The 260,325-nt window shown below is 39.1% G+C and overlaps 1 protein-coding gene across 8 annotated transcripts; it reads left to right on the top strand.

Moving 5' to 3' along the window:
- Positions 1-30,677: 30,677 nt before the first annotated feature.
- On the top strand, positions 30,678-167,805 carry QKI (QKI, KH domain containing RNA binding). 8 transcript variants are annotated; one of them, XM_010214012.2, is made up of 9 exons: positions 30,678-31,048; positions 63,779-63,921; positions 87,508-87,624; positions 111,104-111,154; positions 126,631-126,774; positions 156,445-156,532; positions 158,862-159,158; positions 161,762-161,836; positions 166,453-167,805. In XM_010214012.2, the coding sequence occupies exons 1-9, from the start codon at positions 30,907-30,909 to the stop codon at positions 166,467-166,469; spliced, it is 1,074 nt and encodes a 357-aa protein (XP_010212314.1). In that variant the 5' UTR covers positions 30,678-30,906; the 3' UTR covers positions 166,470-167,805. The 8 variants fall into 8 exon arrangements, with proteins under 8 accessions (XP_010212314.1, XP_010212530.1, XP_010212786.1 ...); XM_010214086.2 differs by having other exon boundaries at positions 30,796-31,048; positions 158,865-159,158; XM_010214156.2 differs by having other exon boundaries at positions 30,797-31,048; positions 158,886-159,158.
- The last annotated feature ends 92,520 nt before the right edge of the window (positions 167,806-260,325 follow it).

The following is a 260,325-nucleotide window of genomic DNA, read 5'->3' as shown; positions in this document are numbered from 1 at the left end:
ACAGTCAAGACCTTATATTTCCATTAGCAGGCGTGGACTTTGCTTATTGACATCAGGAACACTTACTCATAGTGAAATTTGGCAGTAAAACGTCAGGTGTATACGCAAGGTCTGTACTACTTAAATCTCTCAGAAACCTTACTTTGAAATAGGATTCAGTACTGGTGGACTTATATGGGCAAAATTAGCCCACATTCCTCAGTACTGAGGCAATTTTTATTCCTGAGAGGCTGCAATTTGCTAATACAATAATGCATCCTCACCATATTGATCAAAATGCATTACAAAACACCACTCTATACCATCCTTTCCTTTTACTTTCTTTCTTTTTTCTCTAATTAATTTCAATCATGTAATAAGAAAAGCCCAGTTATGTTAATTGATATGACTCCCCCCAAGGGCATTGTGAAGCATGAAATAATTCCATTCATTACTGACAATATAAGGGCATGCATTTTCCCTTGAGGATCTGTCTCATCTGGTGATTTGGTGACCATATAGAACGGCAATCAGATTAGGGACATATTATTTTAAAATTAATAGTTTGTCTGTGAGCTGGAAAGTGGTGAGGGAAAAGGAAGTTTAAATTCAGAAGATCACATTTGTTTTCAGAGTCTGATGATTCTAATGAGTATTTTTCAGACAAAAAACAGTCTGCTGAGACACCACTAGCCCCAGCTCCTTTTTTTTATTTTTTAAGGCAGCTGAGCTGGTATTTGAAACATTCCACATACCAGCAGAAAACGAAATAAATGTAAAGCTGGTCAGATTCATTTCCCCTTTTTTCTTTTATTTTGGGAGCCAGAATTTCGTTTCCCTAAAATGCAGTAAGTATTCAGACATGAGCTCCCAGACTGTCCTGAGCTCCGTGTGGTAACTGAGCGGCTGCCGCCAACACGCTGCGGTTTTGCCTTCTGCCATAACAGGTAGCCGGGAGGCTGCCAGGTGAGCGCTGCAGCGTGCCCGGATGAGTCACACCAGCGATGCTCACTGAGGAGGGAGGACAAACAAATCCGCCTTTGGGTTTTTTTAATTTTTTTCGTTTCGTTTGCAGAGCCAGCAAAAAAAAGCATCTTTTGCTATTTTTGCCACTTTTGCTGCATGTGCAACATTTTCATTAGCAAAGGCTATTTTTGGAAATGAGGCTGCTTTGTGTAGAGGAAGTGAACCTCCTGATGGCTATGTCATTTCCTTTGTTTCCACATATTTTTTTTTTTTTTGTCTGAGCATACAACCTCCACTTCACTCACCTAACATCTGGCTGTGAAAGAGCAAGGAAGTGTCTCTTAGCTGTTCCTCTGGTCTTTTCCTAGCTGCTCCCAGCTGATATTATCGAATCTTCACTGCAGCTTTAATTTTGCTGTATTAACATGCATACTTTGGGGTATTGTTGCTTCTGTGCCCTGGATGGATTTACTGGTTTGACAACATCCTTCCTTACCATTGAAGAATAGGCCTGAGCCAGCACTGACCCTTGCTGCATGGGTGTGCCCATTAGCTCAGTGAAAAATAACAAACTATGTCAGATACATAGATTGTTTCATCTCTTGAGCAGCCTCTGTGCTCAGGATTAGTCACAAAAAATAATCAGTAAAACATGCCACAGAAGAAGGCTGTGACTCCAGAGAGAACCTTGCCATCAAATGTCCCAGGATACAAGCATATCTCCTCAGAAATGGAGACAAAGATAATGTGTCTTTTAAATGAATCAATAGAGATCAATGCAAAGGCAATAAGTCAAGAAATAGATGCATTAGCCACAGAGTAAGAACCAGCATGCTCCCAGGTTAAACAATGGCCCTGGAATTAGAAATACTGAAGGGATACTGACCGGGTCACTAATTATATTTGAAACCAGAAGCAAAAACAAACAAACAAATCCAAAATATAATTATAGAGATTCATTTCATACATTTGCTGTGATAGTAGCTAGGATTTTCCAAGGGATACAGGAAAAAATAGCCTCATGATCAGGAGAGAAGGACCTATTTGCTCTTCAAGCTTATCTACAAGTCAGTCATCCATAACAAAGGATGTGACTAACTGACTTGACGGAAAAGGAGCAGCATCAGCTGGGAACTGCCTAGTCACCTTCTCCAGGGCGCCATGTGTTGAGAGAGAGAGCAGGGAGAGAGCGAGTTTTCTTGTGTGAGTAAAGGTTGAGAATCTGAATTTCATACTTCTACCCATATGTTTTAGAATAAAATAGTTGTAGGTTCAACAAGCATTTTTGAGAGGAAGAATGACATAATGCTGAACTATTATGCACGAGAGTTGAAAGGCCCACTGAAATAACTGAGAAAAAAAAAAAAAAAAGAGGGGGAGGGAGAATGCCAAAGTAAATGTGGCATCTGACAAGTGCGGTTGTTGGTATTATAGGTATTCCATGCATGATGAGATTGCTGAAACACAGTTTCATAGGTCACCACCCCGAGATCTGGAGAGGGCTGCTGGCTATACACAGCTCCTACTGTAATCTCTGGGAAATGTGACTGCCTAGCACTGCTGAAAAAAAAAAGAAAACAGGCTATAGATCTTTGTTTAAATAACCAAATATCCTAATTTCATGATTTTTTCTGGCTTTTTCCTTTCTTTGTCAAAGGACAGAAAGAAATTCAAAGCTATCAGCGGCATATGTTTGCATTCCCTTGCCCTGATCTCACAGCTAAGATTGTTGTTTTAATTTAAATGTCCTGCTCATTGCATTGTGCTTTTGTATGATGTTCTCAAAAAAAAAAAAAAAAAGATACACACACACATATATATTTATATCCTGAATAAGCCAGCAGGCTGCTCTATTGCAGTTGTTCTCTACTGCCTGCAGTTGGAGCAGCCCAGCGTTTGTAAATGGGGAGAGATGCTTCTGAGCAGGAACTGCAACACAGCGTGTTGTGGCAAGGAGGGTTGGAAACAATGACTTGACTCTGAAGTTGGCTCCTTCAGAGCCTGAAAGCAAAGGCTGGGACACACAGCTGGTCTGCCAGTCTCCTAATGGTGACTTACAGGGATCTTGGTGAGGCCCCTGTTGCAGATCACAGAATCATAGAATCCTTATGGTTGGAAAAGACCTTCAAGGTCATCAAGTCCAACCATAAGCCCTTAAACACCATGCCTGCTAAATCATGTCCCTAAGTGCCTCCCCTATGCTTTGAACACTGCCAGGGATGGTGACTCCACCACTTCCCTGGGCAGTCTGTTCCAATGCTTCGCCACTCTGTGTGGAAAAAATTCCTAATATCTAACCTGAACCTCCCCTGGTGCAACTTGAGGTCATTTCCTCTTGTCCTCTCAGTAGTTATTTTGGAGAAGAGACTGATCCTCGCTTCCCTCCTTTCACGTAGTTGCAGAGAGCGATAAGCTCTCTCCTGAGCCTCCTGTTCTCCAGACTTAGATAACCACAGCTCCCTCAGCAGCTACTCATTAGGTCTGTGCTCCAGCCCCTTCACCAGCTTCGTTGTCCTTCTTAGGACATGCTCCAGAACCTCAATGTCTTTCTTGTAGTGAGGGGCCCAAAACTGAACACGTTATTCGAGGTGCAGCCTCCCCCCTGAGTACAGGGGGATGATCACTTCCCTGGTCCTGCTGGCTACACTGTTCCTGATACAAGCCAGGAGGTCATTGGCCTTCTTGGCCAGCTGGGCACGCTGCTGGCTCATGTTCAGCTGGCTGTTGACCAGCACCCCCAGATCCTTTTCTGCGACGCAGCTCTCCAGCCACTCTGCCCCAAGCCTATAGCGCTGCATGGGGTTGTTGTGACCAAAGTGCAGGATCCAGCACTAGGCGTTGTTGAGCCTCATATGGTTGGCCTCAGCCCATCCATGCAGCCTGTCCAGATCCTTCTGTAGAGCCACCTTCCTACTCTCAAGCAGATCAACTCTTTCTCCCAGCAGGGTGTCATTTGCAAATTTGTTGAGGGTGCACTCAGTCCTCTCATCCAGATCATCGATAAAGAAGAGCAGCACCAACACTGACGCCTGGGTAACATCACTCATAACCAGTCATCAGTCAGATTTAGTTCCAGTCACCACCACTCTCTGGGCCCGGCCTTCCAGCCAGTTTTTCACTCAGTGAAGAGAACAGCTGCCTAAGCCACGAGCTGCCAGCTTCTCCAGGAGAAGGCAGTGGGAGACGGTATCAAAGGCCTTACTGAAGCCTAAATGGGCCACGTCCACAGCCTTTCCCTCATTTGCTATATGGGTCGCCTGGGCATAGAAGGGCATCAGGTTAGTCAGGCAGGACCTGCCTTCCTGAACCCATGTTGGCTGGGCCTGATCCCCTGGTTGTCACAAAAATGCTGTGTGATTGCCCTCAAGGTGATCTGCTCCATGACTTTCCCTGATACTGAGGTCAGGCTGAGAGGCCTGGAGTTCTTGGATCTGCCATCAGACCCTTTCTGTAGATGGGGGTCACACTGGCAGATAATCTCTAAGGTAGCACAACTACTTGCAAAGATCATTTTCAATGTATTTAGTGCACAGACAGTCCTAGTATCTCATCGCTTTGGATACCTGGGAGCTAATGTTTGATCATTGGGAGCTCCCACCACAAAATCAAAGAGATAAAAGCCAAAAAGTAGAAATCAGTTCCTGGAGATGCAACTCCTCATTTGAAGTACTCACTCTACTGTTACAGAGCAAGCAGAAAAATCTTAGTAAGAGACACTTGAACCTTTTAAGCATCATCTCTTGGCAATAATGACCTCTCATGCATATTTATGTACAGCACTTAGCTTTATAATGGCCACTTGAAAGACATTTAATTCTTTTTTGCCTAGGAATGAAGCTATGTGGAGTGTGACAAAAATTTTCAAAGGTCCACATATTAAAATACAAAACTGATCCTGATATTTCCTGTATGTCAGCCAAAACTACCTTCAGGGAGTATATGGTTTAAGAATTTATGTACTCCTTGATTAAATGTGTGTACGTTTGCAAGTGTGTACACGTAAGTGTTAGTAAAATTAGATATTTGCTACAAGACATCAATCAGGCTTTTCTGGATGAATTTCAAACAGGTTATATTCCTTGGTTTGTTTTGTAAAACCTTTTAGTTGTACAGAACTTAGTATTATTCATTATGCACTGAAAGCAAAATCATATGACTACCATTTCCTAAGTAACATAATTATCTTATTGATTCTTATGGGACAACAGCACTACTTTTATTGTTAATTAATACTGCCAAATCTGGTTATGCAATCTTGGATATAGGAAGTTCAGTTTAATGTGTGTTTAGGGGAAAAAAAAGGCTAAAAATAAATGCCTTAAATATTTCCTTCCTTCCTTCCTTCCTTCCTTCCTTCCTTCCTTCCTTCCTTCCTTCCTTCCTTCCTTCCTTCCTTCCTTCCTTCCTTCCTTCCTTCCTTCCTTCCTTCCTTCCTTCCTTCCTTCCTTCCTTCCTTCCCTCCTTCCTTCCCTCCTTCCTTCCCTCCTTCCTTCCCTCCTTCCTTCCCTCCTTCCTTCCTTCCTTCCTTCCTTCCTTCCTTCCTTCCTTCCTTCCTTCCTTCCTTCCTTCCTTCCTTCCTTCCTTCCTTCCTTCCTTCCTTCCTTCCTTCCTTCCTTCCATCCTTCCTTCCTTCCTCCCTCCCTCCCTCCCTTCCTTCCTTCCTTTCTTCCGACAATGAGTATAGATATTAATTTGTGCGATCTCTGTTCTCAACTGCTACAGGAAAGTATATGATAGAATCTATTTCATCAAAGGGAAGGAAAAACAGACAATAAAACAAAATAGTGCCTTCTGAAAAAAAAAAATAAAGCTTTAACTAGCTGAGCATAAATGTGCAAGGCTGTGAAACACAATACTACTGTTTCGGAACCCACCCAAAATTATGGAAAATTAGAAGAATATTTGCACTAATTTCAGGAGTGTACACTTTCATTCTTTCTCTAAGTGGAAAAATATCAGGAATGTGACACAGAAAGCACATAAATAATATTTTGTCTGTCCCACAGAAAAGGCAGTATGAAAGATTCCAGTATGAAAGTATGAAGACGTTAGATCATATAATGACTTCTTGATTCTTTCAGTTCTTAGCCAGTCCTCTAATGAAATTCAAACCTGCTACATCTGCCATACCACACTGTTAATTAGTTTTCTATTTATTTAGTAGATCTAGAAGTGGAAAGCGATCTATTGCCAGTGAATTGTTTGACTTCTATGCTAAGTAGGCTGCATTCCAATCCTCTAATGTTGAAACTCGCATGAATTCAACTTTCATCTCATTGCCATGTCAAATTAGCACCCAGCAGATTCTAGATACAAAGCCTTTTTTTCCCTTTGGTTTGCAAACAACCAATAGTTCTTGGAAGTCAAGAAAAAGAAGCTAGAAAATATTTCCGTGATCTTTTTTTCCCCCCTAACTTGCTAAAATGGATTAAAAATAGGAGGTATAGGGTGATTATGTAAGCAAGAGGCTTTCGATTTCAGGCAGACTATGTTTATTATATATTTTTTTTAAAAAAATGATGCATATTCTTCCTGAATTGAATAGAATACTACCCAAACCAAGAAAGCCTGGAATACTGGGAAAATTTAGGAGATGACTTTTGCACATGCTTTGACATTTCACAGAATCACAAAATGGTTGAGGTTGGAAGGGACCAACTAAAGATCAACTAGTCCAACTCCCCTGCTCCAGCAGGGACACCTAGAGCACGTGGCACAGGGTGGCATCCAGGTGGGTTTTGAAGATCTCCAGAGAAGGAGACTCCACAACCTCTCTGGGCAGCCTGTTCCAGTGCTCTGTCACCCTCACAGTAAAGAAGTTCTTCCTCACATGGAGATGAAACTTCCCATGCTTCAATTTGTACTCATTACCCCTTGTCCTGTCACTGGCCACCACTGAGAAGAGTTTGGCCCCATCCTCCCTACATTCACCCCTCAGGTATTTGTACATATTGATCAGATCCCCTCTCCATCTCCTCTTCTCTAGGCTAAACAGGCCCAGCTCGCTTCGTCTTTCCTCATACGATAGATGCTCCAGTCCCTTAATCATCTTCGTGGCTCTACGCTGGACCCTCTCTAGAAGCTCCATGTCAAAACTGTGGTTTTAATCAGCCTAGTGCTAAGCAATCTAGTATTATAAAATGAGCCCCTTGATAAAATTCTTAACAAAAGCAGAGCGTTGGTTTTGAGTAAATTACATTGTAAGCCAGAGAAACACAATTCAGAGCATAGGACAGCAGTATACAAAACCAGGTACCAAGAGCTCACTGGTGGTAGTTTTCACAGAAGAAAAGCTCCTTTGAAGAGAGATAATGAATCTTTTTTACTAGATTGATTGATATTTTTGAAAAAAATGTTTCTCATCGCAAGTCTGCAGCAGAAATAGTGACCTTTGTGTTAAGTACTGGTTGAAAACCAACCTATGTGAGTTTGACTTTATTGTGTTAATGGATTAAATGGCTTCAGATCCAGAGAAGGAAAGTTTCTAAAAAATAAAGAAAGATGTGATATATTGAAAGAAAATTCAAGGCCAGGAATTAACTCAGACAAAGTGAATAGAAAGGAGAAGAGGCAGGAAGGAGACAATGTGTGAAAGAAAGTAGAATGGGAAGGGGAATATATGCAGAGTTTTGAAATGAAGAACTTACTTAATTTCAATTTAGGATAGAAAATCCATAAAAAGAGTCAAAATGAGACAAGCCAACTTCTCTGATTCAAATTCACTGCTGTCTTTCTTTGCTCTTTTGGGGTTTGATTTTTTTAATGTGCTGGATACTATCTTGACTCTGCTATTATTTTTTTGCTGTGATCCTCTCTTGTACCTTAAGAAAAAGCAACCTGCCTTAAAAATATGGATATTTCTGAGGCAAAAAAAAAAAAAAAAAAACACCACAGCACAGTGGCATCTGTAACTCAGATTCAGCAATGACATGAATTCCCTGGTGCTCCGAAGCCTCCATTCTAACAACTCAGTGTTTTATCATGGTTGAAAAGGGATTAAACTGAACGAGGCAGAGAGAGTAATTTTCCTAAATTTTTTAAGAAAGTTGTTTTCTCAGGCTCCTGGCGTATTTACAAGGACTGAACAGCACTACTTAACAAAGCATTACATTAAGTGAATGTTGCATTTGTAATGGTTGGATTTTTGATAGTTGGGAGAGGGGAAGAGTATAAAGTAGGATTTGTTAATCTTCTCCAGTGTTCGCGGAGCTGAGCAGACTGAAACAAACAGCTGGGGTTTAAGAAAGAAATCTGAAAGCTAGAGTTCTAATAATGAAGCTCTGCAATGTATAACCATGTCTTCTAATGATTAGGAATAAAGCCATGACTTTCAGAAGCCTTAAGTATACATGGTCTGCAGTTTTTTCAAATGGGAAGATTATCTGCATACACATATGAAAGAATTGCCGGAAAGACTTCTGCTTATTAGGAACTGCTCATAATCTTCCTGTAAATTACAAGGGCTGAATCTCAGCCACAACTCCCCTTGTTTCTGCCCAGCTGGGAAATTTTGGCTTTAGCATATCTGTCCCTGGGCACTCGGGGTGCATGGTACAGTATATCCTCTCTTACTGACACCATCTGCCCAGCACTAGTTCAGAGGAGGCAGGGAGCTCATCCCGAAAACAAAGCTGCTGTGGTGCCCCTCTTCTTTTATTAAGTTATGTGCTTGTTTCTTATTTTGCGCAGTAGCATAAAGCGGAGTTTATCTAATGCCCATATGCAGCCAACAGATGCTCGTGCCCATGGATGCTGCATAATCAATGAATGATAACTCATAATATCTGTAAAGTTGCAGAAAGAAATCAGAATTTCAGCAAATTTCTGTCTTGTCTGACTGCTCTAGATTGGCTATAGAAAAAAAAAGAAAGCCAGTTGTGCATAAAACTCCATCTGTTGAGTAATATGCATGATTGGGATGAATATTTAAAGAGATGTTTGAGTGTTATTGGAAGAACAGAAAAACTGAATATGGAATCAGAATTCTATTTGTGAATGTACAGAGTACGCTGCAATAATCAGTATTCAATATTTAGCAAATATATTGGTAAAAGCAAAAGATCCTTTAAATATAATGTCTAATGCCGTGGAAGCAATTTTGTAAGCTGTTTAAATTATGCTTCCATTTTACAATGCTGTGTAATTTGATTATACAAACTACACCTCTAGCCCTTCCCTATGCAGATGTTGCATCAAAATGCTTCTCTCAGTATTCACTGGAGCAAAAAACAGGCTTTGCTGAATAGTAGAACAAAATGCAGAGAATGAGGTGTTATTTCGTAATGTGATTGACATAAGTCAGACTAATTGTTCTTCTGCTCTGTGATGCATAGACACAGCGTTTCCGTAACAAAATTTAGTTGAGAAATATCCAAAATACGAGCTAAGATAGTGAAGTAAAATTTTAATTGTAGGAATGGTAAAGACTCTAATAGTCACTGAAGAAATCTTCACATTTTTGGGAGGTCCAATTCAATTTTACAGAATTGCAGAACAACTTTGGTGAAACCATATATGTGCCAGGAACTCTGAATATGCCTTGGGGGCAGTAAAGGAAAGAGAGGGCAGGAGGGGAAGCGATAAACTCTACTTTTCACAAAATAAGACTGCTGGAAATACAATGGTGTCAAAATCACCACTTTTGTTGTTACTTGCCTAAAAGGTCTTCCATAGTTCAGGCAAGAAAATTCCTTGCCCTGGCAGGCTTACAAGCTAATTTAAACCCTTGTATTTGTGTGTTTAATACACAGGAAAAATGGAGAGCTGGAGAAAGCGTGATAATGGAAATACTGTGGCATTGTTCAGGTCAAAATACATGTTTCAAGAGTTTCTGCTATGAGAAAAGATAAGGGTGGAAATTGCTGCAGGTCAAGGGGACATGGGGGGCAGAGAAGCTGTTTAGAGCAGCACAGCCCATGGAGAGCAGCATTCAGAGAGATGCTGCATAATTAGCCATGAAAGAACTTACGCAGGGCCTAAACGGCAAGACGCAGCCTTGCCTCCTGCAGCAGAGCAAAGCCAGGAGTTACGAGATAGATAAACAAAAAGAGACGTCGCGGATGAAGGAACAGATCAGGCAGTTTCAGCAGATCAATTTTGTGTTAATCCACAATCCAGACAAGGATCCATAGAGTTATAGCTCCCCAGATGGAATTAAAAAAAAATAAAAGATTTTTAGAGATGTAAAATCAATCAATCAAACAAATAAACAAACAAAACAAAAAAAAAAACAAGACACAATTTAGGCGAGCAAACACGGAGAGGGCATACTGGTACATAGTTACAGACTTCGGTATTAGAGATTTTTTTTCTTAACCAATCATTAGAAAGCATGGAGAGGTTTTAAGAGAATAGTAGGGACTAACATTTTACATCCCCCATACTTAATGTGAAGGAGAAATATCCAGGAAGAGAGTAAAGGGGGACAGGCTAGTAAAACGAATGGACATAAGGATTTGGATGAAGTGAGCATAGTTAGAAATGGAAAGATGGATTATAGAGAAGGGAGTCTTAAGTGTAATAGTAGCTAGTATCAAAAAGAATATGATCATATAAAACCTCATGGAAATATCATGGCTGGGAAAGCCTGGATGCATTTGGAAATAGTGTCCAATGTGCAGTGTACAAAAATGGGGTGGAATTCAGTTTGAAAGAGTCTCTAACAACATTGGAAAATAGAAATAAGAGGCCTTACTTCTCAATTGCAAGTTTGCATTACAGGTGAAAGGAATAAGGAAAATGTAGCAGACTGAAAAATCTTTATAGGGAGCATCTGGAGCTCAGAGGCAGAAGATAGGTGAGAAGTTATTTTAATTTTAAGGAGTAAATCCTTCAACTGAAGGGAGCAGAATGGAGTTCGTGAAAGCTAAAAAATGGGGCATATATATTGTGGAGGGAAGAGTGGTAATCTGGCTTTGGAAGATGGAAGGTGAGTGGAGGGTTAAGGTAAGGAAAACAGGAAAACTGAAGAAAATGGGAGAAGTCTATTGTGGAGACAGGGAAAGGGATAGAAGCACTAGAGGAAAAATGTATTTTGTAGGCAAGAGGGCAGGAAACAGTGGATCTAGTGAGTCATCTATTCTGTATGATAAGCAAAGTAGTAGAAAAGGATCAAGGAATCACTGGATTTAATGCCATATCCTAATCGCTACAACACACAGTTTAATAGAGTAGGGCTGATTCAAGAACTTGCTAGTAAATGGAATCATAAGAAAAAACATTCAGCTGAAAGTTATAGGTATGATATATGTGTATATATGGGCACAACAGAAAAAGAAAAGGAAGAAAGTTTTACTGACTCAAACCATCACATGGTCTTCCATCTGAGGGAGGAAAAAAAGAGAAAAAAGTAACTTTTATGGGAAAATGTGGATTAGCTTTTCAGGGACAAGTGATTCCCTAAGGTTTTGGGCATTGTGAGCTTTGCACTCAGTGAATGATTAAATTCTTAAAATGTCTGAAGCTACAAATTTTCTTTTCCATAGAACATGCTGTCATGCTGCTGGCATTCTGTTTATCACAAGCTTACTGTAGCCACCCTATCCCCTTCGTGATTAACGTCCTTCAGCAGCACCCTCTGCATTCCTCTCGGGTTCACTTTGTTACGCAGTACAGGTTTTTGTTTGTTTGGTTTTGTTTTTTTTAATTTCTCTGCCTCCATACCACATTTTTGCTGCTCTCGAGTCTGGCATTCCCTTAATGTTGGATACTTGTTTTTCATTTCTCCTGGCCCCTATACAGGCTGGTGTAGGCTTTTCTCCTTGGTCCAAAAAATGCTTTCTTTCGTAGGTGATTTGGCATCGACGGAGGCAAAGTTTGCTTCTTGCTTTCTCTGCTGTTTATGCCTCCCTCTCCTTTTCCTTGGATGCATCACAGCTTCTGGTGAAGAGTTGTGTTTTCTGGCAGGGAGGAAAAAAAAGGGCTACTTCCCATCTGCTGAGCCAGACTTTCTCTGAGAGGTGGTAAAGTCATTCCAATGCCTTTTATATTTTGGAAGCCCTGATGAGGTCCTGAAAAATACCCTCCAGCCCACCAGAGAAGAAGGAGTGGGGGGGGGAGAAAAAACTCAACCTACAGCTCTCCATTCTGAACCTGGGGTCTTCTGTTCACTTTATATTTTTTTCATTTACCTTTGAGAAATCATATGGTCAAGCAGCAGTGCTGTTCCTGCGGAGACTTGAAGGGCTTTGACTTTTGAGATGCAAAAGGCCCTACAGTGCTTTGACTGCTTCCCTGCTGCTACAGGGGATTGAAAGGAAATGCATACGTAGTCCAGTACTGCACCCAATTTTGTAAAAGAGGTTAATATGATGTCCTTAACGGGACATCAGTATTCATCCTTGTCCACTAAGAATGGTATAATGGCAATCTAGGGAATTCTATTATTATTATTAATATTAATATTCAAGAAACATTTTGAAACAATGTGTCATAGTCAGTAATAAGTAATTTTAAGAAAATTTTAAATCATTTTCATAACAAAATTACCTGTGTCAGTTTGTTTCTACATGTACATGCACCTTTTTAAAATGTGTTTTTTGCTTTTGGCCTCTTTAAAAACCTAATTGCGTCATGAAGAAATACAAAAGGGGGATCTTAGGGCTCAGTTTATTTGCATTGATGCTGTGAAGTTTTCCTGTGTTTTATGTATTTCATTGATGCCTTCTCTAGAGTTTTCTATTACACAGTGTTTAAATATCTGATCTACTAGAAAAGAACTGCAGGTGAGATGTCTGACACTTAATGGACAGGTCAGCCACCAATTGATAAGATACATTGAGACATAGCTTTAATGTCTTTCAAGGACTGCCTCTGGACTACAAAGTTTATTTATTTCTTTTTTAATAACTAACATATAGCCTTAAATATATATATATATTCATTTTAAACTTTGTTTTAGAAATACTCTATATTTACTCTTTATTTAGAAAACTAAGGGTGAAATCTTAGCATTGAATCAATAATAAAATACCTACTGGCTTCAGGTGGCTTGAAGCTTCACCGTAGCTTAAAAAACAAAACAAAAAGTCTGTTACTTAATTTTACGAGATGACTGTAGTGTAAATCTGCTATTAACATGCTTTTTAGTAAAATATTTTTGCTTCTGAATTACAAGAGGCTGGAAAGAATGTAATTGTAGGCTTCGCATTTTGTGAAAATAGAATAACTGAGGCCTTTCATACTCACACGGGGAAAAAATAGACTCCACCAATAGCCAGGAAATCATTTTGAGAAAAGTAACCAGTACTGGTATAGATCCACGTAGGCATTTTCACAGGTTGTGCTTGTGTGGGACTACTCATTCTCCTTTTCCTAGTTGCCAAAGAAAACAGTCTTGAAGTAAAAGATCTCCTTGTGCTACAGCCTTGGGCTTGTTCATGGAGGAATTATGGCATAACACGAGCTTTATGGATCAAGTCGTTTCTTTATTTCACCCCCATTGCTGGCTCTAAAGACAAACCCTCTTCTCTAACTTCTCCTGTGTTCAGGGAACTACTGTGTCCATTTCCCTGTTTCTTATAAGGCTTCTCCTTTGCGGAGGCTTTTTTCTATCATCGCCTCTTAAATATAACCAGTAAGTCATGGTTTAATATACAAATCAGCTGCTGTACACTTAAATGAGAATAGAAACCTTTCTGGGAAGCGATACTGGAGCTTCATTCTTTACAATTTTAAGGTGCCTGCATGCTGCCGTGTGTGTGTGTGGTGAAAATGCCATTAAAGGGAGCACAAGTACTTCTGTGAATGAAGCTCTAGCTAACACACAGCCTGCTTTGAAATTTCTAGGAAGGTTTTGCTGTATATTGTTTGCTTAAGGTTTCACTAAGTGATAGCCCAAGCTGTGCAAGTTAAAATAAATACCATAGTACTCCCAGATAGCTGCACAACATATGGGAGGATTAAATATATTTAAACCAATCTATTTTTACTTCTCAGATGCATTTAATGCTCCCCTTCTGCCCTCCCACTCCCTGCCCTCCCCCCGAAAAAAAAGAGAAAAACAAAACAAAACCCAGCATGCTTTATGTATGTAGGCTGGTCTTCAAATTTATTTTCTAATCTGCTGCTAAGACCTAATGCACCTATTTTGCTGCTTATGGAGCCTTCTGTGAACTGGAGATACTGATACCCAGAAGCAATTTTTCAAGTTTCTGAACCAATTATTCTAAAAGCTAAGCCTATGTCCTGCTTGGCTGAAGCTAAATACACTTGAAATGCAAATATTTCTTTTAAAAGAATCAGCTGTTAATTGGTGTTGAGGCTTAAATATTTAAGCTTATTTATTTATCCCTCTCCTCTAAACAATATTTCAAAAATATTCTCCTGTTACTACAGTCTATTAAATCAGACTTATTATAAAAGGAACATTTATTGATATCTTGAGATGCATAATTAAGATCGTGTTACTGTGCATATTTTATATTACAGTAAATATTTCCTGCAATTTGACTTTAATACAATTTGAAGGGCCTTAATAAGTATTCAGCTTATTTATTTCTTCTGGACTAAAGGAAGATGTAACGTATCAGTTGGTTAAGTCACCTCACTTACCACCTTGGGGCACTTCAGTTCTGTCCCAGCAGTAGGATTTATTCTGCATGTTTGTTCCCGCAAATGCTGACAGCTGGTACAACCGGACGTCATAACTTGGAAGCATTTGTAGCTTCCTTTCCTGCAGAGTGATTGGATGATTATGTTACTTATTTCTTGACAACTTTACCCAATTTTACTTGGAGCTATAACTGCTGGGTGAGAAGTTGTACAGGTTTTTAAATTCCTGGTTTAAAGTTGACAGTTTACAAGGTTGTTTTGCTGTTGTTGCTCCTTCCTTGTGTAGTTACTGTTGTCTTTTACTGTTGTTCTTTACCACCTTTCTTGCCTCATCTACAACTATCACTTTTTGAAGGAAATTCAGGCTTGAGCATGTGGCCAATGGAAGACCTGTGCTGTTCTTGTGCTGTCCCTCATCTTGGTAGTCAACTTCATCCTTGATAAATACTTTTTTTAATTTGACTACCAATGGATATCATATGTAGCCTGATTTTAAAGATAATCAGAAATATTAACAGACAGAGACTAACAGGAAAAAGAATCCTACCTATTTCTCTGTAAAACATTGTCAGTTTCGAGTGAAAGGTTGCATATGCCTATGTGGAGATATACTGAGATTTTTCTATGAAAAAAAAATCATTTATGAGCAAGAATAGGTTTGTTTAACTTGTTTCTGTCAAGTAGCCTTGTAATGCATTGCTATCTTAATTCTGCTGGCAGAGAGATACAAAGCACATCAGAAACCTACTTATTGTATTTTACTATATATATATATATTTTCTAGTATATTTATACATACACAAATATATTTGCATGGGTAATCTGAGAATGTATCTTATCAGACTTTTCTGAATGTTGGCAGTTTTTTTCTTAGTGTTACTCTAATTATTGTACTCTATAACAACTTCAGCTTACATGTATGACCTTAATGCATGTAGCTCTTGGCTTGCACATAACAGAAAGACAACTTTCCCCAGTGATATAATCCAAAGAGAAATAGCAGATAGGAAGTGGAAAAAAGAAAGGGTTATTCCCCACTAATGGGGACTTACGGATAGAACATTTCTCTGCCTTGCTCAAACTCGTGCAAGGGCTACACCTGCACCAACAGGCCGAGCAGTGCGAGGGGCTGCACCTGGGGCCCGCACTGTTCAAGGCTTGGGACAGCCCCAGGGTGAGTTTTGCTGCCCAAGGCCAGCTAGCACTTTTCCAAAGACTTTCTGGGCCCAGCTTGATAGTGGGCATGGATGAAAAATCACTTCCAGTAAACAGACTGCATGCAACCCCACTGTTTGACAAAGGTTTAACAGTTTGAATGTGGCCAGACCATGCTGGCTGGCCTTACATTCGGATTTAGGTTTTTATCCTCTTTAATTTATAGACTGTAGCAAAATTTGACATTAAGTTCAGATAACTTTCTGTCTCATTACAGTGCTTAATGATAAAGTGATATAGCCACATGATAAAGTGGCTACAGCTGTGTAAAAAAAAAATAATAAAAAAAAGGAACTTATTTTCCTTGGATTGATTAACATTTTATGAAGTTTCTCTCTTTTGTTTTCAGGTTTCTTTATACTTTTTCCTTTCTTTAATTTGTTGTCGTGATTTTCACAAGGATAACTGATTCAGAAATAAACTTTTAATGCTTTTAAAAAGCTTCAAAATTAGATCGTGTAATTAGTACTCAACTTACGAGCATCGACATTTGGTGGAATTACATTTATGCAAACAAATTCAGTTCACACAGTTTAGAAATACTAAATGATCTTTAGGAACGAACAATGCTTGAGGCTTATGTAAGCGTCCTCCGTAGATTTACTTCCTGATATTCAATAGTTCTTAAAAGAAAATTTCTCACAATTTACAATGCAAAATAATTGACAGATAAATTAGCAATGGCTACTATTTAAAAAAAAAAAAAAAAAGTAGAAATAGTATAGTGCTTAAATTATTGTATTTCTATAAGGGATATAGATTCTTGAACTAAACAAGGCCCCATATCATTTTGTTGTATATTCCTCTTGAAGTAATTCTGCTTGTTTTGTATTTTTTTTCACCTTTCAGATAATCACTTTGTATTTATAAAGCATGCAGATTCTGCAGGTTAAAAATAATATAGTTGAAATAACTCTCAACTGCTCCCTCTACACTGTGGAGAAATACAAACAGGAGTATGCAGGATAAGAAAAATACTATGCTTGGAAAGGAAAACTCCCAATGGCCACAGTGGCTACTGCTGATATCAGAAGATCCCTGCCTATAAGTCCTAAACTCTCGTGGATTTGTCAGGAAATCTGGAGCTGGTTTGTGTAAGAGGGAGAAAGGATGATTTGTTTACCTCCAGGAGTATCCTGTTACCTTGATGTTACAACATTTAACTCTTACAGGAGTTCTATACAAGAACATTATATTTTCATGGCTGGAGTTGAGTTCAGGTTTCTTTACCAAGCCGTGAAAACCCAGTTATTTCTGAAGACTTTCAGAAACCATATTTGCAAGACATCCAAACAGAATCTGTAGAGCATAGATTAGGTGTATACCTAAACTTGATGTTGTTTGGGTGATTCACAAAACCAGCCATTTTCTTCATTTAGTTTTAGAAGAGAATGTGTCTTTTGGGTAACTTGTCTTAGGATGTCTGGTGAGAGACCATCAAACAATTTAGCAACTGCAGCTGCAGCACTTTGTAGGCTTTATCTGCTAGGAACTCTTATGTCTACCTACTAGTAAAAATTTAGGCACTTATGAGTATGAAAAGATACCAATTGACAGCTGATTTTCACGGCATACACCTAAACCAACTTGCTAGGGATTAGAGAGAAACACAGTGAAGATGCACATTAAAATTAAAAATAAAAAAAAAAGAAAAAAAAAGTGCATGTCTATTGGTCTGTGAGGTGATTCCACTATGTTAGTATGGGAATAACTTCATTCCTCCCTTCGGATAGGTCAGCGGCTCCCCTTTAGAGTGTTGTGAGTCAGTTTTTAGGAAACTTGTAGAAAAAAAGATAAACTTATGAATGAATCTATTTGGAGAAAAGTCTATGCCTATTAAGCAAGCACTGGAAGCTCCAGAGAGAAAACACACACACGCATGCACACAAAGAAGGCTGTATTCCACTGCTTTCATGTGAAATAGGATGACATGTTAGACCCAACATTAGGAAAATGGAAGATTGCTCAGTTGTATGTTAGCGTTATTTTATTTTTTTTTATATATTTTTTATTTTTTTTAAGAGAACTTGCTTGCAACTTCCTGTGGACTTCTTTATCCTTTAGGTGCATCGTGATTTCTGAATTTCATTAGAGTACGTTGGGCAATGGAAAATATTCTAAAATGCAAAGTGAGTTCACTTGGCAAACAGCTAAGGGGAAGCTCCTGCTGTTGTAAATCTTGATCAGTTCGGTGTTCCCGTCAGCACTGTGTTTTGGATCCTTATGCAAACAATCCCATGTAAATGATCAATTACATGACTTTTTTTCTTTCCTTTTTTTTTTTTTTTTGTTATAAAAGTTGCAATTTTTGCACTGGGACTGGAAGTGTAAATCCACTGTGGGTCCTGTGATTCAGGTGAGGAACGCTCCTATTCTTCACTATTTTTGACACAAAACTGACAGATGATATGTAGGTAGGCTTGGTCTCGCCTTTAAGAACTCACTGTATGCATTACTGGTTGACTTGTGCACTGTTCTCTTTTGGAAACAGGGGTTATTCTAACAGATTAGAAATACGTGGATACAGATGGCTTTCAGAGGAATAAGTGCTCAACTTGGATAACTACCTTGTGTCCTATATTCTATTTAAAGAATGTGAGCTAGCTAATGTATAGACTGGAAGTCCTGTTGGTCTAGACAAGGCTTTCTGGCTCCTCACAAAAAAAGAAGAAAAAAAAAAAAAAGGTGGGGAGGAACAAACAAACCCTTTCTATTCAAACTTCTGAAATGTAGGAAAGATGCTGGTGCCTCCTGTCAAGGTGGTGAACTGATATTCAGCTGCTGGATGCATTTGTATGATACATAGCTTAGGCTATAATGCCCTAAGTTATCTTTGTAAATCCTTGTGTTTTCCTGTTCCATTTTCCTTTGGGAAAAATACATATAAGCAACTCTTTCCTCATCTTTAATCTGACAGTCTTGTAGGCTATTATCTCTATGTTTTGAAGTTTTTTTTTTTTTAATATTTTCATAGTAGTTTAAGGCTTTTTATGTGGCTTGTACATAACTGGTCTCTGACTTAAAGGGAATTTTCAGCAACATCCACACTTGTATCTACAGTCATAGAGGCAACATAAATTCACAAAAACAGAAAAGATGGAAAAGGATGCAGGACAAAGGATTAAAAAAAAGTCAACATAAGTGATGCAGTTTCAGTTCTCAAAAACTTTTTATTAGCTTGTATAGAAGTGTGGCATCTTGGAACACACCAAGGAAAATATGTTTCATTCAACCTTTGGGTATCATAGTCAAAGTCACTGAAAATAGCAAAGTCAATATTTGGAGCTCACATAAATGTTAGAATAAATGAAATGTAGATGGCTTTATTGGATTCAATTACATATGAAATCAAACATATTCAAAACGAAGTATAATAAAAACATGAACATATTTATTAGGGGTAATGTTTTATGCAATTCAGATAGGCGTATTATAAATATGAATACCAGTGCCTAGACAGCAAAATACTATTACATTTTAAGAGCTAGGAGTTAACATTCTGCCATTGCTTCAGTAAGTTTTAAATGATAGCACAAAAGCCCATTTTAAAATCTCACGTCCTGATTCATGATTATAAGACAAAACTGTAGAATTACTGTCCCACTTCTGTGAGCAGGGCCTTGCCTGACACAGCTATATGTGCACAGGAGAGTAAAAAGGAGTAGGGGGAGGGTAAAGATGATTAAAGTTCAAAAGAAGATTCTTCTTGACAGCACAATATTAAAAGAATTAATATGTCCATATTTCAGCTCTAATATTTTAATGGAAAATATTCTTCCATCTATAAAGAGCGTATTCTTTAATTTGCAGTTTTGAATTGCCCATATTTAGAAGAAATTTATATTCTATTACATCTAGCTTAAATCTTGGTATATACTTAACAGCGTTAATAATAATAAACACTATAGGTTAGTTTCTGGGAGAAAACAAAACAAAAAAAGAAAACGTGAGTCTCAAAAAATTAAATGTTCCAAATAAATTTAGTGAAAAGTCCTCAAAATCATAGAAGAAAGTTTCATTTAATCAAATGACTTATAACTCAAACCAAATAATGGTACCCACCTCCAATTTTTATCATGCCAAAAAAAAAAGGATTATGTTTATTACTGTTTATGTTAAATAAAATCATGTACTACACTGAAGATTCATCATTTCTTCATTACTGGAAGCACAAATCCGGTTAACACATTTTTTAGAAAGCTTTCATTTCTCAATTCAGATGCTTTATTTCAGATTTATTCCGAGTTGAAATAAAAAGTTACATTTGCAACTCAGGAAAGGGAAGATGAAACTTTGTTCTTTCTTTTGTTCTCAGCTGCTGTACTTTATTTTTCTCCTGGCAACAGATTTTAAATCTTTTTGCTTCTTTTAATTTTTTTTTTTTTCCTTTCATGGGAACTGTTTAGTAAGTGCCAACACTAGAGCTGACAACGCGTTGTGTGTTTGTGTGTGTGTTTTTTTTCCTTCCTCTCTGCCTGGTTTCTGTGTCTGTGTGTGCAGGCATGCATTCATTAACGTAATTCCTCAACATTCACCAAGAGTGCATCATAAACCAGAGGAAAAAAAGCCTCATAAATATTTAGATCTTCTCCGGCTACCTTCCAAAACTGAAGTGAGAAAGAGTATTTAGTGAGGACTTGGTTTGAGTCAATCTGCATATGAACTGAACAGGGCACAAAGGGATGAAAAGGTGGTGGAAACAACCTTTGGAAGCCTACAAACACCACAGTCTCCAGGGGGTCATTCATCTTGTTCTTGTCAATACAATCTCAGTCTCCCTGCTTAGCCGTTTTCTGCGCATGACCCAACAGACCAGCTTTGCAAAGACGATGTTGCAAAGGATATGCAGGGGTTCTTCCTAGGCCTTATTATTATTATTTTGGGGGATTTCTTTTCCCCATTGGGTATTTTTTCTAGGAGAGAAGTGAAATAATTGATTTCTTGGGGAAGCTGGTTTCCCTAAACACTCTTCTACTTGTTGTCCAACACATTGACATCTGAACTTACAAATTTACAGTAAAGAGCAGCAACTTATATGGAAAGATGTTAGGAAACACCTAGTAACATCACAATCTAACTTAAAGCTTATTCTGATAAACTGCTATACAACTACAAAACTATACAATTTGAACTCAACTGATTGTATGCATATTTATTTCTAATGTAAGCAACACTGTCAAAGTCCAAAGTTGGACTTACAGAATCTTAGACATTTCATCTTTTAATATAATTTCATAACTTTACCATAAATTGATTGTTTTCAAAAGAATTTTGCATTTGTGTTAAGACCTGAGGGCGTATGTAATACATTCAATTATTTAATTTTTTTTTTTCATGAACTGAGACCAAATTAATTTTCAAGGATTGCATCACATCAGATAAAGTGATTTGGGACCTATGGCTGTCGTGCTTAGATATCCTTCTCAGCCACGGGATACAAGGATCACTAAGAAGACATAAATAATAATTTCATACATGACAGTTCTTGATCAGGAACAGCCAAATGACAGCGGGGTTTTTGATTGTTGTGAGGATAAAGGCAGAAGGAAATAATGCAAGTAGCTGTCTTTCATCAGACAATCTCCTCATCTACAGTATGAAGATAAAATGAGAATTAAGTACTATATGTAAAATGGTCATTTAAGTCACATAATCTATTTGTAACGTTATCTTATCTTACTAAATGGCTAATCTACCATTTTGTGCTTGTGATAACAGAAGAGTTCAACCATTTTTTTTTTCTTAAATAGCTGTAATTTGGTCTCCTCATTAAACTAAGCTGTTCTCTTTTGTTAGATGGTTAACAGAGACCTCCCCAAAACTCCATTACTGGAACAAAACAGTGAACATACCATTGTAAGTCCTTAGGTACAAGCCTCAGCACAGGCTGCCTTGGCTTCTTTACTAATCACATTAAGTGTTGTCAATCTGCCATAAAGAACTCCACCTCCTCTGACAAACTTCTCATCAAGCACCAAGCGGCAGCCGCAGCCAGGGGGATAATTGATTTCACCACTAACCTGCGAGACAGGTGTGTACAAATCCTACAACGGGACAAAGGATCAATTATGTCTCTATTAATGAAAACCGGGGAGAGCTGTGGCCTACCTGGAAGGAAAATTAAGGTGGAAGTTTATCGGTTTAAATTGACTTGCAAAGGGCATTACCATTACGATTGCCTGGGTGGACTTTTTGAAAGCAGGCAGAAGATTTCTGGAGATGAGGAAATGCCAGAGCCCCATGGTGCTCCCCTCCTGTCTGCAACAGAGAAGTGGTTTGCAAGCTTCCCAAATGACCGGGACTTTCCAGACCCTTCTGGGGTGAGTAGAGGAAAGGCTGCCTAATTTGGACTTGTTAATACCTGGTTTCAAGATGACTTTTTTTTCTAAACAAAGAAGAATTATAAAAATTCAAGAGAACTCTTTTTTTTTCCCTGCGTTTCCCCAAGTAGTGTTACAGACCCCGTTACTTTTTTGGGCCTACTGCCATAATGGCCATATGCCATTTAGCCATTGCTAAATATTAACATGTTAATACGTAATAAAACGGCACTGTTATGCAAAGTGGATGGTGGAGTATACTACCTGGGAGAACAATTCCTGCAGCTCTCAGTCCCTTAAGGTGTTAGGAAAACAGCTCTTTGATTGCAACAGGATGGGGGGGTGGTACTAGAAAACATGTCATTTTTACAAAACAAAAACCTGTAATCAGTATTAGAATTGCAATAATCTTGTTTCCTAGCTTGACAGACCCCTGAAAGGTAAAGAAAACTGCCCATGAAACTTTCAGACACAATATCATTAACAAAAACAATGACAAGAGAGATAGCATTAATATTTTGGTAGCCATCTTTTATTTAGGAATGATGTAATAAATTCCATGATATGGAACCACCCACCAGATAAAGTAGCCCTGAAACTTATCTGTAAGTTACCAAGTGCAATATGTGGAAAATCCTCACCGTGTAAGTGAACAGAAAAATCTAGACTTGTGGTCTGTACAAAAATCATCTGGATACACATGAAGTATATTCCTCCTTGTACTTCAGTTACAAACCGCTCAAACACGAATACTTCAAACTGATAAAGAACAATAAAAAGTTATGTGAACTGAGATATGGTCAGCATGGTAAAGTATCATTTCCAAAACTTCAAATTCAGCTGCCGTGACTTCTGTGCCAGACAATACTGTGTATAAATCTGGCCCATTAGTCAATATTGCATACCATCTGTTTTGTCCCTAAACCATTAATAAACTTTTTAATCTATCTTCCCTCTCTTTGTGTTCCCTCCAACACAAATTCTGAATGTAAAACAGTAATATGTTTTTGAAAGCCAAAACTAAGGAACAACTGTATTATATTCAGTAATTTGATTGTTGTCAAAATCCTGAATGCAGGCCTATGTTCACACTGACAGAAAAGTAGCACTTGTGCAGAGAGGGCTTTTGTAGAGCGAGTTTCAGGTATCTATACAACTTGCAGTACCGTTTCAGATATCCTGCAGTGTAAGAAACGTATGCACAAAGGTGAGAAATGTGATACAGGAGCTTTCAGACAAGAATGACCTTCTGGTGGACATCAAGTGGGATCCCATACGTTTATATATTCCTAACCAAGAGAATTACTGTAATTAACCATTGACTTCCTTTATAAATAATAATCAGATACAGTATTATCTAAGCAGTTAATGTAGCTCAAAATGAGCAAGCCAGATTAAATAGCAACCCAGACACCTTCATGTTCTGGCTTTGAGTCTGAGATTCCTTGTTCTCCTGATTGTTCTGATTTGTCCTTTAAGCTCCAGTCAAAGAGGGACCTAGATGCACCAGTCTATAAAATGACAGTACAGCAGCCCTGTACAACTTTGGAATACTTACTGTTTCTATGAGGAGATGCTGGATCTGTCCCAGTGCTTAAGTAATAATTCTTTGCACTTACATAGTGGCTTTAATCCAAGCATCTTAGTACAAAGGGTTTCATAGATTCTAAAGAGCAGAAAATGGTGAAAAGAACTCTAGAGCATATCATAGGAAAGAACCCCCACAGTCGAATGAAAGTTTGTAGTAGGAGGAAAAAAAAATGGGAGGGAATCAGTCAGCTGTAAATAAAACAAAATTGAGGCTTCCTAAAGGAAAAAAATACAAAAGCAAACAAACAAAAAACAGTTTCTACTGTTTGTTTTTAGGCTTCTGAACATGCTCTGGCATCAAGTATAATGGTCTTTGTGTGGGAAATCAATGACCAGGGTAGCACTGACTCAGTCCTTTGCTTTGCAGAAACACTATTGAGCAAGTCTGTCCCATCTCCAAAAGCTTTCAAGACTTGCACTGCTTGGTCCCTTTCTTTCCTCACAGCTTTGTAAGTACTTCTTGTCTCCTATTTAGCCACCATTAAATATATAAATGGTAGACATTTAATAGAGATTTGGAATTTTTATAATGGATTTTCTGAGTGGAAAAATATTTCTAGAAAAATGTAACACTTGAAAAAACATTCTGGATCTTTCAGGTGGACAAACTGTATCTTGTTAGAAGGCCTAGCTAATAAAAATTGTCAGCTTGTTACCAGAATGCTTAAAAATCCCAAGTTTTCTTAAAATTCACATAGGAGCTTTCTGTCCATTTAAGTGCAGGCTCCTTGAGTAAGGAATGCTGCTTTAAGCAGGGCACCACCAGCAATCCCTCACTGCATTCATATACGCTCACGTTTCAGACTTGCTGAAACAAAATAAATACATCAATTACAATTTAGGTTCTATTTCCTTTTGGTAGAAATTCAGATGAATGGTTAATTTAAATCTATTTACAAAGTTAAGGCTGAAACCCTTTCTTGTGTATTCCACAATAACCAATATAGCATTGCCTGTTATGCCAGCCTGGTGCGCCTGGGTGGGGAGGGACAACGGACGGCCAAAAACAAAGCTTGCAGGTTTCTGCAAGTTGTTAATCCTTTGCCTCTGTCATTACCAAACTAAATCTGCAAATCTCCCTGACATGAACTCTGTCTCTTTTCAAAATCCTCTAACACATATAAAAATACTTTTGATTTCACAATATAAAGAGATATGCCTTTCAACATTACATTTCAGTTACATGCAGCAAGCTGCTGATGGCTCTGCTGTAGCCGAGATTGCTGTATCACTCCGTTAACATGCAGGCTGCTCCCCTGGACAGGTTTAGGAACAGCTAGTGTAAATCACACAGATGACGAAAGCCAGCCAGGTTATGTGTGAAATAAGAACAGCTATGATACCATCAGGGTACAGGCAGTCTTCCTCTGGGCAGGCTCTGCAGAAGGGCCGGGGCGCTCCGAAAGCCGGAGCTTCCCTGTGCCCATCAGCAGCTGGGCCTGGTCCTGTAACTGCCCCGACGGGGAGGACACCGGCCCCAAACCCGCCGAAGCCGAAGGACTGAGCTTGGGGTTGGAAGTGATGGGAACAGAAGTACAGCTCACGCTCCAAGAGAGGGTCTTTTAGAACCAATATCGACTACTTATTATCCAGCGGTGTGCTACACAAAAATGAAGCAATACTATATTATGAACATATAAATTACAAAATGTGAAGGTCTCTGTGGGCTTAGGGATAAGACAAACCTTCAAAATGCCTGTGATTTAAACAGTTCAATTTGTTTTGTGAATAACTTTGTTGTTTTCCCCTGACTCCTAAATTTAATTGCTGTTATGAAAGAGATGATAAAGTAGACAAATTTTGTGTTTACTATATAATATCTTAATTTAGTTTTCTCTGCGTAATTGCTGGTAATTTTTCCTTTTACATCCTTTCTGAGATTGCTTTTCTTTCCCTCTTTCTGTTTTCTTTCCTTAAGCTACCGAGAAAGGAAAACAGACATATGAGACTTAATTTTTGTCTCCTACTATACAGCATGAAATTAAATCAACCTAAACTTTGGGTTTAGTGCACAGATATCCCTCAGGAACCTAGCAGAACTACCACCCTCCCTAGAGACTTTCCTTTCCCCATTACAATGCTATCTTTTATGCAGGAAACCTTAGAGTTTCCTGTTTAAAGGAACAGCATTTACAGATGTTACATATTTATGGGAATAGCATACCTGAAGAAAGATTACTAGGCAATAACTCTATGGCAATCTTGAACACTGATTTAAGACCTACTATATATTTTATTTACACACCTAACCACGTATAACCACAACCATCTGGCACTTACGTAAGGTGAAGCTTAACAGGGGGTACCCATGCCTTCACGCACTACTGAGTTAAACAAAATGTGTAATATTTTATGAAACAATTTCCATCCTATTTGCATGAACTATAGTAACCCAAGGTACCTTCCTGAGAAAATTATCAGGTACAAAATTTAAGCAAAGGGTAGAGAATAGTTTCTTTGATCCCACATTTTCTTTTCTCTTCAACCTTATTGATAACTATACAATTTTAGGAAGAGAGAGTAGAATACAGGTCCTTCTCCTCTTGCACAAACAGGCTAACCACAAAGATCTTCTGTCCTCTTCTGGCACCTTTACTCCAACCTAAATCTGCTCAGTTCCAACAGAACAGATTTTTAAGGGATATTACTCTTCCCAGTTGTTGTACACGCTAGAGTGGCTTAGGTATAGAAGATACAGATCTGAACTCTTACAGACTGAGGTATGCTTAAATCCCAGGTCTTCAGTAACCACTTTGCTGGTGAGCAAAACTTTGAAATTATCTTTTCCAGGATTACCTGAAGCAATGAAACCTAGATCCATCTGTTACAGCCTGGCTAAGTTTAATGGATTATCTTTGGGTTTACACAAAACTTGGACATCTTTTCAACTCTGTTGTGTAAAGGTAATTTGGAACGAACTGCCTATTTACATAACCAGAATACATCAGGCATGCAGAGTAGGCAGATAAGCTTTAACATTAACATTTAGTGAACTCAAGAACTACAGCACAGGCTTTCTGGTGTTGTTTCATTTTTTAAAAACTCTGTTCCTTCTTTGACTGTGAATACAAGGCCCTTTGCTTATTTGAACAATGCACTATTGAGAAGCTACCTGACAGCTTAATAACACAGGCAAAGGAAAGAGGTTTTTAAATGACAGTCTTAAGAGACAGTCAAACACATCACAATCTTGATACAGTTGATGCTCTAAAGCTTTTTAGTCTGGCTCTACATCTTGCTCTGTTCATGTGTTAATCATCTTCCAGCGATCAGCAAAGGCTGGATGTCCACAATGAAGGCTGGTAGTGGCCACATCTGACTGCTGTAACCCAGCTGCAGTGTCTTGTCTACCGTGACTGGTTTGCTACTGAATGACAAACGGACAGAAAGTAGTTTTTTTCCTTAAGTGGAAATTAATTTCCTTAATGGGTAATTAAGGAATCGCTTTTTCCTAAAGCAAACCTGTTACCCGTCTTGTTATAGACAGTATTTGTAGAAAGCTGAGGATTTCCCGGTGTTGTTGCCTGAAACTTGGCCAAGTGTCCCTGTTAGCATCCCTGGAAGGGATAACAGAGTAAGCTTGTAGGCTTGAAGACACAACCATCAGAAACAGTGGAAACAACAGCCAAAACTAACTGAAAGAACCCATTTCCCAGTAGTCATCAACCTTCAGCTCTCCTATCTCTCAAGCTGCTATCAGATATGAATGTTATAGCAGTAATTGAGCTTGCTTTTTATGATCAGTGCAAAGCCTTTACTGTAATTCGCAGACTGCTGCTGGCATTATCATAGTTTTCTTTTATTTCAAGATTAGATTAACGCAATAAAACCTCCACACCTTAAAAGAGAAACTGCTGGAGAATACTGCATCTTACCTGATACAAGAAGGGATACCTAGATGAAAGCATAGGAGTTAAACATCTGGATTTCTGCTTGTGTCCACACAGAATTTAAGCTTTTGGATTGTTGTCCACAAAACCGTATTTAGGACCTGGCCATTAAAAAAAAAGAAAAGAGTTTCATGAGGAAACAACAAAATCCAGTACAGTGCAGTGGTATTTCTAGCTGCTCTATACATGAGTCCTTGGGAGCTCTCAGTTCTACCTTCTCTCAACCCTTTAATCAGAACTACTTCAATTTCCATCTCCCATGCACTCTTAAAGTCCCCTTTCTGGGGCATGGAAGTACAGGAATGAGGAGGCAGAGAGAAACATGAGAAGGAATGCTCAGAGAGTCTTTTAGATAACTTTGTTTTTATTGTATACATAATAAAGTAGATAAGCAAATCCATGAGACATTTTAAAACTGATGGTGAGTTACCTACTAGACTTACTGCCACAGCATTTAGCTGCTCTGAATGTATTTTTCCAATGAATCAAATTCAGTCTTAAGATATTTGTGGAAAAAATGAAGTGTGAGAATTTTTCCCAAGTCATTTAAGCCTAATTATATTGGCAGTTTCAGCACATAAATTTGACTCAACCTTTGTACTGTTTAGATTGAGAAAACAAGTCAGATTAATATAAACTAGAGCTTGAGTTTTGCAGTGCAGTAGCTATTCCTCAGTAATTGCTCGTGTGCACCATCTTATTTTCCACTAAATAAAATATAAAACAGCTCAGGAATGAGCTGCTTTTTTTCTATTGGTATGCAAGACAACTGGCAGTTACCGTAAAATAACTTGTGCTAGCATTTCTTACCTTAAATTACTTGCTTGTTTTGCCTGCTCATATCCAAACCGTGGACGCACTGTATGGGCAGGAAGCAATAATGAAATGGTATGGGAGCAGCTGCACCAGACCTGCTGGAAAAAGCCTCCACCTGCTATTTTTACCGTGAGAACCATCAGTCCAGAATGACTATTCCGATATTATCTAAGTTCATTTCATTTTAAGATGAAAGACAGCCGGCCCAGTAGTATCTTTAATCAAACTGAAAGATTTAATAACAATTTTTCTTATGGGTATAAAGAGCTTTTACTCACTGGGTTAAAAATAGGCAAACAAATGGCTACAAACAACTGGCTCTTCCTTCAGACTGATCTGCAATAAACATACAAGGACAACGATTTTGTTAGGCATATACACATTTAACTAAGCACAATTTTAAAGCAAGGGTGGGGAGAGAGTAACTGTATCCTTGTTACTAAACGGGAATGGTATTGTTTCCTGATCCATCGCCATACTGCGGTGGGCTCTGGCACGCTCCTGATGGAATAAGAATCGGAATTGAAAGGGAAAAATCACAACAGCTCACAACAGTGTTACTCTCTCCTGGCTAATGGCACTAGTACATGCTTTCACTGAGATTACAGGAGTTGGATTTCTTAAAGGGTGGAACCAATAAATCTGACTTATCTCATATAAGTAAATAAAATTTACTTAAGGTAAACAAAAAAAAATCTTGTTCAAACAAAGAGTTTAAAATACTTACAAGAGAAAAAAAGCAGTGTGCAAAGGAAAGAATTCAGTAATTCAAGGTAGGTTTATTAATAATGAATACTATTAATATGAAACTACTTTCTATAATTTTTTTCAGTGCATATCTTGGCACAGTGGAATAACAGTGCTTGAAATTCCCAGTAAAACTGCACACTCGCCGGAAAGACAATGTGGTTGTGCTGCTTTTTAGTTTCGGGAGCTGATTATCACGCCGACCTTGGATTTTTCCAGTTTCTTCCAACACTCTGCGGTGCACATGCCGCTACACTCGCATTTTGTGCGGGCTTCAAACAGCACCTCGCTCCTACCACAAGCAGCGGCCACACGTACATGCCCCGCAGCAGAGCTGACCGCGCGGCGTGGCGCCCGAACGGCGCTCCGTGCTTTCAGTAAACCAAACTAGCCGGGAAACGCCGAGATCCCGTCCCGCTTTACCACATAAGCTCTGCCAAGGCGCTCGAGCGGCACCGCGCTCCTCCAACGGCACGCGGAGAGCAGACGCCAGGCGGGAACGCCGAGGCGCGGCGGCTGCGGCGGCGCCTCCCCCCCCCCCAGACCCCAGACCCCCCTCCCGCCGCGGAGCCCCGGGGCGCTGCCGGGACCCGCTCCCGCCGGCGCAGCCGCCCGTACCTCGCCCCGCGCGCCGCCTCCTCCGGCCCCGCGGCCGCTTTAAGGCTCCGAAGCGGCTCCTCGCGCCGCGCCACGCCGCCCGCCGCGCATGCGCGCCGCAGCCAGCCCCCCCCCGCCCCGCCACGCTCTGTACGAGCGCGCGGAACAGGCGCCGCGTCGTGAGCGGCAGGGCGCATGCGCGACACCCCCACCCCCGCCCCGGCGCGCACGTGACCCGGAGTAACCGCACTTTGTTGAGGAGTTTCTATGCGCGCGCCCGCGGCGGGGGGGGGTGACGGGCGCGCGCGCGCACGCTCGGAGGGCGGGGCCGCAGCCCAGACCCCCCCCGCCCCGCCCCGGGAGGCCGCTCCCCCCCCCACCCCCGCCCGCCGCCCCGGGCCCGGAGCGACGGTTGGTTCCGCCAAGCGGCGCTGCCGCCGCCGCCGCCTAACGGCCGCCCCGCCCTGCGCCCGCCCCGGCGGCGAGCGGCCACCCCCGCGGGCCCGGCCCCCTCCCCTCCTCCTGCCGCCGCCGCTGCTGCTGCTGCCGCTGCCGCCAGCGCAGCCTGGACTGAAGCGAACTCCGGAGCGAAGTGAGGAGAAGTGAGGAGGCGGCGGCGCTGACACTCACCAGCCACAGGCGGCGGCGGCGGCAGCGGGAGGGCGGGCGGGCAGAGAGGACGCACCAGGCGCGGCGGCGGCGGCGGCAACAGCGGCGGCAGCGGAGAGACCCCGGCGGCGGCGGCGGCTCCTCGGAAGCGGCAGCGCCGCCGGCAGCGCCCGCCCCGCTCCCTCCCTCCCTCCCCCGCCGCGGAGCAGCCGGGCCCGGCGCGTGTGCGCGGGGAGGAGGAGGAGGGGGACACAGCGAGGACTGCGCCGGCCGAGGGCGCACGGAGCAGGGAAGCGGCACCGACAAGAGGCGGCGGCGGCGGCTCCTTGTGCCCGGGCAGGAGGGCGCAGCCCGCCGGGGGCTTCTCCTGAGTTTCCTCCCTTTTTATTTTTTTTTTAATATATTTTTCCCCCGCTCTCTTGGACTGGGCGGCAGGCTCGCGTTCGTCTCTGGATTTGAATCCTCCTCCTCGTCGTCGTCGTCGCTCGGGGGAGCTCCCCTCCCCGCCCCCTCCCCTCCCCCAGCGCCTCCGCGCCCCGCCGGGCGCCCCGTGCCGCGCTCGCCTCGCTCGGCTCGGCTCGGCTCGGCTGGTGCGGGCGCTCGCCGTCTCCGCGCCGCCTTGGAATATGGTTGGGGAAATGGAAGCCAAGGAGAAGCCCAAGCCGAGCCCCGATTACCTGATGCAGCTCATGAACGACAAGAAGCTCATGAGCAGCCTCCCCAACTTCTGCGGGATCTTCAACCACCTCGAGAGGCTGCTGGACGAAGGTAAAGGCGCTTCCCTGCCCCCCTCCCCCGCCGCGGCCGCGCCTCTCCCCCCGGCCTCGGGCCTCCTGCCCCGCCGGGGCCTGTTCCCCCGGCGGCTCCGCGGCCTCCCGGAGCCCTTCAGACAAAGGGGAAGTGCGGGCGGCTCGGCGGGAGGGCAGGGAGCGCGGAGCGCGCACGTCCCGGCCCCTCGCTCTCTCTTTTTTTTTTACATATATTTCGTGTTTGTTTTTGTTGTTTTTCTTTCCGCGCTGTCTCCCAAAAGGGGGCGAAGAGTAAGAGGCACATGGAGGGGCGGGCGGGAGCTGAGGAATGTGCTGCGGGCGGGCGGGGAGGAGGGGAGCGCGGCTCCCCGCGGGAAGTGCGCGCAGGGGCCCGCGGGGCCTTATAGGGAACGGGCGGGGGGGTTGTTCCTCCCTCCCCTCCTTGGTTTGGCTCTTCGGGAGCTACTTGAATGACTAAGAGCGAGGGGGGCCGAGCTCCCCTTCGCGGCTCTCCCCACCCCGAACTGGCCGCAAACTAATTACGATTTTTCGTACGTTGCGAGGGGAGCGAGCGAGTCCTTGTAAAGCAGCTGCCTCGAAACGCTCCTGCCCGTGACTTCAGTGAGGGCAAAAGAGGCGGGGGGCGGGAAAAGCACACCACCCGAAATTGCCTCCTCTGCCGCTGCCAAACGTCCGCCGCGGCCGCTAACCCCGGCCCCGCACCCAGTTCCTGCCGCTCCCGAGGGCTGGCGCCCCCCGCTTTTTTTTTTTCTCATTTTTTTAATAGGTGCCCGTAAGGGTGCGTCTTCCCGAACGTATAGCTGCGTTTGGGAATAACGCTAAAAGGTGGGAACTTCGCGTGTCCCATGTTTCTTTCCCTGCAATAACAGACTGCTGTGTTGCAAGCAGGGCAGCCCATTCCTTCTTCGTGTGCTGGGCTAGCTCGGGTTGTCTTCACGTATTTGCCTGTCTTTAAAGAAAAAAAAAATCCTTATCATCTAAACCTAGACTTTCTGGAATTAGATCAGTTTCACTGTATTCGGCAGCTTTATAAGACTAGTGAAAACCGAAGTTGTTTGTACAGCCTCAGCTTCTTGAGAGTCTTAGCATAAAATGCTGAATTTGGGGATTTTGAGTTGGATATTTGTTAGTAGCCATATTCCTCTTGGTTAAAATAACTTTGGGAAGTTGTTGACCTCGGAAGATGAAAGAGCTGGTTATATTTGGTGGAGCTGGTTATATTTGGTAGGACAACTCCCCACCCTCTCCCGAGACTGTAAAAATGAGATAGTGACTGGAGTGTAACAAAAAATAGTGTGTCTAGAAAACTCCGCTTTCCGAAGAAAATGATAGAGGAGAAAAAAAAAGGCAGTGGAGAATATTCTTAGAGCAGACTGTAAGAGACTGTATTTTGGGCGATTCTGTTTTTATTTTCAAGAATTTTGGTAAATTTACAGGGAATTGCTAGTTCTACTTTTTCCATCCATATTTGTTCCACTACTTAGAACATACATTTTCCGTCACCATAGAAAACAGCCTCTTCAGAATAATTAACGAGGTTTATAATAAACATCAAGCAGAAACTTGACTGAGGCGACTTTTTAGCACAAATGAGCTTTTCATGTGCTTTGGGTTTTCTTAAATTCCTGAATCTCTTGAAGTTTGTTTGTTTAGCCAGGGGAAGGCCCCACACTTGTTTTGTTAGTGAACAAAAGAGAAACCTCCTGTAAGGAAGGGACACTTGGGGCGGAGAGGCAGGGGTGGGGGCAAGAGGCCCAAGATCTTTGCTGCTTTTGGGATTGTTCAAATCCTGGAAGCTCTGGAAATCTGCTCTGTGAAGTGTTAGGATCCCAAAATGAGGGAGGGGGAGACCTGCTGAAAAAGTTCTCGGCAGAGCAAGTCGGGCTGAAGCTCTTCTTTGCCCCTGCTTGTGGGGAGGGGGAGGTCTGTATTTTTCAGTAGCCTCAGCAAGAATTCAGCCATCTCTTTAAGCTTTTCTGCTTTTCCTGTTTACGTTGGCGATTGGGTGGAAGTGTTGTGGAGGCAGAAAACTTTTTGGAATGTTGAAAAAATGTTTCATGCAAATCTAGTAAATTGCTTCAAGGCTTCCAAGATTGAACACTAAGGGGCGCCAGTTATTTCTTTTCCATCCCGGGCTCCCCGCTCCATGCGTGGCTTGAGTGGTGAAATACACAAATGCTATAGAAGCTAGGGACGAGTCCCAAATATTTGTGGGTTTGTTCCGGTATCTCCACTTGTGTGAACTTGCATATATTGTTTGTTTAGATGCAGCATTACATAGGCGAGTAGCTATAGTTATAACTGAGAAATTAGAACAACCTTTGACACAAATCACAGTAGTGTAAGAGGACGTTCTTTAAAACATCTGCTCTGGTTATCAAAGGGACGTTAAATATCTTTAACTATACGATACGTTGAGGTTCTTTGGTTGTGTTTTATGGATTGCTAGAATTATCTTCAACATTCAGAACTTTTAAGTGAGAGAACTACATTTAATCTTTTCAACAGTTGTTTTATAGTGCTTTTGAGAATACAAAATATAAGGAGCAGCAGGGCGTATTAAGGTACATAAAAGGTATGTATTAAGTTACAAAGGCCTCGATTTGTCCCCTGGCCCCCAGTTTGGTTCACTTCCAGTACATAATATTATGTTTTAAATAGGGTTTTTTTTTTTTTTTAGTTAGTACAAAACAGTTTTCCTGAAGATTGGTTATGCTTGAGAAGAGTAATATTCCTAGACAACTATTAGCCTTTGCATTTTATTTTTTAGTGGTCTAACTGAAGAAATAGTCACAACTGCAATATTTCAAACAAACGAAACGTAAGATTGCTCTCTTTACTGCAGTGCTACTTTTTTTTTTCTTAATTCATCTCAGTATACACAAAATAAGGAATGGATCTGTCAGCTTAGTTGAACAACATATGTGATCCTTTTAGGCTCTAATGTTTGATCTTTGGAAATGATAGGGCTTAATTTAGTAGAAAATCTCTGCTTTATAGTGTTTGAAGACCAACATGAATATGAGTGGTATATGGAGGAATTTTTTTTAAAATTAAGAACTACTTTAGAATAAAATACGAAAGTTACAGTTTAGTTTATAGACACCTTTGCAAACGTGTGCCTTTAGCTTCTTACTTGTAAATAAGGCTTTTGTGGATTAACAAGGATGTTTAAAGTGCACATCATAATGACTAGGAAGTTGGATTGTTTTTATCAGACTAGTGCAAACCTGTGGGAAGAGAGGGCTCTTCCTGAGTGTGGAATAGTCTGTATTTCCTGTCATTGTTTGGACCATCAGATGTGACCTGATTTTTTTTTTTTTTTTTGGTGCTTCAGCTTCTCAGATACTAACTTTCATGATTCTAACGTAGATTGTTTTTTGTCAGTCTGTGTATTTTGCTGGTCCACATTCTGCAAAATGAATAAATTGTACCTTTTATCATTATTTCTTTTCTTTTTTTTTTTTTTTTTAGAAGTCCTATATTTCAACCTTTTTAATTAACACATTATTTTGTTTAGTTTTATTCTCTTTGCAGGTTATGAACAGATTTTCCTAGATTATTCAGAGATCTTAATGGTGTTTTATCCTACAAAAATAACAAACAGCATCCCATCCCCAAGCGCGGAATATTTTAAAATATGTGGCCTATAAAGAAAATAGAAATTTGATCAACACAGTCAGTAATACACTGGCTTGAGGTTGCTCGCTATGTAATATGTTACCAAGAAGCATTAAAAATATTTCTTGTCGTGTTTTTAAAAGTTTGTCTTTATTTTAGAAGTGTTTTATTCTTTTTAACTTACAGTTAGCTTAAATGTTATATTTGGTTGGAGCGTGCAGGGAAGCTGTGGTCCAGTCCTTTTCTTTTTTAGGAGGTATTTATGTAAGCTTTGCCAGGAATTTATTCTTTTCTGTAAACTACCTCAAACTTCAGCCTTTGTATCAACTAAGCTGGTGTTGAAAGCGATGTGCAAGTTCTTGTGTGCGTTATATATGCATATCTCTACACGTAATTTAAGCCATGAATCTAGCTTTTAAGATAAGTCCAAATTAATGTCAAATGGGCTGCCTTCTTTTGCACAGCAATTGTAATGAAGATGACTCTTAAAATCTCTAGCAAGGGATTAAGGAGCATTGAACCTGCTGGGCCCGGTGCCCTAAAGAGCAGCCTTCGTGTTAGTCTCATGGACTTCAGCTGGTCTGTCTGCATAAGTAAGGACTGAAGAACTATGTTCCAGCATTGTAAATAACTTCTCCCTCACAAGTAATCTAACTACTTTTGTATGTGACCTTATCATTTGTGATTATGTAAAGTTAGCCTGTATTTAGCTAGGGTTTTGCTGACCCATCACATTTGATGAAGGGGTGTTGGGCAAACTAGCATGTTGTTTCTGCCCCCGCCACCTTCCCAGCTAGGTCATCCGTTATAAAACATTATTTCTTTACAAACTGATGCTTCTCGAAGGGCCCCTCAGTGCAGGGTTAAGAGAAGACATACGCTGTTAAAATAAAGACCTTGTGATCTGTTTTTACCCAGAGACTCTTGGAATATTTTGAATAGTAATGTTAAAATTGCACAATAAAAAGAAGGCAGCAAAAGCATTTTTTTGTACTGTTTGTGATGGTGCTCTTTTGAATTTTGTACTTTGTTGATCTTTAAGTCTTAGAATAATATTCTGAGGTGTCTCCTGATTCACGGTTATGGAGTCGTAACAGTATTATGGAGCCTCTTGCGCTTCTCTTTCCATAAACTTTGTAAAGTTGTTCTAGGGGTGTTTTTCTTTTTTTTCCTCTTTCTTATTTGGGGTGTGTGTGTGTATTATTATTATTATTCATTTCATGGCCTCTATTACAACATCAAAAGCGAAAGCTGCATTGCACATCTCAGAATGCAGATCTTTTTTCAGCTTAGGGAAGAATATTCAGAACTTTATTCTCTCTGAGCAACAGTTAATGTTTTTTATGGAGTTATTTTGGGGGCAGTTTGTATTGCAACACTTACAGTCTCCTGACATATAGTTTAAAGATGGATGTTGTTTTGCCCAAAATGAATGTAAAGTTAATAAAGCAATTATTTGAAGCTCATGTTTTGGGAGTAGTTTGTCCATTGTTGGTTACCAGTAATAGATTGTTAAAATCTGTGCATTCAGAGTTTTTTTTTTAATAAAAAAGAAAGGAAAAAAAAAAAGCTTACTATTTTAGTTCTTTCTAAGAGCTGCTGACTCATTTGTTTTTAAAACAGGAGAAACCTGATTTTTATATATATATATGTGTGTGTGTGTGTGTATATATAAAACTTGTTCCTTGCAATTGTGAGTTGCATTTTGTTCACCTGAAATTGTACACAAACGTTTTCCTAGTGACTAATGTACTAAGTCTCTTGCCGTAGTTAGGAAGAAATGAGCACACACAGATTGAATTAAGGAGTTGTAGAAGTTGTTTTCATTGCTCATAAAGGAAAAAAACGAAGGTGTTGGTTAATACTACAGTGAAGTGGAAAAAAGATCTCAAGAAACACTTGGGAGATTTTGAGAGCGCCCTTAAAATGCTTTCGTTCTGAAAATGAGACTTACAAATGCCGCTAGGGAAGGATCGAATCGGGGAAAAAAGTTTCTGGTGCTCCACGAAGAAGAGGTTGGATATGAAATGATTCCTTCTGTAGTTCTCTAATTTTTTTTTTTTTAGCCAGCCTGTCTGTATCAGTTCTTCTAAAGCTTCCTTTTTTTTTTTTCTTTTTTCTCTGAAAGAAACAGTGAAAATGAGAAATGGATACTCAGTTTAAATGCTTTAAATGACATAGAATTCTGTAAAGAAAAAGAACGTTCTGAATTCTTTTGAGTTACTTTCTGTAATCCTAAAGTACTATAATTATTGGAAAATGCTTTATGATACAAAAATCCTATTAATTAGACGTGCTATTACATGCTGATCTGGTGCATGCTCCATGGCTGGCAGGAGGGACCTGTGTTACGCTCGTTATGAGACCATCCTGACGGTTCAGGCTGCCTGAAGGACCGCAGGAGTCTCCCATGGAAACTGTGGCTTATGTGCTGCAACTTATGTGGCGTGATGGGGGGGAGGGAAGGGGTCCATGTCTTGCCAAGAACGCTGTGAAGTAATGAAATGCCCTTGCTCCCTGACCCTTGTCTTTACTGAGACATAATTCACAACTCCTCATTCAGGCAGCTTGACTTTTCCTGCATTGATTTTAATCAAAATGTATAGAATGAAAATTTTCTTTACTGGAATTTTAATTACGCAATGCTAAGAAAACTCGTAGAAACAGTAAAACTGCATAAAAGTATGCTTTTAATAATGAGATGCTTAATACAGTTGGTTGGGTCAGTGCAAGTACCGCGTAAGATAAGTCTGCAGTTTTGTAGCAGGGGGATTTAGGACTGCTAAGCACATGGAAGCTCTTCTTTTAAGCTTGAAACAGATGATAGGTGTAATTTTTATAATCCGTGTTAGATCCCTTTGCTGTGATGTGGCAAAGAGATGGATGCCTTGCGAGTGAAGTAATGTTGTATTTCTATCCTTGATTTTGAGGAAATAGCCAGTGTTACCTTATCTAGAGCCGTTAAGTAAATTCAAGGTTTGGGATTTTTTGGTTGTTTCTATTGGAAATATTTAATGGGAGTGGAGTTAGCTTTTTTTTTTTTTTTTTTTTTTTTTTTTTAAATAGTGAAGCTTACATTTTGAAACAACATATACTTGAATGAGCAAAACAACATGACAACTTTAAAGAAAAATAACACCCAGCTTCCTTAACAGAGCTACTATATTTTCCTTGTTTCTATCAGGGGCTTTTATCCAGCCCTCATTTTTTGAGTATCTTAACAGCAAGGTGGTACAAGATGAAGCATTTTGACTTCTCTTTAGGTAGTTGTGCTAATAAAACTTCTATTGTTTGGATCTAGAACTGGGAGCTTCAGGATTTTGCTGTTATTCTGCAGACCTTTAGCTGCTCTTAATTTTCAGACAGTAATGGCAACAAGCTAACAGTGTCTTGTTATTTTATTGTGCAGGCTTAAAAGTATGAAGTAAATAGCTCTTGTTTCAGAATCTGTTTTGTGTATGTATTTTATATATAATGTATAAAAAACTACATTTTTATATATATTATACAACACTTATACAATAATATATATAATATTGTGTGTGTATGTGTGTGTCAGAATGACAAATTTTTATTCCAGTTTCCAGGGAGAAATCATTCTGGTCAAGAAAAATGGCAATAGGCGCCTATTAATGGGTTTCTTTTGATTCCTTTCAGTGGTTCCTAGATGGCTGAATTGGAAGTCGATTTTAGCGCGTGCTTAAAAATATTTTTGACTGGTTCACTGCTGCACCCAAATACACATATTTTATTCTATATCATAATAGGTTAGGGTATTTTTTTCTGGGTTTGCAGAATAATGACATAGCTTCGGAAAAACCTGATACATCGTAACTTCATTGTAATGTTACAGGAAGTGCATCAGCTTAAGGTGTCCTGAGGATACCCCTTCCTAAATGGCATGATCAATGAAGCCATTTGTGTAATGAATGAGGGACATATGTTGGTATTAGTAACAGGGCAGTTAGCAGTGTTAATGGCATATAACTGTGTGAGTGTTAACAGCTTCTTTAAAACTTGGTTTGGAAAGTGGGGTAGGGGACAGCATGGCAAGCATTTGAAATTGGATTCCTTCTTGGGGAAATTATGTTGAGGTGGCTCTGAAGTGTAATGTATTCAAATGTCGGCTCTTCTAAGAGCAGAGGCAGTATGAGAAAATACAATTCTTTTGTTCTTTTTAAAAAATTATTTATTGATTTACTCTTTATTTATTATTTACTCTTGGGAGTTATTTCTAGCTTGAAAAGCTGAGCTGACATCATGCTGGACTGGGTGGCGTGTTGGTAGTTTTTGGGTTTGTTTTTGTGTGTTGCTGGGTTACTTTTCAGCCAGGTCAGTTTTGTGATCAAGTTCTCCATAGTTATTTTGGCACAATGGCTGTGGTGGCTCAATGGGAGGGATAAATAGTAGGACTTGGGAGAGGGAAGTATTTTTGTTTAAGCATTTCCGAGTCTTAGTGGAGATGTTGCTTAGCCTCATCATTATATATTTTCTTCATTAATGTCCAAGAGCCAAAATATGCCTAAAATCTAAAGTAAGCAAAAGATCTCCAGCATACATGTTAAAAATCTACTTTTATAAAATATATTTAAGTGATGACTCAACCAAGACATTTAACTGCTGTTGCATAATGATTGTATTTAATTATCAGATTCCAGGGTGGTGCAAAATCTGTTAATATTCTCAAAATTGCAGCTTAATCTAATAATCCGTGAGTAATTGCATAAAAAGCCATTTCACAATTTTGATTTTTTAGATACAGAACGACCCAAAATATTTCTGTTTGCAGTAGAATGCTTCCAATTTATTTGTGAGGAATAGGAAGGAGAAGAGAAGTAAAAATTATGCGGCCTTGTGCTGTTTGCTTTTGAGTCCTGTGGTTCTTTTGTATGTACTGCTTTTAGTTAATTTGGGTTTGTGAATGAACATGAGCAGTACCATAAGCCACAGAAATTAATATGGAATTTTTTTCAACGAACTGTCCCCCTTCATCCTCCCCTCAATTTCCCAAACTAGCATTGCCTAAATACTACATGTATAGTCCATTGACAGGAATGTTCTCGAGGGGCTTTTATGTAGAACCTTCAGATTAAAATGACATAATAGGCCCAGCTGTCCTATCCAAAGTATGAAATTTGTGCTGTGAAAAAACTGTCTGCACTCTGAGAAAACAGTGCATGTTACGTGATGCTAGAATCAGATTGCTGGTGTTTTTTTGTTTCATCACTCAAATATCACATCGTCTAAAGATGCATATAACCTGATGTGGAGAAACGCATCAGTTGGTGCAGTGGAATCACTGTTTCTTCATGCTCCTTTCTGAAAATCTGGTGCTGTCTCTGGATGAACCTGAAGCTCAGAAGAGTTACTGTGTGGATTCATTTGTTCCTGCTTTTCATGTAGTTCCACCACTTCTTTTGTTCAAGACTATTTTTTTTGTATATAATAACTGTTATTATAGCACCTTTTAGAAGTATGGTTAGCTATTTTGCCAATTTCTTGCATTTTTTGTGTTCATTCTCTGTGAATAAGTATTCTATTTGTGACCTGCCAAATGTAATTCTTTTGAGAAAACTAGAGATTTTAATGAAGTACTTAAGGTGGATTTGATTTTTTTAGATTAGAAGGAACTAAAAAATGGATGGTTGGCTTTCTTGAGTTAAGCTGATTAAGTTTACAGAGTTTAAAGAACTTTCAGAGACCTTTTCACATTTAAAAAAAACGTATTTTGAGGAACAAGCAGAGAAAATCCTTTCTGTATTACCTTAATACAGGTTATCTGAGGTTAAATTCTTTATGTGAATATATATATATATATATATATATATGTATGTGTGTGTGTGTGTGTATGTATTTAAAACTCTGATTATTCAGGTGTAGTTCCCAGGCAACTAAAAAGTGGTGCATAACCTCTATAGGTAACAGGGTACATAAACCTAGTGCCTATTGATTTAGTAACTGTATTTTATGCGTAACTATTCAGTAAGAAACTTGTTGGTTCCAAGTGGGAGGTTTAATGCACACTGAGGGTGCTTGGTAGCACAGGCGTTTAATACTGCTAAGTGCCTCCAGAAAGGTACTCTTGCGTCAGCCTCAGATTAACATGGGATGAATAACAGAGCAATTTATCAACCAGGCAGCTCTGAGGAGTGTCAGCAAGAAAGCTGACGATGATGAATGGGAGAGAAGTGGGTGCTGCGGTAGGTAGCCGCTACTGCTGCTGCTGGAGTTCTGGGAGAGGGCAGCTCATATTTAGGTGCTTGCAGGATAGTTAAGTGGGGAGGAGCTACATTCCTGTGCCTGACTGGCTAGGAAAGAAACACGTCCCTCTACTCTTGGAGTTTACTGAATACTGCAGCTTAAGGTAGCAAATGGATGACAGGATTGTACTTTGTGGATAAAAGTTTACATCAATCTTCAGGATGGACAGTGGGAGTTATGTTCTGATTATATGTTCAGAACTTCTGTTGCTGTCTGCAATCTTAGCAAACTTGCTTGACAAGAATGAGTTTGTTCTGGACTTAATGGTTAAGTTTTGTACTTGGTTTGTTAGATTTTTACAGCTTCGGTTATTTTGACTTGCATTTTTTTGTTTTTGTTGTAGAAGGGATAAAGAAAATAACTGAATTTTAGGCAACAAAATCAGAAATAAAATTGCCCCCCCCCCCTTTTTTTTTCCCTGTAGTCATGTGCTCAGATCTTTCCAATTCCATTTAATTAAGTATTTAGAAGAATATTTTATCAAGGTTGCAAAGCTATATGGAGAAGAGTTTTAAATAATTGCATTAAAGTCAGTGCTTTAGTGTGCCATTTTGTGTGTGTGTGGCCAGAGTGGGGGGGGATGGGGGGGCCGGAGGGTGCTATTTGTGTGATGAGTTTCTTTTGTTTGTTTTGCTCTGTGGACTATTGAGCTTCTGCAGGTTCTCTCAGTTCTTTATGTGCTGTCTTTTTCTTCAGCAGAACTCAGTAGTGAAATAAGCCGTGAAGACAAGTATTTCAGTACATAACTAGACATAATAATATAGTATAATGGTATATTATAGTAAAAAGCTACACAGATCATGATTTTAGTCATACAATAGTTTTTAATGGTTAGGTCTGCTGCTCAAATTGCTTTCATATTTTAAATGTTCTTGTACTGGTAAAATTGAATGAGATTGTGTTTAAAAATGTCTTTTTTTTTTCCTTTTCCCTCCCCCCTTTCTATTAAGTATCTTAGCTGCCAAAATTTTTAAACTCTTATTCATTTCAAAAATGTGATTCAGAAGAATTTGAAGGAGAGCACATTAAAAACAGTTCTGTCTTTCCTCCAACTTCTACTGTATGGTCTTAGTGTTAGGTTTAATGGACAAAGAAGAGATACTAATATAGTGATAACATTTGAATCTGGTCTAGTTATGGATTGATTAGTAGTTTTTCATAGCATCTAGTCATATAGTTGACAGCTTAATGTTACTATAAACCATCCTTTGCTTGGAAGGTGAAGGAATGAATACAGCTTGTAATGAAAGCTGGATCATTTCCAGGCTGTTAAGCTAATTGGTGAAACTTAATGCCACAAATATGAAAGCAAATACTAGGCACCTGTGAATATTAACAGCATGAAAAAAATAGGGCAAAGGATGTAATGTGATGCATTTAAAGACTGCATGGTACAAATGACACAAAAATGTGCTGGACATTGGTGTTGGAACTGTTCAGTAACTGTATGAAAGAAACAGAAAAGTTAGAATGTTTTTTCTTGCATACTTTGTCTTTTGAACTGAAGTGTGCTCTTCTGCAGAAAAGGTTTTTCATTTCCAAAACAAGTTTAAAAGTTCAGAGTTAGTCTTCAAATACTGATTTTTATTCTGCCTTTTTAAATCTCAGCAGCAAGCATAAAATGGCATTTAGATATGAAAGTGTCAGGAACTGTAGCAGTGTGAGAAGTGGCTTTATCAGTTTCTTTGATATTTAAATAACTGAAGATCATGAATAGAGTTGGAGGAGTCTTGTTCTTAAAGTGTTTTCTGTCCCGTAGTATGGTATTTCTTTTATATAGATTATGTTCTTTATGCATAAACCATCAAAATGTAATGTTACTTAGCAGCATTTTCATGTTAAGTAGTTTAAAATGTTGTGGGTTGCACACTAATGACATCACTAACTATATTAAGTTGATTTAATGAGCTGTTTGCAGCTTACTCCTAACTGGAAGGAATGGAGTTAGACTGGTCAGTGCCTGGTTTCCCTAGGAGTCCTCGGCAGCAGCAAAGCAGACTGTAGCAGCACTTCTGTATAATCTGTTTATCAGAATCTCTTATTATATCAAGAGAGGGAGAAGTACTTTTTAAGAACTTTTGTGCAATCCGATTGACTTTTCTTTTTCAGGTGCTCTGTTTTTACAACTTAATATCTTTTTCCCCCTCCCCTTTGTAACATGGAGCTGTTTCTATCTCTCCTTCCCTTCCCCCCCATTTATTTATTTATTTATTTTCAGTTTGCTAGTGTTATGCAATAACTTTAGTAGTTCATATTTAAGGGCATAATCGACTTTGTTTAATTTCCACTAACATAAAAGTACAAATATATAAAAATGATATATATTATCATTCATGAATAAAGGTAGTAAAACAAACATGTGTTCAGTTACTTTCAGCTGTAAATATTTCAGAATTCCAGAACTAACTTTTTTTTTCTTCTTTGAGGCTTTTTTATATCCTTATCAATAGTTTTGTGAGCAGACAGGAACCATTGTTTGATGCCGCAAAAGATAAGAATGTAACTTACCAATTATTGTAATGTTAGCCAGAATATTTAGTCATGCACATAGGATCCTATGTAGTTGGCCTATATACTTCTTCCATTTTTAAAAGCTATTCTCAATATAAAGTCTTAATTTAGAAGATCCTTCCTGATAGTTTTAAGAAATATTTTAAACCACTGTATTTCCTGAAGTTAAAATTACTCTTGCTTGTTTAGAAGCTTATACTATTTTGTGTTAAAGAATTGTGATGTACAATTAGCATTTAATTTACATATTGCATCTTCAACTTAAAAACTAGGTTGCACTTGTTGCTGTTGTTCCTAAAAGGCTGTTTTTTCAAGTAACTGAAATTGTCAGTTGAAGAGAAAATTGATTACGTAACTGCTTTGTAAAAGCTTACACTATCTTAAACAGTTTAATTCTTAAAGTAGCAGAGATCTTGTCTACTGGACAGGTAAAATAAATATGAATTTTGTGTAATATTGTCTGTCTGATTCTCCACATCTCTCCCTCTCTGTTAAGGGAGAGGTTAGATTTATGAATTATTGTCAAGGACAGAATTTAATATGATTTAAAATCGTATTTGTCTTGGTATAATTACAAGCTATACATAAGTCTGCTTTAGTTGTAAAGGCAATGGTGGGGAAAAAAGTGCTTAAGACTTTGCATATCTGGCAGTTTTTAGTATGGTTTGATTCACTGTTCTTAATGTGGTGTTGGTGTGCCTCCTGTTAGCTGAAAAGGTCTATCTCTGAGGGAAGAGTATTTTCATTTGATTACAGGCTGAAATCTAGAAATCAGATATTTCAAAATATTTTTCATTAAATTTTCTATTAGTTTTTAACCATTAAAATAAACATTTTGAGTTTGATTGTTAGCTAAATGTAATTCTTAGTTTCATGATAGCATTTTATGAATATAAAACTGAAATGCCTGTGCATGGCAGATATTCTGGAAGCTTGCATATGGAACACTTTAGTGCTACATGCTGATGCCTGTGTGATACAGAGCACTTTGTAATAAGTTGTATTTTAGTTAATTCTACAGATTTTGCCAAAACAGTAATCTTCCTCTTGTCATCGTTTCTGTTTGAAACACTCTGATACCAGCTACTGCTGTAATGGCAGGAGATAAACCCTGACGCTGCATTGCCTTATCTGGTTGATAATTTAATCTGGTAGTCCCAGAACTTGATGTGCCAATTTTCAATGCAGTGGCCTGTGAAGTAATTGGGACTTCAGCTTGCAAATGCCAGGCTATTGTCTTCAGTGCAGTTAGTTGAAATCAGCTTTCTGTGCTGCATTGCAGTGCAAACCAATTAATTGCAGGGCGACAAGGTGCCAGTAGCTTTTCTTTTTTTCCTTGACCAGAAAAAGTTTCTAGTGATACTCTGCAATGTGAACAAGTGCTTGGCACTTTTGGTTGAAATTAAACTTTAAATTTATGGTCATACAGGCTAAACAGTCTCGGGTTGTTTATCTTTGATTTTAAAGCTCATGTTTATGAGAAGGCTTCTAAGAATATTTTTCCAGTTTACACTGCTGCTAATGCTATGTTATGTCATGCTGCTAGTGCTTTCTTGTTAGTCATTGAAGTTTACATGGGTCACATGAGATAGAATGAAAATGCCAGCTAATGTGGCGTAAAACCTCAATTGTGTAAGTTATAAATACTTTGTGTGCTCTAGGTTTACTTAATTTTTGAACATCTGCCAATTAAATATCACAGATTTATTGAGTAACAGTTTTGCATGTCTCAAGGAGTGTAAGAATTGACTTAAGACAGCAGTGTTACTATATCCAATGTTGTGATCTTTACTTCTCAGGCCACACAGTGAAAAGAATTAGGAGGACATCACAGGAGAGATTGACTGTTAAAATATATTAGCTTTGTATTAGATATTGTTTGTTTGTCTGTTAGCCAAGTATTTAGAAAGAAACAAAGAAAAGGTCTCAGAGCTGTGTAAGATGCAGCATTAGTTTATACAAGTGAGTCATACTTAAGTTAAAGTAGGATATAAAGTGATATAAAATATAATATAAAGGCATTTTATAGTTACCTTTTAATATTATTAATATATTTAACTATATTTACCATTTCACAAGCTACAGCTACATTCCTTCACTTTTTTTTTTTTAGTAGAATACTAAGGGCTTTTTTTCCTGATTTGATGATTTCACTGCTGTACAGTAGTTTAAAGTCTCTAATATTACATGAAGCACAAACCAGTCTGAATTTAGTTACTTCATAAGCTTTGATATGTGGATTTTGCTTAATTCTTATTTCTGATGATCACCATGACTTTGTTGCTTGAAAATAACATAGTTTCCAGTATGTCTATTTTCAGTAGATTTTTTTTCCCCAAGTATGACATTTATGTTATATGTTACTTTAAGTAGGGCTTATAAAAAGAAACAAAATAGAACTTTTGTTTCCATCCTTTGGGAAGGAGAACTTTAAAATGCAGGGTAGAGTCTGTTTAGTTTGCTTGAATTTTGTTAGTTTCTATGATTTTGGTATCAAGAGGCAGCAAAGATTCAGTATTTTGAGTATGTTTCAGTGCTGACTAAACTTTTAAAGAAAAGTGACTTTGGGTAGGCGGAATCAGTAAAGAATTTGAGAACAAAATGGAGTGAAAGAGATACAGCGTGTTAAGTGCAAAGAGGAAGTGTGTTTAAAAAGTGTAGTTTCTCCAATTGACTTAACTCATTTATTAGTAGGGAGTGCAAGATGTCAGGTAAGCTGTACTTAGTTTGGGGATTAATTTTATTTTCAGAATGTTTAGATTAATGAAAGCAAAGAACATTATTGTCAGTGCATTTCCTTTTAAGCTATTGTCTGGTTAAATCACTAAAAGTAGGATGGAATGATGGTGTTTGTTCCAAAGTTGAGCTATAGGTATCACCTGTGAAGAACTTTTTCTCTAAGGTATACCCGATTTTAGAGCTTTTTTGTGTGAGTGATAGGTCCTTGCATTGCACTGGAGACGCTAATGTCTGAATGGATGTGATGGCTGCTTTGGAATGATGCTGCTGTTAGCAGTGAAAAATGTCTTCCTTACAATTCTTGTGCAGCAGGCCGTGGAGTGCAGCACATTTTTATAATAAAGGTGATGAATTTAATCGCAAACTGGCAGCCAAATGGAAATTGCAGACCTTGATACTGGGAGAAAATTGCCTATAAAGCAACTCCTGAGAGAGCAGGCTTTAAATTTATCCACCCATTTCGACATTGAGGAGAACATAGGAATTGCAGGGTATTTCGCTTGGCCTGTTTAGTTCAGATGGATGACGCTTCAGGCTTCCTTTATTTAAGAACTAGATATAGTTTATTAAAAGAATGACCTTGTTGCTTAAACTTTATATGGTAAGACTTTTGGAAAATCTATTCCTTTATTTTCCTGAAATATTTTCACTTATTATCAAGTAGAACCTAGTATGCATCATGAGCTTAAACTTGACTGCTTCACAGTTTTATCCTTATATAGGGGATTTAGCTCTAAAGTGGCTTGAGAGATTTCAAGAGCTATATGCAATATATGGTTGTGGGGTTACACTGATGTGAAAGCAGTGTTATAAATGATATAACTAGTCTTAAAATCCACCTAGTAGTTGTGTAAGTGGAATATTGTCTCTAATAGCATATAACATTGAGAGGCACACAGCATTTTGCAAAATGCACTTACATTTATAAAATTCAGCAAATTATTATGTTAGCTTTAATAGTAATAAATACTGCTATTATTTAAATATGATAACTAGGAACTGAATTTACAAATAAAATTTCCATTTATGGAAAGCACTGCACAGAACATATAACATTCTTTAGACTTAGAAAAAGATGGTATATTTTATATATTGAAATACTTGCAAGTAGATTGTTTTAGAAATAAATGCTTTTTGTACACTTATTGAGTTTCCCTATGGCAACATTTTTGGAAAGACCATCATTCAAACAGAATTAAGCATATATAGCTTTGGATTTTGTCACTCTCTTTAGGGTGAGAAAAATAGGAGCATGTATGGATAAGACCTGGAGTGGGCTAAGACATTCAGTGTGGTACTCAGAAATGTGGTAAGCACATTTCTTTCAAAGATGTCACTGATTGGATTTCCTCTCTTTAGTGAGATCAGAAATCAGGTCTGTGCTGGAATGATTGCTGGTACGTTTTCTCTAGATTCACTGGCCAAATGATAATCTTCAGGTGTGAATAAGTAACCCAGTAAATGCCCACCAAAACCAAAAACACCCTTAGAAAACTGGAACTGTGTTAAGCAATCCTCATAGATGATTTTTTTAAAGAAAAACTTCTGAAGAGAAAGTGCTCTATATTCCCAGAAGTCATTAGGATCGCTAAATAGTTGTGTGGTGTACAGCTGAGCGTTAAGGGCAGTTGTCAGAAGTTTGGCAAGCCCAATCTCTGTAGTCAGGGAGTTGCTTCTCCATACTCCTTTGACTGGAGTATAGGTTTTTAGCAACACTGAGTGAGTGGTTAATGGGTTCTTTATGAATGTGTTTTGCTATTTAGGCTTATCTCATTTCTATGTTTTTTTCCTGATGTTACAGCAAAATGATTGCCTAAGCTGCTTCAGAAATGGACAGGAGCGTTTATAATCTCATTTTACCCTATGCTAATCTGCTGATAGATCATTAGGTTCAATAAACAAATTAACTTTACATCTGTGCTTTGTTGTAAGCAGGGTCAACTTTTCCTAAACTTCCCTATGACCTGAGTGGGCAGGTTCCTACTGTACACAGCCAGCCAGAGTTAGTGGGACACATGAACTTCATTCATGTTCCTCTGCTTTCCTTTTATTTTTATTTTTTATTATTTTTTATTATTATTTTTTAAGTAAACAGATTAGAAATAAAGAGTAGGATCTGTTCACCTGTTTTAATTAACTGGAAAGCCTTGGAGAGAAGTTACGGAAGATTATTTTGAAAAGAAGTAGGAGACTGATGATGCCAAAAGGAGACTATTGAAGTCTAGGAAGGTGTCCCTGTTGATTCCTTTCTGCTTATTCTGTTACTCAGTGGATCCTTCTATGATCTATTTCAGCTCAGTGATGGAAAATAACCAAGCAGAAAGAGAAAATGTATCAATAGTCTTTTGCTTGATTCATGAGTTGAATTGACTCACTAAAGTAGAGCTGGTATGAGAGATGTTGGGGAACTATGCTGGTGGGCGTGGGAAGACAGTGATTCCTTCCTTTTTCAACGTCAAATGTGCTGCTAAAATTGTCTATCTGTCCTATCTGTTTAAAGCTAATGTACCTTTCTGTATTATATGTCCCACTAAGTGACTTTTTTGTTCTGCGTAACTTTGCAGAATATTAAAAGTTTTAGGCAAAAACAATTAACGCAAAATGTGTGGCTTAGGTTGAACTATATTTAAAGACACAATCAAAGAAGTGAAAAGTTCTTTGAAGTGAAAAGACACCCAAGGACTCTGGGATGCCCAAAGTGAAAAGATGCCCAAGGACTCTTGGCTTGCTGAGCATGAGCTCTACCTCCATTCAGTTTCTAGCAGTGAGCTCTGTTGTCACTTGGCTGTGTTTTACTCAAACTTGGAGGCTCTGTAATTGCAACTGGTTGGTTTCTGTGGAGGTTGTGGGCTTGCTTTTCCTTCTGCTCAAACTCCAACTTCGAGAAGAAGAATTTGAATTTCCATTTAAATAGAAAGCTAGGAAGACTGAAAGGGTCGTATTTAGGCAAAAGGTCTGGTGATGTAGCCATGCCTCATGGTTTTCAAATGGCTTGGTGGTATAAGAGAATATTGGGTGAGAATGAGAACTGTCTGGAAAACTGAGGGAATAAGGAATTCATCCCCTGCATAGATGAAAAAATGCTATTTGAATAGAGACGAAGGACGTTTCTGGCACAGGAGATAGTTTTGGAGGAGGAAATTGGACAAAAGTACATGTCTGCTTGAGAAACTGCTCTCCAGAGCTGGGAGTAAAACCAAAGTTTTGGAGTCTTGCCATGTCTCTGCTGTCAAATACCTCTGAAACCCAGATTGCCTCATTCCTCCTCTGCTGCTGGACAAGATCTTCTTCCGCTGTCGGGCAATACCTTATTTCATGTGGCAGACATATTTGGATTTGAAGGTGCTGGTTGGAGCTGACTGGTTGAATTTAAGAAGTTGCCAGATCAGAACACAATTGTTCCGTGACTGTGAAACTGATCCAAAAGATGTGCACAGATAAGCACTTGCTTGTTTTACTGTATATGAAGGGTGATATTTCTGATGTAGCAGTCTCAGGTAGCAGTTCTCTTAACTGCTTTTATTTACATAGGAGTGAAGGCCAGACAAGTTGGTGAAAGATGCAGTTATCTTACCGTCTTGCTCCAGAATGTCGGTGAACATATCTGACAGGGGTCTTATAGAATACTGATGAGCTGCTTATAGAAATAAGAGCTAAGTAAGAAGGATGTGAAATGATCTCATCTTGCTTGATGAATATAATCCACAATTATCTGAAAACTTGTGAATTATGGTAAATACACTGCTTAACACAACTTTGTCTTATGCTGTGGAAATGTGCTGGATTTTGCTGTCTCAGTGTAAATTTTTTTGTAGAAATCAAGAAAGAATCCACCAAAACAAAGAGAAAGCACCCCAGCAAGCCTTTAACTGGGGAGGATTTATTCCCTAGCGGAACTGAATGTATTTGAAACTGTCTCATGCCCTCCACTGCAGCGTGAAGTCCTATGTTTCTTTTTATTGGTAAAGTGTACTGTAAATACACTCAATTTTCAGCCTCAAAGATGAACGTATGCAGTGAGTGTTTTTAAGAAGTACTGAAGCATGGGATGTGCTTTCTAGGGTCAGCTGTCTTGAGTCTCTTAAAAAATAAATAAATAAAAAATAACACTTGCAAGCACACTCTTTGAATTCTTAATGCTGTTTTATGAGATTGGGGAGAAGTAAAACTATATGAACAAAGTGGGATTTTTTTTTCAGACTTTATAGAAAACACCTCTTGATGCTGAGCAAGGCAGTTTTAGCTTAGTGAAATAGGAAGATATTGACCAAGATGGTATATATTTATTTACTTGGAAAGAAACATTGTACTCATTCTTGAAGATGACATCCGTTATTGATGCTTTATCCCAAGGCAAGGTTTAAATATCTAAAAATGTTTATCACTACTTAGCAATAAAAAATAATTGTGTTTTAGCATTCTGAGGATTTGTTTCACTTCAGCAAATAGTGATATCTTTGCTATGTGAGTGTTTTGGAATCAAGGCCGTATTACAGGATTGTGGAATCAAGGCCATATTACAGGATTGTCATAGTTCTCAGAATAGTTAATTTGCTCAAATATAAAAAGTGACTAGTAATTTCTCAAGAGGAGAAATTAATACTATTAATATTTTAATTTCTTCAGATTTTACAGTTGAATATCCTTGAGAAAACATTATGGGGTTTATTTGACTACTTTTTGCTTGATTGCTCTTGTCACAGCCTAAATAACTGTGCCACTTGGAATCTAGTGGGAAAAACTGTGAAGCTACCTCCAATGTACCTGCAAGTGATATATGTTTAGGAAGATACCTTCAGGGTGGACTTGACTTGTATTGTCTGGGGTAATGTAAGGGCAGTTTTGACGAGGGCTTCTTCACTTACTAAGGTAGGATTTCAACTTGCAGATTTCCCTGATGTTGGCCTGATGTTTTGTGCAAGTCAAGTACTGTACATAGAAGACAAAAGAAGGGTGTTCATTAGGCCCAGCCTAGTCTAATTCATTCTTACTAGTTATGGATGGAAGTAAGCATAGTATCACTAACCTAATTATTACCATTTACAAAGTAAATTGAATGGAGTTAACATAATTCTGTCTTATAGTCATCCAAATAAGAGTTTTTTTAAAAATAGATGACTATTATATATATGCATATAAGAATGTAGTTCTTGTGAAACCATTGCATAAGTGGAAGAAAATCTTTGTAATCTGTCTATGCCTCTGACAGCCAATAGGATTTAGTGGATTGTGTGTGTTTTTATACATATATGTGTGTGTGTATGGGTTGCTACGTTGTCTCTAGAGCTTTAATATTATTGAAAATCAAACTTTAACATATCCAACTACGAACTAGACTGAACGTTCTGTTCACAATGTGCAACAAAAACAAGTAAAACGAGGCAAATAAAAGCCAGCACCTTTCACTGCGGTGAAAGAAGGCTAGGTAGCAGTGCTCTTGTTTTTTCACGTTATCAGATGTTGATGCTTTAGTGGTCCTTCATTCTCTTCATTTAACTTTTGCTGAGCGTGCACAGTCAGAAAGCACTGGTTGCCTTGCTGATTTCCTGCCTCATGGTGTTGTGTTGAGTCAGGTGGCTGAACTAATACATGATACAAAAGGAGGGATAATGGCAAGATTAGTGTTCTAATGTCTCTTCAGTTTAACCCATATTAATGTCTGGAAAAATATTCAAGTTTAGTTTAAAAAAGAAAACAAAGGCAGTTACACATGTTACCCAATCTATATTATGATATATATTAATGCATAGCCTATATACCTAATGTAGGCTTATATCTTAATATATTTTAGTGTTGAAGTTAAGCCTCAATCCTTGGATATAAGATTTAATTTGTTTCCAGGTCTTGGTTCCCTGGAGATCCATGTTTACATGGGCATTTTTATGTTTTAGAGAATTATTCAGGTGTATATATTTTCAGTTAAATCAGGCATGCTTCTTTTTTTTTTTTTCCTCTCATTTGATAAGAACTGAGCAGTGTTTCAAAGTTGACTGGTTATTTTAATCACTCAACATGAAATTCCAATTGTTTAACAGTTTTAATAGAAGTCAATTACAGTTTTTACGTAGTGTTAGTTTCTGTCTGCGTTACCTGGCATAAATACAGGCATTTCTTTTCTTCCTCTTTTCAGCAGCTTAGTTTCAAGTAGGTAGTCTTGCCAAAATGATGTTACTAAAAGCTCTTGCTTGTTATTTCTCACATGTGAAGCTCTACCGCTGATTATGCAAACTACAAGTTGCAGTAAATGAAAAATCTGTACACACCATTTGTATAGGAAGTTATTTTTTCTTTCACTTGTCTAATGTGGCATAATTTGGTGTTGTGCCTAATGAAGGAACAGGTACAACAATTTGGCATAAGACTGTTGTGCTCTAGAGTTCCTGACTGAAGCTATGTATTACATATGTTACTTGAAAACTGATCATGCTGTGATTTAATCATTTTTTTCCTACATCAAACCCTTCAATGGTAGCTTCCTTGGGAATCCTGTCTCCCAGAGTTTTATAATTTTTCTTTCTCCCCTTAACAGTTTCCATCTATTGCACTTTCTAAAAAGATGTTGCTCTTTTAACTTTTCTTACACTGAACAGTCCTGTCCTATCTTCCTCTCCTGTACATCTCTCCCTAAAACCAGTCTCAGTGCTGTGTGGTTGTATGTGTGCTTGTTTTTTGAGTGGTTGTCTGTTTCTACATGATTGTGATATTCTTCACAATCTGAGTATTTCTCTCTGATTGATCAAAATATGTATATATGGTGTTCTAGTCAAGTCCTCATGTAATTATTTATTGTTGAAAATGCCAAAGGGAGCTGCATCAATTAAGATATTTACTTTTCCACTGCTGTGTCAGATTGATTCTTCCTAGTTGGTATGTTGTTGATAAAGGTTTTATGGCCTGTCAACTGCAAAAAGAATATTCCCTATTGGTGAAGAGAAAGCAAAACAGTGAGGAAAACAAGCAAAAAAATCTTGTAATTTTGCAATAATAACAGTTCAGAATGAGATTACCCAAATTCATGTTTAGAGATCATTGAGCTCATCTTGTATGAGATTTTCCTTCACCTCTGATCTGTTTTTTTATATAGTTATTCTTTTGGCATAGGTGTGTGTGCTTTATTTTAGCTTATCCCTTTCTAGGAATCCCTGTTTCTCTAGTTAAATTCCTTGCGGAGTAAGGCTTGTGAAGCTCGCATTAGTACTGCTCTAATTTGCTCAGCACCTTCTTGTAGGTTACTACGGTGCTCTAGCACAGCATATTTTGGAGTTACTTAGTCTGACAGGAATGCTGTTTGTTAAACTGTATTTTGGAGTGGCCTACTGCATGAGTATGTTTGGTTACTACTCAGAGTAGTAACTTTGGTTACTACTTCCATTTACTATTTATTTTTGTTTCTGCCGTTTGTCTTTGATCTCTAGCGTTGTGATGGTTTTACTAGCAAGTTCTCTTATTTCACCAAAGTCAGCTATTTTGAAATCCACCCTCCTTGCGCCCCACCCCCCCCAAAAAAAAAAAAAAAAAAAAAGGTCGGTTTTAACCAAGTTTATGACTTGATTTATTGGCCTTTCTCTCTTGGAAAGTGTTCTACACATACTAAAGCCAAATCTTAGAACAGTTGTGTATGTTGATTCATTAGCAACAGGATGGGTAAACCTCAGCTTATCACACCTAGGAGTGGCTGCAGCTATCCTGAGCATTGATTATTAACAGACGTCTGTGCACATTAAGATTTGTAATTTGATAAATACAAGCTAAAGTATATGTTGGGCATGTATAATATTTTATTACAGATGAGTGATCCTTGGGCTCTTATTTGGGCACTTTCCTTATCAGATCTCTTAAGCTCCAGAGTTGCCTCTGCCTTTGGTAGTTAAAGGACGAGCTTGTGATTCAGCAGGGCTGGGATGTACGCTGCCCAGCCCGGGGAAGTCTTACAGTGCCTCAGGGCTTGGTTGCAGTTACTTGATGCATCTTGATGTCTGCGAGTCAGCAAAGTGCAATAGTCAATGTGAAGCTGACTTGCAAGTAAAACTAGTTACTGTATGTCTGGTGAAGGAGGTGCTGAGAGAATCACTTCTTTATGCTGGGGTAGGGCAGCATAAAGCAAAACCATGTGAGAGGGAGAAGCATTATTGAAAGTGGGATTTTACCCCTACCCCATTCAAGATGATCTGATCACTAATGGAATAACACCCTGCCTTAGAGTTCTTCCTTCCCCATATGCCTGGATAGCAGAGTGTGTGCCATTTCTCAGCTGATACAGGATTAAGTGTGATGTGGATTAGGCTACTGTTTTCTGAAGTGCTCGATATGCTTCCTGAGTAAATGCTATTGTGGCTTTAACTAGAGAACTTCCCACAGAATGATTTCAGTAGCTCCTGTTCAGTATGAAAAGAACTTATTGCGTGTGCTGAAAACATCTGTAGAAGTTGCACAGCAATTGACTTTCCTATGAACGGATAGGGAGGATAGAATAATTGTTCAAGGGATATGGATGTTCAGTTAAACAGTGTCTGGGTAGAGAAAGTCTATTAAAAGTCAGATAATCTGAATTTGAAAAAAAAAATCAAAAATGAAGACAATGAAGAAATTTTTTTTTTTTTTTTGCTAAGGAATCTTAAGTTCATTTAAGCTAATATTGTTGTGTGCTGTACATCTTTCAGAGTATATGTCTCCTTTCCTTAATCTAAAATAAATTTAGCAGCTCAATGCTCGGTAACCATGCTACCTGTAACCAGGTACTTTATTGCAAAAGGAACTAGAGAGGAAGATTTGAGTGCTGTGCTTTAGGATGTTATAAATGTGCTCAGACACATTTGCTTTAATGGTCATGTGGCTGTGCTGACAGACTTGACCAGGAGAGTTGGAAACTGTTAACCTAACCCATGTTGTCAGGAAATTCTGTAGGAAAAGGTAACGGTTTGTGTTCATGTCCTTTATCAGAGTTGTCGTGTGATCTTGGTGTAATGCTGATGCATCTTGAGTAATGGGTTGGATAACTGGTTTAATTTCCCTCGTTTTAATAATGAATTGTGAAACACTGAATTTCTCTGACTCTTGAAAGTTTAGATTTACAATGTTGTCTGAGCTAATTGTTCATCTCAAGAAGCTTTCAGTTTTATAAAGATATGTTTAAATTGAATGGGTAGTACTACATTAATTGCTGTGATGTTAGTTAAGGATGGCCGCTAGACAGCTGGAATGTGCTTTAAACTATTCTTTTAGGAACTTTTGAACTGATTTTGAAGTTATTAAAGTTTCTTATTTTTATGGAAAATTATATGAACACCACTTAATTGCATGTATATAACTTTTAGAGTCCACCAAGGAGAAAAAGATACTATATAGGAGACTTCATATTTTCTTAACCATTTACAGTGTGTTACAGTTAGAGGAAATATGAGGTTGATGAATACATGAATAGAAGTTTTAGTAGTAGAGACAAATGCATAAAACTTTTAAGTTTCCCTGCTAGTTATGTTTAAGTTCAGTGTCGTGCTGTGAACTAAAACTGCTAATGTATGAAAATTTCCCAGAACAGTAGTGTCTGTTTTCTGCAACATGGTTTTCATACCTCATCATGTTTGTCTAAATCTCAATTTTTAGTCTGTATTATTTTGTGAAGATCATAGGAATCGTGTTTGCCTAATGCATGGGCATTTCATTGATTAATAGCAGAGGAGTGGGTAAAGTAAATGCTTGCCGTCCTTTGAGCATGGATGCAGATGATGCAGGCAGGCTGCTGGTCCATGTGGCATAGTATTAAAAATGATGTGGTTTCCTTGCTAGCATTGCTAGTGCCGCTGTGTCAGCGATAGCAGCAAGCAGAAGCGATGTTAATGGGGAAGACTGTTAAAATTGTGATGAATAAAAACAACTATTTCTTTGCCAAGTAAGCATACTAACAGTGCTAGATTAGAAAAAGCATGAATTACGATGTTCCCCCAGTAATAAAGCACTTGAAAGCTTTCTGTTGACATTTACAGGGAGAGAACAGACTGAGTATGCCCTATTTGTTTTGGAAGTCAGTTTGATGCAAACCTTAAGCTGCCCAAAACAAGGAGTTTTGCATTCTCTTCTTGCTAAAGCAGTGATTGAACTTCGATATTGAGAGCTGACAAATAGCTGAAAGTGCTGCCCACTCATCATTGGACTGACAGTTTAATCATCTAAAGTACTCCCAGATTGGGCTCAGAGGAACAAAAGAGAATAACCAGATTTTTTTTCTGAGGCAGCAAAAGATAAAGTGAAATCTTAAATGCCAACATTTCCTTTGGTGAGACTGCTGCATGACTGTCATATGCCATATTCTCCATGGTGATGTTCAGGACTTTGAAAAGCAATGAATAAGAATCTTGTGAGAACGTGCTGATCGCTTCACTTTGTAAAAGGATAGGTTAGATGATTCAGTCCTCCCTGAACAACTGTGTTTTAGGGCATTCATCCTTGTTGCTGAATGAGCTGCTTAGCCTGTTTCTGTATTGAGAAAGCACTGCCTGTTCCTCCTCCTTCGCTATCGCTTGGTGACAGTACTACAGCGTGGTTATTTTTGTCATGAGTATAACCCATCCAGCCCTCTCGCATTCCCCTTGCCAGAGGGCCACGAGGGGAAGTGGGTTGAGGGCTGTGAAATTCTTTGATAGTTTAAGTCTGAAACACCACTCTTTACAGGACTGTGGAGAAGTATTAATTAAAAGGCAAAGAATCTATAGAAATGTAAGAAATGTATGAGTTTCTAGGACCTTCTCTTACTGTGTTTAGCAGTAGGGTTTTTCTTCATTAGTTTTAAAAGAGATTTCTTTCAAAACATAATAGAAAGGCGCTAACCTGTTTTTCCCCTATTGCCTGGTTGCAGTGGTTGGGATCATTTTCTGTATAGAAAGGACTGCTGATTCTTTGGAAAATGTGATACTTTGTTTTTCTTTGAAAGTGGCGGTTTTATTTCATATCAAGACTTGAGGCCAATTTTAAGTAACTTGGAAAAGGGAAAATCTATTTACAGTTTTTGTTTTCTCCAACTCCTTCTCTTAGCAACATTCGCATATTTTACCAGTCTTCTCTAAAGCAGTCCACCTGAATGTGGGAAGAAAGATACAAGTCAATATGGGAACTTCCTTGGAATATACTATGGATAGAGTTCTTTTGGCTTTAAAATTGTGGAGGGGGTTCAGACAATGTTGTTAGTTTATGTTTATCTTTAAACCTTTTTGATAACCTATTCTGGGAATGGGGCCTCGATGTAAGTTCGATTGATTTGGATTCTCTGAAGTATTGATCTATGTCTGAATGTGTGTAATGTTCATTTGCCAGTTTGGGAATCAGAATGAATACAAAGAAATTAGAAAAAAAAAATCTGTGGCTCAAGAATGCCACTTAAATTCTGTTGATGGTCCAGCAACAAGTGTTGTATGCAGTAAAAATAGTTCATAAAATATTATTCTTTTCCCACACTTTTTGCTTCATGCAACATTAAAATTTAATCAGAAGGGACTTGAGTCAGTTATACCCCATCCCCCAGCCCAATGAATTTGTGAATTTGAGCCAAGCTGCTCAAGACTTCTTGGAGATCTTTCAGAGTTTCAGAGCTCGCTCCTTATTTTTTTTCTTCTCCCAGAAATTATTACGAGGAAATCAAAAGCATTATTTAAGCTTGTTTTTTAGTGTCGTGATCTGTAGTTGGAAAGAATGAGTGTTTTTTTCTTTTTTCTTTTTCTTTTTTTTTTTTTTTTGGTCGAACTACATAAAATTTTATGCTGTATGTAAAATTTTGGTGCCATTGATATTTCAAGCATAGCTTGATCTGTGTGAGGACAATCCTGGCATCCAGATACGTTGAAGATTTTTATCTATTTGAACATGCCTGGCTTTTCTCACCATACCTCCTAAAGTTTAATTAAACAAATTGCCTTTGCCTTTTTTTTTTTTTTTTCCCCTCCTCATAGAAGCTAGCTTATGATTGAGGATATTCAAGTGCATGGAGCTTTGCTATTAAGGGGAGGATGGTGGCTTGTGTTATAAGGAGGTTGATGTATTTTTCGTTCTGAATCTATTCTTGTTTGTGACTGTTGGGTTGTTCCAACCCTATGTTGCTTACTGTGTTACTGTGTGTTGTAATCCAGAATAACAGACTTGGATCTGCTATGACAGATAAATGGCTCTTCCTCAGTGTGAAGGGTTAAATGCTGCTCTTTAATGGCCTGTGCTGTATTAGCCCTCCAAAAAGGATCAAGGACTGAGCTGCATGAGTTTAGCTCTGGCTGTTTAAATTGTGATTGAGACAAACCATTAACCTCGAAAGATTGTTACAGCTTGAATGTCTTCAGATTCTTAGTTCTGATCTAAACTGCAATGAAGAATCCATTGATTTAGATGCAGTGTCCAAATTGTAAGCATTATGAAGAGATCCAGAAAATACATATCTGCAGACATGTCATCAATGTAACCAGTGTGCCCATCTTCAGATCTTATCTTAGAAATGTTTAGAGATTGAAAGAGCCATTGGTAGATCAAGGAAACATGTTGCTTGCAGAGTTTCCAGGGACACAGGAAGCAAAATCTTCTGGTTGAGAATACATTCCCATAGAGGACAATGTAACTTAATCTTGAGATGGAAGAAGATATCTCTATTGAAGCTCATTTGTCATCTTTTTGAGTTTATTCCTCCCCTTCTATGAGAAAAACAAGGTTGTCATTTATTGCTAAACTTAAGTCATCTATAAAATACAGACCAGGCTGTTGCTAAAGGCGAGTTGCATGGAGTTTGAACTTCTTATTTGTACACACTGCTGCTGCTAGGGATAGCAGAGGTGGGTACTTAACACTTTGTGAAAAGAGGCTTCGTACTAGGTATGCAGAGCGTGCAGCTGGAGGTTTGCTGAAGCTGCTGTGTGCTTTTCTCTTTTAGCCACATCAGCTATTATAATTAAGTATCTCTCTTTAGTAACTCTCTTTTAAAATCCCTGGAGTGTTAAAGAACATAATTACCACTGCAGTGTTAAGATAGATGTAAAGTGGTCGGAGCCATATTAGATGTTCACTTTGAAAGTAAAGCCTGCCTTATTTTTAAATCAGTTGGCTTCCCATGAGATACGAGTGTGGAAATGTTAGTAAAGAAACATGAATGTGGAGAAACTGAAGTCTTGCGCGTGAGCTCCAAAAGTTGTTTCATGGGACAAGGCAAAGAAGCTTTTGAGAAGGGAAGACAGAATATCTATAAATCATAGAGTTTAAGAAATGATGTGAAATAAATCTAAATAAAAAGCTGCTTACTTGAGTTGCTCTGTTTCTCCTTTGGTAAGTGGCTGAAATCATGAAAATTAAAAGGTATGCTTTGAGGTTCTGACATGCTCACTTCTCTACTATACCTATTTGAGTATTTCAAAACAAAGCAACACTGATGCTTGCCAGAGGGAACAATGAGTAGAGCTTTTGTATTTTTCTAATATGCTGTTGAATAGACTCTCTGAAATCTTCCTGTACTCTTGATATTGTAGAGAAGTCAAAAGTAGATGCTTCTGTAGATCCATGTAAATGCTTGAACTGATAGCAAAGTTACAAGATAGTCGAGCCTAGAAGCTTGAATTTGTCTTAATGAAGACCCTAGAAGGAAAGAGTACATAATAAAATAGTAATAATAATAATTAAAAAAAAACCAATACTTTTGTATGGACTTAAAGAAGTCTTTTGAGAGAAGAGATACAATCAAGTAAGAACAAGTGCATGAGAACTGCTGTTAGTCATAAAAGGAAAAATATCTTGAAGATGTGGAAGAAGTTTCAGTGGAATTTGGAAGGACTAGCAAGTGTAGGAATGGCTAAGTAACTTAGAGTTGAATATTTGTGAGACTGCTTGTGATAGGCTGGGCAAACAGGATGAGAAGGAAGATGGATTGTGCTTTGTCCATAGTTAAAGCTAATAGTATGGGCAGTTAAGGAAATCGGCAGGGACAAGAGCGAGTGCCAAAGCTTGAGGTTTTACATAATTATTTTATAGTTTTATAGTTTAAGCATTACTCCTTCTGTTCTTCTAAGTAGAAGATAAGTAAAGGAAGAAGCTCCTAGACTATATATTCTACAAAAGATTTTAAATACCAGATGAGCAATTGAAGAATAAATAGGAAAAATACCTTTTTTATTTCATCTATCACTTCTGTATCTTTCTTGTGAAATCTTCAGAAAAGTCTCTGTGCAGAGAGTAATAAAGTGTCAAGTGTCAAGAAGAAGCTATAGGAAGTACTTTAGGAGAAGTAAGTGATAATGCACATATTTGCAAGGAATTTAAATGAAAGTTTAAACAGATTTCTTTTTTCCTATGAAATCCAAGACATCTAGAGTTAGTGTTTATATAAGACTGATGCAATTTAAAATGAAACTCTTAATGCAACTCTTGTAGCTGCCAAATATAACTAAAAGTGACTATGCTTGAGGACTTCAGTAGACTACCTAGTTTATGTTTTGGTAGAATGTAAGTTAATGGAAAATCTAAAGTGAAAAGGAAATAAAGTCCTCCAAAAGATAATAATATTTGTTCAAAAAGATGTGCTAAGGAATTTCTTTAGATATTGAAGCCAGTATAAATGTTGCTTGCAGTTCAGAGGATTTGTGCTAGTTGCCAAAACAGTCAGCATGCATGGAAGAAAAGCAATGGGTTTTTTTGTTTGTTTGTTTTTGGATTATCATTACATGATGACCAAAATCTGTGTTCTTCATTCTAAGCAGGTGTTAATGCCTTGCTCTATATACGCTATATAGAGCATAATGCCTATGCTCTATAATGCATTGTTGTATAGCCTACATGACTGTGTATATCGGTTCCCAGCAGAGAAATAACTTCTTGAATATACAGAATAAGTTCATTAGACAGATTTAGAAGAACTCAGTTAAGATAAGTCTGTTCCATTTCAAAAAATTATTCATCAAATCTGAAGCCTCGTTATTCACCAGCTTTCATGTGATGGAATCTCTGCTATAAATCATTTTGCAGAAAAAAAAAACCCTGTGATTATGAAGCAGGAGAATCTTTTAATCTCTTGCTTGTTACTGGAGTTTAAGGTGACTTCTCATCTGCGTAACTTTGTGTGGTCAAATTAAAACATTTCTGTTTTGACTTTCATTTTAATTTTGCACATTTCCAAAGTAGTTCTAACAAGTCTAAATAAAAGACTAAATTGGTTTCTATTTTTAATTTACAGCCCATGCTCTCATAAAGTTTAAGTTGGTGCTTTGTTAATAAAGCCTGTGAAAATGGTAGAGTTCAGTTCGGAACTTTATAATAGGTTAATTTAAAGTAGTTTTTCATATATATTGGAATAAGTTGAGAGTTTTTTATGCTAACTTAGCGTTTTGTTGAACTTTTTAAAAAAAATTATAGTGGTAATTTAAATGCTTTCATTTTTAGGAATGAAATATAAGGTCTTGATATGGGTTTTGGTTAAAAAAGAGAAAACTGTCTGTTCTTGTTTTAGGTTGAAAATTATCTGGATTTGAATCATTTAATCTATATTTAATTACTGTGTTTATAACTGCTCTAAGCACTGGAGATGCATATGTGGAGATACGCGCATCCATATACATCTGTGGAGATGTGTAGTATCTCAAGATGTGTAATGCAGTGTAATTTGTAGAAACTGTGCTTACAAATCTGCTTATGGTATTCCCTGGTGATGCTGTGGATTTTTTTTTTATTAATTTACAATAAAATAATACGAAAACCTGTGAACTGGGTGAAAAGCTCTGTAAGTTGACAGTGTTGGGAAGAAGGGTTTTTTTTTTAAAAAAAAAAAAAAAAGAAAAAGAAAAGAAAAAATTTAAAAATGATAATTTAATGAGCCTTCACTTCACACACAAACACATGAAAGTCTATATAGTGATCTTGGTTTTAGATTGGATAAATCAGAAATCTGAAGGCTAAATGGTTCTTTAGATCCAGCCATATTTTCCTCCAAGTTGAGTAATTATGTAAAAGTTACTTTCACTAGTGTTTAATTATGGTTTTGTCATTTGTATGATTGATTTTCTTGTCTTGCATCAATATCTGTTCTTTAATTCCTCCTTACATGGTTAATTATTTGGTTACTCCAGACTTTTTGTAGATTGGTGCAAACAACTTTTACCTGCTTGTATGGGGGAAGGGAGGTGGTGGTGGGGGGGTTGACATGCAAAGAGAAGAGTGTGGCACTCCCATGTAATGTTGGAACCCCTGAAAAAATATCCAAGAAAATTCTAGGGATGGATGTGGAAAGGTGGAAGTGAACATTTTCCTTGCAGGTGCATTTGTGCTTTATTGTTGCAATTCTGTCCACATATTTAGTAGCAAGTGTAACTTTCGTCATTCTAATCTGAGACAACCACAGACACTTTCTAAGAACTGTTATGTCAGCTGGTTCAGTGAGTCTTGTCATCTCTGCAGCTCAAGGTGTTCAGAGAGGAAGCACCGATGCGCTCATTGCAATTTCACTGCTGGGCGCGACTTATCGGACCAGTGTAATGGAAAGAGAAGGGATGAAACAGAGCTGTATAGTTCATGCTTGTCCCTATTTCTTTATAAGCAGAACTTTGACAGATCAGTGATCTTGATCAGAACGGGACTACTGTCGTTCATAGCTGACTTTTTAGGGACTAGTAGACACAAGCTTATTAGTTTATCATACACTTTCATATGACTATTGCTGCAATTCATCTTCTTCAACGTAGTATCAGGTCTTGGCTGACAAATCTTAGTGTGCATTTTAGTTGTGTGTAGAGCTGGTTTGGTTTTCCTAGGACTTAGTCTACATGAGAGAGTTCAAGTATTGCAGTGATGCCAACTGCTTGTAGCCACTAACCCCTTCTAGAGCTGAGCTGATGCCTACCACGCATGTTTGTCATTGCTGTGTTTCTTGTTACAGTGGGCTTAAAATTACTGAGGTGTGTGTGCATATGTAAATATTTGTATATATCTGCATGCACACATTATAAAATATACGTACATGCTTACACATATAAAATTATTCAATAAAACTGCCTGAGTTCTCTGTCATGCTTGCGCTTTTTTCATTATCAGAGTAGAAATGGTCATTAAAACAATATTTACTATTTGTTACCCTGTGCAGTCAATAACTCCTCCTTTGAGCTGTCAGGTTTTTCATTGCTGAAAAATGCACCATTGCCTTTCCAGATGGTTGATCTTGTAGCTAGCAAATATGTGTGTGTATGTGTATACATATATACATTTTGTGTGTATTTATTTTTTTTAAATGTTAGGCACAGTTTTTTTTTCTTTTTAGCAACATTTTTGACCATTTGAAGAAGTTGCAGATAATATTTACTTGAATAGTGGATTTTCATAAACAGGATATATAAGCAGCAAATTTCAAGACCACTTATGAGGGTCTCACAATGTAATACACAGAATCACAGAGTGGTTGAGGTTGGAAGGGACCTCTAGAGATCATCTATTCCAACCCCCCTGCTCAATACAATTTTTGTTTTTATTACCATAATGCTCATGAAGAATGGAAGGAAATGGTGTTAAGATTTGGGAAATATTAGGAAGAGGTGACTGTCTCATAAGATTATAAACTGTTACCGTGTATATCTAATATGTTTTTTTTCCCCCACAGAAATTAGCAGAGTACGGAAAGACATGTACAACGACACGTTAAATGGTAGTACGGAGAAGAGAAGTGCAGAATTACCAGATGCTGTGGGACCTATTGTACAGTTACAAGAGAAACTATATGTGCCTGTAAAAGAATATCCAGATGTAAGTATCTCTTTAGTCCCTAAACGTTGCTTTCTGCCATTATGGTCTTCCCTCAATGTAATTTTCATGTGATGCTACCCTACCCTTGGATCACACTGAACTGCTTTTAACATGGCGGTGTGTTTAGGTAGCAATGTGTAATGTACCATGTGGTGGCTTGATATGTAGTACAGCAAAAGGTGAATGGGAGAAGTCCACATTAAATATCAAACTAGTATGGATTATGATATAAAAGACTTAAGATCGGAATTTCTGTTTAAAGTATATTTATCTTGCTCATGCATTGCTGTCAGTATTGAGTCACTGTGGAGAGAGTTTTATGGTGGAAGTAGTTATTAGGGCAGCATGCTTCCTAAAATGTGTGTGTCTAAGGGTCAGTAGCAGCATGCTTTGAGACTCTTCACTCTTAATTTTTTCAGCGTTGTCCATCTTATACCTTTGTAACTGCTTCTGTCCTGTGTAGGAATGTGCTATCGTGTGTGTGTGCGTGTGTGTTGTGATTTTTTTTTTTTCTTTCTCACTCTCAAGGTCCTTATTTCTTAATTACTCAATGAAGTGATAAAAGTACCTTTGTGCTAAATATGTGCCTGTGGCTTAGTTAATGACTTTCCAATAAAACAGCTTGGTGACTGAAGTCTTTGCTTTGCAACTGGACGAAGTGTTGTTTGTGGAGAGTTGCCTTAGTTATCAGTTGCAGCTTGTACAGAACTTGATACTCGATATAGTAGTATCGCTTAGTGTGAGGTAAGAGGGAGAAAAGGATTGGGTTTCATATAACTTACTGGTAAACTTTTCTTACAGAAAAGAATGGCTAGGTAGCTCAGCCCTAGGCTGCCAGCTGCGTATTAGATGTAGTGCAAATAAGCAGGGAAGAGTTTGTCTGTAGTTGCTGTTAAGGTAGTTGTCTGACTTAGGGTATAGCGTTTCTTGTATCTTGCTACTGCTAACTCTTTGTGTCTCCAGAAGAGGTCATTTAATTTGTTTTATTAAACACTTCCAAAATTCAGATGTTGGAGAGACTTGTGTTTGGTTACTTGTGACATAGGAGAAAAAGGTGGTCAGTTCTTAGGATACTGAGTAAAATGTTTTCTAGAAAATGTACAATTTCTATTACTGCTGCTTGGCCTGGCATTCTAGTGAATGTTTCACTGGTTTAACACATTTCTCTGATTGTCATTTCTGAGATTATTTTTTAGCCATCTTCTTTAAACATGAAAAATAATAAGATTGATAGGCAGTAATTAAGACTGACCCATCTGACCCATGTTTTAAATGCTTAGACAATCTGTGCTAGAGGAAAAAATGCTGCAAGTTTAATGCTTGTTTGGGTCATGGTGATATCAGACAGTAAAACTCCTCACTGTGATTATTAGGTGTTTTTAGCTACTTAGGTGCTACTTGCAGCTGTTAGGATATGAGTGTGTTTTCTGGGCAGATTTTGAGCATGCTGATACTTTGCAGTGCCAGCTTCTTGGGGACCAAGCCCTGTCTTGTCTGTATTGCTCAGCTACTCAGCGTGGTGCCTGCAGAGTCTAAATATAAATAAGTAGTTAGTAACTATAAAATGCCATAAGGTACAATAACAGTTGTGCTCCATTTTTATTTATTCCGTTTTTCACTAGTAAAGCTCATTGTTTCACTGACAGCAGGTGTAATCGCAGAACGTTACGGGAGCCCCTTGTATCTAAAAATGTCTAATTGTGATCAGATATACTGTAGGATGTGTACTCTGAAAATCAGAGTTTGTATCAAATAGATCAGGTTAAAACTCTGTCGCTGTCATATTCTTTTCTAAAAGGTAGTCTTTACTAAGACTGAGAGGTCTCAGAGCTGAGGCTAAACTTTGATATCAATTTAAGCAGTTCTTGGAATTTGCACCTACAAATGTTGGACCGAATAAATGTTCTTCTATTATAATCATGTCTTTATTAAGTGCCCTGTTAACGCTGATTAATGTGAAATTCTCTGTTGGAGTTCTTCTCTGCCTCCTCAGTAAAAGTATAAGAACTCAGTAATTATCACATCTTAAAGTAGCACATCCTTGGAGTATCTTGCAGCTCAAAGGCCAGCAGCGATAAACAGCTTATGCCGATTTTCTGACCATTTCAGTTAAAACTGTTTAATTAGTGCAACAGAATGATGAACACAGGGATTCATTTTACTGTGGGGAACTTGCTGACAAAATATTTAAATCCTTTTTCAATTTGGTAATATTGAAGTTTAATAGCATCCCTAATATGGATTAAGAGAGTGATAACATCCTCTTTATTTATTGTTCTGATTCTTTTATTTAGGTTCTTCAGTCTCTAGTGGCGAGCAGGCTTATGAAAGGAAGCTTAAAAAGCTGACTCTGTTTACCTTTGCAATAGGAAGGCAAAGAGGGAATATAACTCTTCTCTGTAAATAAACTTGGGCCAGGAAGTAACCATCAGGGTTGGGGGAATATGTGGTGAAAAGGTTAGCTACTGATGCAAGAACAAATGAGTGTGAAGCAACTGAAATAGTTTTTGTACTGATTTTCAGTCTGAATTAGATATTTCAGATAACATGCTAGTAGAAGGAGTAAAAATGAAGATAACTTTGAGTTGGAAGTTATATATTTATGAGGGGTTTTATGTGCTGTGTTTACACATGGTAGGAGAATGGCTGTGATGAGAAAGATCCCCTTTGTTTTCATATCAGTAAAATAGAGACCTATCTTAATGTATGACGCTTCTCTGGTTTTGCATGAAACTGTGTTATTTTTTTTTTTCTTGTGATATATTAGGTATGCTCCCATTATGGTCTACCTGTTTCATCATTTGAAAGATAAGGTTCTTTTGAGTTTTGATTCACAGTCGAGAACTTTTTTGGGTGGCATCTTGTTGAAAGGTGACATGAACGATGATTTGTTGGGAAATAAGCCTGTTTATTTGTCAGAGCATGCTTCATTCAGGAGACTAAAGGAAGGAAGAATCTAGAAAACATTGGATATAATCCTGTCCTTCAGTTACTGATAGTAATCTTGCAGGTTCAGCATCACATCAGCAGTGTTGGCAAACTTAGCCCATATCAAATCCTTGTGAAAGAATTATTTCCTCGCCATTGAATATGTTCAAGCTTTGAGGGCAATTAAGTTTTAAAAAAATATATCTAGTCATTTATTTTACTAACGCTCTGCTTTCGTTGTTTCTTTTGGATTTCTTGTCCTTGGCTTGTTTCAAAAATTATATTTTCTGGAGAAAGAGGGGGGGGGGAAAAAAAAAAGTTCCAGCTTGTAAGTGTAAAAGCTCTCTAATCTAACACCAACAGCTAATGCTGCTTGGGAGTCCTCTGTGCCCGTGAAGGAGGAAGGTGGTGGTGATGGGGAACCAAATGCTAGAGATGTTAGTCTAGAAAACTAGTCTAGACAGTTTGTAGGTGCCTGTATGTTCTTTTGTTTGTTTGCTTGCTTTTCTTCTGTAAGTGAAATAGCTAAGACTGTATTTAGAAGAAATGAATCCTGCTCAAAATGGCTTAGTTAATAAATTTGAGGTGGCAAAACTTGTATCCAGATGAACATTTTGGAAGAACAACTTAGGACCTACTAGTCCTGATCTGTCATGCCTGTTTCAGCTCATACAGTGCCGTTTCTAATGGCTGGTCTCTCACTGGCACATAAACATAGTAACTGTCACTGTAGTTAGGCTTTCAACAGGACATTTATTTGATCGAAGCTGTCATCTTAATTCCCTCTTGTGTTTGAATGCTTTAGCATTCTGTGTTTACAATTGGATGTGTCCTACAACTATAACTCTTCTGTCGTTTTGTCTCTGCTTCCTTTCATTGAAGTGTTTTCCCTCAATACTTCTACTTGAGTATTTTATGAAGTAGCTCTTGGAGGACTAAGAAACACTGGAAAGTTATGTGAAAATATTGTAGTTTAGGCCATAATGGAAAGCTGACGTGTTGTGGGACAGAGAAATTTGTGGAATGTGGATTTTGATTGTCAGTGTTTTTTTCAATCTGTTCTTTCAAATGTCTATCAAAGTAGAGAATGGTTTTATGCTGAGAGGAGAGAATGCTAGCAAAATTTGGTGAGTGTGTTGGCTATAGTTGCTTATTTATGCCTGATGAACTGCATGGCAGTTTTTTCTTTGCAAATTGGCATTTTGTGGCCTTTAACTAGGGTGTGGAATAGGGCAAGTGTGTAAGTAGACTACTAATGGCTAAAGCCATACAATGGCTACAGCCATACTTGTTAATAAAACATATTTTAATATCAGCACATGACATGTGGAATGGGATGCACATGCCATATTCCTATTAGCAAATTCTGTGACTTGTATTTGAATGTGTTAGTTTGTTTTCAGTGCAATAAGCAGCTTAAATAGCTTTGCCTCTATTTGCATCTATAAGATGCCTTTATTTTTCACTTTCAATTTTGAAGGTAGAGCTCTGTTTAAAACTTTTGTCTACTTGTAAATTCTTGTTTAGGCATGCGAATCTCCAGTAGAGGCACTTAATTGTGCTAAGCCAGGAACAGATCTTCTGTTTTCCTCAGAGAGACCAAGTTGACTCGTGAAGAATGAAGTTGAGAAGTACAGTATGCTTGTAGGCAGTAGGAACTGCAGCGAAAATTCTTCTCTTGGGAATACCAAGCTGGTTTTAACATTAAAAAAAAAAAAAAAAAAAAAAAAGGCGGGAGAAGAGGTCTTAGGAATTACTGTTTGTACAGTGAGATTCATGGAGTTGCTTTGCAGAAGTTGCTCAACACCTTTTTGTTAGAGAACAGCATGAGTTCCGTAGCTTCACCTGCAGAGGTCAGTGAGATGGTGAAATGCAAGTCCTGGTTAACGATGTTTGCTCAGTGTTTCACCAGGACAAGAAGGCACCGAGTCTGCGTCCTGCATCCTTTCTAGAAGCAATTCTGTGTGCCAGTTAAATATCAGTCTGGTATTTTCTTTGTATCCCTTCTTAAATCATGCAGTTTGGTTTAAAAAACAAAAACAAAAAAAACACCAGATTGTGTATCTTCAGTATTAAAAGGTCTGCTGGTGCTGTTAGAATAAGGCTTTCTACTAATAGTACACCTCAGTAAAAAGCCCTTTACCTTTTTAAAAAAAGCGCATGAACTACATTTCTTCTCATAGAGTTCTGACATATTTTTAGGTTTTGATGTTTCTGAACATCTTAACTCTCACTAATAAATGTTAAGGTGTGTATGACTTGTCAAGAAAAAGTCTTCTGTGTAATGTTACATTTATAGTATTCATCTCTTATTTGAATTTTATCCATAATTCAGGAGAGCAGGAGTGTTCCTTTCTGCACTTGCATCTTGTCAGATTGCTCTTTATTTATTCTTTCTCTGACATTCTTGAGGAGACTGTATGTAAATATCAGCTGAAGAAGTAAACTTCCTGATCAGATCTCTCCTCTTCTGTAATTGTTTTATAGCTTAGGAACTATATTTTATTACATTAATTGGATAGAATAATTGAATAGAATAAAAGACACATGCTGTCTCAATGTCAATAGATATTTATGTATAGGAGATTCTGAGTTCATCTAGGGTATGGATCTACTCAATTTATTCGGTTTGTTTCTACTATTTTCTAAAAAGACAGTTAGGAGAGAGTTTGGAGGTAGCTGTTTCTGAGCTTGTAAATGAATAATTTCCCTTTAAAGGAGCAGTTTAATGTAGTTGAGTTATTGTGGCAAAGATTTCCTTTTGAAATTAATCCTATTGGAAACTGAATGTGTATTTTTTTCACATTCATTGAGTACTTCAGGAAACATAATGTTGGTTTCACTAACGCTCTACTCCCTTTTTGCAGCTTACCTAATTTTGTTTTAATTGTCTGCTATTATTTAGTCTTGTGCTTTCTGCCCTGCAAAGAGGCCTCTTTCACCTGTCATAATTGCGTACCATCATCCACCTAAGCTTTAATTTTGTTTAGGTGGATAGATGCTTTTTCAAAGGGTCACCTGTTTCTTTGGAGTGCAGGTATAAACTTGACAAATGTACCTAGGTATGTGGTTTTTAAACACACTGACCTAAAAATTCAACTTTGTCCTCATTACAAACACTGGTATGTGCCAAGTCTAAGGATTCTGAGGGCTTGACCTTGCTGCCTGTGGTACTTGCACTGGTTGGTCTGGGGAGGTCAAGTAAGCTCTGATTGGAAGTAGCTTTAAATATGCAGCAGTTCCTCACTTTATTTATTTTCTCTCGTGCCCAATCCAGATGGTGCTGAACAACTGAACAAAGCATTAAGTGGGTTCTGTTGCAAATGTAATACAGGGAGTAGTGTAAGTGAGACACTGTTCTGTTGTGAATGTGTCTTTAAGTACAGGTGACGATGTGTTTATTACTCAGATCAGCATGTTAAACTTTTGGTTATAGAGTTTATCCTAACTCAGTTTGACTTAACTGTATTTAATTACTATTCTTTTAAAATTACTCTCATGCAACACAAATACTAAAGTAGTGTTTCTTGAACTTTGATCTGCTCGGATCTTTAAAGTTAACTAGTCAGGCCCAAGTATACCTTCTTTGCTTTTTCTTTCGCACCCTCACGCTCTCATGCTCTCTCTTTTTCTTTTTCTTTCCACAATTACAAGTGCTTCTTGTCCTCGAGATCATGTAGTTTGTAAACAGGGGACTGAGAGCCTTTCCAGAGGATTTCCATTTCTTTAGGGAAACTGAAAAATGAGTTGGAAAAGTTGAAAGACTGACCTGGCTTTATAATACAAACAGTGCAGAAAGAACTTTAGAATATGGAGATACCTGTTATGAGCTTGAGATTCTAAAGCACCTTTAGGATTACCTTTGTGGTAACTGTCTTGAGGCTTTTTTTTTCTCCCCCTATGACTAACATGTTCCAAAGCTCTTTTGTTGTAATGAATTTGAGGTGTTTTTTGTCTCCAGTGGTGAACTGCAAGGATTGGTCATCATGGAACTGCTAATTGCGGTAATGCCCTTATTCTTAAAAGCTTGTGGAAAAGCCAAGAGATGCTCAAATGGGAAGCCCAAATGTACTGATATCATTGTAGTGCTGTGAAGTATCAGTAGTGCTGATTCCTTGGTAGTACCGTGGATATTTGGGATAATAGTTTCAGTATGATTTGATAGGCAAGGATGCTGTTGTAATTGTGGTACAAATCTTAACATGCTGCTCTGTGTTGCTTTACGCTGACCAAAGTACACCAAGGTGTGACTCAGTTGCATGAAGCTAATGTGAGTGTTGAGTATGAAATAGAGTGTATGTGTAGTGAGATTTGTGCCCTTGGAATGCTCCTGATCAGTTTGGATTTCCAAGATGTTTTGATTTGTTTTCCGTTTTGTCTCTCTGGTCTTTTACCTATTACCTTCTTGAAGATAGAACAAAGAGTTAAGTTTAGTAATGTAAAAGATTTAAACAGAAGTAATTTTAAAATCTTTAATTCTACAGATCACATTACAGTATTGTTACAGATACTGTAATGTGTGTGTACAGGTAAAAGGAGTAAGAATTGTCTAGTATTTATTCGGTTGTTATTATAGAATATAGTTAAGGAGTATCCAGCTAATTTGGAGGATTTACGTAGCCGCATGAATGGAAAGCATATTTATGGTTAGGAAGGTTAAATACCTTCATTTGTCTGTCACTTTAGAAACTCTGTTTTTAGCATCTGTTAAAATAGAATGACCTTTTAGGCACTGAAATTGTAAAATGTTAATACCTTTATAAAGAGGGGTGATTTTTTTATTTTTTAATGCCTTGGTTGAATATGGAAGCTTTCATCTTAAGTGCTGCTAGTAATGTGTTAGTTCTTCTGTGTCTTGATTATGGACTGGGTTTCTCTTCTGTTTGGTGCTTAACCATTTTATGATTATCAGAAACCACTATTTTGAAGGAAAAAAACCATTAAGTACTATTTATATAAATACAACATGTAAGGGCTTTTGGTTAGAAGGGATTTAATTTCTTTGCTTCCTCCTACCTTTAGAGATGTTTAACAAATTCATTTTTAGAACTTAGAGTTATAAACTATTGAATAATTTAGCATAAAAGTCCTGCCTGAAAGTTACGCAGAACTTTACATCTGTAATATTCCAGTAACAGATATGACCAAATGAAGTGACTGCAGAGCACCTCTCCTCCAACATAAGTATAATCTCAGAACCTGTTTCTGACGGGTCCTGACCTGTTTCTGACCTGTTTCCGACAGTCGGCTGTTTGTTTTGAGGGAAGGAAAAGTGACTGCATTTCTCTGATAATTTTAGAAAGAAGGGAAAAGGAATGATATCCCCTAAGCATGCAGATTTCTGCAAATTGTTTGTAACAGCAGTATCACGATCTGCAGTGGTGCTCTGATTTAAACACATCTTTCTCAATCCTAATTACTGAGAATTGGAAGTAGTCTGCAGCAAAACTGCCAACTTTCAGTGCCTTGGGTAATGTCACATGTAGTAGCATCTAATTAAAAGGTATTATTGTGGCAAGTAGTTGTTAGACTGTATATCCCGAGGATCTTTTATTACTGGAGTATGTGTTTAATGAGGTAAAGTGTGATGCTTGGATGACAGTACTGGAACCTACAATAAGGTTTTGGAGCCCGATTTACATATCATATAACCTGTTAGATCTCTAGATAAACGTTAAGATTCCCAGGTGCAGCACAGAATTGGACAAATATTACCCCTACTGTTACTAGTATCTTGTCACTGTTGTGAACACCTCATCTGGGTGAACAGGTTAAAATATTATTTACTATCTCACTTAAACATGCCTACTTTTGTAGTTTGTTCATAGGATCTGGTTTCCCGAAAGAGTTTCTGTTAACAAATCTTTCAATTACCCTTTAAAGGTTTTTATGACCACTTAAAGGAGGAGACTACCAAAAAGTGCTGTTGGCCTTTAAATCATTGCAAATGGGCCTCTAAAGATAACGGACTCCTATTTTAAAACCATGAAATTGTTAATTTGTCTATCTTTGCAGCTTTCTCACTTATGTTGATAATTCTAGGCAATTTAAAATCCAATTATTTCCAAAATATGACAGTAATTAGATTAGTGTTTTTACATGAACAGATCATGTAGCGTAAAATTCTTTTTGAGGGATATTATTTTATATAAATTTGAAGTAATAAATGAAATTGAAACTACCCTGCTAAGATTTTTGTAGTGGTGTGAAGAAAAGGGTTAACCTTTAAGACAATTTTAAGTGGCGAGCAAATGTAATTTTATAGTCTAATGTACAGTTTGCATTAATATTTATAGAAACATTGAGAAAACAAAGATCAAGTAAATAATGCAAATAGATGCAATATGAACAGGGAAGTTAGGTGTGTGCGTTCTCGCACACGTTTGTAACGTCTCTTATGAACATATGTATTCTGGTTATGACTAAGGAACTTATTACAAATACTCGGTGAAAAGAAAAACACAAGATGTAGTGTGACTTGCTCAGAATTCGTTCTGTCCCGTGTTGCAAAATTCGTCTTTCTGCGCATTTTGTCTCCTTTTAATCTGTTTGTATACCCTTATCTTTTGAGGCTGTCTCTCTCTCTCTTTTTTTTTTTTTTTTTTTTTGGTCACCTCCCTCCCCCGATAGTTCTGAAAGTAACCAATTAGTTCAGGGCAGAAAAAAAAAAAATCAAAACAGCTTATCCTTCAACCCTTGTGAAACTAGTCGTGGGTTTACTTAGCTTAAGATGTGCCCAGTATTTATCCTTTTTCAAATTAAATAAAGCTGTGATAAGGAAGTGAGTCACTGAAGACAGTTGAATTGTTTTTCAGAAGGCCTAGTGAGAGAGCTTCTATACTAATCTGCTTGTAACACAACTGCGCTTTGAGAGATGTATGGTTATCTGAGTGCAGTAATGAACTCAATAGTATTAGGTGGAAGATATTTTAATGGTTTTCTATTTGGAAACATGCTATGGGGAAGTCTTCTCACAGAACTTTACAGACTAAAAAAATTATTTCAAATTGGATATATTGCTTAAATCCCAAATGCTATATTTTTGCTTTAATTTTTAGTCATTTGGACAAAGTTATTTGTTTGTATTGAGACAGAGAAAGACTGGTAACCTGAAGTGACAACTTCAGTGGATAGAAAAACTAAGAGAAGAAAATCCTCCTCTATTTCTGTCTATTCTGTTGTCTTCAATCATTTCAGTCAGTGTAGGTATATTCTTACTTTGAAAATAAGAACATTCGTTTAAATATTTAAATGCTCCCTCAATAGTTAAATACTCTGTCAGAATGTGAAGTCTTCGTAATGGTGGTCTTGAGATGTGGTTTGCAGTCCACCCGCCTTCGTTAGAGAGAAGTCTCTGTTCTTGTTTAGACCTAACCAAGGAAATTGGTCAGTTTCTTTGAGAAACTTATAATGGAATGAATACTGAAAGTTGCTTTCTTGACCATTAGCCTCTTTGTGGTTCCTAGTACTGTGAGGGTTTCTGTCTAACGAGGTGATGACAGCATCATGCTAATTAAACGCACTTAAATAAATTGCTTTTTCACTGGAGAACTGAGGTTAATATCTACATGAACAACTATAGATTTCCTAAACAATGAAAATGAGACCAGGAGTTGAAGAAAAAAAATCTTTTTTTTTTTTTTCCTCCAGCCCAAATACCTTTGACAAGGCATGTTTTTTGTCTCTGGTAACTGATAAGGTCTTTCCTTTGTTGCTGTGTGTTCCTATATCTCCCAACTGCTGATCCAGTCAACAGCATTGTCAGCGTGGTGAGGAATGTCAGGAGACTGAGGCAGAAAGGACATTAAGTGGCTGACACTGAGTGATGGCAATAAATGGGATGGGAGCTAAATATATAGGTTTGTGACATTCTAGCAGCTGGCTTAAGCACTGTTGGTTCTGCTGCTTGGGTGCCCTAGCCTTAAAAAGGCAGAGAATGCATCGGAGCACTGGGAAGCAGGGAAACAGCTGGTGGCTTATCACTCAGGCTAATGACAGGGAAGGTTAAAGAGTTGGGAAGGACGAGCTTGGAAAGACAGTGCTTTTATCAGTTACACATTCTTAATTTTATATAAATAGGACATGAGGTGAGTCTAAAACTTTGCTGTTTTCCGTTGCTCCCTCAGTGGAGAGAAAACAAAACAGAGAAACCTTGCCACCCAAAGAAAGTTGTTTTAAAGGAGTTGCAATATGTTGCTTGTGATTCAAGGAGTTTTTAAAAGATAATGTTCTTTTGATGTTTTCTTGCTCTTCAATGTGACTTTGGAAGCGTTTTGGTACTCGATTAGGTATCTTGAAGTTTAATACACAATATTAAGAAGTGTTCTTCTAACAGAAGAAAAGAAACGCTCTCAAATGATGAGATCGATATAATTCTTAGCCCTCCTTTATTAATCGGTGTCATAATAGGGTATTAATCAGTATCATGATAGGGTGCATTATTTTTTATGCTTTTTCAAAATAAAGGACAAAGTTTCAAGAAATTGGTGTTGAGTTGCGTTAAAACCTTCTTATTCGAAATATAATGGTAACTATACTGATTTTACATGCAGCAAGTGCTCTTAGTATCAGAAGATTAAAATTGCTTGGTATATGTTGCTCCTATTGCTGCTTGCATTTCTATTCTTTTTTTTCAAGAATTTGTTTAGTTCTTGAATCCACAGTTGACCTGCCAGCTGATCCAAAGCGAGGTGAAGAGCACGGCCTCGTTTACTGCCTCCTCCACTGGTGAACAAGGATAGAACTCTCTCTTCCCCTCTTTCCTGTCCGACGTGTGTGTCTGCAGTGACGAGGCCCACAACAGTTTTCTTCTGGGTGCATCAGGTGAAAGTGAGTGGTCTATAGCTCTTCCAGCAAGAAGAAGCTATAGAGTAACAAGGCAGAAACTGTTCTCCATCTTAAATACTTTTCATGGAACAGGCTCTTCTCTAAAGCTTTCCAGGCCATCACTTGTTCTTAAGTGTGGGCAGGCTCCTTGTCATGCAGCGTTCATCTGCTGCTATGGAGCCAAGAGATGAGGAAGCCCCAGGACCTCTTCTTCTAGGAAGAACAGACATTTCTCCTTTCAGTCCTTTTTAGTCTAGAGTTTTTGTACAGGGAGGTTTAGTTGAGTAGCAGCTTTTTAGAAAACCAGAACAATAACAGATGAGTTACCTTAATGTTAAGACCTGTTTTTCACAATAGAAACAGCTGCTTCTAGTCGTGATTGTAACACCAGAGGGTTTCCCTGCCATTTTAAGATAGTCTTGTACTAACTTCCTCTCTTAATAGGTGTTTGTTCCCTTTACAACAGGGATTACTAAGTAGTGATTTGAAAATTCAGATTGACCTTATATAGCCAGATAAAACACCAGATATGTTTTTCAGACCTTGAATAAAAGAGATTAGGGAGATATTTTGAGTCTTTTTCCTCTGGGAATTTATGTGTTGCATTTAGTCAGATTTACTTTTTTCATATATGTCTGTATAAAGGGATTTGTGGATATGGAGCTATACAGTCTTTAGAAAATCTTCTCTTGCATTAGTACATGATACTATTTGTGATGGGCTCATTACCGTTTAAATTAATGCAATGGTGCTTTTGATCTCGGTTTTAAAATTTCTTTATTTTTTTAGGTCAATACAAATACCACCTAGCCAGTAACATAATGAAAAAATGCTTGTGGATTTCTGAATTGTCAGATTAATTTATTCTAAATGCACTATTTCAACAGTAACTTGGAGTATAATAAAGTGTAAAAACAAATCTTACCATATTTGTTATATGCTTTTACAAAACAAAAAGTGCATCTTGCTCTGTTAGTTTGAAAGCAATGGCTTTCTAACTTGCATGTGAATTATCCAATGCCAAAATTATACAGTCAAATGATAGAACTGTAATTTTGATGCAGAAAAATACAAAAATTGTGAAGAACAACCCCTTATGTATAATCCTATGCCTTAAATCCTTAGTAGTCCCTTAATTTTAAATTAATAATTATGCAAAATTTCTTGGCATCGATGATTAAATCTTGGGTTATTTTTTAGAAAACAATTGAATATCAAAAAATATTAAAATACTAGTCATGTAGGTTTTAGATTATTGGTTAGTTTAATGCTTCGTTAGAAAAGCCTTAAAATCAGCAATGAAATTAAAAAAAAAAATCTTTTCCACTTATATTCTGGCAAAGCAATGCCTTGTAGTTAACGATATCTTTGTTCACACATAGAAACTTTTTTCTTTCTTTTTTTTAATCTCCTTTCCCCTTCCTTACCTGAGCAACCTATGCATTCATTGCACTGCAAAAAAAAAAAGATACTTCTACCCAGAAGATACTGAGTAGAAACCCAGAAGAATGGGAAATAAGTTTTCAGAGAAGTCTATCATGTATTTTTGTTGTTATTGTTGTTGAAAATGTGAATTTAAAATGATGTTGGTATGCTAGATGACAAAATGCATTTTTTGAAGATAGACTTGTGTGTGTGTGTGCAGGAATTACAATATTTTAAATACTCACAATTTTTATTGGATCCTGACAAATACCTTGATCAAACAACACAAAAAATTCTGGCTGCTCTAAGTCATTTTAATGCATTTATTTAACTAGGATTAGCTGAGGCTTTCCCTTGTACATTAGAAGTGCTAAAAATAGATTTATATAAAAGTGTCATTTTGAAATGTTTCTGGCTATTATGATAACATTTTAATAAAAAAAGCACATCTGATGAGTTTATTCGATAGCTTGCTCAGAGTTTCTCTTCAAAATGAAAGTTAAGATTTCAGAGAAAAATTTCTTTATACTATAGCGTGTATACATAACTGCCAACCAACTGCCTTTGGCTCTAGCATTTTTTTTTATTTAAAAAAAAATAAAACTTTTGTATTAATATTATTAAACTGACCTGGAAAGCTAGTCTGATTTTTATAGATCTGATTCTCTGTATTTACATGGGGTTTGTAAAGCTGCCTGTCAGTTAAACAAGCTCTCAAAGCTCTCGGCACAGAGGTTATTAGAGGTGAATAATATGGATTTAAAGGATTTAGCTATTCATTGTAAATCTCTGCTATACTTTAAAGTGCATTTTTATTTTTTACTTTTTTAAGAAAGCATATTAAGCATTAGGATGCCTTCTGAATATAGTCCGTATTTTATTAAAATTGCATGGATAATCTGGTTTGTCTGGATAACAGCTTCAGTGATCAGAAAAAGATTCAGAGCTTTTGGAATGATCGCCGGTGGATGCTAGTCCACTCAGGCAGAAATGAATGTAAATCTGGTAATTGGGAGGTCAGATCTAGCAGGAAAATTAACCTTATAGGATGCTGGCTTTTTTTTTAATGCATTACTTTTTTTTTTTTTTTTTTTTTTTGAGCTAGTTCTATTTTCCTATGTTGCTCTGCTGTCTTGATTCTTTAAACAGGTTATACTGCTTAATAAAAAAGATTATTTTAGCAAGGAATATATTTGTCACCCAATTAAAAGTGTAAATAGTCTCAGTTTTCTATCTAGACAGAAGCATGGTTTGTTTTGACATATTTTCTCCTACTTTTCTGAATGTAATTTGAGATAGATTTCATTATTATTATTATTTTGTTACATGGCATGTTGAAAATAGAGATTTTTCTATTTGATTTTTCATATCTATATATATATATATTTAATTACTGCCCTGCATAGTTTTTGGTTTTGACTATAAATAGATTCCATAAATTTTGATAATGCGTTGATTTTAAAAGTAGCAAATTGCATGTCATAAAAGAAAGAGTCATAAGAAAACTTCTTATTGTAATTGAAATAGGAAATACCCAGATCTAGTTTGCAGTTGCTCTTCCATGCTAAGTGTAAGCTTGTTAATCTTCCATGGAGTAGCAGGAATATAGGCACTAACAAAAAGTACTATTTGATTGGGTAGGACTTAGGATTACTTTTGGAAGATGTAATGTTTTCTTATATCGTTATTGTAATTAGTAGAATTTTAATGATGCCTACAAGATGTTTTTTAGAAAAATGAAAATCTGTGTTTAGTATAAAAACCCTTACGAGTACTTATTCCACTGCCTGCTTTAATATGTTACTCAGAGAACTTGACTAGTGCAAAGCAGTAATAAAATTTTGAGTGGACTAATGTGTTCATTGTAGTAACCTATCCCAGAAGCCATGCACACAGCTGTTAATGATTTCCAAGAGGAAGGGCTGCAATTTTCAAATCTCTTAGGAAGAATGAGGTGTTACTGTGCATCATGTTATGTTTATAGCCTTATGATTAAAAGTTTGAAAGAAAAGATGACAAATTGAATTTTGTAAGTGTGCATTTGACATTGCTTACCAATAGACTGTGCAGTCTCAACATCACCAAGGTCTTTCTAAGTAAGCTACAGATAGTAAATATTGTCTTCAGCTTTGTCCTGCCAACTGGGTTGTACCATGCGGAGGCTCATTCAAGAGGCTTTAACTGTGAGTGGAACATTCCTGTGCATGTCTGAATTGCACTGGTGTCACTTTCCTTAGCTCCCTAGGTGACACGAACTGAGGTTTAAGCAACACAGGTGTCTTCTGCAATATAAATACCTTGGTACTCAGAACTGGTATTTAAGCTGTCTGCTCAGTACCCCCTGGCTGGTGTAGTGTGCTCGAGAGATTGGCCTTCTGAATGAGAGACAAAAATGCTGCTCTTACAGATGTCTCTTCCATAGTCCTTTGGATGCTGATGCTTTTGTGCGATGCATCACAGACTTCAAAAGCACTGGGTGCTTCCTCTGGCCTCATGCTACATATGTTTTAGTAATGCATTTTAATATTTCTCATATCCTTTGGCTTTTGCATTCACAAATGTTTTACTTGTAGAAGTTTTTGAACTTGACTTTGAACTTGTCTCACCCCAAAATATCTATCAGATCTTGCCTATAACAAGGTGAATTACAATAATTACTATCTGGCTTTGATGTTGTAAAATGATTGTGATAATTGCACTAACTCCCTCCCACTTTATCCCCCTCCAAAAAAAAAAAGAAATTAAAGTATATCATTACCGAAATACTAAAGAAGGAACAAGTTTTAATAAATAGCTAAAGTATATTAGACAGAACACTTGCCTGTTTACTGCATTAAGAAAATCACTTTTGTTGTCTTTGTTTATCAGTGATAAAGTTTTTGCTGTTTTCTCTCTGACAACTCATTTTCAGATAATTTGAACTATTTCAAGCATATTTTTTGTGCTGCAACCACTCCTTTATTAAATGTAGGGGATTAAATTTCTCATGCTTGAAGTAATCACAAAGGTGTTTGACTTGGTGTTAGGATGTTGGTTTTATTTATTGCCTAACCTTTGGTTAGATTCTAAAGTACCTACTTGTGAATGTGACAGATGATCACTTTTTGAAGCCTGATAGGCCACGTTTTGTTCCCCAGTAACTTGAATGATTTTAATTTAAATACTTTTTTTTTTTTTGCATTAAAGTATTTCATGAAATAAGCTTTTTAAGAGCTGCATTATCTGCCTATGTTTCTTAGGCGCAGTGTTGTCCCTAAATCAGGGTCTATCAGCAAGTATTTCTAATTTCTTGTTAAGGTAATCATTTATACGCTTCAATTCTTCTTGTTTAGCTCAGATTGTAGTATAGGAACGGTGTGTATCAGATAGACCCGCTTGTATCTGTTGGGTATAGCTGACATAAGCAGATTATACATGTTGTGCTGCTTATTCACGACATATGTACTTAGGGTGTGGATTGGTTATTTCACTTAAAAAACATGCTGTATAAAGGCATGGCGTGAATGTTTCTCAGGCGTTGCTGTCTGCGCCTTGACTTTTGATTGCGAGCAGGACTTACTGGAAGAGACTTTGCTGGTGACAGCAGTGAAGTTGTTTCTTAATCTTACAACTATGGTGGCTTGCATAGTAAAAATTTAATTTCTATATGTGGTTACTAATATCTGTGTTTACTGTTTTGGCAGTGATAGCACCATCTGTTTTTTCAGCCTCCTCCCTCTATAAATTCTCATCAGCTGTGCAGAAGAGACTGGAATATATTTTTTTAATGCCCAAAATACATGCTAATGCAGTTTTATTTCTGAAACCTACCTTTCCTACTTAATTTGCTACATGTGAGCGAGTGACAGAGATGTGCGTGTAAACTACTCATTCTTTATTTTCAGTGAATCTACTGTGGAGCCATTAAATAAGCTGTGTATATGATACACTTTTATTTAGTAGCATTTTCACTGTTGCTTTTCTTGAACGCAAGTGTGTAGCTAATATGATGCATAGTGTTGAATTACTGGAAATATAAAATAATGCATCAAATATATTAGGGATTTTCTATCTAGAAGAAAAGTGGCTATTTCTTTAAATTACAACATATTAAAAAAAAACTACCACTAGCTCTTGTATTGCATGAGACACTAGCCAGTATTTGAACAAAATATCTCCACTGACTAAAAGGCTTGTAATGTATGCTGAAAGGCTGTGTTTCTCTAAAAAAAAACCCTATTGGTATCTTGATATTGGTGGCAAAAATTATTCATGGTAATTATGAATTAATAAGATTTTTTTAGATGTGTTATTTTTATTGAAAGTAAGTGTGCGTGTGTGTGTGTATATGTGCACATACATAATACTGTATAATGAACATTGCCATTGCTGCTACTGTAAATAGTGTTGTGATAAAATTGTAGTCATTGCACAGATTTGCTTATGTTAACTAATGTAAGAAAAAAATGTTACTAAAAAGCATTTTCAGTGTAAGGTGGACTAAATTGTCCATTTTTAAAATTATTTTTACTTCTCTAAACTGCTGAGGATTCAATTTCTGATGCTAAAAGCAATCTTGAAGTTATCTGTAGTGTTATGCTGGAGGCTTTTGCTTTATTAAACACTAAAATACGTAACAAAAAGGCTGATATTAACTTCTCAGAATTTAATATGAGGTAGTTTGTTTTTCAGTACCTCAGCTGGTTTTATTCTTAAGTCATATGACATTATTGTATTCTTTTTGTGAAAGCAAGTATTGATATTTTTTGTGATTATCTAAAACTAACGTGAAGAGTAATAAGTGCAGAAATATTTATTGAGAAAGAGGTATGCTAGGAGTACCATAAATAAATGTGCCCTTGAAAACAAGAGAAGAAAGACTCCCAAACCTGCTAGTTGTGGTGGGCTCAGAATATCATCTTCTGACTAGTACAAAGACCTCTTTCTTCCATTTATAGTATTTCATCAGCATAATGTTGCCTATATCTTCTACTGCAGTGTTTGAGATTTAGATGTTTTACACATAAAGCTGTTTCAGTTAAATACACAAATATGTGCTTTTCTTCATATGTGAAAATAAATAGTCCAGAATACTTCAATTTTATCAATACTTGGGAATAACACTCAGGTTGTTCATGAAAATGTGCTCACATTTAGCAGATAATACCTTGAGTATCATACATGCTCATCACACCTTCTTTTCCAATCTTGCTGCTGTTCACCTTCTGTTTTTTAATTATTTCATTGCTGTGTTTAGCATTTTAACCTAAAACACTTGGTTACAGTAATTGGGAACATTTGGGAGATTAAGTGGTCTCCCAAATGTTCTTAAATTGGGGCTCTATCATCAAGACATGAAAGACTTCCTCCTTACTACCAGCATTGCTGCTTACTCATGGTGAAATTGCCAGATGTTCTCAATTACAACATCGCCCAGTTTCTTGCTTTTCAAATTTGCCATATTTTCATCACTGTAAAATGTAAGGTCTTGGTCTTCTGCTTTGTTTATTTTGAGGGAGGAAGAGAAAGAAGGTTTCAGAGAATGAGATGAGCAGGAAATGTAGCAGTCTTTTTAAATTTTTATTTTCAAAGTATGCTTGCCCCTTTTGGGCAAGTTGTAGTTAATTCCTAGTTTTGTGCATAATCTGAAGAATGACTTGGGTATGGGAAGGGTGCATGTAGAATCATAGAATCATAGAATGCTTAGGGTTGGAAGGGACCTCTAGAGATCATCTAGTCCAACCCCCCTGCTCCAGCAGGGACACCTAGAGCACGTGGCACAGGACTGCGTCCAAGCGGGTTTTGAAGATCTCCAGAGAAGGAGACTCCACAACCTCTCTGGGCAGCCTGTTCCAGTGCTCTGTCACCCTCACTGTTAAGAAATTTTTCCTTAAGTTCCTATGGAATTTTTGATGTTTCAGTTTCCGGCCATTTCCTCTAGTCCTATCAGTGGCCACCACTGAAAAGAGACCATCCCCGTCCTCTGCACTCCCTCCCTTGAGGTATTTATATACACTGAGGTAGCTTTTTCTCCTGAGGAAAATGTCTTTAAAGCTGGCAGAATTATGTCTAGCAGTTGACTGGACGGGAGAAGAAAAAGATCGTAACTGAACAAAAAATGTGATTAAGGAGAGGGGTAAGCTACTTTTTACTGATACAGAAAATCTGAAGTTCTTGTTACCTCTTCTGCTTTCAATAAATCAGTAACTTAGGAATATAAAAGTTGCAATCTTGAAACAGTAAAGAGAATTCAGGATGGAATAACTATAGTGAAACTGATTTCTACAGGAAAATAAGAAAACACCTAATGTCTAATATGGCATATGGTTAGAAATCCAAATACACTGCAACAGTATATTTTCCTCTGATGTATCCTTTGTGGATTGTTATAAAAGGAAAGGGATGTGTGTATATAAAATAAGATGTGGGAATTCTGCAAGGTTTCCTTTAAAAAAAAAAAGTTCTGTATTAATTTTAAAGACTTTTTTTAAAATAATTTTGATGTATTTATATATTATTATTTCTTAAAGTATTTTGAGTTAAAGCCCAGAGAGAGCATCTTTTATTTTTGCTGCCATGAAGAACTACTGACATCTTCCTAATATTTTATTTTTTGTAATGTTTACTCTGCGAATAAAACTGCATCCTCAAATATGCATTATGTCTGAGGAAGGTGCAAGCTTTCTGAGGCTCTTCTCAATTTGTTTGAAGTTGAAATAGCTTTCTAGGAATAGTTTATTTGGGTTTCTTTCCAATGATTAGTAACTAGCTCTTCAAATTTGATGTATCCCTGGAATATTTGCTAGTAGGAGGATAGAATGAATTAGTTTTTAATAGAATAAGATAACTTCTAACCTGTGTTCATGCTCTCTGTTTTGCTAGGGTTGTATATTTGAATCAAATTAGATTTTTTTTAAAGTTTATCAATAAAGGTGAAGAAAAAAGAAACTTGTTGGATAAATTACGCTTTCCTATATTTCATTTTGGGTTTCAAGAGAAAGCACAAAATACAATAGGAACAATAAGAGTGTGAAACATCACTACTGACTTTTCTCTAGTCCCTCATGATTTTAAATTGAATGCAATTTCTTCAGTGCAGTGTTTCCCATACACATATCTAAACAAAACAATTAGACCTCTCTGCAAGCTACTATAAAAAGTCAGTAACTTTGAGTCTTTAGCATAGTTCTTTTTTTCTTTCTTCTCTGTATTTGGGCTGTAGGGGCTGGTGTGGTGTAGAAAGACTGTATATTGCCTGGTCTGCTTGGCAGCTAACAGCTGTCAGCAGTGGAAATGCAAGCTGTTTTTATCAGGGGATTTCTGACATGAAGGATGCGTTGGGCAAGATAGAAATTTCAGCTTTTAGGAGTGTCAGTGGGGAATGGGATGCACGAAGATGCAGAGACACAGGCAAAAATGCAGTAACAACGTGGTATAGTTGGCTGGAAGTTTAGCAAATGGAGGTTAAGAGTAACTGACCTCTGCTGGGTACTGGCTGGTTCTTGGCTTTTTGTGAATCAAATTTGTTTCTTCTAGAGATTGTCTTGAGTTCTAATTTTGAACTTCTGTAGGAAAATATAAGAACACAAAAATAAACTTAGTCCAACTCTTCTAATAAACAGGAAAATGATTATGAAATGCTGCAAATGAAAGGGTTAGTCGTACAAACACCCAATAAGTACAGGAGCCCTTCCCTTGGGGAAGCATAGGCTAACACAACCAGGCAAAACCAAGCATTTGGTTGTGGTGGTTTTCTTGCTGTTGGTGTAGAGTGTTGTTAGTCTTAACATGATTACAGGGCTGCTTTATTTTTCTAATATGTTCTCCCATTCCAATGTGTATGGGTCTATACTGAGAGCAATCCAGTATGATGATAATTCTTCCTGACTGATTTCTTAAACGTGGTAGAACAAACAGTGTTCCTAAGCATAGGTGTATTATTTGTAGGGGAAGTCATGGTGAGGAACAAGATGGTAATTGGTGAGAACACAGGACAAAGAGGGTGAGAAATGGGTAAAAATGGCTTATGAGCTTACCAGGTGTGTGAGGGTTTCAGTAAGCACGTTTGACAAGGCATCTGATAAGAGAAGCAATTGGTATTGCTGCAGCTGGTTTCTGGTACATTTTTTTTTTTTTTTGACTCTGGCCCCCTGGACTGCCCAATCCACATAGTGTTTCCTGAATTGTGGCCTGCAGGACACTGCTGTGCATGGCCGTTCCAGAGGAGAACTGCAAATGTTTCTCATGGAGTTTTCAGCTAGAACTCTGAGCTAGCAGCCTGGGAAATGGGATGTTGACAATGATTCATTGGTACAGAAAGTTTAGGAATCACTGTTGAAATAGCAGTAACTGATTTAAACTGTAATAATGGCACTGATGACTACAGACCACCTAGAACTGGGCCTCAGGTGGGATCCCGCAGAGGTCTCCTTTGACTTAAGTCTCTTAGTAGATGCCAGAGAACTTGCTCAAGACAATCAGGATTCAAAATGATCTTGGTAGATTACTGCCTGAAGTCAAAAATTGAAAGTCATTAGACAAATGAGGACTGTGTTGGTGAGGGGAGATCATAGCTGCATATAGACATAAAACTGGGGGAGTGGAGGACATCAAGGTTGCGTATGAATATAAAACTGGCAAAAGTGATCAGGCAGAGGTATGGGAGAAGAGTTCATAGGTTCAACGAGCATTGAATGAAGTATAAGAACTGAAATTCTTTTAAGGGAGGAAAAAGCTGAGAGGTCTTACTATAATAAGATAGTTGTTCTGAGTAAGTTATCAGAAGAACTCGCCAGACCTTGCTGAGGTCTCAGCTGGAGTGCTGCCTTTTCTAGGCATCCTGCTTTAAGAAATGCAAGTTGGAGTGTCCAAGAGCAGTAACAAGAGTTTTGGAAAGCATAGTAAGCAAAAAGATTGAAGGCATCAGTATATACAGTTCGAAAAGAATAGACTGTGAGGGATAAGAATTATCTCAGAATGATTTATAAGGACTCTTTATAAGATCAGATTCTTCTGGGAATAGCTTGAAAAAAAAATGGCTTAATTTTTAACAACGTATTGTGGTTAGATCAGCAGCTCCTCAACCACAATTCTAAATGTGCTCCTGACAATATGAATATAACTGCAAACCTGAGATTAATAAAGATTTTTCCATCTCTTTTCTTGGAATTGTGAGTTGTTTTATTTTCATCTCTGTCCAAATTTTCTTATGTCTTTACAGTTTGAACAAAATGCTCTTTTAGTAATGATCCAGTCCAGCACGAATAATGAAGTGATGTCACAGCTGGTAGTTAATAAAATATTTGAGGTTACTGTCTTTCTTGGGAGACAGAAAGTGCAGTTGTAGGCTGCTGATGTTGGTAAAAAGAGAGCTTTTAAGGCACACGGGATTCTCTTTTTGCCTTTTCAGTGGAATGGGATGTTGCGCACAGAATGATTAAGTGGGAAGTGCAGGTGGGGAGAAAGGCAAGTTAGACACTGTATGCATGAGTCTGCTCTGATTTTTGGTGTTATGCACAAAATGTGGAATAAATACAGGGATGTGATAATGATTCAAGAGAGAACTTTTATTGCTTCTAGCTGCTTTGTAAGTCTTAGTGAATGTTGCTTAATTCTTAATTTTCTGTGATTCACAATTTATGCATGCATTCGCAAGTAGCTTTAATTTTTAGCTTTTCTTCCCTGGGCTTTTGATTTTGATTCGGACTTCACGGTGCCTTTTTTTTTTTTTTTTTTTTTTAAGATTAGTTTAGGAGTATGTCTTCCTTCAGAACAGCTTAGCCACAGTGAAATATCAAAATTTTTGTTAAGGAACTTTAATTATCATGAGTTCTTAGTTTCTGCTCACTTGTAAATTATCTCTGTTTTTTTTTGTAGTTTTATAGAATTTTCAAATATGTTGAGTTATAGTATTTGAAACTAGTTTTAGTTGGATATAGAAATGAAAGCCAACAGCTTCATCATAATTCCGAAATAACTAAACTTATATTTCTACTGTGCAGTTTCTTTTGTTCCAAAATGTATGCTAGAATTCATATTTACCCTAAAATTTCTGGATTTTTGTGCATTTCAAACCCAGCATTTGCACTGTAGCTGTCAGAATACTGCTCTGTATTCTAAATGTCATCTCCTCTTAATGTGTGATTGAAAGTAATGAAAGGAGGAAAAAAAAGAAAAAAACAAAACAATTGTTTTAAAGTTTCATATGTTAATGAAACATAATATTCATATGTTAAACAGTTTAGTAATGGTTAAATACCAGAGTTAGGTCTGAAATAGTTACATGAGTCAGTTTTGCAGTTCAGGCGTTAGAGTAGTATTTTACATTGGTAAACACTTCGTAATGTTTTAGAGATGAAAATAAACCATGTTGGATTTTAAGTTAATTTTGTTTACTTTTGTTTTATAGAAGTATATTTTTTTTTCTAGTTTAACTTTGTTGGAAGAATCCTTGGACCCAGAGGACTAACAGCTAAACAGCTTGAGGCAGAAACAGGATGCAAGATAATGGTCCGAGGGAAGGGCTCAATGAGGGACAAAAAGAAGGTAAGTGCTTGAAAGGTTTCAGATGTCTGGTTTCCTTTCCTAATGCAAAGGAAAAGGCAACGCCCCCCTTCCCCCAAAGTAATGTTGTCATTATATGCTTCTTCAGTATTAGTATTTACAGGTGTGGTGGGCAACGCTTTTCTTAAACAGTTTTTCTTAAAGTAATTTTTCATCCCCTATAATGGTGTGATTGCGAGTCTAACTAGCAATTACAAAGTATTTTGTAATAGAATAACTTCTGATTATTTAAAATGCTTTCCATCTGAAGGTGAAACTTACATGTGTTCTTAAGAGCTTTCTTCTGCTGAAATACCAAAATAATGGCTTTTGCAAGTAATGCAGACTGTTGCATTTGTGGCGATGAATTTTCTCTGTATGGAGTGAACAAACAAGCACTACATTTCTGCATTTACTTGGACCTTGTGGAGAGCTGGAATGTAATTAAGACTGTTCCTTGCTCTCTCCTGTAATACGTCTTGCCCATATAAATAGGGAAACTTTTGTTTTCAGGATATGCCTACCCGAACATCAAGTTGGCATGATGGTATCTTCCGGAAGTCATTGCTGTTTGGGTTTTGTGGTGTTTTTTTCTTTTATTTCTCTTCTTTTTTTTGTGTGTGTGTGTGATTTTATTTTCTAAACTTTTTTTTTTTTCCTCTGGTTACTGCTTGCTGAACTTGTACCTGCATCTTCACTTCCATTTGAGATGTGTTACCATAATTATTTCTTCTTTTGGTTTGTTCTTTAGAAACTCACTTTTTTTTTCCTTACCTGATCTGCCACATAGTATGTTCTGTTAGTAAGTATGTAGCACATAGCAATTAAAATAGAAAGCCAATACCTACTCAGTTAAAGCAAACAAACAAACAAAAAAGCAGACTTCTCAACAGATTTCAGTTGTTTAGCTTGCTAACTTCTGCATGAAGATCTTTTCTGAACTGTGAGGGATTTTTGGTCCAGATTCTGTAGAAGTAACAGGCTGATGTTGTCTTAAATGGTGCTTATTTTATGAAGACTTAGAATTTATTTTTTAAATCATTCTAATTTACATCCTGAATTCCTTCTGCCTCTTAGTTGCATGAACATTCAACATGTAAATGAGTCTTGTTTTTGTGGAGTTTTAAACTCCATAAAATTGACAAGAAGAACTTCTAAAGATGATATTTTTGTAGAGGATTTTGAAATACAGTTTTCCTATAATTGGGGGTGGAATGAGACTTTGAAAGCATAGAGTATTAAAATTTCAACATGCTTTAGTTGTATCGAGTTGCGTGGGGTGTTGATGCTGTATGTTGAAGCAAAGCGTATGGTTGCCAATATGTGAACAGTCTCAGCTTCATGATTTTGCTTATGACTTTTAATAGTATTCTTTTTTTCTTGTATACATTCTACTATATTGTGGAAAAGAGGGTGTTCTGGAGCAGAAGATTTAGTGGAGATGCTGCCTTCCTTTTATAGTTTGCAGACCTACCTTAGTTTTCATTAGAGTATTCTTGACACTTTTTGGGTGATGGATTAAATAGAAGTTGACTATTGATTATATGGCATAATATCAAAAACAACAAATATTTTTTAAATAGAAAGTATGAATTATCAGACTACTATTCTGAAATGAGAAATATTAATCCCTTAAAAATGATAATAGTTTAAAGTTCATTCAGCTCTTTCCTACTTAACCATAGCTTTTAAAGTACGGTTTGCGTTTTTATATCTAGCACAGTTCTTCAGCTCTGCCCATAAATGAATGTCTGCTTATCAACACCCTCTCTTCCTTTAGGAATTAAAATTCTAGGTCTGGGGTAGTTCATCAGATTGTGTGACTTTTATTCCAAGTAAAATTACTAAAATTATTAGTTTTGGTTCATTTAGGTTCATAGGTATTATGAGCTAAAACATTTCAGGCATCTATTCTTTAGCAAGTTTGTAAGTTAGGCTCCAAACTTAATGGTCTCAAAATAATACCTTGCTATTAGTAGTAAACATATGTATATTTAAGAGACATGTTAACAGCCTTGCTCTGATATATCCTTAAAAGTTTTGCAAATTGGCTTTGCTGTGTGGCAAATGGTATAATCCATTTAGTTGTGTTAGCAATAGCTGTACTTGCAGGCAGTTACAATTGTGGGGGAAAAAGAGAAGAGAATTTGCATGATAATTTCTCATGGAGGGGCCCATTCCCCCATAAATGTGCCATTTACAAAGCTTGTTCTGAAAAGCACCCAGAAGAGAGGAGGTTGCTTCAGGCTTCTGGAAAGGGCTGCATGTTTCCTGGGATCTTGGCTTGCAGCCATATGTCCCATCCAAGCCTTCCTCCTTTTCCCCTTCCTTCCCCTTCCACTCAGCCTGAGCAGAACCCAGTGTGACCCAGTGAATTTAGATGAACTGTGGGAGGAGCCATTCTCCAAAATGTGATAACTGTGTTTTGGCTATAGAGCCTTCAGTCTTTGGATACCTTTTCATTTAATAGGGTCTCACTGAAGACACACCCAAGTAGTTGAGCCTGAAGGTGCTCTGTTTGGGTGCTATCTCTAGGGAGGCACCTATGTTCCTGCAGCCTCCTGTCCTGTCCTGGGTTCACATGAGAACATCCTGCACTGTTGTTGGTGGTCATCTGCTTGTGTTAGGACTCCATCCATGTTTGTCTCCCTCTTAGACTTTGTAAAAAAGTTCCACTGTTCTTCAGAGTTCACCCTTTCCTGTGGGGAGTCATTTGTCTAGTTAGCATGGGCAGGTTTTCTGTATGGGAAGAAGAAATGTAGAAATGACTCTTTTTCTCTTCTTTTTTATAAAGCGCTGCTCCAAAGAGAATATACTGGAGTAAATTACCAGAGTTTTGTCTTTGAGGAAAAGTTTGTAGACTTGGGACCTTGAGAATATGCATCTGCTGCTTCTTACTTGAAGTAAAAAATGAAAGTTGTCTGCAGCAAAGTGTAGTTCTGAATGGCTCAGATAAAAGATAATACCTGCTCCATACACTGACTAGAGCAGTTAGTGGTGAGTCTTGTCTTAGCACAGTCTACGTTAAGACATTTCAGGTTGGGTGGATTATTAAGGGAGGAGTAAGGATGTCTTAAAGCTCTTGTTCCAATATAGGGCAGGAGAAAAGGCAGAAATGTTACCTCTGTTACATTGCCTGATGTTTTTGGAGCACAGAGCACTTTACAGTTGATGATGATTTCATGAGATAATGCTACAATTATTGTGGAACATGTGCCAAACAAATTACTTGATAGAAACTGTTTTCATGCCCTACATTTTTAGTCTTTCCATAGCCTTTTCACTGCTCTGAGGTGATTCGTATTACTCACTGGCCTGGTATATTGAGTCGATGGACTTTGTGGTGCAGAGTGTGCTCTGGTGCCTTGTGTGAGCTACCGTTACTGCTGCAGTTACAAGCGTCACTGAAGCACCGATTGTAATGCACTTTACAGTGCATCTTGTACCTCAACTAGAGTAGATTTTTTGGACAGTTTTTCTTCTAAAAATAAGAACAGTTGGAAGCCTTATTCGAGACACATTCACAAACAGAATAAATTATCAAGCGGTGATATTTATAAGTTTCAGAAGTAAGTACACTTCTTGTGTAGGGAATAGGCATAGGCCTATGCCCCTTTTCTTTATGAATTAATGTTTACAGTTGAGCTCCTCAGGACAAGACAAACAGCTCCCTTCAGCAGTCAGAGCAGAGTGTGCTCTTGGGGAGGATTAGGTTATGCTTTGTTTTAGAAAGCCCTGACATCTCATCTCATTGCCTCCAGAGGAAATGTTCTACATAAGGAGGAGACTTTCAAGGTTTTTCCTATTTGCTTGAGTTGCATTGGAATTTGGGGGAGACTGTAGGTAGAAGTTAATCCATACATATACTTCATGAGTGTTTGATGTCTGCAAACCGGTTGCCCAGTGCAAGTTATAAAAGAAGCTTTACTGGAAGTAAAACAGTTGTTTCAGTAAAATAATTGCAACGTAGTTGTGTTTTCAGTTAGCACACCAGTTGTCAGTAGCTAATGTGACAGTTTCATGATGCCAAATAACACCTCCTAGTGTTGTTAATTATCCATCTGTTTCTCCCTTCCTTGCTAGTAGTAGTAGTAGTAGTAGCAGCAAAATGCAAGAAAAAATACAAAAGACTGAAAGGGAAAACAAATTCAGGGAAATAAACCATCTCCATTTACTATGTAGAAAACTTTACACTGCTCTCCTTGCCTGTGAACAGAAATAATGAATTAGAAGTCTAACAACCAAGCCTTCGCATGGTCAAGTCGCTTGAACTTCAATCTAATAAGTGTGCCTGTCACTAGGTAGAGTGGAAGATCACAGTTTTCACACCGAAGGATACTGTTTTATAAAAAAAAAAAAAAAAAAAAAGACTACCCTGTGATGGATGAACAAGAATATTGGGTTTATATCTTCCGTCTTATGCAACTGCTTTCAAGCATTGGCATGCTCATAGGAAACCGACTCTATTACTCTAACATGATCTCTCTTGATAGATTATGGGGCGCCAACTCTTTTAAGCATGAACATTTTGCTGTCTTGTATTTCCACCTAGATATATTAGATGACTTTCTGGTCGCCTTTTTTCCACTCACTAAAAGTTACATAAGCGACCCGGACTTGAAATTAGATTCAAGTTATATGAGAGAGTATTTCTTAAAATAGCAGTCCAAATAAGGGTGGTGACTCATCTGCTTATTTCTTAAGGTTTTGACAGACTAGAGTGTTGAAGTTTTACATGTGAATGTTTGAAAGTTGTTTTTGACTGGTAATTGAATGTATTAAATACACTTCTGTCTTTCTGAAACTTAATACTCTTTTGCAAAAGACAGAAGTTCTCCCTATAGTAAAGGATAAAGTTTTGCTACTGGAAGGTCTTAAGTTGCTCAAGCACTGGAGGGGGAAAAAAAGAGTAGAAAAATAGTACTGTTCTTCGATCAGGTTGTTTACAACATTTACATGTTATATAGGAGTGCTGTATATTTGTAACATTTTATTACTTTTGGGTCTCTGAAATACTATCTGACACACTCTGTCCAATAAAATGTTTTAATATACTTGTGATTTAATTCATAAAGTGAAGCAACTGTCATTAAATGACAACTCATACTTGTGGAGTGTGTTGTTAAGTCCTATTAACAGCAGTTCTAATTACAGAAGTGCTCAGCATTTATCTTCTGAGAATAATATATGTGGACAAATAATAAAGCTATGATGCTGGCATGTATATTGGGATTGTAAAGTTGTTTTGTATTTCAGAATGAAATACAGAGTTGATCCGTTACTCGCATTTTGTCTTCTGGGAGTGACTTGCATGGTTCAAGTCCTTTACCCGTAAAATCTGCCCTGTGCACAAGTCTGCTGCTGCTGTCTGCTGCTTTCATATATCTGTGTTGTGAAATCATGGCCATGGGGAGCTGATTGCTTAAAAATCTGTAAGATGCTTGCAAAGATGGGCTTTTCTGTACTTTTCAGTATGGTAAGGAATAAGGAGGGGAGGAAAAAAAAGCCCATTTCAAGTGCTTGGTAACTGGCATAGGATTAAAGCAAAAAGCAAGCCTGTATACATATAATATATGACTAAAATTACTGTCCTTTTATGAAACTCCCTTTCTGACAATGTCAGGGCAGCTTCCAGAGGTCAGATGTTTATTTTTACTTTTATTAAACAACAACTGTCAGAATTCTTCATAAATATCCGTCATAAAGGTTACTGTTTGTGAAAATACCTTGAGCTCTGCTTACCAGAAACTCCCTATTTTGGGCAGTGTGAACTGGCAGCCCAGCATGTTGAATTTCATGGTCTGTGCTGTGTTTTGCTGCACACGGATGCTGCAATTTCTCTGTGTAAGAGAGTGCCAAACTGATGGCTAGGGTCACTTGTCATTGGTGTCAACTTTTGTAACCATACTGATTGTAGGAACAGACTGCAGCAAAGACTGAGGTATTATCTGTGCAATATATTGGACCTGCTAAGTTCAGGTAAATAAACTTTACTTACAGTATTTGTTAATCGGAAAAAAAAAAATCTGGTATCCAGAGTGCAGCACTTAAGTTATTAACGGGAGAACAATAAACTAATAACTTCAATAAAATAGTTGCAATGTAGTTGTGTGATTTCTTTCTAAAACTTGTATAGGTTTTTGCAGCAAAATTTAATCACGCTTATTCTTTGGTGTACATATCTGCATTCAAAACCACCCAGATTTATCAAAACATTTTGAAACTTGAAGCTTTTTGCATATTTGCTTGTTGACCAGTATAATAGGCCAGTATAATAAACCAGTATAATAAAAAGTATAATCTTTTTATAGTTAACTGTAATATCATATTAATAATCATAAAAATCATATTAATTTTAAGGTAGTTTAACTTGCCTATTCAACATATCACAGCAACTATTTTAATATGTGATGAAGAACTACCATATCAGAATATATAAAACAGGTAAATTTTGTATGTACATATATGGTAGAGAAAAATCTTCTGTCTTAGAATTAAACCTTATTGAAGAATATACTTAGTTATATAATTATAGTACAGAATTTTAAGAATATTGTACTTTGTATTTGATATACTTAGAATGTACTTGAGTGCAGTACTTTGCCTGCCTGGAGGCTCAGTGTGAAACATAAGATGTACGAAAATAATCTTGGTTGCTTGTCAGCTAGTATTTTTTCAATAGTGATTGCTGCAGAAAATAAACTTTTCTATTCCAGTTTTCCCGCCTTTATTGCATTTGCAGCCTCTTATTTTGAATGCAGAAGTTGTTGTAAACCTGTTTTTATGATCTTGTTCTTTTTTTTTTTTTTCTCTCTTTTTTTCACTTAAAGAATTATCAAGTGTGGCCTCTCCCTTCTCACCCACAGAAATTGAATTATATCTGGTTTAGTCTAGGGCTGGTGACCCCTTATAGTCTTAGATCTCTTCACAGTAGCTGTTAATTAATAACGTTGGCTGCGGTAGAGGGAGTCATCACCAGAAAAAAAAAAAGTTATTCCTCTTGGAAGTTACTGATTTAATTACATGAGGTACTTGAATGCTAAAGGCAAAATAGTAGAAAACTTATTTCATAAAATTCAAAAGGCAATTGTTGAAGGTTTAAACATAGCCTGAGTTACTCCTAATGGAAGGCTATGTTCTCTTAAGCCCCTTTGAAGGGATCCTTTATAGGTCCCTTCGTAGTCCATAGTCCTAGACTACGATGTGGGAGAAGGTGCTGTATCATCTTTGTTTGCATATCTTTCTGAAGAATTTCTTTTCATTATTAAGTTCAATTTATATTATAGTAATCAAGTGTAGACACAATTAGCTTGCTTATTTATGGGACTCTGAATTTTACAAGAAGGGAATATTTTCCTTGAATGTTATGTAAAGCTTGACAGATACTCCCTCTTCAAAATAATTTATTGCAAAAACCTTTTCACGTAGAAGACTGAGGAATGCTCTCTTTTTCAAGGGCAGAATGATTTTGTTTTGAAGGGTAGAAAAATTTAGGTGCCTGAGGGCCATAAGAATTACTGCAAACCAATAAATATCACTCACAAGTATCTGATGCAATGCATCTTTAAACAAATCTGATAAATTTTAGATAATATTTGTATGTGCTGCCTTTTTTTTTTTTTCCCCTCTGCTTTGGTTGCTTCTGCAACATGCTGAATTTGAAGTTGCTGCTTTGAGCAGTTTTTGACATACTTAATAGATGTGTGCTGTCTTTAGTGATGGGAAAAGCAGCATAAGCCTTTGACCTAGACATGAAAATAAATGGAGCTAATGACAATAAGGAAACACTTTTTTTTTTTTTTTTTTTTTTTTTTTTTTTTTTTTTGTTCAAGGCAGCGGAAGCTGTGGACTACATGGAGGAGTATAATATAAGCTAGTGTAGTACAATCTAGCTAGGAAGCTTCGCTCTCCTATTTTTTGGGCAATTCCCTGTGAGCAAAAAAAAAAAAAATTCCAAGAGGCAAGAGAACCAAGATGACCCTGAAACTGGCGGGGGGAAAGTACCATGGAGTGTAGTGGGAAAAATATATATCAAGGGAATTCTGCACTGTTGTCTGAAGATGTATGCATTTAAAAAATCTCTCTTTATGAGTTTAAATTATAGATCTGTGAAGTGTAATTGACTTGTCCACATCTGTATCATAGTGCACGATTTGCCTTTTTGAGAAGGTATTCATAAGACTTGTTATTGGGAAGTACAGAGCATGGTAATTACAACAAGTTGATTAGACTACAGCTTGCAGGTGTTGGTACCTGCCACTTGAATAGAGGTGTTAAAAGGCTAGTGGTGCTGCCCCTACTGAATTATTCTGAGATATTAAAAAAAAAACTCTGCAATAAACCTATATTTTCACTTCTGTCTAATTGAAAGGAGTAGATAATTTAAATAATGAAAAGCACTTATTGTATCCTGAAAATTTTATCACAACAGAAGACTAACAGAATGTATTTAAGAGGATTACCTCTACGCTTGTGAATTAACTTATTTTAAAATTAGTTTAAATCTTACAGGTTAGTCAATGGTGGGGATATTTTTGTAATATAAATTAATTATCTATGTGTAAGAAGTTTTTTCCTTTTTTTTAAAAAAAAAAAAAAAAAAAGGGAACCTAGATTATTCCTGGGTGTCGTTAATGAGCTTCTTTAAATTAAGACTTGATTAGATAAAGTCTTGTTGTTAAATAATATTGAACCATCTTGTACCTGCGTTGTCCTTTAGTTGCAATAGATTTTCTTACAAAAAAATAATCCTGACAGCAGACAGAAGTTAGCACCGATATGGTCCATGTATATTTCCACACAGAAAGCTTTTTAAATCTCAAGGATTTTTGATTTGAGAGAAAATTTTATAAAATGATAAACTTCTAAAATATCTAACATATAGGCAAGTCTGTGGAGTAGAACTACTTGGCATTTTCCTTTTTGTGATTCTAGCTGAACTACTGCACAAAAAATGAAAAGCTTGCTGCTTTTCTAGTATACTTTATAACAATTGGGGTTCGTAACCTGTTTTTTGCTTCAAGAGAAACATTATTGCAAGTTTAAAAATGGTAATACAAATTACAGAAAAGCTTTTATACTTAAATTTTTCTAAATTGGCTCAGCTACATTAGTATTAAATAATATCATGCTTTATTGGGGCATATTTAAACCTACATGTTCTATGAGAATTTAGCCTATAATATTTTATATTGAAAGGCATTTATAATTAAAGTTGCACTTACGTGCCTTCTTACTTGTACAGTAGCAGTAAATGTGAGGTGTTCTTGCCACGGGTTATCTGTCTTCTGGACACTGTCAAGTGAGAGGCAATTTGATGGACTGTTGGAGACTGTTCTAATCAAATATGGCCACTTTTGTTGGTTTTTTAAAACCTTAGCTCTCTGTTGCATAAAGACAGTGAAGTGTTGCCTAATGATGTAAGAACGGGAGAGGGTTGATTATTGTGAGGTTCCCCATGATCGACTTGGTGGTAGTTTCAATGCTTCTTCGTGCTTTACTAGAAAAGGCTGAGGAAGAGCTTTTGTGGAACTTTACCTCCTGTCTCATTTATCAGCACCACTAAACTCTTCCTATGTCCTTGTCTGGACTGTAGCTTTTGCTCGGTCATAAAAGGCTGTCTTTTGTTTTATTTTTTTTTCCTTCTCCCTTGAACTTGCTTAAGTGCTAACAGTGCAACTTTATGAGCTTGCTTACCAGAAGTGATCTGTATTCAGGACTGGATTTTGAGTAGTTTTGCTGAATAGCATGAAACAGTGCTTGAATTTCCATCTGGGAGAACCTCTTGCATTTGCTTGAGGCTCCTTTGAACTACACGAAGGCTGAATGTGCTCACGTCCAAGAATTCAGGCTGAGCTTGTTTGGTTCAAGGAGGAAAGCGCCACGTCTGGGTGCTTCCTAAAAGGGCTTTGTGGCTCTTGGGATGGGTTTTATTTTGGGCAGTGGCCTGGCAGAACAGAATACAGACAGTTGCTTGTGATCCTGCATATGGCTTCCTAGGGTTAGATTTAGCGGTTTTACGGGCACTGATAGGAAAGCATGAAATGAGTTGCAGCTATTGATGAAACTAAGTAGTTAGATTACTAACCTGAGTATTTAGAAGACAGAGTTATTTGGCTTTCTGCTCCTTGATCACTATACAGAGGAACGAGGTCAACAAGGTTTATTGTGACAAGATACTAGAGCTCCTTTTCACCTTGGAAAATCAGAGTATGATAACACCAATTGTGAGTTGTAGTACATTTCTGAATAGCTTGCCATTCAAGCTTGCTTTTATTTAGTAACAGTTTTCCCTTTTTCTCAGGTCAGCTGGCTCTGTGTTAGCCTTGCCTTACCTGAACTTGGATTAAAACTGCTGGTATTAGTCATTAATAACCATTACCCTTTTGCTAGACACATCAAAAAATAGAGCATCTTAAGGATATGAATAAAGCTCAAGTAGCTCTGCAGATGTCAATGGGTATGCAGTGGGACAGTGCCCTTTACATTTTTTTCCAGCTATATTTGCAGATTTTTTATAGGTAGTCTTTATGCTTTTCAGCTATAGGGGAGGATTTAGTTTTATCGATGGACAGTTGCATGCTTTTATTAGACTTTTCTGAGAGTCGTCAACAGCTTGTTCCCACTAATTTTATATGTCCACTGTATCTGTTTTTGTTACATGTGTTTAAAACTCATGACAACTGATTATAAAGTACGTATTAAGTATCTCTATGAAAGGATTAAAATTACAGTTCTATATTCCTGCAAGACAACTGAGAATGTAATTTTGTCCTCCAATCTTTTACAGCCTAAAGTGGAGAAAACATTAAGCTATTTTTGACTTGGAAGTGGAATCTGCAAAATGCTGCCTTCATTCAGCGGGTTTTCAATAGCTTGCATGTGCATGGCGGGATGGAAAAATTGGCGTCTGGAATAGCTGGAAGACTGTGGCTTTAACAAAATGATGGCAGTATTAAGTTTCTGGTTACTTCATTAGAGAATACTACAGACCAGAAACCTTTATGAGAATGGATTTAATCAGCGCAGGTGTGAGGTGTCTAATTGGTACAAAAGTGTCATGGGTTTGCTTTAGCGTTTTTGGGAAGCGTCAGGATACTTTTATGACTGAAGTAATAACATTCCTGAGGAATGAACCAATGCTCATAGCCCATTTGAAAGCAATAGAAAATAATTTTAGAGCAGTAAGATTTTTATAGAAAGAATTAGCAATTTTTTTTTCTGCTGAAGTCTTGGTAGGATCTTTAAGCACGCTCTCTTCTTACACCTTCTGCCTTTTTTTTTAATACACTAAGTCAGCACAAACTTTTTTTGTCCTCTTTCATAAATTTCTACCTTGTTTCATAAATTGTCTTCACTGTTTTTTGCTTTGACACACAGTTCCTCTTCTTTTCTCTAGGGAGATCCTTTCTGACTCTTTCACCACTGTGGTAGTCTTGATTCTGCTGATCTCTTTCTTGTTCACAATGTGTTTTATTGACCATTGTAGTAAAAATAAGGTTAATTTCCATAGAGCTTCATGTATCCTTTGCAAATATGAGAGGCCATGAAAGCAACTCTGCTGAATTTTAGCAATAATTCATGTTAAACACTGGATTTAAGCTAGAATTGCAAGCTGGAAAATGGGGTAGTTTGAGCTGCATCTCATCTTTCTTACTCGGTGACAGTAGGTCTCTCTTGCTATTAACAAAGAGATACTTAAGAGATATTTAACATGCAGAAGAGCATCTGAACGCATGGGAGTGTGTTAGCTGAACAACTTGATGAGACATATGGACAGCAAATGTATATGAGACAGATCATTGCATAGAATGTTCATTATTCAACCTATTACTAAACACAGAAAACTTTTATTATAAGTCTGGCATAGATGTTTTCCTGTTGTTGTTCTCCCTGCCCTTGCCCCTATCTTCTTCTGTGTCGTGGCACAGTGCGGTGAGCTCATTGTTGACAAATGAAGAACTCTAAGATTTAGAGGGTTTTTTTTTTTTTTTTTTTTAGGGAAAAGTGTGGGCTATTCTGTGTTGAAAGTAAATTTTGTATTCACTGTCCCCCTATGAACCTTGTATGACTAAGAAGTCCCTGAGGTGGCTTTGTCAAAAAGACCTAGAACTTTAAATCCGTGGATTTACATTGGCTGAATCAGCAGTCAACATAAGTCTCAAGATGAGCTGTGTTACAAGCAAAACGAGGGGATAAATGTAATACTTGTTATTAACACTGCTTGAAATACTCTAGCTGATCCGGAAAGCAGTCAGATGTGGTGGGCAGAGGAAAGTAATGTAAGGACAGAGATTGTTGCAGCCTGAATAATGGAGTTGCTCAGCATCCAGTCTTTTACTGGGGGGGTGGAATTAATTCAGCTTGACATACACCTTTTTTTGGAAGAGTTAATTTAGTACTAAAATTAACATTGTTCTAAGAAACCTCCTTCCTAGGAAAGATATCTTTTGAATTTTCCATGGCTTTTACATACATCTGAAAAAAAAAGGTTTTGAAGAGCAAAATGCATTTCCTATTGATTGTGTTTCAGTTCTCTTAGGGTAGTCTGTTTTCATTTGGTTACTGGTAGCTTCAGATCTGTTATTTGCTGATGAAGTGCGTTCGTGTTTCCTGAGAGATTCTTCTATTATACAAGGCAGGTAGGATAAAACATAACAAGTTAGGATGAATCTTATTTGACTTATAAGTTGTGTTCCTATTAAACACACTTTCCTTCGGCTTTTTTTTTTTTTCCTTTTTCCAAGCAAAATAATGTTATCAGTTGGAATAGTAAATATTCTAAGCTTGACTAGATAATGCTGTATTGCCAGTCTTGCCGCGTGCCTAAAAGGTCAAAGTCTGGGTATTTTGAATTTTCCACAATAGTAGGTATCGAACTTGGCCACTGCCTTGCACAGAAAACCGGCTTTGCAGGGGGATCTGCTGGGAAGGGAATATTCAGCCTTCCTCTGTCCATAATCTAATTCTTTGTCAGGCCTATAGCTGGCAGGAGTTCAAATGTTCAGGTTGCATTTGCTGCTCCAAGAGTGGTTCATGGTGGCCTGCAAGGAGGGAGTAGTGGAAGGACTGTAAACATTGCGTGGGCAGCAGGGATCCATGGACAGGGAGCAGCCCTGCTGGCTGCTCGAAAGTGAAGCTCCCTTATGGTAAGAGGAGGAGGAAAATAAAATGAAGTTGAGCTTCTAAAGGAAAAAAAAATAAAGAAGATACAAAGACCCACAAAATGACAAATAATTTTGGTCATACACTTTACTAGCTCACAGTTTAAAATGCTAGTTATTGTAAAAAGCCTTTGTGGTTTCTGTTTGGATTTGAGTTTCCAAAACACTTTGATACTTCACACCATTTTTTCTTCATTGAGCTTCAGAATTAACTTAATTGTTTAAATTTTTAGAAGGCCCCTGAACTAGATGTTTGCTAATTTTAATCTTCTGATCTTGAAGAAGGGCCTGGGCTCCTGGATTAATCTTGTGAGCAGTGGTTGGCAATCATCGCATTAACAAGGAAAGCATTTTATTTACTTGCTTAATCTGATTTAAGGTAAGCCTTTAGGAAAAAGACTGTTTCAGCTTCCTTTCATAGTGTACACTTCCTTGTGGTGAGTCAGCTAAGGAAAACACTACCTTGCTTCAGGGTTTGTGGTGTGTGTGTTTTTTTTTTTTTTTCTATTAGCTTTGAGGTGGTTTGGACTTCATTAAAAGCAAACAAACAAGATGATTCCTTCCCCCAGATCACTTCCTGTTCTTCTTGATCTGAATTTTGCAAGAACAGCCCTTTAAACTCTCACTGGCAAATCAGAGCTGTAGGGGGGTGTATGTGTGTGTTTAAATGTATTTTTAATAGACTAGTCCATCTCCTTAGTATAGTAGTTCTGCTTTTTCCTACTCTCTAGAATTACTGCCAAATATTCTTTCCTACATTTTTTTAAATGTATGGTCAGTAAGCCTTTGCAACTGCAGGTTGCTTCTAAAGTGAACGTGTCGCAGAAAATAACATTGTGATCTAGATACATGGAATTCTTAGAATATGCTTCTAATAGAGGATATTTGTGGACGTACAAATTAAAAAAAAAAAAAAAAAGCTGTTCTTACCGAAATGGTAGCTGAAATGGTAAATGACAGTATGGTTCGATAGTAAGGTTTTTTTATAAATATAATAACATGTTGAAAACACAGTGAAATGTAAACAATTTTCAGTAATTTGACATGTTTTAGCTGTGTAATTTAACATGTGTGATGAAAAATGCAAGCTAAAGGATTTTTCTTGTAAGGAGCTCAGGTGTTGATAGCTTTGGTAAGGAGTACAGTCCCCCAAAGAACATTGTATTTACTCCAAGAAAGTTAACTACTACATATATAATTACATATATATATATATATATAAAAATTTCATATTAATATCTATGAAATTAATTGTAAGATCATTTGCATTCCCTGATGAGCTATATTCTATGTAATGTGTGCTCACATATTTGTCTCTAAACCTGGATAAATGCAGTCTGTTTTAACGACTTAAAGACAATAGCTATTTAACGAATGGCTTGAGTGTACAGGAGAAAAGAATAAGCTTGATTGCTTACAATCTGACATTTGAAAAAGCATTTTTTTAGATCTCTGGTATTTGCATATCTAATTGCTATGTAATCAAAACTAAGTGAACTGTAGCTACTTGAAACCCAAAAAAAAAGAAAGGCAATCATCTTTACAGGGGAAATATCCCACTCATACGCAAGCCTGTCTGAATATTAGAATTATATTCTTCTTGTGTTTAATTATAGGTGTCTGACTGAGCAGTAAATTTATGCCTGTGTATTAAAGGAGTGAATGTGACCCTGAAACATCAGCTCTCCTTTGTTGTAGCAAAGCGTTGGCATTGAGAGAACTTAACAGTGTTGTGTATTTTGGTGATAAGGGATTGTGCCAGAATAGCTGCTAATTACCTGCTTTGTTTGATATGGAAAGTAGTGGTTCTGCACTTTTCTTCCCACCAGTGACAGTACTCAATTAAAACTTGTATTAAACAGTGATAATGCTCTCATTTATCTGGTGGAGGAGACATGAGGTGAAGAAAATAAACAGGATTTTTTCAGCTGCTTGAAGGCTGGGTTTTTTTGCCTTTTTTCTTCAATCTACCGAGAGTAAAAAAAAAGAAAAAAAAAAAAGAAAAAAGAAAGCCACCTTTTTAATCTAAGGTATCTCTTTATTTTTATAACCCTTAAATCTTGCGTTTTATGAATTCTAGCTACTGTGGAAGTTTCTAATACATCTTTAATGTAATATGGAAGTTATAAATTTGAAAGAGGCTTATCCCATCCTGTTTCCTGCCATTCCTCTTTGTGAAGCATCTGTTGTCGTGGTTTCCTTATTTCACTGTGTTTTGAAATCTTGTTAATATGTCGGAAGAGCTCTAACATGGCTAATTAATGTAGTTGCTTTTCTTGGCTTTCATTAGTGTTTGCTCCTTTCTCTAGAAAGGAGGGGGGAAAAACAGCTTTTCTTGTGAAATGCTCTTGGTTGTTTCTTGGGAATGGTGCCCAAGCCGTGATTTGGATGGAATCCTGTCAGTCACTTTGGTATTATCAGATGACTAAAGTCTATGAAAATTATTCTACTGTTTGAGGATTTCTTTATAGTATTTTGTTTATACTGTAGTTGAGGTTATGCATTTGAATTATATTTTTGGGATGTGTGTTTGCTTCCTGTTTTCTTGGCTGAAATTTCCTCTTTCAGTACAAAATTTCAAAATAATGTTGCTCTAAATAACTTAAAATAATTTATCTCTATTTGGATAGCTGTTAATCTGCTTTAGAGATATGATTGCTGCACCCAGCTTTTCTCTTTACAAATAAGAAAATAGCTTCTACATAATGAAAGTATTTGCCATTTTAAAACATATAAAACTAAGAGAAGGCCTTTCTTCGGGTAAGGCCTTTCCCAGATGCTTTTGACCTGAGCATGATTTTCAGTTAAATTCTTTACCATTCTTTTAGGACTTGCAAACACCTTTTAAGGCATCTTTTTTAGAAGTCCTTTTGGAGAAGATAAAAAAAAAAAAAAAAAGGCGCTATTTGGCCCTATCTGATAGGATCCCTGAGTGGCTTCGCTTTTGCCACTTCCCAACTCCATTATACACACTGGGGAGCTCCACATTTTGTTTAGGATGAAGCTTCGTGGAGTGTCTGCTCACTGGTGGACAAGGAAGGCTGGGAATGAGCAAGAGCCTGGGATATCCTGGGGCAGAGGTCCTAGGCACCTGCGACTGCCCATGAGTTCTCCTTTCTAGCCTATTAAGCTTTGGAGATACATATATATATATACGTATATATAATGTGTGTATATATATTTAAGTTGAAAAATGCCAGCGACAGTGAACAAATCAAGTAACCTCCTGTTTCTGAAAGCATGTCATAAACTTTGTTCTTATCATAGATGTTAGACGATGGTATCAGTAACTAAAATGCTGAAAATCAAGTTTTTAGAATAGATCTCGCGTCGTATCTGCACCTGGTAGATGCGTGGCAATACATGCACATGCACCAAGTGTTTGCGGCGTTTTCTGTGCCGAGATACTCCTCACATGGAGATGTTCCTCATCCCTTCTCTCTCCCTTTGGTCATCAGTTTAGGCAGTTGAGACAATATCCATCACTAAGGAGTTTAAAAAAAAATTAGCTGTGGGAAAGAGAGAGTGAGGAGAATTTGCCATTTTTCCCTTGGAATGTCTGCCTCTTAAAGCAAAGATTATTATTATTTTTTTAATCAGGTCTTTCTGTGATTCAAAACTATTCTTAAAATGTGGAGAATCCACCTAGAAATTGATTTTAATTGCATGTACTAGCTGAGTTAAGTTATGATGACCTTGAATATGCTTTAAACCAATTTGTGATAATTACTGTCAAGGCTGTTCTTTTTCTGTTGAAAAGTAATGACCTATGATATACTGGAGGCCAGATTAGATCATCCTAATAATTCCTTCTGGCCAAACTCTCTGAAATCTGGAAAATTTTACTTGTAGTCAAGCTTTGTATGAAGAAAGGGATAGCAGCAAGTGTACTGAATAAAACTTTAATGCAATGTAGTGGAATACTTGATTTCTTATTTTTTTCTATAAATAACTTTTTCTTCCTATATGTAATGGGAATATATACTACTGAAGTATTTAAGAATTTTCCAATAATATGGTTTTCAGGATTCTGTCCCTATGCTCTTTTTTTCTTTTTTTTTCTTTTTGTGTCATGCACTTAATTTGTATACTCAGATATGCTAAAATGAAAATAGTTTTTTTATGGGCTAGAATTAAGCTAAGACCTGCGGACCATTTTGCTCAGGTATCGTTTGTCCACATGGAATCTCAGAGAGCTCTCATATCTGTCAAACAGAATATTTTTTATCTGCAGCTCTATTGTTTGGCCTTATTTCAAATCTGCCACTCTCTCTGTCGGCAGTGGCCCATTAATGCTGAATTCACAAGTTTTAATGAGAGTGCTGGACCTTTTGGGTACGTGTTGTGTTTCTGGCCTTCACGACTTTGTTTAGAAAAGCTTCTTGGTTTAAACAGCCCTTACCAGTTTTGGAGGGTGCTTTTTGCTGCTTTTGTTTTTCTGATGTTATTTCAGGTAAAGAAGAAAGCCGCTCTTGTCTCTGTGACAGATTCAAGACTGTCCTCATGGATTTTAAAGAAAAAGGGAAGAGTGATCACAATAATAGGCAACAGGAAATAAAATTCTGCAACAAGTTTGATTGAGTCATAAATCATATCAGCTAGGCCAGGCTGAGACACAGGTGAAAGCAGTCTGCAAACAGGGAGTTAAAAGCCAAACAGAGTGGTAGTGGTAGCAGCAAATATATGCTTTTCTTGAATGTGTTCATAAGTGGTTATTTATCTATGATTTTCACAAATATCTCATGCATGAAGGTAGACAGTATTTTGCTTTCTGCAGCTGAAAAGAGTAATTTTCGTATGTATGGAACTGGGTATTTTACAATTCTTCTGACTTAAAATTTATTCCCTCTGTCCTCCTGTCAGCTGCTATAGTGGTATAGTGCTAAGCTCTGTGTAATTACTGTGGGGGGGAGTCAGAATATTGGGGGATACGGAACTTACAGCATTGGGTTTCAGTATCTGGAGTTACATAGCTGACAGGTCTGTGTCTTGTTATGTCTGCATCCCACAAAAAATGTTTATGATCCTATGGCAGGGAAGCATTTAAAATGTGTAAATGAAAAAATCAGTATGGAGCTGTGCACTAGTCACTTGTTTGCCTGGAGTTTCGGATATGCTTATTCAGAGTTGATTTGGCTGCTCTTTGAATTATCAGTGAACGTATGCAGTGCAAACTTAGTTTAAGAAAAAGATGGTAAAGTTGCATCTGTGTCTATATGGATGTGTGTGTGAATATAATATATATAAATACATAGTGTATAGATAACACATAGTATATAGGTAATATATGTTAAAAAGTAGTGTTTGTATGTCTGTTTCTGAATATTTGATGTACACAATATTTTTCTTTACTCTTTGGTTATCAGATTTAGTAGTTTTTGTTGACTAATAATTGGAAGTAACTTTTCCATCACGTACCCATCTAAGATGGGACAATGTATTTAAACCACAGGAGGAAGCTGTTAAAATAGTTTATATATATTTAACTCTCCAACTAAAAATGTACTTCACAGTTAATATTTTTTTGAGATTTGCTATTTGTGTGCTGCAGTCTGTGAATGCAACTAGAATAGAATTAATGTAGTTGTACTTGGAACATTTCAGGAGGCTTACTGCATTTTAAAATGCAATTTGTCAGTCAATTCATTTTTCTTTCACCTTTTTCTGTCAGCTGTGATTTCAGTTTACAGTACAGATGAGTTTTAGAACATATTTGCTGATTTGCACTTTGTAGTTTCACAAAATTATTGTTCATATGTGTCTGAATGTATTTTTAGTTGATGTCAGAGATCTTCCAGGGTCAGCTGCTCAGCAAATGTATTTGCGGGACTCGGGCTCTTCTCTTGGTTAGATACACTCCAAAAATCTGGGTATGGAAAAGTTATTTAAGAGATGCAGAGAAATGAAGTGTATCTATGTACACGTTCTCTTGGCCTTTCTCCTGAAGACTTGCTCAACCTAAGGCACATGTGGGTGTCCAGCAAGCAGCATTGGCTCCTGGAGGCCTTGTTCCCTTCCTGCTCCCTCCAGATAGCAAATCTAGGGCATACTGGTTTTTGCCTTTGAAAAGGCAGCTGTCCTGTGTTTTTATTGTCCTGACAACAATCCAGCTTTGTTTCTCAGTGATTTTTCTGGAGGGGAAGTAGGAGTGGGAATCACTTGTCTTGGGGCCCATCTCTTGGAAAAGTCCTGGGGCTCAACCAATGTTCCCTTCATCCATCCCAGGCTGGAACTGTGATCCAACACTGTGTTCACTTGACACGGTTGTGTGCTGAAACGGGACTTGCTCATCACTCTTTGAGATATCCCATGTCTCAAAGGCAGAAGCTTTTTTGTTTTTGTGTACTTTATTCATCTATTTGTTTATTATGTATTTATCCAATTCATGCACTTAGTTCTTCATGGGGCATGAGCTGTGCTTGCTGCTCGGTGTCTCCCAGACAGCAGTTGCATCCATTTTTGCTGTGCTGCAGCTCAAGTGCTGGTGTATTAAATAGTCTTACGTTGTCTACTAAGGTAGTTTAATGCCTAAAATTTTATTTAGTTTGTGTAGAGCCGGTTCCATCCATTTAGAGAACACGGCCTTTCCCTTACAGAAGTGGCGTGTGTCTCTGCCTGTGAGGAGCACTGGGTCTAGAACAGGAAGGAAATCAAGGGGAGCCCTGTTCTTGTACTGTGCACACTTGGCTAAATAGGAGATTGCGCTTAAAACTTTGTCCTGGCTCTTGCAAAGTATTATTGTAGTTTGTTGAACAGTTATAATAATACGTATTCTACTAATAAGGAACAGATGTTAGTTGTATCAGGTGTGGGAGGGCGATTAGACAGGGTTTAGCAGTAAGAGCTGCATGCATTTTGCTGGTAAAGGTGATTTGTGGGACTTTGTTTTGTTTGAGGCAAGTGCTTTATCTGACTGTTAATTTCAATCTATGCTCAATAGCAATTTATTACGGTATTTTTCTGTTCTACCTTTTACCAGATTCAAGCAAAAAAAAACTGGTAGCACAACAACCTTTTTGATATGCGTGTTTTCCGCAACGTAGAGTTATGTATTGCTGTAATTTAAATTCAGTTTTTATGACATTCTTTTGAGTAATAGTCTCACATAGGTCAGGTATGAGCTTTGGTTTCTGATCTACTGTGTGAAAACAAAAATTTTCACAGCTCTTGGTAAAGATGATATGAGGCTCAGGTTTTTAGGAAGAGCTCTGACTATATCATCTAAGATTTGTATCCTATTGAAGGTTACATTATAGCAGAAGACTTAATTTCTTCTGAATTATTATGTATTACTGCAGAGGAAAGCTGTGTGGTTAAAGCAGTGACAGTGGAACTTGTACTTTGATTTAACTTTCAGTTTTTCTGTGAAGTCTTTTAGCCCCGCTTTGCCTGCTCCCCAGCTTCTAGCTGGGATTCCTCTTTGTGGTGCAGGTATCGCGCAGCTTTAGCCTCTGCGCGAATGGGCCGTGGTTTACGTGCGCGAGGGGGCCTGCCGGGGCATTTTGCTGCTGCTTCCTGCGTAGAGCATATCAAGATACTAATGAGTGTTTGCAAAACCTTCTTGTATATAAGCCTCCAGTATTTCATCCCTAAATGACACTTCTCATTAGAAAACAAACTGTCATTCTAAGATTCCTTAAAACAGCTAGATTTAGTATCTAATTTGGTATTAAACTCTCTGCACTTGTTCATTCCCACCCCGCAGCCCCCTGTTCTAAGGAGTTAACTCAGTATTGGCAGATTTCACTGTTTTTTGTCTCTCCCTGTCATAAACACCCTGTTGTGCTGATCGTTTCATCAGAAATGCTGTTTGGTCATCTGCTTGGTGCAGCTCTAATTTTTGTGATGGTTGTTGAAGACTAAAATCCAAAATGAGCAGCTGTGAGATCACAGCCGAAATCAAGAACTACTTAGAATTTCCCTAGTTTATTTGCAGGATTTACAGCCTTCTGCATTTAGTTCTTCTGAGTAAAATATTTGCACAGGTAGGGGAGGTAACAAGTTATATAGTTGCACAGGTAGGAGGTGTTGCACTATAAAAGTGGTATTAAAAATATTATTAAAAATAACATATGTTGGTATAGTTTATTTGTTAAGTAATCTTAAAGTGACCATAATACAATATGAACATCTATATCTCCCTCCACATGGAGATAGATAGATTTTAAGCTGGTGGTATAATGGATACTGAAATAGTTGCAGCTGCTCTTGAATCAGAATCAAATTCAAAGAATTTTTACTTGCATTTTCCCTTCCCTTATATTAGGTGGGATTGAAGAAGCTTGCATGCGCTTGAGCAAAATAGTTTCTAAGTCTGTAAGCTAATCACAACAGGAGTCCTCGAAGGGCAAAACATGTTTTCTCTTCAAAAAATATGGAAAGTTTTCTGTGAGTGGCACAGCACTGTTTAGATTAATCTTTTTGCCAGTTATCCCTAAAAACAGTTGGACTTAGGTTCCCACTGTTTTCTGTACCTCCTCCTAAGCCTGATTTTGTGAGTTTCTTGAATCAACTCCCCGAGCAGTTGCAATTGTTGGACTTAGACAGGCGGCTAAAGTGGGGAACAGAGCTGGAGTGAATATGCTCTGTTTCGTTTAGGTTGCTATTGGGAGAATTTCAGGTTGAGCAAGTAGCCTGCTGAAGTCAGTGCTGGCCCTCAAAGAAATGCTTGCCAAAGTGTAACTTTTGCACCGAGTGTTCCTGTATAATTAAATAAAATACCCTTTTGTCCGAGAAGGCTGGTTAGACTGTCTAATTCTGGTTTATCATTTTAGCTCATCATACCCCAAATGTGTACCGATGGTAAACTTCCACCAGTTCACTGATTTGACTTAACTTAAAACATGGGCTACAACCCTGTGATAGTTGAGTATAGCTTATTTAATTTTAAATAAAACTGACAACATAATGACTTTTTAAATTTTACATAGATGCATATTTTTAATGTACTTTACATTTTATATTTTAATCTTTTAGGCACCTTGATTTTCTTTGCTTGTTTTATAAGCAACATTTCAAACTTCCACATTTAAATAAAAGTAATAATAAAAAAAAAGTATGTGGGGGGGGCTAGGCTTCATTCTCTTCCTCTCATACATTTTAATGTGTGGGTGGAATGAATAGAGAGGGGATTTGGAGTGTTTTTCTAATGGATTCTTGATAGTTGTCCAATTCTGCCTAAAGTAAACTAGCATTGTCAATGGCAGACATGTGTAAGGGTAGCTACACACATCTTAATATTTTCCCCCTAAGAAAAGTTCATTTTAAGAAAAATCAGGATTTGTTTCTTTTGAAGAACATCAATATGGATAACTGTCTACAACCTGGTAAAACATCATGCTTGTTCATGTAGCCAGGCTAATGAGGAAAGCATTCCTGCCTTGACTTCCTCTCATCCCATCTGCCTCCTTGCGTTGGATCTGCTGTGGAAGCCCCAACAGTCGCTAGGGTAGCTAGTTGCACAAAGCAATCCTTTTTGCAGCCACTGTGAATTTGGCTATTAATCCCCTTTCACACTTTGTTTTTTTTTTAATTAACATTGTGTTATCACATGAAAGATGTGGTGTTGTGTTTATTTTGTTGTTGTTGTTTTGCTTTTATTTTATTTTTAGAAAAATTTTTAAAAAAGCTTTTATGTCTGGATGACTGCATTGTTACAGTGTTATATACATCCTGTCTTTTAAAAGCAGACCAGTAGTGAATGATAACATCATGCCAGGCTCCATTTGCTAGTTAGCCAACTTATGTGTATTTCCCCTTAAGATTTTGGAATCCTTTTGTAACAGGCTTCTAAAAACTTAGCTTGCACTTTTTGCTATTTTGCTACGTAAAAAGAAAGGCAGAAAAGGATTTTCATCTTACAGATTTAAAATATGATATTTTCAGAATTTCTAGGGGGCTAATTGATTTTTAAATCTCTTTTTTAAGAGGTTGTATAATGTTAATTCATAAAATTGCATTCAAAACACCAGTGAGTATAGTGGAGGAGTATGCAGTACAACTTCTCTTTCCAGAATTATGGTCCTTCACTGAAGTAGAACTTGAGAAAAAATAAAGAAAATTGAAGTTATTTCCTTTTCTGTGACACAGCCTTTCTTGATTCTTGGATTGTTTTTGTTTAACTAGATCTTATATTATGCCCTCTTAGGCCTCGAGTCTCAAGTGTGAACAAGAAGGAATAAATTATGGTCATCACAGGATTTAAAAAAAAAGAAAAAAAAAAGACCCTAATTCCAACCCTTCGTGCCTCTTTCAAACATCTTAAAGCATCTTAAAGAAGCAAAGTAGGGCACAAGCCCAATATTTTTTTTGCTTTTCAGGTCTCCTTTAAGAGCAGAGACAGCCATGATCCAGCAGTTTTGGAGGTAGAGGCAAGTAAATGTTTTACTTCTTGTAAACATTGCAGTAAGTTTTTGTGAGTCATCTACAATTTGAGGAGACCCTGGTTGAAAAAGAACCTCAACCCTCCCTTCCCAAACAGTGTATTTCCTTTGTATGTGAAGAAAAATACATTTAGGCTTTTACTGTGACTGGCTACACATTGTGCAATATCTACTTGGTATAAAAATAGGTAAGCTTATTATTAGTAAGGGGTTTTGATAACACTTGTTAAAAGTTCTCTCATTGAAACTTATCTTCAAAGTGTAAATTATTTTGAGTGAATCAACATACTGATTTCCTTTTAAAAAAAAAAAAAAAAAAAAAAAAAAAAACAGTGGCTAGTATTTCCTACCTCCAGCTGCTAGTGTTTCAAATCAGTTCTTCATCACTGCCGCTTTGAGGAATTCAACAACCTCTTATGTATTGGATCTAAACCTGTAATTATTCCTATGCTGGGGACATTCCTGAGAGCTCATGTTGAGTGACCTCACTCCTAAAGACACCACTTGAGTTCTTAAAAAAAAAAAAAAAAAAAAAAAAAACAGGCAGTTGTTTGGCTCTTTTCTGAGGGCTGTAGTAAGAGATGCAGGAAGGAGCTCTACATCTGTATTGTTGAAGTCTTAAAAATCAGTGAGCCGCTGAGTGCTCCTGCTCCTCATGGAATTTGACTCCTTGAAGTGTTTCGGACTGCGATTCCAGGACTGTTCTCAAGACAATTCTGGTCAATGCTGCTGGTGCTGAGTAGGGCTAGGCCAGGGCGCCGGCCATGGCTAGGCCCGTGCTTGGCTAGGCCCGTGCTTGGCTAGGCCCGTGCTTGGCTAGGCATGCTTTCCTCCTGTCCTCTGGCAAGTGACTGGTGGTTTGAATGTCCTTGTGAAAGGCCTTGGTGACTTGTGTGACATTCATGAGCTGCTTCAGGTGCTAAACCAGCAGAAAACTAAAGCTAGAACCTTTCTCTACTGTTCTTGAGTACCGTGAAGTGGGTAAATCAAGGTGGGACCACTAGCCCGTACTCTAGAAGGACTTAAACTGCTGTGGATCTACTGGCTGTAGGCAAAATGCAGTGGTTATTCTTGAATTGATCAGCTGGGTGGCTATGGATTACGGATATGCTCGGGATATGATGCTGCTTACATCTTTGGACAGTAAATTCAGTGGGTTCCCCAGCTCACTTACTAAACACATAAAATGTGGAATGTACAGACTTGAAATAAGTGCTTGCTCCACCACTAAAACTTTCTGCTGTGTTTAATTTTCTTTTTTAAAGATACAAACATTTGAAAGAAAGCAGATTTTTTTCTGATTTCTTCTGATTTGTAGCAGACCACAAATGCTATAAGATGGATGCTAATTGAGAAGTGGAAAGCTGAGTGGTAAAAATATGGATTGGGGCTTAGTTCTGTGAAATATCAGAGATGATTTATGGGATGAGCTAGAATTTGTTAATATTTTGGGCCTCTTTCTTCTATTTGGAAGTAATTAAGTCAATTTGTAGCACATTTGGATGAATTCAGATGGCTGCAATGTACTGTGAAGATGAAAATGTACCAGCTAGTACTTAAAGGATGTTTTTTGTTGGCTGTATACAATTGTAACATGGAGAATATTAATGACCAATAACATGCTAATATTCTTAATGATCATCCCCTTTCTTGAGTGCTTTGCAAAGAACTTTCTTGAAACCTATCTAGTTAGGAAACTGGTTGTTTTTTCATCTCCCCTTTTCTACTTGCTAATAAAAATGTAAAATGTTACATTTATAGTTTGAAGCAGTATGTAGGTCCTGATCTTGAAGGATGCACACCTAGACATTTTATCCTAAGGGCAAGTGTATATGTATACCCTAAAAATGTTAGTGTATATTTGACTTTGAACTTAAATTATGAGTTGTTTTTACTTTTTCTTATGTTCATGCAATAAATATTGATACTATTTCGTTTTGTTTTCAAGTTAAAAAATTAGTAGTCTGAAATAATTTGTCATCATTTATTCCATTATGGAAATGTCATATCAATAATACCCACTTTGTAATTTTTACCTATGGAATATTTCCATAAGTTTTTATTTTAAAAGACTTGCACAATACTAAACAAAGGGCTAATAATACTTTGTAGTTTTTCTAAACAAACTGCAAATTATGTGATCTTTGTCTCAGCCAGCGGAGAAAACAAAAAATTTCAGAACTTAGGACAGATTCACTGGTGGGCCAGAATAATGGAAAGAGCTAGGAGCACTGACAGGCTATAATATTCTTGTTCCTTTAAATCACTAGCATAATATTGCTGACAGGAACCATGAGCTGACTTACTGGTTTACACTGTTTTGCTACTGGACTGGTTTTACCAGAGAGGTACGTGGGACTAAAATCCTCAAGATAGATCATCTCTTTGCCATGACAGAGCTTTCTCTGGTATGTTGGGAGCATTTTAAGCCCAAGGCCAAGCTGACATTTAGCTGAGGTCTTTACCAGCATGACTGCCACTGCATTTTAATCTGGATTTGAGAAAGCGTGACACGTGTGATACCCCTCATCTGACCCCTCAGTCATGATCAATAAAGCTAGAGCATGAAATTGGCTGTAAAGGAGGAGTGATACAGTGTACACAATTTGAGGTGTCTAGGTGCTAATGTGCATGCTGAATCCTGTACAATTATAGCAAGAATTAAAGGCAGCAGTTTTCGTAAGACAGTATTGTGACAGACTATGTATATGTTTCAGTTGTAAGTGTATGGCGAGTTTGTGTGTGTTTGTGTGCAGAGATTATTTTGAGACTATTCCGAATTCTCCAAAGCACTTGGTTTTAATGTGATTCGTTAGTTACCATTGCTGTTAGTTCTGTGCTCAAGTAACAAATCCAGGCAGTGTTTTCTGTATTCTCTGGAATAAGTTAATTTTTGTGGACCGAGCTCCCTGCGGAGTTGCCTCCGGTCACATCACTTGCTAAGCCAAAATGCAAGGCTCTCTTTTATTTTATTTTTTTATTTTATTTTATTTTCTTAAACTTGCAAATGATAAACTTACTACTGTATAAGAAATCACTGTGTGAAGAAATGAGAGAGTGCGGATAGCCAGAAGTTAGAATTAACACTCCATTTACTAGAAAGCACTTGTAAGCGATTAGAAAAGAGTTATTTTCTAAAAAGGTGTTACATTATAGGGTAGCTATTAATGCTGCTAGAGTGTAAGAAAAGAGGGACCACAAAACCCAACTGATGTCCTCAGTGAAGTTAACCTTTTTATTTTTTATTTTTTTTAAAGAAGAATGTGGAGGTTCTAAATGTAAATTAGAAGATGCCATAATTAAGGCTGCTGGTGATGAGGAACATTTGTATAAATGTAATTTTCTGTGGAGCTTATCACTATGCTATGGGTGGCTAATTTCATTTTCTTTGAGACACCCTTATTTAAATAAATGGGGTGTATGGTAGGCTCCTTTCCCAAATGAGCAACTGAAGTTCAACAGTTGGACCTGAAAATGTTGATTGCCTAACTTGAGGTGGCTGGGAGCAGAGCTCTCAGAATACTTAACATTTATAAAACAGTTTATATATTACTGAAGATTTGACTTCTGGGATACTGATAAGGTGCAACGTGTCTGCAGAGGTGGCCCTGGAGATGCAGTGAGGCCTCCCAAGGACAAGGATGGGGCTGGCTTGCGCACGCCTTGCGCTGCCGATGCTGTGCAGGAGGGCAGCAGGGCCGGCCCTGCCACCCGCTGGGGACCGGCCTCGTGGCTGCTGCCTTGCAGGAGATGGGTGTTCCTGCGCCCTGCTTTGTGCTTAGTCTGCTCCTCTGGGACGTGTCACGGAGCCTGTCCAGCGCGCTGAGCAGGCTGGAAGGGAGTCTGACAGCAGAAGCCGTCAGCTCTGTTGAACAGGTTCCGGGAAGGGTGTAGTCAGAGCTGCAGCTGGTGCAGAAACCCATTAGGAAGGAGGAGGAAATGAAACTGCTCCTCTTGGTTGTAGCGAGGCACTGTTGGGCTGTGTGTTGACCTGTGTTCTCCAGAAGAAGCCCTTCTCCAGGGGAATGCTCGACATGCCTTGGAATTGGAAGAGCTTATTTCTCACTCTCTAAAGCTGGCAGTGTTCAGTTAAGGAATCATTTATGGACAAGTTTGGTTTATGGTTTGCATCATAATATATTCTTGTTGCCATAAGAGGGAGTTGAGTTTATTAATTTATTATTCAAGCTGGTGTTTACCTGCATTGGCACTTTGAGGGTTTCTTCAAGGTATATTGATGCTGGGAGTTGAAATAAGAAATATGTAAGTTATAATCATACCTTACTGTTACTTTTTTTTTTTTTTTTCCCCTCTAATTAAGGACTGAATTCTGCACAGCATTTCAGCTCACGCTTGAAATGTGCTGACCTGTGAAGTATCTCCCCCGCCTCATTTTTTTCCCAATCTGACTGCTCATGTTCTTTGGTAACTATTAGTTTTGATGACTTGTACTACTTGGGAATAGCATTTTGTGTTCAGGATAAATGCGTAAGATAGCAGAGCTTTAGCCCAAAACCTGAATCCCAGTCACGTCAACCTTGCCTTGCCAGTAAAGAGGCTTTGCTTTTTCAGGGATAGGCTGCCGTTCTTGTAGCCAGACAGTAAAGTGTTACTGGCAAAGTGACACAAGTTGAAATATTAAAGACGTAGTGACTCTCCTTTCTCTATACTTTCCAACCCTCCTTCTCCTCCTACCGCACCCCGCCTGATCTAAGGAAAGAAGGCAGATAACATCTGTTTAATCTTTTCTGTAATTTTGAAGTTTTATTGGGCAAACAGTTTATTTGTAGTTTTAAGCACAGAGATAGAAATGTATGATAATTTGATAAATAGCAACCGGGAGTTATTGGAAGCTCAGTTGCTATATAGATATCTCTCTCTTGATTCCCATCATGTCTTTTTGTGCTTTTGATATATAGAAATAGTGAAAACCTAAAGATCATAATGTCCTAAAATAAAGCGCATCGCATTTTGCCGAAATCATTCATTGTGAAGTAACAGTAGCAACTGTTTATGTTCTTGGACAGGGATCACTTGAAAATTTGTGTGCATATCAGAGCTGCTAATCTGTAGCGGGTGGGGTTTTTTGTTTGTTTGTTTTCTTGCTGATTTCCTAAGTCTAGCTCTGGCAGTTCTGGAAGTAATTCTGTGTAGAGGTTATGACCGTATCTGAGACATGCTAAAAGGTGGGATTTTGCTTTTCAATTTGCTTGAAACACTGATACTATGTTAAAATGTACAGTTTGAGTTCCTGTTAAAAATCAGGATCTTCTACAGTTGAATGAAAGTATTTTCAGCAGAACATTCAGAGTCAGTGCAATTTCATTTTTTTTTTTTACTGAATGTTAAGATGGTTCCTAAAGGCATTAAGGAAGTGAATAATCAGATAGTCAGCTCTTTATTGTAAATGGTATGAGTACGTATGAGAAACTGGGGAAAAAAAAATAGTTCTTTTCAAAAAGCCCCTAATTATTTTGTTATGTCAACTCGTGATTTGCTTCTAAGGACTATTGTTATTTTATAAAGCTGTCTTTGCACTGTAATCCCTTGCTGCGATTAATGCAGAGTGTAGAGGAATATCTGTTGATTCAAGAGACTTGAGAAGCTGTCAGATTGGTAGCTAAATGTTTGCGGGGTTTTTTTTGGGGGGAGGGGGTATTTTTTGTTCTTTTTAATAGCTGCCTCTTCTTTCTGCAGTGTTTTATCTTCAAGGAGACAGCAAAAGCAAAGTGGTTGGATTTTTAAAGGTGAGGTTTGGTAACTGAATGCTGGAAGCGATGGGCAAATTTAAGTAAGGAAGGTAGAACACGGATATGTTACGTTGGCATGAAGTGCAGGGTGGATGTATCTCTGTTCTGACAGCTCCAAAAGATTGCCTGGCAGTTTCATTTTTTTCCATGTTTCTCTCTCCTACTTTTCTTCTCTAACAGTTCTGCAAATTTACCCTGAGGTAAAAATAGTCAGTGATTCACTTTTAAATTAATAAAAAAAAATCAAATTTAACAAATTATACATGAATTAATGTAATTAATATCACTTAATCTGTTTCTTAGAATTTTAATGTGAATGAGTAAAAAATGCAGAAATTCATGCTTAGAATGCATGAATAGCAGCTGAAAAATGCAGTTTTATGTTGTATAGTTTGAAGGTTGTTTGGTCATGCTGGCCTCGTAGGAGAGTTGGAGCTGACTTGTTTGGCTGAGAATTAATTGAGGCAACTTGTCAATTTAGCATTGAGAATAAAGCATTGAGGAGCAAAGCCATCATGCAGTGACCAGATTTGTTACACAAACAACCAAAGCACCAGTCAAATCCAAGGAGGAAAAGGGGAGATGCAGCATGGATTAGAGAAACACAAAGAGCCAAAGTTCAGTAAGGGCAAATGTCATCATGATCTGGGGTAGTTGTTAGTGAATGTTAGATCATGATGCTTCAAAAGGAGTGCTTCAAAAATTTATAAAAGTGTACTTAGGTTGTTACAAGTTGATCATGTTGATTATTTTTAATTTTACAACTACTGGGAAGCAATTGATGGTTGCAGTGTTCTGCCTCAATGTGCTGTAAATCACAGGGTCCAAATTGGAGTTGAGAACAGACCTTTCAAACTGTCCAAATGTCCCTAGAGAAATACTCGGGAGACTATATAGTGTGGGCCAGAGAACTAGGCAAGTAACTAGCTGACTTGCTCTTTTCTCTTAAATACACATGGGGAGTAGTAGTAGCGCTTTTCTTTAAATAACGGAGTAGTTATTTGGAAATGCAGCAGAGGCCTAGCCCTGCTGCTCCACGCAAGTTCCCTAATCATGAAGCCATAGGTGCTCGTGAGGGGACTCTTTCCACGCGACGTGTTCATTGCACAGATGAAAGTACAACTTCATATGCGTGGATAAAGACAGCCCCAGCCTGGAGCTGAAAGTAAAGATTGTGTTCAAAGTGCTGTTTATGTTTTACCCAATCAGTCAATATTGCAAAAAGCCCCAGAGTCCTAGATGAAAGAGCAGGGCCCTGCTGGCAGCTTCCTTTAGCCCTCGGCAGCAGGTGCTTCCCGCAGCCCCTGCGCTGCTGGGCCTGGATTTTCTCATCTCTTGGCCAGGAATCTGCCCTCTCCTTGGAAGGGGGGAAGTGGCTGGTTATGTAGGTCTTTGGTCTGATGTTAGGACACTCTTAACACCAAGATGGCAACATTGATGCATTTTTGGCTAGGGAGGCACTCGGATGTTGATTGTAATTTCCTGAACAAGCCTTCCTGGCACCTGGACCGGTTATACTGGATGTCTGTGTGGTTGCAACTTCTTTTGCAGCTGTGCCTTGGGTTAGTTTTAGAAAGTGTATCGGATGAAGGCCTTTCAGATGTTACTGCTTTTAACTCTTCTAGTGTGAGAATACAAGATGAAAAGTAGGCATTGGGTTTTGAGTTTAATTGAGACTGTTTTGCTTGTCAGCATGCGCAGTTCTAGGCACCTTGGTAAGCTGACTGACAGCAGCATATTTAAAAGTTAAGCAGAGATTTTTCAGTCAGTGTGATAGTTTAGCGCTTAGAAGCATCAAAACAAAGCTTAACACTTTTTTTAAAAGAAAATTAATTTTGGTCTAGATTTTGTCATAAGCTTTTCCAGGAACATTGTGGCAATAATTCTCCAAATTAGATACCTTCAAATAGAGACGGAGTAACTAAGAAACAGCCCTTCGCAGAAAATCTCCTGCACCAAGACTAGAAGCTTGAGGTGCTCAAATATTCCTCTTGATTAGAAATACAAATGGTAAACTAAATTTTAGTATTGCCTGAGTAATGCTTAATAAAACTGAGATACAACAAGAATTGGTATATACTTTAAGAGTAAATCTAGTATCTGCTGTTAATTCTACCCTCCTTAGGGTGAGAGGGGAAAACCAGTATTATATTGCAAGTTCTGGAGGTTTTTGTGTTTTAACATCCAGTTAATGATCAGTAAAATAAAACTTTTAAAATATATTAAGACTTTATAAACTGAGTAGTTTCCTTAGTATGTGTATAAAAGTGCATGTTATAGCAGTGTTGCTTGGTATTAAAGTAAATGAAAGGTACTTATATTTGTTTGCCTTTCTGACCTTAAAGTTGAGTGGCAGCATTGGCTTCATGCTGGTCAATAGCATGCATAAACTAGGGCTAGCTAGAGCTTGTGCAGAAGTGATGTTAGAGCAGATGCAGGTTATTTTAAAGAGAAGCTCCAAATGCATGAACTGTTAGTCTCATTAGTGACTACTAATGACTGGATTTCATTAGTAAATTATAATAAAAGGACTATCTGTATTTCCTGATTTCAGAATGTTTGAAAGAATATACTTATCAAGGGAATTTGATATTCCTTTATTGTCATCATTACATTCGTGGTAGTCAATATGTGAAAATAGTTATGGTATTACGAAGGTGCCTTGTACTGTTTATCTCCTTTTCTGTGTTGGAATAAAATCCTTTTGAGTTCACTGCTTTAAGAATATTAGTAAAGTTAAAATGTTAAAACCCTTACCTGTAATTCAGAGTTGGCAATTCAGAAATGAATAGCCAGCTCCTCTGAGGGGGTAGTTACACTTCAGGTAGTGACGATTGCACTCGCTTCTATAACAGATACATCCCACTCCTGTGTTGTGTGATATTTGTATGTGCAAGTGGACAACAAATGCACAGCTAAAACTAGCTGTAGCTTCTGGGAAGCACCTGGATAGTTGCTGCGTAAGGGTCTTATTGTCAATAACCAGCCGAGTCCTAAATTAACTGGGAACGAGTGTCTACTTTTCCTGACCGAAAGTGTTGTTTTGGAGTCTTCAGGTTTAGCTGAAGCTGATCTACAACTGGGCGGCATCTAAAAATACCTAGGAAAGCTTTCTTTTCATTGCCATGCTATGCTTGAACCTTTTCATCCCCCCTTCATGTGGACAGTAGCGGGGGCCGTGTGGCTGAGCCAGCGGTGCCTGCAGGCCCTAAGGGGAGCAATCCTTGTCCGTGGCTGCTTCTCCCGTGAGCAGAGCAGCTGCTTTGGGTCACCCCTTGCGGTGAGAAGCCACAGCTTGGGAAAGATCTAGGGGGCATTTTGTGTAGGTAGGGATCCCCTCCGAGCCAGGGGCAGCTCTGAACTTGGCCAGTGCACTGGGTTTGAAGGTTGCTGAGCGTGGTGCCCGCTGAGCCTCCAGGCAGCCTAGTGCGGAGTCTCCTTCAGTGCATTTATGCATGGGATTGTTTTAGGCCATGCCTTTTTTCCAAGTATTCTTTCTGGGTGCTTACAGGGCTGTGTGTGTGTGACACAAGGTATGACAGCAACAGGCTAGTTTTTTGCCAAGTAGAAAACACAGCTTTTTCATCCAGAATCGGCTTGAAGGGGCCCTAGTAGACAATAATAAGGGGTAATTAAAGACACACTGAATCACATTAACTTACTTGACATTCACATAAGGAGGAGGTAGTATGTGTCTGCATTAAGGTAAACAACTGAGTGTTGCTTTTGTAGAAGAAACTAAGAGGAGAACTTCAATAACTTTTAAAAATGTGAGCTAAGCTACAGCGTTCTCCCTGACGAAGCGCTGCTCCTTCAGCCCCTCTTTTGTCACGTTGTTTTTTCAGCAGCTTTCTGCCTGTGAACTGCCACCATTAGAAGCTCAGTAGGAGCAAAAGTCTATGCTAATTTGCCTGACTGTAACTGCACAATTAAAGCAGTTTATCAGCAGGGGTTCAGCACAATCAGTGTGTTCCAATGCTTCATGTTATAAAATTACTTCTGTTGTTCAAACAGATACTGTAATTAGTGCATCATTTTAAACTTTTTTTTTTTTTTCTAGGGCTGTCTTGGAGTTTCATCTGATAAAAACCTCTGCTAAAAAAAAGTTGCTACTTAGATAAGCATCTTATTTTGTGTGTAGGCTACTTTTAAAGTAACAACTTAGAGAAATATTAATGTCAGGACCATATCACATGAATACATGTGTAAATGCAGTGGTGTGGAGGGGTGTGTAGCTTTTTGGATTGATTTTTGTAAATGCTGTCAGCACTTACTCAGTTTCCCTGACAAGAATCAAAAACTGTATCTGATTACTGCCAATTTTGTATTAATAATTATTAGTAGTGCAGGGTAGTATATAGTATCCAGTTCTTGCATGAACAACTTTTCAAGTCAGCTAATAAACACTTTGCGTTCCATCCCTGATCCATACGTAGTTAGATTTCACTTAGAAACAGTTTCTTTCACAGGACTTTATAAGCCTGTCTTTAAGTGGTTACTGCTAAAAGTTGGTCCCTCACCAAGCTCTTCCTCCTTTATACTATTGACTTTGTGTTGGTACTGTTCCTTTTCCATGATCTTATTCAATTCACTTGCCCAAAGAGCAGGGGTGGGAAATGTCATCAGTGAGTTGACTTGGTTCTGTTCTGAGTCAACTCAAGTCTTTTTAAAATGATGCACTTCTATGCTGGAGGCGAAAAAACCCCTGCAGGGCTGAGGGAGAGGGAGCTTCTGGAGGCCGGTAGCCTGGCCACAAACCCGGCAGCATTAAAGACAACGATGAAAAATGGTGCAAGTGAAAACGTAGGAATTAAGTCCTGTAGGAAGGAGCAGTCCCAGTGTTCAGCACTGCAGTTCAGCAAGGGCCCTGGCGAGCTGGGAGTAACACTGCAGAACGAGGAGCCTCCTGAGGGTCTCCTGGCTTGCACTGGCCAGCTGAGCTGTGCCGACAAAAGGTTGTTAAATAAGGTGCAGTCCCTTAAGAGTGGATGAGTAAAGTTTTTCCTCTAAATGACTCATTCAGCCTTATCAGTGTGGCATTGCTGCAATATATTAACTCTTATTCAAAGATATTTAAACTAAGGCAGGACTGCAATTTGCCCGGAGTGTTTTTTTCTGATTTATTGCTTGTTAGTTAAATTTAACATTCATTTCAAAGTTTCTCTAAATCAATATCTTAACATTTTTGTAAATTTTATTTTATTTTATTTTTTTAAAAAACAAGTTTAAGTATTAAGTATTTTTAAAACTTTGAATCTGTTTGAATTGGGAAACAGAAACCTTCCCCTAGAACTACTGCCAATTTTAATGTACCTATAGCATGCTTTATAAGACGGAATATATTTTAGTAATTTTATTAAGTAGCAGTATCTTTTTCCCTCCCATATTATGTCCTCCATTTTGACTCTGAAAAGTGGCTATGAATGATTATAGGGTTTTCTATATATCCTAGGATAATCTTTTTTTTTTTTTTTTTTTTTTTTTTTAATAGGAAGATCTCAAACCTTGTTGTATTTCTTGGTGAAATGCTTCTGTAATCATGACCCTCAAAATGCATTTCCCTTTCACCTTCTCAGTTTTGTGCCTTTTGAACAGTTTCGACTAAGCTTGACAAATGGGCACTTCTTTCCCCTGGGTTTAAAGTTCTTTAAAAATAAGTGGAAGGATAGAGCAGAGGCATAACATCATCCCTGTAGTTGAGGGAATGCTCTTCTGCGTTTTCCATCACCTGTCGTGTGTCATGATAGTGCTGTCTCTTCCTGAGTCGGTAGCAGAGGCATTTTTTCATAATAATATTTTATGCCATTGGATTTCAAGTAGTTGTAGAAAGAATGAATTTCTACTACTTGATCTAATAACCTTAATGATGGGGTAAAAGTAGAATAGTTTTATCAAGTTCTTTACTTTATATATGCCCTGGGGATAATTGTTGTATGTACACCGGCAACTGAATGAAAGAAAAATCTGTTTACAGAATTAGACCATATTTAAGGATTCTGAAATTTCTGCCAAGTAAGAAGCACAGTGAAATTTCATCTGCCAGTTATATTGCTCTAATGTTCTTTAATTTAGCAGACAAGATAGTTTGGTTGTAATTAAGCTTTTCTAATACTGTTGTTCCCCAAGGTTGTGGCATAAATCATTTTACTCAGTAATTTCCTGCATCTTCACTGCATCCATTTATCTTGTATAATTCTTGCATAAGCCATCTCTGGGATACTGCAAAACTTCATGCTGTAAACCACCATTTGTGTATATTATGTACTTTTGAATATAGGCAATTAAATTTAATTTTTTGCTGGGCTTTTTTTCTCTTTTTCAGTTTTGTGGTCTGCTGCTTTGACTTGTGCGCCCTTCCTGCCCCGCTTTCCAGCGCATTCTGTCCGACAGTAACCAGCAGGGCGGTCGCTGCTGCTCCCACAGATTTTTTTTCTAGCTATACCTGGCAACCTGGCTGAGTTGCCAGAGGTGTAGCAGCGCTTAAATAATGATTTCACTTGGAAGGAAATACGTTTCCCAAACTGTGTTTTCAGACTTTAGGAGGAAAAGAAGCAGCGTAAGAGATTGCAGCCCTTAACTGCAAGAGGGGGCAGATTATTTTCTTTTCTCCCATCAGCCTAGCCCCATAATGTGTTTTGCATCCAATTTCATGTTGAAATAAATGACCTAGCAGATATTTGTATTGCCTGCTTTTGGTAAAAATAAATATACTGGTATAACTTTTCACTAGCTTTTTTTAGTAAGCCCATATGAAGTTCCTTTAAAAAAAAAAAATACATAGAGAAAACAGCCTTATTCCTTATGGGAGTTGGTGGAGAAATTGTAAGCCCAAATACTAAGACACAAGAAATTTGTAATCTATTTCTTCTATTTTTTGGCCTTTTCCTTTTTCCCAAAAACATATTGTATGGACTTCCATTCTTCTCTACTTTGGCTCTCAGCTTTCTCTGAGTTAAGAAATTGTAGCAGTAAGTCTTTCATTAAAATATTACAGCATGTCATGAACACAGAAGAGGAGAAGTGCCTGTCATGATGTAGTTATCTTGCAGATAAATATTTGCATGACTGTGAGGTCTGACCAGACGGTTCATGTGATTATTAACATTACATGCAGTATTTGATGCTGAAAAATAAAGGGGTGTATATTTTTTCTGTCAACAAGAAATGTGCGGTATCATCTGTGTGGTGATTGCATGTGACTTAAAATAAAAATAGAATTAAAAAATAAATAAGAAAAATAAAACCCAAAATGTGGAACAGAATGATTTGAATCTGTACTTGCAGTCAGACTTTTAAAATTTTGAGATTAGTGTAATTGCAGAGAGAGAGACTACCTCAATTTAGACAACCAAAAAACCCCACATAAACAGCACACATCAAAACTGCTCGGTGGAGCCCTCTTTTCCACAGCCTTTGCAGTGTGTTATTCCCATTGCGAGGGCACGGCGGGAGTGGAGGCGGCCGGGCACGCGGCAGCTCTCTGCCCGCCAGACTGGAGGCAGCAGGAGCTGCATTTAGACACCCCCTCCTTTTCAGGAGTACAACTGGCCGTTTTATTTGGAGACAGCTTTCCTTGTCCTCTGTCCTTCTTGCTCTGGCAGGTTTTCAGGGTGCTGAGGCGCATGTATCATGTATCTGGTGTTAGTTAACCAGCACCTTTCCTTATTCACCTGCATGTCGGCTTGCAAAACGGGTAAGGACCTGCAGCATGTTCTTTGCTCTACCCTCGGTGGGTTTAGGAACGTGATCTGATTTCTTTTCATGCATTTAAAATAATACTTTGTACCACCTCATATTAAAACAGTTGTTGTTATCGTAAAAGAAAATCACTCACTCCTGCTTAGGATTAAAAAAAAAAAAAAAGGAAATGTTTAAATAGTAATGGTGCAGTTTTGATCATGATTGAGTGAAATAAGCTGCAAATGCCTGTGGTAGGTATTTCTATCGAAGCTTAAATTACAGCAGAGAGCACATTATAACTCAGCTACACTTTCTGTGTCAGATTCTGTTTTATAAATGGAAGTTATTTTTTCTTTTATTCTCCAAGCTTCTGAAATTCACAGCTATATTTTTTTAAAGCCAGCATTGTTTAGAAAGTTACCTGAGATAATGTCTTTAGGACTAGTTTAAATGGTGCTGTTCCTAAGACTCGCGTTTGCTGATAGTGTGTGTCAGAAGAAATAATTGCTTTCATTTTCAGGTTGTACTCTTGGGCTAGTGTGTGTGCACAACAGTAAAAAGAAATTTCTTTCCAAGTACTGATTCCTTCAGATAAATTTTCCATATACCTTTCATGATTCCTTTTTTTTTTTCTTCATTTTTTATCCTTGCCTATTGCACAAAACATTTCAGACTTAAAAAAGCTGAATTAGAGAACTTTGTGAGAAACAGTGCTCCCTCTGGTATTTGCGAATATGAAGTACTTCATGTATTGGTTGCCCTTAAATCTTTCGGTATTTCCTCTGTGTGTGTGTGTGTGATTTCCTGGAAGAATCTTAATTAAATTCTGGGAAAAAGGCATATTGACAATTAAATTATCTTGTCTTAAGCTGAAAATATGAGATGTACCAAAGGAGCCTCCTATAAGATAGGTGGTTAGGTGGTTCGGGCTTACCACATTTCACATTTATAAAAATTAAGACAACAGTTTTAGAGGCATTTCTCTTTATGTGGGTCTTTACTTGTATTCAAAGGTTATAGTAATAAGCTTTTCCCTTTACTGAAGTGTTTATTTTTTCCAGAGCTTTTACCCTTAATTGTTTTTCAGATATGTTTATGGAAAACTTACGCAGCTTTACTCATTGTTTAATATAAATGGAGGTAGAAAGTGTCTTGTCTCTTGTTTATCATCTCATTTCTGAAAGAATGAGTGTGCTACTTAAATACAGCTTCATCTGTTTACTAAAACCCAAATTTTAGTCACTTTTTAAAATGCTTTTTAACACTTGCTCTGCTTGTCTCTTGAGTTATGTTAAGACCTATCTTTGGGGTTGTTAATGCCACAGCTGCAGGAGGGTACCTGTGTAATGGGGACATTTTTAAGTAGTATATCGTGCCCTTTATGAAAGCTTTGTCACCTCTCTTGCTTTCATTCAGTGTATCTAGTATCTAGCTCCATTTTGAAAAATCAGAACTAACATTCCTCTCTTGGTGGTTAGTTTTGAAGATTTTTCCTTGAGGTATTTGAAATGAACAAACCTCCATGTTCTTTAACACGAAAGGGTTGTTGGTCTCCGTCACTTTAGAGCAATTCTTGTGGAATTTCTGCATTTGTGGCCATTTCATTTCTCTTGAAAATATGATGTTGCTTAACCAAAAAGTGTTTTATCTCTTAAATCTCTGAATGGCTCAAAAAAAAGCAGTGTTTCTGTAGTACTTGGTAGTCTTGTTCTTGTAGCTGTGTTCTGTGGGAGAAGATACTCTAAGAAATCACTGATATAGCAGTTATTCTAAAAAAGAATGAGACTTCAAAACATACCTACAAACTTCCAGAAACATTTAGTAAAAGATATTTTGAAGCCTTTAAATAACACAATAAAATAAAACACTCTATCTCCACAATATCTGGAAGCCTTTTTCCATTTCCTACTGAAAATGGAACTCATACTCTTCATAGATTGGAGTTTGTCTGCTGTTTTTGTTCGTCTGATACGGATTGTAGCAAAGCCTCATCATTTCCATATTTGTTTATTTATTCATTTCTTTATTTATTAGGAAGAACAGAACCGAGGCAAGCCCAACTGGGAACACCTGAATGAAGATTTACATGTACTTATCACTGTGGAGGATGCTCAAAACAGAGCAGAAATAAAGCTGAAGAGAGCTGTTGAAGAAGTTAAAAAGTTACTGATACCTGCAGTAAGTATTTGTATGCAAGTCTTTGATTTACATTTCCAGGAGTTTTCTGAAATATAATTAATAATGCAGTAGAAGGAGTCAGCTTACCATGACAACATTATAAAATTCAAGTTAATACATTAACATACATTTTATATCTTTTTCATTAAAAATATTTTTACTGTTAAACTACTTTATCTTTAGTAATATTATTTCTAAGAATGGAGGAATACTTTTTAAGAAATGTTGATTTTTTTTTTCTGCTTCTTTTAGAGGTAGGTACAGGGAGTGCTCGTCACCTTTAAAAGACGGTGCTGATCTGTTACAAACATGAGCTTTCTCACCTTCTTTCAGTAAAAGGGTGCTTCCCTCTAAGGCTAAGGAAAAGTGACATACTTTTGTGTTTCTCTTTGAGACGATTCTTATACTTGAAGGAACCAAGGCATATTTTCTTAGGTCCTCATACTGAGCTCCTTCTGAAAAGAACAAATCCCCTTTATCATAAAAAGCATTACTATCACTCTATTGGGGAAAAGTAAGCATAGTAAAACTTACTTGTATTTTCAATAGTTGATTTTTATATATGCATATGTATATAATTATTTATATATGTGTGTATATATATGTGAGTGTGCATGTGTGCATATGTGTGTGTGTGTGTGTACATACATAAATTTGTTTGAGATTTTGGACCATGCTTTATCGTAGCAGTATATTGATTATGTTCTTTTTCAGAGACCAAAATTCTTCTTGCCCCATGAAAGCCAGTCTTTCATCTACTGTATATTCTCACTCAAAACAAAGTGACTCAGCATGGCTTTCTGCTGCTTTCCATGCCATTAATTTGTATCTTGTGGTGGTTTTTACCACTTTTGTTCCACTATAAATGATAAAAATACATTTACGTCTCTCAGTGGAGGAAATGCTTTCTGTATTCTGAGAAAAAATTAATCTCCTTGATGGAAGAAGCAATGGGCTTTAAACTGAGCTAATGATTTAGGGTGCTTTCTTAGCGACTGCTAGCAGAGGCTGGCTACCCCAAAGCCTATGGTGATGTACACTGCTGTCAACAAAATAATTCAGAACCATGGGAGCCAAAGAAGTGTTACAATATGTGGCATGTTTTAAGAAGGTGCCAAGGGTGAGGAGAGGGACTGAATTTTTGAATTAACAAAATGTGAAATATATTTTTTCTTATTTCCAACCTAATGCATACCTTTTCCTCTGCATGTTGTCTGTTAAAAGGAGAAAGTACATCTTCAAAATGTATGCACATAAAAGTGATCCTGAGCACATTAGGGTTGACTTATAATGAGGATTAGAAGTGGCAAGAAGAATATTTTTCATGTGGGCAGAACTGAAACCCTTGGGCTCAGTTCTCTGGTCTCTGTGAAATAAAGTAGGTTTTTGAATATCCGCCCTGCGCTACACAACTAGTTTCTTTCCAGCTTCCCTTGGTGGTTCTGCAACCTCCCTTCTGTTGTTGAGTGGGAGATGACTGAAGGGTTGTTCTGGAGATGATCTGAGAGATCATAAAAAGTTTGATGTCTGTATACTGTGCAGGTTTGTGTTATGTCTGGTTTTTGGAACTGGTGTGTGTTTGTGTTGAAAGACAGTTTGGGCCTCTTGGAAAAATAATAAACTAAAATATGAGAATAGTTTTTGTGGTGGGAAAAAATTGGGATATGAGAAGATTCCCAAGATATTCTACCATGCGTAAATGGGAAGTTGGAAATTCTCTTTCACAGAGTAGAATATTTGCAGCTATTACTGTTTTCCAAACATATGAGAGGTTTACAATTCATAAAATGTATTTATTTTTGCTGTTCTTTCCATTCAAATTGAAGAAAAAATTGGAATGTCAAAAGAGAAAATTCACTCTAATTCTTAACCATATAGCAGCAATACACTTGTTTTCTCAGATGCACTTCAGAAAAGCAGGTTTGTCCTAGAGATAGAAATGAATTGCTAGTTGATTGGAGCAGGCAGTATTATGGTCAACATCTTAGAATATGTAGGTACATTTTATAATAGCAGTGCACAATAGACATATTTCTAAAATAGATTTCCATGTGGAGATAGGTGAAGAGACAGACTATTTTAGTAGCACAGTATGTTTCTTCTCATCTTCAACAATTAGGATCATTAGTATGTAGTTTGTGCTTTTTTTTTTTTTTTTCTTTTTTCTTGTGGCTATGAATTTATTCATTTGGTCTAGGATTTTTACCAAGGTGGTGCTGCAGTTGTACTGGTTATCTTTAGAAAGAAAAAGGACAGCTTGAGGCAGGTTGGATGAGCGTGGCGTTCTTCTCCTCGAGGGAAAGGGATGAATTCCTAAATTTTTGATTAATGTTTCTTTCGTATGAAACTTGCTATTTATTGTGGCTCTACTTCAAGTTGTATGAAATTAGTTCTTTCCTCTTCCCATAGTTCAGTGAGATATTGGCCACTATCTGAACCTGCAAGATCGTATGATACTGCTTCTTTCAGGTTTTTTCTCTTAAGAAAAATAGGAAGACAAAAGCAATCTGCAGGTGTTGGAGATCATATTGAACCTTCCTCGAGCCTCTTTCTTGAGTGAATCCTATGTGATATTGATCTCTCCTCATTGTTAGAGATTTAAATTTTCTTTGTTGTTCGCTAGAGTTCAGTAGAGGCAGGCAGTTCTACTCCAAGACAAAAGTGGTTCTGGATTGTGTGCTGCAGAGAGTAGAGCAGAGCTTGTGTGAGGGAACTTACTCCCCTCGCACAGGGGGAGCATTTAATATGTTATTAAATATAACATCCTGAATTATACTCAAATATTATTAAAAATTCGGAATTATTCTTCAAAATACTGGGGAGTAGCACTGAGCTACACTGCTATAGAAATGTGAGCCTCTTCTACATGATCCAAGATGTGTTGCCCAAGGTACGCTAGCTGAATATTTTCTACATAGTCCCTTTGTTATACAGATGTTCAACTTTCCAGTTACTATTTCACCTTTATGCTGACTTTGCATAAGTTGAGGGACCTGTCACATAAGTAATCTGCATGCAACACTGCTAACTCCTTTTCTCTTTGGCTCCATGTTATTCCTATCCGACAAAAGAATTGCAATTGTGGCTTTGCTTAAAAACGCTCATTTGATCTGGTGTCAGTTTCTTCAGATCTTTTGTGTCTCTGTTTCTAGGTAGGGGCAGCTGTAATTTTAGCCAATTGCTACTTCTGTCTTGTTTGACGATAGTAAATAGTATTAATGGATGATGTTGCTACTGTGCTAATGATATCTTTAGATTATAATAGGCATGAGTAATGTTGTGGTAGAAGATTCCGTGATTTTAATAGTACATGTGTTTCTTGCATCTAAAAGTGATACTAGACATTTTCAGTCTTAAATAGCTTTAAACTTAACTATGCTATGGAGAAAAATGTATTATTGTTGAAAGGAAAAATTAATTGTTCTAAATTCAAATACTGTGACAATATCGCTATCATTTGTCATAATGTTATTGAGAGCATGAAAGCTTGTATATGATTGTTTACAATAGCAAAACTTCACAGGTTTGTAGTAATCTATTGATTTAATAATCTCCAAATCCTTAGAGGAGATGAATTTCAATGGCAAGGACTCATTTACAAAAGGAAGACATTCAGACACAAATAAAGCCATGTGATACATAGGTGATGGTGGTGATATTGTTGTTTGTAAAACATTAATTATGACTTGAAAAATAGATGGGAATCAACAAAAAACTGATATTGATGTTTTGTGTATCTTACAGCAATTTTAAGCATCAGACAATTGCTGTCGGACTTTGATAGTATTCCCAAGCATACTATCCTACTCTAGTGATAGATGCTCCAGTATTTGAGTTGAGTAATTTAATAGTGGGATAAGGAAAGGATGTCAAATTAAGCAGCTACTAGAACACAGTTAACCCCACAAAGAAGGTCTGTAGCCAACCCATGTACAACTCCAACTTCTCAAAAACTAATAAACCATTTAATAGTAGAGGGAAAATTGGATAATTCTTCCCATATGCAGGAGCTGAAGTTGCAAATGGCTTTAGCTTTGCCAATGGTAGGGTCAATTTTCAAGAAAAACAAACTTTGGAAAGCTACAAAACCCCAATATAAAGCCGAAAAATGGGAGTAGAAGGCAGAGTTCTTTGAAGAAATGTTAACCAGGACAGCATGATAAGACATACTGGCTGTTTTCAGAGAAAATTAACAACTTGACATTGTAAGATTTTTCTATCTCAATTTTGATTGGGCTGCAATAAGAACAGGCTCACAACTTTGCAACTCAAGCCTAGCTCATAGAAGGAAGGAAAGGAGAAGGAAGGAGGAAGGAAGGAGGAAAAGCTTACGCTGATAGTGGGTGCCTTCCCTCTGAGTCGTGACGGAAGATAGGACTGCAAAATCATTTAAGTCAGATATCTGACTAAAAGAAATAATGTATCCTGTGTTTATAAATGTAGGATTTTCATATCCTGTGTAGTAGTAGGCAAAGGGATTAAGAATAAAGGAAGTGGTGGAAGGAAATCTGGAGAAAAACTAGGATTGAATTTCCTCCTTGAGGATGATGTCAGAAGAAAAACTGAAAAAAAAATAAATAATGTACTGTAATCTTCACAGGATTTAAGGACACATGGTAGTCATCTTTATGATCGTAAAGTGTCTTGAAATGTATGCCAACAAAGCTGTCAGCAAAGGTCTGTATGAAGATGTAATATAGACATGGCTAAAATGGTTTAACGTAATGGTTAAACATAGATATTGGTGCTAAATGGGAACCAATCTCTTCAGTGAGTTCTTCTGCATGAATTTTATGAAGCGATGCTAGGGAAGCACATTACAGGAATTTCATGGTTACATTGAACAGTTTGTTTTTTCTAAAGTGGGTCCTTTCCATGGCAGCTCTGCTAATACAGAAGGGTTTTAAGTTTTGGACTTTCTTCTTGCCAGTGTTAGCCACAGTGTTATCAAAGCAGCAGCAGCAAACGATAGAGTGTTTCATCTGGTTTAATGTGTTGTGCACTGAACATGGGTGTGTTTTGTTTTGTCTTACAATTTGGAATGTTCATTATAGTCATGCTTAGTATGCAGGTAAGACTGACTGACCCTCTGCTCTCTGTTACTAGAAACACCATCAAAAGCAACATCTCTGCTTTTAGTCAGTTAGATAAAATGCATGTTTTATGTAATATGAGGATGATATATTGGCAGGATTTGCTTCGCAGCTATATAAGTTTAAAGTACCCTTTTTCTCCCTCAAAGACTGCCATTAAACACATTTGATTAAAGATTAAAGAAAATTATAAAAATAGTAATTCCTTACAAGTGTAAATCTGAGTTGTTGCTTACTTTCAACTTTTACATTAAACTGAAAAGTGGCTTCTGTTTTTACCTTGGTTAAATTGCATTCAGATTTCTTCCCGAAACTGATAGCACTGTTGTAGTAGAAAGAATTTGAATTGTGCTTTAGCTTAAGAAAACATTATTTTTTTTAGTATTGCTTGACATTATTTGTTTTCCTGTAGCTGTAACAGACAGCATCTTGAAATGCAAATGATATTAGGAAAAGAAAAAGATAAATTATATCCTATCTATTTAACCTCCTCAATACATTCCACACTTAATTTTAACTTCTAGGAATAACTTTATCAAGTTTGTCCTGGTATAATGTGCTGGGGTTTTTTTGTTTGTTTTGTTTTGTTTTTTTCCTTGAACAAATGAGAATGTCGCGCAACCTTCTACAGTCTCCCTGTTGAAATGCTGGTGATGCTGTGCAAATCATTGTTTGCTACTTATTCATTTTTGTAACTTTAATTGAACAAGTGATCTAGAGGCATACAAAGGACAGTGCTGTATTTACAAGGCAGCATTTTCCTAAATACTTTTATCTGTTTTGTAAATTTAGATACAAACCTCTTACAGGAAATATCATGTAAATGATGAAAAGAGAAGCTCTGTAGCTATGATAATGAAGCAGCAAAATTTCCTGGGAGTGACTGCTGAATAATAGCATGTGGTAAACTTTTTGATGTGGGCAAGAGATGATAATATATTTTTAGTAGCATAAAGAAGCTTGATGTTACCATGACAGTTTGAACTAAGGACTGCCACAATCCTGTCATTCCTGATGATTTGTTGCTTTTGTTGCCTGTCTCGCATTAGTGGTCCCTGGCCGTGGAGTGAGCTCATTTAGAGAGCTTAACCTTGGATTAGCTGTCTTGCTGTGGAGTCAGGTTTGTTTTAGTGCTGGCACAGTTGATGGAGTGGGAAAATGGAAATAGGGAAGAATGGGATTGCAGCAGGCCATCCTTAAATATACCATTGTAGACCTGCTCGTTGAGTGTGGTCAGCTCAAGATGAGAACAAAATAATCAAACACTTTATGCACCTGAATATGACAATGAAAAACAAGAGGACAGTCAAGTAGTCTCCAGTAGTAGGAATTTCAATGGTTCACAAGATCAGGCAATAAGAAATGGGCTGTGTTGAGCAGCCACAAAGCAAATTTTAGCATGCATTTTAATAAAAAATTTCAGTGTTGTACAAGTCTTCAGTTTAGAAGACGTGGGCAAGACTCTTATAGTAGGTTACATATGAATTGTTCATATACTGTACCTGATGTGCTACTGCAGTGTTGAGTTCTGGCTAACATTGACCGTTACCAGAATAAGTCAGCCCAGCTACGAGTGTGTGAAGCAGCTCTCCACGTGTTTGCCCACCATGGATCTGTGCGTTGCATAGATTTCAACTGACACTTCTCACAGGTTTGGACAAGTAGTGGTTGACGTGTAGTCGAATCAAAAACTAGCAGTACAAACTGAGGTGCAGGAACCTTGTCTATGAAAACTTATTTTATTATTACTTTAAAAGAAGAAGCTTCTCCAGCAGTTACTTCTAAGTTCCTTAATTCGGCTGTTTCTCTAAGTCATTGCCAGCCGCCTCTGCTGATATTTTCTAGAACTGGGAAAATCAGTTTATTGTGCTTAAATATGCTTACCTCTGAATACCCTCTTTTCTCCGTTTTCCTCCTTTCCCCAAAGCATTTCTAGGAAAGGTATGCCACCTTCCTCTGTATCTATTTCTTTAAGGTGTTACAGATGGATAAGTAGAAAGAAAAGGTAGAATGCAGTTTCTGAAAAAGATCTTGGGAAGCTTATAATAAAATGGCCCTTCCCAAAAAGAAATGAAAGAGCACCAGTGCTTGTTTAGGAAATCACAGCCTCATACGATGTGGAAGAAATGCTAAATATAGGGTTGTGGTTCTTGGGGAGGCATAGGAGGCACAGCAGTCATTTTGTTGTTCTACAGGTTTTTCCTGTCTGCATTTTATTTTTTAATATATTAGATGTATTAAGGACGTCAAATCATTCCAAGTCTTACAGTCAGTATTTGCTGAAGGAATTTTACAGATTGCAAAGATTTTAGTGTTAAGTTATAATTTATTATAACTTCATTATTACTTCAATAACCAGTGTGTGCATTTCTCTTTCTGAGCTACTTAAAGCATGCTAGCATATTAGCAGAGTTAATGTTAAAATTTAGATTTATAGTTATACAAAAACAAAGCTTCTCAAGCAGACGTTTGTGGTTTAATATTGGCTAACGATTTTCTATTCATGATATTTCTTTACCTTTTGCTGTTTTGACAATAGAGCACTAAGAAAATTCTAACCTTGGGAAGCAAGGCCAGAATTTTTACTGCTGATATTCATTAGGAAACTAAGTGATTCTTTTCAAAAGAGCGTAGGAAGGTTGGAGATTGCAGCAGAGAATTTGAGGCATTTCTCTTGCTTGGATAGGTCTTTTGTAACTCACTCCTGTTATCAGAAGCAAAACTGGTGTGCAAGATGGAGATGGAGCTATTTAAATAGCTTACAATTAGTAGGATACTTCAAATTAAGCGTGAGATAGGCAAACTGTCATGGGAAGCACAATATTAGGTGAAATGTTATTGAAAAGCTATGTTGCTTTAAACACAGTTATCAATAGTAAGTATTAAAATATCCAAGTATTATTTTTCTTCTGCGCTTTTCCAACTGGCATGCTTTCTACTATTTTTTTTTTTTTGCTTCCTCTGACGTATTTGAATAACTGTTTTAAAAGGTTTATTTTTGAAACATTTTTTTTTTAATCACATTGAACTTCTATTTGTCAGTGAAGTGTACTTTAACTTCCAAATCACTCAGAGTTATTGTTTAGATTTAGAATTCTGATTACATTTGCTTTTAAGAAAATGAAATGGCAATTTTAGGTATCTGGCAGATCTCAATTTCTGTTTTTCTTGATCACCAGCAAATCTTAGGGTGTTTTTTTGTTTGTTTGTTTATTTTTTGAAGAAAGAAAAAAAAAAAAGGTAGGATTTTTTCAGCCATGTTTCTTCCAGTCCTTTAGACACTGCAGCCACTTAGAAATGTATTGGAAGATGTAAAATATTTTTTGTCTGAACATAGATACTAAGAAATTTGTGTTTTTTATTGTTTTTATCCAGCCTATCTGAAAGCAGGTAATGATAATGATTTGATGCAAATACTCCAAAATCACAAATTCATTTTTTAGTGATTTAAAATAAAAAAGTGAAGCTGTCTTACGTGATTTGTAATTAATTTTTATTAAAAATTGTGTAATATATGAATACAGCACTCTTCTCATGTTAGAAGTAACTTTTTAGGGAGTTTCCTAGTCTTATTCTAACCTAAACGTTTTGGATTGAAAATAAAATTTAACCTTTGACTAGTCTGGATTTCCTAGGAACCAGACAAATCGTATTGATTTAATTGTGGTACTGGACTTTTTTTTTAGTGAAAAAGTAAAATGAAATTGGAACAAGAAAGGGAGTTGTGCTGTATGTTCTTACAGGCATTTGCATAACATCACTATAGTATTCAAGCTTGCAATTCAAGTTCTTTAAGGTAAGCTGGCTTTTTTAGGCTGTTCCTCTGTTTTTCAGTAGTTGTGAGTAAATCTGTGGCTCTTAAGTCAAGAAAAGTTTCAAAGTCAAGGAAAGTTTCCAAGTGAGAACTTAGTCATTTATTTTTCTAGAATTTGAGTTTGTAATCAGAAACAATGCTATTAATACAAATGTGCTTGTTTAATAATAAAATCTTGATGGCTTGCAGTATAGGTGAGCTGTTGGTGAGAGTATAACCATTTGCTTTGTCTTGGGAAAATAAAGTATGAGAGACAAATGAAGCGGGAACATCTGAATCTCACCCAGGTTTTTAACCTGGTGTAGCATGTAGGTAATAGTTTGCTCATCCGATGTTTCAGATAACGGATGCCTTGTCATTTGGAGCAGATACACTGTCACTGTAGCGATTAGCAGAACACTGTTTCTTTGTAAGCTTGTGTAAGGTGGTGTATTTGCCTTTCAGTTGTCTCCTTGAAACAGCAGGTTGACTTTCAATCAGGCAGTTAGGCTGAAGAGGGAGACTCATCTAGTGGTCCTTAGCAACCCTGCCTTTGAGTTCTGCAGCATCTACTAAGACGGGTTTTACACCTCACTGATAGGAAAAGTCTCAGTGAAATCAGTTCCTTAGATCGCAAGGTCAATCAGTTTCAAGAAATACATGCATGAGTAAATAAGCTTTGGAAATTCCCGTGGTCATAGACACACTTGTGTGTTCCTCTGTGCTAGCAAAGAGACCCTTCTGAACAAATGCTGAGTTTCTCATCTTGAAAATGTGCTAGTTGTTTACTGGTGTGTAGAATACTCTGAGGGGTAAATGTTAATTTAAAGAATATACCCTGTGGAAGGATCATGACTAGACCACAAACTATAGCTGTATGTAGTTTTGCATATGGTCTTGAAAACACAAGGAACAAAGTTTATGTATATGTTTTTAAGTTTAGACTGTGGGGGAAAATTTAAAACTGTTCATTTCATGAAGAAAGCTATGTTAATAAGCAGCAGCTTGATTGATATCAACTTGTGGCATGGATCTTGATATAGGTGATATTTATTACTGAAATATTTTTGTGAAGGAACTCTTTAAACAATGAATCTATAAATACAGCCATGTAGTTCTTTATGCTCCGAGGATTTAGTAAACTAGTAGTTAAAGAGTGTCCTTTCTTCCCAAGAAAGGAAATTGGAGGCTTAGCAGTTGTGCACATGATCACCTAGGAGTCTTGCAGAACTCGGCAGCCTTATGGGGACTCTCTAACAGCCCCTTCTGCAAAAAAGTCGCCTGCTGTTCCTGTGTAAATCAGACAGACTGCACTGCTTGGTAAATAAAATGTACCATGTAAGACAGTAAAGCTGATAAATGGTGTAATTTCTTCTTACTGTTCCATGCTTTACATTCTATATATTTTGCAGCTGTTAGAAATAATCTGTTAGTAGCAGTCCCAGTACACAAATGTAATTCATCACAAAATAATATTTTTTGCTACTTTTGTCGTTGGCTTTTTTTTTTTTAAAAAAAGAGTCTAGTATCCAAGTGCCATTTAAAATAAAAATTATACTTCTAAAGTATACCGACTCTTCTGAAAATATTATTCTAAGTTACTTTCATGAGCTTGAGTAAGCTTGAAAGATTGTGTAGAAGTGACTGGAACAAGCAATTCTTGATTCAAAATATAGAAAGTAATTTTTACTAAAATGTTAAAATAAATTTCAAAACTGATCTTTATGTCAAACAACTTTCATGAAGATGAAGTCTCAACTATTAGTACATCACCAAGTTGCTCTAGGTGCTTTTTATTATTATTTATTAATAATATCATTTTTTATTATCAAGGAAACTACATAATAAGATGATAATAAACTAGATTAAGTGTCACTTAGTGAAAAGTACCTGTAATTTAAAGCATGCCTTCTCTTACTACCGATAGTAAACAGTCTATCCAATGCAGGTGGCTCTAGTAGCTCATAGGAAAAAAAAATACCCTCCATAGAGAGGAAGGCCATTAGGGGAAGGCCATTGTCACCTATTGTTTGCTTTCTCCTTGTGAAGTGCATATCCCAAGTATTCCCCGGCTTGATAGCTGCTTAAAACTTAGGAGCTGTTGGTGCCTGCACTGTCAGCGTACTGGCTGTATGATACACCTAGTGTTATAATGTGCGTCATCCTAATTCCTCACGGAAAAGGAAGGGGCTTTCCTGAAAACAGTTAACAAGTTGTGGTTTAGAGAAAATCTATTTTCAGGCCAATATTTATCTTTCAGAAGAGGATTATGAGATAATTCTGTATCAGTGGCCACAATGTTTTGTGATTCTTTAAATTGATGTTCTGGTTAACCACACACCTTTTCCTTTCTTTTTTTTTTTTTTTTTTCCTTCCCCCCTCTACTCATGAATGATCATGAACGTTGATGCTGTCATTGAAGTTGAGACCTGAGAAGTCCTCAGATTCCATGGCAAAAATGTTCTGCCAGTGCAAATGATCAAGAGAGTCCCATAACTCGAGGGAGTTGTAGGCTACTTGCAAAGGAACCGTGGAAGATGGTGACGAAAACTGTGGCCAGGACCCCTGGTAAAGGGGACTTTGCCCCCACTGAAGAAGTATCTGTGGGTTCATAAATAAGTTCGTAATCGTTGTAATCTAAGGCACTTGCTCTCACCATTGGGTTCCTAGCTTTATTTTGGGTAGTGATGTGTTTTGAGTACTCATGCCAGAGGGTTGTAGTAAAGTTAGTTTTGCCTCATTGAGGTGGGAAGAGACTTGCATGTGTATCACAGCTTACCAAATGTTACCTGAAGATGCAGCATTTGTCTTGGTGATTATGTGTAAAAGTTGCTTATGTTATGCATAAAAGTTGATTGTGTGAAAAAGCAGATTCAAGTTTTTGTTGTTGTTTGGTTTTTTTTCCTTCCCTGAGTGTATTTCATGAATGAATTTGAAGTTGCTCAGAGCCTGTCTCTGAGGATTTTGTTCTTTGATTTGTTTTGTTGAGGAGGTTTCTTTCATTTGATTTTTCCAGACACTGTCCTCTGTGCACACTTGCAATATCAGCACTTTGACCTTCTCTTTCAAAACCAAAAACCTTCCTCTTCTCCAGGACACTTAAGCAAATAGGAAATGTGCTGGGGGAAGAAGAGACCTTTCTCCTCATTCTTTCTAGAAGATGGAACCAAGCCGGGACTTGGGCTTCCTGTCCTGGGCTAGGACAGTGAGTGTCTCTTCTCTTCAGCCCTGGAGCTGCTCTTTGCGTTTCAATGGAAGTGGGAACAGCTGGGAACAGAAGAGCAAGGGAGCAGTCATTAGTTTTCTGTGCACTTTCTGTCCTGATTGAAAGTGACAGGGGAAAGAAAAAAAAAAAACAACAACAGCAACAACAACAAAAAAATACTTTCTTACAAAACAAACAAACCTGTCTTAAATAACTATTGCTGTAAAGTAAGGTGAGTGGTTTTTAAGAAGTTAAGACATTCTGGTGGCTGCAAGACAGTGTAATGAGACAACACAGTGATATTCAGTAGCATTTTGTGCGGTGCTTTAGGTTGTTACACACAGTATGTAGAAGAGGAAGTAACAGAAGATGAATTCTGCGCAAAGGTGAGAGCTGTCCGTATCTCCTCCAGAGTCAAAATACTTAATTGTTAGGGCGCAGTTGCCCTTCTGCCTTTTATTTGTGTGTGTGTGCGTGTGTGTGTGCGTGTGCGCACCCTTATTTTTAGTCCTGCAAAATTTAGTTGATTGGAAGATTCTTTGCCTTTGCAGTCGTGTCACCTCTCCTGTACGGTGGGAATACACCCAGTACCCCTAATCCTGCACACAAAGGTGTTGCTACTGTTTTCCACCGGGCACAGCCATTTTAATCTGAATGGGAAATCTGTCTAGGGAGCAGAGTACAGTAATTAGCAGTCTCTTCAGAGTGTCAGAGCTGAATTACCATTGTAATGGTTTAGCTGGAGGATAAAAGGATTGAATTTGGGTCTGCCTTCCTGCCAAACTAAATGAGTTGCCATGGGAATTTTCAAATATAAGAGGCGTTTACTTAAAGCAATTTGGCGGGTTTGAATAAACTCATAAATTACAGGTTTTAGAGGAGAGATCCCTGCTTTCTCTGGCATAGGCTGAACAGCAAAGAAGCTGTTAGAAAGCTGCTTACATTCTTAATGAGAATAAGTTGATCCGTGCTCCTGTGCAGACTATCAGCTTATTAAGGCTAAACTGTTTCTGCTAAATACAGTACAGTAAGCACATTCTGAGAGACAGAGTTTGCAACAAGTCCCTGGAGTAAAAAACAAAATCTGATTGCTCTAAACATAAATTGAATTTCCTTTGCTAGATTAGATCTATTTTCAAGTAATGCTATTAAAAATGGTTCTCTGCATTGTTTCAATAAACATTAACCTGCTATTGATTTTAACTTTCCTCTGCGCATGTAATATTTATTAAAACACTTGTCAAAGCTGCCCATGAGAAGGGAGGAGGGCAGTGAAGGTTGCTTTTGAAAACAAATAAGGTGCTGTGGCCCTTGGAACTGCTTTTTGCAGGTCACATGTAAATGCTTTCCCAGCTAAGGCTCACATTCTCTCTGAAGGGAGCTGGGCTCTGACCTGCTGACTTCTTTGTCAGCACCAACGCTATTGAAATGTGAGAAGATGGACTTGGTGCTTTCACAAATGCCTGAAGTGATGAACATCACTTATGCTTGTTTAACCTTCAGCTGTGCTGCAGAAATCAGCTGTGGTAGTAAGAGCTGGTGACCAGTGTTTGGAGCTATTCTTTCGGAAGCAGGTGGGCAGCAGTTTGGCCCTGAGGGCTTGAAAAAACGGGAGAGTCTGTTTTTTTTTTCCTGCTGGGATAGCTTGATGTTGGATCTAAAGTACATGTTCTAGCACATGTCATACTTGGACTAGTATGTCATTTCCCGAAATATCTTAGATATGGTATCTAGATTAAGGTCTAAATCTCCGGTCATTCTCATGAACCCCAAATCTAAAGTCATTGTATGTATTGAGGTATTGCGGATGAACTAATTAAACAGAGAGCAGTACTGCTCTAGTGGTAGCAATTTACGTTTTTGTTTGAAAAGGTGAAAATAAATTTAAAACTCCAGACAGAATTTTTTTTTTTTTTGAGTTGGTATAGGAAAATAATGCAAATAACTGTTCATGATACAGGACTGAACCAAGTGTTTTGCTTAGTACAAATAGCTTACAGCTGCTTCCAAAATTGATTCTATGAAACAAATAGTCAAAAAAAACTGGGCATGGTGTGGTGGTAGGTTTTTTGGGGGTTGTTTTGTTTTTTTTTATTACAGCATTACGATTTTTGTATTTCATGTTTGTGACTGATTTTTCCTGCATTTCAGGTTTTGGTTTCATAGGAGCTTTCTAGAGGCCTGTCTTAGGTCAATTTTACCGATTTCTTCCCATCCTCCCTTCTGCTCTAGTGCTGGTGAGATGGAAATAAGTGACAATAGGAGCACGGGAAAAGCTTAGACCGGTCTTTCTGCTGAGACCCTATCTGTAGGGATAGGTCTATTGGATAGTTGCTGACAACTGAAACCATTTGGGCTTCATTGGGTGACCTTAGCTTTGCACTACCAGAATGGAAAGTGAGGGAAAAAGTGGAATTGTTATGTAATATTTCACTTACCAAGGGATTTTGTAGCCGGTAAATTATTAATCAGTCGCATCAGAAACGTATCCTTCTCCAGGGTGAACGAAGACATACAACAGTCAGGTTACCTCATAGAAGATGGTTATTTTCTTTGAAGGATATTCTGTTTTAACTCACAAGCAGCGCAAAGAGAAATCTTTTCTGTTAAAATATTGCCATAACCTCTTTAGTAACTATGGTGTAGCCATCCAAAAGTGTAACATAAAAACCTGTGTAAAACTCAGGTTATCTATTATGTTGTCTTAGATGGACAACGGAGATGGACCTGCTGAGACTTGACTCTGTGCCTTCCACTTGCAGTGAAGATCCGTTTTCTGCTTCGCTCATGAACCCAACTGCAGACTTCTAGTCATTTTGTGGGCAGATACCACAAAATACCTGAGCACTTGTCAGGCCTTTGCAGGACCTGATTTTATTCGCAAAAGTTAGAAAAGTAACCCTTAAAATTTTGTGGTGGTTTTTGAGAGGCTGGTCACCTTGCTGAAGTCTGACAAGCACAAGAGCACGTGAAGGAGTATCAGGGACATACAAAAAACATGAGAGTAACGTGTTTCCCCAGAGAAGTGGGAAGCTCTGCAAAGTACTTGTTTCCTGCCTTTAATATATTAAATTTCTAGTGTTTGGGGATTCTGCTGGCCCAGGAATCTAGGGAATCAAAGAAATGTGCTTGCTACTAGACTAGTAGGGTAGCAGCTGTTTCTTCTTGATGCTGTATCCCCCGGCTTTCAGTGCTTTGTTCTTTTAAAGTATTTTTAGCTATTCTCCATTTATTTTTTTTTCTTGTCCTAGGTATTGTTATATTGACCTCTGATCTCTAGATCCCACCAATTTGTTTCTCTCTATTGTCCTTTTTGCTTGGTCACTAACCTATAAAATTTTGGGAATAGAGGTTGTGCGTACATATTGCTGGTATCTGAATTCCAGATCAGAACTTTTAAATGCTGTTATACAAAAATTATTTTCTCATCTAGAAGCATGGAAGTGAAATGCATACTCCCAAGTGTTGGCTAAAGGAAATCAACAGTTCTCCCTAAGGATAATTCAGTAGAATAATATAATGCAAATAAATATATATAATATATATCTCAATACGTGCACTGATTTTTTTTTGTAGGGCCCTCAAAATATCGAATAATGCGTAATCTTCAGTTTTTTAGCATGTAGATTAATACTGAATATTGATAGCTAGTGTGGAATTTAAGGTGTGGATTAGGTTTAGATGTAAAAAAATATATCCATTTAAGGTGATGATGTTTTGAAAGGAATTTAAAATAATTTTTTTGTTGTTTCTAGAACAAGTATGCTGAAAGAACCTATGAATATCAATGGAGCTGAAAGATATCAGTAATACATGGATGCATTTAGATAATTACTAAGTAGATAGTTGACACTATGATGGTCTTTGCTTTTGATGAGCAGTTCTACGAATGGGAAGAGAGTAGTTTGTGCAGTTTAGGGTTGAGATTGGTAAAGCTGGTAAGCAAGAATATAATACTATTCCTTCATTGCCTACCATAATGAAGAGAAGCAAAGGAAAAAGATGGCAAGAGAAAGGGGCAGAAACTGGGTAGAATCAAATGTAAGGTTGTAAGAGAAAGGGAAAGGAATAAGAGTGATGAGTTGAAATATTTTAATATGAAAATAAGTGAGTTGATTGTCAGGTGATAGTTTCCAAGTTCATCTGCAGTTGGTAAAGAAGATTTCAGGCTCCCAGTTTGGAAGCTAGGCTGCCGCTACCTAGAATTAGCAACACAAAGTCCCTTCACTTGTGGCTGAGGGAATCAGCAGCTCCGCTCCATGTCTCCCGCCTCGCGCTGGCGCTGGTGTGGGCCTGCAGCGAGCTCAGCAGCGTGGTGACCTGCTGAAGGCACTCGGGCAAGAGCCCTGGCGGATGAGCGGGTTCCCCGAGCACGGCACAGGGCTAGCAAAGTGCCCAGGGAACTTCTGCACGGGGAGGTACAAGGGAGGGAAGCATAGCACTGTGACCAGCAGCACTTCTACTTGCTTCAAGTATTACAGAAGTGCCAGCTGAGAGGCTGAATTTTACATCTTCTAAACTATTTTTGGCTCCTTTGAAAACAATAGAACACTGTGCCTAATGACCTACAACTAACTGCTAGGCTGGGAAAAAAATAGCGTGCTCTTTTTTTTTTTTTTTATTCTACTACCTGCCTACTGTCATCTGTGGTACCCATTAATTTATTGTACTTGTGAAGTTTTCTGAATGTGCTTCCCTTAGATTTTTCTCTGTGCCTTTTCTACTTGATTCCTGTTTTTGTTTTGGTTTGTTGTTTGTTTTTCTTCAAGGGTCTCAGCTTTCTGAACACATGTGTGGATGCACTGCAGTTCATTTTCACACATTCCAGAAAACAAGTTACATTTAGTTTTCCATTTACTCGAATCACTTCATAATTGCTCAAGTCTTTCAGTCCTTACAGACCTTGTCTATTCTAACCGATTTAAGTGTCCGTTGTCTCTCCGCGCTGATAATGGTGAAAGAAATATTCTGTACCTCCTGTAAAATACTGTTTAAAACTTGCATGTCTTTTTAGCTTTATTTCTTAATTTTTATGTCACATCTTATAACTGAAGGCTTTAATTGCATTTTCCAACTTCCTTATTTTTTTTTTCTGTAAGTATCTTTTACATGCATTAAAGGAGTATTTTTAATACAACATACTATATATAAGTATATAATCCATACAGTTAAAGAGAATATATGAATTTAGGTATTATTTTGAAATATTCATGAGATTCCAGAGTTCAGGAGATTAAGAGGTGCTCAAGTGATTTATCCTGTTATACAGAACGTATTGCAAGCCACTTTTATTACTAGGTATGCACCTTGTCTACTGGTATGTGAAATGGTAATTCTGCAGTTCTTGAAAGGCAGTTAAAATGTTCTTATTTCAGATCTCTGAATTGAAAGTTGATTTCTCTGAATGGTGGTATTGTACCAAGTGTTTAGAGAATTGGAGTCTCTGAACAACATCAAAGAATCTATGGAGAAAGATTTGGGGGAAAAAAAACCAAGGATGAAACCTAGAAGTGCAAAAGTGGAAGAGTTGAAATGTATGACGGGGATTCAAGGATCACTTTGAAAAGCAGGGAAAATTGCATGTTGGAAATGAGCACGAGGAAGCCTTGTTAGTAGGAAGTTGATGGTACAATTAGACCGAGTGTCATATGCATTGTGCTGGTTGTGAATGTATGGGATAAAAAGGAAGCCGCCATTGAATACATTTTGGGGTTGTGAGGATGGATTTTCTTTACATATAAGAATTTTGCTTGTCCTTCTCTGCAAAGTTGGTACAATATGCATTTGGCATTTAAGAGTACTGAAAAGGTTACAAGGGATATCATCCCACTTAGAAATATCATAGGATTATCTCATCAAAAATCATCTCCTGAGCATGACATGACAACATTGATCCAGCGTGTGATTGTAGCTTGTTTCAGCAGGAGTCCAGGTACACGGCTGCTTAAAAATAGAAAAGGAAAGCTCTTAAATGAAATCTTCATGTAAAATCTGATCCAGAGTGCTTTGGCCATCTGGTGAAGTGGAACAGTGTAACATATGCGAAGTTCAGCAGCAAATAGAAGTTCAGAAGTCTTGATTATCATTTATTTCTGTCCTGGGGTGACAGGCTTTCAACCAGCAGTGAAATTCGATCACATTTATATTGTGAAACCTGCTAAATGATCGTGTAAGTGTTGTGTCTATTCCTCCTGAGAAAGGAGGTTTCGAAATCAGTGTGTAGAACTGGAGGGAAGGAGAGTGGGAAAGTAGTTATTTAGGATAGGCCTGATCCATGTCTCGCATTTTAGGGCAGAAAGTTAGGCCTAAAGAAGGTTCTTTTTCTTTTAATGAGAACTTCTGCATTATCAAAAAAAAAAAAAAAAAAACCACTTTCACGAAAGCTTTTCTAACTACTGTGCATAAATTGCTCAGCCATGTTTTCTTGTGCAATGTGATCTTGTGGAATTAGTAAGTAATGGAAAGGTATTTTTAGAGATTTGAGTAGTAGCGTTTTTTTATTTCTTTTGAATATGTGTTTTAAATCTCTTATAATAATTGCAGAAGTAAACGGTTGTTAATTTAAAGGATTTATAAACTTTCTTTGAAAAATGGAACAAAGCTGGATGTCAGAAAAAAATCTATTTTGTCTGTAGTAGATTATGGAAAAAAAATGATTTTCTTGTATATCAAAATCTGGATGTTGAATGTTGGCCTTTAAGTATGTGGTAAATGCCCGACCCCACAGAGGCATTTGGAAAGCAGCTGTTTTTTATTTCTTTATCGGGGTCAACAAGTTTCATTCCAGTTTCAAGTTCCAGATCTCTTCTGGAAGTATAATACATTATTTAAGCAAAAATTATTGTATGTGATGGAAATAATTTTGTCTAAATATATTAATGTTTCATCCTGGCAGAAGGCAAATAATTATTGCCTGTACTGGTGTGGAGTAGCTGTAAGAGACTGAAATACGTGGTACTGTGAGAATGGCTGCTGCTTCATGTCTTGCACTCCCCTCGTGACAACATGAAGAAATGTTCAGGGTTGGCTGGATTTTGAACAACCTCTTTCCGGTTTCTGTAAGTGTTTCAGCCGCTAACGCGTTTAGCGGACACAGAGCTCCCGGGTGTTTCTGTCGCTCAGCAGTGCAGCAGCACCGGCCCGTTCCCCGCAGCCAGGAGCGCCACCCGCTCAGCAGGCAGCCCCGGCCTTCCCGGGCCTGTGTGCGCCCCGAGGAGAGGGCACGGCTGCGCTCGCTCCTCTGCCTCCCGGATCTGGAGCTGCGTGGGAGCTGGCAGCGGGCACCACAGGGCACGGCCACCGCGGAGCTCGGTCGTGTGGGAGCGCCGGCAAAGATGCGCGCGCCGCGCTATGGTCAGCAGGTCCGTGCGCTGCCTGTGTGCTTGTGAGCAGCTGTTGGGAACTTGCAGCACTCACGTTCTAGCAGCTGTTTGAAGTATATGCTGAGAGCAGGCGTCCTTTCAAACTTGTTCCCTCAAGTGGCCTAGAAATTTAAGACTGGCATCAGTTTTGTTTTTGTGCATTTTATTTGTTTTGTTTTCTGAGAGTTTCAAATAGTTCTAGATTATATTAGCATTTGTTGTTAGGCTGCTCCTCCTTACCTTTGGCAGGGTGCTTGAAGTGAAGCAGGCTCAGCAAAACTTGGCCATTGCACTGCCTGTTATTTTGGAAATTAAACAATTTAGTTGAACATTTTACGAAAGGGAGGGTAGGTGAAATCCAGATAGTGGGGATGAGGCTATTTATTTCTCTTCTTTTTTACTTTAAGGATATTTGTTGAAAATGTTACCACAAGGGCACTGTGATAGAAGCTACTGTGCAACAGTAGGGGAGCAACAGCTGCTCCCTAAATATTAACACTTTATAATTGGATAAGCCTAAACATTCAGGTTTTTACTCGATGTTGTAATACATGAGTTTATTTTAATTAGTCTGTATCTTTTCAGGACGCCTCTACCTTTAAATTAAAATGTGTTAAGTTAGCTCCGCAGCTGGCTTTCCCATGTGCTGGTCTTCAACCCTGAATGAAGCCCCTGAGCGAAGGCACTTGAAAGCTTTATACTTGTCATAGCAACAATCTTTGCACTTTTCATGGCAAGCAGTTACTTTTGTCTTGCTTCTGGAAGGACACAGACTTGTAACTTCCAGGTTAGCAAATGTTCTCTGAAATAAAGTGTCATTTTCTTCTTTTTGCATTCCTGGGTGGGAGCAGAGATTTTTTTTTTTTTTTTTTTTTTTGAAAAGGGACATGTTTTGCATATGAAAACACGATAATATTACAGTGCCATTTTGATTTTCAAAGGCTTTTTTATTTACTAAAATATTAGGATAGCTGGAAAAATGGTCCTGGAATTTCAAGGGTTTGAAAAAAATATATATTTTTGTTGATATCTGTGTTCAGTGTCTTTGCTTCAGCTCGAGGATTTTTGCAGCCATTCATAATGTATGAACCCTGCCCTTCCATAGAAAAGTAGGGGGGGGAAAGGAGAAGATAAATGTGGCAGGTCAGAATAGACCTATCTGCACATATTTTAATTAGATAATCATTAAGTTGTTGTTTTTGTAATAGTTGCCTCATTGTGTGGTTGTTATGTGGTGTAAATTGGTGACGTCTTGATAGTTAAATGATTTCCATATTGTATCATTTACTTAATTCAGGAGGCGTTAAAGCATTTGTCCTGATATAACTAGAGCTTGTCAGTGCAATCTGAGCGGTTTGGCATAATTTAGTCTGCAGCAAAGACTACAGCTGGAATTAAGACCTGCATAATACAGGTCATGCTTGATCGCTGTCCTCTTCAGATCTGTGGGATGTTCACAATATTTGCAGTGTGCTGGCAGGGCCCTGTGTGGGAAATCTGTACTGTGCGTTTGCTTCTAGGCTGGTAGCCTCCCAAAACTAGAAATACCAAAAACAGTGTTTGGCTCTGAAAGTTTTAAACTGGGCTTGCACATGGCTAAAGATAGATCTAATGCTGAGATTATATCATTGGTAGCTCTTTCATTTGAATCTTAAGCATTTCTTAATAAATATTAATAAGCTCTTATTGGTATAATTAAGTCATAAAACTTTTTGGAAGATACTGAATTCATGTTTTCTTCTAGGAATGTTTTTGTTGCTGCTGTTTTCCCTCATATGCATGTTGTGAAAGATGTGTGAATTGCTGAAGCTCGTGGAGGCTCTTGGAGGTTCCTGTCATTGACTTTATTAGCACTGTTAAAAGGTTGAGGTGGGAGGGAAAAATGAATGGAAGTTCAAAAAAATGTTAAAGCATAAATTCTAGAAGTAAATACTGTTGAATGTCTGGTATAACTCATTTGAAGGACTTCCTTCACAGCCCAAAACTCTGTGATATAAATATGAGCCCTTTCTGTCCATCTCAAAGAAACATCAGGATGAGCATGGCAGTCACTTAAGGTCAAATGGTGATATTTTTTCACCAGTGCATTAACAACTTGTACTCAGAGGGTTTATGGTGAGACAGTCCGTTCCACGGGGTTCCACTGATACCATGTTTCAATCTAGCTCATAAAAATGTGCTTTGTGATGTTTTTTTTTTGTGCCTTATCTGTATTTTCTTGTTGCTGAAATGGAAGGGGGCTGAGGAGGCATAAGGACTCTCAGAAATATTGCTGGTAAGCCAGGTATCGTGTTTGAACAGGGATATGTCAGATAAGGTGATGGGAAGCGTAAGGAGATATGCTGCCTCTTCCCCCCAGTGTATCTTTAGCATTCTGACCCGTGCATTTGTCAAGTGAAACAGCACAGACTTCTTTGCATATCACTTGAACTGAGAGCTTGCTTTGAAAAAGATAAGCAGACCGTGTTGCCCAGAAGGAATAACGATGCTAATTTATCTTTGTGCGTGTCCACCTAGACATAGCAGTGTGCATCAGTGCTGAAGAGCAAATGGAGAAATAACAGAGCCATTGCTTGCCACCTATTCAATGCCACAGTACCATTAACGGTATATAGGATTCTCAGAAATATGGCCAGTTTTTATATAGTGATGTATTTTATTTCTTTTCACAAGTATTTGGTGACACTTCCTTCGATATAAGAATAACTGCTAAATTATGTGAGAACGGAGCTCTTGTTAACACAAAATTATGCTGCACGCTCCCTGCTCCATCACCATGATGCCAGTCAGTGCATCAAGGGAAGGAAGCTTTTATATAAAAGTTGTTCATAAATATTTTAACTATCAATACTTATGTTCTGGGCATGGAAAAGAAAATCAAATGTTTTCTAGTTTTTTTGTTTGTTTTGTTTTGTTTTGTTTTGTTTTTTTGAGATCGCGGGGTGACAGTGTTTATCCTTTAGCACCTTTAGCCTTTTCAAAAGACAAATCTAGTGCCTTGCAGTGAGTAGTTGACTAATAGTTTGGTTACTTGGATTCAAATTTTTCAAAAAGACTCTTACCTACTTATATCTGCATATATATAAATGGTTATTGTCATCTTGTCTTTGGCTGTTGTCATATTGTCATCTTAGGATTTTGTTGCCTTCATTACTTTAGGTAGTATAATGATAAGCTGGATATATGAAAAGACTTTCCAAGCAGAATAGATTTCAAGCATGTATAACTTAGCTTCAAGGAGTCCAGTTTGTATTAGCTTATGATGTTTTACCATATATTTTACTTTTGTTATCCATTTTTTTTTCTTTTAATACGTGCATGTCTAGGAGTCTGTAGTATATTGTGTGCAAGGTTTTTTTTCTTTATAAATTATGAATGGAAGGTTTTTGTCACTGAATGGAGACATTCATGTGTGAAGGATGTTCGCCTGGCGCGCGGTGCGGTTGGAAAAGCTAGTGCTGTGCGAGCGGCCGGCAGCGCCGCGTTGCCGCTCTGTGTCCGCGGCACAAAAACACGTGGGAAGCCCCAGCCAAGGGGCTTCGCGGCGCGGAGGGAGGGCAGGGGCGGCAGTGCCCCCTGCACGGGGCAGGTGAGACCAGGGAAACGCTTCCGTGGCACTATGGTCTTTTAGCAAGTTTCTTAAGAAACTAATAAGCTGCAGGCGTTTTCTGTGAGACAGATAGGCCATTTGAAGTATAATGAACATCTTCCCGTTTGGTGCATGTGTCTTGCCAGAGATACGGTTGTAAAAAAGTTGTTTATTTCTGCATAAACTGTGATTTTTCCATTTGAGGAAAGCTTTTAAGTATTCTTGTTCATTAGCATACTATTTTTTCAGTAATTACTAATTTTTCTGCCATTCTGTTTAGAGTGCGTTGAAAATAATGCCTTAACTGTGTATTTAAGAATACATATTGGCAAAACTCAACCTGAAGCAGATGTAGGGAAAAAAAAGCATATAGACTTCAACAAAATGTATGTGCTAGAACAGGTAGCACCTTCTCTCTGAAGGTGGCAGGAAAGGCCCCAACTGCTGCTCAGCATCTCTGTGGAAGCAGAGGTGGGGTAGGAATCTGCATGAGAAATTGCTGAAAAGAGAAGAGCTGCTTTTTGGTGCCTTTGGGTGGCTCTTTCCCTTGTGCCTGATGCAACAGGCCCGCTACAGCTCACAGGGAAAGATCAAAACTGAGTTTGGCCTCTCTCCTCACAGCTGGTTTGTGCCTGACTTGGCTCCACTGGCGCCTGCTCTTCCTTCCTGCTGCTGCTCATCTGCTCCTCGCAGGGCAGCCTGGAAAGAGCTGCTCCTAACTCCTAACCGCTGCCCAAACTGAAGCCCCAAGGCTGCGCTTGGTGTAAGCTAGAACTGCAGGCAAGTGCCTGCAGCCTTCGGTGGGGCTGAGAATCCAGCCCAAGGGCAGCAATGTGTGACGGGGTTGCAGAAATGCTGTGCAGAATGGACAGCGTTGGGGAGCTTGGCTGTCAATCAGAGTCACCCGTAGCACCTAAATAAGCACTTCTGCGTTATTATGAACATGGGAAAAATTAGATTTGTCACCTTTCAAAGTGGTTACTGTAAAGGGAAAATGAGCGTCTTATGGGGAAAGCCAGTGTGTATGCAAATGCTGAGAACAATTTTTGTTTACAAACTGAGCATTAATGAGAATTACAATACATTTTTGGAGACTTAACTGGATAAGAATCATAACATTAAGGGATTTTTTTCAGGCTAAGGTAGCCATGCTATTGGTGAGTGATTGTTTGGCTTGTGAATAAACTGCTTCCCAGGGGTCAGTTTGGGTCCCGCAGCAGCGTGTGCTCGCTCGCTCCCGCAGCTCTGTGCTGCACTAGGCATTACTGCCTGCTCCCTTTGCCGCCTTGTTCTCCACCATGGCATCTCCCTCACCTTCTCTGCTGTAATTCACTATACACTTCTCATCCTGTTATTCCCCTTACTTCAGAGCTACCTGTATAGAGAATCTAACTTGAAAACACGCAGTAAACAGCACATAAATATGTGTGTATATATTAAAAAATGCCTAGTTTATGGTAGGAGATACTTAAGTCTGAAACTTGATTTCCTCATTTCCTCATGAAATTCCTTTTTTTCTTTTCTTTTTTTTTTCTTCCCTTCAGGAAACACTTCTTAAAATAATCAGATCGTTAGTTCTCACATTATCTGACCCTGTATCCCAAATAAGTTGTTTAGATTACAGATCTACTGTGCCATGGGAAGGATAGGATATCCAAGATCCCATAGTTGAAATAATTTAAGAAAATAAATACTGTGCTTTCTAAAATAGCTGTATATTATCTTTAAAATAATGTAATAAAAAAGGATTTTTTATTCATTTTCATTCACGGTCTTCCTGAGGGTTATTTCTGTCCTTTGGCAGATTTTGAAAAGCATCATGTTGCATGAACCAAGAAAAGGTAGATGATAAAGCTCTTCTAAGAGCTTATATGCAATGTATTTGGAGTAAATATACGTTGAAAGCCACTTCCACACTGGATGTGTACGTAGTTTTCCTGATACAATTTTAACATTGGTATGATTTAATTTAGATAACTGCGTGGTTGTCCACCTTACGTCCTTCAGTGAAACAGAAACTTTGTGTACTTCTGTTTGGAATCTGTGTGCTTGATGCTTTCTGTCGCTATATATACTATACGTATATTTATGAATTTGTATATTTTACAAAGTCTTTTCTGTCCTTTCTTTATTTTGCAAGTGCAGAGAGTAAGTACACATTGCAAAACAACCTGATAACACAGAGTAGACCTCTGTGGAGAATGTAGTTTGATTACTGCTGTTCGCACTTTTTCAGAAAATAAGCAAGTGACAGTTTTTGTTACTAACTAGTTTTGTAACTAGCAGTGAAGATATTAATAAAATATTAAATTTGGTAAGCTACCTGCGTAGCAAAGTGTAATTACTAGCACAGCTGAAAATCTGGGGCATTTAGGTGACTCCTGTATAATGATTTCAGAAGTATTATTTAAGTGCAAGCGTACCTCTGAGGGTCTGGGGGTATCTGAAGTTTAGCAGGATTCAAGAAAAGCTTGGACATTGATATTCAAAAGAAGTCATTAGGGGGAAAAAAAAAGACAAAATGGAGTGTTTTATCCAAGCTCTTACTATTAGCATTTATTGCATAACTTTTAGTAGTTCCAACTTTCTTTGAAACAACAGGTATTCTCCAATATAGGAGCCAGAATCACATTTTATTTTGTTTCATTTTTTGGGGTAAGGCAAGTCAGAATAGACCATTTTTATTTTGAATTCTGTTCTTTTGGGAAGTGTTTTCTAGGTCTCCTGTTGTTCTGTCCTGCGTGCCTCAAACCTGCTTTCAGATGCAGACTGGGCTTTTGGTTTGGTTTCTGTACTCAATATGTTTCCAGTAAAAGATGGCAAAGTTGGACACCTGGCACTTCTGCAAAACAGGAAGATTTCAAACATCGTGGCGTCTGTTTCTTGCAGAAATAGGATAAATGCCACTAAATAATGACAACAAAAGATTCTCCATCAGTTCTAATACCGACAAATGAATATAAATATGTGCACATCTACTAAAAACACCAAGAGAGTTGGAGCTAGCGCTTACTGCTAGCGTTGTAACCCTCGTGGCCGTTAATGCTGTGCTGGCAGTGATTAAAAATCGGGCGTTTAAGGCAGCGGTGCTCGCTGGCCTCCGGGCTCCTTCCGGTCCCTCTTGCTGGGGCAGGCGCAGCTGAGCTCGGGCAGCGGGCAGCTCTCCCGCAGTCGCTTGTGGAGCGGTTCCTCCTTGCAGCTCCTCTCTGCCCGTCATCAGCGAGTGGCTGCGAGTGCGCACGCTTACAGGTATGCTTCAAATACCTGGTTAAGGGGTGGGTTTTGTTTTATTTTTTTTCCCTGATCTGCATGCTAGATTGTGTATAAGAAATCCAAGGGAAAGCACTGAAGAATTAAGGGGATGATAGATTTGAGTCAATCACTTAAGCTTTGACTAAGCAATGCAAATCAGCCTCTAAGTGACCTTACTGATATCTGCTTCAAGTGACTTCTCCTTGGTGCAAACGAGCGAGCTTCGTTGTGGATGCCGCGGAGGGGATGTGCTGCTGTTGTAGAGGCTGCCTCGTCACCCCCGTGCGACCTCACTTTGCTTTAACAGAGCGCCTGCAGGCGTGCCTGAAGCTAGAATAGATGGCCTGCGAGCGCCGCGTTGCATGGGCTGTCAGTCGGGAGCAGCGCGGGCCTGGTCCCCCCGCCGCGCCGGGCAGCTCTGGCTCTTGCTAAGTGATGCTCAGGCAGGGAACGTGGTACCGCGCGGCCGGGCGGGCGGGAGGCTCCCGGCCACCACCCCGGCACTGCCCGCAATGAAGTGCTCTGAGGTTCTAAAGTGTATTTTGAACTGTTCTTAACAGTAAACAGTAATCAGCAGCTGAGACTACTCCACAGCGGGGGAAAAAAGCACCAAAATAATAGTTAAGGGCTTAGGATATCGAAGTGCGCTGTTATTTTTGTAAATGTGCTTTGTGAAATCTGGGCACAATTGCCTCAGCTTTTCTCATGGGAAGCATAGTGACCCATAGAAAAATGTTGAAGAGCCATAAGGGTGAATGCTTTGACTTCCTTTGCTTATAAGTTTGTATAACTCTTTCATTGGAGAGTGTCAGAAGAGAAAAAATCTTTTCTATCTTAAAACTATTATCCTATAAATAGTTCCATTTGCAAATTATTCACTGTGGTCCCAAATCTGGGATTACAGAGTTGCTAAAATTACCCTAGCAAATGGAATGTAAGATTCAGCATTTACTGAGCCTCATTAATGGCTGTCAGATCAGTCATCTGAACCCTTTTGGGAGATACTGAACAAGTTTAGTAACATTAATGGAGCTTTATAGGAGATGCAGCTGACACTGTGGGTTTTTTGTTTCATTGTTTCATTTAGAAAAGAGAGAGGAGGGGAAGGGGGTCAAAAAGCCAGGAGCAAAAGTATGACCCTAATGAAGCAATGTAGGGAAGAGAAATCTATGCTTTTTGATTTTGTTTTTTAAGAAAAGAAAATGACAAGAATTTCTGAATTCTGGATAGAAAGATAGATTCAGGACTTTTTTTATTGCATCATGATTGACTTCATAGTCTAGATAATTTACTTGCAGTGATGCTATTTAGAAATAGTCATTTCTAAAACGAAGCAACTTTTGCATGTGGGCCCATTCTGAGCACACCACATTAAGCAGGCTATTATCGGGCCATTTTGTATTCCAGAGAGTCTAATATTAAAGGCTATAGAGTTTGAGGTCTGTGAATAATACAGTACTTAATTGTACAATTAATTTATAATTAAAATGGTAACATGTATTTACATTTTAAATATTTATGCTAGTCATTGTGTGGTATGAGTCCACTATGTAGCACTTAAGAATAGCCCAAATTCTTTCAAGGTTTAATCTTCGTTATATAACTTCTCGGTATTACAGTTGGGACTTTCATCTCCCACATCTGAAAGTAATTCAGCCTTGACCCATCTTATGTGTTGATTCCAAACTGCTTCCAAAAAAAAAAAAAAAGGCATTTCCATCAATTTGTGTTGGGTGTACTGCTCATGCTCATGTCCTCGTTATAACGATTATATGTGTTTAGATGCGACTTTAATTGAATTAAATTTTTTTGTGAGTTTTATAACTTCCAACATTTCCAAATTGTAAATTCCTAAATTTTAGGTATAAAGTTTGTGTAACAGTTTCTTGCCTTAAGCTAACCTGGAAATTTTTGGAACAACTTCCCTTAAAATTTTGGGTAATAAGTGAGTAAATGTAAATATTCCTAACAACTGAGGTGATTTATGACATAACTTTCACTGCTACGATGTTGTAACAAAAACAAACTTGCATATTTATTTGGTTATTGATAGTGATTGCTGTTCTTTAGGGGGTTTAGTTTTTTTTTTTTTTTTCATAATAACCTGTATTAATTCAAGCTATCTGCAGGAGTTAGAGTTTAAGATAGATGAGCAACCCTCCCTGATGTCATACTTTCTAAGATTTTTCACACTACTTATTATACAGATTCACTCAGTAGCTTGGAAATTCTACTCTAAATATCTGGAAAATAGTGTAATAACAGATTAGATGGGCTGGATTTTTTAAATTTTTAATTAGGAAAGGAAAGAGAGTGCAAATAAGCTGACACTTAAGCCGTTCCCTTTTCCATCTAAATTTTCAGTAAGAGCATAGAATCCGAGAGTGCAAGATGGTAATTTAACATTAAAGTAGACAGGGATGACCTTGAGTGAGGATGATAGGTACATCTTTATTGAATCTCCTATGTCACTGGCTTATCTTGTTCGCAGAATATAGACTAAACAACTAGCAGTGTTTCTGGGAAGGCAGAAAGATCAGGAGATAGAAAATGTCTAGTCTTAATACTGTAAAGTTGTGTTATTCTTGGTCAGTAATTGAGAAAGTGAGGAGGAGGGGTTTTTTTGCTGAATATTACGTGATATTTATGCAAGCTGCAGAATACACAAAGAGCAGATAGCTTCAGGCAAGTCATTTTTATTGAATCAAATTATTAATAATATATAATGTATAAATAATAGTTGTATCCTAACTGGAACACATGTACATGTATGTACGCTATGAATTTCACCTTAAAGCAACTTTTACTGTCAAGTGTCAAAAGTCTCTCAATTTTATTTTATTTTTTTTTCAGTAGTCATTATCCACAGCAGTAGATCATCTTGCCATAAATTGTAATTATATTAAATTCATGGTCTAGGTTCTTCTAATCTGCTTATAACTCCGTAGCTAAAAAAGGCCCCTTAGGAGTGTTTATCTATCTATCTATCTATCTATCTATCTATCTATCTATCTATCTATATATATATATGTGTGTGTGTGTATATGTGTATATATATATATATTTTTAACTAAGACTTAAGAAAAAGTTTCTTTAAAGAGCTTTTATCAAGCACAATTTAAATTTAACCCTCTTTTTATAACTTAGGGCATGGGTCTTTTCCCCCTCTAAGATATTTATTAATACCAATTTGTGATAAACAACAGACCACTTGGAATTAACTTGGGAAACTTTTACAAGCCCTACTGCTTTTGTGACTAATGGTATGCAGGTGTTTTCTGTGCTTAAATCTTGAAGACACTTATTCTAGGTCCCTCAGATCTTGTGCACCAGTGAAATAGTAAGTCTAACTTTCTTTCCTGTTTCTTCATATGCAGGCAGAAGGAGAAGACAGCCTTAAAAAGATGCAGCTGATGGAGCTTGCAATTCTGAATGGCACCTACAGAGATGCCAACATCAAATCACGTAAGCATGTCATAATCTTGAGGGTCAGTGCAACACGAGTATTTGCAGGTTTTGTTTCCCGAAGCTACTTTTTGGCAGATGTACAATAGTAACTTTGTTGAAGATTGGAAGGCAGAAAAAAAAAAAAAAAACACAGTAGCTTACAGAGGCTCTCCTGGAAATGGATTTTAACTATTTCCCTCACCTCTCCACCCTCGCCCCCACACTTAAAAAAAAAAAAAAAAAAAAAAAGAGAAAAAAGAAAAAAAAAACACAATATGTACAGGTTGAAATCTTTACAAACGCACAGTTTAATCAAAATTCAACCCTTAAGCCAGATTTTTCTATTTTACAATATTTTTTCTTTAGTATATATAAAAGACAATGGACTCCTTTCCAATTTTATTCTTTAGAGATAAGTTTGAGAATGCTACAAATGTTCAGGATACTGTGAATACATTTTTCTGTATTATATTCCTTCCTTTCATCTTGCTTGCATGTGTCACCCCAATGTTATGTTTTTCCAATGATTCATCAAGTGATTTCACACACGAGTTCACAGAGATCAGTGATGTAATGAGCGATTTTTTTGCTGTTTCTTACATCAGTTTGCTGTGTGAATGCTTTTGCAAACACTTGTATGCACAGTTTTAAATTTGGAAAATAATTATATTATGTACAATTACTAAGAAAGCAGATGCCTACTATATGTGATATTTTTTCTCTAATTTTAAATCTAAATTTTATTCCTGAAAATGTAGTTGCTAATACTGTTCCAAAATAATGTTTTTATCGTAGCTATGATACAGATGTCAAATGAAAGCACAGTTAAAATCATTTTTTTTTTCACCAAGGGCCTCCTGAGATTTGCAGAATTGTTGCTCTGTATAGTCACTGTTTCAATGTCGGATAAATTTAAAGGGTGGAATTCAGTTATGTCGATTTTGAGAGTGCTTACACCAGTGTAATTACTCTGATTTGAAAAGAGAAATAAGCAAGGGCTTTTATCAAGACAATGGAGGGTTTTATCTTTCACCCCATAATCAACACCATGGTGTTTAAAATTGAATCAGTTTTAAACGTATTGTCCCCAATTTAGTACAAATTTATGAGCAAAATAGTTTTCAAATTAGCTTCAATGCATGCAAACTGTTGCATAGAAATTTCTATATTAATTAGAGCAATTTCTTTGTCTGATCTACTGCCATTGTTCTCTTGCATCAGTAAGTAGGTGGGATGGGATTTTTTTCCTTATTCTGTCCAGAGTTTTTCACACTGACACTTTCTGATGAAGAAGACTTTTTCATTTTTGTGTGTTTTGACTTAATTGACACTCTGAGGGTGTAGAAGCCATGGTGGTTCATTTCACTTTTAAAAAAGAAAAGAAAAGAAAAAAAAACAAGACCTTTATTTTGATTAGATTTGAACGTAAAAAAATCATTTCTTAGTGACTTCACCCCCGTATCTGAAAGGCTTCTCCTCTTTCCTGTTTTCTGATAACCTGTTAAATCAATGAACAGCAGCATTAATGCACAGAAAACTGTAAATTTTAAATTTTATCCCTGCAACATTACCAACTGATCTATGTCAGTTTTTAAAAGGTTGCTCATATTGCGTACCAAGAGGCTTCAAATAGCGCTTAATTAAATGTGCTACCCAAAGTGCAAAAAAAAAGAAAGAACAAAAGAAAATTAAAGCACTTATTCTCTTTCGCATACGCAAGACGACAGTGAATTTCTAATATGCAAGGAAATGTTTTCTTTTGGGGAAATTGGTATGGAGATTGTTTCCGAGCCTCTCTTATTCATTCTGTAGTGAGCAAGGAGAGGCAATCTGTTTCCAGGTTATCCTGAAGTGATGCTGGAAACTGGATTTGTCTATATGTTTAAATACAGTTTTAAGGTACATAGAAACTATGGAACTTCCTATGGCAGCTCTGCATAACTGAGTATCTGTGGACTCTGTAGTTGCACTGTGTTTTGTACTCCGTATTTGATTATGACAGTATTTTCCTTGTATCTCCTGCATGCATCTCAGTCTCATGCAGTCTCGATAGCATAAGTGAAGAAATGTGGTCTAAATGGAGCTTTTGTGCTATGTAACCTGTTTGAGAAATCTACCTCACTGTTTTACAATGGCTTTTTTATTTTGCATGTTCATACTTAATCACACTGGAAAATGGAAAGCTGTTTGCATTTGAATGGTGTGCTTTGGCACTGTGTGATCAGCGCATGTACTAATGATTTCCTTTTATTTTTCTTCTTTCCTACTTTTCCGCTTTTTTCCCATTCTTTCCACGTTTTGTACTGCTACCTCTACACTTTCTTCTGAATTTCTTTGCTTACTGTAGCAGCCCTTGCCTTTTCTCTTGCAGCAACAGCCCAGGCTCCAAGGATTATCACGGGGCCTGCGCCTGTTCTCCCACCAGCTGCCCTGCGTACCCCTACGCCAGCTGGCCCTACCATAATGCCTTTGATCAGACAAATACAAACCGCTGTCATGCCAAACGGAACTCCTCACCCGACCGCCGCGATAGTTCCTCCAGGACCCGAGGCTGGGTTAATTTACACACCCTACGAATACCCCTACACACTGGCACCAGCTACGTCAATCCTCGAGTACCCTATTGAACCTAGTGGTGTATTAGGTAAGACCTTCATAAGCAGATGACTGGCTTTGTGTGATACCTGCTTTTGTGCTGCTTGAAAGGTAGAGCTCATGGGGCTCAAAAACCTTTGAGACGACAATCTTTCCTTGGCTATATCATAAAATTACCTCAGAAGATTGCTCAAATGCTGCAACTTTTAAGCACTGTTAATATGTTTGCATTGTTAAATATGTGCATATAATATATTAGTAAGATTACTAAAAAGAAAGCATTTGTGTGGCACTAGTTAGCAAATGCAAAAAGAGAAACAAATAGAAACTGACCTCTACTTATAGCAGACATAATTTGTATTCTCATAAATACCCCATTCGTTTGTGCTCTCTTAAACATAAATTAATTTCCAGCAGTGTTTAAAGAGAGAACTTTTGATTTTGCTCAATATTTTGATAGCAAAAAGGTAGAAAATTGAAGTGTTTTTTTTCCCCCAGCTTGTTTTTTGCTGCTTTATGTGGTACATGAATGGATAAATCTCCCTAATGTCACAAATCTGTAAATCAATTTGTAAACAGAAAATAACTAATGAAGTGAATAAAGGAAAGTAAGTTCTGACCAAAGGATGATGCACTCATCAACTTTGCTGATGACTTTTTATATACGGTGCATTGAAATGTCCATCATTCCTAATATTTCAGACCACTGACTTGATGCAGCAAGGCAAGCATCATGCAGCTTCTGGTACAATTCAGTTAGCTGGTCAGTGTGGAACAAGCTGATAAAGAAGCATTTAAATAATCTTTTCTTTTTAGCTTGCTCTTAATTGTATAAGACCTTGGTCCTGCATAATGTCGATTTTATAGGACTTTGTTCTTAGTTTGTTCAGTGGCAGGTACCAATTCACATAAATACTAAACATCTCTGATCATGGGACAATAAGGTTCCAAGTCAGTATTTGGATGAAAGAAGTGTAAAACATCCAGTATTCCACTTCAGCTGTTTTCGTTTGTGTCATTTGTATGTGTGCATGTTTCCATGTTACATTAATACAATAAAACAGAAAAAGGTCTTCAGACCGCTCCCTTTCAGCATTAGTGAGAATCACTAATATCAATTTAGTAGGACAATAGTATTTAGTAAGGATGAACTGTCTTTGAGCTACTTGAGGTGGTTGTCCATCGTCCCACAGCCAGAATTCAGTGGCAGTGTCCTCATCCTTTATGAAATCTCACGTACAGACTTGTACGTTCTCTTCCCAGCTTCCCCATCGGCCGGATTTGGGCACCTGCAGCACCTCCTGACATGAGGCTGCTGTTACAAGTGTCCGTTGCTGCTCAGTGGCAACTCGCTAAATTCAGTTGATTATCTAGCAGAGAAATATATCATGGCATAGTAATAACTCAGTGTAGTGCAGGGGGCTTCCTCTGATCTCTTGCACAATGTTATGTAAAGGCGAGGAGGAAGAATTGCTCCTAAAATGGCCATTAGGTACATTAGGGTGTCCATTAGGGTGCACAGCTGAGAGCAGAGTTGCACAAAATAGGCATCTTATTTTAAAACAATAAAAAAGAAAAAAAAAAAAAAGAAAGAAAAAGTAAACCACCATTTAGGTAGTACAGAAACATTTATTCTAATACTACTGCTCTATTATGTGAGCAATTGTATGCAGTTAATTAATGAGTTTAAATTTGCAAAGTACCTATTGTCATTAATAATATTCTTAGGTCTGTCTACTTAGCAGTGGACTATTACAATGTCTTAAATTAATTCCATGAAAAATAAGAGTAATGCATCCCTATTAGTATTTTTGGGGATACTGGTGTTGGGATCAACTTTTAGTTGATGACTAACTTTCAATTCCCTTCCTTTTATCTTTAGGTATGGCTTTCCCAACGAAAGGCTAAGAATTCAAGAACGGTCTTAACCGATCCTTCATCAGATCTGAATTTTAACAAATGCTTAGTTTCAGCAGCCTTGAAAAAAGCTTGGCCTAGCAGTCAGTGACTTACTTGCACTTTTTTGCACATAGATATAAAATAAAATAGTGCTATTAATTTGGATTAGCCCCTATTATTACAGAGTAGCTGTAATTTATGAGTGTATAGTAGTATACTGACTGCTAAGTGTTTTATATAGTGTTTGCTTTACTAATCACCTAATTCATTGCAGTTCATACTTATTGACTTTAAAATTTAAAATCACAATTTGTAGGCTTGAAGAATTGCTTTAAAACTTTATTTGTGGTAGAACTGGAAGTGATCTTAAGGTTAGGAAATAATTGTCAGTATTAAAAAATGGCATTATTTAAAATAGTCCTGCTGCAAGAAAGGCACTTCAGTGAATATGTGACTAGTAAAGCTTAAATGTGCTTGGGTCTAATAGATTTCATGAAATACTGTAATTTTGGGATTGTAAATGAATGGATTAAACAGGTTAAGGCCAGGATGTTTAAAATAAATGCAATATTAATCTGCACAGACAAACTTCTTTTTAAGGTTAAGATTTGAAACTACTGTGCCTTAACTTGTTGCTTTTCTTAAAATGAACTTTTGTAGTTAATGATCATTTAAATCCATTTTGATAAACCTGCTGTTAATGTTTTCTTTGAATGTTTTCTAACTTTGTCTTGGTAATTGCAATTTAACTAGGTGCGGTGGCTACTAAAGTTCGAAGGCACGATATGCGTGTCCATCCTTACCAAAGGATTGTGACCGCAGACCGAGGTTAGTTTAGTTCTGCAGTTCTTGTTTGTAAGAAATGCTTTGAGTGCACATGAGATTTGCAACACCACAGCTGGTTAACCAAATACCATATCTGACCCATTCATTATTTTTTTCTCAAAAAAAAAAAAAAAAAAGAGTTAATAATTTAGAGCTTGGGGAATGCTTGCAGTTTTAAAAAGATTTTGTAAACGTAGCTTTCCCAGCTAAGTGAATCGTGTAGACTTTGTGATATATTTAATATAAGTGCTATAACCAATCCATTTTAAAAACTATTTAAAGATCCATTGCTGCAGGAAAACACTGAATTCAGTACTGCAATAGTTAATTTGTTTCCCTCTCCCCCTCTCCCCAGATTTGTTCTTTTAATGGTGTGGAAATATCAGATTGGTGTTGCAAAATAAAATGAATGGGTGGTTGTTTAATGAGAAAGAAGTAAAGGAATAGATGCCTCCTGTCTGTGTCTGGAGAAATCTGAAGATTTAGATTTTCCTTTTTTCCAGTAAACTTTTGAGCCACTGTACTGTATATTTTGAGGAGGATGCATGTTCTCAGATACCTAACTGAATTCAGAGAGGTAAGGGCTGTGAAGATAATACTTCAAAAGTTGTTTGAGCTTGAATTCCTAAGGGCAGGAGTAAGGGGTGTTTTGGTTTTTTGCCAAAACGGGTTTCTTGGTATTTGTCTTTTGCTGCTAAAATGTGTAACCTGAAGGAGAAGCAACTTTTGAAGTCCTGTTGGTGAGATGACATCCAATATTTGGGCATCTCTCTCTAACTGTTGAATGGAAACTAAATCTTCATTTTTCTCCTCTTCCTCAAATGTAATGTCTTTGGACCCCTGAATGAAGTATTTAAGCTTACTCGGAAAAGTAATAGTTTCGGTTTATTGACATTGGCTAGGAAGCAGTGGGGGCTAAGCACAGGAACTCCTGAATTCCTACCCCAGCTCTGCTGTTGACTCTGTGTGGGTTTTGGCAAGTCATTTAATCTCTCTGTGTATGTTTTCCCATCTGTAAAATAAGGATAATAATACTTCCCTACCTCACAGGGGTGTTGTGGGGGTTCTTGTTTGTACAGGGCTTTAAGGATGCAAAGCATTATGCAAGTGCCAAGTATTATTATTCTGCTCTCATCAAACTCAGTATTGTGCAGGCTTCCATGGTATTGTAATAGTCAAAGGACACATTCAGGTGACACATCTGACATCACTTAACTAGACTACACCTCACTAGTGCCAGCCTTCTTTAAATTAACTAAGATGAGCAATATACATTTTAGTCAGTACAGTAAAAAAAAGGCCCTCCTGGACACTTTCACCCTTCATATGTAAGGTTCTCATTCCTCTGTAAAGCTGATGTACAGACACTACCTAAGTTTCCTAGAAAATTGCATCTTGTTTTATGTTGCCTCATGCTATTACAGCCTGTAGGCATGTTCCCATTTCTAGAAAACTCTTCAGTAGGCAGCAGGGCATAATCAGAATGAGCTCATAGCCCAGGTTTAAAAAAAAAAGGCGGGGGGGGAGACCCTCCTTTTCTGTCAACAACAGTGGATATTAAGGATTCGATATCTTTAAAAGTTTGAATTCATGCTTCCAAATTCAGTTTTTGCAAGTGATCTTTCTTGCTCTACCTGTGATAGGCTTCAGAGGGCAGGTAAAAACACTGATAACACCTATTTGCATAGTTAGATATTTGCCCAAGTCTAGTAAATACTGTGATGAAGCACAGTAGAAGGGGTTTTCTTATATGTTGTTTCATTTCATCATTGTGATGTTTACTTACTTAACATATATTTTATTTCTTTTTGTGAAGGGCCTAGACGTTTCATCTGGGGTTGTCACTTAGCAGTCACTGAAAATAATTATGGGTCCCATTTCACCTCCTTTTAGAACATGCCCATTTTCTGATGATGCAGTGTTAGTATTTAGTGATATTAGAAGACCACTGTATTTAAAAAAAGATGCGCATAGTTTATTTCCTATGGAATGAGTCAAACATTCCACTCTATCTCTTTGCATGAAAACCATGCCAGTTATTTCAGATGAACATGATTTTAAAGTATCATCTAAATTATACCAGAGTGTGTTAAGAAACTTGCACAGAGTTAATCTTAAGATTTATTTCATTCTATTTTGAATTTTGAAAGCCTAGATTATCACTGCACATATTTAACAGTTTTATAAAAGGTTTTAAAGAGAATATTGTTCAGCATTAAGATAGATTTTTTTTTACTGTGTTAATTTTTTTTTGTAGATTTAAAATACGATCAATATTTACCGTATTCACTTATTGAGTTATTCGGTCAATTATATTTCTATAATTATAGCCATGAAATCAATGTCAGCAAACCGAAATACTATTTTTTTCAATGTGGAAAAGGATTTTTTTTTTAAATAGTTAATATGTCATAAAAATATATATATGCATTCATTGGGTCTAAAGTTAAAAAAAAAAAAATCTAAATCAACCCTCTGATGACTTTGTAGTACTACTGCATTCACTTTTTATGTAGGTTTTTATTCTTTGCATAGGATTTGTTTTTGTTTTTGTTCTAAGAGATAAGCACTGCATTTAAAGCAAGAATCCGCAAATGTGTAAATGTTTTACTCTTACAACTAAGCATTTAGAATTGGAGAAGGGCTGACAAATATAGCTCATTTTAACTAAGAATAAAACCCCTGTTTATACATAATACAAAATTGAATTTGATTCATATAACAGAGAGACTGACTGATTTACTTGCAATAAACTGTAAATGGTGTTGCACAGTTGACAAACCTGTGTGTACTGTAGAAGGCCAGGGACTTGGCAGAGGATGTATCACAGGTGTACTGGTATTTTTAAAAGATAGCTTGCTTTGATTATAAACTCCACAAGAAATATTAATGCTGAGGATTTTCTTGAATGTTTTATCAAAACCAACTGTCACATAATTTATATAAAAAAATTTAATACCATTTAATCAAATTATAATCACTATCAAAATGCTTTAAGGGTCTGTGTTTCTAGTATACCTGTAAAGTGGTGAGATTGTGCCACAATAAATATTTATTTTTATTTTTGCTTATTTTTGAAACAGCTGTTTTAACTTAAATCCCACTTTAGCACAAGTTTGGAGAAATTCAGGGAACATGTGGTCTCATTTAGGCTACAGTAGTAATTTTTTTTAAGTGTTTATAAACTGTATCCTAAATGATAGGCCAGTGTTGTTATGTGAAAGTAAATCAGCCCACGCGAAAGATTGCTAAATCAATCTGTGAATATTGTAGCTACTGGACTTCGTTTTATGAAATGGCACAAACCTGACTTTGCACTGAATACCTTTCTCACTTTCATCTCCTCTGCCTTAGTCGAAATGGCAACAGTACAAAAACTTTATCAACCTCAGAATTTATTAGCTATAATTAAGCTGTTGAATGAGTCTTAAAACAAAAAAAATACTACTGTTAAGTGGACCAAGTTTGGTGAAGGAGAATGTGAGAGAATGATTAAAGAAGGAACAGCTCAAGAACATTGGGAATGATAACTTTCCACTTGAGAACTTTTTTTTATGTTTTACTGTAATTTGTTTGTGTTTTTGGGTTTTTTGTTTTGTTTTTGCAAAAGAAAATAGTATTTACAGGTGGCTTCTTTTAAAATATAAAAAATATAAAGCAGGAATGTATATGAAATGTCAGATTTTATTGTATTTGCAGAGTATTAGCTTTGAAAATGAATAAAGAGAGCTGTTTGTAGTTTTAAAATGCCTTATTAGTATCAATTAGATATTTTCTCTATTTTTTGATGTACTTAGAGCTTTTTAAGTATAGAATTTAAAATGGCAGGACTTTTACAGTGTTTACATGCAAGTGCATTTTATAAGTGTCCTATACGTGTAAAATAGTATTTTGAACAGGAAAATGCTGGCTCGAGTAGTAGGCTCAAGCGTTTTCCTGGTTCCCATGATGATGCCTACACTGCTAGACTACAGTTTAGTATTGCTTTGTATCATGAGGCCAAGAAATTCCATGTTGTTTGTAAATAGAATAAATGAAAGGCAATAAAAAGTTTATTGAACAAAAAAAACCTTGTTTGGCCCCTAGTTTGTTGAACCAAATTGTCTCTGCAAGTGGAGAATTCCCTAGGATCATTTCTTTTAACAACCAGTTATTAATAATCACATCCATCATTAATAGTTGCTTTAATGCTTGCACCTGGGAAAGTAACTAATGCTTAATAGCAGTCAGGTACTGATGCCGTGCACTGACTGTTGTTTCCAAAAATCTTTTTTTACCGAGTTCCAAAACTGTTCATCGTTTTTGTTTTCCGATTTCCTTCATCGACTGCTACTAACCATTAGTTGTTAGTCGTATTTTATCTCTATTTCTCCTGTTAACCGGTTTTGTGGGAGTGGGCTTCTCCTTCACATGTTCAAATCATGATAGAGGGCTGTCATGATTTTATTGCATTCCGTAGATGGTGTCGATCAGTATGTCAGAATTAAACATGCTTGTTTTTTATTAGTTGTGATTAGTTTTCATGTTGTCATTAAGCCGTCACTAGCTGGAACTAATCTCTTCTCTATCTTTTCTTTCTTTTTTTTGTTTTGTTTTTTTTTTTGTTTCTAACCACCCAGCCGCCACCGGCAACTAACCTATGACCTTCTGACCTCTGAACTCTTCACCCAATGATGACCTGACCATGCCTGCCTGCTGATCAGTTAACTGGTAAACGCCTTTGCTTGCCTGTCTTCAGTGCAGCGAGCTGGGGCACTTGTCCGTTCGTCTTACCATCTAACAAAAAGACAAAGAAATTGTTGTCCTCCAACTCCGCTTTTTTTTCCTCCTGTTTGGGTGAAAGTGGTTCTAGAACCTGCACTGAATAGTAGTAAAGCAATAAGGTCCAATGCATCCCTCAGCACTGAGCATCCTCTAGTGTCCCACCCCAAGCGAACGGGAAGAAGGCCTCGCGAGAGACGGAGACAGATGTCCCTTAGCCACCCGATGACAGAGGCAGTTACTGTGAGAGACTTCTAGGAATACTTTTCTTCTCAAAACGAAGTCAAAGCTCTCTCTGAATGTACTGTGTGATGATGCATCATGCATGAACCTTTGGTCAGGGATGTCATTGGTGAAGGGATTCCAAAAAGTATTCAAAATTTGATAAGCTGTTTAGTCACTACCAGTGCCCTCAAAGGGCAGAAGTTGCAGCCTTTTTTTTCTATCGCCTGCCAAATTGGATGTTTTAAAAGAGAGTGTGCCATGAAATATAGATTGCAATGACTTTTCAGAACTATGTTGATGCCGAGAACAAAACAGCAACACTATTGAAGCAAAATCTGAGCTTAAATTATTTTAACCATACTTTAATCTCCTTGGAAGATTACATGAGAACAAGGTACATGCATTATGTGTCACATTACTGGGCAAACTGTTCAAATATTTTTTTTAAACCTCCCTGTATAGAAAAATTTCATTAAGGATGTAAAAGCCATGCTTGCCTATTTGCTGTATACATGTAATGAAATTGTAGATAAAGTGTAGTGCATTGAAACAAAATGAACAAAAAAGTAGATACTTTTACTATACAAGGGTGCTGGTGCAGAAAAAAAATATATTTTTGGAAATGTAGCATTTTATACTTTCAAGTGTTATAAAAAAAAAGAAAAAAAGAACAAAGAAACCCTTTATTTCATTAAATGATTTTTTCTGGTGGTTGTCAAGAAACAAAAGACCAAAAGAGCCTTTTAGTCTTTCTTTTTTTATTTTTTAAGTATTGGAATAAGTCTAAAGAAAAGGAAGTGCCTTATTTTCTTCATGGTCATTTAGTCAAATGTCTTGTATAATCAGCTTCTCCCTCAGACAAGTTACTGCATGCCACTCAGTCGCCCAGTATGTGAAAAGAAGCTGTGAGGAAAGACAAATGATGAGTTGACCATATTGATTACCTGATTTTTGCCATATTAGTGTGACGTGACTTTGCCAAAATCTCATTATGTAAAACATTTTATAGATTGTGTCAAAACCAGCCCATCGTTATGTCAATTTTACGCCCTAGCTAATACAGTGCTCCTACAACGTAAACCAAAGGGTTCTGTGATACAGACGGTCTCATTCTAAAGTAGAGTATTAACTGGGAAACGTTTGTGGAGATGGGGACGTTTTTTATTATTGTTCAGGGATGGAGGGGAATTTTCCTGCCTTTGGTTGGAATCGTTATACATCAAGTATAGTAGGCTTCAGAGTCACCCATAGGCTTCAGAGTCACCCATAAAAATAATGTTCTGTGGATAGTGAAACTGAAAGCACTTAACTGGCTTTCAGTTACAGGTCTGAGCATGTCCCCAGTTTTCATAGCAGCTCCTGCAGCGTCAAATAATTTGCAGGTTATTTGTTTTTCAGCAGCTCCTGTTTGATTAATGTTAGATCTGCCTACTGCCTATTTTTTTCATAATTATATAAGCAGAAGAGGCACATCAGTTGATTGAAGTCCAGCCATACAGAGTTTTTAACCTTTGTTTCCACATGGTCTTAATGCACATGGGTAGTTGCAAGAGTTGAAGCTGTTGAACACACAGTGCTTAATTCTAAAAACATTAAGTATTAGTTTATGTGGGGCTCTACTAAACTTGGCAAATATCAGGTGATGATTTTATTCCCCTTCTTGTCAACTTATTCTCCTCCTGCATATCTTCACAGCTTCCAAATGAAAGGTCAACAGTAAGCTAAGAGGGCTTATGTTTTAAGCACCTGTATGGTGACCTCATCTAACATCTTGTCTCACCTGGAAATAATTATCAGTTTATTTACTATGCAATAGACATTCATCCCTTCATATTCAGCTAGCTTTTTGTTTATTGTGCCACCGGCTTTGTCTTCCTGTTACACATACAGTTGTGTTGGTTTTACTTACAGTATATGCTGTGCCATTTTGAATTTTTTTTTTTGGTTGGTTGGTTTAATAGACTTGCGACACTCAAACATTTGAGGAGAGATTTGCTAAAATGATACCAGTATTTGATCCAGTTTCATCTCAACTATGATAAAACCTGGACATTTTAGATGTTTATCAAAGGTCTTTTATGGGGGGGGAGGGCAGTGTATGAAATAGATGTGTGACATGTGAAAGTAATGTTTGCTCTGAACAAACTTCTGAAAACTTAGTTGACAAAATTTTGGATCAACTTAAAAAAAAAAAAAAAGCATGACTTTTGAAATCTCTGAATGCCTTGGTTCTCAGTATTATCATTCTTTAATGACTTTTTCTTTATTAAAATAAGTAGTTTTAAGACTTCTTTCTGACAGTATTATGTAATTTTTTTAGAGTGGGTAGATGGGAGTGTCGCTTGTATGTAACCGTACAGATGACATGTATTTGTCTATTCTTTATTATCTTAGTAGTTTCATGCTATGTATGTACCATAACCAACCTATTGCCTATGAGAAACATGTAAGATAATGTATTTACAGCCATTGTTACAAGTTTATAATGTATTTTTCTATCTTGTTTTATATGTATGTTATATAACATTCAAAAGAATTTTTTTCCTGATTGAGAAAAAAAAAGGATACAAAAAAGCAAAACCCACAATTTTGATAACTGAAAAATTGCCAATTGTTTTGCAGTACTTTATTATATTGGGAGTGTTGTCTTTCTTGGGCTTTTAGTTAGCTACTGGATGAATACATTAGACATATTTGGGTTTTAGTTGGGTTTTTACATAGCTTGCATTTTAATTCTTTGGTTCTTTGCTGTTTCTATTAACCCATAGCATTATTTTAATAAATGTTATAATACCAACCTACTAACTCTGGACTATGTCTGTTTATTAACCATTACATGTTTAATTAAAACAAACGAATAAAGACGGAAGAATGTAGTCTTGAGTTACTGGACTAACCCTGAAGAACGTGACCACAGATAACACAACGTGACTTGTTTTTATGTTGTTTGTCGGCTGACATTCTGCACACTACTATTAGGACGGCTTTGGTCATTCTGGCCTTTTACCTTGGGGAATAGGTGCCAGTAGAAATGGGAACAAAATAGCATTTTTTTGAGGCATTCTTCTTGTAGAGTCTTGCCACTTGCCTTTCAGCATCTGCATTACTAATTCCACACTTTCTTTTTCTTTCTCTAAAATAATTACTGTCGGCTCACAGCAAAAGAGCAGAGATGCCAGTGTATTGGTAAATCATGTGGTGGTGTACGGAAAAACCAGTTTGATTCTTTGTTGAGCCATTCAGAGGTTGTACTTAACGTCACAGCAGTTTGTAAACTGTTGGTTTTGGCACCTGATTCACTGTTGCATCATGTGACATTTCTAAGCATGAAATATTTCTAGGTATAATGACACTGTATTTGAGATGCAATTTTTTTTTCCATGCTGAATGCCTTATTTCCTTCATGCACTGCTATTTTTATGTACTTTTTTTTTTTTTTTTTTTTTTTTTTGGTACTTCTGCTTAGTCTACCAGTATTGCCTGGCTCAGGGGAGTAAAGTGCCTGTAAGCCAAGGTGAAACCGGATCATTTTCCAACGACTGCAGAAAGTGCGAAAATAGACCTTTCAGTGAATTACCAAGCAATAGCCGTTTCAAATTCAAGGGCTGCCTTTTGTATGCCCTGTGGATGACTATAGGAACATGAATACAGGGAGTTGAAATGGTGAAAATGCTGGAATAAATTATGCATGTTTTGAATGATTTGGGTTTTTTTGGAAACATTTCTGTTTCTTAAAGATTTTTCCTTTTAGAGGCTTCTTTACATAGCCTGGTTTGTCCAGCTAAATTTGATCATAATTGGGCAGTAGTTACAGCTGATGTCTAGGGAGATCCATCATGTACTTCACTTTTTCAGCTATAAATGGTTTATTTTTTGTGAAATCTGATTTTTTTCCCTAAGTATTAAAAATTCAGATGAGGAGACATTATATGTGTTCAAAGGCATTCTTTCCTTTATGTTGGTTCAAAATGCCTGTCTTGAAATAACTTGTGATACAAAACTTTAATTTAAAATGTTCTCACTATATTGATATTAATTACAATAAAGCACATCCTTATTTGATGGAGGAAAAATAAGCTAGCACTGAAAATATTTGTTAGGTTTTTTTTAATAACATTTAAATATTTGTTTTACAAAAATATGTAAGTACAGTTGAAGTACCATTTAGAGTAGCTTCACTTGTAAAGAATTTTTTTTAATTTAACATACCTTATTCTAAAAGTCAGTAGTAGGTTAGTAATGAAAAAATATATCAGTTCAGAAGATCTCAATGTTATCCATTTTACTAGACTATGGCACAATCATGATTTTATAGCTAATAATTTATATGCTAAAATATTTTTTGCAGAGGCAAGTGTTTAAACTTTTTGAGGTACTTTCCAGTTTAAGTGAGACTTTCTGGATTGGAGAGAAGCTGTTAGTGTTTTTATATTCATAAATACTTCTATTCCAAGAACTACTATTTTTCTGTAATATTTTTATTTTTTACATTTTTATTAAACATAAACTACTGTCATACTTTGTCCACAGTGCATTTTCATCTCATTCTTCATCATCTAATGTAGCAAATGCTGCCCTAAACTTTGAACTACTTTAAAGCTCAAGGAGAGCAAAAAACTGCAAAATCAAAAAAAAAAAAAATTATACTGATCACTTTCAATAACTAAATGCGTTTTTTCTTATCTTTATATAAGCACCTACCTGAATGTTTGACTATATCTTAGTGTGCTGATAGGAAAGAAACAGCTTATTTTTAGAACTTAATTGGATGGTAGCTACATTGCTACAAGATTGAAGATAGGTGGTTGTTTGCTACAGTTACGGACGTTAATTTTCTTAATCTTCGAAAGATCATGCATTCAAGTCAATTAGAGAGTTGCTGTTCCAGGCAGTGAAGTGGAATTACATTAGGTAGGCCTGTTTTTTTTTTATTCTTTTTGTTTATTTTGTTTTGTTTTTGTTTTGTTTTTCAGTAGGTCATAATATAAACAAAAACACCACAGAGCGTTTTAAATAAAATCTGATCAATGCCATTTTCTTCTTGAAAGTGAATGGTTTTACCAAAATACAACGAATTTGGTTTCTCTGATAGCAGTTTCTCTTTGTATCAATCTTGGGAATATCTCACAATGAGTCTTCTCTTTATGAGGGACAGCTTCCCATTTTTTTTAATGAACATATGTTCAGTGTATACTTAATATATATTAATATTCTATTTGAACAGATATTTAAAATGTAAAAATTTGCATACTATTATAGTAGTTTATTCCCAGGTTGTACTCTTTGATACATGGGGACCACTAAAAGGTTTTCTGCATTGAAAATGCAGGGAAACGTTGAAGTGTGTTGCTATCCACTAGGTAATTATTTTAACTTGAAGAAAAGATACAAATATTTGCAGATTCTTTTGTATCTGGATAACAGAATAACATAATATATTGTACAAAGTGAAATCCAAGGAACACATTCCTAGGGTGTAAGTACATAATTAATGGAGTTTATATTTCTTTTTAATGTATTTGATATATTTTTTGAAAACACTATTAATGGAATACTCTTCCAATAACATACGTATGCCGTAACATTAACACATGGTAATCAATGTTGAATCAAACTGGTTAACAAAAGTACAGTGCTCTTCTTTCTATGTGCCTCCTCACTAATTGCAGGTGCTCTGGTTCTGTACTGGAGGTGGGTGTTAGGCACAGCATGTCAGTACTTGCTCTAGTAGCGTCTTGACGGCAGCAGCTCTCATGTCCATCTTTGACAACGGACTAACTGGGAGGAGTGCGACTCCCAAAGCAAGTTTAACAGATTTGAAACTCTTAGAAGAATTAATAGAAGAAATACACCCACACACATGCATATATATATATATATATTTCTATCTCCTTTGACTTGTATTATGGCAGTTTGTGTGAAACGTTTAAGGTTTTGTTTGTGCAAAATAATGTATTCTGAGGGGGAAAAAAACATGGACATTGCCAAAACACATGTAAATAAAACACCAATTATGACTGTACATTATGTGCAATAAAATAACTGGAAAAAGTGCATGTACTTTATCCTCAAAAGCCAATTGACAGCTCTCAATGCTGCAGCTATAGTTTTATTTTCTGAAAAGTTAAATTTTATTCTGTATCTAAACAACAGAATAAAGAATGTACATTTTTCACACCTCAACTTTCATTAATGCTTTTAGCACTGTTATGAAGGATTTTACTTGTTGAAGAGATTTCAATTTCCATAGCCATTTGCTTACCAGCATATTTTTTCATTTAGCAGTTGCTTGTTGCGTATGTCAGGTTGTCTGTAGTTAGACATGGATAACTTAAGCATTACACACCAAAAGAGGAGATACATGTTTTGTATTTTATAAACTTCTTAGAGATTGCCAAGTAATTACAACGTTGTTAGAGTTCTATAAGCATCACTGTTACTGTTGTTAGAGCAAAAATATAGTAGAGCTACCATACTGTATTTTTTCTAGTTACTATAGAAAATGAAAATAATTTTCCACCTTGGCTAATGAGACTCTAGTGAGACACACACTTCAGAGATGAAAGAGATTACTGTGTTTTAACACTTCCATTGATTTCATATTTATGATGATATCTGTTATAGTTTGAGGAAGTTTATATAGAAAAGTTATATTTTTGCTTAAAAAAAAACTTCCTTTAATTAAAATTTGTGTGCTTCAAAAGTAAGTGCAGTAGGTAAGGTTGAATGAGGTATCTGTAGGAACCTGAGAAAATATGAGGAGGGAGGTAATCTGGGGCTACATGTCTTTTCTTGCATGGTTCTAGGAATGAAAGAGCAATCTGGTGTAACTAGCATTGAAAGTTTTATCCCATGGTGAATCTCTACAGAATGGGCTGTAGCGCCATGTCTGAGCTCGCTTTAGTCTTGCTGGTTCCTGGCAGTAAAAACGTGGAGCCGTTACTGGGTGCAGGCCGCGGAGGAAGTCGAGCACCTCGGCATCCTCATTATCACTCTGGACGCAAACCCAGGTGGGGCTGCGCACTGGAGCCCAGGAGCAGTGCGGGCACATCCTCACCAGCTGCACTTTCGTGGGCTCTCTGGAAAATGTGCGTGGTGCTGACCCACTTCTTACTCCACCCGGACCCTCAGCGAGCAGAATGGTGGCCATCTTCCTCTTCTCTTGAACCAAGAGATACTCAAGAGATCATTGCATTTGTTGTTCCACAAATTAAAGGTAGATGTGGATATAAATGACTGGATATTTTCTATCAACAGACTTTGCTATTGCTTGTACCAGTGTTTTCTGATTAAGTGGTTGTGGTGTGTTTATATCTGATGGCCTAATTCACTCTATTTTTCCTGAATGCTTTTGTTACAGTCACTGTACTTTTCCTGGAGAAATACATCAAACTTAGCCATAGTCTGTCTAGGTAAGGAGAGACATTAATTATCAATGTGCAAAATGCAGTGTGTGAAATAAATGTCTTCCACTTTGCTGTTCAGGTCTGCCATCAGAAGTATGAAGAGGTATTATCTGTTTTTTCTCAGTATCCCTAACAAGATCTCAGACAGTCAAAAATAGACTATTGACAGCCAATACCTACCTGTTGAGTTGATTTCTTCTAAAAATTATGAATCACAGTAAGTCAGTATTTCCCCAAGTTCTACATCTTTCTTTAAGTCTTCAAAGCAATATAGATTAGAAAGAAATATTATAAAACAACAGAGCTTAATTTGCCTTTGTGTCATTGTATTTTCAGTGTTTTATCTTTAGCGGCAAATAACGTTGACTACTGTGAGTAGCAAGCTGGATAGCTCGGAGGTGAAGCTTAAGGCAGAAGAATAAAGATTATGGCACATTTCTCAACATTGTGTCACTTGGGCAGCTCATCAAAACCTGAAGATGCTTCCTCTAAATTTTATATATATGTAAATTCCACATGCATAAAAGAAAATAAGCAGAACAAAGGCTTTTGCTGCTGGCACCTTTTTAGAACAAATTATGTTGATTTTTTTTTTCAGTTCGCTAAGAGTGGCCTTTTTGAAACAGGTGATACTTCCTCTGCCTAAGGCTAAGAAGATCTCACTTCCTCTTACCGTAGGGCAATCATTTAACAAGAAACTGACTCCATCCTATGGATTCTGGTTTGTTTTCATAGTCTCTTAACTTACGAAAAACGAAAGCCTTTTGTCTTCTCTATGCAAGAACTTTTGTATCATGAAAGATACTTCAGCGCCCACCTTGAAGGGTAGTATTTTAAAGGGATGTATTCTAGTTTACATTATTTCAATAAAAAGGAAGGTTGAATGAACAATATTATGGGAAATGTGTTACAGGGCAATAAAGATATTAGGATCACCTGATTTCTGGGCCTCGTTGTTGCATTAGGAGTATACAGTAATAGTGTAATGTATACCTGGTTTGCTGTCACCTTTGAACTATGTTTTCCAAAATCTCTGTTGTTCAAGAATTTCTAATAATGGACAAGTGAGAATTTTCGGGTGGAAGAACACACTCTAGCTCCGAGCTAATTAGAGAACGAGATAATATAAATCACTATTATATGCATTTTTTTCAAAGAGCACAGCCTTTTTCAAAGGAAGCCAAAGTGTGTGTTTTAAGGACTTGGCTTTGGATGTTGGCTAATATATGGTAAAATCCTGATGAAGGGAACAGCCTAACCTGTTAATCTCCACAAATTAAGACATGCTTAACCAATTCTGAGGTGGCCACCAGTGTGGCAAAAATCTAACACGGGTTTAATCTGAAGACCTTTTGTTATCCCTTCTACACTTGTAACTCCCTATATCATTTCTTAGGGTGGGCCTAGTACTGTAGCGCAGAGGCGGCTACTACTCACGTGCTCTTGTATGACTTTCACCATGTAACCTTATTCTCAGTGATGAGGCAACATCGATTTTTTCCTCGAAAGCTAATGAATGAGACAAGTCTTCCACGGCAATGAGCTTTGCTTTTGAGAAAATGGGAAATGTGTTTTTATGTGGATTAAAGGAAGATAAAGAATAATAATGTCAGCTCTTGAATCTTTTTTGTCCCAAACTGGTGAATAACTTTGATTTGAACTTTATATTTGCCAAGAGGAGGAGACAAATCTAAGCATCATTGTCAAGAAACCCATACTATGTTGACAAGTTGAGAATGTAAGTGAAGAAAATTTAAATGTATCAGTCGCTAAAGAGTTGGTTTGCAATATACCCCTGTTACCTTAGTCAATTTTCTTAATGATTACTGTGCATTCTTGCCTTTTTTGGTCTAATTTGACTATCGTGTTGTCTTCTTTTAAGGTTCTGCCCTGCTCTCTTCTGTAAGATATTAGGCTTCTTCAGCAAAGTTTACCTTCATTTGGATCATCAGGCAGTGCAGTTCATTCTTGCTATAGAAAGATTTCAGGTCTAAATCAGAATACACACATGTATTTAGAAAGCCCATTTTAAGAATACATGACTGTCCAAGCGAATGGAGAGGAATGTCCTGATGATAAGGACACCTGTCTAACGCTTGGGACACCTGGGTTTGAAATGCTTCTTGCTTCACTGCTGATCTGTGCAGTTTTGGGCAAGTCCTTCAGAGACAAATCCACAAAAACACAGTGAGAATGAGGCAGTATTTAGGTATCTCAATAAGGAGAGTGATTATCCAGGTTTTCAAAAGCAAAATTCCTTCCTGTTATTGCATAAAACAAAGCACCGTCACCATATTTTCTGTTGCCTGTATTATAACCAAAAAAAGAAAAAGAAAAAAAAGAAAAAAAAAAAAAAGGAAATCCTTGATCCACAAAAAGATAACCTGTATTAACTAGTTTAGCAGCTCAGCTCTCTCCCTACTTTATCTGTAGCGTTTCTCTGTAGGTCCTAGCGTCGCCTTCTCAGTTCCGCTCCACAGTTCCCCATAAAGATCTCAGTGCTGTTTTCCTTAGGGACCTTTGTGAGTCTTGCTCCGAATCTCTGCACTCCAGTTACCCGTCTGTGAAAGGAGGTGGCCAGGAAGGCCCGGCACGGTGGATAATGGCACGCAGGACTGAAGTGCTCAGATGGCGAGGGCATGAGTGAGTGCTCTCTAGCATCAGCCAATGCCACCAAGTATATTATGATCTTGAATGTATTTTTAAAAAACACATAAGCAAAAGCAAATACCTCTGAATTCCTGAACAGTCAAACCCACAGTGCAATTTCCTAGGCCAGCTGCGTCCTTGTCTCAGATCAGCTACCTTAGTGGGTGTCAGCAATGCCAGGGATGACTCTCTTGCTTTAGCCACGTTGATGTTTATAACCCCCATAGTGCAGGTTCTTGGGCTGAGGCACACGTCAGCTTTTCATCAGCATACTTGGGGAGAGGTGGAGGGACAGGGGAAACGCAGCTGTGGTGAACAGCACTTCTTTGTGTCCCTCAGCCCATGGAATGCAAACGCAGCGAGAAGCGCTTGCACATGTGAGTGTCACGTGAGGTACCAGCAAGACTGGGCTGCAGTGCAAACCTTACTGGTGGCAGCCAGAGTCTCCTAGCACAGCAGGAGAGACCGGCATCAGAATATCAGGGTAGAAAATGCACTGCCTTTTGCCTGAGGAACTGTCAATCTCATCGAAGAGAATTCCTTAAATATTCCTTAAACTTTCTCTGGCTTTTCAGGAAAATGAATGGCTGATCCAAGAACCGTTCTTCACTCTGTACTTGAAGAATCTAGCACACAGATATTCCCACTGACTTGTGTGCTGAGACTGTACGACTTTTGATTAATTATAGCTAGCCCAATATGGTAATAATACAGGATGGCTTAATGCACTTTATAAACATTTAGGCTTGTTATAATATATAATAAACGTAAGAGGCAAATAAAAGATGGAATGAGGCAGCATCCTATGTTAATTTTAACAAAAGTGTGCAAGTATTGTGTAGGAGATGACATTCATTATGTACACCACCTCCCTCTGAGATTAGAAATTTTTAAAAAAATGACTTTTAAAAATTCCCATTTGGATGCCGAATATCGTTTTGTATTTTGTTAGTATCGCTCTACCTTGACTGTGTTTCGGAATAGGTTAGCATGAAAACACCAGTTCTCCTGTCCAATTGTGAGAGGTCCCGATCAACTCTGACTACTATATAAAACTTAAAACTGAAATGCCTTAAAATAATTAACTTTGATGCAAAAACAACAATACTCGTAGCCTCAGGCATGTAGCTGTGAACAGTTACATTTGGGATGCCAATTTTGCAGAGAGATTTCTATTTGTTTCTAAAGGAAAAATAAACTGTTTATGACAGACAGACAGAGTTCAAGAGTCTTCAAAGAAGAGTCAGCATTAGCAAGTAGGTTTAAAGCAAAATCATGTAAGCTTTAGCATGCAAAGCCCCATGCCAGCTGCTTTATCACTGCTTGCCCTCCCTACCAAGGCAGCCAACACTCTTTCTTTTGGCCAGGCCCTACATGATGAGGTGAGGATTCATTTCCTCAGCCAAGTCTTTTTATTCTATTTAAGATTTCAACTTTTAAAGCTAAGTATCTGTTTTTTTTCAGTTGTCATGTACATCAGTACCAGTACTGAATGGGATTAGGACTTTTACCTGCTCTAGATGAGTTTTGTGACTTCCCTGTGCCAAAGAACCTTGAAATAAAGGATTTCCCCATCACATATCAGTGAGGAGCTGATAAAAAACAAAAGCAAAACCAGTGAATGAAATAAAGTCAGACATCTAACACTTTTTAGGAGAGAGGAAGGGAAAGATGAAATACTGTTAGCTTAGAGCTATTTCTCCCTTGTCATCCCTTTTCCCCTTACAGTTTGCTGTCACTCCTGACCATGGGCTGGACCGCGCACTTCCAGGAATCCTTCAGATGGAGTCCGTGGGATGGCTCACGTGAGTAATTCCCAACGCACGCAGACACTCAGGCAATCCAGCCTGGCGCTGTTAAACTCTTTCAGGCTGTAACTTCTCTGGGCAAGAACTTATTTTCCTTGTCAGTAAAACGCTGTGTGCACTTATGGTGCTGTACTATTTTCTGCCTTTCTATAGCTCCTTCCCGTCTCATTTTCTTTCACCTTTTCCATCACGCACTTCCTAGTACAAGAATAAGCGCAGCAACAGCTTCCGACTAAAATTACTGAGACACTTTGGTCATGCAATGGACTCCTTTTGGCCATTTATCAGTGTCATTTTGGTTCTCAATATTTTTTTTTTTTTGAGTCAAGAGTCTCTTTGCTTGATAGCAGGCTTGGAAAGGAGAGCGCGCTTGCAAAGGCAGCCGCAAAGTTGCATCAGTGACTGGCAGCAGCAGCAGAGTCTGGTTGCTGGTGAGTCAGCTGTACCACATGATCCGTTTGCTGATTCCAGCCATACGGAATCATGTACAGGCAAAGAAAATTCATAGTTTTGTGGTTTGATTTTTTTTTAATGGGGAAAGAACTTGCTTATGCTGTAATAATAAACTCCTTTTGCTTGAAATAAAATCTTACTTAGCATAATTGCCAAAATGCTGGGACAAAAAAAAACCCTTTCGTTTAATTCCTGAGTTGTCTTGCGCTTTTCACTAAGGGAAAAGTCATTGTTTCAAACTTAAGTACCAGTTTTGTGTTTATAATGGGCTGAGAATACAAGGTTTTCTGTCTGTATGGTTACCTATACACTTGCACATAATTAGCATTTTCATTTCTTGGATTGGAATAATGACTGAGCAGACATACCAATAGAGTGGAAGTTCTTTTCCCTTGCGTCGGTTCTAATGTATCTGCAGTAAGAGAAATGTCACTTACGCTTTGCCTTTGGGCTGAAACACACCCCGGGCAGAGTCTCAGCACAAGACAGAGGCACCACTTAAATCCTGCTAAGCCCTTGCATAGGCCTTCCAGCTTCCCTTCTGATAGATATAAGAATCCCGGGTTTTTTGCATTCTATTCATGGGTAAAGACATATGAATAATACCTTTATGATGCAGGCATGTGTTTAAATATGCAACTTGATGGCAGGCAATTCTACTTCATTGTGCACTCACTTGTTCTCAACCACATGGCTGGTAAGTCATGAAATATTAATGGCCGTGCAAATCTTTTCTTCTTTATCACCAGCTTTGCTGTGTTCCTGACCCCTGACTTCCTTTAATCATCTCCAAGGTATGTGGTCTGTTACTATTCTGAGATATCTTGTGAATAGGAGCAAAGTAATTACTTGATCCCTGCCTGCTGCAAGAATCTTTTTGAAAAGAAAATGGATAACTTGAGAGAGACTTCCTCCCTGCACTGAAATCAAGCCCCTCTGCTTGCTTCACAGAATTTCTTTTTTTTTTTCTTTTTTAGTGGCCTGAATGTAGATCTACTCTGTTATTTCTCGTTGTTACTTTGATGACTTTAAAACCATCATTCTTGAATCTCTTCAACCATCACCTGCCCCTCCAAAGATACGATTTCTGTTTGGATATTTTCTCTTCTCTCTCCTCCACTAATTTCGCTTAGGACATCCTTATAAATAAGTTACAACTCCATTTGTCAGAATTTTGATGGCAGTTTGCTGCAAGAAGTTCCAGAAATCCTCCAACAAGTAATTGTAGTGTTTATTGGCTCTAGGGCTATCCTACCCTTCTTCACATTAACTAGAAACGAAATTAATGCCTGAAACATGAAGTTCTTGAAGAAGTAAGGCATATATTTTTTGACATAAACTTCCCTTTGTTTTGTCTGTCTAATCTCTAACATTACAAATACTAAATATGATGGTGTTGCCTTTGTGGGGAAGAAGCAAGTGCTTTCCATGCCTCTGCCAAAGGAGAGGTCAGAGATATGATGCCATTTGGATGTAATGACTGAAGAAGAAATAGCCATCTAGGCAACATGGCTAGAGAGAGAGGTGACTATGTAAGAGTATTTGCCATACAGGAGCTATTTTAGCGAGTCGGCATGATGATAGCGTAGTCACGAGTAGGTATTTTTAAAAGTGAGTGTTCAGTGACTGACAAAGGTAGAGTGTAACTCAAGGGCAAGAGTGACTGGACAGTTTAACACAAGGTTATTAAATACTGACCTACAAATGATTTCTGATTTTTGGAGCAGTTTTGCCCAAGCATTGAAATCAGCAGTGTGGCATTAAAATCAACACTTTTTAAAATGATAGTTCCGGATAGGTAGTGGGATGAGGGAGACTAGCAAAGGTTATAACATTTATTATTCAAGTAGGGAAAAAAGAACTTGAAAATTTCAGGCATGTGCTCTGTGATATCTAAGCTGATACATAAGCACCTATCTCGGTCTCTGCCTTCCATTTGCTCAGTATAAGAATCAGGAGTCAAGTTGGGAGAAATCTTCACCCTGAATTTTAAAGGCATAAAGGCGTCAACTTACCCTTGATTTCAGTCTGGTGTTAGATGCCCACATGTCTTTAGGGGTATATGTGTCTGCCAGCAACCATTTTTCAGACTTCTGGTATTATTTTTTCCAGATCTTGCCTGTTTCCTTTCTACCTGCCTCCTTTCTATCTCCCTTTCTTTCCTTCTTTCCTTCTCTTTCTTTCTCTCTCTCTCTCTTTCTCTCTTTCTGCCTCTTTCTTTCTTTCTCTCTCTCTCTTTCTCTCTTTCCCTCTCTCTCTTTCCCTCTTTCTGTCTCTTTCTTTCTTTCTCTCTCTCTCTCTCTTTCCCTCTTTCCCTCTCTCTCTTTCGCTCCTTCTATTTTCTCTCTTTCCCTCTTTCTCTTCCTCTCTCTCTCTTTCTTCCTGAATTCAGTGATTTCCAGGGCCTCTGCCGTCTGATCTGTGAGAAATGACTACAATAGGCTCACACAAATGACAGCTGTGAAGCAAAGCTCATCAGTGATTAAAAACTGAACAGCCTCTGACCCCCGGGGACCACCTGTGCCTTGACTGTGCCCCTAGCAGAGAACAGGAAACCCCTAGCTCCGTGCAATGGGAAGCTGACACAAGATGGCTGAATTATGCTATATGAGCTGTAGACAAAATATATATTTTTTTTTAAAAAAAGAGGAATCTTTCTAGAAAAAGCTGGGGTTTCCCCTCTTGGTGTTACCTCACAGCAGTGTCATGTTGGGTTGTCTCACTGAGTAGACTAACGTATATTTCTAAACAATGTTAATGAATCTGTCCACAGGTGCTGCCCTCCCTTAACTTACAGAGGAGAGGTGTACCGGCTCTGCTTTGAACTGGGACAAGCTGAACAGGAGCAGTGAGTAATCCTCGTCTACCTGGCTTTGTAACTCTGAGTCATGAGTCATTTCTAATGAGCAAGGCCGAAAAAAGCCGACCTGCCCAACTCCTGCTTTCTTGAGACTCCAGGTTAACCTTTATGTGCCTCTGTATGAAGTCTTAGGTGGAGGAGACACTGGGACAGTGTCAAGACAACATCCCCATGTTCTAGGGGGACAGCACAAAACACGACAGCCTTCTCTGTCCTCCCTGCTCTCAACTATGCCCATGTAGCAGGGACAGACGTAGCAGCAAATGTAGATGTAGCAGGGAACAGACCATTCTGCCCCTTTTCACCAGCTCTGAGCACTATGTCCCCCTTTGGGTTCAAGCTCTACCTGTGGTCTTTCAGGATTACAGAAGCTCTCTGCCTCTGGATGAATGCAAGGCATGGGCAAGGGTGGCTGCATGCAGAAAACTGCAGCAGTGCATCTTTTCAGCAGCTGCCCCGTGTGCATGGTACTCTGCTTACAGTGAAAACACTTTGGAAGTTTAAAGGGTGAAAATGAAGGCTAACAATGAAAGTTTATAAATGTAGCTGACATTCCAGTACTTTGTGTCTTTCATGCCATCCTTCATGGCCATCTCTTTGTACTTTTTTTCTTCTCTTTCAATTCTTTCCTGTTCTTATTCCTCTGTAAAGTATGGAGCATGCTGAGAATAATGGGGATAGCCGAGTTTGCTTAGTTTACTTGTCTATGGGTGCAATGTGGACTGCTGTCTTCACCCTGCAAGTGAAATGATCCTTGAAGCCTCCACAGTAAACTCTGCCAAGGGAGAACTCTTCATAAACTATGGATTTTATTGAAAATAATATCTGTCAATTTTATAAAACCTTGCAACCCTCGTCCATAGGATCCATATACACGGCACTCCTATGCGGATAGGTATTTTAGGCACCTAGCTACCAGCTCTAGTTCTGGTCAGGGTTTCTTATCTCGGCTACCTCTCTTGTCAACTGAGAGACATGGGCAGCTCTAAGCGAAATTCGTCATTCCTAATATGAACAGAAGGAATTGTCCTCTAGAGGTTCCTATCTCTGTTACCCACCGAGGCTCCCTTTAGTTAGATTAGCTGGAAACAAATCTTTCAGATAATGAAATCTATGTGAGATGAATGCGAATCCTCAGGACATAATGAAAAGTCCATGGCAGGCCAGTCCATTGGCCTGAATACCAGTTCTGTGCCTCAGTCTTGAAACAAGACCATCCTCCTCTGTTGTAGATGCTTCTGTCTCTCTTTGGCATGTTTTGAAGAACAGAACCCAATCTGGATGATATGCAGTGGTGCCCCCACAAAGTTAGCTGGTTTCCACTGAAACCCCTGGGACCCACTGCACCTCCCCAATGCACCTCCCTCATTGCCCTTCAGAGCCTTGGCGTTTCCTATTCTTGCAAGAGCAGAGGGAACTCCTCTGCCCTTAGATCCCCATCTAAAAGCAGTTGTACAGAGGTAGCAGGAGAAAAACAGCTTGAGGTTGAACACATCAGTGGAATTGTTTCAAGCAGTCTGTATATTCTCATAATTTGTTATTAACAGCCAGAGATGGAAAAAAAAATCATTGAACAATTAGTAAGACCTTAATAAGTCATTGCTGTGACCAAGTCTCAGGGAAACACATGAGGCTTTACAAATGTATTAAATTTTATCTACCCCAGTTAAGTTGTTTTACATGGAAAAAATGAAATTTAATCCTACTGATCTGTCTCTGTAGCAGCTCAAGAAGAAACCAATTCAGACCCACCACAATCTGCGTAATAGGTTCAACACCAGCTTCCTCTTATCAGAAGGAAAAGAGCGGTTTCATCTCATAGCTTCTGCAGTCTGCCCCATGCTTATCTACTCCCTGGTGACCAGATATCAGACTTGAACAATTAGTGGAGTTCCTCTTCCAGGGGCTGGAAAGCAAAGCATCTCACCATGATACCCCTCTCCCTTCCTACTCCCTGAGGGAGCTTAGCTGGTATTTCCTCTCCCCAGCATGGGAGCTGCCCATACAAAGACTGAGGAGGAAGTTTGAAAAGTGGAAGTTTTCCCTTGACACAAATCTCCATTCATTCTCTAGTTATTTTCAAGTCTGTAAGACACTATTCTGTCAAACTCACACCAAGATCAGACAACTGGCAGCCTTGCCTCCTAACCGCTCTATTATTTAATGGAATATTTTGGTTTTGTTTAGAAGCCAAAGCTCACTAGTAGTCCTCCTTCTTTTCCCGCTACTTTGTTTCTCTACTGTTTGCTTGTACTATGCAGCAAAAATCCTGTAGGGGCTATTATTTAAGAAACTTTATAAAGATGTTTCTGGGAGTAGTGAAGTCCTCAAAGGAAAATTCTTGGGAAGTTGGAAACCTTGTGGGAGGGAAGATGTAATCGTTTTCTCATTTCAGATGAACTTCTGCCTTCCTACATGTGAACTTCAAAGCCTTTGATAGTTGTGAAGCATCAGAGTAGCCTTTATGCTAAGTAAAACCTATGTGAAAGAGCACTGCTTCTGATCCCATCAGGAGCTGCTCTACATCCTGCTCCTTTTCAGATTTTTCATCCTCTCAGCATGGATAAAGCAGGCAGTGTGCATTTGTTTGGGTGGTTGTGGCCAAACCTTCACTATGCTGTGTAAGCAAAACCCATTATAGTGCATGTCTGCGGGGCTTACAGGCCGGCCTGGACGCTGTGCTGTGAACCGGCCTAGCTGGTGCCCTTCCCCATGACCATGCTCCGTGCTTTAGGACCCTGCCTGCATGGCAGTGTGCACAGTGCGGCTTGCTTTCAGCACAGCCTACCTTCAGTGTCAACATCAGGCAGACAAGTAGCCCCAAAAAAGGTCACCAGGACATCATGACCACCAAGAGCTGGGTTCTGGGACAGCAGCTCCCAAGGACAGGTGTTGTGTGAATACAGCCAGTACGATGATGTGGGAAATTTTTCCTTTATAGCAGAACCAGGAACAAGAAACTACAAGAACTACAGAGCTAGCAAATGGCACAGCATGTCAATACTTATCCTGGTCTCAGGGGATGATTCTGAGGGCCCAAAGAAGCAAAGGGTGATGTGTTCAAGCCTCACTCGTTCAGTATGGCACACGAGACAGCAGGGGCTGCAGGAAGCTGCTGCCTGGGGGGCGGGCAGGTGGCCTGGGCAGCCTAGTGACCCCTGGAAGAGGCGGCCTGGCCATCAGCAGTGTGTGCTGTGCCCATGTCCTGCTCTTGCCTTCCCCAGAGCTGCAGCCCAGCAGGACAGTGACAAGGCCAGGGGAAGTACTGAAGCAGTATAGGCACCTCAAGAGGAAGTACTATGAACAGCAAGCAAATAGCACTGGGGACCTCCCTAGGAGAAGGCAGTAAGTCGGCTATGTGCTTCCTGCAGGGAGACTGCAGGTGAGCGGCCGTCAGTAGCACAAATTGCTGCGGGTTGACACGGGTGGAAGAGTGCTAGGTGAAGATTTTGTTTGGGCCATCACAGGAGTGAATTAATAGCTAGGGGAAACAAGAGCACCTCATGCCAGATACGGATCTGAAATGGCTGTTGTCTTTATGGCATCATTTTCAGTTTAAGCTTGCCTCATCTCTCACAGATGTAGGCTTATTTGTATTTGGCCCTTCCAACCAATTGATTCACATTCAGGCATACCTGATTCATGGTGTTTGCTTCTCTCTCATCCTTTACTACTCCATTCCCCTTCTGTTCCCCAGACTTCCTGTTCTGATTTATTTCCCCCTGCCCCTCCTGCTGCTTTGCACCATTCTGCCTCCCAGGAGCCAGCCTGCCCTCTGCCTTGCTCCTGCTTCCTTCCTTCCTTCCTTCTCACCTGCTCTTAGAAGCTGCAGAAATATAAGACAATTTTTGGAGTGATGCAGTGTGTTTGTGTTTCACTGAGAGAGTGAAACTAGCACTTTCTACTACTTCGTGGTGTTGAAAAGTCAAGTTCTCTTGATGTGAATAGAATGTAGCTTTTGACTTTGCCCTGAAGAGAGGGACTTTCTGCAATGATGAACTAAACTACGGACTGGGGCAAGTGGAATGTTTTTTCCTTTGTCTTTTTCTTTTCTTTCTTTCTTTCTTTTTTTTTTTTTTTTAAGCTTCATTGTCTGGGTCATTACCTGTGCACAATAGCAAGTTAGGTCCTGGACAGGTGTTTTATACAGCTCTACAGGGATGTGGCAGAACAGGGACAGAAGTCAAAAGTGATCAGAAAGTGATTATAATGTCTCCTTGCTTCAATGTGCTACAGAAGGACAGTGTTATGGGTGGAGTTGCATGGACCGGGGACAGGATGTGAATTTGAACTGGGAGGCAGAAGGCTAACTGAAATAAATGAACCTAGCATAATCTAATCCTTCACATTACTAATGAAGTATGACTCGATAATGCTGATCATCATTGCCAAAGACAAATTTAAGCACAGATTCCCTTCCTACATTGCAATGTTTATGATGATGGTTCTCTCCAAAATGGGCTTACTTCTGCAGAGCCAGCATACATGGCATAGTGATTAGCCAAAGGACCTGCAGAAGAGGCAAGAATAGTATCAGCCCAAATTAATCCCTACCCCCTTGAATGGGTATCACACAGAGGTTTATATAGATTTTAAAAAGTATATCGTATTGACAAGTGTGTCAAGGAGAAAGGAAGAAAATTGTGATGAAATCTAGCAATATGATAGGGTGTTTTGGAAGACAAGTCCTCTAGAAGAAACGTATTCAGAAAAGCTTTATTCTAATTGGAGAAATGAGGATTTGTGGGCTGACCAGAGAAGCTGCAAAGGATGACATCTGATTGTAAGCCAGAGCAAATATATGTAGCTCTAAGCAGCAAGATAAGGAAATTAAAAAAATAAATAAATAAAATAAAGTAATACAATAGAAAAAAAAGAAGTATCAAAGATTTTTGAGCCAATCTTGTATCTTTTTCAGAAGATAAAAATCCTAGCTTAGTAAGGCTAAATAGAAGGAAAAATAACTACAGCAGGTAAAATATCAGTTGCCTTAACCCTTTTTTGCAAGACTTTGAAGAGCTGAAGAGGTAGCAGTAAATAACAGAAGACTGTATGAGAGAAGCTTTCCTGAGGAACAGTGGATCTGTTGGGTGGCTAGGAGAGAAAAGGAGGGTCCTTGAAGAAAAGGTCTTCTCAAGCTGAAGGATGTTGGTCTTCGCTGTGGGCTAAGACAGAGAGATATATAATCCCAAACTGCTATCCTCAGGCAGTAAAAATTGAAGAACTGTTGGGCTTGAGGTAACAAGGTAATAGATAGATCCTCCAGGGCAAAACCCAGCTGGCATCTGAATGCTGTTAGCCTACCTACAGGAAAGTTTATTACCTTTTCACAACAGTCTCTCATGAAGTTTCTCATTATTTCCTGAAACTCACGCAGAGATTTCTTGTCTGATCCTGTGTGATAGTTTTTAAATGTTATGGACAGAGGTGTAAGTAAAACTACACTTGCTTAGCAGGTCTTTATATGAAGCCTTCCAAATTTCACACCAGCTGCAGAACTCCAGGAGAGGGCAGGAAATAGGGCTCTTATCCAGCTCAGAGCTGTTGCCTTGCCATCAGCAGGTAGTATCTCCAGGACTGGAGCTGTGGAGAATCACCGAATGACATTTCAGCTGGATGAAAAAAAATGAAGCACTTTTCAGTCTAAAGTAGTCAATTTCCTTCTTGTGTAGAAAAAGCAAAAGGCTTTCAAAAGCACTTGGAACTAACGTGCCTGCCTTGGTATTTGCTGAAGCCAGTGGTAAAAAACTCTTGACTTCCATGGGACGTATCTAGATAGAGTATAGCTGTTTCTGAAAGCATGTGAGACTCTATTTGTAGTAGAAAGGGTTTGATGGCCTGGACTTGCTGCTCCAACTGGCGGATGGGGTGCTGGTGATGTACTTCATACTACCTAAGAGGTCCTGACCTGCTGAGTACATAGAAATGAACTTACGAATTTTATTCATACAGCTTAATTCTTTTTATTTATCACATTACCAATACAAAAATGTTACTAGTCTAGTAATGTATTTGCTTAAAAGTTTCTAGGGGAGAGTCAATCTTTTTCTTTTATAAAACTGTGTTGGACTAAGCAAACTTATAAAACTCTGATTTTTGCTTATATTTGCTGGGAAATCTGTTTCTTATTTTTATATTTGTGTAAATAATACAGCACTGAAGGAGTTCTTACTCTTTCTCCTATCTTGTTCAAATCTCTTTGTATTTCATAATAATATACCATCAGTTTTATATATATGTCCGCTTTCAAGAGGTGTTTGCTCAGATCAGAACTGCACAACTTGATGGTGACAGAGCAGGCCCACTAGATATGTGTCTAGTTCTGTTGGTTGCCTTCAACACCTCGTGTGCTGAATAATGGATGTGCAAATACAGAAAGACCTTCTCAGCCCTGCCCCCAAGGCCCACGTATGGTTATGCTGGAAGATCCTAAATGTGGATTGCACCTTGCTCAGGGGACCAGATTCCCTGTGAGGAACTGATAGGCAGAGGAGGACAGTCACTCTGCAGGGTCTCTTGCCTGTGACCCATGTGGGCACACAGTCAAATAGTAAGATTCACCAGTGACTGTGCTGGGACATGCAGCTGGCTCTCTTTCTTTCTCTTGCGCACAGCTACTCACTCATATATCTCCTGCAAGAGAGCCTACCTGTGATTCTGTGTAGCCATACTGCGTCCTGACACCATGTGTGCGGTATGACCTAGGGAAATGCGTGGTACTGGTGGCAGCTGTGCACAGCCCTCTCCCAGGGCTCTCCCAGCTGCCAGGCAAGCTCGTTTGCCTGGCTGACTTGACAGAAAAGTAGTCGTGACAAAGCTAAGAAGTTGTGTCAGCTCATCCTGTGGCTGCACTAGGTCTAATATAAAGGAAGGAGACAAGATGGGCATCCATAACCTGGGGGGGGGGGGAGGGGGTGCTGGGTTGGCCTTCCTGCAATGTCAAGCCACACATGGAGACCACCTGTATGAATCCACACTTAGGAGGTTGAGTCAAGGGTTTCCAGTGCAGTCATAAGTAGTGGAATGACAGTTGATTGCAAATTGCATCCATCTTGCATCAAGTTGTAAGAGGCCTTGTTACTTGCTGGAGCAAGAATAATGTTTTCAAGTGTTTTGGAGCAAACTCAGATTGCCAGGAATCTCCGGATAAAACTCCTTCCCTGCTGTCCTGTAAAATCAACAAACATCCCCACCTTCCCCATCCCCATTTTCCTTTTCTGAATGCTTAAAGATCTGGGAACTTAGCACTTCTGGTGGGATTTCAAAACCCAGCCCAAAGGCAAGTGCCAGATTCTAGCTAAACAGCTGCTGTGTACTGTCAGAGCTGTACACTACAATGATTTGTATAGCCCATTGCTGAACCAGCTAGAGTCATTTGTTTAAAAAATAAAGAGACAGATAAATTCAACTCTTCCCCTTCTCCTAGCAAGCTGATATCATGCGCCTCTCTTAAAAATGGCTTGCTCCAGAACGCATTAGAGCTAAATTACCATTTATGTTTGTCACAGGGATTGCTAATGTGTAATGAGATTTTAGAGTTAATGTTTTGTACAAAGCACTTAGCAGAGCTAGGATGAAATTGGTTCAGGATTCTGATGTGGTGTTTTAATTAAAGATATTTTCCAATCAGGGCCGAGCAAACAACTTGTCAGAAGATTTTGCGCTCATCGGCCAATATACCAGTGCAATCCTGGTCTCGCTTTCTGCTTTTGGGTTCTCTTGAGGAAATTAGAGGATAAAGCCTCTTTGAAAACCATGCAGAAAAGCCTTTCTTAGCTAGCCAGCCCTTACAGGAGAAGAAACTTGTATTTGATGTTAAAATCTTTCATCTGGACATCAGCAGTCTGATTCGTTGCAAGGTGACACTAGCTTTATGCTGCTGTGATGCTGCTGAACCTGCACTTACAGGCTGAGGCCACACAAACACACAAACTGAAAGCAAGGTCAGGTCCTGCGAGTCAGGTCCCGAGCTCTCATCTGCCATACCAGGGTCCTGAACACTGACTGCGAACTCCTCTTCTCTCCTGCTCTGCCATCAGGCACAGAAACCAGGGAACAGATGGGAAAATAGGTGACGTAGATCCAGAAAGAGGCGATGTGTTTCCAAAAACTGTACCTGGTAAAATCAGCATGATGATGACAAGTTATCTCTGGCTTAAGCAAACGGATTTCAGATGTGCGACCCAACACAAAATCGGGATGCCTGTTAAAAGGCACAATTTTCATGAACAGGTAGAAAATAAGGGTTGCTATCACCAAACCAACTGTTTTCTTAGATTTCTCTGATCCATTCATGGAACTTCAAACAAGATTTGGTCTTAAACTAGGATTTATGATTCAACAAAATCACAGAGCTATAAAAAAGAATCCAGGGCTGCTCCTAGGTGCAAACGATGTAAGTCTGTGGCAGAAAGACTGAGCTCCCCAAACGTCCTCCACTCGGGGTGCGTACCCAGGTCCTCCCACCTCTCCCAGGCAAGAAATGTCACCCTCCTGCGTCCCCAGGCAGTGCTGCTGGACACTGAGGTACCCTGCATCAGCTCCAAAGCGGCGAAATAGCATGACTAGACACCTGGCTGGTGTGTAGCTGTGACATGAAAACATCTTTAACTTGGGCAGGAAGTCTGAGGCACAGCAACCCACCCCAGCTTTGTGCAGCACAATGCTTATTTTCACATATGTTTCTGAGATTAAAGACTTTTAGGGCTGAATAGTTGTGAACCTTTCTGTTGTGTGGGCTGCAATCTGTTTGGTATGAAATAGAGACAAATCCATCTTTATATGCTCATAATTTCAGTCACATGTTTGTTTTTAAGAAGAGCAAAGAGAAAGTTTTCATTCTGTAGGCAGTCTGGATATTACAGTACCAGGAGTATGTGTGTGCATATGAGTTTTTTCTTGTATTTTTCTTTTGGAGATTGACTCACCTACGTGTCCCATGACTGTTTAGAAACAGATGAGCAGTAAGCAGGGATTTTAATAGCAAAGAATAAATTGTAACAAAATCTGTTCATTTGGTGAAATGGAAATTTACCTGAGCTTTGTAAAAGGATGCTACAGACTAGAAGAGAGGTGAAGGTGAATTGCACAGAAATAAATCTCATACGTTTATAGCTCTACTGTCTGCCGGATGCATGAATATTCTGGATATTGTAGCATTTTCTTTGCTTTTATCCATAAACTTTGTCTGATATCACAGGATCTCACGAAATTACAAGGACAGAAGAAGGCCAAGCTGCCTATTTGGGTCAGCCCCTCAGTGAAAGAGCATCTTACCCTATAAAACATAATGCACACCACAACTTCACTGTACATCTCTTGTCCAGCTGCATGGGTGCTTTACCCGTGAGAACACCGACATACCACTTAATGAATATTGCTGACCTTTTCAGAGACAGTGCGGTACAAACGTACACAGAGCAGCTTTTGCTGTCAACGCCAAACAAGCCAAAATTATGAGTCAGATCTTCCCATCTCCTGAATTATAAGACCAGCTGAAAAAAACGCTCCTGAAAAAAAAGCAAAACAAAGGTGATGTTCTTTTTCTCTGCCTTGCATTTCATTGCTTTTTTATTTTGAGTCTTCAGAGATCATTTGGGGTAGATTTTTAAGTCTTTTGTTCTCTGTAACCACAGGTGATAAAAAAAAAATAGCTGATGTTCCCATCCATTCAATAGCAGGACTTCAGAAATTGGGGAATTATTGTGAATTCTAAGACAGCATGCTCTTAGCCTTCCTTTTTCTTCAAACGCAGGACTCTGCTAGCACTAGCTAGTTTCACTTGCTAGAATTTAGACTTCTGTACCTTAGATTCTGTGTAAGGGACTGCTGAGCAGGGAGTGTTGTGAGATAGTGGAGAATTCTCTTCTTGTCCATAGAGATGGTGCTAACGCTCGTGATTTCCCTGCATGCTGCTATCAGGATCTTGAATGAGTTGATGCATTTCAGACCATGTCAGCAGAGATCCCCTGATCCTAGGCCCATGGGATAGAAAAAGATAGCAGATATGGGTTAGTAGAGAGCCAGTGAAGGGATCCCCATCCTTGGTGTGGTTAGTACCCAAGAGGAAAGAGCGTATGTGAACAACAGGAACAGGAAAAGACCTTCTGAGAGAGTATTTGTGGGATCTGTTTGGTCCAAGGAGGTTGATCCAAGGGGAACTATGATCACACCAAGCACCCACACTTCCCGCAGGCTGGAGGCCACGTTTTGCTCATGGCAGCGACACAGTCCAGCGCCTGCAGTGCCAAGCGACGGGGCCTGGGCACAGCTCTCCAAGGAGGGGGTCTGTGCTGCTAGCACCATCTTCACTGTGACTCCATGTACAAATATTTCCAAAATAGTTTCAAGCCTGCTGCAGCAGCCCCAGCACTTGAGTGAATGGAGACATACGCTTCTCCACTGGGCCTGCTCTTTGTCAGAGGAATGATTTTGTGCCAACAAAATTCTTCTTGCTGTTACACTTGTGCTTTCATGCAGCCTCTGTTCCTGAAGGGCCATTTCTCCGCCTCCTCTGCTACCTGCTCCTGGGAGACTTGTCTCTGCCAAGACACACTGCAAACCACCGCTAGTGCTAACGAAAGCCAGACAGAGGAAGCAGAAGGGAGAAAACTCTTAAAGCACCAGTCCCTGGTAAGTCACACCCTGCACTCACACGCCTGGCAGCAGCGCTGAGCCTTGTTGCAATGATTTTTGGTGGTATCAGAGGAGTAAAGATTGAGAGATGACAGGGAGAGGATGTTGTGTGCAGGGAGCCTGTTTACTTGGCAGAGGAAGGGCTGAAGGTGAGGCTGGACTTGGCACAGAGGCATGTGAACCTGGCGGGCTGAGACTTTGGGGGAGTTTTAGAGAATCTCCATTTCTGTGTGGGTCCTGAAGTGGTCAAGTAGCAATCTTGTCCTTTGCCCAGGAAAGAGCAGCGTGTGCCCCAGCTCCTAGTCTGGGACGTAAGCTACAGCAGCTCTTGCTGTCGATGAGTGATCTCTCATGAGCTGTGCATTCCTGGTGGATTTGCATTATGAAAACAAAGTAAAAGGATTGCGGCTTTAATAACACAGGACTAGTGAATCCCTCCTCCTCCCACCCAGCGTTTTGGATCTGCAGAGAGTAGAGAGGAGGGCATGGCTATTTTGCTCTTCTCCTCTGCTTTTATTTTCTCTAGGCCTGTAGAAATGCAGGAGCCATGAGTGAGTGAGTTGGAGCACTCTGAGGGGTCAGTGGCATGTGTGATCCTGCTAGGACACCAGCCAATAATGCATGACCTTAGGGGAAAAATGTGGAGGTTGTTGCCTGGAATGCTGCCTATACAGTGCAGTAATACAGTGGTCACTTACTAACTTGTGCTTAACAGCTAGAGTCACAACCTCCACACAAAGTGCTTTGCACAAGAAAAGCTTTAGGAGTGCTTGTCTGAGCCAAAATGCTCTAGAAGAGCTACTTTAAGTGAAGGTTCACTCCCACTGAATTTCCAGCAGGAACCTGCTAGGTGTTCAGCACTGCTTAAAATTTGGTTGTTCTTCAGCTGCTGGCAGCAAGTGTCCTCTTCTGCACCTCTGCACCTCACGGCGCTCTGTTCCCAAGGGCTCACATCTCCATTTTGACCTCTGTTTCAAGGTCTTGATTTGCTACTGGCTCCAGTAAGATGAGGAGGTAGTCTTCAGTTTGAGGTGAGCTGAAAGTCAGAGCTTTTGGACTCTCCAGCTGTCTGAGCTTGAATCCTCCAGAAATTTTCTGGAGCCCACAGCAATCAACTTCTCAATGCTTCGCTGCTTTACCACACTTGGCCGTACTCTTTGGCAGCCTTCGCTTTGTGCTTTGACATCACGGTTTTTGATACTAAATGTGTTGTTTCCAGGAAGCATCAGTTTGATTCTTCTCTCACTGCTATAAAAGTTCTTATTCAATAACCATATGCATTTTCTAAGTCTCCTTAGCAGGAGTCATGATGTTCCAGCCACAGATGCATGGGCAGAAGATGCCAGTGGGATTCCCTGGTTGCAGCAGCTGCTCAGACCAGTGTGTCTGTTCACAAAAACACAGGAGGAAAATTTGTTTGTTTTTTCCCCCCAGAGATCACTGCCCAAAATATCTGAGGCTCCAACAGGTCCAGGAGGGAGCAAAGCTGCCATTCCCACAGCTTTGGTACTTTCTACCTACTTAACCTCTTAAGAGGTCATGGTGTTGCACTTCAGACTCAGTGTTGTAGCTTTTGTGCCTGCTCTGGCACAAGGACTGGTTGCATGGGCTACTAACTGATCCGTTTGGCCCTAGTGCACAAACACACAGGTTTCTCCAAACCTTGGGGTCTATTCATCCTTTAACTGTGCTTTTTCTTTCTTTTTTTTTTTATTTTTTTTCGCTGTTGCTAGTTGCAGGTATCTTGAGCATTTTGTGCCATTCTTCTGTTTGATGCCGATGAAGAGATCTGTAACTGTCAATATCTAACAGACTGGTCCCTCTGCCATTTTTCTTTTGTTGTTCTACACAGACTTTTACAAGTGGCTCCCTCTCAAATTTCCAGTGAGATGAATAATGTCAGGAGAGCCCATAAATCTGTTTCCCTCTGAAGGGGAAGGAAGACTCGCTGGGCATGGGAACATCAATTGAGGGGCTGGGGAGAACATGACTGCAATGAGGCTGAAGCAATTATGGTACCGTCCCCTGGTTCTTCCTCTCCTCCCTGGAAAGCCGCTCTTCCCGGTGTGGCTTTTCCCAAGCTTGACTTGCTTTGGCTCTCGGATCTTCCCCAAAGCATTTGGCCTATAACAGTGGGATGCCTCAGTTGGAGGAGGCCCTGTCAGTCCCTTGGCACTTCATTAACTCTGAGTCTCATTACTTTATTTAGTCTTCTTCCTAAGGCTTTCCTGCCTCGTTTTCACTTTAATCTGTGCTAAAGCAAGGGTGCTGATGGCAGGAGCAGCCCTGTGGCAATGTAAGGTGCCAGCCTCGATGGTGGCACCTCCAGTGGTGACAGGCTGTAAGGATAGATATGGCCCCCAGCCCCATGGCCCTCCAGGGCTGGGTGCACCTCACTGCTTGGGAAACACTCTCTTTTCCTGAGCAATTTGGGTGTCCATCCCTACCCAGCGCCCTTGCTGGCGTCTGTGGGAGGGAGGAGGCCGAAGGACACAACTACCTCTTCTGCTTCAATTTGCTCCTGCCGTATGACTTAACCTTTCCTGTATGGATATCCCCCACTCTAAATTGCTCCCAACACAAGGCCCTGTGTTGAATATTGCACAGAAAGGTCACTGTGTGGGGAATGCCTGCATAAACACGCACCCCGACAGAGAACGTAGCCGCTCTTTTCCAGGCCCTCGTGTGCACCTGTGCTTAATTAAGTCTGCAGGCAGAGCAGAAGCGAGTATCTGCACAGCTAGAGGATGCTCTCTGAAAGCAGCTTAAACTGCTATTTTGATTTCTATCACTCCTCAGGAACCTTCTCTTTGTTTAATGAGAGTTGAGCTTTTGTTACGGAAGTCTAGTGGGTGCCTTGTGATTTTTTGATGCATGTTCATAACTTTCTTTTTTTGCCCTTTCTGTGACGTGCTCTGTGCCAACATGCAGAAGGCCATAAAGGCCATAACAAACCCCCCTGGTCCCACTCTGCTCCTCCTGCCCACGGTGCCTACGCTGGCACGGGCTGTTGTTGCAGCAGAGATGTTTTTTTTCTCTCTTGTGCAAAGCTCCTTCTTTTCAAAACCCATAAACTCACACGCGCTCGCACAGCCCCGGATTGGCCGCACAGCTCCGGGTGTTTTATTATGAGAAATGGTCTGTCGGCTGCCGCAGACTCGCAGCAACGAGAACGTGTTGTCTGCAGGAACAACAGAGAAGTGAGGGGAGGCAGGGAGAGATTAGCTGCGAGTGGGAGGGTGAAGATGTGGGGAGGGGAGGTCAGAGGAAGCGTGGGGTTGGAAACAAGATCAAAATGTAATACTCTTCCTCCACAATTTTTCTTTTTCTTTTTTTCTTTTAAAGTAAAAAAGCAGATAAAACTGGCAGGTTTTAACATGGGCAAGTGTCCAGAAACTACTTCCAACGCTAGTAACTTATCTGTATCAGCACTGCCACCCACTTCTCATCATCACAGCTCATCAGGGCATTAGGACAGTGCTGCAGCGGCTGCTTGTTTCTCAGTCATCAGATCAGGAATAGAAGCTGCTATTTTTTTTGAGGCTTAGAATAAATTGGAGAAAAATCAGTGGGTTCCTGTCTGGCCGCTGACCAAATCAAAGCCTTGCTTCAGTGTGGGAAGCTTCAGAGTGGGTTTTAAGCACAGAATATTTGTCACTGACTTTGCAGGCTTCGTTGCTCTTACCCCTGCTCTTCCTCACTTGCTCATGCTGTGCATGCCGAGGCAGCAGAGATGATAATGGACTTGCAGTTGTACTTGCTGTTCCCATAACAAACGGCAGGGTCCTCACATAAATTGTTTGAACATGTAACACTACTCTTACTTCTTAACGATAAGGGCTTAGGAACTGCCCTTTTCCAAAATGAAAGAAATGAACCAAGTGTTATCTCTTTGTTTTAAAAAATGAGTCCTGCAACTACTACAACAAAAAGCCATTATGATGATCCTTAAAGGTCTAGGAGGCTTTTCCGGGAGAGAATTTCCACTCACCAAGTCTGGCTTTCTTCCCATTTTCTTATCAGCCCGTGTGGCTCAAGTTTTCTAGGACAGCTTGTGCTCCTACACAAAACAGGGCTGGGACAGACCAAGGAGGCCCTGTCAGAGGTCAGACCTGGAGGGAGAAGCATCTCCTCTGGACATGATGCCTCATGCCAAGTGCTCTAGAGCTTGCTCTGGTCCCAAGGGCAACACTCATCAATTATATATCCGTACTCAGTGTTTACACAGGTTTCTTGTTTATCATGAAATATTTACTTTTAGGCTTTGCATCTGCTGTTAAGACCAAGAGTAGTGTCTATTGTTTATGTTAAGGAAATAAAATTTTAACACACCCTTTTGGTGCTATGGCACAGATCTGTGAGGTGGCTGGTGTTGGGGTCACTGCAAGCCATGGCGAGCTGACTCTCACCTGGACCAGTGAACACAGTGAGGGTACATTTAAACTTGAAAATTTTCAAGTTAAATGAAACCCACCACTCCTTTATTCAGTGTTTAATAGATTTGTGTTTCTGGGTTAGTGGGGAGAAATTTAAAACATCAGCTTGAGCAGCATATACAGACACGCCAACATACAGAGGAGTCGGCAATGATGAGTCTGAGGTAAAATGTGATCATATAAAGTTGCTTTTCATCCATCGCAGGGCAGAACTCAAATCCTTAGAGCTAGTTTCATGATCTCAGGAACAGAAGGCCAGGAAGCTTAACCCATTTGATTTCTACTTAGCTCTCTGGTCTCAAACATGCACATGTAGGTTAATGCATGCACCCATTAACTCTCCCACTGTCAACTGCTGTTAGTGTATCTGCTTAACTCCCTGCTGGGCAGAAGATGAATGGGCTCCTCCAGATGCCATCTTGATGCAGTTTTTTTTAGTTCAGCCCCCAGGGGACACATGAACTCCAGATCGTGGATGGCTCTCCCCAAGCTGTGTGCGGCTGTGCAATGCACTCTATAGGCATGCTCTCTCCCTTTAGATTGCCAGTTTATCAATACCCTATGCACTTCATATGTATATTAAGTAGAAATAATGTATTTTTCAAAGAAAACAACCACGATTGCTCCCATGTTGTAGGTGGGGAAAATGAGCTGCTGAGGACTTCAGAGGCCTGAGTCCTGCAGCAAGCTGGTTGCAGAGATGTGAGTTGCCTCCCTGCCAGCCAGCCTCATGTTCAGTCTGCCAGACCCCTGCTGAAGTCTGGAGGGAGCCTGGGAGGGTATCAGGAGCGGGGTGGGGAGGCAAGTGGAGAAGGAAGAGGGAGATTCATGGAGGAGAAGAATGTTGCGGGCAAAGGCAAAGTCTAAATCCATCTCCAGAGGCCTTATGACCTCTAAGTGAATGGCTGTTAGTAAATGCAATGTCCTTTAGTGCATTCTTTGTCAGGTTCTTGGTGTGGTTGTACTTCAGTGATGTGTATGCCAGTGATAGCACAAGACCGTAGAGAGGAATTCAGCTTCAGTGTTCTTTGTGCAATAGAAAGCAGGAGGATTTACTTAGCCATTTGGGTGGATATGAGTGGGAACATTAGGTAGTGGCCAATCGGGAATTAATATTAATCTATTATTTACTCTCTTCTTTGGATGTATCACAAAATCTGTCTGGGCAAGGAGAAGTAGAGGGAGGGAGGGAGGGAGGGAGGGAGAGAGGGAGGGAGAAAGAGATATGGCTATAGCCAGTGTGGATAGGAGGCATGGCTGAGTGATGAAGAGTGAAAGATGCTGAACATGCTCAGGCCACACACGAAGGGCTGCCCTTGCTGACTCTCTTAAACCATGGAGAAAGACAGACCTTGGAAAATGCTCAGCTGGAAGGGAGCATGATCTTCCTCTCTCTGGATATGCCTGTGCTGGTACTGTTAAACTATAGGGTTAGTAACCTCCTCCGGAAGAAATCTCTTGTTGTAAGACAAAGAAGTGGATACCTGCGTTGCATGGGGCACCATGTTCCTACTGCTGAACCAGCTGGTCATGCAGGAGGCAGGGATAGGTGTACAGAGTCTCATAGGTGCCTGAAATGAACTGCTGGAGCACTTCTGCCACCCGATTTCAAGAACACAACACTTCTCTGAGGTACACAGCACAGGTGGGAACAGGTTCTCCTCGACTGAAAGTCCTCCTAAAACGTAAGCGGGTTCTACTGTACTGTGGTGTTTCTGCTTTGTGTGATTAATTTGTGAGCTCTTACCCTAGGTTAGATTACTTATCCTAAGTGAAAAAGAGCTTACTACCCTAAGTGAAAATGAATGGGTCACTAGCTGAAGCAAGCTCAGGGTTTCTTGGTACCAGCTAAGGGTCTTTCGGTGGCGGACGGTGGGGAGGGAAAGAGATGCTACATCCTGGACGCAGGCCTGACTCATGCTCTCTTTACTGCAGTGGGCAGAAAGGAGGGATGTGCTGGCTGTGAGCGGTGCTGTGGATGTCCTCAGGGCCTCAGAAGCAGGGTCCCCTCCAGCTGGTCTTTCTGACTCTCAGTGCCCAGGTTGGGACACCTGGTGGGGAGCCGGTGGCCATTCAGGGGAGAGGCAGCCATCCTCCCACTCCTGCGCTACCCCAGCACTGCAAGCGCAGATCTGTCTCCTCTCGGGAAGATGAAGGCTGGCCAAATAGGCCTGGGCCGAACTACAACATCCACACCTCGGGGCTGTGATCCCAGGAGAGTTGCTCTGTGCTGTCCTATTTAGGCACTTTCCATCACGGTCACTGCTGTGGATTGCGTGTGTCTTCCAGCAGAGTGTTAAGCAACATGACGAACTGCTGGCACGTGCTCTTGTTCTTTCATTTTCTCCCCAGAAGGAGAAGCCTGGACATCAGAGTACCTGAGCCTCTCGTCACACAGAAACACACATGCAGGTGAGTGTACACCTACCCTTAATGACACACACTTAACAGAGACAATTTTCAAACTGTCCCGGTTGTGCCAAGCCCTCCAAGGAACCTCCATCCCATCTCATTTCTGTGAGGATTTTTCTGTTCCTCATGTGTTCTGCAGCCTGAGAGTGCAGACATGGGGTCCAAGAGGACACCCGGCATGGGCCTGTTTTTATTTTATCTGCACAGTGAGTTTTGCTGAATTCTGAGGGCAGGAATGCTCTGTGCTCGTCCACGTCCACCAGTGCAGCTGCACCTTTCTGTCCCAGCCCCAGCTGCCACCACAGCTTAGTTTTGCCTCTAAACACATTCCTGTGCTGGGTGCAGTGGCTCTGCTTGCGCTGATGGAGATTTGCTGTAGCTACCTCTGTCTGCATGGCATCTGCTTCCCTCTGCCTTTTTAATCCTCTGCATTTTCCGTAACTGAAAATAAATCAGTAACAAATCTGGGATGCACTTCTCCAGCCAAGGGGACACATCCTTACTGCAGCTGTGGCATTTTACTCTTGCTGTGAATTCTGCAATTCTGCTGCAGATCCTTTGGTTTGGGTCTTTTTCTGGGGAGTGTGGGGTGGCAGGGGTACATAGAAGATTTATGAGAGGTTATGAGAAGATTTATGAGAAGATTTAGGAGGTTAAAAGAAAAAGAAAAGAAAAAAAAAAAAGGAAACCTGCCAGAAAGAGCTTTAAAAGTCTGACATATTATCATTCAGAGGAGGATTTGTCCGTAGAATTATGCTGGAATTTTTCCAATAAATAAATTTTGCAGACTTTTAAGGGAGAGCTTTTAGATTAATGGAAATATTACTAAAATTAAAATGCATCCTATTAGGCCATCAATTCCATTGTCATTGCAACATCATATGCTTAATGTTAATGACATGCACAAATAAAAGGAAGCACAAGGAAGCTATTTATTTTATTGTGCCAAAAGCTGAGTCCGATCTGTTCTGGAGAGTCAGATACAAGCCAGAGTGGGCACAAGGCAGGATGTTGAAATGCATTTGGTGAAGGTATATGGCCAGACCTTGAAATTAAAAAAAAAACATATTTGCGCTTGTATTTCCAATGAATTGATTTGGTGTTTTTTTTTGGACTCCTGGCATCAGGAGAAAATTTATTTTTGAAAAGAAATTTCAGCTTGGCCACTTTGTTTACAGGGCCTCGTGACGAGGTGAGTGGATCCCTGTTCCCGTCTTCCTAGCTCTTACAAGTCCCATCTTGCTGTCATGCCCAGGAAACATGATGTGGAGGAGATCTGTCAAACTCAAACCACGTCTCAGGCTCTCTGTTTGCACTACCATGATGAACTCCCATGAGACCAGATCTCATGCCACTTGTGTCAGGACTGTCTGTTCCAGGCAGCTGGGAAGAAACTGATGGGAAGCCCTCTATGTTTTGGAGATGCCACTTCTCATCCTGGCAAGAGGAGCTAGGCAGAGATGTGGGTGAGTGAGTGAGGGTGAAAAACTTTCCCTTTTGTACGATACATGCTGGGGGGATGGCAGGCACAGAAGGTGACCCTCTTCCCTATGCTTCCCTTACCACCGGGCTGCAGGACACGATGATACATGGAGATGTGTTCAGCTGATGTCCTCCTGCAGCAGATCTCCTCTTGAACCATCCACTGTGGCACGTGTCGGTATCCTCCAAGAAAGAGCAGCCTCAGCTCTGGTGCTTGTTGCTCTCTCCCTGGAAGACTCAGGACACAGGAAGCCCCAGGGAGGAGGTGGGCCTCCAGCAGACAGGAATGACTGTCATTCCCAGATTGGGCAGCGAAGCAATGGGAAGTAAGAAAGGATTAACATAGTCCTTTCAAGCTGTCATGTCACAAAGTGTCACTGGTCCTGCGTTGTCCTCATCGCTAAGATCTTGCTTCAACTTCTCACAGCAACTTTTGTGTTGCCGTTGAGCTGCCCAGTGGCTCTTTCCCATTTCATGTCTATTCTAGCATACAAGAAGACTAGGGTAAATCCCACTCCAGGGATTTACCGTGAATCCTTGCTGGAAAGCAGGTGGGCTGGCAACCAGGGGGTAGAGGCAATCCAGCTCCAGCATTTAAAGCCCCCCTTATAAACAAAAGGATACCAAGATCAAGTCTGAGGGTTTTGTGTAGGCGTGAAAAGGAGTTCAAGGCAGTAGCTAAATTTGGCTAGCGGAAGAGATCTACTTGGTGACTCAGCCTAGGTTTCATTTCATAAACTGAAACAGGTTATTCAACTAACTAAACTAGCATGAAGAACAAAAGATGAGGAATCTTTGCCCATGAACATCTACCATATCTATGCCAACACCCACTGTTGGGGTAGCTCAGGTAACAGTAATCTAGGTGACAACTACCTCCCACCTTTCGTAAGACGAGTCTGCTATTGTTATTGTGGACACACAAGCTGCATTGAAGGTATTAGCGAGCCCTAGAGGAAGGAACAAGCAGGTTCTTCTTGCTCCATGTGAGCTTTCCTGGAGGTAAAGGGCCTTGGGGTGGAAGGACTTGGCATGGCACAGACTTAGCCACCACAAAACCAGGAAAGAAGATTTGACCTTGTTCACACAAGCTTATTCCGTCTTTGTCAGCCTTTTGGTCTGACCAGCAACTTGTTGGAAAATGCACAGGGTCAGATGTCATGTCCCTGTGGGGCTTGGGGAACGGTTTTTAACAAATTGAGAAATGACTCTGTTCAAAGCCTGAGCTGGCTTGAAACGAACAGAGAACTCAAGTAGGTCACTAACACACCCCTGGGTTTCTCATGCTCTCTTCTCAGGCTTTGCTATGCAAAGTGAACTGTGCTTTTCTTGCTCAGACTAAGAATACCTTCCAGGCCAAGTTCCAGGGTCAAGACATGCATCTGGCCTTCTCCATCTATATGAATTCACAGTCTTCAGCACAAATTTGAAACATTGCAAATGTAGAGTATGTTCTGAGAACAGCTTCACGAGCACTGAACATATCATTGCTGTAATTAGGCCTGGTTCCAGCCATTTCATTGCAATTACTATTTAGGCTTAGTTACCAGAGTGGCTTCTCATTATTTCTTTTGTTTCCAGGTTGCTGCTTTGCCATTGAAAAACTAATTGTTTGTTCACTAGTAGCACCAGATGTATTTTCTTTGGATTCCCTTGAGTGTTTCTTGCTTGTGGTCAATAAAAGAAAAGCTGAATCTGACAGTTATATCTTGTCACAACTACTTTTTTGTTTTTTGATTTATCAGCCTCCTGAGATAGGGATGGGCTTTCATTCAGGGACACTGGAGATGACATCCGAAGATCTTTGTTCCTCTTGTGCCTTTAGCTTAAGTCTAAAGGCCTTTCTCCACATTCCTGCTAAACTGTTCCTGCTTGCACCTATTTTTTGCCTCCTGCTCCTCTTGCATTCTTGGTCCTCGAGCCTGTGAACCTTTTCACACCTGCTACAACCCAGGAGAATTCACTCCCAAGGACAGAATGGCCAGTTTGTGCATTCCCATGATCACCAAGGGCTTCCTGTAAAGGAAAATAGTTCAAGGTTTCCGAGGCTCCCTTCTCCCACAGCAAAATTAGCCCCTGGGCAGATGTACAATCAGCACATCTCTATTTATCTTGGCCACAAGCCCTCCACAGCCACTATTGTCTTCTTTGGGAAAGCAGTGAATCACTTTGCAGGCGATTCTGCCCTTATATTATCTGCTTTTCAGGACCCTGTATGTTTAGGTTAGTCCAGGAGAAAATACCGTCCTTTCCTTTCCTTTTTAGCGCAGTCTTTTCTCCATGCTGTCTTGCCTTTTTGGCTGCCATCATAGTTTGCCACATACGTACCTGGTGCTCGTATGCCACGTATGTACCTGGTGTTGGTATGTATAGGCTGTTTCTTATTTGAGAAATGGGCATGACAATTCTTTCATGTCTCATAGGGGCTTTCTGCAGGAAAACACATTAATTATCTTCTGATCATGATGATTATCATATGTGAATACTGCAGGCAAACCTGATAGATTTATGTAGCAAAGCACTATATGAGACTGAGATAGCACTTTAGCCTGGCTAGCTGTGTGATGAGTAACCATTAACAAGTATTCAGTGATCACTTTGACCTGAATTCAGGGGGAGAACTTGCATTTTCCTGCTCCAGTAGGAGAAGCTGCGGTCACCTGGGCACAGGAAATGTCTACTGAGGGTCCGTGGTGTGAGGTCCATGTCCTGCAGGTGCTGAGTTCAGACTCCATCCAGCAGTACCTCTACATCATAGTCAATTGCAATCATTCTTAATCCAGTAAGAGAAATACGTAGGTATGGACTCCTGCATAGATTTATTGGTTTGAGGGGATATCATTGGCAGACATAAAGCAAGGGACGATATATACCTGAAGTTAATGTTGACATTTATTGAAACGTAGAGTGCATGTTCACATCTGTTTTGAATGTTTTTTGAGAGCTACCCGGGAAGTCTCCATAAAGGGGAGAGTGAATGTTTTCTAAAGGGTAATAAGTTTTTCTCTTAAACTAATATTCTAAAGGGAGAGAATTAAAGATTCATTTAAAAACTATTTCTTTGCTCCTGGAAGGTGAATTATAGTTTGCACTTAGGCTGTTGCAACCCATCATAATTTGTTTGTGTTTATTTGCATATGTAATTTGGTTAGCTGGCATTGCTTCAGACTTGGTATTACTCATTTTTGATGAGTAAAGAACAATTTAGGTCCCAATCCTTAACATTAGTCTCATAAATTAATTCCATTGGATAAAATCTCGCTCTTGATAATACTGGCAGCAAAACTGTCACTGATATCACTGGAAGCAGGATTTTGTCTGCTATAAACATACACCTAAGTATCCGCACATATGAGTGATCCACAGAGTGCTGGGGGCTCTACTTGCTCTCAGCCAGTGATTCCTATCCTCCAGCAGTGCTGTGGAGATCTTGGGAGACAGAGCCTGCTGAAAAATCAAAAAGTTGGGCAAAAATAGTGAGTTGCTTTTCACCTTCCAAAAGTTGAACAGGTTAAAGGAGTGAAATCTAGGCTGTCCATGCTGTTTGCCCGAGGTGGTTACTCAGGGTCAGTGTTTCCCCTGTGCACTCAGGCAGGGATTGGTCTTTGTTTGTATAGGTCTATCTCACAGCAACAGAGAGAAAGACACTATAAACATGGGAAAAATCTGATATGGAAGAGCTGGCAAGGGAAACTGTTCGTTCTTTTAGGACTAATATGTATGCATGTATATCTCTAATAAATGATATATTACATCTCCTAAAAAACAGTATTAAAAACATATCAGGATTGTGAAGTGAAACATTGGGCTACAGATGGATGGTGTTCCCTGACTGAATAAACATCCTTCGTGGTTGGCTTGGATTTGTTTTATCCCTTTTTCACTCTGACTATTCACTGGGGGTTTCAGGTTTCCTAGGCTCTGCACAGGATCAGTTGTTTTCTCCCTGTGGTCTTCGTGGTATTCTCAGCAGAGCATCTTCATCCTGTGCATACTCACAGCTGCCCGGGTGCACTCTGATTCCTTCTGTTTCCTGAAAAAACTTAGCTATGGAGACTAAAACCAAAAAAGAGGGTCAGCTAACAAGACAAGTCCCTCTGTGGGAACTCAAAGATGTTGTTGTTGTTGAAACTGCTTGGCGCTTCGTGATGTTAATCTTTTCCACCTGATAAGTTAGTCAGATACAGGAGGTCATGGTTAGGTTTTACCAAAAAGAGAAAATGCTTTTTTTTTGGATGTAGGACGAGCTTATTTACACAATACACAAATCCTGACCACAGCTGGAAGCAAACAGCAAGTGACAGTGTCTTTGCATCCAGCTTTCAGCTAGCACTAGCACAAAATGTCTGTCTGTGTTTGTCCTGGGAATATTTCCCAGTTTTGTTTCTCTTTACTCTTTGCTTCCCTGGACTACCACCACCACTCTGCTGCAGACACAAAGCAATAACCGAATAAGCTCTGCATCTTTCCACCTACATTTACTTAGGAATGACACATGCCTGTACTGCCTGTACGTGGGATGGAAGCTCTTCCTCTGGTGCGTTCGTCACCAAAGCTGAGTTTGAAGGATGGTACCTGTGGCCGAACAGCAAGAGGCTGTGCTCAGAAAGGAGATGTTCTCATCTTCAGCCCCAACAGCGCTTGGCTCCTCTGCAAGTTGGTCTTTGGACGCCTGTAGTTGGGATCGCAGAATATGAGGTGCAAGCAGCGGCAGTCTGTGACAAATTTAGATCAGGAGCAATCTGTAACAGCAAGAGTGGCATTCAGTTCTGAACTCGCTGGCAAGAAATGCTCATTGACATTAGTGGGAGCGCAATGGGGGACCAGCTTGCCCACAGTTACTATATTAAATGACCTGCAAATCAAAAGGTCTTGGGTGAAATTTATTATTCTGTATCCATCACATCAGTTTGCAGTGACATTTAGCTCAAGACAAACTCTGAAGAAATTATAAGCATTTCTGAGCTAGTAGGAAGCAGGCAAAGAAAAGCTGCAAAAGAATAAATTAAAATTAGGTATTTTTAAAATGATTTTTAATTCAAACACCTGTGGACAATTTTTATTTGATTCTGCAAAAATAGCCCCCTTTTGCAGAAAGCTTTGTGTGTCACACAGATTTTCCAAAATGAAACAGATACGAGGAAGATTTTATTATGGAGGTTATTTTCACACTTTAAAGGAAAAAAAACTCTCTCCTACTTCTTATCAGTGACCGAGGTCTTTAGCTGACATTACTTCTCAGAGGTCTGTTGTTCTGATGCTGGCGCTTCTCAAGAATATTCCCTCTCCCTTGTATCTCCAGGTATATGTATGTGTTGACCTGTATGTGGCTTCTTCAGTCATCGTTTTATTGTTTCTCTAGTTTGGGAATTAAAATGGAAATCACATTCACTCCTTAATACAGAAAGAAAAATGCACATGTTATTTTAAAGTAGTTGAAGTGGTTAAAATTGCAATCAGCACAAACCGACTTTGGTCCATTTTTAAAAAATAGCAGGCCCCCAATGGCAGCTGAATCACAGACCTTCATACTTGGCTACAGCCTTCCTTTGCATTTTGATGAGATTTCATGGCTCTTTCATTCATTTATGGTACTGTATCAAATTATGCTTTAAGAAAGTTAGAAGTGAAGACAAGAGAGGCTGCCTGTGTAAAAGTATTTTGCATAAACACAGTGCCTTTTAATTTGGGTAATGCCCTAGACTAATAATGCAGTCTAGAAGGAAATAAAATGTTGGTAGATCCTCTGCAAGCTTTTTATTTTTTTTTCTGTCGATAATTATCCTTGCTTCCACACATACGTGCATTTTTCTCCAGCTTTGTCGAGCTGTGTGCTGTAGTACAGTGCAATCATTTTCCATTTTAGGCAGATGAAGGTCTAGGTGTATAGGCCAGTAACTTATTATCTAGTTTCTGAATGTTACATGTATATATCAGGACAAGGCAAAGAGATTTGAATAGTTTCATCAAAATCAATGAGTATTGGTGTACTTTGTGAGCAACACTGGATTTTTTTCCACTCTGAGTCTAGGTAAAATTTCAGAAGTATAAATAAGTAATAACTAAGACTTTCCCTTATAGCTGCAGATTATAATCATGTACGGACTGTGTTGCTCTTTTGACAAATTATGTTTTCTCCAGAACAAGTTGTATAGAAAAATCATGAATTATTTAACTCATATTTCTACAAACAAAAGACATTGAAATTAGGATTTTCTTTTTAGTGGTGGTGTTTTGTTTAAAAGACTGTTTTGTTTGTGATATTCCTCCTTCTCACTCACTTTGATAAGTGTTTTACAATACCCTTCAAAGAAATGGCAACTAAAAGGAGTCTGGGAAAGTAATCAGGGCTGCAAGAGTATTTTTGGAATTTACTTGGCCTGTTTATCACGAGGAGTCAGGGAAACAAAGGACATTTCACTTCCCTGGTCCTCTTCTGCTCGTGTATATTTTGAAACTGCAGATGGAAGAAGTGCTGCTGAGACAGTGCAAAACTCCCGCTGCACACCAGGGCAGTCGCACCGAGTCTGTCCATCCCATGGGAAGACGCAGATGTTCATCTGGGAGGCAGTTCTTGGTCATTTCACCAGAACTGCCATAGGACAGCTCTTCAGGAGGACAGCGAGCTCGCTGGTGGTGACGGCCAGGTTCATGGAGCCTCTAATGCTCGAAGCAGAGCTCTGAGAAGCACGTGTCCCCCTTGAGCCCCCTCCGAAATAACTGGCCAAGTCCACCTATGGAGGGAGGATGGTCAACAGCCAAGCACTGCAGGCAGTGAAAAGAACAAGCTGAAGGTCTCCATTTGCTTTGTAGGGGGGTCAGAGTGCGCTTCAGTGATGAAAAAGGAAGTGTCGCTTGTGGTAGCTCAAAAATAGAGCACTCAGCTTCTTGCACCCTCCCAGCAGACCTAAATGCTGGGCGTATTAAACTTCTTTTTAATACTGTTATATCTATGGCTGAAATCATAATATTTATGCAGGGTAGTTTTTCAAGAAGCACACTGGCTTTTCCCCTTTCATGGAAGTAAGCTGAAGGTCAGATTTACAATGTTTCAAGCTACATTCTGTGCTCATTTACACAGCTGTAATCTTGAGTTATGCCACTGAGGACGAGGAATCGCTCCAGACTTACAGGGATATAACTGACAGAGGAATTTAGCTCTGGGTTGCCAAAGCAAAATAGATAGAGAGAGAGCTGTGAGTGTAAAACTTGGTGTTCTTGAAGTAGCTTTTGTACATTCAAGGGATGCAAGAGCTCAAAGATTTATTAGTAGTGTTTCAGAGCATTATTGAAATTAGGCTTAATTATCTGTGTAATTTGCTGGAACCAGCATTTTAAGCATTTTTGATCAAATAGATGCCATTAATTATAAAAAGAGATGTACCAGGCTGCTTTCAAAAAGTGAAGTAAAAAAAATAAATAAAAAAGAAAGTCCATAATTTCTAAGCTGCCTGTTTCAAAAGGCTTTGAAGGTTGTTGTTGCTTGCTTCCTTCTCCCCGCTTCACAAACACTCTGTTTGCAGCTTATTCATATGGAAGAAAGTTCACATCATCCCAGAGGGTCATTCCAGCAAGCAGGGAAAGGAAGCTGAACCCTGTTCCCAGGCTCGCTGAGTTTTGCCATCCCTCTCTCTTCTGTCCTTGCTGCGGCCACATAAACAGGGGCTGGAAGGCGCCTTGACCTTCCTTGGAGGTGGGAGGAGCAGAAGGCGCAGAGCTGCGAGCAGTAACCAACCCACCCGCTGCTTTGCGGCCTGCAGGCGGCGGGAGCACAAGGCTCCTCTCGTGCCTCTAACCCGTCCTTTCCATTCAGACCTGCTGTGCAGGTGCCTCTCTGCCACATCCACGAGCTACACGGCTGTTTCTACGCTGTCTGTCTGAGAGCCCTCCATCGAGGTGCCTCCCAGCACCCTTTTTTTTTTTTTTTTTTTTTTTTTGTGGTGAAGACAGCAACCACACCAAGACAAAGCAGACCTTGCTTTCTGCCGATTTCAGTGGAGACAAAACCATTAACGACTCCTTTTGTCATCTACTAAAAAGCAATAGCAATGCTTTCCCCCTTCCACATAGGTATTCTGAGGATGCAGTCATTAATACTTATGAATAGATTGAAGACCTAATGATGAGAGCCACAGAAACACCAATGCATCCAGGTTGTTAACTGTCATTTTGCCAGTCCCCTGCCCAAACAAGCTCTTGTGCACAGGACAGTTGCTGCAGGGCAGCTTTCTACTTTCACCTCTTCTTTGTCTCAGATTTTCTCTTCCTTTCTTCCCCATACACTTTCCACGCAGCACCCCTGTGTAGGTCCCCAGCAATACCAAAGTGGCCAGCATGCCCTTTTGGGGCAGGCAGCGTGAAGGGGATGCCGTTAGTGAAACGTTGCCTGCTGTGGCCGAGCGGCTGCGATCAGGCCTTGCCCATCAGTGCTTAAGCTTTGCTGGAGCGTAGGCAGGCACCTCAGTAAGACCACGACTAATTACCTCTGCATCCCAGCCAGCCCGGCAGTCAGCACTATTCTCACTTGCAGCTTCTGGCTCTGCGGGGCTGATTCAAGAGTAACTAATTAAACACAGGTGCAGGCCAGGAGACTTGTTGGATTAATGCAGTGTCTTCTTTTCAGGCGTTTGTAGCTCATGAAAAAGGAGCAAGTGCCTGATGCTACAAATAATCACAGAGTGCCAGCGATGGAAGTAATTAATCCTTTTTATTCTGGTGTGATAGGCGTCTGCTAGTGCTGTCACTCAGCTATTTCTACTGCCAAAATGTGTCTCAAAGGTGAAAGAACATGGAGTAAGTGAAAGCCTGAATAATATTTTAGAGAATTCTCTGGTGTTTGCTGTTATGGGAACAGATATATTTTCATTTTTGGGGGAAGATTGTCAAGACTTGGTAGTTAAAACTCAAGACCGGACATTCAGACTCCCTGACACATTTTGAGCTCTGTCTCTGACTCACTAAGGCAGCATTAGCAGGCAGTATCTTAAAATTAAAATTCAGGGTGCTTCAAATGACAAATGAAAACAGAAGAGAAACACGAAGATGTAATGTGTGACTCACTGTGGGCTTTGGTTTTATACTCCTTCCTTGGCATCCTCCATGGCCACCATCAGTAACAGGCATCCTGCTCGGATAGACCTTAGGTCAGCGCTAGTGGATTTCTTCCTGACGGTGCAGAAGGTGGAGAACTGGCCATGCAGGTGACTGCGTGTGGGAGGTGGGGTGATGCGGGGGTGTAAGGACCCACAGAAATAGCAGCTACCATTCTGGGGTATTTGTAGGAGGTAACTGAAATAAGGGCCCTTCAAACTAACCTCCAGGCCTCAAATCTCCTTTCCAGCTAAAAATAGGGGAAAATTATGAAAATTTCTGAAATTTCTGCGATCTCTATTGTCATTTACTCACTTGTAACATCCTTACCTCCCAGACAGGAATTTGGGGAATTGTAAGTGATAGTAAAAAGGATAAGGTAAGGATTCTCTAGTAACAGTCCCATGGATTGCAAAGCAAACAGATCAGAAGCATTGAGAGATTTCAGCTTCAGCACAGAAGGAAGAAAACAAAACAAAAGGTATGTGTTTATTTTAAAGACAGTAGCAATTTTGTGCTCTTCTTGTTACTTCATGATGAAAATAGTCCAAAGCTATCAGGAATATTTATAGTGAGAAAATAATCGTGAGTCTAATAAATGGATCAGATAGGACAGGCCATGTTTTATTCAGTGTGGGAACCAAATGCTGCCATATTGTATGGATTTGCTGATCTGAAAGAATTGCACTTGCCCTACAGAATGAAGCTCAAAAACTGAGTGCATCAATATGACCTTTTTTTTTTTTTTTTTTTTTTTTTTAGCGCAGAGAATTTTAAGACAGAAATATTGGCAAGTTTTCTACGGCATTCTGATCAACTTACATAAGTTCAGGAAATCTGCAGTAGTTTATTATTCTGCCACACTTTCCAGTAGCTTTTGTGTTCTTTGTATGACATCTGACTCAGTAGAGTCAAATTGTACCGAATCATTTAAATGCAGGTTAGACTCTGCTATAGAGTTTAATGATTACTTCATATTATGTGAAAAGCAGAGAGCTAGGGTGGTTTTTGACTATTCATTCTCTTTGTGTTGGTTACCTGAGGTTTGATCGGACCATCAAACACCCCACTGTGTAGTGGACTGTTTGCCCTTGTTAGGTGCATAAAAGTTTTTAGAAAAGTTGTTCTGTCCCTATTTTTTTTTTTTACAAGAGGAAAAAGCCTCATTGAACATCTCCTGGCTGTAGGTCCTAGCAGGAGAAAGTTTGAGAAAGAAAAGATGAAGCCCTACGTTAGAGCTCAGCTCATATGGAGGTTGATTGCAGGATGTGTGCATAGCACCATGTGTTGTGCAGGTAGCAAGTATGATTTTATTTTCTGAATGCCACACCACTTAAATTTCCAGGAAACTGCTCTCTGCTGCTGACAGTTGCTGCAGAGGTGATCATAGCACCGAGACAATTTCTGTTCTTGTCTTGTTGTCTTTATTAATTTCCAGTGTGTCATTTCAGCTGAAAATATGCAGTAGCTGTTAACATATTCAGAGGCGTGATGCTGGCTAGATGGCTATTTATGTCACAGTAAATATTTGATTAAGAGGCATCTTATTTTTAGCCAGAGTCACAAAATTATGGAGATTTATAGGCTTGAAATATGGCATCTAACACACAATCATTTGTTACCTTTACTATTTCCTGATTTTTTTTTTTAATTTTCCTTCATAATTCTAACCAGCAAAGTGGTGATTAAGAGAGTGTTCATATTAACTGTTGCACATAAAATGCCAACAGGGAAAAATTGTCAAGGCTGAAATCCCGATCCCATTCTGGTGGGGGGACACTACAGCTGCTGAAGTAATAAACTCAGAAAGGCTGTATGAATATGTGAATGTACAAATGAATCTCAAAGACGTGATTTTTCGTATTCTTGCAATCACTGCTGTAGGAGTACATGACTGACAGCACAAAGGATTTAGATTTACTGTAGAGAAATGTAAATTGATAGCCAGTAGACAGCTATCATTCTTCTTTTATTCTCTGTCTGTATCCCATGTCTTTCTCTGCTGGCATAATCAAAGCTGATATAGTGCATGGTATATCAAGTTATATTTTTTGTAATTTTAAGACAGTTCACAAGATCTGAGGGTATTATTTGGGAAAAGACACAAAGCTCACTGAAATACAGGTTTTCAGTGTGATCTTCTGATCCAATTGTTTTTCTCATAGATTCTTAATACTCAGACTCTATGTCTAGTCTTTAAGCTACTGATGGGTTTAAGATGGGATAAGGACAGTGGAGAAAAGGAGGGAGATTTTCCTTTTAAGCAGAAGAAAATGTGCAAAGCAAGAGATGTTAGTTTCCTCTCCCTCTGCCCTCAACAGAGTCTAAAGCATTTTGCCTCCCCATACGTGTTTCTGAAGAAGTGTGCAGGGCGGGGGTGGACCTACGTGGATGGAAGAGGGAGAAGTATCTGGAACTAGGTAAATAAAAATGTAATGATCATCTGGAAAGACCCAAAGCAACGACCAAGCCTCTTTTTAGCACCACATGGTGTGGTGCACAACTTGTGTCATATGAAAAAGGCTGAAGGAAGGGATCTTTTCCACTGATCCATCTCACTAGGCTCAGCTGTCTCTAATTTAAGGTTTATTGGATCTAAAGAAAATAGACTACATGCTACACTGCAGCTGTTACAATGCAGATGTTCTTGGAAGTCTCTCCTTCCTAAAAATTCTGAAAATGTAAGGGAAAATCTGAACGTTAATGTTACAGATCTTTGACCTCAATACACACATTGAATATTCAGATCCAACTGGATTTAAATGAATGTGAAACTTGGAAGAAGGAAAATAAGTGAAGCACTCCAAGCTCCAGAACTCTGGCAGGGATATACTGAGGATGTTCTGGACAAATCTCAGGGCTATGTGTATCTTTCCATACACTTCAGTGTAGAAACTCCCTAGTATTTCTTACTGAATTAACCAGAATAGTGAAAAGACAAAAATACCACACACGGATTTTGACATCAACCATATTAGATTGAAAAATAGTAGGAGAAACAGGAGTACAAATGAGAAAATAGCAGGAAATGGCATTTCCGGGCAGTGCAGATGCACAGGCTATAAGCCAATAAAGAGGTAGTAAATGGGATGAGCCATAGATTTAGTCTGTGAAATTTGGCAGTACGGTGTCATACTTGGCCCAGAATGCAGTTCAAGGTCCTTCTCCCTCGCCTCTGAAACCCGTCTGGGTGCCTTGCCCTAACTCCCTCTGCAAAGATGGGCAAGGCCCCCCACACACTTCACAAGGCAGTGGGAGAATTTATTCCTTTCCACAGGGAACACTGTGGGGTTGTCAGCAGACAGCAGGGGACTACAAGCCCTTGCCGTGCTCGCAGGCTCTGATATTTGACTTGACCTACAGCTCCCTGCCCCCTTGCCTAACTGCGTTCCCAGGGATGACACCATTGGCTCTGCTTGTTGGATCCAGACCCAGGATTGTGGCCTAAAACCACAATTCCCAACTAAAACATAAGTGTCGGAAGTGTAGTTCCCCACAATAGCCCCTGCCACCCTGCATTGCCTCACCTCAGTCACACAGTGACCATGAGGGTGATGGCAAGATGATTCTCTCCCCTTCATTTTCAAAGTAGAGATCTGCCCACATGCAGGAGCTCCTCTGCTTATATATAGCTAGAGAGACAATTTCAGAGAGGCAGAACTGATTGATTTTTATTTATCTTTAAGCAATTAACTGCGGTACCAAAATTAGGAGCCTGGTTGTGCTAGATTGCCTCTGTAGTTGATAGAGAAAGAGAAGAGCTTCTGAACAGAGATTTAGATCTTCGGTGCCCTTTGGAGTGCCTGTTTCCTGATGTGGGCAGTACCTGATTTCAAAATCTCATCATTTTAAATGTTTCCAGTTAAGAAGTAAGTGTGAACCCAGCACCCCTCAGTGACGAGGAGATGCGAGGGAAGGTAGCGCTGGTTACACAGCCCTGTCAAAATGGGAGCTCCCTGTTTTGTGGCAACTCGTGTAGCTACAACAGACGGAAAAGAGTACGAGTATTTTTGGCTAGAAACTGGGAATAAGGAAGCACGTTGAACCACTACTATTTTTAGTTAGAGTGGTTGTCTGGAATATTCTTTGAGATCAGCCCCAGGTAGAGCCCCAACACTTCTCATGTTGTTTGAATCTTTCAGCTGCGGGCATTTGATGTATTGCTCCTGTCACGGCAGGATTTTTCACCAGAGACTGGCTTTCAGGGGGATTATGGAGAGTATTTTGGGAAAGAATAGAAATTTCTATGTAATTCTTGCAGTGCAGACATAGGAGCTGCCCAAACTGATATTGCCAAATTGTTTTGCATAGGTCACTGAAAAAACTCTGAAATAACTATGCTGACTTGCTCAGATTAGTTTCAAATGCAGAAAGAAAAGACTCAAAATCTTATTACAAAATTCCTAGGCCATCCAGAGGACATACATGCCAAAAGTGCATTTACTGGACTGTTTTCTTATCAGGGTCATTGTGTTTCCTTCAGGTAATCCTTAAAGAAGGGGTTTATTTCTTTCCACTTCTTATTTGTTTCTCTGGCAGGAACGGACCTTTGGGAGCTTCTTAGGACTGAGAGTGTAGCAAAGTCATTCTCTGGAATCTGTGTGATGGGTGTTGGTTAAATATTCCTTGAGAATTTGCTTTTAAAATGCATTTTGGTTACAAAATAAACCTGAATGAGCCATTATACTCTGCTGTGTAATTATGTATTTAGGACACATGCTACATGCAGTTTTAAAAGAAATCTGTATGGAAACAAATTGCATTACATTTGCAATAGCTGAATGCAACTGAACAGCAACACCTCAAGCCTTTCAAAATACTGAAGTCATTTAGACCATTTGCTGGAGCAATTATCTCCCATGCCTCAGATTCCTATTTCATTGCTTTTGCTGAATAGGAGTGGTATAGGTCTCAATACAGCATAAAAGATGTACAGCTCAACTGTACAGGAACACTGCTGTTGATTTACGTTCCTGTATGATGTTCCAGGGTTAATGTGGAGCGGGGATATTAGGTACGAATTGCTGTGGGACTGATCTGAGACAAGGGTGTGCCTATGTGTCTGGCCAAGAGCATGGAATGGTCTCTGCCTTCCTTGTTTTAGGGATTCAAACTACCACCAAAGCAGTGTTGTTCACCACTCATCAAGCCACCCCCATCGCCAGCTCTCACTGCTGTGTTACAATGCAGTGCCGCATATTTTTCCTCTTTAACTGGTACTTGGCAAAACACCAGCGTCTGAGGGGGCTGATCCTTGGAAGTAGCTGTGTGCTGCAGAAATGGCAGCAGAGGCCTGCAAGGAAGCGCGTGCCTGCCTGCCCCGGTGGCGCGGAGCCGTATCAATGTGCTGGCCTGCCCTGAGATAGCAGCTCCTGCACTAAATCAACAAACCCCCTTTCCTGGTGCAGTACGGCTGGAAATGCTAGGAGCCACACATTAGCTTTGGCAGGTATAAACAGAGCTGCAGAAAATGAGCTAAGTGCTTTGAGCGTTTGGGGGCGTGTGGGGGGATGTTGTCTTTCCTTTTCTGGAGTGGAGCACTCCAGAGACTTGTGTTAAACTTGGGACTCCTCAGATCCTCACGCTGGTTCTGCCACTTATTTATTGTTTGGCCTCAGGCTAGTCACTTAACCTCTTGCCGCCCTAATTTCCCCGTCTAGAAAATTATATTTACTTACTTCTCCTGGGGATTGTGCAGGGCTTAATGAATGCCTGTAAGGGATTTGGAGCTCCTCAGATCTGAGATGATAGAGGACTGCAAAGTATTCCTCATGCCCACAAGAAAGCGGGAGCGAGCGCGTGCCCACGTACGTGAGTCTGGAGGCATTCCCGGCCTGTCTGGAAGCGCAACCAGCAGGGGAGGGCGGCACTGCGTGCCTGCAGATGAGCTCCTCTTCCCTGTGGCCTTCTCAGACGTGCAGGAAGGAAGAGGAGGTGAGTGAATGAATGGAGAGGGGGCAGCTAAGCCGAACTGTTTTCTCCCATTGGTCCCCTGGATCTCCGTGTCAGTGTGATAACAGCTGGATCTCCCAGGAAGGTAATGATCTTCCTGGAAACTTCATCTTGCTGCCGGCTATTAGTGAAGCCACACGGCCCCTTGGCTGCCCATTTCTTTAGCAGGAAAAAATGAATCCCTGACCAGAAGAAAAATAAAAAAATAAAAAAAGCACCTCCATATAATTAAGCAGCATTAGAATGAGGCCTGTGCTTTTGCTGATGAACTTCAGTGAAAGCAGATGGTCACAATGGTATTAAAAACTAAAGACTTCAGTCAAGCTTTTAATTGAAAACAATTGGACCCTGCTGGATGGTAATTACCTTGACTGCTTGCAAATAATATCACAGCACTGCTACCTATGAAGGAAGAGCTGAAACTGAGTTAATAAGAACTGCTTGATCTGCATATAATAAACAAGGAGCATCCAAAACTGTTTTCCCTGGTAGCTTTTCCCCTGCAAGGTGCTTTCAAGTGGTTAGCAGCGTGAAAAGGCACAAACAGGGGCAGAAATTGAAAACTGTAAAGCAGTAGCTGGGTTCATAAAATACCTTGAAGAGCCTGTCTTCCCCCCAGCTCCCTTTTAACAGTCGAAATCCCAGGCAGGTCAAAGAAGAACGGCAAAACAAAATAAAGTGACAAAGCTCTAGATTATCTAGTGCTCTTGCTCCTTGAATGGTAATAATAGTGGCGGTCTGTCTTTATCTTGTTTTATCCACTTTGTCCTTATCTTGGCTGATTGACTGAAAGGTCGGGACCTTCTAAATGTTTAGAGGTTTATTTTTTCAGTTAGTAATTGGATTTTAATGATCTTTAACTTAACATGCCTCAATCTCTAACAAAGCAAATGCACCTTGTGGCACATTTTTTTTTTCAGTGGTTCTGTAAGTCATTTGATAATTTTCCCACTCCTCATTCTTTATGCAATGGCCAGATAAGATTTCTAAGACTAGCCCACCTAAACTGTTCCATAAAATCCTTGTAACTGCTGTTTGCTATATATTTGTTGACACACAACATGACATAAATACCACTTTTCACAGTCTTTCTTGATGAGGAAAATGACTTACATGGTTGTGTATTTGTGTCTGGAGAAAAAAAAATCTTGATGTATCTTTCAAACTCACGTCATGACTGTGGATAAAGTGAACTTAATTTAGTTACTCTCCATGCACACAATATTTTTCATGTGGCATACTCTTGGGTATATCTGTTTGTGCCCTTAAAAAGAGGCAAGAAACTCTGCTGCTCTTGAAGACCTTGGAGAGTAGCAGCTGCTGCAATTTTGCAAAATTAATGAGTAACTGTGAGCTGCTAGCAAAAGTGATGCAATGATTTTCCATAACATATCATTTTAGAAGCAATGACTTTACCTGCTCTTTCTTTTCTTATCCAAATATTTGTCTTTTCAAGGCACCAGCCAAGAATTTGTCTTGTCTTGTCTGGCAGGATGATGAAATGGACTTTTGCAATATGTTTCGTCCAAATCTGATGATTTTATGTGTGCGGTTCAACTTTCATTCACTGATCTTGCATGGTTAACACAGATTGAAATCCTGGACTCATGAGCAAGTGGAAAGTTTCACACCGACTTCAGTGTGATTTTGCTTATTTTTACCTAAAAAAACCCCATGTTCTTAGTTTTATTGATGTAACGCTTCTGAAACTTCTGGTAGAGCTCAGCAACAAAATGTATTAATTCACTGAGATATACTTATGTACATCTTCTTAATTAGTTTACACTACTATCTCAGTTGACATATCCTAATTTGTATTCAGGAATTCCTGGATATCTTATCCCAAGTGAGAACCTCACTTTTCCAAAACTTCTGGAGGGAAGGCCAGTGGTTGACGGAGCAGATGTTCATCTCTGACTGCTGGACTTTATGCTCAAGCTGATGCCAGATTTTGAGCAGAATTTTGCTCACAGCTTTTCTAGTAAATACCTTATCCTACTGAAGTTTACAGTGTTTCAAGGAGTCCAGAATTTGATCTTCTTTTGTACATATAGAATAACAACAGCCCAGTCCCTTATTTATCAAAGAATTTTTGATAAATTTGCAACTAGGAAGGCCACTTTTCACAAGTATCTTAAGCTGCTGACTGCAGTGATTTATCAATTTTATAATAGCCACTTACTTTTAGCTCTATGGAGTATGGTCATATATTCTAATTGCTGCTTACAGCTTCGAGTGAGGTGGTATGGAGCATATTATTTTAAAGGTATATGTAAGGCATAAGCTCTATTGATCTATAGTATTCTGAGCGATAAACAGCTGCTGGGTTTGATTAAAGCTGAAGGGAAGCTGAAGCATTTAATCAATCTCAAAAGCTGCTCTGAGTATATTACAAAGCAATTGTGATTATTGCTATTATACGACAAGCTATAGCATAATAAAGGAAGCGACATCATTTTTCTTGGAGGCACTTAGAAGTCTTGTGATGCTTTTTTTCAGCCTTCCCGATGCTGTCACCTTGGGAGCATGGCAAAATGACAGAGTGTGCCAGCTAAGGCAGAGTAATCCTGAAGGGAAAAAGCTAGGAAGAGCTCGGCAAGAGCAGGTCCTCTCAGCTCACAGTGTCTTCCCTTCCCAGCATAGAGCTGTGGCCAGTAGTGAGTGCTTAGGGAAGGTGTACAAGAAACACAGCAAATACATGTTATATATTATGATGCTGTCCAAATTGCAATCCTCCCTGCTTCTGATAATCTCTGCTTTCAGGACATCTGCACTGTAGGATATAACCATGCCTCTTTGTGTCTAATAGCCCTAGATGGTCCTTATTCTTTATTTCCATTACTTTGTTTAATCACTTCTTGAACCTTTTTATAGCCTTGGCCTTCAAAACATCCCATGGCAGTACATTGTACCTTCTGTCACGTAGCTTTGTAAAATAGAACTTTTATTGTTCTTGTTTTTAAACATTTTACTTGATTATATTTCAGCATTTCCTTATTCTTGTGTTACAAAAAGCAGAGAATAGTTGTTCAATGCTGCTCTTTACAGTACAATTCATAACACTGAGATTTCTGCCTCATTGTGTTCATCTGTCCCTGTATTTTCCACAGCTTTGTTCGATTAGTATCTCCCTCTTCCAAAGTTGACCAAAAACCAGGCTCTCATCATCCTTGTCCTCTCTGTCTCCGTCCCTTTCCTCATTCCATTGTGTGCTTTTTGAGAGGGAATAACCAGAATTTTTTATATGGTATTTTAAGATGGGATCTTCTGCATGTCTGTTATGCCTTCCTTTTTTAGGTATTGGATGATCTGTAGTCATTAGACAGGTTAGAGGCAATGTGTTTCATGTAATTCTGAAGACAAGGATACAAGTAAAGGGGATTTTTTTTAAAGTTGAGAAGCTGTGTGAAATGTTGTTGAGTCTAAAACTTGTCTGATGTTGAACTTAAAATATAAAAGTAGAAACTCCATAAACAAGGTAAGACTTTTTCCCTAAAAAATTAATAGGATCTAAAAGCAACAACAAAAAGCTTCCCACTGTCATATCTGCAAGAAAAGATTTACAGCAGTCAAGCCTGAAACCGGGTGGTGTTTACAGAGGCTAACTTTGGCTGCAGGTGCCTAGTGTCAGTTCTCTAAATCATTTCTTCAGTGTTTCTCTGTAGAACACAGAGAAAAACTAATTTCTGTTGGCCATAGTTGAATTACCTCTCAAAATTGGAAAGTGAAAAATAAAACTTAAACGACTCTTCTGAACCTAATTACTCACCTTGGGGAGAAACACCAAAAGTAAATGGAGCCTACATAGTGACAAATGAATTGGGCCATTAGCTATTGGTGTAGATAAAGTAGAATGGTATTAAAAAGCTATCAGATGCACTTTTTAATTTATGTTAATTTAAAAATGACATTGCTTCTGTATTTTGATTCCTTTTGGGAGAATCCCGAATCCCAAATCCCTGTGGTCAAGGGTGGTTGCTAGTCATTGCAAAATGCTGAATGTGGGCAGAGATTACCTCTTTTGAGATAATTTTTTGAACTAACTTTGAGAAAGTGAGAGTGGATGGCATGCCTCCTGCCTTCTGTTTCACAGCCCATCTCGCTTTCACTTCTGCCTTCAGTGTAGGAAGCCCTCAAAGAGATGATACTGTATGCTTAGCTTTTGCTGAATGAGTCCATACCTGGGTGCCAGCCCTCTCTGGGTTAGCAGGCAAATGCAAAATGTCCCTGGTTTGGTTTCTCTCTTATGACACCTCTTCTGAAACTTTAGAAGATTTGATGCTTCCCATGACTTTCATGTGAAACTCTATGTATCCATGGCTCTAGTGTGCTGGAGGCTGAGACTAGTGCAGTTTTCTTTGTTATGAAAGATTCCTGTTGCAACAGCCTTTAAACCTTCTTTATAGTGGTTTCATATGAGAGTCACAAGTCTTCTGGGAAATTTGTCTAGAGTTTCTCATTATAATGGTATGAGAGTCTTGTGAGTCTTGTGAATGCAGGTTTTTCAGTTAGAATTTGGTAAATAAAATTTCAATTGGGAAATCTTTGGGTCCTTCACAGATGGCTGGGGCTGGAGCACTTGTTCTGTGAGAAGATGCTGAGAGACGTGGACTTGTTCATCCTAGAGAAGAGAAAGCTTTGAGGAGACCTGGCATGCAACCCCTCAATGTCAATGAGGAGACCACTGAGAAGATGGAGCCATGCTCTTCAGAGAGGTGCTTGGTGGGAGAATGAGAGACAATGGCCATGATTCTATAAGTTGAAATAGAAGAAGTTTAGAGTGGATATATGAAGTAACATTTTCACGCTGAGGTTGATCAAGCACTGGAGTAGGTAGCCCATAGAGGCTGTGCAGTCTATACTCTTGGAGGTTGTCAAGACCCAAATGGAGAAACCCTGAGTAATCTGGTCTCGTCTCATATCTGACTTTGAGCAGGAGGTCGAACTAGGGCTCCTGAGGGCCCTTGCAGTCTGAATATTCCTTTGATCCTATGGTGCATTTCCTCAGGAAAAAAAAAAAAAGCAAAAAAAAAACCCAAAAGCAAGTCTTGTAACTGTAGATGAGAGATTTAAATAAGTATTTGCACCAAAGCCAAAATGGCTTGTATTAATATAAAGTTTCTAGATTCCTGGGGATACCTTGATACCCTTCACCTAACTTGAATATCACCAGGTTCCCTGTTTGGAATGGCATTGATGGTTTAAACCACAGAATTAGCTGACAGGCACTTCCTAAGGGAAAAGGAACAATTGCAGTCTGTTCACAATATCCTTGCTTTCTTTAGGATGTAATTTGAAGAGAATTTTGGTTGTGGCAGTGATAGCCTTGTTTTCTTGTGTCTTCCCCTTGGTTATGCCAGTGAAGATTCCAGCCATTTTCAAGAAAGGCTGTTTGTGGCAACAAGGACAAGATTTAGAGAAATTGCAACTGTTAGCAAACCTCACCTAAAACAAGGTGCATGATGCCTTGCATGAGATGAGCCTGACCCTGCACGCTAGACCTCAGCCTTGCTATTGATTCTTGTGGGATCAAAGAAAGTTCTGGTCAATCCAATACTGACTTCTGTTTGTGTTCCTTTCTAAAACTATTTTTTTCCTTTGCTATATATATCTCCACTTTTGTGTTAGTGAAAACATTGGATTGTTCCAGGGAATAGTATGGAAAATATCCTACAGAGTTCTGTGAGCTTTGGCCATCTCTCTGAAATACTACATCAGCCTGGTGTTTGCTTTGGCACATAGCTGTGAAAGATTGGACAGTGTGTGTGTTTATATGCAGAGAGAGAGGGTTCCTGCTCATTGTACCTTTGTGAGACTGCCAGACTGTCTGGCCTGATCTATTCTCCTGTAAGTGAAAAGGTCTCGCAAGTGCTCATTGTGCGCTTGGGCTGGAGCTTGCTACGCGCTCAGCTTGAAAGGAGTTCTGTCAGCTTGAAGAATCAGGTTTCTGCCTGAATATTGTTTACTCTCTATTGTTGCAAGTAACACATAAGATTACTTGTCACTGGAGAAATTTTTCCGTCTTCCCTTTGTTTGCTCTGTGTACCGGGCAAAATTTCATATAGCACATTTTCGTGGTTCTCTCTTACCAGGCAGTCAGTTCCCCTTTGGGGATAGGAGGAAGAGAGAATTGTCCAGAGGATGAGAAGTAGTATATAAAAATCAGTAGTAAGATTCAGTTTTGGGCAAAAGACCTGAACATTGCTTTTGACAAAGGACATATTTGCTTCCTTCAGACTGTTGCGTTCTAAAGAAAGACGCAATCTTTTTTTTTGTCAGAGGGCATTTCTATTCAAAGTAAGATTTCTCTGCTCTGTGTGCCAATTGTCCAGCTTAAAGTTCCTATACCATCCTTTGAGAAGATAAAGGGTGACTCCAGCAGTCTAGCAGAGCTCATTCTTTGTCTGAGCTTTTACTGCAAACTCTCTAGTTGCAAGACCTGGACAGACACTACTCGATTAGTAATTGTGAAGTATTTTGATACTGAACTTGAATCTGAAAAGCAGAACTCTATAGAACTCAAATCTTTTTTTTTTTTTTTTTTTTTTTTTTTCTGAACAAGCAGTGAGTATTTGGCTGGAATTGCCAAGTAACTAGATCTAACCTGTAGCCCATCTGGCCTTGAAGCCTCTCTGTGGTGTATGAATATTTGGAGAAAGATACACATATTGCTGAGATAGATGGTTACAAGTGACCTGCGCTGCTTTTTTGAAGGTGCTGTCTCAGCTTTTGTTTCAGGTGGTGGCTCTGTTATTTCAACCAGGCTCATGCTTAATGATTTTTTTTTTTCCTTTGCTTCACCTGTCAAGTTTTTCTGTCCACTTTAACTGTACAAAATGTATAACCAAGGAGCAGTTTTTTTTTCATTTTGTACTGGGGACATGAAGGAATTAAAGGATTCAAGACTGTAAAGCCTCCATGAATAATTTAGGCTCTTTTTCCAAAGAATATTTGCTCTACTACATATGCGCTGATACTGGCCTCAGATGTTTGTGGTATAATCGACAATGCCAGATCCTCATGAGCCAAAAGGAAACGGGCTCTTACTTGGTGTTAGTGATGAATCTGTTTCCACCTTTAAGGACACCCTCTTGTCAATTAGCCATCCAAGTTTGCAACAAAGACATTATAGGGACAGGTACATTCAGGGAATTACCTCTGCAACCTCCTCTATGAAACAGCCCATTCCCTGCCTTGCTGTTCTTGTTGCTCTTACTTCTCTGCCTTTTTTTTTTTTTTTTTTTTTTTTTTTTCCCCCTTTGGAATACATATTTAGGCCAAAGCACAGTTGCTCTCAGTTTTTCCTGAGAGAATGATCAAACTCTCTGAGACAAAAATAGCAAGAGACTTCAAGAAAGCCAGTTAGGGAATTATTCTAGGTCTTAGCCTGATGGTTTTAGGGATCTGCTTGTCATTTTTGAGATCGAGGAAAGCTTGAGAAATTTATAGTTGAGAGTCTGCTTAGTCTCGATCCTTTTAGATCAACCACTGATGCAATGAGACCTTTAAATAAGGACTTTTCCTGTTACTGGCTTTTATTTTATTTTTTTTCCCAGAGACTGAAAATACTGAAAGCTAATACACCAGTATTGCAGCAGGGTAGAGAGGCTTGCTTTATCAAGAAATCACCTTATGAAAGCTCTCCTTGTGCAAACTGATCCTATAACTCAAGTGATATTTCATACTCATAGGCTTCAAAGCGTGGACCACCCAGCTAGCGTCAGCAGCCAACAAGGTGAAGAATGACCCGCCGAGCACCTTTTGCTAGCACCAAGATTAAATGTTTGTTTCCACATCTTGAACTGCTGTGCCTGAGAGTTCAAAGTGGCGCTGTGCCTGTGTGTGTCCTCTCTGCCAGGGCATGGGCACACGCTTCTATAAAACTTGTCAGATTTAAGCTGCTGTTGAGAGCTGCAAGGCGTCAAGTGCAGCGCTATGCATTTGTGAAAATAAATGAATCAGGAGGAAAAGCGCTTTTGCTGTGCTGCTGCTATTTTAATGTGCAAGTGAAACCCTGAAATGCTCTGTTCTACTTCAGATATTCTAAGAGGAGCCTTTCTTCAGAGGTCTCTGGTACCCAGTTTAATTGAAATAACTCCAAAGGGCTCTTTTAAATCTAATTCCCTCCCCCATGTTTGCAGTCTCTTTTTCTCTCTTTTTTTTCCCCTCTTCTGTCTACACCCCCTCTTGTACAAAAAAACTTTCAAGGCATTTCCAGAAAAGCATTTTAATGTAATTCAGATGAAGTTAAGTGAAGTCAAGGTTGATCGCTCTTCTCCCTGGAACTGCCGGCAGTGGCTGAACACCGGCGAGTGTGTTCAAATGGAAGTGGGAAGCTCACGAGTGAACTGAACAAAGACCGGGCTGGAAGCTGGAAAACGCTGCTCCCTCGCTCCCGGAATGACCTTCCCAGTTCATGCCGAACCCTTTGATCATTGTCCAGCGTGTGCTGATGTGGCGGGCTCTGCTTGGTCCGGGGATGTATACATGGGTGGAGGCTGTTGTACACTGCTGATCCACCCTGTGACCATTTCCATAAACACTGCTGCGTGTCACATCTCTGCATGTACTCCTTCTGCCGAAACATTGGATGGTCACCTGCAGATACAGCTCCCTTTTCCAGAAATCTGTCTGATAACAGCATTTAGAACACATGGGCCTGCCTTTTACATTTATTATTCTATTTTTGCCAGGTGTATTTCTATTTGATGCTGAAATCTAAGACCGTAGGTATAATAGAGCAATAATACAGAGTTCATGTCTTTCTTAAGTGGCTGCTCGGAGTGTGCTCCATTGCCAACTGCAGTGAGCTTGGGAGGGTGCTGCTCCCAGCAAGAGCTCTGCTCTGAGCCCACTTGTCGAAGCACATCCTGCAGAACACCTGCTTTAGGGTGGTATTTGAGCTCCATATGCTTCTAATAGAGATTTTAGTTCTGAGCTTAGTGGCTTATTTAGAACCCTTGAGTCAAGTACTAGTTCCTTTAGTTTTTCTTCAATCATTTATATTTGAATGTTGACATGGTAACTTACAAAATGAGCTGAAACCTGAGGACAGAGGCTAGATGGTTAAAAGGTAACATGAATCAGTGATGGAGATGCAATCTGGATTACCTTGTGCTTCTCTGGTTTGTTTATGCCTACTCTTTCTATGGGAGGTTGGTGAAGACACTTGTTTCTGCCCAGCTGTCTCCACACTTGTATCTTCTCAGAAGTTGCCTCCAACACTGTGGCACAAGTAGACTTTTTTGTGTCTGAAGACTGTCCACAGTAGACTGCATGTTATCAGTAATGAAAAACTTGGTTTTCTATTAAGCCTTTCAGTGAATTCGATCCTGGATTTTTCCAGGTTCCTGTATTATTTTTATCGGATAGTTAGAAAACGCTATAAGAAGAATTATACCATTTCCTATCAAAATCTCTTTGGCTATCTCCTACAGCACTTTTATCCTCTTATTAAATGACATGAAGAAGGCAGATTCAGTACCTCTGCAGGCTGTGCAAGGAATGGTGCAACCCTACAATTACTAGTCTTGTGCAAATCCTGAAATTGCTCGAAGAGGTTTTAGCAACCTACCCTGTCTCTCCTCAGCTCTCCCCTCCCTGCAAACCGCATCAAAGGTCAGTGAAATAAATTTTACCCAGGAAATTGAAAAGCAATGTCACAGCATCTCCTGATTCCTGCAGGCTTCCACATGGACAAGGCTAAAACAATATATATGCAAGTGTCTAGCACAGGTGACTACTCATAGAATTGCAAAATCGCCATGAGCCTGGGAGAGCTGAAGCTAAGTGTCCTGCTGGTGCCATCAGAAGAAAGGTCACACCGTGCCAATGGTAAGTGTACATGGTTTGGGCCCTGGCCTCCTGCAGTCCCAGGAACAGTGGGTTTTTCATTGCCCTTGTCTCGCCTCTTCCCTCTGCTTGGCATGGGGCTGGAGCGGTTTGGGCTTAGCCCCCTGCCTGAGGACAGCAGCATGCAGGACTGCCTGCTCTGCATGGGCTGTGGCTATACACCCGCCTTGTGGTACTCTAAGTATAGCTGGGCAGCTGCAGCAATAAAAAGTCTCTGCTGTTTCAAATAATCTATTTAATACTCAAGCAGGAAATACTCTGTCTCTGGTGCTGGGTAGAAGATGAGACTTAGGACCATGTGCCTGGGGCCAGTGGTAGCCCCTTCTGTGCCGCTCCCCATGGAGCCTCGTGTCACCTCCAGCTCCAGGAGAGCTCCGTCCATGGTGATTTAGCCTCTCAAAAATGCTCAGCAGGTTGATCGGCCCCAAAGCTGCGTGCAAGGATGAGGCCCCTATCGTGGCCCTGAACTGCAAGGCTCCCCTTAGGCAAAACACGGCTGTTGGTACAGCTTGAGGGAAAGATGGATCTGCTTTAAGAGAGCAACCTGTCTTTGAGATCATTTTAAATGTTCCCATTTTTTATGCAGTGTTTCGGAACGTTTCATTTACTTCCATTTGGAATTCAATTCCTCTCTCTGTTAATCAATAACAGGTCTTAACAAAACAATATCTCACAAGAGACACAAGCACGCAATGCTGAACAAAGCAAAACAGCCAGTGGCTTACAGCAACAATTGCTGCTACACAATGGGTTTTCAAAGCTCAGTATATATTTTGTCCCTAGTGGGAAAACCATAACAAGACTGAATTAGTGGCTGGGCTTGCCAAAGCGAGAAATGAAAGTGCAACTGCTTGTCTGACACCTTGAAGTACCTTTATTTATTCTGGGGGAGAGGATAGCATGAGGAAATAAGCCACCGATTACGGAAAAATATTTGCTGTTGCTTTCAGATGTGCGTAGCGGTACCGCACACACGTATGCCGAACTTGGTCCAGGTCAAAGGGGCCAGCAGCACTTTCTTGTGAGAGGACTTCCAAGAGGAGCTTTCAGAGAAGGGGACACTATCTGCACAGCTGGAGAGTGGCTGGGAGCTGGGGAAGAAGTGTGGCTTTCAAGGGTAGGATAGGCTGGGGACCCTGATGGGGGGCGGCTGGAGGATGATTTGCAGGTGGTTGTCTGGTAAGGGAGGGTGAAAAGGGAAAAAACTGTGTGAGAGCAAAGCAAATCCCTTCCTGCATGCAATTCTAGCCTGCAGACTTCACTGCTCGTCTGTGGATCTTGATAGCTCCTTACTCTGGCACTAATGGGCTTCAGGAGCTACCAGCGTGCTGCAATCGCCGTGGTTCAGGGTTCAGCTTGCACCTTTACAAGCACCTTCACCCCTTGCTGTTAACCTCTGGTCTCCTCTATTTGGCAGCTAAGCTTGTAAATTCATGTAACCAAATAGCTGCACACTTAACTGCCTGCACGAAAGTGAACAACACATCCATCTTCCAGCGCCCAGCTAGCAGCCTAATGACATCCTTCGCTTTGCTCGGTGGTACCCTTCTAAACGTAACTACCTTTGGCACTGCAAAAACAATTGTTTCAGCATTAGCACAGGCCACGAAGCTCACCTGGGCAGAGAGGAGAGATTTGTCTGGTAAGCTGCTGCCTCAGGACTTGATCCAGCCCTGACAAGGGTCCCGTGTGGAGCAGAGAGCTTCCTACAGCCGGCTGGACGGCACCACGTGCAGTGTGTGCCGGTGCCCCGTGCTGGGCGCTCTCCCTGCTGCTGTGGCGTGACGGACGCGCAGGTAAGTTTTGATCTGCTCACAAGCTGCGCTTTCCACACTGGAGCAGGAGTGTGTTTGCAGCAGTTTCACTTTGGGCTTTCACCCAGGTCTCCTGCATGGTCTTTGACAAGTCTCTTGCAAAAGCCCTGCCTCAGTTTTGCTGTTTGTAAGACGAGTGCGATTTCCTGAAGCAAAGCAACAAGGGTAGAGGCTAACACAGTGCTCGGGAGGTACTGAGGTTTTCTCATCTTTGTAGTTCTTGCCAAAGTCTGTGGTTTGAATCCTCCAGACTCAAAATGAATTGTGGCAAGAAGAAAGTAGTCTGGCGTGGTTTCCTTTAAAAATGAGTCTCATGCAAGTGCTCTGGGTGTGCGTCCACCCCCTTCCAGTTTGTCCCGATGGGCTAATTTCAACCCAACATGGCAGAAAGGTACAGGTCTCGAGGACAGTGAAATCCACTGGATTTGCGAAAATAGCCAGCACGAGACCGTTCTCGTGCTTTTGCTATGAAGGAGCCTGGACTGCAAGTTCACCCTTTATCAGGGACTTCGCATGGGAGCTCCACTGTGGGAAACAGTTCATAGGAAACAAGGCTTTATGACTACTGCTGCTGCAGCTAGCTGCTATCAAAGGAGAAAAAGTACTGCTTTTTGTCTGCAAATAACTTAGAATTGCCATTGGCAGAGATCTGATATGTTCCCTTCTAGCCCCCAAAGCAATCACAAGCAATCAAAGCCAGGAGCACGTGAAATGGCCAGGGTTGAATGGGCATTGCTTTCCTTTACTTGCAGGCTGCTTACCCAGTGTAACAGACAGTTTGAGCGTTTTTCTTAATTAACCGGGTGCTGTCCTGTGTGGCAGACGCACACAGCCAATGGGCATTATAAAAGTGTGGTTATTACACTTCGGCTTGGGAAAGTCCCCAGCATAGTTATATGGTTAAAGCAATAATCGTGGAGAAAGGGAGAGGAACCTGGGCCCCAGTCCCTGATACAAAGACTGTTTGTTATTTTTATGTTAAATATCAGTGGATCTAACCTCCATGGAGAGTGGGTGGAGGGTTAGTTTGAGCTGTCTTTGAAAACAATTTGAGCAGTGCACAGCAAGATCTGAGAGAAGCTGTGTTTACAAGCTATATCCTGGCTCCAATTCCGCAGACACCGCTCTCCTGCCCTGTTGCCAAAATTAGCCGTAGCCACGAGCAGGCAGCTGGTGGCCCAAGCATGAGCCATTGTATTCGGTCATCACTTAGTAGCTTTTGCATAGTTATACAGAAGGAGTATTTTTCCTGGTTACTGAGCATCACCTACTCTTATCAGCGTGCATTCATCTCTGCAATGACAGAAGAAAATTTCTAACACATTGAGCGAACCCAGTGTCCTTAATCATGCACAGTTCCTGCTGGTTTTAGCAGTAGACTTGCTTCATGGAGCAGAGAAGTAACGTGTCCCTCCAGAAGCAGATTGTCTTCCCTCTGTGAAAGAGGGTGGGGAATACGCTGCTCTGCTACTTGTCTGCCTGTCTGATGTCAAAAGTGCACAGGCAGTTATACACAGGGCTGAGATTTAAATAGCAATACCAGAAATGTTGCCAAGCTAGGTAATATTAATGAGTCCAATGTGTTTGTCGATTAGCCTTCCCATCCATTAAATAGAGGTTGGTTTCAGCTTTTAATTTACTCTACATAAGCTGGAGACCCCTTTCCTTAGTGCTTTAGTGCCTGAGCGAGCTCTTCCCTGCTCTAGTCTTGGCTTGGAAGGAGAGCATTGGAAAATTTGCAGTGCATTAATTTCTGCCCCAGGGGAACTTTGGAGGAGAAACAGCTCTTTAAGTTGTTCATTTGCCACAATACATTTGAAAGGGTTGGTGTCAGGGCTTTTTGTAATTGTTTAAAATATTAAATAATGCAAACTAACAAGGCAAAATGCATAATTTATAGGCAGGGGGTGTCTCTCTGCTGTCCCTCTGTTCACGCAGGTTTTTACTCCAACAGACCAGCTTTGCATTCCCCAAGATAGGGGCTTGCATCCTGTCTGTGTGACTATGTTACTCCTTCTTTCTCCTGAGAGGGAATGAATAATTTCTACTTTCCTTCTGTTTCTCCATCTCTGCTGGCTTCTTCACCGGAAAGGAGGAAATGACAATGCCAGGGCTCTGCTAGCTCTTCACTTTTCTCCTTTTTTTTCTCCCCATCACCAAAAGATGGAAGAGGGAAAAGACTGCAGGCACTCAATACCCACTCATCTTCTCAATCCCGCTCTTTAATTGCTTTTGTTGGCCAGTGGCAAGATGGTCTTTTGCTTGTTATTTACTGGCTGTTTAATTTAAACATATCACCACCAGGATCCAAAAGATCCAGTCTTAAAGCTCTTTCACATGATTTGTCTAATCACTCTCTGAATTATTTATCATGGCTCTGAACTATTCTGGAGATTTTTTTTTTCTTTTAAGCACTATGATTTGATCCAAAACATCTGTAAAAAATCATGACTGACCTCCCATCTGGGCAACAGCTCAGCTCTATCCTGGGGCTGGGTCGTGTCAAGTGTACGAGCTGTGTTTCAAAAGCATAAAATTCCTGACATGGTGAAATTCTTTTCTTACATATTTGTTGACACAAGGCGGGCAGGGAAGAGAAGGCAGCTATTAGGAATGCAAGAGCAAGATGCAGCATAGCTAGGCCAGAAGCGAGTGGAACATTTTGTTACGGAAATGGCTGCGAGAAATGCCCCTCCCTGCATTAGAAAATAATTATTTAAAGCAGGATCAATTGCCGGTCCTCTTTGCCACTGTTGTCATTTAAATGTGACATGTGTAAATAATATTTCCGCATGAAAGAAAACTTCCAGTGATGACAACACTGCTCTGGCCGCTTCCTGTCTCAAAGGGGAGGGCTCAGCTTTTCCTTGGAAACAGTGTCTCCTTCTGAAGACAAAGCCCAGGAACTGTGCTATATTTTTCCTCTGAAGTTTCAGATGAGTGAATTTTGATCCCCAAATGCCATCAGAGTGGCAGATATGGGTCAGAATTACAAAAAAGATTTTTAAGACATACATGCCACTGGACTTGCATAGGTCAACATTTGCATGAAAGTGAAAATACAGAGAGCAAATGAACAAAAGCATGTGACAAAGCAAAGCCTCCTTTCCCCTGAGATCTCTATAAACAAAGTGGCACTACATGCTTTAAAATGTCTCTTCAAAACAGATTGTTTTACCTCTACGGATGTTAGTGAACAAACATCCTTTTCTTTTCCGCTAATTGCTGCTCCTGCCTTTTTTTTTTTTTTTTCTTTTTAACTATGTTCTGCTTAAGTTTTTTGTTTTCTCCCCCCTCATTTTTTCATGGAGATTAATTCATACACGCACATCTGGACCGCAGCTCCATAGCTCCAGCCTCTTGCTGTTTGTTTTTGTTTGCTTTGCTTCAGGGCTTGTACAGAATGCTCTTTATAAATACATGTATATATATAGGCTTCCATAGGGCATCTGCGAGCAGCCCGCTAGGCCTCCCTCTGCAAGGTGCTACAGCCTTTGTGTTACAGGAGTGCAGAGAAGAAACCTTGGGGGTGCGTAGGGCCCTGAAGTCTCAAAAGAAAGATTTCTGCAGTATTACAGGCCTGGCTTTCACCTCATTTCTGTGTGAGTCCCTGTATCAAATCCAGAGAGTGAGCCAGGCCTTTGAGGAGCATTCCCCAAAGTTAAGACCCCAGCAGTAACCAGGATTTGAGTGAGGTTGAGGGGATTTGAGTTGGTTGTTAGGGGCAGGGAGCTCCTCTGCTGCTGCATAGTGAGGAAGGAGGGGGCCTGCAGAGCACGGGCAGGAAACGCCGCTTCCCTCGGATAATCACCGGGCTGTGAGGCCGAGGGGCAGTGAGAGCCCCGAGACGTGCGGCCCAAGCTGCTGGAACAATAAACAAACAGGCCCACGACCAGCACTTCCCTCGCGCGTATTGTTCCTGTGGCTTCCTCTGCTCAGTCCCCCACCATCCCACCCCTCAAAATGCGGCCTCTTGGCCCTGCCGGTGCTTCACCTCTCGGCATCCGGGCCCCACCAGAGGCTGAGCCCACCTCGCTGACATGGCGGCCCGTGCAGGGCCCGGGCTGCTCCCAAGGGCTGGATGGAGGCGCGTGTGTCTGCGAGCTCTAAAAGCAGCTCTGCAAAATAGCTGGGGCATGAGCACCCAATCTGGTGGCTGCCTCAACTCTGCGTCTTAAACACTGATTTTCAGAGGAACCACATCAGAGCCAAGACCTGGGGAGCAAGCGGATCATGGCTCTGTGACCCAGAGCCAGCACCCATGCAGCTGTGCTCCGGTGGACACTGTTTTGCTGCCACCATTACAGTGGGGCCAGCTGCATTGCAGGTGCTTCCCTCCCTGGGCACTGTGAGCATCCGATGGCCTGTCTCCACTGAAACCCTGTTTCCGGGCTCCAGGACGGACTTGTGCCAGTGCTCTTCCCTCCTCCCCTTTCCAAGCTGCTGCTGGGAATGGTTCTCGTTTGTGCGTTTCTCACTCATCAATGTGAGAAGTATGAAAGCAGGTGAGTGGCAGTAAAGCTCCCCTCATTTGGGTGATTTTTGCAGGTGGAGTTGGGGACTTCTTTTTTGCCCCTGAAAGGGCTGGTGTCCATTGCCCACAAGAGCTGCTGGGCCAGAGATGTCCCAGTCTGCAGCCAGAGACAGTTTGGGGAATGGGGCCAATCCTGCCGGAGTGGAGAAACAGCTTTTCGAGGCGGTGGTTCTCCCGTGTCCGCTCATGGATCCGGAGCCACGCGGGGGTGTCTGCAGCCCTTCCCGGGGCAGAGGTCCGGCATGCCGCCCCGCGCTCCCAGCTGACCACGTAGTTGTTATTGCTTTAAACACGTGCTGTTTGCACTGAGCACAGCGAGAAGCATAGTAAACTGAAACGGTGACATTTGAAAAACGAAGCCTCTCAAGGAGAATGTTTAATCTTTCTAATAAGGAAGTTATCTGCTAAATACCAAGTTTAACAGTTATGTAATAAGTCCATATCAAAACACAGATAATGGCCGGTAGCCTATGGTTTAGCAATTGGCATTTAATTAACCTATAAAGGCTTTCCTGTTTAATCTAAATTACACTTCTAGCCCAAAGACTGTTCCAGGTACAGCACTGGGAGAACTATCAGAGAGCACTGATGGACATAAGAAAAAGTTAGCTGAGGCTGATGGATGCAGGGGTGCCTGCATGTGCAAAGGGGTGGCCACGTGCAGGTCCTCCCTGTCAGGGCATCTTGTCTTAGCTCTGCCCCATCATCCTTCCTCAAAATACCTTTTTCTCCTCACGCGGCTGCTCCCGTTTAGCTGTATCTGCTGTCTCCCTTCTTGATAACTCCTCTGAAGGCCTCTGTGGTGGTTTTGTCCTTACCTTTTTGTTTGATTACAAACTAAACAAAAATAGATGCTGAAGGACTATTTGAACTACAGAGATAGGCAAGGAGAAATTCTGCATTAAACAACACTCTAGGTATTTGTCAGCTTTAAAGAGTTAAATGCGTATCCACAAGCCCCAAAGCGGGGCCCAGCTTTGTCACACTGTGGGACATCAATCACTGGTGAGATTTTTTAAGGGATGAACTCGCATTTAAAAGACTGGAAGGAGGCCGTGATCCTGGGCTGGGATTTTAGGGAAGCAAGGACACATGGTTTCAAAATACTGCAAAAGAAAACTGTTAGTCTGGGAAAATGAAATCCATAGCCAGCAGACAGGGAATGGGCAAAGGAGAAGGAGATAAACAGAGACAAGCATGGGAGGTGTCTGAGCAATCCCATAGGCCAAGTAAGTGATACAGTGAAAAGTTTCAACATTTCCTATGCCTCCAGGTGAATAAAAGAGGACAGGCACAGGCTACCACATGGAGGAATAATGAAAACCTGTTAGAGAGGTTATACAGTGTGATAGAAAACCTGCCACAATTGTACATTATCATAGAAATGGAAAAGATCTGCTTATCTTTCTACTGCAAACACTGCTGGAGAACTGGGAGGCTGGGGGAAAAGGTGCCTGGTGTGGAGAGGGTGGCACATCCCCCTGGGCCTCCGCGCCTGGCTCTTGTTGTGTGCTCTGCTGAGAGCACTGGGAGAGCCAGGCTGAGCTTCCCCGGCTGCCTCTGTGGGGAGCACAGCCTTCCTGGGAGGGAGAACTTTCTCTCAGGCAGCCTTTTGCACTTTGCTCCTGGTGTAATTTGGCACATTTCAGGGCTCAGTGAAGTGTTTTTGAAGGCTTTTCTTTTCCACAGCCAAAATCCCTCTGTGTCACAGTGTGCATTTCCACAGTGTGGAGTCAAGTGGAGACAAGATGGATTTGCAGATCCAACCTTCAGCTAAAAGGAAGTAATGGGGGATAAATCCTTCTCACGCACAAGTCCTTTGCTTTCAAGGAATTTCCAATCAACCCCCAAGTTCACTCGTGTGTGGTGCAACCCCCCTGAAATCAGCAAAATGATGCTGCATTCAACCAGTTCCTAGAATCTGAGGTGGTAGAGCAATGCTGCTAGAAGGGCTTCAAAATGAGCCCATAAAGGGCAGGTATATTGGCATGTCAGGAGGCACTGTAAAAGACCCAATTCCCATTTTCAAGTCATGAGTCAACAGTGCCATCAAAATCTCCTCACTCACTAATTCATTACTGTGTGACATGCTAACAGCAGCCTGCTGCTATATGCCTCTTTTCACAGTGTTAAACAAGAAACTGGTTTTACAGTTTAAATAAAAGCTCTTTATCTGTAGCTTTGCACTGGTAGGATGTGTGGTTTTTAGGACTTTACAAGTGGCAGGGCTGAATTGTGCAGGAAATGATTGTAACTGTTTTTTTTTTAGGCAGCAGCCGTCCTCCTTTTCTCTCTTTGTAAATGCTCAGTGATTCCTTGCAGTGAAGTTATACTGAGAGTCTTGCAGAAGAGCGCAGGTAGACATGGTAACCAGCTTTCTGATTCTCAGAAGACCAAAACACATTCCCTGCCTGGCTGTGGCACTGAAAATAGCAGAACAGCACTTTTATCAGGAGCCCCAGCTTCTCAAAACTCTGTGTATGCTGTGCTTGAGAGACTCCTAAAAGCAGAGAAACTTTATTTACAATCACTGGATTGGAAAGGCAGATGTTTTCCTTCCTTCCTCTCTCTGATGTCTAGTCCTTGTCAGTTTAGTTAACATCCTGTGTCCATGTGAGACAGTAAATGCAGTCGCTTGGGGAATCGCCAAGCGTAATGGGAGCATGCAGCTTCTGCTGCCAGTTTTTCCAGCCCTTGCATCTCTCACTGAAGAGTGGAAAATGCATCAAACTTTGTACATTGAAGGGTATAATGGCAGAGGCTGGGCCAGTGGGAAGCTCACTTTGCAGTCCAGCTCTCACTGTGAACCTGAGGGAATGGCTGAACAGGAGATAAGAATCAAAACTGGAAAATGCAGCCGGGAGACGAACATGAGACTCACCTCCTTTCCACCTTTTGGCAATGAGGCTGTCCTTGCAGGCTCCACGTTTGCCTTGTGCCAAATGAAAAGCACAAGCTCTGAGATCTCACTGCCTAAGGCACAAAGCTTCTACACAGGCATGTTGCAGTTACTGAAGATATTTGGGGGTAATATCCAAATCTACCTACTTTAAATCTGAAGGTGAATGTCAGCTGGTGTGTGTGGCATGTCAGAGTATTTTGGGACTTTTGAAAAGAAGTGATTGCAGTCTGTCCTTATTTTCTCCTTAAAAAGTGAATGGGCTGTCTTTGGCAAACTTCTGAAGCAGCTGTGACACTGGTCTACGTAGCGTTTGTGTTAAGAGGAATACATAGATATTAATAAAATCTGTCAGTGCTGGTACATCCCATCTGCAGATGGGGATGCAGGAGAAATATCATAGCTACATGCACTGAAAGATGCCTTGAGTTACTTTCCGTTTGACCCTAGTATGGTGGTGGGAATAAGAAAGAGAAAGGGGGAAGGAGAGTAGATGTCATGTCTTTCTAGGGTTCTACTCCATCAAGACACAGCTTAGTTCCTCTACTGGCAGTAATTAGGCTAGATAATTAAGTTTGAATTTCAGATCTCCATTACACATTACCACTGAGAGATGATATTTTCGCACCAACAGTAACCCATCCTATACATTCCTAGCATTGTCTTCTGGTTTTCAGTCTTTTTTTTTTCCCATTTGCAAATCCAAGACAAAAATCTGACATTATCCATTCACAGGAAATGGGACATCACAGGTGGAAATAGCTCCCTTTCTGTCTCTATCTCTGAGGACAGAGAGGTGAATATTTTGGGAGCCTGTTCAAGAGTGGTCATTTCATGGCTTATAGAGTTACTGCTAATACTTTCTGTTCTTAAGGTAGACACCAAAGGTAGTGTAAAAGTGACTAATGGTTTGTTATTACTACCACTAAAGTTAGAAGTAATTCGAGGGGCTAATTTGGTTAATTCTCAAAACTCATCTAAAAAGAAAGTTTTGTAGGCGCTGATTTCTTGGTGGGGAAGTTTAGTCAAGGTTGCTAAAATAAACTTTATGTTTTGATGTGAGAATTTATGCCAGCTGATCATTTGCTTAGGTGGCTAGTTCCTTACCTGAATGAGCTCTAATGCATCTGGTGCTGAACTGCAACACAGAGAGACCTTGTCTGTCTTTTGCCATCTGGCCCTCTCCCTGATCAATCCATACGAGCCACATCCAGTGAGAACATAAATATATTGCTAGCAAATATGGGTGGATGTCTTCTTGGTGACTGTATCTGTTCTCCCCAGGATACTGCCAGCTTCCGGTAACATAGAGCTTATTAATTTTCTGAACTTAAGTTAGATCCATTCCTTCGTATTTATCCTTGATTTGTGTCTTTTTCTTATTAATTTTTATACTTAGCTTCTGAATTTACTTAGGCTTTTTGTGTCTGCAATATCCAATGGCCTTTGAGTTCCACAGTTTCTCTTCGTACTGTGTGAAAATGGACTTCCTTTTGCTGCTTTTTACCTTGCAGTCTGATTTCTGTGATAACCCCACTTTTCACTTTGCAAAAAACAGTGAGTAATATTCCCTGCTGTCTTTCTAAAAAGCACTTCTGATAATCATTCTTGACACCCTCATGATTTTCGTCAATCAAGCATCTCCCTTTTCAAACTGAGGAACCCCACATTGTTTAATATTTTCTTATCTTTCATGATCGTTTCATACTTTGTAAAAAATCCAGGTGCCAGCAAGAATTGATAAATTGCCCAAACAGACTGATGGAAGAGTTTTGTTTTCTGACCTTGTCCCACAGGTGCCACTTTCAAGGCAGAAGGAGATGCTGTGTGACACAGAACTGAAGTTTCTTTGGAAAATGGCTACCTTAGCTTAGTACAATGCATGGCACTTTTTAGAAAGCATTTTTCACTATTAATTCTATAACATAGATCTCTGAGCAAGTGTCCTAAAATTACTAGGTGAATTAAATGCTTCTGAGAACTGTCCTTTCAGTACTCAGAAACAGTGAGATGAGAATCAGTGTTTTTAAAGTATTTTATAATTTGTTCGCGTAAGCAGGAATCATATGAAACACTTGAAATATATACCCACAAATGCCCATGGCCATGTATTTTTAATTTAATTCAGATACTGACGTCTGTATCCAACACCACAAGCCCGGGCAGGTGCTTTGGGTCTTAGCCCCAGATGTGGCAGCAGCTGCACAGGCTCCTTTGGCAGCGCTGGCAGTCCCAGCTCAACTGCTGTCGTTGCGCAGCCCTCGCTGGGGTGAACGCGCCTGATCCTGCTGCTCTGGGTCAACAGCAGCAGCCCGAGCAAGATGCAGAGCCTGGGCTCTGCTGCAAAGTTATCGCAAAAGCTGAAGGGAAAGCACGTGTGAAATTGTTAATATTTTACTCCCTTTGTTCTCCGAAAAGCAGGGGGAAAGGACACAGGTCATTGTTATTTACAAGAGTGCAAGCATGGTTTTTGTCGTTGTTCTTTTGGAATTTTTCTTTACATTAGAATATGCAACATGGGGAGAGTCATCCCAGCAGAGTACCTGAGTCAAAGGGCGCAGAAAACAGCAATGGCTTGGAAGTTTCAGCAGACTCTGATATGGGGAATTTATTTAAATTGTTACTCAGTGAACAGGTTTCTCTGCATAACTGATTGTTTCATGGAGTCAATGAGTGGTTTCATTTCACTTTGTTTCACTTTGTTAGTAAGGATCTGTCTTCCAATGACCTTGCAAAAATACCTTGAGAACGACATAATTAAGGTGGATAGGGACTTGAAGTATGCGACAGTTATAGTGCTTCTTCTTTTTTTTTTTTTTTGTATGTTAGCAAATATTTTATTTCCCTCTTAAAGTGTTCAGCTTTATATCTTCTTAAACACTCATATGGTGCTGTTTGTACATAACACTTTCCAGAGAGGGACAACACTTGGTCATTTTGCAAGGCGTCAGTGGTTCATTAAAATTCTCAGTATTAAATTAGGGACTTTGCCATTATCAAATGAGTAGATAGAGGATACAGGGTTTTGTTTTCAGGATTTTTTTTCCACAGGCAGGTTGTTATTACTGCTGATAAGAAGTGAGATGCCATGCAAATCACAAAATCTGGATGATCACTGTGATAAAAAGAAGCAGGGAATACAATCAAGTAGAAGAAAGAGCTAGTAAGACAAGTGACGAGGTCAAATTGCTTATCAAATTACTTGTGTGTCTGGTATGACACACTGAATCCACCTCAATTAAAAAGGGTTTCTACATTTGAAAAATTCTTGATTCGGTTAGAAAATGCATGCAAGCATTTGAAGAAAGGTGGCCATTAAAGATTAGCAACAGAGAGCAGGAAGGAATATATGTATATATTTTCCTTGTCAGTAAAGAATTTTCCAGTCATAAGAGTGCTTTGTGCTGCATGCTGATCTTACAGATGGTGCTGTAAATCAGGGCTAACTCTGAAAGTGTCAGCTGAATTATCTTTGTGTAAATGGGATCTGAATTGGTCCCTAGCTGTGAAAGGCAGGGATTGCCTTGAGGCGTAAGCACAGATAGGAAAACCAAAGTTTTCTCTTTCCCCCTCGCTTTGGATTCTGACTCACTTTGTGGCTTCCAGCATTTTGCATAATTCTTTTGCCTTGGTTTCCTTCCTGCAAAGTCAGCTGATAGTTCCAGAGGAACTCTTGAGTGGCGAACTGTGATTATGGAAATTGCTATAGAAAAGCTTGTTTGTTACCATTAAGGGCGGCAATTTAATACATTAGAAAATTTTAGTTCAGCGAAGCAACTCAGAGGGAGCAAGCTACCACAGGCACATGAGAAACTGTTTCTGAGAATACAAGATATTAATTCATATGATGGAAAGATGTGTAGAAAGAGAACAGTCAGCTTTAAGGCAAAGATCAGCCATGAGAGATGCAAAGAATAGGATCCTGTGACTACATGGGTCAGACGTCAAAACCTACTACAAGTCCCTTGTGACTTGCATGTGAATTTAATTCCAGGCAGTAGTGAGCACAAGCCCTTCTTCTTTGATGTCCCTTTGGCATATGGTGAAATTTGTGGGTGTCCTGCAATATTTCTCTAGATTTGTAGAATTTAGAGGTCTTCTTTCCTATGGAGAAACCATGATGTATATGGCGCATCCCACTCTTTCCCTCTCTCTCATTCCCCTTCCAAAAGGCGCACACAGTTTTGGCTAAAGATGTTGGGAAGTGGGATCCAACCATCAGTTTCCTGGACTGGATGTCAGTACAGCAACAGGAGGCAGGATTTGTTAAATGGCATGGGTACATACCTGCAATAATGTTATCTGGATTTGCAGAAGTGCTCACATAAAAAATCCTACCTCCCAGTCGAAGCACCTACCTGTGTACTTGACAGGGCCCGACCTCCTGCCACAGGAATAAGCTGGCAATTTAGCAGCAAAGGTAAATCAAAGCCAGAGAGTGATGTTTTCCTAATGTCTTAGAAAAATACTCAATGACTACAGAAAAAGAACTATGGCCTCTGAATTTTCAGTTTCTGGAAAGAAAATGTAGAAGTCTGCTCACCATCCTTCAGCTTTCTAGTATAGGATCCTGGGATATAACCACAGCACAAGATTCCTTGCCTTTATTACCACACTGGACATCTAATATGGGATTACTTTTGCCTAAATGTTGTCATTTAAAAAGCCAGATGTCTAGACCTCTTCTATAATCAGGAGAGGAAAAGGAGGTTATCTATCCAATCTCTTTCTATTTTCCTGGGCTGTAGAGGGAGCCTTGTTAGACCAGAGAATTGCGGACAATTATTAAAATGAATTGCTTCTTCATATATTTAAGAAATTGTACACTTTTCCTGCAACTGTATATAATATCTCTGTTTTACAGGGAAGAGAAAAGTGTGGCCGAGAGGGAGCCACTTTTCTGGTGACAATTAGCAATGGAGCTGAGACCACAATGCACCTATGTCTGACTCCAGCCCCTCTTCTTATTCTTTCAGATGACACTATTTCCCAAAGACAACAAAAAAATTAATCTGCCTGCAGAAAGCCGTTTTCACTTCTCCTCTTGCGCATAAAGGAGGGTAAAAAACATGGCTTAGTGGACAAATACAGCCAGCTCCATCAGGCAGGCTCTGCGATTTAAAGTTGCTTGTGGAACAACAAGAGCTGATTACCAAACTTGGCTAATTTAAAGTTCCTAAAGTTGGGCCACAAGTTTCAGAAAACTGGGCTTGTGAAGAAATGTGCAGTGATTTACCTGCCCCGCCTGACAGCAGCATTGCATCGTTGCTGTTGGTCTCTTTGCAGAGCATATGGAAGCTGAGTGCTCCCTGGCTAGTATCCAGACATCCAAAAGCTAAATTGATGGGAATTGCCATGAGGGTTCTAGCTAATGGGAGACATAAAGAATGACGCCTGTTTTATTTTTGCTTGTTTCTTTTCTTACGAGAGTTTTGTTCATGGAACAAACCTAGGTACAACTGCATGAACATATTTCTTCTGCATTTCCCCCCTGGGGATTACTTACGCCAAGTTGTGATATGCTTTGCTGTTCCAACCCATTGGGCTCATCAGTTTATTCAACTGACTTTTTAAATGGACTCATTTTTTCTGACGTTGGATAAAGTGGCAAGAATCTAATTGCACTTGTGGGTATGGGGTGTAATGTCAAGGCTGTGGGAGGGAGAGGGAAAGCCAGCAGTTTTGCAGGGGTGGGCACTGCTTCTGAAAACGGGAAGAACTCAGTCTAATCTGTTGGGGTGGCTTAGTGGATTTGCACATCAATCACCTGTATATAGGATACATTTTAGATGACATAGCTGGTGTCTGCACAGTTCGGTGCAGGATGCTTAGTGGTTTCTTATCCACAGGGACAGATGTTACAGAGAAGCTTAGATATGCACCTGTAGTTAGATTAAATATTTGAAGACCTATCTTCTTCAAGCCATTAGAGCTTGGGGTCCCTTTTCACAGAGTGCTGTATATGCACTTTCTGGACCAAAGTGTAGATTAATACCTTTGCAGATGGAGAAATATTTTTTTTTCCTAAATCGCAGTTCTGTTTCATTTTTATGTTGCCTACTAGATTAAGTTTTACAGCTCTCTGAGGCTTTTTTTTTTTTTTTTTTGTTATGCAAAGTGAGATCAAGAATTTTTACTGTTGTATAGTTTGGAAAGTTTTTTTTCCCCCGTTAGCAAAACTCAGGAAATCAAAGGTGACTCATCTTTAACAGCAAGTGATTTAAACCAAACAATGCCTTTTGATTTATGATAATGGAGGAGATTGCAGAGCAGTGATGGGGTCAGATCTGCACAGATTTTTATGCTAAGTATCATTAAATTCATACGCTAAATTCTGCACTATCTATCTGCTTTATTTGTGGGCTTTGTTTATTTTAAAAGTTTTTATTTAGCGAATTTGTTGCAGGGTGTGATTGAGAGCCTTGGAGAGAAGCCCGCCATTCAGAGAACAGGTATAAAATTTCCCCGCTCTGCCCTGCTAGAATGTCTCAGCTCTTCAGGACTACGACAAAAGAGTGAAAGAAGGCGACAGGGGTGTTCTGAGGTCATACAAAAAGTCTAGTCCAGTAGCCTGTGTCTGACAGTGACCTGTAAAAGTTGCCTGGGGCAAACCATGCAATGAGAGGTAACAAATAGTGACATTCTCCCACAAATGTAGGTGACATTGACCTAGTCACCAACATTTTGCAGTTGAGAGACTGAACTGGAGGCCATTTTGTCTTTACATGTAGCCAGCTTTTCCTTCCATACCTCTGCTCAGCTGCTTATGGCCCTCTGTGTTTCAACTTCATATTTGCTGCCTCCAAAAAGGGCAGGAAAGAAGACAAATAATTGCACTCATGTCCTTATCATGATGCAACTCACTGGGAGGGATTTTGGTCTTTGAACCTTTCATTCAGCAATCCAATTTACTCTTTTACTGACTTCAGGCCTAGACTTAATAGTTAGCATAAGCAATGACCAATCCCAAGCATTAGTCAGTCATAGCTGTAAGATTTTTTTTGAATTGCCTACTTTTTTACTTTTAAGTCAAACAGTGTATTCTACTTCTCTTATGGATTTATAACTGCTGGAAGTATTTTCTCTGTCAGGCTTCTAATCTGTTTCATTTAAATTTTTTTCCTGGAATGATAAATTTAGGCAGATTTTTACTTGTTTAAGTTTAGTTTTATGAGTCTGCTTGATTCCAGGAGCCAGGGTTTTAAGAAATGGGCTAAGTGTACAGCTACAGGGTGACAGAGAAGAGGAAATCATAAGAGCTGGCAGCATTGGGATGGCTTCTTTTGTTTTATTTTGTTGTGTTTTGAGAAAACTCTTTTAAGAAGGAGGTAAAACACGCTGTACTTCATAGAAACTGAGTTGGCTTTTATGCTTATTGTAGAGAATAAGCAAAAAGTAGGTCTGCAGAGGACCTGTTAAGATGAGCTGGCTCATCTCCTTGTCTGAAATAGGATTCCTAGGTCATTTGTTTGTCTAACCTGCCCTTAAATGTCCTCCAGTGACAGAGTTTCTGCAGCTTCGCTAGATAATCTATTTCAATGCTTAACTATCCTTATCACTAGAAAGTTTTTCTAATGTCTAAACTAAGCCTCTCTTGCTGCAGTCTAAGCTCATTATTTCTTATCCTACCCTCAGTAGAGATGAAGAATGTTTATTTGCTTGTTCTTTGCAGCAGCCTTTTAGAAGAGTGTTATCATGTCCTCCCTCAGCCTGCTCTTCTCCAGACTAAACAACCACCATCCTTCACTCTCATCTCAAGAGCCATGACTTCTAGACCTCTGAGCATTCATGCTGCTCTCTTTTTACTTGCCACATGTCCTTCCTGAGGCATGGGACCCAGAAACGGAGCCACCATTCCTCCAGAGAGGCCACCATGTTCGGCTTCAGCGTAACCCCTCTGGAGATAATGTCTGCAGTATGCAGATCTAACAGAGATCTGTCCTAACAAAATCTCTTAATTCTTACTGAAGATCCTGACTCCTCCCTTGCAACCAGGAAGTGGATGAATTTTCTCTCCTCCCTTCCCCGAGCTATGCTTTCAATCATGGCCAGTGGCTTTTCTTATTACAACTACTTCTGGTACCGTGTCCCTTCTGCCGTGTGCTCATCTGGAAGGTTATGGCTCCCTCATCAGCCAAGCCCCTTCCCTCTCTTTGTGGGAACTCAGTAAATATCCCAGAGCACCATGTTGGGCATCTCTGGACTGCTGTCCTAGTACCTTTTTGTGATAACCTTCCAGTCTGTTGTCTGGGCCAGCCTGCCTGGAATGCATCAAAATCATAATCCTTGCACTTTCTGGATGTGCATCCAATGCCTCATAGGAAAAGGAGTTCATTGACGGTTACTGCGCTATTTTACTCACAATAACTTTAGTATGCTTGTCAATTTTTTACTTCATGCACTGTGGCTTTAAAAATGCACAGAAACAGCATTAAAATGATCTTAATGATGGTATTGGGAAAATCATCAACCTATATTTCCTTCTTTTCAGTACTTCAGAGTTGCTTAGCTCATTGATCTCTGACACGCTTCGCAGTTTATGAAAGAAGGGCATTAAAAAGAGTTCTCCACAACTCCTTAAAATGAACAAACAACAACTCAGACTCTGTAAGAAGCAAGCAACTTAGTCATCATTTTTTCAATCTTCTAAAAATACCAGGAAAAAGAGTTTTAACCTTTGTCTGGCTAGTATTTCATGGTTAACTGGCCCATACTGGTTTAGTATGTGGAGAGTATGTTGAACTCAGTCCTCCTTGCTGCTCTCCAATCTAGATCTCTGAAAAAATGATAAATCATCACATTGGTAGTACTTCTCTACTCTGCTGCAGCTCACAGTTGTCAGCAAAGCCTCATAATAGAACGATAGTTGGCACTTCTGACAAATCTGAAAGAGTAAGTGTGGGCCCATTGTGACTGTCCATTGACAGGACATACCAAGCTGACATGATCTCTTTCCTACACAAGAAGAACGACTGCAGCCTGATGTCAAGGATTAAAGGAAATTCTTGAAAATTCTATACTAGAGTTGTGTTGCCATTCCCTTTTTTTCTTATTAATTCCTGTCTTGTTTCTTCAACCCCTTATCATTCCCTTTCCAAAAAGGGTAGGATATAGGTGAAGAACATCTGAAAAGGAGATTGAAGTCACTTTTTGCAAGACACATGATAATTTGTCTTCATTTAAGCAGATAAACCTGCCCTCCTTGAAGGGGGCATTGCTAAGCTTCACCAATAAAAGCTATGCTGCTTTTCACTTTTTGGTTTAGACACAGGAAAAGCATAGGTCCAGCACATGGGTAACAGGCCAAAACGGAGGGAGAATGGAGGGCGAAGGAAATACCCGGTTTGGCAGAAGCATGTCTGGTGAATAAAAGAAACAAATACTTCATGATTTTTGCACAGAGTGAGACTGAACTGACTGACACAGTGGCTGTAGTACCTTGAACTAAAGACATCTTAGTGACGGCTCTAATAGGTAAGTCTGTCAGTTGCTCAGGCCTGGCAAGTTACACCGTATCATTTGTATTAGTTTGATATCTGGAGAGTCACCTCAACCATTAGACAAGACGCTTTATATTGTGCCAGATGACTTGCATTGAATACAACATAACTGTTATGTTGGAAGTGCTAGAAAGCTTTCTGGTGCTGCTGTTCCAGTACCTTCCTCCCCAGTAAGTAATGAGCTTTTACTTTAAAATAAAATGCATTAGAAGGGCTTTGTGCTAAAGAGCTCAGAAGCTGCCCTTACTCATATTTTGTTTGGTTGCCAATAGCTTTAATCAAATTTACCTTTTCTGAGTCACTGCTGTGACTAATCCACTAGTGAGGACACTTAGAACAGACTTCTTCTGAAATCATTTGTCCTCTTCAGACTGAACTGCCTCTGACACAGCAAGATGACTCCAGCAAAATCCTTCAGTCTCCCCTTGTATTGTGGTCTATACCAAATAAAGAAGACAGGTAAGTAAAAAAATCAATATGTTTCTTTGGAATGTCATAAAGTGTTCCACTGAAATGAAAAATATTTATCATTTTTAATGCAAGAAAAAAATAAGTGACTTGCCTAAGTTCCCATTCTGAGTCAGTGACAGAACTCGGATTAGGATCAATCACCTGGATCCCAATACCAAGACTTATTCACTAAAAATAAATAATTCTGACTTCTCTAAATCCATCACACTGGATTTTCAGATTCAGTCTAATTCGGAATATTGACATACCTCTGAAGACAGTAATTATACTGTCTTCATAGTATACCTCAGTTACAATATTTCCATGTGCATAGGCCATGTTTTTATTTGTCAAAAAGTTTTAATTCAGCAAAAATGTGTCTTCTTCTTAGGTGAGGTGAACAGAAGTAGAAATGTGCCAGGCATGGACCTTTCACCCAAGACTGGAAAATCTTTCTGTTCTTGGTGCCAGATTGCAATAGAAGCCTTTCCCTATGGGTAGATTTTTTGGGAATAAGGATATTTCAGGGAACATTATTTTTGGAGGGACTGGGATTCCGGGAGAGATGGGTTAAAAAAATATGTCACTTTAGTAGCTTGTGCACTATGAATAGATTAAATTTGTGTGATAGCAGCCTGGTGATTTTATTTTTAATTGGTACATGTGAAAAGTCTAACTGTCGCCTCACATGCTTAGCTGCTGCAATTCAAAAGTTGCTCACACTTTTGTATGTGGCAGGTATTACTAGCATCTCAGCAGATGTGCTCTTGGACATACAAATCATGGTTTCACAAGCCTTTCTGCTGATGGCAGTATTAACCCAGCACACAAAGAAACTGATCTTTCTTTCAATGACCAGTGGCTGCACAAAACCAGCTCCAGAAACAGCACTGAGCAGCAGGTAGCAGGAGAGGAATGAGGAGGAAGAAGCCTGAGGAGCAGCTGAGCGGGATGGTCACTGCGTGAGGTCTTCCACACTAGTGAGAGTGACTAAGGGTCCCCATTTTGGTACTCCGTGAATGCATATACTAAAACAGTTACATTCTATGGTTTTTTTTCCTTTTTTTTTTTTTTTCAATATTTAACTGATACGGTCGCTAAAAACCATGGGTGGCATTAATCACAGTGTAGTCTGAGAGACTACCTCCACACCTGAATCATCTAAGTTAACACTGTATGTGTCAGCATGTTTTATTTTAAATCCTATTAAAAATACCTTGGTATTGTCACACATATATGTATGTATATGTATCGTACACATATAAAAGTGAGCAGTATGTTTTTGGCCTTCAACAGTCTTTCACAATTCAACAGAAAACTGCAGATGTGTTGATTAAATACATTCTCATCAGGGTTACCTATGCCCTCTATTTAATGAGATTCCTCTAGCAAGATCTATTAAATAGTGTTTTTTTTTTCTGATTTCTTTGTGTTTTAAATAAACTTTATGCTTCCATATGGTTTGCCTGACTCAGACTTTATCATTTATAGATTAAAAAGTCACAATTAAAGTTCTAGATAAGACTAACGAGTGACAGAAAGAATGACCTTTTAAAAATGAAATTCTAACTAAATTTTAAATCTCCAGGGAACACATAAATTCCCAGTGCAATATTGATTGTGAAGAGTTAATTTGTCTAATGAGTCAATCCTGAAAAATTTTTCTATGCCTAATAAGTAAAGGTTGCATGGCTTGCTGTGAGGACATTCCTTCCCCACCCTCAACTACATCGTGGAATGAAAATTGTATTATTCTTGATAATGAAGCTAAATTAATTTCTAAGGACTCATTCTGTGAAGCAGAGGATTTTTTGACCATATATTACCCTGAATATTTATATGCTGGTTTTGCAGCTGTCATTCCACAACTTAGAATTTCTGTTTTTGGTGGAAAATGCTCACCTAGCTCTGATTATTATTTTTAATAAAATTGTGCTGTTGTCCTGCAGAAGAATCTTTTTTGACTCTACTAAGCTGACGAGCTTTTCACTTTTATGTTAAACTCTCATTAGCTGAGCTCAAGGAGTCCTAAAGGTGGTTACATTTACTCTTTGGTGCAAGTGGAAAGGAAGGAAGAAGGCTGCGATGTGTCTGGAGAGTGAGACATGCTTCTGATAACCTGCTCTATCTGTGTGTGTTTACCTGAACCAAAACTTTTGGAGATCGTTGAATGATTGTTCTTGAACCTTTGGTTTTTGCTTAATTTTAATCCTACTTATCGCAGCAGAGTCTCTTGGAGTCTATACTACAGCTTACTGAGCGGATGGATAGGCGCTTTATTTTTTTTTTTTTTTTTTTGTTCCGGTGGATAGGAAAGGGAGAAGGAAAACTCTCACAAGAGCTAGTAGAATTCTTCTCGCTGGAAGGGCCCCACAGTGAGCTGAAATCTCCCCCTTCCCACGTGCGCTGGCCTGCAGCCTCCTGGCAGCATGACAAGCATGAGTTTAATTAAAAAATAAAGGGAAGAGTATGCTGGGGAAAAAGCCTTCAGGAAAAAGCATGTGTCCCACATGCTGTAGTACAGGGTGGAGGAAGAACCTTGCTCATTGCACATGTGCAGATCCTCCCCAGAGGCCTCCTCGTGACAGAGCAAATGCTCCGGACCGTCCTCGCAAGATCAAAAGCTGCAGAAAGTTGAGCATGAGTTCCAGTTCTCTCATCCTTCAGACAAGCATGTATTTGTTCAGGCTTCTTTAAATTAATTTTCATTGATCCAGGTGTTTCATACTCAGAATGTTTGAGACAGGTTAAAATATAAAAAGGTCAGACATTGTAATTAAAAATGTATTCTCCTCATGAAATGAAGGGGAAATTTAAGCTTTAGTTAAATTAGAAGAAAGAAACTTGAAGATCATTATTTTCTTATTCAATTGTTCTTCCTCGTATGTACTTTTGTTTTGACACATACAATGTATTTTTTTTTTACTCTTTCAAAAGTATTCTTATGTATGTTACAATTTGTTTATAATCATCAGATTTCAGCTTGTTCATCTTTGCAAACTCATCATTTCAGTATGATATATGATGATCCAGGCAGATCCAGATCCAGTAATTGTGTATATTTAAATGGCTGTGATCTTATGGGAGTGACATACAGCTCAAAAAAAGTATTTAAGCAGGTTGGTATAGGTCAGTGTAAAATTTTAGCAAAGACATGACTAAAATATAAGTCCACAGGTTTCTAATGCACTATGGATTTTTGTATATTATTATATACTACTTGTCTCTCAGATAGGAATGGTCTTAGATGATGAAGGACTCAGGCCAGCATTCTAGACAAGCATTTAAACAAAATAAATAATATTTGCCTATCTCCACTCCTACATCCCTGTGTAGAACCATGTCTCCTGCCTCTGACAGCCTTTGAACACACACCTCATTTCTGCAGACCCAAGTCTCAGGCCTCATCCAGCCCCCTACCTCATTCAGCCTGTTTCACCAGTGGGATCCTAATGTTTGAGCCCCCGCTTTATTTTTTCTTTTTTCTTTCTTTTTTTTTTTTTTTCAGAAGACCCCTTTATTTGCTTTGTCATGTCCTCAGTTTCCACTAGAAATGAAAAATCTCTCCCCAGCCATAAGGAAGATATCTGCCAAAATTCATCTTGGGGAAATTCATGAAAGCGTCACTTCTTCCTTGTCTGTGACCCAGGGATACTGTTGACTCCTTTTTCTTATCCTGGAATAGATGGAAGAGCATCTGTTGCTTTTACAGCTGTCAAGTGTATCTGCCAATATTTGTCCTTATATTCTCATGCATGCTGCAGAAGGCAAATGCTTTATCCTTTCATCTTCCTGATCTCAGTTCCCCAGAAGGCTAAAAAAAAATTAAATAAAATGTAGAAAAAGTTTAGCAGCAGCGGTTTCAATACTGTTAAGAGGTTTAATATATCATAATTGTTGAACACATTGCTGGTTCCTTGTGGGTCTTTCTCCTTCTCTGTGGTTAAGTTCACAATGAAATCTAGATAAATATGACATCTAATGCAATCCTGTTATTGCTTCTGTGGAGACCTGCCTTGTGGAGTGTGTCCATCCAGCACAGTGTACAAAGTTCAGTGAGCTTCTGCCAGACCTTCTAGCTCCCTATCTTTGTGGTTAATACCCTAACACATATTTAAAAATAATGCTTTGCAACTTTATACACTATTTATCATCATTAAAGTGCTTCACAGGTGTCTATTAACTATATACTCTCATTGTGATTTTGCTGGAAAAAATGGTGAAATTGAGGTATAGATGCAAAGTTCGAGATCTTCCAAAACTTTCAGTATTTAAGAGCATGGTTTTATGATTTCTCAAGTGGCAAAGCCACTTGGATAAGTTTCTTTCCCTTCCCAGAGCTCCTCCTGCAGTCTGCTTTCCCTCCAGTTATGCCAGTCCCGTTGTTTGAAGTTTCAAGTCTGAAAGTAGATCAATAGCGATGTGTTGCTAGGAGTATGTCCTGGCCCTATGTCCTTATCCGGTCCTTAATTAGGACTGATTCCTGTGAGAGCTTTTCCTTGTTAAGGACTGAAGAAAGAAAAAGAAAAAGAAAAAGAAAAAGAAAAAGGAAAAGGAAAAGGAAAAGGAAAAGAAAAAGGAAAAGGAAAAGGAAAAGGAAAAGGAAAAGAAAAAGAAAAAGGAAAAGAAAAAGAAAAAGAAAAAGAAAAATCTCAGAACTTCGGATTTAGCTCATGGTGATGGTCTCTTTCAAAAGAAACATATCCTTGCTGTGCACGTGCAGGAGGACATATCCTTTCACCCTGACTAAGGTGAAGAAATGTTTTGTAATGGTAAAACAAAATGGCCAGATCTTTCCAAACTGCTGTTTTTTGTTTTGCATTGTTTTTAATATAGATTTTTTTTAGTGGTGCCCTTAAACCGTGACTTCCCAAGCAGGGGACATGATAGAGCAGGAATTAGCAGCTGAGACTGGAGTATGGGCAAAAACTTTATTAAGCTTTGCCAATTATTTTGGAATAATTTCCACTGAATTTAATAGGAGTTTAGTATTAAAAAAAAAAGAAAAAAAAAACAAACAAACAAACTCAAAACCTAGGCAATGTGATTGCAGATGTTAGGCCAATGTGAATACTAAACTCACTTTAACTGGTTGCCAGTCTTTTCTTCACAACTCTGCATGCTGTGACATGGGGTACTGTGCCTGATTTGCTGCGTTAGGATGGAGTTTTTGGTTCCCGCAGCAAAGCAAGTGAAAACTCCTATGGAGCTGGCGTGTCATACACGGCCTCCGTCATGATGTCAATGTGTGTGTCAGCTTTATGCACTATTTCTTCTAATTTTTGTTTCTGTACCCCCATTATAAAATGCCCATAATAAAGGACATTTTAATGAGGGCTGGATAGCATTTATTATCCAGAATATAATTTCTAGTTAGGCTGGTGGATTGGTAAGAATATGTCTCAGCTCCACTCAGCTACCAAGTCTTTAATTGGAGTTTTTCCTTTAGTAAGGGCTGAACTGTGATACCGTGCAAGGAATCCATATTTTCCTTGTGTTGATGTTCCTTTCACAAAGAGCATATGCTACTTTTGAACACACCAGTGAGGACAGTCATGTACCAGAATCCCAAAGGAATCGCTGGAATTTCACATGCAGCTGGCTTCAATGCACAGGGGCTATTTCTGTAGTTGTATTAGTCCTTTAAATGCTTTGAAATGTTTAATTCTCAAAATAAAGAAATCAGGGCACATCTGCATTGCTACTAAGCCTTTTACACACCCAGGACTTACTTACCTCTGTAAGTCTGCTACCGCTGTATTGATTTACCCACATTTTAGATTCCTAATTCTGACAATTTTGGCCCTTTTGTTTCTCTTTTCCTGGACCAGGAAACTGCATAGCTGCAGAGCCCTAGGCTTGCAAGGCTTCTGTGAAAGATGAGTTTTCTCTTTTAGTGTGGTCTGAACAAGATGCTTGTCCTTCCACAAAAGGATAGGCTCTTCCACAGAGATAGCCTTCCACAGTGGCCAAAATAAAGCCCTGGTGGCATGGACAGTTACTACATCAGGAAAAACTTCAAAGAATGTCTATTTCTGCGAGCTGATGATGTGAAAGGACCGTAAGAGCAAATTGATAGCAACAAGTCAGTGCCTTCTGTCAAGTGAAAGAAAAATGTATTTTGCTCCTTCGGGAGATGCATTTGGACATAACTAGTCATGGAATATTTAAAGGAGCCTTGGGGGAACTTCTGGTGAGAGAGCTGAGTTTGCAACCACTACCTGTGGTAGCTGCAAACCGTCCTATTTATTTTTTCTCTCCTGGGGGGAAAAAGCAATGTCTGTTTTCAGTGATGATGGGCTTGCCCTGTAAAACTACTTTCTCTAAGACTATTGTGTAATATCTGTGGGGAGGCAAAACCGAGCAGATCAGATTTGTTTACAACAAATAGGACTTGCTCCTTGGAAGCTCTGAGGGTGCAGGTTTCTCGGTTCAAAATGATGCTAATTGGCTCCCACCTTGTTACCAAAGGGAGACTCTGTAAATCCAGATATGTCACCTGCTGGAAATGACTGGAAGCCCAAAAATGTATTCAATTCCTTGGGGAGTGTTTTTGATCCTTTAAAATGGGTTTTTGTGTGAAGAGGTATTTGATAGAATATCCCCGGTGTAAGATAAATAGTTTCCCTGAGTTCAGGACTAATTATCCTCAGGGACCCAACAGAATGAACAGCTAGATGAGCCAGAAATAAAATGGTATCTTGTGGCTACAGTGGGAAGCAGGCAGTTACACTCCTACCATACGTGATTAGATGGCTATCAGGCTTGTTATTGTAGGAGAGGAAATGACCAGCTTTCTCATGCAGAGCCTCTACAAACAGCCAAATGCATGTGTGCTGCTGCAGCAGCACTCTTTTTTTCTGGAGTGAATGGCTAAATGTAGAGTACCAGGTGCCTTTGTTGGTTAGATATATTTCAGACCAAATGCATATAAATGGAACTATGCATACCAAAAGAGAGATTTGTTTTGTGCATGTGGTGTTGCATATGCTTTTGATGTTTACACGGCACATATATACTTAACATAAGTATATCTCACTATAGAATAAGGGAGCATGCTTTAGGTCTTTCCTTACATATAGGAATGAAATGAGTTTTGTCATGTTTCTCCAGCACTCGAGATTTTGTTTTGCTTTCTTTATTTTTCAGATTTTTTTTTCTCTGTTGTTTTTCACTGACACTTGGCTTCAGCGTTTGAGGCTTCAGGTTGTGACAGGAAGCCGAAGGGTGAATGCGTGTTGAAATTGTTCTCGTAGTCCGCACGAAAAATGACCAGGAATCTCATGGGGATTCCAGGCAAAGATGAATTTTGCAGATTTCAGTTAGTGTGTGTGTTTCCCCCTGTTTTCTCAGCCAAAATTCCCATTAAAACCAGCTGCAGTTTTGCCTCAATAAGAACCCCAAGACCTAGCCAAATTTCACAGGCTACAGAGCTGAGCTGCTTCTTCACCTCTGGATAAATACCCGAGTTTCATGCCACGTCCCTAAATCCAATCGTGCTGAGTGAGAGCCTTGCTCCAGCATCAACAGCATGTGCTGGGCGTAATGGCACACGCAGCCTCCATGTAACTACCCCTTGCTGTCTGAAGGGCACATAGTTGCAGCAAAGAGGACACTGCCTTCCTCAGGTGCAGCCCCACAGCTCATTTCCAGCGAGAGCTGGGTACAGCACCGCATCACCAAAGCGCCAGCCCCCAGGGAGGCTTCCCCTGGGCCCCGCAGCTTGGGTGAACACGTCAGCAACAAGTATCTCCAGAAGACTTCTTGGAAATGTGGATGAGGGAAGTTGCCAAACAGCAGAACTTGAGGAGGAGAGAAGCCCTAGTTCCAGCCAACGGATTCATACTCTGGACAGTGTTTTAACTGACTGTTGAGTCTGAGAGCTCGGAGGCCTTTGAGGATAAGGTACGCTTGGGGAAGTGTAAAAACAGGCCTTGTTTGGCCAAAACGGAAGTTCTTCCTGCACATGCCCTTAATTCCTTGAGGCAGCGTGGCTGACGGGATTTGAGCAGCAGTCACTCAACATCCTGAGAATGCCTGACTTTTAAGGGTGAGGGCAGCGCTCACAACTTAGAAGTCTCTAAACAGAATGTTTGCAACTTGTGCATTCACATATCACAGTCACAGAGCTATGAATTTTCTGATTTTTGTCACACTCTGATAAGATTAAAAAAACACAGTTAAAGTCGGGCCTGCTGACTGAGTCGCAGAAGTAATTTTTCATTCATTTGAAATCTAAAACTTAGGAGATTTCGTGTCTGCTGGGATGGAAAGTAATTTATCAATTCTCATTAACTTCAGCTACCAATCAGGGAAGCTTTTATTTTCATTGTAGAAAAAGGATAGTGTATAGCACATACATTTCATAACACTGTCAGGAATTTCAGGAAGACAGCAACTAAGCTGCATTCTCTACCTGTTTAGGAAAATCTCCTTTTCCTAAGAAAAATAATTATTTTATTTGTTCTGCCACTCCTACGCAGTGGATTCAAAAGGTAAAACATGTATGTTTTGAGACTTGCTCATTGAAAGTTACTTTGAACAGCTTTATGGGAGGTTGTGGCCTTAGTTTTGTACATGCACATCTGCATTTTTTTCAGGAGTTGCTCTTCTGATACACAGATGTTTACTAATAGTCTTACAATAACTACAGATAACATTTCTTTCCAAGGCCTGCAGGGCAGATATTGCCAGTCTCTTTTAAAAACAAGAACAGTGACATGACCTGTGTTCATTTCTTGCAGAGATGAATAAAATGCAATGCAATGCAAACAAGAGGCTCTTTGACAGTTCTTTTCGTTCCCTGAAATACCTGTGTTAGAACGTTTGGAAAAAGGGAGACTCACTATTAGTCAGCTGTATTGATTTCTGCCACTAAGGAAAGTGGGAGAAAAAATATTTACTGTGCTAGACCACTGGAGCTTTCAACCAGTTCATATTGGAAATTCACTCCTGTGTTCCTCCTTCTCTGGCTTTTCTTTTGTGGAAGGGAAAACTGGAGGAGACATCGATACAGAACAAAGAGAGAGCATTTCCTGTATGTCCAGTCAGCCACTACAAAGGAAAATAAGGTGTCCAGAAAAGAAAATGCATTCTTCTTGCTATAAGGAATTGGTCAGGAAGCAATCTTAAAAACTAGCACAAACCAAATATCTTTGTGATTTAAGAAATGATCATCACTGCTTTTAAATCCTGTAAATGATTTTGTTCCTGTAAATTGTTTCTTGTTATTATGAGAAGTTGCAAGCATAATAAGTAAAATAGATTAAAAAAAAATAAGTTGTTTTGTTTCCAGCTGTGCAATACTTAGGCTGAGTTTCATGAGAAATTCTGCATTTTTGTGTTTGGGAGAACTTTGAATCATGAAGGTTGATAGATGGATAGATTTTTTTTTAGTGTAGTTCTACTCAAAGAAGTGTCTGTTTAATAGTGGTCTCTTCTCCCTCAGCATGACTGCTGCTTGTGTGCATTCGGTCAGATCTTCAACTTTATGACAGAAATAAGTCTTGACTTTTTCCTCCTAGTGTCTCCTGCAGAGACTTCATAGCTAAGCATCAGGTATAACTAAGAGCTAGTAAGTTAGACTTTTCAGTGTTGAGCATTAAAGTCTCAATTGCCGAGACTTCAGTAGGCTATTGATTATGCTTTGCAACGATGGATCAGTAATTTCTAATCAGTGGCATCTAAATGAGTCAAATAGAAACAGGAGACATGCATAAGTAGAGGCAAAGGCCTAAATTATCTGAAAGGATCTATTTTTTTTTTTTTTGCAGTATTTGAAATGGAAAGGACATGGTTTCATTGTGAGGGTTCAGGTAGAAATTGAAGGACCAGGAATTAGACATTTTTTCTTTGCAAACTTAATGCACTTGAGACTGAAAGACTGTAAACATGGGAGCAGGGCAGGTTGGACTGGATGATCTCTAGAGGTCCCTTCCAACCTCAGCCATTCTGTGATTCTGTGATTCTGTAACATGATAATACTACTTTATAGATGCCTTTCAGGACAGAAGGCACAATTTCAGCACATTGCGAAATATGGAGAAAAGCTTAATGAGATAAAAGGAATATTTAAAAATCATATCTAGTAGAAAGCTGATTTAGACTTGGAGAAAAAAATAAAACAATATTGATAGTTAATAGACACCTGGGTCAGCTAAATTCTGAAGAATAAAAAGGGATCCAATAAGATCCAAGTGGTACACTAGTAAAGGATATAGGCAATAGATATAGAGAGAATAGATAGAATAACAGGCAATAGATAGAATAGATTGAATAAAGAGGCAAACTTTTTTTCTTTCAAGAAGAATGTTGCCAGTATATTTGAAAATATATTTTTTTCTCAGTAAGATTGCATTCTTGTGAGCAGACACAAACTCCTACAATTCCACATTTTTTCTGTGCTGAGGAAAAGTTCACTTCACTCTGTAAGCGTCTCAAATCTCAGTTTGAATAGAAATCAGTATCCTTCTCAAAAGAAATGAACATAAAATAATATCCAACAGACTCCTTGTGTGTCTGACTCAATGCAATTCTAGGACTGAGAAATCAACAAGCATCAGTAATAAAATGCAAGGCTGAACTGGAAAGATTAAGCTTAATTTTGGCCATTTGGAACTATACTTTAGGATAGGTTTTCTTTCATCATTATTAACATTTTTGTAACTAATACTTCATTTAATAGCACTTGAGTTTCTCATTGAATCTAAATATATGTTGTTCCATTTTACATAAAACTTCTCAGATTGTTTTTAAAGCTTTTGGCTAGAGGAGTTCAACGCTGCATGATTAGAGTTTGAAACTGCAGTAAGTTGACCAAACAGCTTTTCCATGATCTTTCTGGAATTAAGCAAAGAATTTGTCAACTCCTTTTGAATAGCTCAAAATAACTATTGTGATTCTAGAAATCTGAGGTAGAGACTGAAGAATAGATGTGATATTTTGTAATTTCTGAAAATAAAGCATAAATAAAAGAGACTAGGGAGGTCTAATGGAAACCGCACCTGTTAAATCCATTTTCCATTAATAATCTAATGCAGCAAAGGTTAAGGGAAAATAAGTTAAGTTGTCAGTTGTCTGACAACTGATGAGCAATAGCACCTTTAATATACTAAAAAAAACTCTCTGACATTACCTGATTGATTGATTTTTTAAAAAATTAACAAATTTGTAGTCAATGGGAATGATGGTATGACTGGGAAATACAACATATATCCGAATATTATTAAAGAATTTGATACAATGCCTCCAGTCTTGAACAATTATGTCTTAGCAACTTGGGTATAAGCATTGATTCATGGATGGAAAAACTGTAAATAAATCGTGGCGATTTGCAGCAAAGTATTGAATCCTTGGAGGTCCCCAAGTGAGGTGGTGCTGGACATGGTTATATTAGATTTTGTTTACTGTTTATTAATGTTTTTGCAAGAGAAGCGTAAACTGCACATCAATTATTCTGCAGGGACTAAATAGGGGGTGTAGCAGAGGATGGGCTAATCACTTTATCACTTCTTGGGCATTCTGAGCTGGTATAATTTAGCATGCACTGATTAAAAGTGGAAATAAATTCTCCCTGGTAGGAAATTTGTTTCCTACGCTTGTGCGTGGATTTCTGTATGATTCATTTCAGATCCTGTATATCTATTATTGTGTACTAAATCCATTGATTCTTCTCTTATTCTGAGTACTGGGAAAACTGAATGTAGATGATGCTTGTAGATGATGGAAAGCATAAATAAAATTATTTTGGTAATGGTGAAAAAAGAACTGGGTAACTATTGAGGACCAGAAATGGTTGGCAGAGTGGTGGACAAACTGCTGATGACAAACTGTGTGCCTTCAGTCTTTGTACTTAGAGTTACACGGTGTGCTCACCGCAGTCGTTCTGAGACTGAGGACATAACTGCATGCATTTTCATTCTCTTCCTGCCACATACATACAGAAATCTCATGCAAAGGATACACTATGTTTTTTGTAGTAAAATATCTTGACTTCTTTTAATCCTGTTTTCCAGTCTGGGCAAGGACCCTCTTATCATGGCCTGTTCTTTCACGGAGCAGAGGAGATAGGGGAAGACAGTTTCAGTTATGGTTGCTTGTGCTCTGAATGTGCAGCTGACTTGTGGGGCAGTTGCAGAACATGCACAAAGTTCCTCACCCTTGATTAAGGTTTCTGAGAGGCAAGGATTTAAAAGGGCAAGGCCAAGGATAGTCCAGACAAGCAAGGTCAACATGCTTGAGGCTGCTGAGAATGGTGCTTGTTATTGTATTTGGTCCATGGGAATGGAAATGAAAATTCTCTCTGTACTGTTTTATGTAGACCCTTACAGTGTGTGTAGACAAGCCAGAGCTTGGCTTTAAATAATTAAAGCTCAGTTTATTTTAAGCAAGAAGTAGGCCCTTGCCTTGAAGCAGTTTGAAGCAGGGCATGCATTTTGTCCTCTTGCCTCTGGTGTCATCACAAAAACATTTTGGAGGCAAGATATGGGGTAGCCGGGTTGGTGATATGTTAAGTGTCTGGAGAAACAGCTTCCCTGGCAATACCCAAAAGGTTCTGTGCTACCAGTGGCTGGAGGTAGTGAGATATCTGATTTATTTCTTAGGAGTTTTCCATATTGATTAGGCTTAAACGTCTTCTTTCTACAAAAGATGTCCATCAGGGTGATTAAATCTTGCATAGACAGTGCAGTAAAAATCTCCTTTGCAGCCATTCTATGTTGAAGCAACTTGTAGCATCCTGTAAATCAGGAACTACCTGCTGATATTGAGTTAGTTCCTCCACCATGCCTATTCATTCTTTGAGCAAGTACTGGAGGCAGCTGCATATGGCTGTGTGGATCATCTGGTGTCTCCCTTGTAATTACAAGGGTAGAAAACCTGAAAAATAGAATGCGATGGAATGGGGGTTCCTGCTTCCTCCAGCCACAGACCAAGACAGCTGCTAGATGAACAGTAAGAAAAAGGGGTTAATGCACCCTGGATGGATGACTTCATGGCAGGCACAGGGCAGCCCTTGCCCAGCAGAGCTTGAGGGACAGCAATGGAGCAGTGCAAGAGGATGTCCCTGTGGCTTCTGTATGCATGGGATAGGCTTGCCCAGCCCATGCACATTCTGTAGTATCCTCTGTGCTGCTAACTAGAATCTGAGGGAGGGTAGGTGTGGGTCATTTGCCACAGATTCCCTTGTAGGACCTCACTTACCCCCAGGGAAGCCCTCAATCATTAAAGCGGCATTTAATGTGACACCCCATCTCTTCCACTTGAGGAAAAGTGGACATTTGGAGGAGAAATAGTCTGAAATATTTCTGAGGGAGATGGTTTGAAAAGAAGAATGCCATTCTTCCATTTCTGTCTGCAAAACATTAAATTCCTGTTTAATGCATACAGTAATTTTTATATTCTTAAAATATTCCTGTTGAAGGCAAGACTTGGGGATTTGAGGCTTTAAAAATAGTTCTCTTTGCAGAAGGCACAAATCCATCAGTTGTGACTTTTGGATCACTACTCCTTGGCTGTGCTAATCGAACTCAGGAAGGTGGTGAAGGGTTTATACTGGCAGAGATATGCCTGAGGCAAGCATCAGGCACGTTGGCACCACAGCTGCCTTGTTGCTTTGCCAGCAGAAAATTTGTACCATATAGACTGATTAGAGGAACACGGATAAAGGAAGAGTAGATGATTCAAGGTAAAATAAACACATGAAAGTATCAAGAAGAAGCTCTTTTTTTTTTCCAGAGTTTTAACGGATTTTTCCTTGAAAAGAGTTTTTAATGCTCTATTTTTAGGGTTTGTCATCAATTGGTGTGCCAGTTTGATCTGAAATCACGCGACTTGGCAAGTTTACATGTGGCTACTCCTCATTTAATTCGTTGTGAGTGAGATACATTGCATATGAAACATTTGCATTTGACATAGCTTTAGATTGTGTTTCTAATTATAAACCACAAGCCAGGTAGGACTTCATTTTGTACCTGCTTCTTAATGACACACTTCAATTTCACAAGGTATTTTGCAGTACTTACGGAGAGTTTTCAAGGAGACAGAGCTAGGTTCTTCACAAGATTCCATGTTGTGACAATAAGCAGTGTTTTAAATGAAAGGTTCAGACTGGATATAGTCAAGCACTGGAGAAGGTTGCCCAGATCTCTGCACAGTCTCTATTCTTGGAGTTTTCTAAGACCTGACTGGAAAAAAGCCACAAGCATTCTCCTCTAATCTCATAACTGATACTGCTATAAGCAGGAGGTTGTACTAGAGATCTCCTGAGGTTCTTTCCTACCTGAATTATCCAGAGCATCTTATGATTATTCATTGCCACTTTGTCCAGTGTAAATCCAGCAATTAATTTGGGGAGTGATAGATTAAAATTCCTGCACATGGAGGCCCTTTCCCAAACTGGAAATCATTTATTACATGGAAGGGCAACTGGGACACTGTCTTTTCTGACAGTAGATTGATGTTCAGGAAAATATGTTTATAAATCATCAGGATGGGAGCCAAACGCCCTCTGGTACCAGTTGAAATGTGATTTATACATAATTTTTAAAGCAGTTCTTCGGTCAGGTTGGCTAGGGCTAAGGAAGGAGATTGTCTAGTGATTCAGCTCCTATTCCTTCTTGTTTCTTAGTCCCTTCAGGGAGGCAGTGGAGAGATTCAGCAGTTGAACAATTTCACTGGGTTTACACATCAGTAAAAGTGAGGACAAACCAGGTCAGATGGGGTTTATGCTGACAGTCTCTTTGCTGTGCTACAGTTATTGTCTTGGGACTTTATTCTTTGAAGTCTTACAACTTTCTGAGAAACTTCTTGACTGGTTTTGGCTCTCTTCTACCAGTTAAAAGGACATTCAGATCCCATTCTCGAGATTTTCCCCCTTCTATTTCACTTTTGCCAGCTGGGTTACAACTGCCAATTCTCTTAGCAACTGCTCACAGATCTCATCTTCCTTCCTCTGCTCCACAGGCAACGCTAATGAACCGTTTGCTGAGAACAGCTTTTGCAGCATCCCAAATGATATCCTCAGAGAGTCCATCAGGAATATCACTCTGCTCCAGAATGGCCCCAGTTTTCCTCCAGGTTTTCCTGATTAATTAGAAACCTGTGTCCTGAACTACCATCCAGGACCCTCATGCTTATTTTTTTTCTTCAAAAGGCAAGTTAATTCCTGCTCTTACCCCACCGACTTTAGTGGTCTTACTGCTGGGACATATCTTTCACTTCTGAGTGCCACTACTAGTAAGATAACTACAGTTTTATGAACTCTGTGTTTAGTGGC

This window comes from Tinamus guttatus, unplaced genomic scaffold, assembly GCF_059628265.1.
Source record: "Tinamus guttatus ecotype Peru unplaced genomic scaffold, ASM5962826v1 Tinamus_guttatus_pri_ptg000473l, whole genome shotgun sequence".
Taxonomy (NCBI): Eukaryota; Metazoa; Chordata; class Aves; order Tinamiformes; family Tinamidae; genus Tinamus; species Tinamus guttatus.
Note: the sequence above shows the minus strand (reverse complement) of the source record. Positions and strands in the feature narration are given on the sequence as shown.

What these genes read in the sequence shown, in the direction of transcription:
- QKI (XM_010214012.2), top strand. Translation starts at nt 30,907, where the DNA reads ATGGTTGGGGAAATGGAAGCCAAGGAGAAGCCCAAGCCGAGCCCCGAT. An exon ending in CAATGAGGGACAAAAAGAAG is followed by an intron (nt 87,625 to 111,103) that starts GTAAGTGCTTGA and finishes TTTGCTTTTCAG; the next exon opens with GTCTCCTTTAAGAGCAGAGA. An exon ending in CAGCAGTTTTGGAGGTAGAG is followed by an intron (nt 111,155 to 126,630) that starts GCAAGTAAATGT and finishes TTTATTTATTAG; the next exon opens with GAAGAACAGAACCGAGGCAA.